This window comes from Mugil cephalus, chromosome 13 (genome assembly GCF_022458985.1).
Source record: "Mugil cephalus isolate CIBA_MC_2020 chromosome 13, CIBA_Mcephalus_1.1, whole genome shotgun sequence".
NCBI lineage: Eukaryota > Metazoa > Chordata > Actinopteri > Mugiliformes > Mugilidae > Mugil > Mugil cephalus.
Window position 1 is genome coordinate 16112818 of NC_061782.1, and position 205854 is coordinate 16318671.

A 205854-nucleotide genomic window follows, 5' to 3' on the forward strand; every position below is an offset into this window, starting at 1 on the left:
TCTGGGTAATCAATTAACAGGATTGCCTGTGTTCACTGTCAATTATGCCATGCAGGTGATGACTCTGTCGTGGCCTGCCTGCAAAATGGGTTGGAAATTGCTTCACTCAGGCTGCACTCCGCCGTCGTCCATTCAGCACAGCTCAATGGAGAAAATGCATATCCCTGAAATTTTAGCTTTTGTTTTCTGTGGCCTTTTCTCGGGTTAATGGAGGCTTGTGTGGTGGAAAATAATGAGAAGGATTCAAAGCAGAGGTGAGCAAGTAATCATTCTCGCCACAAAACCCCTCTGATCTCTGCCGTTGTGCGTAAGTACAGAGGAGTGTGCAGGTGCCATGGCAATAATCGAGAGCGGATTACAACCACGCAGTGCAGACCCCCTAGAATATATTGTTATATTTCTCTATACTTTGGGCTTTGTTCCAGTCAGCTAATGGTAACCCATTAGGAGAACTAGAGCCTGTCCAAACTCTGTGATTAGATTCTATTTCTGGGCAGCGTTTAGTCAATAGGATGAGGATGCTGTTGACTGGTGACTGATGCTGAAGAGACTCCTTATATTGAGCTGCGTCCTCCCCATCGCTCTGGGCTGCGACGTGATCCTGTTCCACATACGGGTCAACTGCACAGAGACGTCTTTCATTGCCAGCCATTAGTGATGCAGTGAGCAAGAGCTGTCTCAATCTGTTTCAGTTAGCCCCCACCAGACAAGGGGAAACCAGTCTATAATGCAGATTGATGGCTGACTGAGAATTTCAATCATGGAGAACACTGGCTAAAAAGCTCAAGTCTTGACTGTAATGCAAACCTAAAGCACAATCCCACTATTACGATGCAGAACACCTCTTAAAGAGCCTAATGACTTTGTGTACATTCTGTGTGTGTGTGTGTGTGTGTGTGTGTGTGTGTGTGTGTGTGTGTGTGTGTGTGTGTGTGTGAGTGTGAGTGAGACAACTTTTTACATGTGTTTTTCACTTGCTGCTTGTCTGCAGCGACGGTGGCATGATCTTAATGTGTACTGCGCCGATCCTGCTAGGATAACAGATGGATGCAGCTAATAATTACTATCATTATTATAATCAGTCAATAATTTAAATCAGGGAATATTGAGTAGGTGCGGTGACAGTAACCCAGTGAGTAAAGTGACATTTTAAAATGACTTCCTTTATATGAAAAACAGTCCCAGGGATAATCATTTTATAGTGGCATAAATCAAAATCAAGCAGGAAAAAAGAAAGTCCCCAAGAACCTGAGAGGACTACAGAAAGATATAATGAGTAATATTCTCCTGATTCACTTGTACTCAACCAATCATTTAAACCTGACACGAAGTTCCCAATTCTGCTCTTATTGATAATGTAAATTGCTTTGTAAATGCTCTTTGTGGGGAAAAAAAAAATAAAAAATCTTTAATTGCTTTCGAAAGAAACTGAACTGGGGCTTTAGAAATCGCATCTTAAAGTAAAACCCGTTCAGGGGAGAGCAGCGGGTTTGGTGTGTCAGGGTTCAAAATGAGCCGGGATGTGCATTAAAAATCAAATATCCACGGAGGAACTTTCTGACTCGTTCGCAGACTTTAAATTTCACTTTGCAAGGTGACAGGTTTCGGGAGTGATGCCGTGTAGCACATTTGTGTGCACAATATGGCAGCTGAGTGGAATCATTGTCTTTCGACAGACAAGATTGCTGCTTTGCCGCCTGTCACGCTGACTGAATACAAACGGCGTTATGCTCCCTGAGCTCCTACTTCTATGATGAGAACTTGTGAGCTGGCGGTGCGAAAAGCACACAAAGGCGAGAGAGGACGGCGATCCATGTTGTTGGATTATTCCGCGTTTTTAATTAAATACAATTCACTGGAAGAAGAAAGAAGCGCTGTGTGGGCCATCGCTGAAATGAGCCTTTTCCACTATGACGTCTGGCTCACTTTCACATCTGTCCTGATTACTTTGGTCCTCGTGAAAAAAAGGGAGCGACGTCAGTCTGAACATTAGTCATGCGCGGTATATTGTCTCGCCCTCCTGCTCCAACTAAAAGCTAACATCTGCCTTTAGCGCTGCTTAGCGTTGAATATTAGCAGCAATATGTGCATATGACAAAAGCCGCGCTACAGTCGCCATAGAAAAGCCATTTCTCTTTTCGGTATTCAGTATTTATGCTAATGCGACTAATCTCCCTCCTGAAATATGAGACGACTTCTCCGCAGGTCGCTTAGACAGCGACTCGCGGTGTGTTTTACGGCCCTCCCTGCTAACTTGGAAGGTGTTGAGGCAGCAGTAGCATAGCTCAGTTTAATGATGGACACCTGAGACATCCGCTTCAATTAATGCTGAACACACCTCTGGGCTGCCGGGAGAAAAAATACCCTTTAAATAATGATTTCAATTAGATTATTGAGGCATACACTGAAATGCAATACAGAAAGCGGGTTAAGTGCTCCAACCCCAACGAAATACAAACCTGTGAGTTTCTCCCTCAGATATGGTCTCTATTTTCTGCTATGCTGTTGCTGAAGTTAAGAGGCGAGATGCACCACTCGTGACTCGTCGTTAACAGATCTGTGCGTGTTGATATGTGATAAACATACTACGCAGATAGTGCTCGTTGCTTTTATCCCACCTTCATTTTCTGCCTATTTTTGCAAAAAAAAAAAAAAAGCAGACGCACTTTTAATTAACTGACCTTCGGTTCTTGCGTACGAGTTCTGATTTGAAGACATTATTTATTCACCACATATTTAGTAATCAGTGAGATGGATTTCCCCATTACCGCTGCGTTAATCTTCATTCTTTTTAATATTTTGCTCAACCTTCAGCGAAGAGAGTTCGCCTCCGTGCGTGCAGCAGCGGCGGCGGCGGCGGCCTAATGTTCTCACAAAGCTCAATTAATCCGCCTCTAAAACGGTTCATTCGTCATAAAAATGAAGGAAACGTACAGAAATGCGTGTTAACACGTAACATAAGCGAGGCTGCGTGACCCTAACTAAACTATGGCCCGACCTGCCTTTGAGATTTGAAGAATTATAGCTCACATTACGGGGTGTTTTTTTAATGTCATTCTTTATAAGGTCTGGGTTGTTTGATTGGAAATCAGAAACAAAAGGTGCTGCTGCAGCACGAGACAAGAAGGGAACTGTTTGTTCTTCCCTGCTTTGTGTATATTTGCACTAGTTTTTATTCCATGAAATTAACAGTTTTTACGACATGCATCCAACATGAGCTACTGCAGAAGGCTTGAATAAACAGCAAATATTAGCAGTGATGGAGGCCCTACTAAGCACGTAGCACTCAGGTCCTAATATAGCAATGTGGTGATTGTTTAATATCATAGGTATTCATTATTCACTGTATCATTTGCTGGATATTGAAAATGTGTTTACATTCACGTTTGCCACCACAACCGACGCAATCACTCAGCTCCACTCAGAGCTGTTTACACACACTCACTAAGTTGTATTGTTTAAGTAGAGTGGGGGTTTTTTTTGTTTTGTTTTGTTTTTTACCATCCATAAATTTATAAGTTTCCATGAAATCAAATTCAAAGTGTTTTTAGAGTAGAGGGATTTATTTGTCACCTGTACACCTCTATCTGGCTCTTAAAGCCTCCTGGAAAAAATATTTAAATATTTTGATGACTCATCCTGCACTTCGGGGCATACGCAACTTTTACATCCAATGCAAGGCGTTCTTGTATCTTCATGTATCTCCCTCTGCTGTCATCTCTCCTTCTGGGCTCAAACATTGAACCACTCAGAGCAGGCCAAGCATATAAATATACAGATTTAAGTAGCACTTTGCCAGCTGCTTGCTAGCAGGGACTTTACCTGCATGTTTGGTATTGCAGAGAGAAAAAGGAAAAAAAAGAAAGAAGTTTGGTCTAGAGTGTGGATTTTAGATACGTCTATATTCATTAATACACAGGAAGAGATGTTACAATCCCTTGTGCCATGATGTAAGGCAAAACTCCCTTAGAAGCCAGGTCCAACTGGACAACCAACCAGCAGACAAGTGGTCAGCTACTAACTATGTCAGAAACGAGATACAGTTAGCCTAGCCACAGAAAGAAAAAACACCAGCTAATTAGCCTGATTAGACACCAGCAGCAGGTAATAGAGATGATGGGAATGCAACTACACTCAGACATAACATTACAGAGATCTATAGACAGTGACAATGTGCAGAAATACTTAGAAATACAAACCACATATGCATGTCAAACTATCACACAAGTAAACATTGCACGCATCAGTCACCCACCATACTGGTTACATGTGCACCAGTGATCTGAGGTTTGACTTGACTCACATGAAGCCAATTACCAGTTAAAGCCAATTATATTTTCACGCTCATTCATGTATGTCATCCTTGGATGTGTGAATGAGACCATGAGGCACAGAAAGACAATGAAACAGGATGACAGGTCATATCTTCATTAAGGTAGTCTGACCAAATCTGAAACGAGACGGCCGTGTGAAGTGTCTTCCAACAGTGTCTTGCAAACCCTTCATATTTATCATTGCAACCATGACGACAAAGATCCTCTATTTATAACTCAGTCCCCAATATTTGTTCAAACCAAGATGTTTCTATGGCTAAATCTAACCAAATATTGCCATCTCAGCCTAATATCCCGTTTCAATAGACCACGCATCAGTTTTCAGAAATAGGACGTCCTTAGGATTGTTTTTTGAGGACCTGCATGTCAGAGAAAAATTAGTGCTGATGGCTTTCTCCGTGCGACTCTATATCTGTAACAAATGTAATTTTATGTGGTGCCCTGGATAAAAGCTGGAAAGATGTCATTTGTGAGAAGATGCTTTTAGACTTGAAGTAAAGTTCACTTTAGGATTTAAAATTCTCACATTGCTCGAGGAAAATGGCCTCACATTTTATTGTTGGGTATAAAAATGGACATCTTGGACTTCATGGCTAGATGATCCATCCTAAGTTTTGATTAACTAATTTGATTCTTGAGGAGTGATTTGGGGTGGTCAGAGGAAGCAGCTAAGAGTAGAATAAATCTGAACCTGTCACTGAGGACACGCTGGCTGTAAACGTTAATATCTGAGAGAAATATTCAAGAGCTGGCACAGTGAGAAGGAGTCCTCCTGAAGTAGCTTGTAATTAAAACTTTTAGAAGTCCTTTTGCATCCACTGTGAAGTAGTGGCAGGAGTCTAGAAATATCTCCTCCTCAAGTAATAGCCCCACTTATAAATAAGAAAATGAACTTGATAAACACTGTGAAAGTGCTGCACAGGCTTTGGGAGAAGATTCGTAGCATAAACCTGATCCTCGTTCTTCAGCAGGATAAATGAAAACAGTTCCCGCACAGTGTGGGATGTACAGTTTAAATGAGCTCTTCATTTGACTATTTGCTTATGTATTATGCCAATAAAAATAAGTGCAGACTATAAGGTGAAAGATATAGATGGGTTAATATGTAATTGCTCATGCTTTTTGAGTTTAACACAGTTGACAGGTTACGCTGTTGACATGCAATAAATGCACACTTGACTCACACCCTACTTTATATTAAATAACTAAGAAAGAGGAGGAAGAACATACCTTGGAGCAGGTCGTGTGATTTGGATTTAACACGTTTTCTTGAGAGGGGTGTCTGTAAGACACAGACACACAGATTTGTTATTTTTCATATAAAATTGGATAAATCTGTCATGATTATCTCAACTTAATAAAAAGAAGAACACAATAAAAAATAATTTTGAACAATAATTTTATTATTGTTTAACTAATTAGAAGGTGGTTGTTATTAAATTTGGTTATTTAGTTGACAGCTTAGTGATATTTAGTCATTGTATTTATAAGTGCATAATAAATAATTATGTATTTTGTAAAGACATGATAATAATGAACATAAAAAAACATTTGTTTTACTTTTAACAAAAATGTATGCGAGATATATCCCATGGACTTCAAAGGTCCCTCAATTATATGTTGACCCAGATGTTTGACATATTCACCACAGATAAGAATAAAAAAGTGTCCCCTTTCTATTTATCTATCTATCCGTTCAGTTTCAGGTGGAGTTGATCATTAAAATACACATTTTCATTTTGGTTCTGTGCCCCTGGTAATGCACACGGAAACTTAATGCATGCAGGGCATCCTTGCCAGGAGACATGCTGTCTACTGACACTCAAATGACTAGACAACATGCTGCTGGCTGTAGCTTTGTGTTTACCGAAAATGAAACCAGTTATAATGTAGCTTTCCATTCTCTCTTCTTCCCATATTGTTTGGCGGCAGGCGGCAACGTGCTGCTCACGTGTTTCACCTTGCAAACCAGGTGTCGTCTGGTCCCTCTTTGTCTGATTTAATTAGACACGGGAAGGCAGGTGAGAAATGAGGTCGTATCTGTTGTATAGCACACAGACAGGAAACTTCTGGACACACATCACTAGCCTTATATGCTAGCCAGTAACTGCTAATGAGGTCATCTCAGCCTTTTCTTGCTAGTCTATAGGCCAGGGAAAACTTAAAAACAACTGAACTTTGAACAATAATAAGGCAGCCAGGAGGGTAAGGGAACTCCCACACAGTACATTATCAATTCACAAAGTGAAATATTTCATCCTGCAGAGGACCCCTCTTATTTTCAGGAATGTCATTTTTTGAGACATATGAAGGAGCCGGAGCGAGACATCCTAACAGACATCAATTATTAACCAAAGCTTATATCACAACCTCGTAGATCAAAACAGCCAGCTTGTAAGATACTAGAGGGCATCTCATATATTTAGTGCTGCCAGAGAAACACAAACCTAAAACAGAAAGGTTAGGCGTTTGAAATCTGACGTGAGCTCACGAGTCTTTGTAATTTCCCTGACAGGTACACGATATGGCAGAGGAACACTGTAGGGTATGTGAATCTGTCTTTGTACTTCTCCATCAGAGGCAGAGGATTTTGCACCACCACAGAATAGGGTTCCTGTTAAAATGAATATTTTATGACATTGCTATCAGGCTATGATTTGTAGCATGTGGGTAGATTTGCATTCTAAACTGCCTGTTGTGCAAAAAAAAAATCATCATTACCAATCGCAGATATGTCTCAGTGTACCCAGTGGTCCAGAAACATGTGGTACGGTGTTTCTGTGGTCTCCTCTGGGCTTAAAAAAACCACAAGACGGGCAAAAATATTTACCCTAGGTTAAATACCACAACTCCCCGACTCATTGAGCAGAGGTTTTAGCGTATGCTCTTTTTCAATCTGGTGCTATTAGTGATGATAACAAGACAACCGCTCGTGGGTGCAAACAAGGATGAGACGCAATTCAACCCTTTACTGTACATTTTTAGCTGACAAAACAAATCTATTTTTAGATTTTATCAGTGAGTGTTTCTGGCAACTTTTCTTTGATAGCTGGGCATCTCAGAGTCAAGGCAGCAACCCTGTTCTGCTTTAAGCACTGTTACTAAACAAAGACATTAGAGGTGAAATGAATAATGTAGAGTCATTTCTCAGTAAGAAGTCTGGACACTTGCCCCAAGGGGGACTGCGTCATTCTCTAAGCCCCTGTAACCTATGTTGGTTTGAGTTGGTTTTAACAGCCCATCGGGGAGCACGACTTTTCAACGCAACGGGCTTGCAATGTTTAAACAGATTATTCTTCCTCTGTCCTTGTGCCGTGACGCGTAAATGTGATACAGCACTTTTTATCCTACATACCTCTGAAGTTTTATGGCACTTGTTTTCATATATTTCTGGTCGCAGTCACACATACACAAAGTGTTTTGCAACAGATGCCGGGAGAAGCCTGAATTCGCATTTGTTATAAAGTCGAACACGAAAATAGCTTCGCTGCCTCCTGCCTACTCCGTCCTTATCCACAGAACCTGTCACACTCCACCTTGTGACACAAACAAACTAGAACCACCTCAGGTACCGGATGCTGATTTGCATTTTGTATCAAGTTTCCTGGTCCAGCGCCAGCACAAGCACAAAAAGCCCTGCTCGCCAGATACAGGGGCCGTGATTGAAACTGTAGGCAGAGCGGAGGCTCTCTCCGTGTGCTCTCTATATGGAGAGCTCATTAGTTGGAGAGACCTGTGCGCATTGTTCCAAGTCTGCAGAGTCAGCGAGGGAGCCACTCATCACTCCACACAATCCAGACTCCTGCACATCTGGTCTAGCAGCGTCAGGTTGACCGGCACATGCTCACAGGAGCACACACGTGCGAGTGTTGGCACGGAGGCAAACGTAAACAGAGCGCACAAAGAGCGCCCTCGTACACGAAACGCACAAAATCTCCAAGCCAATAACGCATGTATTGTGTAGACTCAGAGACGGAGCAGCACCGAAATGTAAAAGACTGTACGCTTTCTGTCACGTACACACACACACGCGAACCCACACACACACACAAGAACTGTCCTGTACTGCTGATGATTTACTGCCCATTTTACACTTAGCCACCTCCAGCGCTGACCATGCACTGCAGCTCAGGGACACAGGTGCAGCATTTTGGAGAAACGTCCCCAGAATTCCCCCGAGCACAGAAGGCGACTGTGCTGTCAATCTTAACTTATGAAGGATTTAATTTCCAGCATGAAGTTCTGAAATGCACAACTTCTTTCATATGTGTTGGTCCCTTCACTCTTATTCCCAGATCTCGACGGTACGGTGAGCTGGCCTGCACTGCAGCACGGTTTACCAAGCAACTGTGAGCGCTCGTATCTACCAGTCCTTTAGAATCAAGAATCTGTAGCAGTATGCGGGGGACTTTGCTGAATGGCATATGGGGAAAGATAAAATGGAATAAATATATTCAAAGGAGAGGGCATGGCACTATTGAGAACATGTCAGTGTGCATTCCATTGACAGACTTGTTTTATCTGACTACGTCATTTCCAGTCACAGCGAGCTCGGACTGAAGGAAGGGGTTGACGGAAGAAATAGAACAATAGTGCAGAGGGCCACGTATTGACTCTCTGAATCGTTATAAAAGAAATATACTTACTGGACGCACGGCTGCCATTTCAAAAGACAAAATTAATCAATGGAGTTCATTGGAGCGGCTTTCAGATAATGGCAGTTGTGGGGAGCTGTCATTTAAGATTAAAGCCACCATCAGAAATCAATACTTTTGAGTCTTCTTGTTTCCGACGCCATTGGCAAGATGAGACGGTGGCTGTCTAACAGTGTGGCCCACGAGATCACCTTCTAGATTCAGACGAAATCCACCTAAACCTCGTGATACCCAAGCTTAAAAAGATAGGGGTGCACATTCTGTTTGTTTCCATTTAATTGTCCCTTCCTTCATTATAGATGAAACGGTGAAGAAATGACACACAGGCTGTATTACCTTTAACAGGATGATGCAATCATATCGCTGCCTTTTTAAGATTCGGGAGGACAATCTACGGTAGGTGTCCTCAGATAACGTACAGGAGCTTACGTAGCCGGCACTGTTTTATTGATTCTGTTGCTATATCAACAGCGAAACAATAAACTATCAGAAAAGCTCAGAGGCTTAAAAGTACTTCAATTGAAACAAAGTCAGGGACATCTTATTAAAGAAGGTAGACTTGAATTTCGTCTGCCTCAAAGCAGACATGGAGCCAAGCCTTGAGGTCCCATATCACCACTTTACTGTGCTAGCACTAAGCTGAGCTTAGTATTGGAGGTCATGTATCCTTACATGTCTCTGTAGGGCAATGATATGATGTCATTACCCTGTTTAAAGATACATTGTCTGACATTTAAGGGAACTGTTCACTCCATCAAGTTCCTTATTACCACCCTGATTCTACGTGGGATCCAGACCTGCCATTGAATGAACCATGACACAGAGCTGGCCATCACTTCCAGTTTCTGTCAGGTTTCTCCACACTTATTTATGTTGTGCTTGTGGGTGCAATGTCTGTTTTTACATAGTTTATTTTGAATTTTAAATAAAAGCTCAGGAAAAAAACTCATGGAAGATTGAATCTGGCTTTGCTGTGCATTCTCCCTCCTTGTACTTGGGGAAGTTCACTGGACGTCCAGAGCTTTCATCAGAGTGTGCCAGGAAGGAGTCTTTGGAGAAAAAATAAATTCAACGAGCGTAAACGAAATGAAAAGCTGTCAAAGCGCCTGTCATATGTACAAGGTTTGCTATGACAGTGTGAATAGGGTTAATGCACTAGCTCTTAACCACTTGTTCTTGTCTCTTGAAGTCTGTAGTGGATGCAAACACTGGGGGAAGAAAACAGGATCTTCATGCGTGTGTGTGTGTATCTTAGACATGATCAAGAACTGCTGTCTGTGCCACTCTCCCTCTGGTTCTGAGGAGGAAGAAGCCCCTGTCCAATGAATTTGCAAAGCCCCTTCAGCCATATGAGGGATGACCAAATTCTTCAGATGTGCTTCCCTAAAAAACAGGATCTGTGACTACAGCAAGAATAACAATAATAATAATAATATTAATAATAATAACCACAACAACAGTGGTATTGTCGTTTAGTTTAGATAAGATGAGACTTTACTGATCCCTGCGGGGCACTTAACGTGCTACAATAGTAGGGCTGGCCAGTGCAAAATTACAAGTTAAATACAAAATATGATAAGAGAAGAAAGTTATGAAAGAGTAAATACATTAAGGGTGCAAAAGACATGTACACACTGGATCAAGTTACATGTACCTACCAGTGCTACTAATAACTACTGACCACAGTCTTATTTTATTTTCAAATGTTACTAAAAGCCAACACACCTCACTCTTGCAGATATTCTTGACCCCTTAATCTCGAGCTAACAAGTGACCGTCTGACATAAACAATTGTCAGTGCAGAATTAAAAGGTTTGAACGAAGGTTTAAAAGGTTTAAGTGGTTCTGGCCTTGAATCACAGGCAGCCTCACGATTCCCAACACAAAACCTTTTCACTGTGAGTAATTACAAGAAGTTAGCATTGGGGCACCGCACACTAAAACATGTTAATAGATATTTTTACACATTACACATGAAGATCACAATTCATAATCATTGCATAACGTTTAATTAATTAATCAGACATGAATACAGCATGAAGCTTAGCCAACATTAACCCTTAAAAAAAAACCCAAAACAAAATAAAACACAGTAACATAGGACTGTGCCCTGTCATTATCTACGGTTGTTTCAGTTCAGTTGACTACTTTGACTTTTTAACATGAATTTAAACATTATAAGTAACAACTCTGATGACTGACATTAGCACAGTTTGTCAGTTTGGCCTGAAGCCATAAAATAATTTCTCTCCCTCTGAGAGGAACAGGGAAAATCTCAGAGTTTTATCTTGCTTGACGAACAATACACAACACAGCACATCTCCTTTGTTTTTACTCGTAAGGGGGCGTGGCCTTTTCAGTTCTTCTATTGACATTACAGACATAGAAGGTTAAATATGTTGAAATACGAATAAATATGTCAAAATATATGAAACTTTAATTGTCCATGTATCCTCTTATCATCTTGATAACATGTAATTTCATGTAATTTTAGGAATTTCAGAAATCTGGTCACGTTAGCATTCTGTTCCACGATAGCACACAACAAGACAAACACAAAACATGATAAAAAATAAATGAGAACACCACAACGGGCTTAACACCAGCATACAGACACACTGATGTGTCTGTATGCTGTTATCCAAATAACAAACGGATATCAAGCATGTTTAACACAGCCTTAGCATGCTAACTTGATTAGCGCCACTGTCTCCTGTAAGCTATATTAGCCCCACCTATCACCTCAGATGTTGGTGTTTGCTAGAGTTAACCGAAGTAAACAGGGGCTCCGTACATGGCTTTGAGGCAGTCTTATGCAAATAACTAACTTTCCACATTAGAACACCTTCAAATTTGAAATGGCTCGCTGAATGACATATTTTCACCCTCAGACCCATCATAATAAACTACTGAATGTAGCCATACAAGCTACAAAAGTAAGAATTTAAGGTGTATCCACACCGTATATTTGCAAAACAGATGATCGCTCAGCGAAATGAAAAACTTGTGGGGGTACGAATGAGATGGATGGAGCTGTTGATGAAGAACATGTTTTGAGGGAGAAAACGTCCTGAGATGAGTCCGTGAGCCCTGTGAAAAGACTTAATTCCATTTTCCAGCCACACATTGCTCATTTCCTGTCAGATAATAATAACTGGAGCCACAGCACTTCTAGGAAAATATCACCACCAATTTCACTTTTCCATTCAGTCCCTTCTATTGTAAACTTCTTCGCTGCCTTGGGCTAAGCTGTACAGGTCTCCCGCAACTTTACAGTAGGAAGGTGTGATTTGTGACTGGACTACATTATCTGCCAGCAGACAGCAATTTCCGGAAAAGGTGTTTAAGCGGCTTGGACAGATGCGCTACAAGGATTAGACCACCTTTGAGCCAAACATGACCAATCAATCATCACAATACTTAACATCATATAGCTTCCTGGATTATTATCAAGCTTAGTATTATCATTGTTAGACGGTGACAGTGTCTCCAGATAAGCTTTACCAACTGTAAATTGTATTCCCTGGCTGTTACCACACCTCTTCAGAAAACTGCTAATTGGGAAGACTCAGCCTATTCTCAGTAGGCGAGGAAGAAGAGAAAAAGAAAGATGAAGAAAAGTGCGAGACTTCAACGTCCCGGCCTCGACTGTCACAGCACAACGTGCCGCTGCTCCTCTGAGATTTGCCTCTGTGAAAAAGCACACACAAAGGCTTGCAGACTCCTCAGTCGAGTTTTATCGGAGGTGTGAGAGAAGAGAGAGTTGTCAAGGCCATCAGAAACGTATTCACGAACCTTGTGTAGGTTCACATGTGTGTGAGCCTACTGTGACGTCTACCGACTCTCTATTTATGGAAGCATTAGCATTCGTTGTTAAGGCGATGATACCGAGACTTTATTTAACTGTATGACTTCATCATTATCCAGATTCGCTCCCCACACTTTGCCGTGAAAGACTGAAATAAGAAACATGTCGCAAATGAGGTACAAGCATCTCACATGGGAGACGATCAGAGTTCAGCGGCTGCTCAGAACATTTCTGATGTGACAGCATTGGAAATACTGCAAGCATCAAAGCAACAAATTTTGGGGCAAGCTCTCAGTAATCTCGAATTTCACTATTATTACGTCTCCCCAACCCCCCCAAAAAATCACATGATCTACGTATTTATATGGAAGCCTTGAGGTGTATCGTTATATACATATCTATATCCAAAAAGGGAATTGTCACCTCATCTGAAATCTAGCCAGAAATCTCCAGAGACCTGTTAGCTGCGAGATTTTTCATAAAAGAAGGCTGCACTAACAAAGAGTGTGATTTTTGAAGTAGTCGTTTGCCCTGGAGTGAAAACAGTAGTATTTTTTGGTTTGCAGGAAACATACTCTGTGACGGACGGAGGTTTGCATCCGATTCAAGGGAGAATTGAATCTTAAAGAAGTGGTTAGCGAAGACTTGACAAACTTTCCCGTTTTATGAGTTGAGAGTGATGGTCTGGAAGGGGGTACCCTCAGAATGCACCAAGAAGTATTCCCATTTTTTTGTATGTGCAGTGAATGTGTTCAAACTTTCCATGTGAAATGAAATAATTAAAGACAACATGTCTGAACCCTCCATTCTGAAAGCAGCTGAAACTTTTATGAGCGCCATCCAGTTTTTTGAAGCCTGATGTGGAAGCCGAGCCTTCTCTGTGGCACACTTTTCAGACGTTATAAATAAAATATGACGTTCACAAGGGTGTGCTTAAGCAACAAAAAAGAAACGCTGTCTGGGTTGTTGTACAATGATTTCAAATGGATCTTTTGTGAAGAAGGGAAAAAAAAGAAGAAGACACAAACGAATTCGTTGTCACTTCCAAAGTATGTTGCTCTTTTCATGTTCAAAGCATCTTTACGAATATAGTCATGATGTAAAAGAAAGAAATCAAAAGTCAAAAGTGAAGACGGTTCTGGTTTCAATATGGTTTGTGAGCAGGAGCCCTAACAGTGGCTTAATTGCATTGTGATGCAGACAAACTTGGTTCATTTGTATGCTGTGTTCGAGGTCTGTGGAGGTTTGGGGGAAATCATTTGAAGATGGGTAGCCGCAGCAGCCGATATACACTGTAAGCAATAATGGACTATAACGAGACTAACATGATGCTGATTTAGCGCTGTTTAAAAGCCAAATTACAAAGTCAAGGCGAGTTTCATTTGTGTGTCATTCAAGGGGAACATCAATACTCCTGCATCACTTTACATACATAAGCGATAGTAGTTAGTCTGTTTGATTGAATTATAAAAGTAGGGTTTTTTCAGGCACTGAGTGGTACGTTTCAAAATAAAGACACAAAAACTCAGATAGGATTCATCTGTTTTTTTGATTTTCATAGAATGGTTCTCATCGCACCACGACATAATTTTTCCACATGGATCTGGGAGATTGGATACGTGTTTTTGCAAAGGTTTTCATCAGTTTCATCCCTTAACCTAGACAGATGAAGAGGGGAGAGGCAGTCGTCCCTGATCTATTCCTTGATAATGTCAGCGTAATGCGCTATATTTTATCAAGTCATCAATGACTGCCATGTTACATGTAATGCCTTGGAAATGTTTATCTATTTATTTACTGCATGAGTGACACCATTCACCGATGAGATCCTATTGTCAGTCCAAATATAAGACCAAATATGTGCTAGCTTGCTGACACGCTAAATAAACCTCAGCGTGTTAGCATTTGGCATTTAGTTCAAAGCAACGAGTGTAAACTGTTTAAGGGCCCGTATACTTTGAGATACTTTCCAGAACACCTTCCCTTTCTCCCCTTTTTGCAACTTCCTGAAATATTCAGACCAACTTCAGTTGTGATTGGTCAGCCGTGCAGAGGTGGAAAAGGAGCCATGGTTTGATCTGTAGTTCCCTTTTTTCCTCCTTGACACAATTATTTCTGTCTCTTTTTATGTGAATTACTGGGCCTGTCGCTATCAGTGCCTTCCAGGGGAAAATGTCTGAGGGTGTCCTTTAAACCGATATCACATCTACCGCCCCCCCACTCCCCAGCTGATTTTTCACTCCAACTTTCATCTGTGAGTTCCAGTAGAGGTTGCACGTCGTCTCTTTGAGACCCCTTATGACCGGCCCTTAGTCCTGTTACGGTTACGACTCCACTTCGGATACGTGCCAATCATCCTGAACACCATGAGGTAGCTTTTCCTTTACTGGAAGGTCTGTCACTTGTAAACCTTATTACATTCATACGAAACTTCTCTCCTATGATCGATTGGGATTTTACAGGTTTTTAGACAGTGCTGAGTTTATGTTACCTACGAGAAACAGAGCATTGTTAATCATATTTGCCTGTTTTAAGGGATTCTCTTTACCTTTAACCTTTGGAGCTTTACAGCATTTTAACACCCCTGGCTATCCCTACTGTATGTGTCATTTTTTGATTGCCTCTATGCAGCAAGAAGGGGACCCACCTCATTAAAAATGAATGCATCAGAGGAGGAAAAAATCAATGGTTACAACAATGGAAGACATTCGGCGTGGACGCTGCAGTGACATCGGGGACATCTCAGTCAGCAACGATATGATGAACTCATTAAAATGATTGAAGTTGGTCTTCAAAGACCCACCGTTCAAATCCCAGGGCAGCGGGCTAGCATGAATCAGAGCCAAGAAACCGAAGTCGTGCCCTTACTTCTTTCATTTAACTGTGTTCTTCTTTGATAACGACAATGACAAGCAAGAGCACCTGGTATGACACCCAACCCAGGGCTATATTTCATGAACCAAAAGGCCTTTCACTTCCATCTGTTAATTAATGATTGTGAATTATTGTGGCAGTGATATCCTCAGGCTTCCTGTGAGATCTTTTCTTGACGCCTTTCCTTTTCCTGGCGAGTACAAAACAAAGGATGGTGCATCTGGAGACGGAGAGGAAGGTGAGCTAAATATAAGGATTAATTCATTTCTTTTCTAAAGTTAGTCAGTGGGAAGAAAGGCAGGCGCGCTACTCGCAAAATGCCAATAAAAGCCCAGTCTTTAAAAGCAGGCTCAAATGTCAATTAAAAACCATTTACTCCGCTGCCCAACTCAATGTCAATCGGAAAGCTCTCCCCAGGTCTCGAACTTTCACGGACTGTAATACATCTTAGATCGCTACAAACTTGTAAAAGAACACATGCGAGCGTTAACTGGATTACAGTCTAAATCTGATTCCCCGCTCTGTCAACTTTTAATAGACTGATTAATGTATATTCATTGTTGAATGAAAGCCAAGTTCATTTGTAGCCATTCATTACACAGGATTGATGTTGCAATCCCTTGTACAAAGATCCCGGGCAAAACACAGTTAGAAGCCCAGTCCAACTGAAAACCGACCAGCAGGCTAGCAGTCAGCTAGCAACTAGCAACCAACAAGAAGACACCAACTAACTAGCCTAGCCAACAGCAGTAGGGAGTGCATTTTGCAGTATATGCAAAATGATTTAATAAGACAAGGAAAAGGGGTTACGACAACAAGCGGTTCGATAAAGAAGGGAAGAAGCCAAAGGCAAGCAACATTTTCTTGATTTAAAATAAATGAGAGTTTGAGAGGAGCTCAAGTTATCTGGAAGTTTATTTCAAAGGTTCACAGAAACTAAACGCTCCTACTCCTTCTTTTGTTTTGACCCTGGGGACCGTAAGCAGACTGGGAGATCTGGACGGCACATAAAATAGCAGCAGATCAGAAATCTATTCTGGCCCTAAACCATTCAGCGCCTTACAAACGCAGCAGTGGGGTTTTAAAATCAATTCTTTTGATGCACAGGAGGTCAGTGCAAAGATCTGAGAAGTGGAGTCATGTGTTGTTCTGCCATGTGAGACTAGAGCAGGTGCTTTTTGAATAAGCTGCAGCTACATGTGATTGACTTATTGGGAGACCTGTGGCACTTGTGTGTGCTTCTGCATTTTAAAAAAAGGCATAGGTTGTAGTTTTTGTTATATGTGTAAATAGGGTACATCCTTCAATCTATAAATCTGCCTCATTGGGCAGCTGGAAAAAAAACAACAAATTTTCCTGTTGTCTAAAACAAAAATATTCTGCTAATGTTTCAAAGGTCTGATAGACGTGAAAAATGACTGATCCATGTTTGATAATGCATCTGGCAAATCTATTCACTGTTCTCTAATGGACTCTTTGTGTTTGGTGAAAAATATCTCACATTATATTTTAGACCACAATAAAAACTACGTCATGTCCAGGTCTCTATGAAAACCGTCATCTTTTACATCGACAGCAGCTTTGTGAATAATGACACTCACCAGAATATTGATACTGAATTGTTTCACACTCGGTTTAACAATCCTTTCAACGTTAGAAAAAAAAAAAATCATTAAGTCTATTCTCTCGTCTCCGCTTGAGTGTGAGCACTGTGTTGCCAGAGATGAATCGTATCTGGGAATCTAAACTGTCGGCGGTGGCCAATGTTAAGTGAAGTTTGAACTCAAGAGACCGGTGTTTGCTGCATTCTGCATTGATGGCCTTGTCCTCTAGTCCTGAAAGTATGCGACTCCCTCTCTGCTTTCATCGTTAAAGTTGTATAAGAAACAGCAGCACACAAGCCGGTCTGTCTAACTTAATTACGGAGCTTTGTTAGCACCTCCTCTCCACCAGATTTTAGTGGTATATAAACAGCAAAACTGTTTAAAAGAAAAACATTTTGAAGTTAAAAGAGCTTGTGTTGTTTTATAACTGTGTAGATCCTGTTACTTCTCATATACTGTAGTTTCATCTTCACTTTTCCAGCAAACGATCTTATAACCTCAGATGTGATGAACGGTTGAATGGGTTGCATTCAGCAGATCAAAGTTTGATTGTGTCTACTCAAACACAATCAGATACGTGTAAAACTAATCACATTAATAGCGTCACCCATCAGGCATAACATTATGACCCCCTTCCTAATATTGTGTAGGTCCCTATTGTGCCTCCTTAACAGTTGAGACTCATGACAGAATAGACATGGGTCTTCTGAGGGTGTCTGGAATCTTGATGTTGTTAGTGGGGGTCCTAAGGGTTGAGGGCAGGGGGCTCTGTGGACCAGGCTTGTTCCACTGCACCCCACAGATACTTGATCAGTTTGGGATCTAGAATTCAGAATCCAATGGGTGACGTCACGATGATCCATAGTATAGACCCCTTCATGGCCTACGTCACTGTGATGTTAGCTGGAGGCAGAACAGAGGGAAGCCTGAGGCGAGCATTGTCACTTTCAGCCGTGACAATGTCGTCTTGCTGTATTTCTTGATGCCAAAACTGAAAAAACAAAAATACTAACCTAAAGTTTTATCACATACCAGCCACTGCAAGACCCAGATAACTTTAGCTTGGGTTTGGCGATCAAAAGAAATGATAGGAGTGAGACAATCAACAACACGCACACACTTCATGTCAGTTCAGATTAATATGTAATCCATCATCATCCGGAAAACGTTATGGGAAATTGTTATTTAGGGGATTCTTGCTACATGCTAATGCTAACTGCTAGGTAATGCAACATTAGTTGCGTGTTTCAGGGGTGTCCAAGCAGAAGTTGCATTCACTACATTATCCTCCACAGTGGTCCTGCTTACTTCTTGTAATATGTTCGTTGGAAAGGGTTCAGTTGATAAAGACAGCCCCTCTGTGTTTGTATGCACAAAAGTCATAGTTCAAATTCTCCTATTGCAAATCTTGCACATGTCCACTCAAGACATTGTCAGAGGTGTCTAATGATTTCTACGTCTTTGATTTTTCTTTCTGGTAGATGCTGGGTTTCTAAATTAGGTATGTGTAAATGTCTTGCCCATTGCATGGTGGACAGTCCTGTCAAATCTCCCACCACCAGTCACATTACACCAGTTTTACAGCAATGCCACTGGCTACCCATCCACTACCGCATCACCTTCAAGATCCTTCTTCTTACTACAAGATACTTACAAGATCTCCACCACCCACGTTATTTGGGGATTATTGTTACACAACAATGCTGATGCTAACAGTGTGCTAACACAACATTAGTCGCATGTTTCAGGGGTGTCCAAGCAGAAGCTGTATTTACTACGATACCCTCCACAATGATTCCATTTACTTCTTCGGCTACACTTGATGAAGACAGACCAGACTTCATCCTCTCTGTGTCCTCCTTTGGTCAAATTGACCATCCAGTCAGTAAGGGTGTAGGGGTAGGTGAATATAGACAAATTTGTCAGAGTCAACTTTTTAAAGTAACACTCATGGTCTCGGGGAGTGAGTGCATTGGTATATTCTCTAAAATATGTGTTTAAAGGCTATAGTGGCTATAGATGTGTTGCATCCAGTTAAGCCCTCAAAAAAACGTCACATTGTTTATAAATGTGAAGGGGTCTATATATAGCCAAAACCGTGAACCTGTTAGCATGCTGCTGTTACCAGTGTGCCATTTGCACGACGTGGAACCATGTGAAAAAAGTAAGAAATGGGTCCCTACAGTGCACTGATAATACTACCCGACCTCCCCTTTTTGCTAGTTTGGACTTGGGTGAAAGCACATGAGAGCACTTGGGGTCACCAATCACTGTCACAGCTGTTAGTACGAGTGTAAATGCTTAATTTTAGGAATTGAATATTTACAGCTGGCGTCTTTGCTTGATACTCAACAATCTGAAATGCTGCCATAATGAAGGGTCTTTAATAATTACGAGCCTGATGAGGGGTGACTAAGCACAACAGTAAACTGAGGTTAGATGAGCTGTACGTCTGTGTCCCCCTTAAAAAATGAGAACTAGAGCGTAATGGTGCTGCTCTCGTTATGTTATTTCTGATTATTTTGATGGTAATCACACCAGGGGCCACCTAGGGATCATGTTCAGGTGCAAGCTCAGGCGCAGCATGTGTGTAGCTGAATAGTTTGAACCCCCTCCGCAAGGATTTCTTGAGAACCACAAGACAAATACACTTACGCCTTCTTCTAGTTGTTATTTGCGCAAGAACACCCTAATCTAAGAAAAACGGATGTGTTTATTCAAATCCTGGCAGGTGAGAGGACGCTGTGTCACAGAGTTGCCTAAAATATTATTTTTCTATCAGATGAGCGCTCATCGAAAACAGTTTTTGATCTCACAACTCTGACTCTAAACGGTGTGTTGGGGAATTTAATACCACAAATACTTTGGCTCCCTTGAAAAAATGCCCATGAAGATCAAACAAATAATGGAGCACTCTGGGGACAATAGAAAGGTGACAATTTAAGCCGTTTTGTGAGAACACATGCTTTTAACATCCCACCATTAGATTCCTTCTTGACACTGTTTAACATTAGAAAGTTCTCCCACCACTCTCAGCCAACTTCTACGACATATCAAAGTATTACGGCTCTCAGAGGAGTCATCATCCCCATCATCATCTCAGTCATTAAAAGTCAGTAAAAGTAACTTTTAATGACATGTTCCCTTGTTATTCTACCAGAACATAATTACACTTTAAAAGCCAATGTTAGAAACAATTCACTGACCCAGAAAATATAGAAAGTTTCTCAACGTGTTTTAAATATTTATCTCAAATCAACTCACTTACTACCTTCAGTAACAAGGTTATGTCTTTCCATATTATCATTATTGTTATCATTGCGTTCTACCATATTTTTCAAAACGTACAAATGGATTTACATAGTATTAGCTGGACAGATAGGCCTGGAGCCAAAGAACAATTGATTACGTTTTGGTAGCGTTCCAGGTCTGGAATTTCATCCGTGAGACAGTTATTGTTTTTAATCCATAGCTATGAATTTGAGGGATATTCCAAATCCGTGTATGTTTGTAGGGTCAAGGAATCCATTTAGCTCATAAATGATATGAATGAGGTTTTGGCACAGCTGTGCAGTTTCCATTTTGATTTTGCAAAGTCTGATGCTTCTCCGAGTCTGGGTTTCGGCCACGTTCGGGAAACTGTAGGAAATGATGATTATGGAGGTGAGGTATGCTTTTAATACTTTTTATTTTAATGAAGTTTGCTTTCCTTTCTTTACCACTGCCTGCTGGTTCTCTGCAGAAGTGGTAATTGCCTTACAGGGATCCTGAGGTAGAGCGGTTCTCGGTGAGACGCTGTCTCAGATATCCATCTTTGCTTTCCGTTTCTGGGGTAATTAAAATTTGGAGTCACCTCAGGAGATGCTGCGCGCCTCAAACTAGCTGGCTTTGGAAAACTGTGTTGCAGTGTAGGGGGGTAATAAATGTATTAGACTGTGTTTTGGGGACTCTGTGCACACACTGCGAAGGTATGGCCTCCTTATAAAGGGAAGTAGCCTGCAGAGTTCACTGACAGGCTAAGGCGGAGAGTGCTGGTGTCCTCCGGAGTGAACCTGTCTGAGTTCGCTGGTGTAGCTAGGTTTGGGACGACTGAGACATAACGGCTTAAAGAGAGGAGCTATTTTTATATGTATTAGAGTGCTGCAGAAGGAAATTACACTACACTCAACAGGCATTAGGCTGCTCCGGGTCATTTTAGGAGTGCAACTTCCACCATTCAAATATTAATGATCCAGGTCTGTGTGTTGCCAAGCAAATTTCCTGTGAAAAGTAATGAATCCCACTCCAGAAAATAATTCAAAAACTCAATACAAAGTGAGGCTAATCTTAATACGAGTAAATAAAGGTGGGGTATTGTGCCGCCATTTATGATAAACCAATAAAGAATAAAGTCTATCTATAATTAAGGAAGCAGCACATCCCCGTCGGCTGAATCACAACCACAGTCACAGTTAATTGCTTTGTGCCTAAGACAGCTCCTTCTAGTACTAGGGAATTCAGTCTGATAGCACCCCGTCCTTCTAGCAATATAAACCGATACCTCAGTTGGGGTTTTGCCGTTTCGCTCAGAGTTACGTTCTTGGTGCTCTGGCTAGAAGGTGCGGGGAACTAAGAGCGGCCCAGTTTGCTTAACATTTCCATCTTAGATGCGTTTCCACTGAAGGAGCCGCTGATGTAAATGACCAAATACCCCAGCGAGCGCGCGAATGACACGAGCGGCGCACAAGAATGGCACGCTGCGAAGACTCTCGAACGCAGAGCACGGAGCCCCAAGAGACACGCTTTGATTTATTTACAAACTGTTTGGCTCTGTGATAAGCAACGGCGGCAAGAGTCAAACTGTGGTGGCGCGCGCCTGTGTTGTCGCCAAAATGAAAGCAGCTCGACAAAGAGCCGGAGTGGTTTTTCTTCTTCCCTGACGCGAAGCAGCTCATTTGTCCCAGACTATCTCCACCGTCAGATCCCCCCCCCCGACAGATGATCATCCTTCCACCGCTAGAGTAAGGTGAAGCGCCGCACACATCAGGCGTTTCTAACGCACGCGCGTGATTGGCTGCATGTTGGGAAGTGATGCCCAGGTTTGATGCCGGTGTTTTTTTTTGACAAGCCACAGTTGTCCCTTGTATGAATTTTTCCCTCTGTAGGATTTCTTCTAAAAATATCTTGCCTTGCACCAGCATTTTTTATCTCCTCTTAAGTTTCGCAGGCAGTTACAGCTTATTACACTACATTTTGTCAGTGATGATAATTCACTGAAACGCTAATGTTCTTCTCAAGTGCGCACGGTCTCTTTTTGACTTAGTGGGATTTAACTTTAAACCAACATCCTAACCCGGATAATAATTCAGTTCCCGTCCAAATAACTACCGCTGCTCTTTGATTTCAAGCAAGCCTTTCTAGGTTTATTTATAGATTTCCAGATGAAATCTAGTTATTTTACTTTTTTGTCATGTCTGTCAACCTGATATGTCCCTTCGCACGCTGCTCGATGTCTCCTTGCAATCAATTTTTGTGATCATGTCACCACTTTCCTGAAGGCATCCTTCAGATACCGAAGTTTATTCTGAAATTCAGGTTTTCTAAAGGGATAAAAAGCTATTTGCTAGGGAAAACTGCAATAAAATCAAAGATATTTCTGATGTTTTGCAAAATACCACTCGCAAGATTAGATCTTTTACCCCGAATATGTTTTATTTGATTAGATTAGATTATATAGATCACATTAATGACACATTTGATCACGCATGTTGACGACGTGTCGTTTGATGTGGCACTTTGTGTCCTTTTCATCAACCCAGTTCATCTAATAATACACATTTGTTTAATCTATAACAGGCTCTGCAGCTGATTGTCAGCAGCACAAACACTCTCCCCGACGATCCGCGCCGAAACGAGCTGAGGGATGCTTTTCCCAAATCTGAGCCGCAAACCTCGCAGCCTCGGAGCCATCAGACACAGAGTGACGCTCCCTGCCTCCACAGCTCCGAGCGTCTTATTTTCTTGATTTTCCGGAGAGCTGGTTGAGCCTGTGCGAAAGCAAATCAAGAGAAAGAGGCACCATGTTTGTGACAGGAGGAGACACTGCAGGCGAGGTGACACGTTTTGCTGTCATCGTGTTTTCGGAGCCCGCACTAGATGGCAGTGTAGCGTAGGAATACTGCCTGACAACTTGTGCCACACATGGCATCATTTTCAAAAACTTTCTCAGGCCTCCTCCTCCTCCTCTGACTTTCCGTGTGTGTGTATGTGTGTGTGTGTGTGTGTGTGTGTGTGTGCAGGTATGGCAAAATATATCTCCTCAGACTTGTGGCCTTTACACAGGAAGCTACTGAGCCTCACTTATTTATTTTAATAACCTCATCAGCCTGTGACCTTTGACCTCGCTGGGTGTGCTCCTTTCTGGGTGTGGCTCGGCGATTGTAGAAAGCTCAGGAAATTAATGTTTTATCAGTCTGCGCAATGACAACAACAACAGCCGCAGCAGCAGCAGCAGCGTAGTGGGTGGGAAAAGAGACTCGTCTAAATTTAACCCAGCAGCTCGTGCCAAGTCAAATAAAAGCGTCAGTGGACGGCTTCCTGTTGCGCTCACTTCCAAAACATCTCCACTCTGCTGATCGTATCTATGTTTACAGATAGCGGAAACATCGTAGATCCCACACCGCCGCCGCCGCAGCAGCGCTTTGGTGGCGTGGTACGAGCTGGAACATATATTTCACGCAGCCGGTCAGTTTCCAGCGTTTCTTATCGTCAAGACAAACTGCAGCCAGAACCCTCCAATCACAGGAATGCGTAGCTGGCCATCTCCCACACACACACGCACACACACACACACACAATCACTGCCTGACCATTTGTCACCGCGCAATCAGTCAAAACGTTAACTCGCGGCCCAGGGGCGCGCACTGCATCTTTTTATTTCTACCTTCGTCGCAGCGAACGCAAACTGCTTTCGGATGCGTGCCGGATTCAGGCGGCGCAGCGAGGAGCGAGAGCAGCACATCCTACTCGTTCGCTGCGAGAGAGTATGTGGGAGGAGGTGAAACCAGGCGAGCATTCGCTGTGTGCAATGCCCTCCTCGAAAGCAAAATTTAGAACATGAGGCACACTCAGTATGCAGAAGGGAAAATGTGCCTGGCAGGAGATTTGCTACATTTTTCCTCCATTTATGGTTTGATACAAACGAAGCAAGCAACTCCAGCCTTAGTCTTAGTGTTCGAAAGGGTTAAAGTAAATCAGATGTGATTGAGGGAATAGCATTATACAATACATATATATTTATATGTATATACGTATGTCGGGGGTGGAGGATTGTCCCTCCCATTTTTCTCAGTCCAGCCCGGTCTACAGAATCTCTTCTGTCAAGTTTTCCTGCTTTCCTTTCCTATGAGAATAGGCAGCCGCTGTCACAGAGGAGCCGGGGGAGTTCAGGAGATCAGAGGAAAAGCAGCAGTTGCCTTTCTTCTGGGAAACCAGATGACCCTCTTCAAAGTGATAATGTAAACATCTATCCGGCAACGGCTGGAACCGTGGGAGTCTGAAATAAAACGTGAAGAAATCTCCTGCAGGATAAGTGTAAAATCTGCCAGCACTGTAAGTTTCATTTCGCTTCATCTCTTTTTATCGGCGGAAGAAGGAATTTGCTGGTGCTGGGGTCAAAGCAAAGAACTCTCGTGGTATTGGGAAATGTTGTGACGTGTGTGCTTTAAAGCTTTTATGAGAGTAAGAGGCTATTTTCAATCCACTGATAACAGATAGAGGAGACTTGGAGCTGAGCAACAAATCCTGAAACACTTTTTCTGGGGGGTGTGGGATTTTTTCCTCATATACAGGACGTTCAGTATCAGGACTGAATGTCCATTCTGCTGCTTTTGCAGTAAAGCTCGGCCGCATCTGTTTTAACTGCATGTCTAGATTGTAGTGGTTCTTTATTGCCTAACCGGCCTGCCTGCAGCTGCTCTGCCAACTCCAGCTGCAGTCTTCAAACAGCTGCTTTCAATTAATGTCGCCCTCTAGAAACATTACTCCGAACAAGCATTTGTTGACTTTAGATGTGGAGCCCTGGCTTTCATAATACGTGTGGCCGCTGATATGAGTTATAGACAGCCGTGAAACCAGAAAGGCGGGTCGCGACCCCTTTCACCCATGCAATCGATTGCTCCTATTAAGAGTTTACACAGTTTTCCTTTTTGTGACTCTGACGTCAGATTGAGTTTTATGTTGTCATCAGCTAAATTTGGTCCATGATAAATGGAATTTTTTTTGCCGCACTACATTTGGACGCTTTTGCAGCGGACGTCAGGCTTGGGCACGAACGTCAAGTTTACAGAAACTTTACTACGAAACTTCGAGCTGCCACTTAAATTCCTTTCTCACAGTTTTGATTTGAATGTGACAACATGCAACAGGGATCCGTAAGCCAGACCGCCGTCCTTAGCCTCAATTAAAGCCAACCGCACGCAAACCGCTGGATCCCCAGCGTGGAGGCCGTCCAAAGACAACCGCGGAAGTGCACTTAAACAAAGTCCGCCTCATTCCACACACTTGCAATGTGTGTGTGATTATGTGCATGTGTGGGCCGACGCGGTTCTACGCCCGACCGCTGGGAGGGCACCCATCCAACTGTAACAATGAAAACTGTTTCAGGTTGAAAACTGTTGCCACCCACCCCGCAGAGGAGGGTGTAGCAAGGCCATTTTTAGAAAGTGGTGGTATATTCCGCGTAAAAATAATCAAAACAATGGCATTGTTGGTGGGAAGAAACCTCCTGTGTGCGCGTTTGGCTGACGTGTACAGTTTGTCTAGTCTGGAAACAACTCTATGTCTTGCAACCTTTTTGATTTTATCTTAGAAACAGATGTCTCACATGAGTTTGACGGTATGGGCGTTGCTATAATGTACTTCCTCTGTCTTATAAGTTGTTCAAGTGCCCATTGAGCTAAACTGTTCTAAACCTCTTTGTGACCGACGATCAGAGTAAGTTTTGTTTTTAGGTGGTACCTCCGTATTTATAGTCATTTAAATATTTACGTCCAGAAATAAAACTGCATCTCCCCAGATTACTGTGCTGCCAAACGCCTCTATATCATTTAAGTTGCGCTCAGGGTGATTAAGTTGAAAAAAAATGGGTGCCTCTCAGATGTGGATGTCTGTGGGAGGGCTGCTGGCTGAGGGGACTCGAAGGGGTTATGACCAATATTTCAAACATGCTTGAAGTCGGAGGGGAAACAGCTGCGATTTCAGTCTTCAAGAAAATCAACACCGAGAGGGGGCTTTGGCGAGCGATGAAACTCAAAGACCCTTTACCTTGCGCTATAATTACAAGGAAGAACAATCAGTGAAGGCAGCAGGGTAACCTGTGTAATGTTTGCTTGTGAAATGAGAAAGTTCTCCTCAGCGTGTTCCCATAAACCTCTTTCCGTCGGAGCTCTTGAGCAGATATCTCAGCCTCTCGTCTCCCCCGTTCACTCTCGTCCCACTAATTTTGCCTCAGACGGCGTAAGCATCGGTTGCCACGGCAACCCCCGCTCGCGCGGACGTGAGACAAAGTTGTCATTCTTTTTCACCACATCGAATTAATCACAGTGAAGAAATGTTCTGCTCTAAATGTTCGCCCGTGTCTGCGGCGGGTGAGAATAAACCTTGACGATGACAATGTCTGCGACGAACGTCTTGTTTTACTCCGTCCTCGTTACCGCCGTTGTCATTCAGAGGTGTGCTGTTTGGTGCTGCAGTGATTTGTGTCGGCGCACGCCCCCGTCTTCCTCCTGACAGCTAGGAATGCAGGGATTCAAACCGCTGTAAGACGGGGATCCATCAGGTTCGACGCCAACTATGAAAACCAGTGAACCCAAACAGGAGGTTTGAGCACTGCTAACATTGAGACTGTAATACAAACAACACATTCATACAATCTGTGAACAGTAAAGCCAAAAATTACGAAATGCTGCATGCTGTTGGGGTCTGTATATGTAGCAGTACATTAGTTGCGTTATGGGAAATGTATTATTGAGTATTTTTGGAGCTCGTCCCACATACAGAACTAAAAGTAAAGATATCTGTCGACTTTCTGTTATCTCTTTCTCGAAGTCCCACGACTTTACAGACACGCAACACTAAATCATTATAAATACTTAATAACTATGAATGATTCCTTAAACAATTAATGACAAGTAAGTCATGCAATGCTGCTGAGAGGCACTTTATGATCTTGTCTTCATCTGTTAAATTCACTATGTCTTTTTGTAAAGATTGGATATTAACTTATTCATACCCAATGTTTCTTTTCGTTCGTTCAAACTTATTTCTTGTCCTCTGGAGGGTCGAAGGAGGGGCAAGACCGTGGACAGGTCACCAGTCTCTCACAGGGCTAACACAGAGAGGCAGACAACCATTAACGCTCTCGTTAATTCAGAATCACCATTTAACTTAACAAAAAGGTCTTTGGTCTGTGGGAGGAAGCTGGGAGGACATGTTTCTATTATTCACTTAACATTTATTTTTAAAACACATAATCAGCGAATAGTTTTTTTTTTTTTTTTTTTTTTGCCAGTACAAAGATTTTCAAGACCGCAACCTACAGGATTACACTGAGCGACCTCGTGCACATACTCCCCGTACTGAACGACCTGTATGAAGTACCTGTTAAACATCCCTCCCTCAGCTTTTCCCAGATAAGGCAGCAGGTCTGTCAGCGTGATCACAAGCCTCCTCAAACCCATCTCAGGCAGAGACAAGATCAATGCACCGGGTCAAAAGGTGGCTCGCTGGATCCTACTTTTTCCCACGCTCCGCCTACCGAAATCGACGGACGTCTCTCTCAAAGCCAGAGTTCAACCACGACACGACACGACACGACACGACACGACACGACACCGCTCGTCATTCTCTGTGCTGACGTCTCTCAGGTTCTACTTTGGATTCGCTCTGGTTCCTCATGCAGTGTGACACCCTGGTGGGACTTTGTCCGCCTACTCTTATGCAGCTTTTTTTTTTCTTGTCATGTTGTGCAGCTTTTTTGAGGGTTTTGTCTTCTGAGTTGTCTTTTGGTTTTTCACCAAAAAACTTGCAGAGTTAAAAACTAATGAGAATGTACTATTGGTTCAGGTTAAAGAAATTTTTGAATTGATCTTTTTAGGGGAATTTGATCAAATCTAGAGTCACTGTGTTCCAGGTGAGGGCAAGTACGGATATAATCATGAAACAAAGTTCATGTCATTATTATAAGAGGATTTTTTTTTTATGGCGCCATCTCTTGGATTTATCTGATGCGATCAAGGAGTTCCCATTCTTTCCAATGTTTTGCTAAACTTTACACGATTGTTTTTTTTTTAATCGTTTGATTTATTCGAGGATCACATGCGTGCCTCCATTCCGAGGTTATTTCCAGTTAAGGAGCCGGTCTGTGACAAGACAAAGGTGCGCTTTTATCTGCGGACATCAATATCCCCGGCAGTAATCTGCATGAATGAGACGTCGACTAATAACGGCTGACATTTGGTCAATGCTTTCAAGATGGACTGCCCTCGCTGAAAAGTTCAAACAGTCAGCAAGAATGCGGGGGCTGGAAGGTGGGAGGATGTTGTGCGCAGACATTTAAGCCTGCATGTGGTTTCGGTGGGAACTCTGCCAGAAACGGGGAGGCAGGGTTTGAAGGGTCACACTGCTCCAGAGTGAGAAAGTTCTGCTTTTCATTACATCAAGCCATATGTCCACATATCTGCCCCGCCTCCCAGACTCCGCTCTGTTTCCTGGAATTGTTATGTCAGTCGGTGATCCAATCCTTCTCTCTCTTTGTGTTTGATTGTGTGCGATTAGAACTCAGGTGAAACGGGCTTAGAAAATGATTTCTTTTGATGGAGTGCATTTGAATATTGTTACAATACCCTCTGAGGGAGGTTGACCAGGAAGGCAGAAAGGAGTAGAGAGGTGTCGGGAAGAGGCACGAGGTGTAGGTTTATTTTTAAAAATAAAAACCTGCACCTCTTCACTTAAACTTAAAACTTATTTCCTGATTGAGGTTAGAGCCGACTGCGTTCATGTGAAGAAAATCAGCAGTGGTGGTGGAAGGTTTTAAACCATGTTGCCTGAGACACTAATAACAATAGTGTTTTATTATCATTGTATTTATTAGATAAATAAATGTGGTATGTACCAATCCAGACTTGAGCATCCCCCAACACAGGTCTGTATATGAAGAAAAAACAAAAAAAGAAATATATCTGCACTCACATATGACACACTTTTTACGCTCTATCATGTTGCACTCTGTCCTTCACTGGTCTCTGAGCCACCTCCCACTCCCACAGAGCTTTAAGGCTGGCTGCATGCATTTAGGCAACAGAGCACTCCATCAAAACTATTTCAAGAAAGGTGCTGGCCCACTTTTGCCAGGTCAGGGAATGTGGTAGTTGCTATCTTAGCGTCGTGTTTTTGGCTGCAGTGAGACCAGCTCATTTAACAGTCTCTGATGCAGGGACAGATCTAGAGGAGAGTCATCATTAAGTAGTGGGACCCTAACTACAAGTAGGTAGCCTAAAGTATGACACACCTTTCCTCAGAATTCAGCTATCCTTGTGCTTCCCCAGTACATATGCATAAAGGACCCCAGGACACCCAACGAACATAGTTCACATAGAGTGCCGCTTTCTAGGGGTAAGGTACATCCTATGGAAACATCTATAGTGTATTAGTAGTTGGTGATCTGGATTCTTAGGCGTGCCACTCAAATATTTCTGTATATAATCCCTACATATGCAAAAACTGTTCTGAAAATCACTTATAAAAAGAAAAAATGGTGTAAAATACACATAATGTTTATTTTATTTTCCATTCCACAGACTATAACCTCCTCATTTACTCACAAACAAAAAATACAATACACTTCACAAAAGTAAAAACACTCATCCTCTCTCATTAATTACTACTACTACTGCTAATTGTAATAAAATGTAAAATTATTTGAGTTTCGAGGATGAGGCATCAATAAATACAGCCCTGGCTACACAGTCATGTATTTACACTCAGTCACAACATGTGTCCTCAACATATCCAACCAGTTCATAGCTTCATGCAAATATATGAGCAAAAGGAAAAAGGAAACAGGCAAATACCTGGAGGGAGGTAGAGCATCATTGTAGCATCACATATTTAACCTCAAACAAAATTCCAATCCCAGTTTGAAGTGTCTACTGTCACATTGACAATTTAAATAATAGATTATCTTATTATTCTATTGCTGTAATGTGGGCAGATGAAGATTGTGCCAAGATAAGGTAATCCTCTCTCTTGCAATCAGTAAGACTGTATGTAATATATATATTTTATGATCATCACCAGTCCCACTGGGGTCAGGCCTAAAATATATGGTGCAGGGTCCAAGGTTAAATCAATACCTAGGATAGCTAGTATCTATGAAAGGAAGCATGGCCGGTATGAATTCAGTTTTGGGGCATCTTCAAAAGATATGCGCATGATCTCCAATTGATTGCACCTTTAAAAGTGAAGAACATGTACAGATACAAGGATGGAGCATGAACACAACCCCATTATACACTGTGTCTGTAGGGTAAAGAGTGATGCGTATGAAATAAATCAGAACCAGCATCTGTGATTCATTGCACTGTGTGAGCAGACATCCTATGTTATGAGGAACTTTCTGAGGGCAGCACTTGTTCTGACTTTGAACTAGTAGTGTTTTTTTTTTTTTTTTTTTTTAGTAGGGATGGGTCATAAAGCTTTGATGAAAACCTCTCCTGGGCTGCTGCAGGAACACAGGAGGCTCTGTGTTTTATGAAACGGAGTGGCGGGAGTTAGTGAATCACACAGAAACAGAAAGAAAGTCTGCTTCAAGTCCTAACTAAAACAACCTAGCACCGCTGCAACAAGCCCCACGAAGGATGCCCGTGCAGGATACAGCAGAAAATAAGGTCGCTGCAAATCCCACGTACCGCAGGAAAGCTACGGCACGGCTGCAGAGAGCTCGGTCCTGAGTGGGCTTTCTTTTGTCCCGCTGAATGCATGCGGCCTAGTGGGTGGATAAGTGAAGTCACATGGTCACTTTTCCTTTTTCCCACACAAACACACCCACACCCTCCTCCATGCAGCCACTCTTCAACTCACTACTTACCCGTAGCAGGCAGTCTGCTCCGTCTGGATACTGGAGCGGCACAAGTTGCGCCGCGCAGGCTTTCTGTTTGTTTATTTATTTACTTATTTATTTTTTTCCAAATCCAAAAAATGTACCCGAATCTGGAGTAACACCCGCGCGGATCACTTTTTTTTTTTTTTACCCAGCATCTGTCTGAGATCTTCGACATCACGCCGTCCGGAGGCGGCCACTTTGTTTCAGGTAACTTACAGTAACTTACAGCAACTCGTGGCTTCGTGCGATCGCTTTGTTGTTGTTGCTTTTTGTTTTGTTTTGCTCTCATGATCGAGCTCTCGTTTTGGCTTTAAGTTCCCTTCCTTCTGCACTGTTGCTCACACAAGTGGTTTAAAGTTGTAATTTGAGCACGCATCGACTGGCTGGAGAACGGCTGTTAGAACCAGCAATCTCGACCATTATCCGCGCAGGGAAACCGTTTCATCTCCAGGCCCAAACGTAACATAATGTTCGTCTGTCGCCTTCCTCCCCCACATCCAGGTAACGCCGCAGCCCCCAAGGTGCTAACTGCTTTTCGGATCGGCTCATTTGCATGAGGCCTACCTTTGTTTACTGTTGACCAATGCTCAGCTGCTCCTCGGGGAACAAGTGGGGGGAAACTGTTGCTCTTTTCATCTCGCACTGTGTGAGCTTCCCTCCGTCTGAGCAGAGCAGGAAGAGACGGCAAAGTTTGGTGCTAAACCCTCTAAAGAGAGAATAAACAGTAAAAAGAGAGCTGTTTGCTGGGAGTGTTTGTGGAGAGCCACAGTGTTTGGGCTGATTGTTGTTTTATTACGCTGTACTTATTTTGGTATCAGAAAGTACATAAATTCACAGCGGCTGTGACTAACTCCTCATTTCTGCACATCAACAGCGCACAGAGCGGCATCAATCAGGGAACAATGTTCGCCTCACTTCCCTCCATCTCTGTAATTACATGAGTCACAATTGCACCCGTACAGTGTATTCTCTGCTAAATCAACACCCGTTGCCTTGACAGCCTGAATCTCGCAAAAAAAAAAAAAAAAAAAGGTAAAAATAACTAAAAATGTCAAAATCTTGTGCTCGCTTTCAGAGGAAGGAGCGGGAGGGCCTCGCCGGGTGCGGACATGAGTCTGGTGGACGTGAGACAGACGGCCGGGTCTCTGACCCTGTCCCTGTCCAGCAACGACTCCAAGGAGCGCTACTTCGACCGCGCGGACGACAGCGACCCCGAGTGCCTCCGCAGCAGGACCATGTCGCCGGACCTGAGGCAGGACTTCAACGTGATGGAGCAGAAGAAGAGGGTCACCCAGATTCTGCAGAGTCCGGTATGTAGCTTTGCGGCTCCGCGTAAGTGCCTCCTACACACGAGCTTATACAGTGTATGTGCAAGGCAGCACTTTAAGAGCGAAGGCTGTACCTTCACTCAGGACCGTCTCTAATGGATTGCTTTTTTTTTTTCTCGGTAATCTGAAGGCCACTTTATGTTCACCCTATGCCCTATTCTCTCCAAACTCTCACCGCCACTGTCCAAGCTTATGAACATTATTAAGTAATTTAGCGTTAATCTGTAGCAGTGGACACAGTCGCAGTTAAGCTTCCAAATCCTTGTTAACGTATCAGTTTTCAGCTATTTGACGTACATGACAGTGAATTAATCAAACAACTTAAAGGCAGACTGAACCAAACGTTGTGCGCAGTCCAATAAAAGCACATGCAACATACCCAAAATAGACGTTGGTAGCTACAGCTGAAACAACTCACTGATTTTACAAACAAAATGACAGATGATCTCTGGTGCGGGCCTCTCACATGTGAATATTTGTCTTGCACAAAATTAAACTCGGGTTTTGAACAGATGGTCGCGCAAACAAAATTTGAAAACTCTCGCGCTACGTGGACGTGCACTTGTTACTCTGCAGCCGTTGTCAGATTATTTGTCGTCAGTCCTGACGCTCTCAGAGGTTTACACGAGGACGGAGTTTGTGGACGTAGTCTGTGTTTCCAGAATTTAGGCTACCCTCACTGACACGAAGAGATAGACATGATACTGGAAACACTGCCGTGTACAACAGTGGATATTGTCTCAGTGTGAAATACACCAAGTAGATCAGTAGAGCAGCTAGGTCTGGTTAGATGAAGCACAAGGACGCACAGCGAACACATGCCAATGAAGTGCACGAAAATAAGACGAGCCCACACTCATCCGCGATTGCATAACAGCACCAACAAGTGGAGCTCATCCCGTCGCCATGGGAACCGCGGTCGGATGAAGCAGAATGTCAGAGCTTAGCTGCAGCTCACAGGAAAAGAGTGCTGTTTTCAAGATTCACAGGCGGCTCTTGATGCAGAAATTGATGATCAGGTTTAATGCCCCCACCCCCCTCCGCCCTCCCCGCCCTCCCCGCCCCGCCACCTCTAATGAAGCCCCCTTTTCAGCGGACACACAAAGAGCTTTTTAAGTAGCCTTTGGTGATTTGTGTACAGTTGTAATGAAGAGCGTCTGAAAGCGCGCTGTGCTCCCTGACACATCCTGAGGAGGTGCTGGAATGAGGTCGGGGTTAGGTTGTGTATACGCGTTGCTAGGTTAATGGAGCTTTACGATGGCCAGATGGTTTGTTACACGGGGCCATCTGAGAACTTGACCTTCGAAACTGCTTTGTAGAGGACAGGAAACTGCCTTGTAGAGGACAGCTTGGTTCAAAAATAATATGTGTGTCCCCTGTGTATGAATGAGCAAACATAAAACAATCAGAAGCTTAGAATAGCTAGGAGTCAGTGGACATGCCTGTAGCTACTGATACCTCCTTATTGGGTGCCAGGGGACCAAACACCGTGACTCCTAACTCGCAATTTATGCTTCCGCGTTGACTGATGCAGAGGTTCCCGTGTTACTGCAGACACCTACACAGAGCCTAGCTGCAGAGCACAAGAGCTGTGATTGATCCGCTTGGTAGTAGCATGTTTCTGCTTTAGTATTTCCGGCTGCTTCTCCACTTCCGCGACTTTCGAATTGATGGTTCTGGATCTTGAGGAGGTTTGGAGATACAAACATCTGTATGACTCGTGCTCGGCGAAATTACGGTTGAAATTGGCGGAAATTTCGGCGAAAGTTTCAGCCGCCGCTGTCGGAAGCGAAGCAGGAAGTAGAAACAAAAATGAACCCGACTGGCAAAAAAGACACAGCGGACGAGACCGCCGAAGTATAAATGTCTCACATCGACGGAGGGTCCATTCGTAGGTCAGTGCGGTACTATAAATAAGGCTTAACAGTAAGCACAGATGTGTCCTAGCGTCGCAGCCAGTCCTAGGACTGAACCAGCATGTGCAAAAGTGGAATGCTGACTTTAACAGAAAAAAACCACAGAGCTTTTGCTGAAAGTCAAGATTTCTGTTGTGAAAATTGGTTGCAACTCCCCCGACAATCTGTGCTTCATAAAGTCTTTTTTTTGTTTTTGTATACAGGTATTTAAAGACGAGCTGGAAGGCCTGATTCAGGACCAAATGACCAAGGGAAACAACCCTACAGGTCTCCTGGCGCTGAGACAGATTGCTGACCTGGTCATGGCCAGTACCACGGGAGGGGCCGGCCCCTTGACTTCCCCCATCAGTGAGTGGCTTTGTGTGTGTGTGTGTGTGTGGTGTATGTGTCTGCGTGAATACATCCATCTATCTCCCCTTGGGCCTGATTACCATTCACCATGTATCCCCTTGTCTGTGCGCATAACCCAGACTGAATATCTTCATTGTCAGAGGCTGAATTCTTAGACCCTTGTGACACCAAAACAACCCTGAAACAGCAGAAAGAGCAACAAGTTGTTGACGGCAGACTTCGCCCTCGGAGGTCCTACCAAGTGGCCCTCATGACCAGTCTTAGTGGTGAATCATAGCAGTTTGCAGTGCTAATTACTTTAGCATGACCTATTGGCCTCGTGTCTCTGGGGAGGCCACAGAGCACCCGAAGGTGAACAAGTTTGACAACCGAAACTGTAAATGTTTGGAAAATATCACAGTAGGGCGCAGATGTGCAGTTGCTGAGACAGACATGCTCTTTTAAAAAAGCTGGAGTGGCCGCAAAAGATGACTCAGTGTCCTTATATGGCGTTACAGTCCAAAAATACCCCTTAGTTTCATGTTGGGAATTTGGAGAAAGACCCGTTTCAGCCTTCAGCTGTGGAAACTCAATGTTCTGGGACATGTAATTCTATATACTGTGGAAAGAAATCATGTAAACATCCCATTAAATTCTGTTCTGGGTGCGTTATAATGTACTGATGGTGTTATGGTATGTCTTGTGGCAGGCTTTGGGACTGTGACTCCAGTCAACGACTTGTTTGGCATCGAGTCTCCCACCTTTGCCAAAGGGGAGAAGCAGAGTCGCTGCAGGCTGGCCAGCCTCTACAGGCTCATTGACCTCTTCAGCTGGTCTCGTTTTACAAGTTCCTACATTACGGTGAGTACAACTTCACAATCACGCTCCAGCGCGCACCTGCTTATGTATGCAGCACAGGGTCTGTGTTTCTTGATATGAGCCTCGTGTCCTCCTGGAGGGCTTAAAGGGGAACACCTCCATATTTTCAGGAGCCGCGTAGTATTTATGGCTGAGATATGCAAGCTTTTGTGAATATGAGCAGCTTGCCAGTGGCAAGAATTCACAATGAAATATTTGATTAACACCTGAGATGTCAAGACTGGATTTTCCCCCAAGACCAAGTCTGGGAAGTCGGTTTTATGAGACGATTTTTTGAGTAAAGAGAGCTTCCCTCTGTGGTTCAGAACTCCCTGTACCCTTGATTTGGTGAAATGTGTCTCTCAGCTATAAGTAGCTGCTAACCGACCTAAAAGAACCTTTAAAGCAAGTGCCTTTTAAATCGTTTGTTTTTACCCTGACAAGAATTCATTTTATGATATTATTTTATTGCTGCCTAAACTACATATAAGTACACATCTCATTTTGCTGGTATGTTTGTTCTGTCTCAGGTGCGCGTCAGCAAAGAACAGGATCATCTTCTTATCAGTCCGAGAGGTCTGTCTTTCCCTGAGGTGACGGCAGCAAATTTGGTGAGCACAATGGCCGTGTGTGGTTTTCCAATTCTGAACAACTGTGCACTTTGCCGCAAGTGTTTGGCTCATTTTAAGTAAATTGAAGTGCTTTGGGTGAAATCGCTTAATTGATGTCATTGCAAATGAATGGATGCGGTATCATGTGAAAATTGAAGGGGGGAGTAGGTTGTTATTTAACTGGGAGAGGCGAGCAGCTGTAAGTGACAACATGTTGTTGTCAGCTACACCTGATGACGGCGTCATCTGTGTGTTCAGTAAACATTACGCCAGCAAAACCTGTTTTAGACCCCTTCTTGACATAAATATGAGAGTGGAAGCTATGTCACTCAAAAAGCATATTTTTTCTTTTATAATATATTGTTCAATGTAACATCTCTGCTCCTTTGTCGTGGCGTGTCATCGAGTGTTTAGCATGTCCTAGGGCGGATATCTTTGTAGCGAAGAACAAACTGTCATGTTTTTAGATCTCCTTCCGAGATTTTATTTTACTTACTTCTTTGCAAGCACCCCTGAAAGTTAAACTCGTTTTGACTAGTTCATTTTAAATAAATGAGGGAATCTTCCGGTTATTTCAAGTTATCTGAAATGATTTAAACCCAGATGACTGTTAAATTAATACTGATAGGCAGAAGATGCACTGTGAAGTAAGTCTGTCATAAAGGTACTCCGTGGAGAACCCTGGTAGCCCCAGGATGTTTTTTCATCTGAGGGTTTCTGTTAAGTTTGTGTGGCGTGTACAGAATCACACATGATGTAGTTCAACAGCAACAGCAGTAGCTTAACGAAAGGATCCAGCACTCGTGTCGATGCGCAGAGAAACATCTTCCTTTTTTCTGACAGTTTTTGCCACATGGTGGAGGTGTCATTTAACAACCCGAAATATGGACTGTTCCTGTTTGTGCCGGTCACTTTAAGTTTGTCCATATCACTGGAGAAAACAGACAAAGAAAGAAGGAACATGCTAGTGTGGGCAGCGCGTGTGCGTGCGCTTTTTTGCGGTTTTGCGATTGAAGCTAACCTTTCAACCAATCAGCATTTGAACTAGACACGGTGTCATCACCCAGGGATGACGGATGCGGTCGGCTTGTTGGAGGCCTGCTCACAAGTCCGCCCCAATCAGGGAGATACGTAAACAGCGCCAACACACTGCCATAAATCAACCTCACGAAGTAGCTGTTTAATATTTACAAAAGCCAAGGAAGAAGATTGTTGGCTACCATGTAAACACGGCGTATCATCCAACATTAGAAAAATGGCCTCTGCCGCGTGTTTCATCGGGAGTGAAACGCATTCATCACGCTTGTTTGGAATTAAAGATACACAGTAATTAATCTTCATTTAGTTTTGAGGCAAATTCCACAGAATGCCTTTAATGGTTACCATTTGTTTTCTGAAATAACATAGCAGAATTGGATCGTTCTCCTACTTCCACTTCACTGTGACACCATACGTCACTGACCATCCTGTGCTGCTTTTATCACGACTCTAACTTTGCTGTTTTTGTATCGTTTTTAGGTGAAAGTGAACATAATAGGGGAGGTCGTGGACCAGGGTTCTACTGATCTGGGAATTGACCATTTCGGATTCGCTCCGCATGCTGCCATTTACTCCATGCGCCCCGACGTCAGATGCATCATCCACATACACACCCCAGCCACAGCTGCGGTAAGCATGCTCCAGGCAAATAGTAAATGAGCCTCGTTTTAATCAAAGGTGCTGCTATATGCTTATTTTGCACAAGAGGAAGAAGGCTGAATTAAAGGGAGCCCCCTGCACGCCTAGTTGTTTTAGGTGCAGGCACCCTGTAATGCTTTTTTTTACTGTTTCCTTTGAAGCCTTGCTTTACAGGCGTAAAGTTTTATTTGTGCCTGATAGCAAAAACAAAAATGCACCGCAGCCTCAGTTGCTTTTATCCCCTGTTAACAGGTGTCCTCCATGAAATGTGGAATCCTGCCCATTTCCCAGGAGGCTTTGCTTCTGGGAGACGTGAGCTGCTTCGGTTACCATGGCAGCCTGGATAATAAAGAGGAGAAGGTGGAGTTTCAGAAAGCTCTGGGGCCGACTGCCAAGGTACTGTCAAGCCAAGGCACTCCATTAGTGGCAGGTTCGCTTTCACATGGGACCGAGCCAGCTTTCAACAGGAGCGCTTAATTTATTGCATTATACTCCATGTTTGTATAAGAGGTTATCTGTACCTGTTGGTGAGGGGAGGCAGATGAAACGCACCATGAGTGCACAGATAGAAATACAACGTATCTGCTGTGGGGCGACTGCAGCCTGAATGGTAAACACTCAGTTATTTAGCATTGCAACATTACAACAAATTGAAGAAACCGCTTTCGCGAAGTAGTTAGACATTTGGCAACTTGTTTGCTCTATTAAGGCAGATGGGAGTGCTCAGCTTCCAGCGACTTAAACATCGCAGGGCCTGATTAGCTTAGCATAAATGGTGGGAGCCGTTATAGGAGCCAAGTCTAAAAAGAAAAGGAATTAGATGCAGTTATGTGCTGTTTTGGATGGATGCACACTGTCTCGTAAATCTACGAAATGGTATTTATGTTTTAAAAAAAAAAAAAAAGATTGTGGCGAGATTGTTTCTACAGCATGCAACGTTTGGAGTTAACTAAGTGCTTTTCTGCATTAAATTTAGTTCTTGGGAAATGACACTTGCTCACAAGAAACCACTTCTCTGAAGGTGGAGCTTTTCAAAAGCACAGGATGGGGCGAACAGCAACACACATTTCTGATGGGTCAGGTCCTGAAATATCTTGTGCCTGATGGTGTGTTCTGTCTCAGTAAGCTCTGTGACAGCTTGTAAAATCAGTTGGCTTACGTTAGCCGTTTTGGAGCATTGTGAAACTGCTCCTCTGCACCTCCACGCATAGTGTTGCCGCATTAAAGGCTCTTTTTAGGGTACTGCGGGACAAAGACGGCGTAACCTACACACACAACCTACGTCGGTGTGATACATTTATACGTGTGTGCTTATCAGTCTTGTAACAATGGCAACCAAACGCTAGTAGGTGCTTTTTTGCCTGTCGGGTTAATTTTTGTTTCGACTTCCTGCTTCACTTTCGACAATAGCAAATGATACTTTCTGCCAATTACATCTTGCTGTGGGCCATATTGTAGCAAGGCTATGGTTTGCGGACTGGACAATGCCTGTGCTATTACTCTTGACACAAAGCGCCATACATTTTCAGTAATTTTATTGAACTCTTTAAATTGTATAAACAGCACCGGTTTGCTTTTTGTCTATTCTTTATTCACCAAGCAGAAACACAGAAAGCATATGGGGTTTTCCTACTTATATGTGTGCAAACTTATAACTTATAAGTCCACTCCTGTCTAGTCGCGAAGAAGTGTGGCAAAAAGCGGCACAGTGCTTCGGGTCCTGCTACAGGAGTGTTTGCTACAGGAGTATTTGCTACAGGCCGGTTCAGATTGGGGGCTGGGTCAGTTCTGGCCAACGGGCCATTAATTGAATTGAGCCCTGGCCTACGCTGTCGTCGTAGCTACGCTGTCAAATTGACACAGAGTCATAAACTGTGACTATAAATAATGTTATCTTTGTTGCCTAGTTCTTGGTATCATCGCCACCTACTGGAGTGGAGTGGATTGTCGCATAGTAGCAAAATATTATATGAAAAACAGCTTTTGGACACACCAGTGGATAAATCTTAACCCTCGCATCTTGGCGGAAGCGCAGGCGACTAAGAGTCTGAAACAATCTTTCAGTTCCCATCCAGGTCTCCCAACACAAAATTTTAATTTCTACCTTTTAATCATTTGCATACATTTTTGGGGACAGAATACTAGCAACCACTTTAATGTCTTGCTTGACATGTCTGACGCGCTCAATACATCTTTCAACAATAATTTTTTTCATCTTATTTGAACAGTTAGTTAGTTATTTCAAATACAGTAATTACAGGAAAAGTAATATAGACAGTACAGGTTTTATGGTGTATTTTTGGTTTTAGATGCAACACGTGTTGTGACAAGTATGTTGATGAGGGAACATTTGCTAATTAATTTAAATGTGAATTAATTAATTTACATCAGCATGTCTGGATATGCTAATATGCTCAACACGATCTATCCAGTATATGATAATGATTGTGGTGATTTGTGTGTGCTTTTTCAGGTGATGGTTCTCAGAAACCATGGGCTGCTGGCTTTGGGAGAAACAGTAGAAGAAGCTTTTCACTATGTGTACCACTCACAGCAAGCCTGCGAAATACAGGTACAACAAACTTGATATGATTTTTTTTTTTTTAATTCTGCCCCTGCATGATAATAAAGTGTAATTGCACCATTCAGTGTAAATTAACTTGTAAACTTGTTAGTGCGGCCTTTACACACAGTTGAACCTTTGTAAGTGAGATTTACTCGTGTGCATCTGTGACATCATTTTTCTTCTTTCACTTGTTGAAATGTTTTTCTTCACAAATGAGTCAGAGTTGTAAAACAAAGCAGCGCCTCAAGTCGAATATGTGCCGATGGCACTGTTCACGGTCAGGAGGAACCCTGCAATCTTTCTGAAATGCATCTGTTGCTTTGTGTTTGGGACACAATTGGGTCCTTTCTTGGATTGCATTTTTTAAACATATTTAGCTCAAGTCATATATTTCATCAACGAACTATGAGCTACACTTTTACAGAATTTTAATGAATGCACAAGGGAGTTATTTAGGCACCTTCCAACCAGAGTTAGAATTCAGCTTGTTACCCAAAGTGAAAATTGTGTTAAGAGACAAATGCCTTTGTTTAGGTGAGGGCTTTGGGGAGTTCGGGGAGCGTGGACAACCTCGTGCTCCTGGACAGGGAGAAGCTTAAACCCTTAACCCAGGGAGTGGCCGCTGCCGGGGTGGTGATGGACAATGAGGTCAAGTGGAAGGTGGGCGAGGCAGAGTTCGAGTCCCTCATGAGGATGCTGGACAACCTGGTGAGTGAACCCTGACCTGTGTCTTTTGCCCACAATGCTTCGGGTTTCCCGTCTCAGACGCTTCCTCGGGAAGTGTCTGATTAGAGAACACAATGAAAAACTAGATGCATATTTGTTAATGTCATCTGAAGATCATTTGTCTAATTGACTCATATTGTTTTATGAAAGCTGACTTTCTGTGAACTTACAGTGAGATATTAAGCTCGGCGATCTGTTCCGGCTAACAGTCTTTCTGCTGGTCTTTTATCCACCCTCGAGATTTCTGCGCTCTGAGAATTTACTCCCCGCTGTTCTAGCCGCACCGTTAATGGCCGAGCTCTGACATGTTCTGTGGACACGGGAGATGTCAGACTGTCTTGTTTGAGAGTGCTACTCGCTAACAACTGCGGCCGGGGTGGGCTGCAGCTGCGTTAGCTCCGTGTGATCATAGCACGCCCACTCTCTCAATCATAGCTTCCAGATGGCGAGGCGTGCGGCGGGCAGTTACAGCCCCGCAGACCACACAGTCACTTACTTTAAGGACTCTTGCGCGCGCTCTGTTTGGAAATAAGATTTGGAATTCTCTCCGAGACATTTGAGAATGCCACGGGGCGCAAATGCCAGTGCTCTCGCTGCAACCGGAGGTCAGACCTTTCATGCAGAAGGTGGAGTTTGCGAGCTGCGTTAATGTCAGAAACGATCCTAAAACAAAGATAACAAGAACGCTGGCAGCGGTAAAGGTCGCGGCTAATAATACAGGAGGAAGAAGATGATTTAGAACAATTCCAAAAGTTACGAAAAATGGAGAGAGCAATACTTTGCATGGAGGAACAGATTGAGTGTGTGCATCAGTCTAGTCTTAGTAATTCAAAACTAGTGACTTGCATCCAGTCATTCATATGGTCACATTGGAAATGAAATCAGCCGCCGCACAGTAATCAACTCACAGTTCTTTTGCTTTCAGTCATGTGTCACCTTTACATTCAAACCATTTGCAATCTATGCTAGAAGTTCCAGTGAATGTGTTTATAAAAATACGATGAGTCGCTAACACGACACCGTCAAAGCCCTTTTTTTTTCTGTGTGCCGGTCTTGTCATATTGCCTGCACAACCCCCCACCCCAAAAACAAACAGTTTTGATTTATTTTTGTTATTGTAGTCGTGTACTGTCGGCTTCAGACTAGGCTTCGCTCAGACTGCAAGTTCCCGTCAGTAGTTTTCTAGTTGTCTTTCTCGGTCTTTGATGAATTGTTAACAACACAGTCCCTCAAACCAAAGTTTTATCTTCTCCCTCTGAAACTGGGCACATCTGCAGAAATGCCGTTTAAATATTTAAAAGTGTTGTGCAAGTGGATCTTGGGTGGCCTGTGACGAGTTTGAGTTTTTGGAAGTTGTGATTGCGTCTTATTTAATTCATTGTGTGAGCACTGAAAAAAATACGGCAAACAAATTAAAACTGTTTGTTACGCTAATGTCTTCCTCTCCGTTTGATCTGCCAGGGATACAGAACGGGCTACTCCTACCGGAACCCCATCGTCCGTGAGAAACCTCGCTCTAAGAACGACGTGGAAATCCCTGCTACCGTTTCAGCCGTGCCGCCGGAGGACAGCGAGATGGGCCTTCGTAGCCCCTTTAAGTTTATGATGCAGAAACAGCAGAGAGAAAGGACCCGGTGGCTCAACTCACCCAACAGCTACTTGAGGGTCAACGTTCCTGAGCAGTCACCCAGTGGGGACATCAGCCCCAGAACCAAAACCATGGTGAGTTGATTTTGATCTCAACCCATAGCAAGAAATTGAATAAACTAATCCTCTCTGTTTTTGAGTCTGATGGAAACGGGCATTGACATTCCTTTGTATTAGCCTGCCCTCTAGTGGCGAGTTAAATAACTGTTCGGTGCCAATATGTATACATTTTTTTTCCTCTCTTAGTGGATGAAATCCTCACAGCCAGGAAACAGCGTTGGCACCCCAATAAAGATCGAGGATCCCAACCAGTTTGTCCCTCTCAACACGGATCCCACTGAGGTTTTGGATAAGAGGAACCGGGTGAGTTGAAAAACAGTCTCTCTTACCGTCATCTCTCCAACCGTCTTCCTTCCCTTTCTCTTTCTATACGTATTGTATCGTCGCTATGTTGTGACAATACAAAGTTCTTCTGGGAAGCCTTTGGACCCGGCAGTGACACTCCTTGATGGCAGCAGCCATCCTCAGCAGCATGCAGCCTGACACACACACAGAAATGTTTAGGAACAAATCAAAAAACACGGAAAACAGCACAAGCACTAGAGCCCAAACTGATCAAGTATCTGTGGGGTGATCCACAGAGGCCCCTCCCCTCAACCCATAGGACCCACTAACAACATGCTGTTGCCAGTTCACCCTCAGAAGGCCTAGTTACGAACAAGGTGACATTACAAAAAGTTAAATTTCCCCAAATATTCAGTTTACTGCGCTAAATGATAGACGGTCTTCACATATAAGAAGCTGTGAATGATCAGTTGTCACTGAAAAAACATCTTTATATCTATATACTCAACTAAACAATCGATTCAAACTCAGAAAACTTTATTTGTCCAAAGCCAGGGATCTAATTTAAAGAGACCCTCCAGGACAGAAGCTGTAACATGCCTCATGTTTACTGATCTAGTGTTAAAATATTGTACTTAATGTCAAAAGTTCTTTGTGCCAGGTTTAATCTGTCTTTTTTTTTTTTTTTTTTTTTTTTTTTTTTTTACTTCAGATAAAGGAGCAGCACAGAGGTGACCAGATGACTCCAGGGCCAAAGTCTCAGTTACTAGCAGGCATCGTTGTGGACACCGTAAAGGGACCAGTAAGTACTGTGCGTTCATCAAGCAGCTGCTTTTAATGACTGTGTCAAAACACTGTTGCAGCTTTTGAAACACAAAGACCAATCACCATGGTAACACATTATCCTACACCAGGCAAAACATTGACCTCACGTCAGAAGTTCATATTTGTGACTCACCACCAGTTTGACATATCCTTTTAATCTTGCTCGAAACAAGACAGCTGAAGGAAGGGAGCTATTGTGTTTACCAAAGACAAAAGAGACTCAAATCAATGACTATGTTCCTTGTATTCATTTTTCAATGTCATGGTTTAGCAAGAGGGAAAATGCACACACTGTAGATTTTTTGTGCCTGTGTGTGCGTGTAAACGTTTAATCCCTTAAGACTGTCAGCCGAAATCAAAACTGCACAACCATTTAGACATAAATAGAGAAATGTGATCATTATTAAAAAATACTCTCAGACCAAGAAGGACAAATCAAAACAGCCAAATGTCTACAATGAGTAACTGTATCATTCCTTAGTAAGACTTCCACAGTTAAAAAAAAAAAAAAAAAGAACCAGTCTAATTCATTTTGACCAAAGGAAAACTAAATTAATAATGATTCTGGTTACTGATGTTGAGTCATGCTTTTCTCTTCAGGCTTTCATCATTGAGGATGAAGAGCAGACCCGATCTCTTCCCCCCAACCCTTTCAATGAGCTCACGGAGAAGGTGCTGGAGGAGTATAAGAGCCTGGTTGAAAGAAGGAAGCAAGGCCAAGAAGGTACTCTTCCCTAGGCTTCATGCATCAGTCAAATTGAGCCTTTACTGAGTTTGTTATATTTATCCTGGCCTCAGGGAAACTGTGTCATTAGTTCATAGTCCACACAGTTAATTAGTCCAGTCAGAGTCCATGATACTTGACCGGAGGAAATGTTGGAACTCACGTTGACAGGGACAGGGACTTTTGGGCAAAAATGCGGTCAGGACAAAAGTGTCAGTCCACGGTTTCACTCTTCCCCTGAGCCGTGAAGCAGCTCACATAGACGGTGGGAGATGAGTTGCGAAGACATCAGTCCTGTCAGGCTCCTCGTGTCTCAGTTGTGGCTGTAGACAAGTAGACAATATGAAGAGTAGGAGGAGGAAAACATACCTGCAGCTGTGTGGCACCAGTGCATCATAATAATGTGCCAGCATTGATATTGAAAGTTAATAGAGATCAATTAACTTTAACGAAGATGCTAAACCAACGACAGACTTTTTTAATGTTATCGACTCTTCCTCAAAATCTGCTGTTCTCTCGAGACCAGTGATGTCACTGCTTCTCGCCGCTCCAAATCCACTTCTTGCTTTTATTGCAGACTTAACACTTTTCCAGCTGCAAACAGGTATGTTTTAGATAGATAGTCAGAAAGGGCAATTATCTGAGCCAGAATATATGGCTAAAGAAAAGCACCGTAGAGAGGCAGAGGCTGCAGCTGTATCACCCTTGCACAAGGATACAACTGGCAGGAACTGTCCAGATACTGAGCTGTTATGGGCAAACAGCGAATGGGGATGCATTAGCTCAAATTGCTCTTTGATGCCAATAAAAACTCCTGCCATGAATTTTAGTGTTGGATGCTGATGTCGGCCAAGAGGGAACCTGTTTGTGTCGTACGGTGCCCGCGAGTCTTATGGGTGGTTTAGGCTTCTGCATCAAATTGACGGCGCTAACGCAATCTCCAGAGAGCTGTGATTGGTTTGCTTGGTAGTAATGTGTTTCCACTTTAGTATTTCTGGTCCGCTTCTCCATCTCCACAATTTCCATCTTTCACTAAAGATGGAACGCATTGAGGAAAGGTTAACTGAGGAGGTTTGGAGATCCAAATATTCGTGTGATCTTTGGCAAAATTTCGGCGACGGTTTCAGCAGGAAGTAGAAACAAAAATGAACTGATTGGCAAAAAACACACACCACCGACTAGCGTTTGGATGGTGTTTTTACAGAGCAAGTCAGACTGAAAAGTATAAATGGGTTGTACCAGCATTGTCCCGCAGTACCCTAAAAGAGCCTTTAGACCTTACTTGGACTGGAATGTGACGCCCTTTAAAGTCACTTAAAGTTTCTTTCAGTTTCTGTGTTGGCGTTCCAGCCAGATTCATTAGGTGTCATTTCAGTCACCTTTGGTTTTTGTACACACAGCCAGCCAATACACGGGGTAAGAAAACATCCGCAAGCCGGGCAGATTTCTCGCACGCAATGCCACCTGTACCATGTACACGGAGTAACAGTAAAAACACTTCGTTTTCCTGTAAATGTAGCTTGCATGAGGGATTGAATTGCTTCAGTTGACTACAGTTACTGTCAACACTGCTTCTCAGACAGTCAACGCGTGAAATTGTCAGCTGAGAAAAAATCTCCAAAACGTATTTCCATGAAATTTAATTCGGACATTCACATATCCTACCTTAAACTTGTTTCATTATCAGGTAATATTTTAACACAGCTGGTTTGTGGTGAATTCTGTATCTTGTTTGGTGCCAATTAGGAAATATTAGTATGCTAACAGAGTAAAATGGGGTGCGTGGTAAACGAATCATCTCTTAACACTGTCACTCTGATTTAAGTATTTAGCTCAAAGCACCACTTTGCCAAACTACAGCGCTACTACTCCCATAGCTGCAAGTATGGCTGCAGCTTTGGTTCAATCAGCCTCGCTCACGTGAACATGCTAGCGTTGATGAATGACTGACCTCTGTGACTTTAATCCTTTTACAGAAGATGATGATGCCACCGATGCAGATGAGATGACCACCTTTGATGGCTCCACCATCTCCCTCTCCCTCTCCCCCATAATGACACCAGCCAAAGGTAATTAGATGATTGATATGTATCAACAAAGCCTCGTCTGTGTTATCTGCAATCCCTTTTCTTACGCCCCTCCCTCGTCACTGACTCGGTTTCATCTGTTGACAGACGCAATACCCAATGGGAAAGACCACTTGGCAGAGATGGAGGAGGATCTGAGCATCGAGGTATCCAAGCTGAGCATGAGCACCTCGGAAACGGTGGAAATCTCCATAACAACGAAGGAGAAGACGGGGGAGGCTCAGACCCCGGAGAGCCAAACCAAGTCCCCCAAGAAGAAGAAAAAGAAGTTTCGCACGCCGTCATTCTTGAAAAAGAGCAAGAAAAAGAAGGAGGAGAAAGAAAAAACGGAAGCTTGAGATGATTTACTGTTGAAGCAATGAGTATTTTTGCGAAGATGAATTGCCTTCCTACTTTGTAGTCTGTGGAAGGGAAGTGAAATAAGAGAAATGACTGAGTCATTTAGTCAGAAAAATCTCCCGGGACTGTGTTGTTTTTACACAACCTGCACATTCCCCTCATTCACGGCTATTATTTAGTGTGAAAGTTTTTCCAAGATGTCAAAGCAGATGGTTATATGTTTGTTATCTTCCTGTGAGAATTTGTGATTAGCCAGCGAGGGCTCAGTGGAGTGGAATCAAATCAAAAGTGAATGCAAAGCTGCATTTTTGTGGTTAGTACCCATATTTTTAATGGGGTTCAAAAATGGGTATCAAGTCTTCAGAGTTCATTAATACATCTGATAGGACCTGTTGTGTTGTTCTTTTCTTTTTTTTTTTTTTTTGCATTGTTGAATGTAAACTGACAGCTAAGAAAATTGTTTAACAATTTTAAATTTAACAGTCATACCAGTAGTGTAACAGTGGCAGAAGATATTCAGATTATATGATGTTTAGCCTTATAAGAAGTACGACTTGTATCTACTAGTTCTAGTATCTGGTAATAATATATGTTGATTTATATTCTAGGTATTACACTATAGTGTTTGATAGTATTTACGTATTTACACGCTAACTCTTTTACTTAACATGCTGTGATTGATAATTCAGTAATAATTCCCGTTTTAACATTTCTGTGGTATTGTTCCCGTGGCTGCTGCTTTCTTGTAATTGTGACAAGGAACTGACTGTGACTGACAGAAGGAGCTCTGAAAAAGTGTTGCATATTGTTTGCGAGTGACAAAGTTTGACTTTTATAGAATCGACGGAAGAATCTGTGCTTTTTTTTTTTTTTTTTTTCTCGATGCTGACAATGTACGTGCCGAGTCTGAATCATGGAAAGTTGATGGGTGTTTTGACTTTGGTTTTATCCAAATTGTCAGTTGATGGCTATATGCTGTGGAAAGCTTTTTCTTTGTAGCCTCTGTTGATATGAAGTATATTAGAGGACCATATATTTACATCCCAGTCAATAATGTGAATGATTTCTTTCAACCCAAAGGGAGTGAACTCTTTGCCTTTGTAAATAGTTTTTTTTTTTTTGTGACATTCTTTTGTTATGCTAAGCCAAATGTTAATGAGACATAGAAATGTGACAGTACAATCTAATAACAATATTTTAACATTAATCATGTTTTTTTTTACCCACCTTAATTAAGCTTTCTTATTTACTGAACATGCACAGCTTGTGTTTACAAATGGTATTACCTAAGTAATTTGTGTGCCATGTGCATGTGTTTCCTCTGTTGTTTACACTGCTGTTTGTATCCCCTAGTTTAGTTTTTCCCACGGTGCTTTACATTCCAGTCACCTTGCAGCAAAGTCAGTCTTTTCAAACTGCCTTCCACCTGATGTAATAAAACCTGGGATGCGATATCATAAATTCTCTATTGCTCCATCGCCTTATTAGCTGACAGATACTTGCAGTTATCACGTTTTTTTTTTTTTTTCATGTTGTTGGATGCATCACTTAAACTACATCCGCTTCTTCCAGACCGAACGGCATCTTCAGTATGAAATAAAGCTTTCTTGAAAACTACTTATACAGCCGTCCCTTTCTAAAAAAAGAAAAACGAATAGCAGCGTCCCTAAAACAATGCGCTCTGTTCAGTGATAATTGACCGTGTGAAGCTGTATAATCAGCCTCGGCCATGATATGAATGGGCGTTGTCATGGTAATCCACTGAGAGGGGGCTGCAGAGACAAAGAAAGGATTTGGTGTCTCCAACAGGTGTTGGTGTTGGGGGAGTGACAGGATCTATACCTACCCCACCCTCAAACCACACACACCTCTCTCCTATGTCAAGACATATGGAGAGGAGGATGAGAGGCGAGAGAGCAAAGTGCACCTAACTGAACATAAAAATAATAAAAAATTAACACGATATGTGGCATTATGCTAACAAACCATATTGGCGACTGTTAAGAATATTGACAAAGCTTAGGGCTGAGCTAATCCACATCCTGAGTGACAGCACTAAAGGGAGAGAGGAGCAGGTGACACATGTCTGGCCTGCTGTAGTGTCCTGTTCTGACCTCGGGGCAAAGTGCACCTATTGTTTTAAAACAACAGGACGCCGCTGCTGCTGCACAATGCGTCGTCTGAGCCTGTTACCTTAACAGACCACCAGCATGTGCAGGGGTGGCGTCGTATAAATAGATTCGGCCCTCGATAAAAGATCGCGATTCCCTTGCAACGACACCCACGACGCCTTACGCTCCCTGGCGCGCGAGGCCGGAGTGCGATGTTTGGCACATTCTTAGATAAACACTCCTGCGCGCCGGGGCACCGTGTGACTTTGCCTCCTCTGTGACAGCCGAGCCACTGGTGTAATCCTCAGGCTTTTCAGATTACTCCAGTTGGGGTCACATTCTACACCAACCTACAGCGGGTCAGCTTTCTACGCTGCTGGTATCAGTGTGCAGCACACACAGTCAGTCAGTCAGTCAGTCAGTCAGTCTGCAGCACAGATGAGCTTTTTCCTGGTGAAATGTCGTCAGCTTCCATCCCCCACTGAACTCTCTGCCCACATTTATTTATCTGTCCTTTTGAGCACATGGGTAGCAGCAGGTGATATCCGAGTTCCCGACAACCCCGCGGTTTGATACGTGCAAGACGCTCCGGTGACTAAAGTCTCGATCAAATGCATCTAAGGAAAGAAATATTCTGCATACAGGATTAAAACTTGATCTGTATTTGTGCTGCAGACTGTTCAGTTCAGATCAGGGCCGTCTATGTGTCAGGCCTCGCCAGCCGGGGCTGAAATAGACTCCACGGGAGGGTGCGCTCTCTCACAGGCGTCCGTTACAGGCCTGGCCACATCTGCAGCGGGCCAGCCATCTGCACCCATTGTCTCAGAGGCACAACGCAAGCCCTGCACGCATGGCTGGCCTCGTAAAGGCAGTCCCTTTCCCCTCTGTTCTCCTCCGTCCCTCGCAGTGCGGGGGGGAAAATGACTTCTTAATCTCTCAAAGGGGGACGGCAGAAGTAAAACCATCGAGCTAGCAAAAGAAGATTTCATTTCATTTTCTTTCAATGCTCCCCCCCCCACCCCCAGCAGCAGATAACCTGGACATTGGGTTATCAGCTTAACTGAAATACGCCCCTCTGAAATATAATTTGACTAGTTTATTGCTTTCCTTTAATCTCTATTTGAGTGTAGATTTTTAGAACAGGAAAACACACACCAAGAAGACCCGAGGTGACTCGAATGTAAATAGTGAGAAACTGCCACTAAAAAAAAAAAAACACGCATCTATTGGATTTACACCCAGAGGAACCCTCCATCCCCAAAGCGGCTAAAGCGGGAGTGGGCAAATCACCCTTAATGACCACATCAAAGTAGAACATTGTGTTGTCGGCTTTTAAATCTCACATACATTTCTAGTTTTTGTGGAGAGGAACAAGGAGAAAGATGAAAGGAACGCACGTGTCTCTCTGTGCCGTTCCATCAGCTCGTCCACATGTGAAGAGATATTAATTACAGACCATAAATATAAGCGATGGAATCAATCCAACATTAAGGTATTACCACGTGGGGCCCTTTAACAACACAAAAGCCTCAAGTGATTACATATTTATAACTGAGGCCGAGCTGGCAGCTGCCCTTGATATCCAGGTTCAACTATTGATTAGACCTGACCTATGTGTAATCTTAATGCATTTCTTCTTCTTTTATAGTCCCTTCACACACATTCAGAGACAACCACGCACACGAAAGGCTGTATATTTGTTATAATTATCACGCTCATGTCAGCTGAAATAAAGAAGCTTTATTTGCAAAAGAAGGCAGGTATTATTTCATGAGTGTCACCGGACATACGTGTGTTATTTGCTAGTCCCCTGCAGTATTGATAATGAGGATTTATTATGGCACAGTTGACAATGAATGCAATGTGCATGCGTTAGTGGGAGGGATTATCCACCAAGTAGGGCAAGTGGCTGAGGCTAAGGACTGCAATTCCATCCAGCCTAGTTCATTTCAGTCATCCGCTCAGCGCACCGACAGGGACAAGGAGAGCAAATTCAGCGCTGCTTATTTGTTAAAGCACCCTCCCTGTCTAAAAAAAAAAAAAAAAAAAAAAAGTACAAAATGGTAAAGTACATGCGACAGCACAGCGAGCTGAAAGCAGAAGAGGTCCTGTCGGAGTCTGATGCGTCCATGGACCAGCAGGATTTCGGAGAGATGTCCGACTATTCTTTCAGCGACGTTTTCTACTCCAAATGTTCCGCAATGGACCAGATCGGCACCTTCATGAAGAACGTGCAAGTGCTGCTCGATGCAGCCAATTACATTGAAAATGTTGAGAAGAGCAACGGAAGTAAGTAAAGACGGGCAAGCAGGGGATGTTAACACGTAATGCGCCGTGCAGACAACAATAGAGGCGAAGGCGACAAAAGACGCGCAGTGGACGGATGAACTGCTCCAACAAGCAGCCGGCGAGGTTTCACCTGCTCCGGGGAAACCGTCGCCTTATCCACCCAACACTTATATACGACCCTCATTTGAAAGGAAGACGAAAATTGCTCTTATTTAGGAAGACAGGAAGCATCTCCAGAGAGGCATTTTATTTCAACAATAGCCTGCACATATCCGCTCCCTTTAAAGCTGCTCTTTAGCAGACCATGGCCAGGCTAACTCAATACGCACTATCCGATATATTAACTATTTTTTTTTCTCACTCATATGCGCACTCAAGTTCATACACGTAGACGTTTATGATGTGGGAGGCTTCCATGTTTCCCGTTTAGTCTGTCGTCTCAGCTTATCGCTTCTCGTTTCAAGTTTATTCCCTGAAAGTGTGACGTCTACAGAGGAACGCAGCGTGTTCGCTCCCTTCTATGGACTCGAGACGGCGATTTAAATTTTATTTCCTCTATCACGAAGCCGTAGCTGTGGTTTTCTCGGCCAGTCGCTGCTTCCTTGTGTGTGTTGTTCACATGGTTTCCACATGGAACAAATCGCGAGGATCCCATTGGTCGAGGCGCATGTTCCCAGCGCGCGAGTCACGGCCGTGAACCAATCAGGCGCAGGCGTGTGTGTGACGTCGCATGTTACTGGGAGCGAGGGGTCATGGGAATTGTAGGCTCTATAAAGCTGCAATAAGGAAACTTGTCTACTTCAACTAAATATACTTGTCCTGAAGCTATTTTTCTTCCATTTGGGTGGTTGAAAATAAATATGAATTATCAGAATTATACATATATACGTATATAATGACATTATGTCTCATTGCACCAAACTTTAGTTGAATTCAATACATGTCTTGCAACCGTCTGCATATTAACACATAATTCAGGAAAAAACAGCTTAATTTTTTGCATTTACCACATTTGTAACAACTGTTCAGGATATTTAATTCTCTTTATTTTTAATATTTTTTTTTCTTTATAGAATGTGAGCATGGGTATGCGTCGACATATCCTGCAACCCAGGAGGCACATCAACAGAAACAGCGTAAATTCAAGAACAGGAAATTGGACAATATTCACAATAGGTATGTTGAGAGCATCGTATTAAATATACTTGCTGTAAAAATGGTGTTAAATCCAAATTTTTGCTGTATCATTGGTAGTGTGGCTTTTGACTACTGTCACTAAACCGCTGTAGTTCATCTATGATATGTTGCATGTTGCATTATTAAGTCGGATTTGTCTATTTATCGTTTCAACAGGTCAGCACACAATGAACTGGAGAAGAATAGGTGAGTGAAAGCAGACTGGCGAGGTCATTTGTATGCATGTTTAGACGAAAACAGACAGCGCTGATAAAGACTAGGGCTTAATTCAATCAGCTTTTCTTACATATGCACAACAAGCTGATAGTGTGGCAGACATAAACCGTACAGACGAGGAAAAAAGAAGACAGAATCAACTGTTTTTAAAATGCTGTCGCAATCAAGGTGCGCACAGCGAGTTTATCTCGAGGACCGGCTCTCTCAAAATGGAGTTCCCAGCTGACGAACAGAAAGCTTTCTCTTCTCTCCCAGGTTTGCATATCTCAGCCCATGCCAAAGTTTGGCTATACCATTTCAAATCGAGATGTACTGCAGGCTTATATGTCAGCTTATCATCATCGCGGACTTAGAAAAAAAATTCACAGCTTGGAAATTCACATACATTGTAGATGAAGGCAGCGTGCATTTTGCAAGGCAAATAAAAGGGAGCTGTAACGTGGCCTCGGTAGCAACTCCGTTCCTGGAGGACATACAGATATTTCCCCAGTCAGCAAACGGGAACCGTCTGTTTCCAGACAACGGGGCTCCTTCCTGAGAGATCCTCAGCTGCGAATCTAACAGCAGCTTGCCCGTTTTACTCCAGGATGAGTCGGCGTCTGCGTTAAGCAGAGAACAAATGTCAGGGCAGACTTATCCTAAAATTAAATATCAGGCCGTGTGTGTGTGGGGGAATCTTACTGCAAGAGATAAACGGTCATGAAAAAGGCCTCCAAGAGGAAGCCCCATAGCGGGATATCTTTTTTAATCACAAAATGGTGGCCCTATGCAGAGAGATGACATCATGACTTGACCTACATTTTACTCCATCATTTGAAAGCATAGTGAGTGTCCTTGGCCAGCAGTTTTTTTTTGCACTCACGTAGACCACATGCCAAGAGGCTTTGATGGATCAGAAACAGAATATCATGCTGACCTCAGCAGCTTTCGAATCTGGGGCCAGACAGATCCATATGTAATTGTGAAGGAGTCAGATGGCGCGGCTAACGAGCGAAACGGATAAACAGATAAAGAGTGCCCGAATACCTAGACAGTTGCATTGGTCGTCACAGATGGATAGACGGTCTCATGGTTAGAGTGGATCAATCAAATAGTTGTTTGCAGTTGTGTGACAATATTACAATACCACCTGCAAGTGGAGGAAATGTTCCAATCTGACAAGATCAGTACAGATCAGGGGAAAATACAAAAAAAACTGTCTGGGAATCCATTGTTCAGTTTCCTATCAATTCCTGAGTAACGTGCATTACTTCATATACGGTGTCTCCGGTGAGAAATGACATCCCTTGACTGTGTCTCACAGGCGAGCACACCTCCGCCTGTGTTTGGAGAGGTTGAAGTCTCTCATCCCCCTGGGACCAGACTGCAGTCGGCACACCACGCTGGGACTGCTGAACAAGGCCAAAGCACATATCAAGGTGTGGTGCTCTTAAAAGCTGTTGGTGCGCTGCCGTCGGGGGACTGCTGGCCGACGTTTGTCCATTTCTGGGCGCGAGAACTAACGGTGTAGACATGTTTACACGCCGCTTCCTTTTCCTGGCTATGGCCATGTGGTATGGTTAATGTCATTAAACGTCTCGACAAGCCGAGTGTGAGAGCACGAACAACGGCAGCGCCCTGAAACCAAAGCTACTGCATTAATTCCGCAATTTTTTATTTAATTATTTCTCAGATTTATAAATAAATTAATAAATAATCTGGCTGCTCTTGAGTAAATACTATTCCAAATCACACAAATATAGTTTATAACCTGTAGTAGTACTATGCAAGGTAATAACAGTAGCATCCATTGGAGTCCTCAATGTGTATCCATAGTGATGTCTAACAAAATTACCGGTCAATGGTATTTAGGTCTCGTAGCTCTCACACTGAGGCCCACAGACCGGTGTAATCATAAATGACTGTCCATCAGGCATGATCACAGTGCGGCCTTTGCCACCTCAGAAAGCTCAACATTTAGTCTGAGATTCCATAAATTGTGTTCGTTTAGCGCTCGTTGCCGGATCAAAGGGTCTTTGTTCACACAGACATTTTGCAATCGCAGCTGCCTCCGCGTAAACAGCGGGGAAGGAGAAGACAAGTCTGGGCGGCGCACGCAGAAAAATTACGAAAAAAACGACACGAGTCTGCTGCTAAATTGTCGCCTCGCATTAGGTCGGTTAAATGAGATATTGACCGCGGCGTCTGAGAAGTCAGTTTTCCCAGAACCATTAGATGACTGCGACTGTGGCCTCGGTGTTGGGACTTCATAGTTTCTGCTTGGTTATTGCAGTTTTTCCTCTTTTTTTTTTTTTTTTTTCTTTGAACAAATGTCCCTGGGGCTGTTTTTTTAGAACTGTCCTTTGCAGGATTGCGAGCCTCGGTGTGTCATTGATTAGATCTTGTACCTTTAACACCTTGGGATAATGGGAGGCTGGTGGTCTAAAGAGCACCACATCTGCCTTGTTTTTAAGACTCGGCAGAACGTGTTGCTGTAGACCGACAATAGGCTCAAAAGACTGTGTAGCAGTAAAGCATCCAACATTAAACACCCGGGTTCTCCCGATAGAAGCAATCTAAGTCAGATAATTTTTTTTTTTTTAAAAAAAGACACTCCTGTTTGTGTGGACTCCAGCACAGGGTCACAGCTTAAGAATGACTGAGGGCTGCAAAACGAAAGCGATCCTCGCAACAACCTGCGTGAGTTTATCACACAGACTGCGGTGTCAGCTGTTGACTTTGGACGTGCTGGTTTTGAAGTCCAGGAAATGTGGTTTCTGAATGATGTTGTAACATATTTTTGGAACCACAAGGTGTATAGTAACGGGTGGACAATTGCAGCTAGCGTGAAGAGCATGGCTACAGGAAGTTTTTAATAAAAAAAAAACTGTATTACATTACCTGAAACTGGAAATATGTGCATGGATGCAACGTTGTACCACTCATTTATATGAGCATAAAACATAGTTGTGTTTTTTTTCCAATAAGCAATAAGTCTTGTCCAACAATTGGCTTGTGCACAAATTATAAGGATCCTTAATAAGTCTATTTAACGACCGCACATCAATAAATTGACCAAATCCAATGTCCAGAGTGGTGAAGTTTAAACAAATACATCAAGTCAACTGTTTTCCTTTGTCATAGACTCATCTTCCACTTCACAGTTATTTTCTCAGAACTCAACCAGCAACTTCCTGTCCTTTTATGAGAAGACAAAGGGAGCGTCACTTCAGCCACTTCATGTTACTATCACGTCGCGCCCATGTGACAAGTTCCCCATTCACTTGTGCGCGCTGTGTAATAAGTTACTAATGGGGAAGAGAGGTGTAGTCATAATTATTTTAATAATTCATATCAGCAACAGCCGCGACAGATCGGATCCACACACACGGTGTTTGTATTACCTTTATGTTTCCTCCTTTCTAACTAACGAACCAACGCTAACGCTGTGACTCTCATGAACGTCACTCTGTTAGAAACTTGAAGAGGTGGACCGGAGGAGTCAGCACCAGCTGGAGAACTTAGAGAGGGAACAGAGGCACCTGCAGAGGCAGCTGGCTCAGCTGCAGACTCACGGAGACAGGGAGAGGGTCCGCACAGACAGCACCGGCTCCCGCATGGACTCCGACCGCTCGGAGTCTGACAGAGGTTAGTGCCCACATCACGCCCCTTCATCCAATTTATTCAAGAGCCCCGTGATTCAGACGACTAATCCGCGCTCGTTTGTACTTCCGTTTTCTTTTTTTTGAGCAGAGGAAATTGAAGTCGACGTGGAAAGCACTGAATTCTCCCATGGAGAAATGGACAGTGTAAGCACCAGCGGTGCGAGCGACCTGGACGACCACAGCAGCCTGCAGAGCTCAGCCAGCGACGAGGGCTACTCCACCTGCAGTCTAAAACTGGCCTTCTCTGCTTAAAGCACCAGCCTATACTTTCACTCCAGCTGCAGTCTCTAAACGGCTTTCACCTTTCAGAGTACCAGCCTACAGCTCCATCCTCCCCTAGAGTCTAGGTGTAACAGTCCTCAGATGAAGAAAACCGGCCTCGGCCCAACCCGCACCCGACAAACGTCGCCCAAGAACCAGCCTTAAGTTCAGCTCAGTCTAAAAGTTTAAAATGGTCTCCCTTTCAAAAAGTGGTTTTTCCCCACGTCAGTCTGGCGCACTTCCCACGACAGTCTCGAATAACTGGTAATAAATACGCAGTTTACACATTTTCTAAGCTGACTTAATCGCCTGAATGTCCCTTTATCTATTACCAGCTTCAATCAGCAATACCTGCACTCAGTACTGATCCTGCAGAGGACCCCGCGATCGCACCAGTGTCAAACACTGAAGGGGAGACTCTACCTTTTAGTCCAGGCGGTCCTCTGAAACCAGCAAAACACAGGAAGCCCCCCCAATACCAGCTAGAAGCTCACCATTGGGAACGTTAGCTTCATTTGCCTTGTAAAAAACATTGCCCGGTTTTTCTTTGGATGACAAATCCAGACAGCACTTCTTGTCGACGTACAAGCCGGTGGCAAGGGCTACAAAGTCTGCATTCCAAAATCGCCTGTGTAACCTCCGCTTTAGGATCCACACTTTCCAAATTGATCCGCGTGGCGTCCCTCCTCGCGGGTGAAATAATCATATCCAAACGGGCGGCGCAGTCCGCCTTTGTTATTCTAATTTATTTTGCATACGATTATAGTATTTATTTTTGGTATATTTAACTGTACTGTAGCTAGGCCTTGGTCATGCTTGAATGGGAAACAAAATCATCTTTTCTTTTTTTTGTTTGTTTTTAAATGTTTGTTAGACTCGATGTAAAAAAAGACCCCGATGAATCATATGCAGTGCTGCAAGTTTAATCCTGGTGTCAAAGAACGCTTTCACACCGTGCGCTAGTTCTATTTATTTAGACGGTAATAACCTAACTTGCACTTGTCTAAGCACAATGCTCAAGCAATAACTCATCTAGTTTGATTATTTTCTCAACATTGGCTGGGCTTCAGCTCGTTACTCTGTCCATCCAACTCCAAATTACAGAGATCGGTTTTCCACTTGCTCCGGTAGTAGCATCAGCTACCAGTAATCAGAGTTAAAACGATTGTAATTGACTTTAAACACTATGGTGCATGTGTATTTGAATGTTGCCTTCCTAATCATGTTGTCGTACTTTGGATTGACTTACATCGATTAAGTCGCATAAAAACGTCTGTAGCATGAACACAAACACTACAGAGAACTGATTTTGGTTTTAACATGTTTAATATTGTATCTTTTTTGTATTGTAGCAGGAAAAGTACAAGTCCTCTTGAAATTTGGGTTCAATGTGTATATGGCACAAATAGTTGCACTGCTGACCCGTTTGAATCCATGAAACCAAATAAGACATTTCAATACGACCGTTTATCCGCATCGTTCTGGTCCAAGTCCTAAGTAGATCACCACCAAATTGTGTCTTAACATGTGTACATGACTCTTGCACAAAGTTCCTTGTTACAGGTCTTTTACCCCCCCCCCCCCCCTCCCAATCCCCTAACCCCCCCCCCAACACGTGTGGGAAACTATAAAATGCACTATGAAAAAGACTTTTGCTAAGGAAGTATGTTGAAGCACACCCCAGAATGTTTTCTTGTGCTTAATCAGCCATCCAAGGTGACTTTTTGCAAAACATGTGCTGCTGGTCCCCTGCTAATACTTTGTTACAGTTCCTGATATCTATCCCTGGAATCTTAATAAACCTCTACCCACAGACATAAACCGTGGTCGCCTTGCCTTTTTAAAGCCTGCCACTAACGCTCAGTCAACGTGTGCGACTTCTTTTACACGGACAGAAAACACAAGTGTCGCATCAATTGGGGAAAAACATTTTCCGGCCCATGTGCTGAGGGTCAAACGCTTGACATCTCCCTCTCGAAGATTAAGAGACTTAAATGAGACAACAGGTTGTATTAACAGCTGCAGTGGGCTGCTCATAACATGAGTTTATTTATAAAGGTACAATTCTTTACTGCCACCTACAGGACGACAATGAAAATATATTGTAAAAACTGTGAATGAGGTGGAAGTGAATCTTTAAAAAAAAAATAATAAACTTTATCTTGCTGTTATACATACAGAAATTAAAATTAGAAATTATGCCATTTCAAATTAACATCATTATTAATGTCCAGACTTCCTTACAATGGGCCAGAATTTAAAATCCAGCCACAGATGCACACACCAAATCTACAGGCTTCTCTCCAGCTCCGCCTCAGTCAAAACTGGGCACAGAATGTTCCTAAAAACCACACACCCTGTTTTTACATTGCAGGTGACTTTGTTCCAGTATCGGGAAAATCCCTTCGATGTGGATTCTTTGTTGTACCTAGATAATATATAAGAAAACTACAACAATATTTCAAACACTGGTGTGCAAGCAATTACTTTCAATGCTTCCTATACTTGGGAAACATAAATCATGTATAAACACAATGAAACTCCCCGATACAACTAGTATACGGTGGAGTATTATATACAGAATATATTCAGTCACTGCGGCATTAGATGCCTGACGTTGTATTTGGATGTGTCATTGTACTGGGTCATAGGTTTGTCTGCAATGCCACACGTTCCCACTCCCACCTTTCCATTTACGCTTTCTGGAGAAGCAAATATACTCCTCTTTACCTACAAACAAGAAGAAACACCAGGATTAGAGGTGAGAAGTATTTAAAAATGATTACTGAATAACATATGCCATCCGGCATTACAAAAAAATATTTTAAAAAATCTCAGATACCATGTTCAAGTTCATCTCCATCGTCACACTATAATACCACAGCTGCCTTAAAATGGGGTCATGTTTACATGAAACCTGTGAATTATTCACTTGTTTTTGCCAAGGAATGGTTCATGAGTTGTGAAGTGTTTAGTGATGTTTTTGTAAATAGCAAATTGAATGGTAGTAGTATGTTGTAATTTAGTCATTCATCGTACCCCAATAGCCTCATTCTTTCATTATTCCTTTCCTACATTTAGTCTCCGTGGCTTGTCAAGCCGTGAGATTCTCACGACTGACTGATTCTACAACATGAACCATTATACGTTGACAACTTCCCATGTGGTAACCTCAGGCCCATGATCTCCATTTGAAGGCATCAAACATATTAACCGTCTGACACAATTGTTCAATGCGTCCAGAGCTTTGTTGCACTTCTTTATGATAAAACCAGGTGCCTAAGACACAACTTACCTGCCCTTTCTTGTTCTTTGAGTAGGCTTTGTTGTTGAACTGTTGCCACTTTGACTTTTGTTCTTCCCTCTCTTGCTCCAGCTCCTTCATTCGTTGTACTTTCTTCTGGGCTTTCTTTTTCTTATACTCTCTCTGCTCTGCTATCTGCTCTTTCCTGTAAAGACAAGGGGAGTGGATTATGTCACGATCATAAACATGTCACAAGAAATATGAAATCCTTCATTTGTGCGTCCAATACACGGTATACTATGAAGACAACCTTGTAGTGCAATAAACCATTTCACAAAAGACTATAAAGAAGTAGTTGCCATGCTGAAGTTCATATCTGAAGAGCACAGACAAGGGTCTAATTCATGCATGAGCATCTTTGTGTCAAAATATGCCACAAAGTACATCTTTTCAAACACTACAAAGACTCTAAAGGACCTTTAGATTTCTTGAACTCAAATGTACGTTCCAACAAGGGCAAACAAAGTCAAAAGTGTACGGGTTATTATACAACTGCGATGTCAAATTGTCATCTCAGAGTTTGAAAATGACTTTGGAAGACAGTTTAGGGGGAACTCTGTTTCCATAACCACCATAACAGTTCCCTAAATTCAGACACCAACCAAATCTCAACAAATGATTTAATTGGATTGCCCTTTGAGATATGAATAGACAACTGCCAATTGTCCACTATGCAGCCTCTTTGAGAAGAGAGTCAGCACCTGCCACTACTAGGTAAAACGAGGATTGCACAATAGAGTGTTAACTGAAGACCACTTCATTCCCTGGCATTAATCACCTATTATCAGCATATCATTTCAAGGGGGCTTGTCACTATTATACTGACCAAGGTCTACAAGAGACAAAAAGGCCAGCTAATTAAAAATGGCACAAGTACTACAGAAATGAATATGTCCTGGCCAAGCGTGGGAACCAAACCAACATACCCATTACTGCCAAGTATTGCCTTATTAAACCAAATGTAACTAAAGAAAGTCTATATAACATGGTAAGGGGGTTATTTTGGGTGTAAAATTAAAATACAGTGTCATGACAGAGACATCAAATGTGTCAGTTTGAGAAGAGTTAGTACTTACTTTGATTTTGGCTTTATGCTCCCATCTTCATCGAAACGTTTCCCCTCCTCTACTAATTTGAGGTTCTGTAGTGGAATCACTTCGGCATTGCCGTATCCAGCGAAGGTGACAGCGGCAGTGCTGTTGTCCCAGTCTATCTCCTCAATCTCGGCCTCATACACCCTGTCAAAAAATCACGTCTGTAAGCAGGTGAGTATGAGCCAAATACTAAAGCTCTACTTAATGAGAAAATATCTTTTTCTCTAATATGTGAAGAAATAATACTTAATATTTTAACCTATTCTAGTTCTAGTTGGGTAACACACCTAAATAACAAAGAGGATTTAATCTTGTCAATATTTGCCGTCAACTATTCAGCAAAAGGTAAAATTGTTTTCTACTTTCAGACATGCATTTGCTTTGTAAGGTTATTCCAGGACCATAGAGGTTATCCAGGGACATGAACTCTGCAGTTTATTTATATGCTGCTGTAGTTACCCAACAGTGTAAACAAAACTGGTTTCAACTCAAGGGACAAAATACATGAATACTACTCACTACATCCCTTAATAAATATGCAACTTATTCATAAGACCAGTTCTGCGATTCGCACAGAATACTCAAATTATGCTGTAAAGGCATGCAGTCACCATGTAACATGTTCGTTTAATGAGGCTGGTGACACTCACTGTCCATCCTGACTCCACACAGCCATACACTTGTCTCCCACTTTCCAACCATGCTTCTGGGGAACTGAACTTGTTCCACTGGTATCAGAGGTAGCATCAGCAGGCTGTGAGGTCAGAAGGTCTTTTGTCAAATCGATGACTTCCTGTAAAAGAAACATGATCAAAGGGGAGTCAGGTATTCGTGGTGAACATAGATTTCCTAGATTTCCTGGAATAATTTTTATTCCAGGAAATCTAGTTAGAAGAATGGCAATAGTGAAAAATTTTCAGCCTGTCATAAAATAAATCTCTGTGGGCAGCTAAACCCTTATGCTACGCAGTGATAACAAAGATTTAGAAGACAATAATAATAATACTCCTAAGGTCACAGACCTTGCAATGAGTTTATATTAAAGAATGATATTAGCTCATGAATAAACTTTCTTGCCAGTTTGTTGGGTGTATTAGTAAAAACTACTGCCTTGTAATATAACAGCCCTACTAAATCCCCTTTCTGTTAAAATGTTCAGTTTATGATGAAACTATGAAAAAGGTAGTAATTCACCTGTATGATCATTCCAGAGGATGTAGTTCGTGGTGCTGTTAAACTAGCTTGAATTATGTAATGTTTCTGTTACTTAGTCCAGCCCACTGACTAAAATAGTGCTGTCAAACTAATAGAAACATAGTACAAATCAAAAGTACTACAAACCTCCAAAACGAAAACACATCTGAATCAGCAGCTCATTAATATTATTTTATTTTATACAAATACTACATACCACAACCTTCATGAAATTAGGATTTAAGGCAGGTCTCTTATATTAAAATTAATTTGTTTGACTACCTAGTGTACCTAATGAACTGGCAAGTGAGTGCACTCCACATTTGTTTAGTGTATGCGGTAAAGGTTTGTCAGGTAAACTAAACAACTGCAAATTGCATTATAAGTGCATAACTGAAATTATAAGGCTTATTCTGTTATTCCATACCAATCCAACAATAAGAAATATGCCTTGGTGTACGAGTCCACCAGTCTGATGAACAGCATAGACCTGACACACACGTACATACCTGCAAGTCCTTCTGGAGTTTAAGAAGGTCTTCATTATCCTGGTCGGTAGATAAGGCAACTTCTACTTGCTGCAGCTGGGCTTTGTAGCTGCTCAACTGTTTCATCAATTCCTCTGACATCTGAGTTGACGGAAGAGAGAAGAAAATGGCTACATGCATTAGCATACGATGAGGCACAATAAACGCAAAAACAGGACAAAAGCAAATAAACAAACGGCACAAATGTACGCTGCCGTTTAGATTAAATCCCCAACGCGTAAATTCCGGGTTACACAATACATCAAAACAGGATATACTCTCTATCAACCACGATGTTCATGTTAGCATAGAGCTAAAACGGTTAGCAAGATCCAACGGCCTCTGTCCAACGTAAACTTACCGTCATGCGGCTAATGCTAGCTCGCAGGAACAAAAGAGAAATCATTAAAACAAGGTATTTTTATGTAGCCTTACCTCGGTGTGTGTGCTCTTTGTCGCCAAATCAAGTACGCATTCAAATCTCAACCAGATAATTTTCCAAAATGACGGCTTAAAAGAAAGAACAACAGAGCTCTTCTTCTTCTTCGCGTAAACGAACAGCTAACCGGAAGCCAGTGGAGGGTTTTCTCGCGATAACACAAACGGGTATCCAAGAGGACGCCTCACTAGCGCCTCTGTTATACCATTGACTGTATAATACAGTAATATTGTCATCAGTCCGGTACTAGTATGGTTTCAAATATTAGATTACAATATATCATAGACATGCCACAAATAGCGTAGGCATTGCATTATATTTAAACATGTGTGCTTATAGGAAAGCAAAATTGCAGAGTGACCTTCAAATAATTGCCTTTCAGATGGATTCTGCCTGAATTACATGATACATCCAGGATTAGATAGCACTTTTTTTGTCATTTACTTTTTTTTGATTTTGTATGAACAAACAAACACATCGACAGAAAACATTCAACATGAAGACCTATGGACAAGAGCAAAAATATCCAGGGGGGAAATGAAGACCTATACAAAGGGAATAGTACCCACCTCTGTTTCATGAAAGTAAGCAATAATATAAGAAAAGGGGGGTATAAAGTATTCAAAAGAAGAGATTAATGATAGTCCAATCAAAGATTATCTGACGTCTGGTCTGACAGTAGAGACATATGTAATCCATTTTTTCCAGTTTTCAATAAATAACAATAGTATTCTCAGCAAGTATTTATCTTTGTTCCTCCACAATTTGAAACACAGTTATTTTAGATGAAAACAGTTTCTAGGATTTGATGTATTCATGACCAAAATCTGGTAGGATTAGATGGCATTTTTCACTGTTTAGTCTGTTATATGTCAAACATATTACCATTATTTGCAGTATTTGCAGTGAAGAAACGTTGGGGTGAGGGTGATATTTGATAAACTTTGTGTGGCATATACATAGACACTACTGTTTTAGAATAGTTTTAGAATGCTCAAGAGAAAAAAACAACACAATTTTGACTGTTTTTTTCCTTTTCCGAATATTAACAGGTCTGTGTAACATGGCTCTACAAAGGGTTTTGTGATGAGTTACATTTTGACACAGCTAAATCAAGGTATTCGATAAAATTAAACTAAGAAAAAGCAGAACTGCACATACTTTCTCACGTCAACTTAGTGCTTATCTCTGTGTCCTTGTGCTGTTAGTTGCCGAGTCTGTAAGTGACAAAATCAGATCTTATTTCAAGCTGTTTTTCTTTCGAGACACATCTCAACATTTCGTTCGCGTAGTAAAACCGTTAACCACAGATAATGTACTTTCATTTTATTGCAATTTAATGGACTCCAAATATTACTTCTATAAATCAAAAATATTAATGTCATAATCAGCCAATGGTTTCACTGTCTGGGACCAACACCAAATCACTTTTAAATCTGCAGCAGCAGATGAACCCCGCCCATTCCTGTTCTCACTGAAGTGGAGCCAGCACCACCGATCCTCAGCGTCAGATCAAGCCTGTATAAAAGACGCACTCTCCACTTCGGCTGCAACAGATGAAAAGACCTGCTAGAGCCAGCACACAAATCTGTCATTTAAGTCTGTTTCATGAAATGTCTTCCACAGGATTTCACTGCAAGATTTTGTTCTGAAAGGTTAGTGGATGAAGATTTTTATTTATTTTTTAGTTGTTGAAAATAATATATCTATTTTTATTGTATCTGATGTGAGAAACTAGGAGGAAATCCTTTTTTTTCTATGTTTTTTTCTTTTGAATATAAAGAAACGCTTGCTGCTTCTGCTTCTGGTCTCTGCAGTCTCACAGACAAAGAGGAGTAAAGCTCAGATTTCTTTCAACAGTCTCTTCCAGTGAACAAAAATGAAAAGACTCAACTCTCCGAAAGCCGCGCTCTTGAATGGATGCAATTAATAGACTGCTGGCAAGCACGGCTTCCGAGCCTCCTGACGGAGAACTATTCAGACAATACCGTCGCCACCGCAGCTCTTTGCGATGGCTTGTCTCAACTTCACCAGCGGAAATGAGACGAGCCGTAACCCCTATAACGCGCAGACCTCTGTGCCCCTGACCGTCCTGGTGGGCATCCTCATCCTGCTGACGGTGTTCGGCAATGTCATGGTGGTGATTGCTGTGATCACAAGCCGAGCGCTGAGAGCGCCCCAGAACTTGTTTTTAGTCTCTCTGGCGTGTGCGGACATCCTGGTCGCCACCTTGGTGATGCCGTTCTCCTTAGTGTACGAGCTGATGGGTTACTGGTACTTTGGTAAAGTGTGGTGTGAAATCCACCTGGCTTTAGACGTGCTCTTCTGCACCTCGTCCATCGTCCACCTGTGCGCGATAAGCCTAGACAGATACTGGTCCGTCACTCAAGCGATCGAGTACAACCTGAGAAGGACGCCGCGCAGGATCAAATGCACGGTGTGCCTAGTTTGGGTCCTGGCGGCCATCATTTCGTTCCCTCCGCTCATCACCATGAAAAAGGACGAGGGCACGAAAGACAGGCCCGGCTGCGAAATTAACAACGAGAGATGGTACATCATATTCTCCAGCACCGCCTCCTTCTTCGCACCCTGCGTCATTATGATCATGGTGTACGTACGGATCTACCAGGTGGCCAAGAAGAGAACGAGAGCCCCGCCGGGAGAAAAGCAACGAGAAAACGGCAACGCGGACGCAAACGCGAAATCCGGTCTGAAACCCCCGGGGGGAAAAGACGGAGACGGGAAGGAGGCGAAAGGGGAGGATGGCAAAGAGGTCAACGAGCTGGACGCGGAGGAAGAAGCGTCCTCGTCTGATGGGAATGAGACCGTCCTGTGCTCCCTGAAGAAGAAGAAGAGCATGAGAACAAGCAAAGTGACTCAAGTGAAGCCCGGAGAAACGTCTCCAGAGCCAGAGTCCTGCACGAGAGCGAGCAAGTGGAAGGGAAGGCAGCACAGAGAGAGGCGCTTCACGTTCGTTCTGGCCGTGGTCATGGGAGTGTTCGTTATCTGCTGGTTCCCCTTTTTTTTCACGTACACGCTGGCTGCCGTGTGCAGCACCTGCTGCATCCCAGAGACACTGTTCAAAATGTTTTTCTGGTTCGGTTACTGCAACAGCTCACTAAATCCTGTCATATACACTATATTCAATAATGACTTCAGGAAGTCTTTTAAAAAGATCCTTTGTAAACGGCAGAGCAGAGGTTTGTAAGCGATCGTTTCTAATGCGCACTAAAAGCGTAAAAGCATTTTTAGTCATCTGCATTAAGATTCATTATCTTTATAAATGTGACATTAAAGTATTTATTGACTATGTAAAAAAATTACTTTTGTGTTTTTTTTTCTTGTGTAAATGTTGTTATTGTAATATTAAATCATACAAAAATACCTTTTCATCTGCAGTTTGTTATACACCCTGACAACTTGTGACTTCAGATTGTGCTAATGTACAATTATAATCCAATGTATTATTTTTTATGCTCAACATTAGCAAGATTGCGGCAATCATGTTGGTGATGTAAAGGCAGAGCGCACGCACACATTGAGCCATTAAAGCTGTCGCGGCTGCATCAAAATCACAATTCACGCAGCAACGGAAGAAATTATTTCCTTGGGTAAATGATGGAACATTGGCACGATCCCGTAAATCATCAAAAATGTCAATAATCTTCAAACGAGCGGAGAAGACAGTGATTTCATTACGACTGAAAACTGAATGATGATGCTCGCAGGAGAAGGCATTCGGCAAAATGAATTACGTGACAAAATGACAAACATTTCTTGGAAACTAAGGCTCTATCTGTAATTTCCGTCGCAATAAAAAAAAAAGACAACTTTACAAGAAGAGATGACTGTAAATGCAGCGTTAATTATAATAAGAAAGTAATTTATCTCGGTGCATACAACGGCGAGAGGCAACGGAAGCAAACAGCCCCCACACCACCAACTACCTCACCCTCTCGTAACGAGAACAAGAGAATTATAGGGAAAGAAAATTATGCCTAGAAGGTGCGGGCGGCAAAACAATATTGAACGCAGTTTATCATGAATTACAGCCCCTCATATCAGGATATCATTAAATCCTCCCCTGGAGTCAAACAGAAGTCACGCCGCGATAGAAGTGTGAATGACTGTTGAAAATTGCACTGCGAGGTTAATATCCACACCTGCTTATCAACGTGCCGCCGTCCGTTATCAACAACGTCCGTCGCTTCTCCTTTTTTAGTGCGCCGCCCGCGGCACTTAAACCTTTCTCTGTATCAACTTTTCTCTCTAAATAAACTTTCCTGGCGGTATCAGTCTGTGAACCTTAAATAAAGTAAATGCACCGTGCATAATTGCTTTAACTCGGCAAACATTTCCGCTAGCCACCTCTCACATAGGCCGCTCTAGAATAAATAGCGGAGTGATTCCCATGACTTGCTCTCTGGGACTCCGGGTGTTTTGAGATTCCTGCGGTGCGCACGTTCGGGTTCAACCATGTCTCATAGCCTTAAAATATTACTCACCACGAACTGCAAACAATAAGCCCGACCAGCGCCGATGAAGTTCCCACGGACAATCTGACAAGAGAATGAGAGAGAAAAGTATTTTTAGGCTTTGCGGTGACGAGAATATGTGCAAGATGAATCCCTCCGTGAGGCTGAGGAATCTTTGGTAGATTTCAGCCAGCAGGAAATAAAACTAACAAACAAACAAAAAAACACATTTTACATTATATATCATAAAGATTGTCAATACAAATGTTTCCACCTAGCCTAGCAGTGGTCCATTGCACATCATTTTGTTTTGACAAATTAAACTCCGGTGATTGTCATCAGAGTGGATCCTTTAATTAAAATGACAATTCTCCCGGAGTCCGTCGCTACGCTTGGGTAACAGGCTGCATGAATTACAATTTCAAAGCACTCAAAGAGCAACAGACAGATAAAATGCCAAAATGCGCATTACTTTACTTTCCTAAAAAGAATAATGACGCAGCAGAAATCATATAAATGTATCCATCGCTGACCTGACGTCATCTTATAAACGTGACATAACAAATTAAACAAGCCTGACTGAGTGGATGTTTTCAAATTACTAACTCCTCATGAGTGTAAATTATAGATGGTTACGAGCTATAAACACTCGGCTACACTCGCTAATCTTGGCGTGCGTACACACAGATCCACTGTCGCTGTCTGCTGAGACAATGATTCATTTCCCTCCCCACAGGCCACGGACTATCACGATTTATGCTCGTGACACCGCAGCTTGTAAAACTATCTTTTATAAGCTGCTTCTGGCAAGGGTTCCCACAACTTCCACACAGCCGCCCAGTCAGTGTTCTTCATTTTATTCCAATTCTCCCCACCTACAACTCAATAAGCGCCCTTTAAAGCGGCCGGTCAAAGGGGCTGGCGAACATAAAGGCGGTTAAAGAGCAACGAGGTCCGACTGCGCATCAGACAAGCGAAAGAGTGCCGAGGCAGAAACGCAGCGAGTCAGACGGAGGCATCGAGACCACACTAACAAGTTTACATCGGAGGTCGTGATGAATAGAGTGTTTTTAATTGAATGTTGGGTCATTCATTATGGATTGAGCGTAATGCATCATGCACGCTGGGGCATATAATACTTCCTCCCTCTTGAATTGATACGGATGCAAGGTAATCAAATTAGATTCTGTGGGATGTAAGCAGCAGGAGGATCCTGTTTAATTTGCCTTCATGATCTCTGTTTCCTCTACTTCCCGTTGCTCACCAGCGCATCTGCAATGAAAGTGTCAACCCGTGCTTTCCGAACGTGATTGATGCATTTAAAGTTAATACTCACGGTTGTTTAATTGTGCAGAAAAAAATGGCAGATTTTATTGTGAGGGATAATTTTATCAATCATATCGGTAAAAAAAACTAAACAAATGATATTTTCTCCGGGCTAAGGCTGAACTGATCAGAGGCTAGTGTGGATACCTGGAGGAAAACCCCAGAGGAAAGAGGACCCCAGTGAAATGTAAAAGAGCCACCGTCCATGGATAATAGGATTCATAAAATAAAGTATTTCATGTGTATCTGCAAATAGAAATCCGTTCTTTGGGACGATAAAGCGAATAAAGTCTGAAATCATTTATGCATCAGTTTAATCTAATCTAAGATAATTATATTACCCATCACTTTGTTTACACATCAGGGAATTACCGTTGAATTATATATCAAATTCACTTAACAGGTGCATATTTCTCTGTAGCTGTTGAAATGATAAAATATACACAACACTGACCCCAGCACATGAAATCAAAATGGTTCACATACATAAAACTGCCAATATAAAGTCGCTTTTACGACTATAAAGAAAATAAATGTTACGAGTTGTTGTGTAATAGTTTTATTCACGATAAATTAAATTAAATACTGAGTCTGCAAACAAGTTCGATTGCTCGTCATTATTAAAAGTAAAGACTCGCTGAACACGCCGAAAGAACCGCCACCGTCTTCAGCCATGATTTCTGTATTTTGCGGGGAACCCCCACTGACAAATAATGCTCCGGAAAATATCCTAATCCGGGCACCATAATTCTTTCTTCGCCACCGTGCTCTGTCTGTATTAACTTGCACACGGCCCTTGTGCCACCACCAACACATAAAGTAAACACCAACTACGAGCGTTCTATTATTGTACTTTATCTGTCCTCACCAGACAGCTGTCGTGGACACTATTTCACCTCTCAGCGTGCTGTCAGCTACGAAACAAGATGTACAGTGACGTCCCTGCCGCAAAGGTGTCAACACAGTCGGCCGTAAAACTCTCAGACAACGAGGCAAACTTATGGATTAGTGCCGTGGAGTCACAGTGTCTGTTTATTCGAAGTGAACACATGACCCGACAAGATTTTACAGATAACGCGGAATACATTTCTGAGATTACTATTTGCAGAAAGGATGATTTGCGGGGGCGTCAGCTTAACAATGTTTGTCAAATAGCCCTCTGACTATTTGCACATGAGGTCTAGTTTCCCAGCCAAGACAATATATTCATTTCAATGATTAAAGGGCAATTTGTGCAAAGGTAAAGCAGACTAAACTGGTTCTTATGTGATTACTCTAGATCAGAGGTCTTCAACAGGGAGTCTGCGAATGTACCGCAGAGGGTCAGGACATTTTAGGTTGATGAGACAATTTTTCACTTTTCTCTTCTACTCTGTATTGTAAGAGCTGCTCTGACAGTCACAATGCTGCATGTTAGGTGCTGGCACTGTCAGAGAGATTATTAATTATTAATTATATGAGGGTTGCAGGGTTGCGTCAGCCACTTTATGTATATCGTATATTGTCATGCGCTACGTCATGTTTCTCCCTAGTCTGCGCGTTTTGTTTACATGTTTTGTTTAGTTGTTGCACCGTAGGTCTTTGAGGAAAGTGATTTCGATCCTGTATTGTGTTGCACATGTCAGAATTGACAGTAAAGTTGACTTGACTTGACTAAAATCACAAACACAAGGACATGCTGCAATCAAAAAAAGAAATGAAAAAGCTAACAACTTTTATTTCACCCACAAATCCTTGTGAAATAGTTTTTACAGGATATTTCCTGCTAAGCCAACTGCCGGGGCCTGTATATTATCATGCCAGGTTTTTGGACATTGCTATGAGCCAAAATGGATCACTGTACGACGCGACCGAAAACCTGCCCAAGCACAAGAGGAAAAAAAGTAACAAGTATGTTTATGCATGGCAGCGACCATCACTCTGTTTGTTTCCACATTGTTTAAAACAAAAACATCAATTTGAACAGCTTGTGTGCTTGTTTATCATGGAAGTGACAGATAATGTTGACATTGGCACTGGTTCAGCAGACTGGGTAAGTTTATAAAGGAAGCGGCACGACAGCCCTATTAACTGTGCCATTAAAATAAAAACATGAACGTATGATCCTGAATTATTGAATGCACCACAGCAAACTACGTTTACACATGAAACTAAGCCCAGTTTAAAATCAATCACCTTTTCATACAATATATATTGCAAGGGGTCAGGGTTTCTGTAGATTTAAACATGTGACATTTAAGACTTTTTAAGACCATTATGTGTTAAATTAGGAAAATCAGAGACCTGGAATTACATTCAAAATAACAAAATTTATTGTCATTCAACTATCAACTCAGGACATCTCCGGCGTGGGCTCGATTAATGAAGAACAGAAATATAATAGGCCGAGGCCAAGGGGGTCAATCCGACAAGAGAATGAGAGAGAAAAGTATTTTTAGGCTTTGTGGTGATGAGAATTTGTGCAAGATAAATCTACTTCCGTGAGGCTGAGTAATCTTTGGTAGATGTCAGCCAGCAGGAAAAAACAAACAAACGAACAAAAAAAACACGTTTTACATCATAAATCATAAAGATTTGTCAATACAAATATTTCTACCTAGCACTGGTCCATTGCGCATCATTTTGTTTTGACATATTAAACTCCGGTGATTCCGGTGACATATTAAACTCCGGTGATTGTCATCAGAGTGGATCCTTTAATTAAAATGACAATTCTCTCGGAGTCCGTCGCTACGCTTGAGTAACAGGATGCATAAATGACAAAACAGGATTTAAGATTTGACTAAATGTAATTTAAGACCTACAATGCAAAATATGCTCATATTCAAGATTTTTAAGGCCTTAAATTGGGATTATCAAATTAAGCCTTTTTAAGACTCTAGGAAACCCTGCTGGTTCATTCTTCTCAGTTTTGGGCTCCTTGGCCTGAAAAAAGACTCCTGGTCTATGTAGTCTAAACTTTTTGTTTTTGAACAAACAAATTTAAGTTAAGGGTTTAGTCTCACCTTTAATCACACATTAGTGTTTTTTTAGTTTTAAATATGTATCACTATTAGAAACACTAACCATATAAGGAGTACGACCACACTATTGGATGGGATGTGTAAACAGCTTCCTCTACCGGCGACCAGAGCGCCACCTGTGGTTATTTAACAGGTGAATTGTAATGATTTTTTTCCCTTTTCTTAAGCTTTACGAATTTTATAAACCCTCTTTTAGTATTTTCGTCGCCCTGTAAGGATATGTGGTATTAAAATATATTATTCGGTCCGTTTGTTTTGGATATCACCCGAGCTCCATGATTAGCTTGTTGCTACAAACAAGCGGCATCGAGCTAGGAGGTGGCAGTTTGTCAGGTAAGATGTACTCGGTACTTGAATTAACTTTAATTTCTTACCGGTGCCGTAGTATAGTTCAGTATTCCGTAAGGACCTTTATCCCACTTGAACTCAATACACCCCTCAACCCTGAGTCAGAGATTCAAGTACAGCTAGCTCTGAAGTAAACAATGGCGGCCGGAAATGAAACGTCTCATTTGATGATCCGCGATTGGACGCGAGGAACAGATTCGGCGTGATATACTGATAGTATGAAATCAAATGTAGTACGGTATATATGTTGTGTCAAATCTAGGTCTTGATTCTACGGCCATGTGGGGAAAAATATATATATATTTTTTTTCTCATCATGCAAAAAATGTTGAAGAGTCGAGAAAAAACTCGACCGCTATTACAGGTGCCGCGAATGAGGCCACCTCTTCTAAGCCTGTCCTAATAGTGATAACTACACTGTGTTTGTGAGCTAAAAGAGAATGTTACAATTACAAAAACTAAAGTATCATTTACAGACGGTGGCTGATTTATATGTGCGGTGTAATATATTTTGAGGTATTTATTTATCTTTTGCCTATCTTGTCTTGCCCAGTCCAATATATATGGTGTTTGGGAGTCTCTGTGAGGTGTTGGTGATGGCTCTCCTTGATGGCAGGATGGACTTGACACTTGTGGGTATGTCTACAATAGAAGTTGAGGAACATTACACTGATTTTTTGTTCTACCTTTATTACTGCTCTTGCTCTATGAGTTGTCCAGCACATGGCTGGCTACAAGGGTGTAGAGAGGAGCTTGTATCTTAAATCCTGAGTATAAGAAAGAAGTAGACTGTGTGTGACTGGCCTAATATTCTTCACTTATCAATGATCGATTTTCTCATACTTTTGAGATTTTATATTGTTATTGCTTTCTCTGCCTGCCCGATGTAAACCAGGATGAGTCTTTCTTCTGCCTGGTTAGATAATTCTCCTGATAATGGCAGATAAACCATTTTTTCTGGTTGAATTTAATTGGTAAAGGAGGACTTTCTTTCTTAGTGTCGTCATTTCTTTTGGGCGCTCTTTCAAGGTGCAAAGTAAGTTTTTGATGTTGTCATTATTTGACAACTACATGTCATTCATCAGATTCTATGTTGAATTTTACATATAGCTTTTGGTGTAAGTAATGTGGCACGCATGTCAAATTGATATTAATGTAGCGGTAGTGATATCTATTCTATGATAATATACCACACGTACCATACATATTGTATCTCTGAGCAATGCATTCATTGTGGTATGTTTTCCATCTGGTGAGAGCATTCTTCTAATGAGACCAGGGATGTGGGGGTCGATCACAACATTCATAACGCTTAACAAAATTACTGCCCATATTGCCTCCGCCATAAATTGTGACTAGGCTACATGAAAATCCACTTATACGACAACTTAAACTAACAACCTATAGTATTATTTGAGATATTGCATTTGGAAATGTATCTTCTATTTTTTCTCCTATCTTCTATAATGTTTTATGTTTCCATAAATGTTTATTTAGCTGTTATTGGCTATAAATGAATGCATTGTGATGTCAACCTTATTGACGTTTTATCATATGTATGTCGTAACATATTGAACTGTGTGGGACGTAATACGTCAACTGTGTTAGTTATTACAATGCATAAGCATTATTTTTCAAACAAATCTAGTCATCTTGTAATTCCGGTTTCTTACAAATGTCTGGTACTTCCTTGAATATTGGTCCATTTTGACATGATTATTGAACCTCCAAATATCGTGATTTTAAAAAAATAAATAAACAAAAAAATGAATTTTTGGGATGTAGTTAGTGGTTTATCTCAGATTTGAAATTATCTAGTAAACTGTATGTTGCCTGCCAGGAAGGAGAACACATCCCAGAATAATAAGCCCCCTCAATTTTAGAAGTAATTTAATTTTGCAAGAATAATCAGTCACACTAATCTCCATGGTTGCAAACATAATTCAATTCCCCAGCCTCAAATTTGGACTTGGCTGTTCAAAAAATAATAAGCTAGGGCATTAGTCACAATAATAGCACTACTTGCCAGTTCAAGTAATTGTGACAAATAAATGCACTTTTTACCTTGTTTTCAGTCACCCTGGAAATTGTCCGTACAAAACGGAAAGCAATCATTTAATCACAGATGGTGAAGGAGTCTGAGACACAGAAGGTGTCTTGATATAGACCGATATAGGTTGCTTCTCACACAGACACATGTACGACATGGGCAATAAGTGGAGTAACAAACGCAGTCTCAAGAGAAAACATAACTACTTTTGTAGTGACAACACATGTAAGCATTATTAAACAGTTACTCTCTGGCAGATGATTCAGGACATTAAAGGCAAAAACAAACAGATTAAGAAACAGTCTCTACGCAAGAGCCGTTATTGCACTAATCACTGTTTGTCTGGCCAGTTTACACTGGCTGCTGTTTGAATGTTGAGTTGTGCATGATAGTCCGTCTTATTTATTTTTTTGCACTGCACTATTTTATGCCTTTTGTGCCTTCTTTTATACTTTTATTCTTGTGTGGAGGACAACACCTTGTAATGCCATTGTACTTGTTGCAATGACAATGAAGACATTCTATTCTGTTTCAGTAAGGCAAATAAGGTTAAGGTGATGCCCAGTTATTTACAGTCCAAGTAGTGGATGCTTGGATTATGGTCATGCCTGTATCTCTGTAGGCTGTATGCCTATGAGGGCAACGAGGCTTTCGCTGGGGTGGATGCTTGTGCCCCCTGTGTGTGCATTTGAAGTTGCATCGAAAATTAAACGTTTAATTCAAATAATTGCACACAAGGCTTGCACGCTGTTCTTTTCGTTATCTGCTCTCTGCACTGAAGAGACAGATGATGTGAGCTATGACTGCCATCTGCAGACAGTTATGGGAAACTAATATAATAAACAAGGTTGAACCAACATGTAAATTACGCACATATAAGCACAACGTGTACGTGTTTTAGTTTGTAAAAATAACATTTTAACTAAAATAAGACTTGTCAATCAAGTTTACTGAGGCGGCCACGATGATCCTGTGTGCGAGCATGCGCGCTCTGTTTTGTGGGCCACGCTCAGTGTGCGTGCTGTGCGTGCCCTCCATTCTGGGCCAATCACATTTAAGATAAACACAATATTGCGTCATTGTTATTGTGGTACTTGGTTCTCCCATCGCTTACAGACATTTCACCACCATTTCGCCTACATTTCGGCCCCTGAAGCTGCGGACACGCTAAATCATGTCGCTCCAGAAGGACACGTCATCGGACGAGAGCTTGCAAGGTAACGTTACAGTATGAACGGCAAAGTGGCTTGTAGCCCGGTGATGTTGACGCTAGCGTTAGCCGAAAACGGGCGCAAACTAACGTTAAATCACGTAACCTAGTAACGCGATGATAACAGTGTATTGAACGCAGTCGTTACATCTAAGCTTGACGTTATAACAGCCATTAATCTGTAAGATGTGTGTTCGCAAGTACAAGGGCACCGACCCCTGTCCTGGTTATTCAACGAGGCTTATTTGCAGTGTTGCAAAATCAAAATGCCTTCGAGTCAAGGACTGTTTCTACCTGTTTACATTTACCATGCGCCTAGCATCTACTAGCATCCATGGCGGTCGTAGGCCAGAGGTGCCGTATTAAGATACCTGTCAGGCTTCACATGTAAGGATTATGTGTTTGACTTAAGGGTCCTGGGTTGAGCTGCATTTCAGTGGCAATGGTTCTCAAAGCACCAGTCACCACGGGAGCCAGGAGCAAATCCCCACGTCCAGTCAGGAGTGCGACGTGGAGAAAATGCTGCTTGAAGCTCAGAACGAGTCGGGCAGGAACAGCTCCAGAGGAAGCTCTCAGTGCAACAGGTCTGTGGGAAAATAGGAAGAGCAGCGTGCGTTTTCCTCCTTTGGTTGTGTAACGCAGATTGATCAAGAATGGGTGTTATGCCTCAAGTGAGCAAAGTTTTTTTTGTTGTGAGCAAGTTTTCTTTGTTGCGTCCTCTTTACAGCCCACTGAGAGCACAGACCCCCCTTCTTCTGTGGAGAGGATCAGAGGGAAACAGCTCTCAGGTACATTTACTACTGAAAACACTGGCCTGTATCGTCTTTCTTGTCATTTTTATTACCTAAACAGAGTAGGTGAGAGCGATCAGAGCAAATATTTCGACATGTTATAGCAGGCCTGGCACAGGCGTATTAATGATGGCTGCATTCCAACTAGTTCACTGACATGAGGTACTGTGACATTTAATAACACTGAGTCATCATTCATCACATCTGTTCCACCCTTGTTGTTTGTTATATGACAGGTCACCATGTCGGTCATAAAAGTCAGACCCAAGATTTACTTTCTTGTCAATTATGTCGCACATTAAAGGAGTTTGCGCTGGCATTCAATTTATAACAATAGTAGTAAATCTAGGAAGAGAAAATAGAAGAGCGCTTAAGCAAATAGTGCAAATCAGGGAGCAGCGCATACCTGCGTCGCTGTTTGTGTACTAATTTGGTAACATTCTCAGTATGAAGTATAAGAAAATGTACGAGGACAACAGTCCAGAAAAATGTACATCCATTTATCACACACATTTATCTTTTGTTTATGTGTTTTATAGCGTAAATGTTGCTGTACATGTACATGTTCTGACTGCACTTGATTGAAGAAAATTTGTGTTTTTAGTCTGATGAAGACTTCCAAGAGAGACGAAGGGAAGTAGAGAACCTGATGAAGAAAAATGCCGACTGGATCTGGGACTGGTCAAGTCGACCCGAGAACAATCCACCAAAGTATGTGGGCAGGACTAATTCAGTAACTCGGTTTCTGGGGAGTCATCTTCCTGAACATAATTATCTTATTATCATTTAAGATACAAAAAATATGCAGTTACATATCGTATAAGGCAAACTGCTGGGATTAGGAACCGTATTGATTTGAAGGCACTTCCAGCAGTGAAAGTGTGATAAAGGTTAAAGGAATAAAAAAATTATCCACTTATGTTGATCTGTGTGAGCTGAAATCTACAAATGGAATTTGTAATTGTAATTGGTAGAATTTTGGATGGATTCTGTGTGAGCAAAGGTGTCAGTATGACATTTAACTGGCTCTCATTGGTTTTTAATGTATTCAAAACAATGAAAAATTCATGCGCTTCTCCGTAGGGAGTTCCTGCTGAAGTACCCTAAGCGCTCGACCTCTCTCAGCATCAGGAACACCAGCGTCATGAAGAAGGGAGGTGTTCTCTCCGCTGACTTTCTGAAGATTTTCCTCCCCTCATTAATCATTTCTCACATACTTGCTGTGGGCTTAGGGTAAGCAGCATCATTTAATCTCCAGATATTGTGGTTTGAAAACTAAGAACACGTAATGGAAACCTATGGATGTAATTACAACGGGATTTTAAAGAACAGTTTAAAGCCCCAGTGTACAGTACACAGTTTATGTGTTCTTACGAAATATTTGCTCATTTCACATAGAGATGACAAATATGTTGTGTAAATAATCATACGTGACGATATAGACCTGTTTAGACTAGTTTAGAAACGCTGATTCTGGTAGACTTTTAATCGCACTGGCGTGAATAATTTAGAGGCTGTCTCCTGGTTGTTCAAGACTGATTGATTCCAGTCTCAGGTTTAGACATTTTAAAATTGCAATCTGACATTAATGAACTTTAGAATAGAATAGAAAACCCTTCATTTCTCCCTCAGTGGGGAAATTGCAGTTTGCAACAGCATAGTGCAGAAAAGTAACAAGAATAAAGAGTGGACTGTGTAAACAGATAAATAATAAGATTAAAAAAGCAGAATGAAGCTTTTTTTGTAGTGACTTGCAACAGAAGGTAATTGGATTGTAACACAAAGTATTGCATGACAAACCGAAAGTGTTGAATTGCAAAACGGATAGCTACTGCAGAATATTGCACAGTAACAGATAGCTACTGCCGAATATTGCACAGTTATTCGAGGGTATGTACGAAGCTTGTAACATGTAAGTAGAAAAATATGTCAACAAAGCAGTTTGGAAAAAAAACAAACACTGATTTGAGTCTAGATTTAATGAGCAAAGGATAAAGATAAATTATGTTTTGAGCTTTGTTCCTAATCATGAGATTATAGAAGCGGTTCCGTTTGGTTTTGTGTGCCCTGGAAAGAATTTGCTCCTTTGGGAGGATCTGTTCGGAGCTAGCGACTTTAAAAGTATTATGGCACATAATGTTTTTCCTAATAAGAAAAAGGCACGGTGTGAATTAGTGGCGCCGTGTCTCAGAGCTTTTGCTTATTGTTAGAAAACCTTAACATTTTCAACGTGACCTCACGATACACTCTCTTCTCTCCTTGTAGCATATACATTGGGAAGCGCCTGACGTCCCACAACACCTACTAAACGGGACGGCGGTGCGTTGTGACACCTCGTCACCTTCATACGACCATCTCAGCATGCCTTAAAATGGACCCTCAGAACATCAAGGGAGGTGCGGCCGCGTGTGACACTTCGATTCGAGTCCCCCCTCATGGCCCACGCCAGCGAGGAGAGTTGAGGATCTGTCATTGCTGTTTCGTGGTGAAAACCTCTGAACACAACGGTGACCAATCCACTCCTCCTTGCTGCAGTCGCTGTCCTGGAAGATGACTGTTTCGCTGCTTCCTGCTCCTTAAATCTGCACGTTAGGGAATCACTATAACACGCTGTGTGTCACTGCCTTTGTTTTTCTTTTTCTTGTTATTAAACTGAAATTAGGTTTGATTTATCGTAATGTGCTGTCGGTTTAAGTTTGTCAAATCAGCTGTGGATCAAATAATTGTTTTCGACAGTTTCCAAGACCACGGGATCATTAGCTCAGTGTTTAAGTGATTGTGCCCATTACCGATTGCACAGCTGCGTGCTGGTTAAATTGTGATCAAATGTTAATAAGCTCATTAAGCACGGATATGATACATTTTGTTCATCCGCCACGAAATAAAACTCGTAAACCCACGTACGGCCCCCGACTCCTTGTTAGAAACGCGGAGCTGGCTGCTGCATCAAAGGAGAGGAGAACATGCAGATGAACACAATTAAAATTTTATTGAACTTTGGTCAAAATAATAAACAAGTGAATACATTGCCACCATGTTAGGAATCAATGGACAAAGACAATGCATTATTATGTGTTTGTTTTAATGTCATCAGTATATGTCTTGTGTAGTCAACCTTCAGTTCTGCATTCACAACTACAGAGATCCACATTTGCAATATGCGGTTTCGAATTTGGATGAGATCCCTAATAGATGGATTAGGGCACGTGTATGAGGCCTGTCTGAATTTTCATACTTATTACATGATTCGGAGGCACTCTCACATAAACCGTGCGGTGTGCGACCTCCCTCCTTTGTGTGTTTTCATAGACGGCCACATGTAGCAGCAGTATATGAGGACATAACTATAAAATAGGATTTACAAATAATGCACATGAGGTTTGTAAAACGTTTGGGGACGTAACTTGTAGCTGTCACTGATAGAAGTAAGTATTAAGGCTGCAGATTCCCTTTGTCCTGGACCCTATCTTGTGCCACGTAAGTTTTCTAGCCTGCAATCCTAAAACATGGTCAAAAACCGGAACTCGACACAAATACATCGGTTTATCTCCAGCAGTGGTTCTCGAACTAGTAGCCCCCAAATCGTATTCCTCTTAACAAAGATTGCTTGAGATCTGCTCAAAAAGACAGTGGTGTGACTCGACATTTTTCCACCTCTCTACAACATAAAAACATGCAAAGCAATAAACATGTTTTAATACATACTTCTAAATTTAAAAACACATCTGTAGTTTTAGTTTCTTTTATTATGTGGATGACAAGGTGTACTTGAGTAGATACAGTCAGTGAAATTATGTCACCGTATTGACTGGGGGTAAAATAAGAGAAGGGGGGGGGGAGGAAAAAGAAACAAGTCCACTTTCCCAATTCATGGCCTTTTCCACCAATAGTTTGGCCAGAACACGTGGCCAACAGGGGAATGTTACAGTTAGGAGTATTGGCCGTCGATCCGTGCTTCAGAGGGCCAAAAAAATCTTTGAAATGATGATACAACCTTGACAAGACGTCATTTTAAGGACTTCCGAGAGTTCTGTCGTTAAATTGTGAAATGAAGGCTTAAAATGTCAACACAAACACCAACGTTCAAGAGTTTGACCTCTAGGGAGTGCCATTCCGTCAATTAGACCCAAATTGGGCTTTCTGGGTCAGGGGGGGCATGTTGATTGCCCTGATGCCAAAGGCAAAACAACCTAAGCTCAGACTCAAAATAAAACAGGCCTATGGATCAACCTCCTGTGGCAAAAAAAGTAGACACGTGCTTTCGAATTCTTCACCAGGAGGACAACAAGGCTGTTTCTTCTTATACAGATAGACAAGTAGTAGGCTTAACTACACAGGTACGGTAAAAGCCCTATCCTCTGGATCCCCAAATCTTCTAGTTGATTTTGTCCTGGAAAATGTACAAGTTGTTGGTGGCTGCCACGGCTATCACGTTATCTTTGGGGTGCCAGGCAGTGTGGAGGATCTTCTTGTTGAAGTCCAGGCTGTCCACGCTGATCTCATCCTTCTTCCTTTTGCCGCCGGTGGACACTTTGCGCGGTTTGAGCGTGGCCCGCGGTTTGCTGCTCTCCCGGGACGCCTCCAGCGTGATGTCCCGCCTAGTGTTGCGGTCGAACATTCGGAAGAAGTTGTTGTAGGACCCGGTCATGATGGCACTGGAGGAGAAAGTCGGTTTCAATCAATTGTGGCCGTTTGATTGCCATAAAATGAAGCCACAACCGGACTGTGTAGAATAGATGAAAGATTGTCTTGTTTTATGGAATAAGGACACTTACCTGTCACTTCCATTCCAGCAGCACTCAAACTTGTCAAAGATGCAGTCGTTTTCATACAAGGAGCAGAGTTTACTGCGAAGGTATTCATGGACCTGAAACAAACCACATTACTTAACATAAATATTCAACAATGTCATTGTTTTTGCATAAAAGCTACAACTATACTTGCATTTTTACTTCAGTGCTGTTTGGCAGATGATAATATTCTTATTTCTATAATCATCTCTTTGTTTTTATGTAACCGTTTCATCATTGGCTTAAACAAAACTGAAAATTATAAATAAAAATCTCAAATTACAGTTGTCGTATGACAAAAATGACAGTTTCAGACCTTGAGACGAGAAATAAAATATGTTTTTCAGTTTCATCGCATGCAAGCATCAGTTAAGATGCCGCTTGTACTAGACCTTGATGCCACATGGGGTTAATGTGAGTCATATGGTAGAAAACTTGTTTATGCACCTGATACGTCTCCACTGGCCTGTTCTCCATGTTGAGGTCCCAAACTTTGACGGAGAGGTAGTCACGTGTCATCATATAGCGTCCGCTGTGACTGAACTTCACGTCTGAGATGGAGGAGATGATCTCAGAGAAAAAGGATCGGCTGCTTGGATCCTCAGGCTCCTCAAAGACTTGGAAATGAGGGGAAAATGATTCCAATTTACAAAACCACAATTCTCAGATTTGACTATAATGATTCTACATAAAAAACACCTTTAGTATAGAAGTCAGTAATAGAAATATCTTTACCAAAAAGAGTACAAAAATAATAATTAACAGTTTATAAATATTTCAATGCATTTATTTCCTTTTATAAGACTGAGTACTCGGATTAAACGCTGCAGACTAAAGTACAGGTACTTACACTTTGAGTGCCTATCGCAGAGTGCCGCTGCTCGCATGTCACACAGGCGGATGGTGCCTTTGCTACTGCTGTACACAAATACATTGCATTGGTGTGGATGGCACTCAGCAGCTGTGATTACTTCTGTCAGTTCCTCCATGTTGGCGGGCTTGATGTCTACAATATCTGGGGAACACAGTGTTAAGGAACTAACGCAGTCTTACGTTTCATTACGATACGATGCAGCGATTATCAGGACTCTAAGCCCCATACTCAACATCTGCTTCCTGGCGATCAAAAAAGGATACTAAAACTTCTGTCTGTGATTTCCAAGTGCCATAGATTTATTCTTAGGTCATCTGCAGAGAGGTAAGTTTCATGATCACTATTTACAGAAATGGAATTAATGTGATAGGTGTGCGCATTTGCAAAGATCCTCCGTGGGCTTGCTTCTACCATGAGATCCATTGGCATCAGTACTGGTACCTGGAAACGACAACGTGCACTTTTGGTTAGACAATACAGGATTCTGAAGAGTTGTGTTCAAAAATGAAGCAGGACGGAGGCATGATCAACAATACCCGTAAGGAGGTGATTCTAAAGGGGTCTCTGAGTCGCCCATCTTCATCTTTCAGGTTGTAACCTTCTGCTCGTTTATCTCTTTCACTTATTTTCCACAATTTGATAGTTTTATCTGAGGAGAAATGTGAAAGTGGAACAATTTAGTGGTGAATAACAGTTACACAACGGGAATCGGGTCACAGTTTCGGTTACAACAACAAGCAGCATCAACGCGGTTTGAAAAATCTTACCATTTGTTGAAAGTAGAAAGTGAGCAGCATTTTGTTGGGGTAGCCATCTTATTTTATTAATTTTTTCCTCGATTTCTAAACTTTTCAAATAGTCAAATTCTGGCTCGTGACTCTGAAAAGTGCTATAGACGTTGTACTCCCCACGTAGGTGTGGACGATTCTTTGACTGAAAGTACAGGAAGATAAAAAAAAAAAAAAAAAAAACTTTAGTCACAAGGTACATGTTGCCATTCAGGATCCAGTCATATCACATCAGACGTTAGACCCACTCATCTGCCGGACATCGTGTTTAAATCTTACCTCCTGTTCATGCTGAAATATCACTACTCGACCTCCTTTGTCTCCAGTTGCAAGTAATTCTCCAGAATAGTTGAACTCAACTGTTGAGATTATGTCGGCTGAAAATAGACACAGATCAGATAAGAATATAATAAGATAAGACAATGAGAATTAAACACCTTCCAACATGATGGTGAAGAGGACAGCTACAGTCCTGCTGATGCTTTTGTGTTGAACTACTCAGTCCGGCCCCAGTGACAGATGCTTTAACAAGTCTACAAACAATAACGCAAAAAACACGTACACCCATTCATATCTGGATGAAAACAAGCATGATGTCACTCGACGATTTATGGACGCAGCACATTGACGTCATGGACACGGTCGCTCCCCTTTAATAGCTTAGCCGCCGCCTAGCATACTGCTAGCTAGCGACCTATAGTATTTTAAAGGGAAATGGAGTATGTGCAGCTTTTACAAAAAACATGTCGACGCCAATCACGACAGCGCCATCATAATAAAAGCGTCCGTTTAGCGTTGGCTGCCGCGTATCTCGTATGCAGCCCATCACCAGACCATGTAGCCGCCGAGCTAACGTTAGCAACGTACCTTCCGCAACATCTTCATCTATGGCTCCTTTCACTTGAGAGAAACACCACTGGAAATCATTTCCTCCTGCAACTCCTGTGAACAGAGCACACCGTTAGCTGGTGAATCCGGCCCCCGTTCCCCCTGGCGATAAAATGACCCGACAGTGACACAGTTTGACAACTAGCAACCTGGCTAGCCAACGTTAGCGCTGCTGGCTAGCCAACCTGCAGATTCAGGCCGTCACACACACCGAGTGAGGTGGATCCTTTCCCTCCCTTCACAAGTAGCTTACCCGCCATTGCTTCATTTAGCAGCTCTTGCTGTCCACAGCTTCCAATACCTAATCAACCAATGCGGCTTGCTCGGGGGAACGGATAGCATCCACAGTCAGTGTGAAGACTCGGGTCCAGATCTGTCAAGACCACGGAAATTATCCGTGATTTTTTTTTTCTTCCAAAATGGCGCACAGTGCATGGAGAAATGACGTCATGCGCACATGCCACATCCTGGTCCCATCATCCATCCTCCAGAGCATCACATCGTTAAATGTGCATTTTGTCTGCACTTTTTTACTCTGCGCGCGACCGTATTTCGCTCAAGTACTTGCCTGCTACTCGCTTTAAAGAAAATTCAGCGGCTCGTGACGGATGCGACGAATTGCATTCACACGCCACGATGCAGGTATTATAATTAAAGTTAAAGCAAACTTAATTATATAAATAAAAACATAAAAAATAGCTAGCAACAAAAAACACTTGTTTTTCTAGTCGTGAGTTTATAGGGCATATATATATACTTTATTAGACATTTGCATAATACGAGTAATGGTAAACATACGTCTTATTACGATTTACACCGTTTATATTTAACAAAGAGTTCTGGTTCCTGTCTCGTTGATTTTTGTCAAGTCACCTATAAAGTGACATTCCTTTTAATTTTTATTTATTTTTATTTTTTGTGATTAGTGTCACTCAACAGTGTATGACACCGCTGAAGTACCCCAGCTTTTATTAGATGGTCAATCGGTGACATCTAGTGGCGAAAAAGTGGAACTGTGTTTAGTTTTCGGGTGTCAGGTATGTGTCTTTTCCAGTCTACATATTTTCAGCACTTTAACACACACACTTGTGTTGTATCTGTATATATCAGCAAGGAATTGTTTGTTTAAATGCCCTGACTTCAGTCTGGACCTCCAGAACAACCAGCAGCAGCATATCAACCTCCATAAGAAGTTACTGCAATAAGTGGTAAAAGATAATATGTTTGAGCATCGCTGCAAGTTTGTTCTGGCTACAAAGACAAAAGGCATTCTTGTTAAGTATAAAATGTTTCATATGGTATTCTAAAACAAAACACTTTCATTCTGTACTCTGACGTTTAACATTTTTGTATTGTTTCTTTTTTCCACAGGGCAGATTTTTCACAGGAGAACAAACTTTTCAAACGTTCTGCTCAGGATCAGCCAAAAATTATGCTGAATGTTTATCATTTATTATTTTGAGCGTACTCTCAGCATTAATACACAAAAATAAATGAGCACTGGCAGTTATTTTTAGTTTTAACACTTATTTCTCTGTAAATTGCCCTCTGTAGGATGAGAGTTGTCGTGAACTGGGGGGAAAGGGATTGCCCAAAGGGGCTGATTTTGCAATAAAAAAAAAGTCACATTCCAAAAAATATGAATAATTAAGTCCCATGAACTGGCTACATTTGAATAACTAAAACTATTTAAATATACACTAATACATGAATTCTGCTGAATTAACCATGGCTTGGATCATTAACTCTCACTCATTAAATAACACAGCAGTTCCAGAAATGGTCAAGATTTAAACCAAATGCTGCGGTTCACATGTGTTCTGGTCAGCTGCACCGAATGCTAGTAACTGTGTTTATGAGCTCTAAGCACTAGAAAGGGATGTTATTGTGCCCAGGGTTTTTATTTGTTTTCTGCATCTGCAGATTGTCCTGGAGGTGGCAAGAGAATAAATAGTTGTGCACCCTGAAAGACCTGGACCAGACTTCCCCAAAACCCTCTCCGCTGTATCTCCTGAACTACACATCCCTCTCATCACTCACACCGCGTCCCATGGGAAGAAGCAGAGTAGAGGCCTGGAGGTTAGAAAGACCATACACTGTATATGTACACCGATCTATCAATAAGGTGGACCAGCTTGTACCTGCAGCACTGGTAGGAGCTGGTTCCTCTAACGCTATACCACATATAACACAAGAATACATAAATAGTTTTAATGAAAGCATTTTTGTTCTCCAAGACACTGGTAAATAGTGTCTTTAAACAACCACAGTCAGTGTATTGATCTCATTTGCAGTTGCAGGGATGTTGGCTTTAAACTAACTGCAGAAGGTTCACCAGTGTTTTGTGAAATCATCAGTATTTTAGGAATCACTTGAACCTCGAACGCCCTCTTGACTTCTACACCGGGAGCTCCCTGCACCAAATGGGTTTGCTGTGTACTTTGATAGCTTCAACCTCGGCCTTAATGGAACAGCGTGTAGCTGTCTGTCATTACTCGCCGGGCACGGCACAAATACGTCTTGATTTGAAAGCGGCAGCTCTGGGTATGGATGCTGAATAAATGAACAAATCCAGCTGAAAGAGACTAAGTGATGATTTTTAAATTTGGATTTTATTTGATTTTTCTTCAACGCTAAAACGCCCGTCTTTACGGCGTATTATTAACCAGAGTGAAGAAAAACATAGAAAGCGTCTCTCTTCACTGTTACGGTGCAAAGGTGCGACTCTTGAATGAATGATAATTTGTGATTTAATGAACCGCTCAGTTTAATTGTTGTGCAGGACCAATTTTCCTGTTGTTTTTTTTTTTTTGTTTTTGTTTTTTTCAAGTTCAATATTGTGGCTGTGACTGTGTGTGCGTGCGCGCGCGCTGCCGTGCCGTAGCTTCATCAGGTATAAGGAGAGGTGTTGACTTTATTCCGAGCCTCCAGTAACACCACTGACTCTGATAGTTCCCCATCCCTGTGGGAATTCATTATAAGACAGCTAGAGGCTGCTTGTGGATGGTTACTGTGCTGCCCGTATGTTAACTTGTCGCTATCGCGCAAGGCAAACATGTGGTGCAGCTGCTTTCTCTGGCTGTGGGCAACCTGGAGAGATTGATTGGTGAGCCTTCTGTTTTATCCAGGATCAGGGCCACATTCAGTAGACATGGTGCCTCCGGAGAAGCAGCCATTTTCCCCAGAAAATATGGCTCATTACCAGCGCAGACAAAATGAAGGTATATTGACTTTTTAACATCTTACAACACACCTATTCCTGGGCCGTTTACCAACAAGCGTTTGTTACCCTGGAAATCTTTACCTCATTTCTGCTCGTGTGTAGCTGAATACAAAAGCGGTAGCGATTTTAACGCGGGCTAATCATGTCCAAGTTTCTTTAGACACACACACACACACAATCACACACTGGAGCGTGGACTTAAATACCCATACACAGTCATTCTCACCCGGCGCACACAAACATACCCTTCCCCCCACGTTTGGTCCATCAGACAGTTTTTAACACAAACCATTGGCCAGTGGATGTGCCTGCTCTGCTCAGGGGCATAAGCTCTGTCCAGACCCTCAGTCTTAACTCTCTCTATCTCTCTCTCTCTTACACACACACACACTCACACACACAAACAGCAAAGACAAACACAATCAATTATTCAAGACTCTTGTTTTGGCTCATGTGTTTTTTCTTATTATTTCTGTTCTGTTGCTTCTATAGCGTCCTCTGGCAAACCTAACAGCCAGCAGGCCAGATGAGTGAGATATGTGCTCTGTGTATGTCTTTGTAATTTAGATGGCCGCGTAAAATTTGCATGCGCAGCCTTCAACGCGCTCTCGCCGTCTGAAGGAGATCGTCCTCGGCGCTTTCCACAACGGAGGGCTGCCCAAGCCAAAACCCCGGCTCGGAAGATGAACCTTTGTCTCTTTGTTTTGTCCCCCCATTAAATTTTAATTGCGGTCTTTTGGTGTAGTTAAACCTCACACTGAAGCATCAGTTTGAACCGCGCAACCCTTAACCTGTTATTATTTCTTTCATTCCTCTGTCCCTCTGTGTGAGAGCCGCACTGTGCATCGTGTATGTTGCACACTGGGAAAATGTCATCCTTCAGTGTGCAAATTTGTGCACTAGATGGCACTATGGCACTTATTATTCAACGCCAATCCATAATTTCCATTTTGGAGGCTAAGCGTGCATGTTGCTGACACAAGTGATGATCACAAACAGCTTGTTTTCCCCGAGCTGATGTTGATAGTATCACAAAGAACTCCGCTCACATTTAGAATAATTAACCGCTCTGACCTTTTTTAGCACAAAGCAGCTCTCTCGCTTTCTGGTGAGGCGTCTACAGGTCTCGCGTTAAATACGTGTGAGAGAACCAAATTGGCACTAGTTTGCAGTTGCTGAAGTTTTTCGGCCGATCTCCGGACCTGCTCCACGGATTCAGAGACTGTTTTATGGCCCCCGTTGAACATTAAACAAAATATACCCTCCTGAATCGATGGAAACGGAGAAGAATCACATGGAGGGGAATATTAGATGTGAATCCTTGCAGTGATGATGTCCTTGTAACAGATCATATTGTAAATAAGATGGGTTAAATTGCACTTGTAGCTTCCCCTCAAACAGTCAGGCTATCCTCTCGGGGGGACAAGAGAGTGCTGCCGACTCTTCCTCTAATAACGCTAGACAATGAGATCCCAGCTCATAACATAGGCCTCCACTATATAGAACAAGTAGTGGGGGCTTAGCAGCTAATAAAGTGGCAAGTCTTCAAATCCATGTCAGAAGAGCAGAGTGCCACAGGGACCTTTCATAACACTTGTATGTGCAGGTTCCAATGCAGTGTAAAGGTTACACATCCACATTGTACTGATCTAACCTGATGAATTGCCTTAAGCCCCACAAATTTCAAGGCTGTGTTTCTTATTTAAAGAAGCAGAACTGAATAATTCTCCCGCTCTCTAAAAGATGACAGGCGAAGACAGGAGTGCGGAATGAATGTTTGAGATCCAGTGCTAAAAAAAAAAAAAAAAAAAAAAATCTACTGTGTCTACTCTACTCTATTAAATCTGCATGATGCGGTGAAATTTAAATCTCTTTGTTAAATTGAATTTTGCTTTTGTTTTTCTGCGTGATGAGCTCGTTTTGGCACGGTTTTGTTTTTTGTTTTTGTTTTTTTCCCGTGGAGGTAATTTTACTTTCTTTCTTTTTTTTTCTTTTTTTTTGGAATTATAATTGACTTCAGTTTTATTTGTTGAATGCCACTGCCCTTTGAGTTCGCAAAACACAGTCTCAGTAATTAGCCTTGATTGCCTGGTCTGTGTTTCATAAATTGTCGCTCCCGCTTTCTCTCTAGTGAACCTGTCCTTCACTCGAGCACAGACACTCCTCCAGCATTTCCACCCACTTTGTTTGTGAGGCTTTGATCCACAGTATTCCAGTTAAAGTTACACCCATGCGCTGCAAGTTGAAACTTTCAGTATTGTTGCTCAGGGGAACCTTATACCCGTGGCGCCTTCTGCTTTTGTCCTTCCCTTTAGCAACAGAACTCTCCTATGGTCCTGGACAAAAGACTACTCACGACACCATTTTATGATCCGTGTGATGATACCGTTTCCGTCTCCTGCTCGCATGTTACCTTGGTCTGCTCGTTTTAATCCAAAATGCTTTTTTCTTTTTTTTCTTTTTTTAAAAAAAAAACAACACATCATTAGAGACTCTCCCCGGAGACAACTGTTGATTTAGAGAAAGGGACGACGAAAGTAAGAAAAGAAACATCCTTTATTTGCGACCACAAAAGCAATTAGCTTTTCTATATGCACAGTAACATAAAAGTGTAAAAACAAATACCACCAAGTTGATAATTGAATCATAAATCCAAAACTCTCATTTATTTTATTTTTTTCCAATTAGGGTGATTTGCACTACATTTTGCATATTGTGGGTGATTGTGTTTGTGCACATACACGGCATGCATATAAATTTGTTTGCGAGTCGAGTCGCACACGCATGTTAGGCATAATTGACGCAACATTAAAAAACATTTTCTTTAACAGCAACACAGTCTGGTGCACGAAACACTTAAAGGCAAGACCAACAGATCCAGTATAAAGAGCTGTGATGTCTTGCCTCTCCAGTCTGTCTAATCACTATGTGAGTGAAACATTCATGGTACACTAGATCAGTTCAATATTTAATTTCTCAACAAAGACTACATGATGGAACAGATGCTCAAACTTTGTATGTTTCTCAGGAGAGCAAAACTCACTTTCACGGCGCTATTGACTGCAGAGATTGCGATTGTGTACAAGCTTTGTGTTGACTTCTCTGGGCTCTTCACCTGTGCACCGAACGTACAGTCGTGGATATAAAAGGGATGCTCAAACATACTAAGTGTGCACAGTGAGTCAGTGTTCAAACCATGCACTGAATACATCAATTGTTTACATCCAGGGGCTCTGAAAACTCACCACATTAGTGATGCACCAAGGTTGCCCTTTGCCTTTATGTCACGTTTCGAGTGAAAATTTGACTTGGCATGTTTACATAGGATTTCTTCATCTCCCTTTTAAACCCCTATGGGCAAGCTGAAGGTGAGGGGAACTAAGATTATTATCCCCCGTTTCTCTGAGGAGCTTTTCTTTATGCACACCCTCACAGATGTCGACATTTGGTTAGGCGGTGTACATAGAAGCCCCAGATTATCTGGCGCTTCAGGAAGTCTGTTTAGCTAAAGTTATGAGTGGTTACTTTCCTGCACCTTTTCTAATTCACGCTTGTGTTTTTTCGCCTAAAGACCCCCGCCCTCAGTCACACACATGCTTTAAATCATGCGTGTATCGGTGATTGAATATTGCTGTCCGTTCAAAGCTGTCTTAGTTGCACTGATGTTCACATCAATAGGCTCCACTTGTGCAGATGTAGACCTAGACGCGGGAAGCGTAACAGATGGTGTACTATATGTCATAATGCTATAAAATCCAACAGGAATTGACAATTGAAATCCCACCCTGGAGTTTGCCTCTTTTAGCTTTGGCATAATCTTCTCAGGATTTCAATTGCAAAGTCAAAGAGAATAGTCTCGCACATGGGGACTAGTTATCTGGGGCAAACGCGGTCTAAGGTTGACAATGCAAAGGCTATGTTTATGTGCATCTCACACTAGCTATACTGAATGTTTCCCAGAGTGCACGAACATCCTCCCCTGAATTCTATTCCTCTTCCCACGTCCCAGTGCTGCCGTGGAAAGTAGGCCAAGTGAGCACCAGGGCGTTGCTTTTTTAAGATGATCAGTTTGTCAGTGTGTTTTTGTGTGTGCTCAGGACGGCTATTCATGTGGCTTGACTCCGTGGAACAAAGACCAGCATTATACAATTTGCAGCACTTCCAGGAGCAAGGAAAAGGGAGAGGTTGGAAAATAGGGACAGGACAAGTGCGGATGAAACAAAGACAAAATCTGGCTTGTACTCTAATTCATTTACTTCCTCTTTTCCACCTCTTTGTTGCAGCAAAAAGGTCCCTTGCCAGTAACACTCCTCTGCAGGATCATACTGTACTCTGGCTGGCATGGATTATTTTTAGCTATTGCTGTGCAGCTTTCACCTTGACTCCCTCCGTCTTGACATCATAATTAACATTTCTGTTAATAGTAACACAGTTCGATATTAATCAGGATATCTGACTAAAATCAAAATCCACTTGTATAGCGGTGATGAATTGCGCTGCATTGCTCATATAGGAGACGCCATGCAAATCACCATCAGACGCCTCCTTTAATGAGATCCTTGCAGAAGTGGTAAATTAGAGGCAGCGACGCAACATGTTGAAAATATACATTTTTTATGTGAGAAATATTGAACTCCTGGAGGTATCTGTGTAAGTTAGCAACTCCTCCATCACAGGGGTCAACAGGCAAATTAAAGTTCTCCTGAGTTTTGACGTAAAAGCTGCTGCCTGTTTGGTCATTCACGCACAGGCGCTTGTGAAAAAAAAAAAAAAAAATATATATATATATAAAAAAAGAGGAAGGTTAAAGCTGATGCCTCGCGTTTGGAGGCCAACATGTGCCCATATCATACTTACTGATGAGATTTTTAAATGACCTTTAAAGTCAGGTTTTTTACACCTATTTTTTTTCTTGACAGCGTGTTTGGCAGTCAGGCGTGCGCATTAGAACTTAATATGTCTCGATTTAAGGCTGAATAATCAAATTTGCCTCACTTCCATCAACTGAGGAAAAGAAATTTGAATAAAGAATTTTTAGATAGGCGCACAAAACAGTGATGGACACAATCAAGACGGGCTCTGCGCGTAAGAGCGGAGGTACCCTGGGTATTTTGGTCATGTGTATTTTGGTCTAAATTTCCAGGGGATATTTTAGATGTTAATAGCCCTGAAGTGGTCTCGGTTTCTTATTTAATTTCTCTCGCCTTCTTTAAATGTAATTCGCCCACAGACTGCGCCGCGAGGCTCTAAACCGCGCAGAAAACTCTCTCATCATTTCCACAGCAGAATGGAAATGCAAATTGTGCGCACGGGCAATGCCCTTGACAGAACTCACCACTGCACACAATTAACATGAGCACTCTGACAGAAGTTAGTGACGAAATGTGAGGTCACACCAGCACTGTGCCAAATAATATGGCTGCATTTATTTCACATAATAAATATAAAGAAATGTTGGCAAAATAACTACAACAACAATAATTATTATATTAATAATAAAGGGAATAATACTAATACTGTTATTTGCGCTCGCTTTATGGAACAATAACGCACTAAGCTTTCATGAATCTTTTAGATCGGCAAATATTTTAATTTAATTTTATTCTCTTGTGCACGCCGATCAATATTTTTAAGAAACCTAATAAAAATTAAGTGTCATATTTTTTTTTCTCCTTAATATAAACATTTTTTCCTACTGCCTGGACGTCTAGCAGCTAGATAAACCTAAGTTGAGGTTTAGCCATCTTGTCTCTGAAGAACACAGCTGCCTCATATCGCCACAATGATCTCAAGTGTAACCAACGAGGGGCGCTGTCCGTCTATCAGCCGTAACTACCTGACACGGGCAGCCTACATGATTGATCTCGTCACTCTGGGCCGTTTGCGCTTTACTGCAATAATTAAAAATAACGCGCAAACTGTATTTTAACGCCGCATTTGAATGTGTCACGTCAAATTTCTTCCGTCCGTTTGCCAGGCCCATAACTAATGGCCGCTCCAAAGTTTGCTGCGAGGCGTCCAGTGTGTGCGGAATCAAGGCTTTTAGTAAATTAATAATACTAATAATAAAAATAAGTGAAGATTAAAAATCCCGTCTAATTGTTTCCCGCTTTTGAGAAAAACGCCACTGTACTGTGTTTTGCAAAACGTTTTACAGTGAGAAATACTTTAAAGCGGAGGCTAAAATTTATTTTCTTTGCGCGTTTACGCGCAAATAAATACATTTCAAGTTCAATCACATGGACCGAATATTCTAAACAATAGAATAGTTGAGTTGCTGTAAACAATAAGTGGGCTGACTGCCTGTTTGTTCCATATGGAATTTGAAATGATGCATGTCTGTAGGCGTATTTGATTAATATTTAATCGAAAAAGGCATCACTTTAAAACAACCTCTGCGATAAAGCCGTGAGCGAACTTGCTTGGTGGGTGCTAATAAGATTTCCTTTTTTTCTCTCTCTCCTCCTCCTTTTGCCAATCAATCCATTAGGAAACAATGCAGGTGAGCATAATGAAAGTGTTGTCCCAATAAAGTGCATCGATGGACAGCTGGGCAGCGGCCGGCTGATTGACTTTGCCTTGACATCTGGGAGGCCCGCTGGCCCCTGGCACGCGTATAGGCTGATGTCGCCATTTACATGCAAATTTAAGGAGATCATGAGGGCCTCGCCCCGTAAATTCACACAAAAAAGAAGACGTCACCCTCAATACGGAGGAGGCTCGTCCCGTCGAGACGGGAGGTCTGCGAAGTCACCCTGTACATTTTTATTGGAAAGCACGCGTCCCGGGGAGTTTGGTTTTTATATCAGTGGTCAGGCCCAAATCTGTGGGGGTTCATTCATTGTGATCACTGAAAAGAGGAGTGAGATAACAGGCCCCCGTGTCATCAGCCGGTCGTTTAAACGAGCATTCAGCCTGGCTCAGTGCGGCCAAGATGATCAGAGATAGTTTGCACTTGTTTCCCCTTCTTGTCACCCATCACTTACCTCCAGCATGCTGTTGAAAAAAAAAAAAAGAAAAAAAAAGAAAGAAAAAAAAATCTTTTAGGGTTGAGCAATGAGAAAATGTGACCGAGATCCTGTAATCCCACGCTCGTGCAAAGTTTCCATGCATGCAACCACTAAAACAAACGGGGATCAACATTTCTTTTTATTTTGATGCTAACATTTCACCTAATGATGAAGAGCGCATTTTCCACGGTGTAAGCCCACCACGCAGATGATCCCACAGAATGAGCTGAGACGGATTCAGGCTCCGCGCCTCAGTGTGTGCAGCAGCTGACTCCCTCTCTCCACGTCCAGATGGCTCCTGCACACAGATTTGCATTCATTTTCCTTTAATATCTTCTGAAATAGCGGGGCAGCTGCATTTGTTGTCAAATACGGTTTAAAACTCCCTTTCAGGACAGCATCGTTACCTACGTGACGGGTGTGGAGATCCATTTTCCCTCTCCAGTCAACAGTATCAGATCTAAGAGGATTTGTCTCAAAGTCTCCTAATTTGATAATCAGATTTAAATCGCCTTGGTGCGTGTAATCAGGGGTTAAGTTCTAATAAGCGACTTGAAACTGTGCAAAAAAGCATAGAGAGTTCTGTGCTAAAAAGATATTTGCAATCTCGGTGGAACAGACAAAAACATTTACGACGTTGCGTCTCGTTTTGTTTCATCTATATGAAAAAAAAAAAAAACAATTAACAAAAAGAAAACCTGAGCTTTTCTTGCTTTTTTCCCCTACACAAATTAAAACAAAGATTTTTCTTAAATAATAAAAACCTAAAAAAAAAATCCACACCCTCATTTTGTGACTGGGCAATTTGGCAATAGGCTAGATTGTGTAGAGGTGAAAGCAACAGCTTATAATTCACTTATCTTTGGCAGCAGCTATTAACCCTCAGCACCAGCTAGATAGATTGCTCAGGATATAGCTCACATCTCTCTTCCTCGCACCCTCCCCTCTCTCCATCCATCCTCTCCCCCCCTTTTCAGCACTAATGAACCGAATTGCTTGCTTGTCCCTCTCGGACAGTGTCGGACATGTAGGCAGTTGGCTCTTTAAAAATGATTAAGATGTTTCTGATTATTACTGATTTAACGGGACGTGCATGAAACAAGGAAGACACAGAGCCACGGATTTCCTGAAGTTGGTTTAATGTCATGAGACACTCTGAATTCTACTCCATAAAAGAGGTCTGACTTTATCTCCAGCAAAAGTAACTGATTTCTTTTGACGTTAATAGTATGGGTGCCAAAAAGATAAAACCACATGATACCCAAACTTTGGCTCTTTTACTTTTGTCTCAATAACTCAACAGCAAATCTCACCGCAATACAAAACAACTGAGAGTCAATTATGTGTTGTTTAAAAGAAAATACAAAATAATAATAATAAAAAAAAATCTCAATGAAAAGTTTATGTAAATGAATAGATTTATAACCGTGTCTGATTCTCGGGAAATCAGCCTCGTGTTAATTACATTTTAATTACAATAAAACAACCCGCAGCGTAGGGTCAGAACGCACAATAAAAAAATATATCAATTAAATGAAGAAACATGATCTGCCATCAATGAAATATGATTTATGGCCTCACAGCTAGTGAGATGTTTTCGATACGTCGAACAACCTCATCAAAGTCAATTGGCAGTGATGATAAGAAACTGAATGTAATAAATATATCAAATAATTTTAATCCGGCGTGATAAAAGGAAAAAAAAGGAAAGAAAGAAAAGCCAATCACGGAAATTGCAATCATTAGGCCAGCAGAAAAATAATAAGCAACGCAGAATCCCGAGTTATTGTTATTATTTTTATACATTGTTAATTTTTATTATTATTATTTTTCCTCATTATGTGTGATGGTTACACCCGGCTGAATTTTCCATATCATTAAAAAAATCAAACTCACCACATATAGGGCCTAAGCAAGAGGAAAAGTGGAGCGAATGAGTGTTCTCAGGCTGCTGCACTATGGGGCTGTACCCGTACAGTGGAGCGCCACTGCCTGACAGGAACCGTCACAGCTCCATATATGGTCAAAACCACGCCCCTTCAGCGTCATATTCTGACAGCGCCTCTCCCGTGGGTTTAGAGTTTTGGCTCCCGGGAAAGATTTCAGTCCTCGGGGAAAGAGGGCTTAGTTTTGCATGTTCCCATCCATCCTGCACGACGCGAAAGGGCCCCTTATCCACCTCTCCTGTGTACTAGGAACACCTCCACTGGTGATCAGCCTTTGCCTGTGTTTGTCTTGTGGAGAAGCAGCAGCACCTTTTCAGGAGTGGGTTTTTTATTCAACAAGAAGTCCTGAAGGTTTTGGATGCGGGTGCTTCAGGGATGTGGGCACTTTGAGAGCAGCATCACCCACAAACACAAACAACTGCCATCGATTTTTCTGTGAATAGCACAAAAAAAAAGAAAAAAAAAGAAGAACAATAGCAACACAAAAAATCTTGTCTATTGAACAATTCACTTTTCCAGTCTGTGGATACCGCTCTAACTAAGTACAGCACTTTGAGAATTGTTCACATCGGACGGACTGAAGAGGGAGGCAAGACCTGTGGACCGGGTTTTCCCTCGCAAGTCTGAATCGGCTCTCGCTACTTATCCCGTGAAAAAAAACAAACCCTGAAGGATAACACGCTTGGACGTTTATTTCCCTAATTTCGCAGGAGGCTCTTTTTCACGCAAATTGTCCTAAATGTTTGGGATTCAGGAAACTATACCGCGGGGTGGGACGACGATGAAGGAGGAACCGCTGGGTGGACTGAACTCGGTCCGCTCCTGGATGCACACAGCTGGGGTGGTGGATGCAAACACAGCCGCCCAAAGGTACGCATGCCAAAAGCATCTGATTTTTCTCACGCATTCCCTCCTCATCATATCGACCCCTCAATCCCCTGAATACTCTGTATCAATTACGGTCTCCCAATAAATGCCCCCCCTTCGGCTTTCCCTTCTTTCATTACATCAGATTACCCATTATTGTGACAAATCAAGAAATCTCCCCCGTACTCAAGCGTGCGTCTGCATCTCCAATGTTTCCATCAGCTTCTCCATCATCTAGTATCCCCGGTGTCCGGTGCTTAACCGAGATGGTCTCTTGTTTTCTCCCCGCAGCGGTGTCGGCTTGGCACGGGCACATTATGAAAAGCAGCCCCCTTCCAACCTCAGAAAATCCAATTTTTTCCATTTCGTCCTGGCGCTGTATGACAGACAGGGTCAGCCCGTGGAGATCGAAAGGACAGCTTTTGTGGACTTTGTGGAGAAAGAAAAAGTAAGCGGTGTATTTTAGAAACGCATGCACCTCTGTACATAATCAGCACATGTATCGAAATTATGTTCTCAGAAATGGCAACGGGCTTACTAAGAGGAAGTCACGTGTAATATTGATTTTTTTTAAAACTCAATTCGTTGGTGACATAGGGTCGTTTTTAACGTCTCTTCTTTTGCACATAAGTGTTGTTTTTTCGCCCCCAACGCACAGACATGTGGCAAAAATATAGACGGTTGTTTTGCTGATTGTTGATTTTCACAAACTGTTGTCTTCTGCAGGAACCAACCAGTGAAAAAACTAACAATGGGATACATTACAAACTACAGTTATTGTACAGCAACGGTGAGTGAAAGTGCCAATAATATTCTGCAAACACGTGGAACTATATGAAGCATTGCTGCGTCTCTGCGCAAAAAAAGAAAAAAAACACAATAATAATAGCTATAAGAGCAATGCTAATTTTAATAATTACAGTAATAATAATAGAACCTGTGTCTGAAGTTTATTTAATTTATGACACGCTTCTAAACTTTTTTAAAGAGCTGTTTCCTTTTTATTTCTTGCCTGCAACTGCTCAAAAATTCACAAGTGCTCATCTTCCTCTCTCCACAGGCGTCAGAACAGAACAGGATCTTTACATACGGTTAATCGATTCCATGACGAAGCAGGTAAGCTCGCTGTTACACTTGTGTCTTTACGCACAGCGCAAACCCTGCACTCGCGTCCACGGTTCGCTCGTGTAAAAACCTTTAACACGCCGTGCAAATTGTCACCCCTGAGATCCATATAGATGCACCTTAAAAAAAAGGGAAAAGGGAAAAAAAAGCTTGCAAAATACAAGTTGTGACACAAAATTAAATCAAATTACCGGTTTAATAAGGAGAGACAGCTTCCATTGTGACTGTTTACGTTTGAGCGTATCACATTGCAGGACTCCAAAGTCTTTTTTTTTCTTTTACTCCGCCAGACTTCTTTGTAGGCTCAGTTTGTCCAACATTAAAATTTAAACACTACCTCTGCTCCATATGATCTGATTTGACTTTTCCTGCACAGAGTCAAAGGTGACGCTCAAAACATATATATATATTTTTTTTTAAAAAATGTTTGCACCACGTATAACAAATACAAATATAAATGTCCCCCTCCTCACAGCCATTTGTATTTTATCTCTGAGCGTAAACGCGTAAAATTTACGCACAGATTTGCAAACTTAATTATAATTAGAGGAGTTAAATCCCACATCCTGATTGCAGCTCCCCGCGCCGTGTTTTATTATTAAACAGTGGGTTTAAGGTAGAGGCTGCTGAATAGAGCCGTGAAGCCTGGACCACTGGTCACAGACAACATTCCTGTGCGAATGATCCGAGTCAATGACGCAGAACAAGCAATTTATGGATTTCTGTTTCTACAGCTGCAAATAGCGACATAAATCAAACCAATATAGATAATCGCCCTGTTCCTATAGGGAAAAAAAAGAAAAAGAGGGGAAAAAACATCAGGTCAAGTAGGACAGCTTTTAGAAGCGAGAGAGTGATGCGACCTGGTTCAGATATGTCACTTTTTTTAAAGATATGTTGGCACTGACGCGTGCCAAAAATATACGAAGGCACACATATATATTAAAGGAAGCACAATATCAAATATCCATCTAAAACGTCGTGATTACTATTTATTGTGTTTTGTTACTATTTATTTTGTCAATAACGCGTTTCCATTTGCAATTGGTGCCGGTTCAGTATACGAGGGAGTAAAGTGTCTATCCTTAGAAATGGAAGAAGGAGGGAGGGATCGAGGGAGGGAGAGAAGAGCGGCAGAACTGATAGCTCCACGCCATCTGTTTCAGCCAATGCTCAAAAATTACTCAACCGTACCGCCAGACACCGCTTTTTATCCACAGAAAGATCATTGTTAGCGGCTCAAAATAAACAACAGATTGCCCATTAACACTTTCCCCCAAATATCCCCAGATTATAAGCATATTGATGACACTTCTATTGGATCTCTCCTTATGAAAATCTCCCTCTGTCTCTTCCTCTGTCTGTCTGTCTGAATCACAGGATATTATCGAGATTAATAAATAAAATACAGTTTACTATCATGGCATCGTTATAATTACTAGGACCGTTAGTTTTATAATTATATGTTTTTATTCCACTGAAATATTGTGGTTCTGTTGACATTAATATATATTTTTTGTAATTGTTATTTTAAATAACTCATGCTCGTATGAATCAATATAATTTATAACACAAGGGATTTCTGGGATTATGCTAACCACATATCTTGCTCCTCTAATATATCGTGTTGTCTTATGTGTATGAGTGCCCTGATTTATTATTATTATTATTTTTAAGTGAAAAAGCAGTAGCTGTGTTATTCTAATTATTTGTGTAAATTAAGTGTGCTTTTTCTCCCCCCCTTTTCTTTTTTTTTCAAAAATTTCTTTCAAAGGCCATAGTTTATGAGGGTCAAGACAAGAATCCAGAAATGTGCAGAGTTCTTCTTACTCATGAAATTATGTGCAGGTAAGCGATATTTTCTTTTCTTCCCCTTTTGCTCTGGCCATTTTGCAGATCCGGTGCAAAAAGTATTTCCCTGCCCCCTCAATAAGTTTTGACACTCATGATGTGATGCAGCAATCCAGATTGTCCTGTGGTCCTTCAGCAACCACAGAGAGGGAGGGAGAGAGGGGGGGAGCTGCTGTCATTTCTAACTTTGATATGATGTGATTCAACTTTGATATGAATGTGACAGTGAAAATGAACTGACTGTCTTTTTCAGTGAAGGCAAATTGAACGTATAATAAACAGTCGGCGACAAAAGCGCATGAGTTCAGTTAGATTTTTGATTTTTTTAGCTTATTTTTTTTATATTTTTTAAGAGTTGTGCGTCAGCCTGTCAGGGACAATGTGTTTTCTGTTATGCACAAATGCAGCATGCTATGTGCCTTCTCTCCCTCCCTCTGCCTCTCTTCTTAGCACAGTTCTCGGTTGATCCCACCTGTCAACAATGATCAGCAAGCCTTTTAGTGTCATTTAACCACATAAATCTCAACTGCTCATATTGCGCTGCTATTCAGCGGTGTCATTGATACTAAAAGGAAAAACGCCTTTTGTTGTTATTGTCGAGCTCAGCATGAGCTTTGTGAACATTGAATTCGGATACTGTCGGTTAACCTCTCCTTTGTTGCACCGGTGCATTGTTCAAGTTACTGGTTGGGAGCAAGTGCAAAGCATGGGAGCTGAGAGTGATTTGTCTTTCTCCATGCATAAACTCATCACTCACGCTCAATTTATACATGCATCCATCACTTATTTGTGACACGTTGAATATGGTCGTGCTCTAGAGGTAATATTTTTTTTTTTTCGCCAAGAGGAAGTGCATTTCGCTGCTGAATAAAAGAACTACTACAACTGCTGCCTATTATCACATAAGAGCATATGCATAATAAGATATATTATCTAATCCCGTCCTGTTTTTTTTTAGACTTGCGACACTAGTTTTTGAATTATATTTTCGTGGCTATAGAACTCATCTTTATTATTGCTGCTGGAGAGTCATGTAAATCAGCGATATTTAAATAGCACATGGTTGACTGACAGTAGCTTTGCACAAAATCTTTGTTTTTCTTCCTGCACCATATGCCGTAAATCAATCGTATTCACATATGTTTATATATTTTTTTTCTCCTTTTTCAAATGGAAGCTGGGATGATGTATTTGTTTATTTTTGCGGTTTTGATTCAAGTCCCAATCAAAGAGGTGAAAAGCAGCAAGCTATAGGCTTAGGGAGGAGATGGTTGAAACATGTGGTGGAAGATAGATTAGTGCTTTTGAGGCCATAATTGATAAATGCCCCGCAGAAATATTGGTTGAGGGTGGCACCTTGCATCTCCCTCAGAAATAGCAGCTTGGCAATTAGAGGTAAACAAAAGCTGAAGCTGTGAAAAGTGACTCCCCTGCCTCCTGGCCCAATCCCCACTCCCCTCCCCTCCAACACTAAGCCAAACAACACAACATGTTGTTTTCACCATTTTTATCAGCCATCAGCATCAATGGAATGGATAGATTGAGTGGAGGAAATCTCAGGGCAATTCCACCTCCCCCCCCCCACCCTCGTATCAAAACCGCTAAGACACACTTAATAAATGCATGTGGTTGCGTGTGCATTATTTATTTTTATTTCTTTATTTATTTAGCAAAGCGCCGCTTGTCCTAAAACACGCTTTCTATGTTTCCGTAGCCGGTGCTGTGATAAGAAAAGCTGCGGAAACAGGAACGAGACCCCATCGGACCCAGTGATCATTGACAGGTAGGCTGTGTGCTTCTTCTTCTTCTCCTCCTTCTTCTCCTGTGCACGTGAACGCCGGGAAGTGAATGAGTGAGCGTCAGACTGATTAAATGAATGAGTGGCTGAGCGGTTGAGCAGGCGCGTGGATGAGCTAGTGAACAAATTAGTTTCCTCCCGGTGTACCAGACGGCCCAGTTGGGCTGACTTGCATCTTATAGCCCCACAGTGTGGGAGCTGGGGGTGAGTCTGTGTGAGTGGCTGAGGGGCGTCTTTCCCAGGTACCTGTGCACCGAGGGGCGGTCACCACCTGGATAGGGTTTGTTCAATCACAGGTGGTTCAATCACTAGAGGATCATGCTGGGAATACACCTAATTAGCTTAGGCGACTTCGCATTTATTTGGCTGGCTTCCTCTCTTTGTTTATGACAGTGACGCTCGCACTGTCAATAGTTGTTTTTTCATTGACTGTTTCCTTCTCCCGAGTTAGCTGTGAGCTTGATGCCATTAAAGTTTTGTTTTAGGAGGGATAAACATTTTATGTCTGCTGTTTTGTTCTGCACCTTCAGGGAAGTTGCCACATCTATATTACCTTCTTCACCGCTTCCTAAAGAGGGAGAATAAATGGCCCTCTTCCAGGCATTGACATTTTTCTCACACCGCGGGTTCCCGGTCGTTGTGAATATGTTTCGGTAGGTGGATGGGGCCGAGCGTGTTTATGTGCGGTGGATATAGAGGTGAGGCAGGGGGTGTAGTTTGAGCGTCGATCTCAATGTAACTCTCACCACGTAGTAGGGAGAGACAGCAATGCTAATGTTTGACTAGCCGGAATCACTGTTTGCTTAGTGGAGAATGCCTGGTATCTGACAGAGGGGACAACTCTCTTATTAGTAATCAAATAGGGCTGAGCAGTTGTTGCTGCCACTCTACTCCAGCGGCTTCTCATGCATCAGGAAGTAGGAGCTGGCTGCCCTGGGAGCCTGGATGGATTACCAGAGCTACTGCTGTCTGAAGTCAAACTCACACAGACACACACATGTAGATAAACGCAGATGCACACGCGGGCGAGGGCAAAAAAAATGCAGACAGACACACAAGCACATCCTCTTCGGTGGCGCTCGGATCTTGCTTAAGCTGCTGAATGTTTATATTCTTTATGGCAGAATCAATGCACGCACCATATACTGCAATGCAAGGGCAGAGCTTTTTTTTTATGCCGTGTCCGATGCCACATCATGGATCCCTTAATTCATTTGCTGGGTGCATTTGTTAGCGACGGGAGCACAGCGCGGGCATTAACATATAACTTGAGACGTCTACTTTGCCCGACTTCCGCCGCTTTCATGTTTGTCTTTGTGTCGCTCCGCTGCCTTTTACTGTTTAGAGTTTCGCGCACCATTGTTCTTCAATCTGCCGGACAAAACGTGTAACTTAAGTACAATAAGCAAAATGAATGCGCGGAGAATTAAAGTCAAGAAGAGGGGTGGGAAAAGAAAAAAAAAAAAGAAGAAGAAGAAGAAGAGGGGGTAAAAAAGAAGCGGATGGATATTGTAAGCTCAACTGGCTCGGGGAGGGCTCGGATTTTCATTGTGACGAGCCTGAATAGGAGTAGAGTATCCCTTTCCTTGCACAATGAGCAGCTCTGTTGAAACACAAAAGCATATGTTCCTCATTAGACCCTCCCATTGTCTCCATGTCGTAACTATGAGCCCGTCAGCTCACCCTAACAGACCCACACAGGTTCCCAGTGACTGAGGGAGGCTCGCAGAGAGGGGTGCTTGTGAAAGGTTGCAGGGTTTAGCAAGAGTTACGGACATGACCTGAGCACACTGTAGGCTCCCCGCATTAGATTATTTACTGCAATTACTCGAGTGTCCCTGCCGTGCACATGGGTAAGCTTTTAGTTAAAGCTTCCATGTTTTACAGCCATTTCTGTTACATCTGTCATTTTCTCATGCACATCATTACAGGCACCTGTGCTGCGGTCGCTGCTGGCAGAAACTGATTATTTCCAATTGAGTAGAACATAGTTGAGTGACATAAACCTAGAGGAGAGGTTTGATTGTTGGATCAGGCACGTCTCATCTGTCTACAATTACAGTATGAAAACCAGCTAGCGCTGCCACATTTCCTAGAGAAACAGTAGCATGGCCGAACCTTAAGAAACAGATTTGGAGTGAATCATTGATGGCGTTCGTTCTCTGTAACATTTTCCCAGATGGTAAGAGGGGAAAGCGCACACAGCTAGCTGGCATCTAGCAAGACATTAACTGGCGTTCCCATGGATCTGGCATATCCAACGGAGTTTGGGAAACTTATCATTCCAAATGTGTCCTATTTTCCTGCGGTCAAGCCAGACATCTGTTTACCCTATTTTCTCTCTGAGTTTTGATACAGATTTTCACTCAGATTTTTGAAGAGGAAGGATTCTCTTTAAAAAAAAAAAAAAAGTTAGTTAGATATAGGCCCAACAGCTGTCACAAAGTTTCAGCTCTGCTTGGTCTTTAAATATTTCAGCACGCACATTTGATGCCCTTGCATTATTCATACTCATTTTTTGGATGAAGAAAGACCCTATTTTTTACTACATTTGGGTTTACGAATGTTGCAACTCGAGTTAAAGTATCTTCTGAATAAAAAAAAAAAAACAAGTCTGCAAGTAGGATGAGCACACGTACTCTTTCTTCTAGCGCCAAATCGGCAAATTAAAAAAAAATCCAAATGCGGCTTACATTTAATAAAAGAAAGTAAATGTAGCGATAACGCATCACTTTGCAGGCTCATATAATCATCTCTCTTTTTTTATTTTTTTATTTTTTTATAAATCCAGCAGCGCTACATATGTCACATTTATAAGTTAATGGTGCTTTAAACTAAGTGGGGGTGTAGGTTTATTTGGTCGGTAATTTGATTCTTTAGAAATATAGTGATGAGGTACCCGATATCTGATTAGATGGCTTTCCCATTTACAGTACACATAGTGTATCACCAAACGTAACTCAATTTACGATGACTCCTCCGGTCTAGTATCTGTCCTCACTCTCTTGCATATTGACTTTGTCTTCTCTTGTGTGAAAGATTAGATACATTGTTTGGGCTTACACATGGATTTTGTAATAAGACTGCGCATGTTGTTGAAAGAGGAGAGAAAACGGCTCATTCCGCCTGCCCGGGTTCAAAGGTCGCATTTCATCTGGGAATCTGCAGCGATTTGAGCAAGAGGAACCGAGCAGATGTGTTGTCACTGCGTATTCTGGCCGCGTATGAATTTTGAGTTTAACGTACACTCAGTTTAACATCCTGTGTCAATTTACGCAGCCTTTCACAAATAGATTCTGGACCTGATCTAAACATGTCAGCTCCATTTATTCCGGTGGCTACAGCGCTCCCTTTCACTTCCTGTCACAAAGGTCAAAGAGCACCGACCTTTGGAGTGCAGCCCAGCCACTGAATAATTCATGACATTGACTTGTTTTTCCCCTTATTTTTCCCCTTGTCTGTTTTTTTTCCTCTTTTTTTTTCTTTTTTTTTTTTTTTTGGTCAGCACACATGGTAGTGCTGTGGGAAGCTTTTATTCATTTAGCTCATTTATAAAGGCCTCGCCGCACCTGTTCGCGTGTTAATGCAATTAAATTTTGGCCTAATGTAAATTTTGCTTAGCTTTCTGTTATGTCCCTCATTAGCGAGCCCGTATTTTCTAAATGACTTTGCGTTATCGTTCATTTGTGGAACACCTACGAGGTCATTTCCCAGACTTGTTGTCAAGTTGTTTACCAGAAACAAAAGACCGCAGCCTTAGAACGTCTCACATGTGGTTCCCTCGGCCTTCTTAGGAACAAATCGGAAAATTTGTGTGCTCCCATCTGGTTTTTGCAAAACCGTGATTACCTCCAAAAGCTGAACAAATGCCAGTATTTATAAGGTCAGCCCTTTATGTGGAAATGTGATGTAAATGAGAATCAGCGAAAGGGGACATTAAACAAAATTAAATTCATTGTCTCCTTTAATGTCATTTACATTTTTGGCTAAGCCCTGGACTGTCAAAGAGGATTTCTAAAACCATTTTAATTGCACATCAGCATTGGAAAAGAGGGTGTGTGTTCACCGAGCGGCTGTCTTGATAACCTGCGAAGGGAAGCCTGTTTATGAAGTACCTAAATGACATGTTTTCACTGCATCTGCAGAGGGGCAATTAAGATGGCACTCGGTAGGTAGTGTTAATCTAGCATTGTGCTCCCACCATCCATAATGAAAATGATTCAGCGGATGGGGTCACCGTTGTGATTTAGAGTTGATTGCTGCAGGTGTTCCTTGTTTTCTTAACATTATTCCGCTGAGCTGCTGGGCCCGCGCCGCGATGTTTTTTAGGCTTTACTGTGAGTCATTTAAAGCTGTTAACTTGTAGAGGAAATGCTCTCTTATTACATTACACACACCTTATTATTTGTGGCTTAATAACTCCGTCGCGGCGCTGTATTTATGGCCGCGTTTGGTGTAATTCATGAGACAGATGTGAGCTTTTGACGCCCATTGAGAAACGGGAGAATAAACTGGCCACCCCTGCCTGAGTCGACGTGCTGTTTGAGTGAAGCCTGTCTCCTCGCGAGCCAAAGTGGGAAGAGCAGGAAGTGTTGAGAGCGAAAGCTGTACTTGGCAGCCCTCCTTTGGCTTGCACTTGCCGAAAAATGAAACCCAGACCCTCTCCGCAGCTCCAGAGCCAGAACCTCCTTCCCAGTGCTCCAACATCCAGGATTGGGTAATACTGTTCACTAAGCAAAACATTACCTCAAATTATTCTCGCCCTGTTTTCTATTCCCTCCTCCCTCATGTCGGTTTTATCGCAGTTTGTAAATGTCAAGACACGTACAAAGACGCACAGTATAAATGATATTTTCCAAATTATGCTCACATGTTTGGGTTCACATGAGTGGCGGCTGAATGTAACGTGGTGCCTGACGTTCCCGAGGGAGACCCACCTCACTAGGGTAGGATTCCCCAGTGGCATCAGCTAATGGCAAGACTTGACAACAGCAGAGAAGCCGGGGGTGTTGTGTTTTACTAGCGCTGAGCAGGGGTGATGACTTTAACATGTGTGCAGAGAAAGACGGAGATGTTTGTGCGGCGTGTGTGCGTGCGCTTCGTGTGTGTTGCGCGCACGCGCTGTGCTAAAGAGAGAGGTGTGCAGTACGAAAGAGTGGCGCGGGCCAACAGAGCGACGGATTCGGCTCCAGCTTGACGGCAGTGAAAGACGAAACATGGTTCCACATGTGTTGAGAAAGAGCAGTCCATCTGTCCATGGAGACAACCCCTCCCCCCTTCACCACCCCTTCTCTTTCCCTCTTTCCCTCTCTTCCTCTTCTTCTGCCCCTCCACCACCACCACCACCACCACCACCACCCCCTCTCTTCCTCAGTCTTTACTCCCCTGGTTCACTGCTGACAGAAACAAGGCCAGAGCTGGGGTGATGGGATGAATGCTGGGCCAAGAGCAACACTGGACCTTGTATACACACAGTCACACACACACACACACATACACACACATGCTGAAGAGGAATAAGAAAAAGGTTATCAAAGATTCTTTTGGTGTTTGTTTTTGTATGTTAAAGTTCCCTATCTTCGGTTGCATGCGCGGAATTAGTGCGCCGCGGCGCTGATTCGAATCCAGCTGTGGAGCAACGTAAGTCATTTATTCTGATATTATGAAAGAAAACAATTATTCACTTCTTCCTGACGCCGCGCTGCGATGAGCCAACGAGGTGAAAATCGTGCATTATTGAAAATTAAATCTGGAGTAAATAAAACATGCCACTCTTTGTCAAATATTTAGCAGCTCTGCTTTATAATTAAACTTCGTGGCTGTTTCGAAGACGCTGTTGTGAAGACTTAAAGCATTAATGACGCAAGAGCTTTGTCAAACAGCTCCCGATTCTGTGAATCACATTTAGGTCACTTAGACCTGTGTTATTTTTTGCCTTTTTTTCCCCCCTCTTCTTCCCCTGAAAAAGGGTCTCCTTTCTTTCTTTTGGCATGTTCTCACTCCTATTCAATCCTTATTAGGTTTCTCCTAATTGTCAAACAAACTGTTGGGTCAACCTCAGTCGTATCTGGCCGTAAAACAGCACATTAGGCCCTGGTGAGGGATATATGTGGTATTTCATCGGAGACGGAGTAATGCTGGGGTTTTATGGTTAAGTACCAGTTCACGCCCACGCCATTTGTTTCGCATTAGAGTGGAGGTTTTGTAAATCAGATCAATATGTTCGCTGAGATGCGATTCCATGTTGGGATCTCCCGAGTCGTTCTTTCCTCAAGTATTTTTCTTAGGGGACTGGTTGTCGATGCACACTCCTCCTCCTCCTCCTCCTCCCCCCCACACCCCCTCCCCGCCCATCCTTGCCTTTTTCCCCCTACCTCTGTCAGCTCCTCCCTCCACCTCCACCTCAATCTATTTCCATTTTCTGAATGTAGCAATTTGTAGTGTGACACGGGCGAGATTAGGATGGGAAGCAGTCTGAAGATTTCATCGGACATGGTCCTGCTCCCGCTGGTGTGAGGTCACAGGACAAAGACGGGGGGAATTCAGGGATGGGGTCATCAGTTACCTCGGGGAAACGAGCTGGTCTGCTGGCTGCTCTGCTGGCCCCAGGGGTGCCCGGGATGTATCGGAGGAGAAGCCCCTGAGAAAGAGCCCTGAACCAGTGTCATTTATTAAAAGTGACAAGTTATTTCTAACTATAGCTCTGTTTTTATTGTTTTACAATGCTGTCGTTTGGAACAGTGCCCCTCTGTGTAAGAATCACAAACAAGTGATGAATGAACCAGGTGTCCGGCTTTTTTAACATACGCACAAACGTGCGTGCGCGCGCGCTCGATGCGCCTCGCCGTCGTTACGTTACATCATGCTATTTTGTCGCTGTTCTAAATTAAAAAAGGGTTTAATAAAGATCGGCCGCATGATAGAGTGTAATGAAAATATTTCACCATCCACCAGTTTTCTTCAGGACATTTGTTCAGTAAATTAAAAACAGCTTACAGTATGAATCTCGAGCTGACCTCTGCATAATCAGAACCAGAAGTTCCACCGAACATGACCACGCTGTGGTGTGTGTGTGCGGAGAGTGAAGCTTTCAGCTTTCACCGTTTGAGTTTGTTAGCTGTACTCATTTATTCCGGGGGGTTTCTTTCTACAGAAAAACATAAAATTCACACTAATAATGGTGTATTTATTCAATGTTTGACCAGAGCTCTTCATTGAGGGTCACCGAGGCACTCTGCTCCCCCTTTTCTTTTTACTGCCTGCCCCAACTGCGTTAATGATATATGACAGAAATTTCCTTGTGCTGGTTCAGTGGCAAGAAAGGTCCTGGCTAGTCTATATCAATCCATCTGACTTATGTTCCCATGTCTTGAATTACCGCTTGATGGAAACCTGCTGCTCGCTTCTCTTGCCAATTGAAATCAGATCTCCTCCACAGCCTGGTGTGATATTGATCCATATTCAACACCCAGGCTGCAGATCGATCAGTATTGATTTACAATAAAAAACACTCCTCTGCTTGTTCAGCACCGCGATCGATACCTTAAAGCAAAGGGGGAAAAAATTTAAAAAGAAGAAAAACAGGACTGTGCTTTTTACCATGCAGTGACCAGCTGGAATATATAAAAATGAGAGGAGATGTTTCATTTCATTAGAGCAGTATGAATGTAAGTGGCCAAACCTTGACCACACCAGCGACCAGCAACCACGTCCGCGGTGAACAATGATCCCCTCCCGCCATGCGAGACAAAGCAATAAAAATGGTTTAACAGGATGACACTTCTATAAGGACTCATTTATTGAAGGAGGTGTGTCTGTTTCTGAATTAGTGGCACATCTGCACTGCAGTTGGGAGTGCTAAAACTGTCACATCAAATCTATCAGAAAATTGAAATGGAATGCTAAAAGTGGAGGATCACTTTAGCTTGATTTCGGCTTGTTAACACGATGACATGATTTCCTGTGGTTTTGATATTAATTCGCGTCTCGTCCTCCATCCCACCCGCGCGCACACACACACACACACACACACAGGTCGGGCCCCCGCCTCCCACGCGGCCGTCATTAGGGCCCGGTACAATGCCGAACACATTGGAACGGCCTACGACGACCTATTGAGCTCCATCCAGATCCACTTTCCTCCCTGTCACATCTTAGTCCTAATCTCTCGGACTTCCTCTCCTCTGCCAAATAACTGTTCCCATCCAGCAGGTCCCAGCAATGGCCCGGCCTGCCAACATCTGAAAGTTATTATCCCCAATCTCTGACATCCAGGAGTTTACAGTTATATAATGATGGGGAAAACCACATGTCCCCAGAGGCAGAGAACATTTTTGAGATGCCTCCCCATCTGTTTTGGGGGAGCTGCCCATTTTGGGCCAAACTCAGAATGGCAGGCAGGCAGATATTTTTTTGTAATCTTTTATTTTCGACCACTGTAACAGGCCAGTCTGGGAGTCATTATATGGGGTGATAAAGCAAATCCAATTGGGTCAGGTTCCCCTGCGCGCGGCGCTGGTGGCACCGGCTCGCCCTGCCTCGCTGCTCGTCCCTGACTGTGTAAGTGGTGGTTGTTTGTTTGTCCTGGAGAGGCTGGGCTGGGGGACTAATGCAAGCCCGGGGGCCAGCCAGGTCGGAGGCGACGGTAAACCCGAGCTGCCTGGTGCAGCGGTGCTCCCTCGCTGCTGGCTCGGCCTTGTTTGGACTGCAGCTCCGGTTTGCTTTCTTAGAGGGAAGCTGAGACTCCGTAATCATTGAGCCTTTCGCTCGGGTGGGGAGCGCGGCCGAGACCAGAGGGAGTGATGACATAGGTCCGCAGAGGCCTGGCCCGGTCCACCCCTGCTGCTCTTAGCGTATTTATTTTCTCTTCTCATTGTATGGTTTAAGTCACACCATATTAAGTTCGAACCTCATGCACGTGCATATGCACTCAGATGTGTTGAGGTGCGTGGCCTAAAGCTGTAGGCTTTGTTTTTACTAATAATGCTAGGGATTAGTGACTTGCTGACCTCAGTGTAATCTTTATTAGTCTGTTAACCATACACTCTGGTTATGAAGCAGCTCCACCTGACATGTGCGCGGTTAAACAGCTCAGCTTAATGGGAGACTAACACAATAGCGTGCTTTTGTTAAATCAATAAGCAGGATGCTCGTTCATGTTATAGTCAAATGTGTTGTTCTCCCAAATCCTGCACATTTAGATCATTTAAGACGCACATCTCACCTCCTGGGAACTCCCTCGAAAATGTTTTATTCAGCATCAGCGCCCTGTTCTGTTTTGTTACGGTATTGAAATGGGTTGTCGATTCGAATAGAGTCAACCTGGTGGGCCAATCTCACTGTAGCCAGTGGAGAGTGAAAGCCATCTCTGCAGCATAGGCTTCACCAGAACACACACAGAGATTGAACGAGGGGGGCAGTGAGAGCGAGAGTGCGTTCTCCAGATGGAGATCCCAGATATGGGGGAAAATGTCCGGGCCATTTTCCAGGCTTTCCATAATGGGAATCTACCCCTTGCTTGCTTATTAAGTTGTGCACACAAGGAGGAGTGAAGAGAGAGATGGAGAGGAAAGGAGATAAGGGCAGGCGAGGCGAGAGATGGACAACCTGCGTGGCGTCACCTCTCTGTTGTAAGTGTCAAGCAGACCCTGTCGGAGAAATCACAGGTCATGTGGATAGATGATTGTCAAAGCTCCGCAGCGATATGAGGGTTTTCCTTTTTTTTCTTTCTTTTTTTTTCTTTGAGCCGCGGAGGCGCATGATAAGATTTGTTTTTGTTTTCCGCTGGAGAGGGAGAAAGTATGACGTTCAGGTCAGGGAGGTCGGCTCCGGGGGTCAAAGGGTCACAGCCTTTTCGGTACCTGAGTAACCTCACATGGCTAAGCCATTTCTCAGGCTCCCTGAAATGATGGTGGGGTGCGGAGAGGAGAGGGGGGCGGGTTGAAGGGGTGGGTAGGAGAGTGATCTATCAGCAGCAGCAGGAGACATGCAGACAGCATGGCAGCTACTGCAGCTAAACAGAGTGAGACAGATAGGCAGGAGTCTCTCATACGTAACACCGGGAGCTTTAAGAAGACAGCGCTGAGTGTTATGGATGCTTGACATTGACCCTTTATCCGGAGATGGTGAATTTATCAAGGTTGTAGTACAATGGTGTATTTGTTTGTAAATTATTTAGTTCACTGGGTGAAATGCTACTTTCCTCACATAACACTTGCCACTTTTGAAAGATAAGAGCAATCTTTTTCTGTTCTCCTTTTTGCGCTCCTTGTCAGCCGTTTTCTACAAGGCGCAGAATTTAGGTGATCATATTTTGAACACTGTCAGTTCTATCAAGTCAAATCTACTTTATAAAGAGGCGAGGGGAGGGAGGGGAAAAAAAAAAGCTCTGAAGCTTACATTTTTCTCCAAGAGAAATATTTGTGTACAGATAGGCCTGTCATTCTGCGAAACAACATTCATGATTCTTTTATTGGTGCACAGCCATCACCCCCCTCTCTTCCTCTGTGGAAAAAAGGGCTAGTCTACAAAGTGGCTTTTTGTCGTTTGAGAGAAGTAAACTTCATCAGGTCGACGGCGAGGTGTGCTTCACATGTCACTCAGTCGAGCTCCCTCCTAATGAAATGCTGCATACAGATTTCTGCCTGCGGGCTCAGGGGGATAAGACCGTGGTAACAGAATGAAACAAACCCCTTCCCATTCCCTTCACTCACACACACACACACACAAAAACATCACGCGCAAACACACATTCACACACACACACACACACACACACACACGCTTGCTGGAGAGCATCCATGTGAGGAGATCCAAATCTGCAATTTATTCAAATATTGATATTTCTACTTGTCAGGAGAAAGGTGCCTTGAAATTTCCTCTGAGTACTCCTGTCAAAAAAATAGCAGGAAATATGTCAGATAATTCATAAATGGAGTTCAGCGCTGCAAAGTCAGTTGGGAACAGCAAAAAATATATATGCTTGTCAATGAAGAATAGGAGCAATATTACAGAGCCTGCTGCTCATTCTTCCATCATGTCAAGCAAACAGCTTTTGCAGGCCCATAAGTGCATGTTTCACAGCCCGTGTGTGTTTGTGTATATGCATGTATATTTGTATATGTCCCAGTGTATGTACATGTGTATGTATATTTATGCATGTGAATGTGTGTGTGTGTGTGCGCGTGTGTGCGTGCTTTGGCTGTGTTGTGACTCCTACTTAGATGTGTTTGTTATCTTTTTCCATCAAGACACCCCATTTCCCGTCCCGGAGCAGCCAATGGGAATGTGTCCTTTTTTTTTCTGCAGAGGTCCGTAACCGGACGCTGGCCTCCATGTGGTTTGAATTAGGGCCCCCGAAACTGTGAAGGACGCCTCGAATGACGTGAGGCACTTGCAGACCAAATTCCATTCTGCTGAACGGCGGAGGAAAGAACTCGCCGGAATCCTCCGAGATTTTTTGGCCCGGGCCCGCCAGCGATTAAAACAGGGCGGAAACCAATAACTCAATGAATCATGGGGCAACGTCCCATGAAATCTTTCACTGCTCCGTCACACCCTCATGCAAACCCAAACCAACTCGAGCTCTGCCGATTAGTCCTTTTTCCCAAGTTAAAAAAAAAACAAAAAAAAAACATATAAAACAAAAGTCTTTTCTCCCGTTTGTTGAACAGAACTTTCGACACGTGCAACAGCAATGGCGCTCCCTCTCCCTCTCTCTTTCTGCCGCCTCCCTCCATTTTGACAAAGTGTCGGCTTCCTGATGATGCATCGCTTGACCATGTTGTGCCAAGGCGAGACAGAATAGGCCTCCGCATATCTACTGCGGTCATGTGATGCCATAGTTCATAGCAGTTGATGAGATGCAGTTTGGCACAGCTTGGGACCCATCTGGGAGATGCAGATACGCAGACATGAGAAGTATTTTACAGCAATGCATCTGCGCGCTTGAAGAGCTATTTAGCATATGCTGCTATACAAGAGAATTTGCCTTGCCGTTGCCAGCTGCAGATTAGTCTTCATTTCTGAAAAATCCGACAGAACAGCTGATCCGCAGTCGGAAGGCAGCGCTGACCAAAACGAGCCGCATCGACGCATGGCGCCATTTAACGTTTCCGTCAACCTACATCTGCATCGCATTGACTGATTTCGCCGAAAAACAAGCCAAACAAAGTCTCTTTCGAGCTTTTCTTGTTTCAAAAAATAACAATGTCAAGCAGAGCAGTAATGCAGCTGCCAGCCCCGGTCGTTTTGTTTCTGTTAGCTCTAGGAGAAGTCAAAGCCCATCCTGCTGCTCTAACTCAAGTGGCTGATATGTTAGGCCATCTAGGACATGGCAGGCGGTTGACAGTCCATGCAGCCTGTCTACCCACAGGACATCTCCACACAGTGTGTCCACAGCGGGGCCAGCGCTGTCATCTGGGCCCACTATGGACCACTGCTCTGCTGACAGTGAGAGGGTAAACGTTTACCACCTCAATCCCCCATTAACTCGGTGAAGGCACTTCGATCCTCTGTGAAAATAATGATATTGATTGGAGCTTGGCTCTACAAACGAAACGGTTGCAACTAAAAGAGGGATGGGCCCTTGCATTAGAATATGGGATTTTCGAGGATAAAAGAGTGTTTGGATCTTGTTATATTTTTCCTCCTCTCCATCTCCCTCTAGCTTTCCCCCACCTCCTTGTCTCCTCTTTTTTTTTTTTTTTTTTTTTTCCTCCTGCATTTTTATGTGTGCGCATGTAGTGTGGGGAGCTCGCGCGTCTCCTAAGATTACCCTCCGCTATCCCCGCAATCAAACAACAAATGACAACATCATTGCTCAGGCCTTTCAAAATGCGACACAAAAAAGTGTGTTGTAGCTACATTAACTTGCAACAACCCCCTAATAGACCCTTGTGGGTTTTGTATCTCTCCCCCCTTCGCTCCCCTCTCTTCTCTCTGCTAGGCTGTCACATATCCACCCCCCTCACAGTGCGAGCCTCCGAGCCTCGGTGGAGATCAGGAGCTCCCTGTCGGAGGTGCTTTGTCACGTAGCCCAGGGAGCGTGGAACTCACCCAGAGCTGTTGAACAAACACAAGCACAGGGGCTGTCAATAGCAGCTCCGCAAACTAATTGCCTGTCAAATGAACCACCCTCGTTAAGCTGCCCTCACCGAACACACACACACACACACACACACACACACACACACACACACGTGCGTGCATGGTGACATTCGCTCGCACACCCATGCACACCCGCCCGCACTCGAAGCCGATCTGATTCAAAGAGTAGTGATACCTTGTTAGAAGAAAAGACACACAAGTGGCACTTCTCTGTTTGCCGTCTTGTTTCCGCAATCGTTACCGGCGTGTGTAGTGCAGTCACCGTGAGATTGCCTTTTTGTTATTATTAAGGGGAACATAGCATTCTATAGCATAGCTGATGTAATCCGCCCCCCTCACGCTATATCAGCTGGTGTAATATTTCAGTTTTTAAAACCACTCATTAGATGGTAGCAGAGCTCCACACGCCAAATGTTATTGTTTTTGTGTTTGTTTTGCTTTTTTTTTTTTTTGCTTTTTTTTTTTTCTGTAGTCATTAGGCGGTAGCAGTGGAGTGCCCAGCGCCTTGTCTGGGTGCCTGTAACAGTGCTGTCGGATTGACACAGCTGGGGAGAGCAGCTTGAGGCTGCACGCTCAGGAATACACAGGGGTGTTCAAAGCCCCTCTCTGAATCCTGATCAGAGCGCTGCCCCGGCCAACTGATGGCCTATTAAATATACATGCGCAGAGGTCAGAGCTGGAGGTCCCGGCTTCCTCCCAGCCATGTGCACTTAAGCGGAAGGGCTGGGCAACAATAAAACCTCCTCTCTCTCCAGCGAGCTCTCCCCTGACACCCTCACCTCCAGTGTGTACGTCAAGTACAGTGCTCACCTAGCGCTATATTACAACCGCCTTTGTGAAAAGGCCAAATGATGCATTTTTTACATGGTTATTATATATTTATATTCAATAACACCAAGGACCACTCTTGTGTCTGTCTGTCTCGTGTTAGTTTTTCCATTGTCACTGATAAATAGCCTTGCTCGACATGGGGAGCGTGCACGGAGTTTAGAGTCCGCGTCCGGGGTCTTTATAGTTTACCAGATTGAGACAAGGAGGTAGAAGGAAGAGCCCCATAATGGCTAGTCATGATTAACATATTCAGAGTGACACTCTCTCTGTGTTCGTTCGTTAAGCCCGGTCTGTCTGACTAATGAAGTGGAGCGGCAGTTTATCAATTAATCCAGCGCTGAGCCGTTTGTGCTGGGGATAATACTCGCGCTGGGTGTCACGGTGATCCATTTTGGTGCCCTTTAACCTCGGCGGGCGTCCAGCAAGAGCGGGACGGTGTGACAATGACAGCAAGACACACAAGTCCGCGACCGGAGATCCACCAAACGGGATTTGCGCCTGCTGTTCGCCGGCTAAGTGCAGAGAAAAGGGTGCGGATTGATTGGGTAATAGGATCGTGAAAAAAGACCCCTACAAACTAACATTGGGGGTTTTCGGCATTCTCGGGCTTGGCATAGATCATAGCAAACAACTTAGTGCTGTCTCTATTAAAACAAGCCCTCCCCTGCCATTATCTTTCCCCCCACTGCTCCTTCCTCCATTTCACATTGTTTGTGTTCATTAAGACATGGGCGACCTGCCTTATCCACACATCAGACCTAGCTCTCAAGAGTAATTGCGATGGTCTCGCAGAGGATAATGTGGTTTAAACTCAGTATAGCCTGTCTATTAGGAGAGACATGATGGCAACCACAAATAATAAAGAACTATTTATTCCTCTCTCTGTGACGCTAACTAGGTAACATATCAAGGCAGCAGCGCTAAGGGTCTCTCTTACTGTCAGAAATGGCACCCTTCATCCATTCCCAATGGCCCTCGCCTCGACATCCCTGCTCTTCATTTTCTACATGAGCCCGGTCATAAATGCACACACACCTCATATATATTTGATAGTTAATATTTATCCTCGCTAGGGAAGTGCACTTTACATGTGGTAACATACGATTACCTGCAATTCTTATAGCAAAGAAACAAAATCGATATGGATATATAATTCATGACGGAGGGGCTATCAGTTTTTATGGCTCTCTATCCAGGCTCATTAAAGTTTTATCGTAATTGACTGCAAGCAAGAGTTTTTAAGGCATGTTTCTCCCTCACTTTCTACCTTTAATAATTAAGTAAACTTTAATTGGTTGTATTTTGAAGCACCTAGCGGATGATAGGAGTCTCCCGAATTCAGAACCATGAATTATGGAGTGATATGTTATGCATTAACCTGTCAGTTTGTTCATTTGTTAAAGCAGAAAAGTATGGTCCCAGCCCCCCAAATCACATCCACAAATCGAATAACTGGCCGGGCCCTTCTAAAAATTCCCTTTTATGTCTTTCATTGCCGTGTTAATGTAGTGACATGACGCTGTCACTCAGAATGCTCCCATCAACCGCCGGCCCCCCGAATCGACTCCCCTGATTGGTGGTCAACTTGTTCCCTTGAAGGGAGATTGACAGACGGAAAATTGCACTCTCAGATTTCACCCTTCATTCGTTGCAGTTGTTCTTCCACTCGTCAACTCTCCGCCATGCCTGAGACAGACAGAGGCTTTATCCATTAGCTGCTGGCTTGGCAGGTGGGTGGGCAGATTGAGGCGGGATGGAGGAGGAGATGGGGGTAGGAAGACAATCCTACATTTGAGCACTCTGAGGGAAAATCAATCATGTCATCATAAGTGAGAAGTATGGATGAATTTCATCAGCTGGTTCCTGTCCTGTTCACGCCGCTGGCTTTCTGACTGGCCTGTCCCTCTGATTGGCTTTCTCGATGACCCTTAAATCTGAAAAGGGAGAAGATTTTGAAAACACTTTAATAGGAGAAATCGGACAGCAGTTTCAGGGTTACAATTTCCCACTTTGCCTGCTGCTACACTGTGGGAAACCTCCAGTGGTTTCTCTTGACAAAGTGGTAATAGATTTACCATATGATTTTGTGCCAAACCAGCATTAGGCCGTTGTGTAAGAAAATGTTTCTCAACTATTTTCCGTCCGCAGCAGATATGATGAAGTGTTATAAAGGGCACCATCACTCCGCCACTGAAAATTTATTTTACCATTTCCCCCATCATCTCACAAGGTCACCGATGAGCACTAAAAGCATCATAGGTAAAGGGTGTGAAGCAATCAAAAGTGGATGAAAATGAAGACATGGGAATCACAGATGAGAAATTGACAGCCGTTTACAGCCTTGTTGTTGATGTGAGTGACAGAGCGGGGGAGAAAGTGAGAGGGAAGGAGTGAGCAGGAGAAGGGGGGAAAAAAAGGCAGGAGTTAAAGTGGTGATAAATTTAATGGAAAAATCAAATACAAAACAAATTCATTCCTCTAAACTTGATGCTTCACTCGTTCTTTTCTTGGCCTGTGCTAAGCCTTAGAATAAACTGTCACTCCTTATCGATCGCATCTGAATTGTTACCGAGATTTCTGAAAAGTAGTCTTGACACGCACCCCGCGAATAGTAATCTTGGGAGATGAGAACATCCCGACTGAACAGCTAACACCCCTGACTTAAAATAAAAGAGGCTTTTCTTTTCTCCCTTTTTTCAAATCCATGTAATACACTTTGGTGAATTACAAATTCAGTGATAAATATGTTCCCGTGAAAGATGCGGCCCTGTTGGATTTTATTGTCTTTTGCTGGTAACTGTTAATGCAGGGGGGGGGGGGCTTAGTATTTTGTCCTGGGGAATGTTTATGAACAGCAACCGAGCATGAAATGTTTCTACACAATTTGTTTGCCATTTGTGATGGAGATGACATGATGAAAAAATCAATTCACTTCACATTTGATTTCCAGCGAGCGGTTAAATGACTGCTGTCGACGGCACCCGCTGAAATCCGTGTCTCGTGGTATGGTTCGTTATATTCTGATGGCGTATTAATTATGGCTATAGATGGAGAGCTGTGCTGTGAGCGGTAGCCTAGCTGCTGTGTGCCAGGGGGAGCTAGCCCGAGGAGGAAAGCTCTGCTTGTATCCACTCATCCCTCAGCTGACAGGCCTGCTCCAGGAGAAAAGGATTTCTCCGGATTGAGTGCCATTTTCTCTTCTTTAACAAGGAAATTAGTGTGTAAAGGAGATCTGTCAGGATAAAGTGCAGCTTGACTGCTGCCGCCCTCCCCTCCTCTCTGTCTTCCTTTCCCGCCCTTCTTTCTCTTCCCCGTCCTGTAACTCTCTCCCCCTACCTGTCTCTCCCTCGCTTTTCCCTCCCTCTATCGGCCTCCCTCCTTCCTTTCTCTCCCTTTTTTTTTTTTTTTTCGTCTCCCCCACTCAATGGCTCCCTCAGGGGATCTTCCTTGAGCATTAGCAGAACACATCCAATGTCCCAGCTACATGATTTCATGATATGATTTGTACCGGGGATTTGCAATAATCCGCAAATAAAGTTGAATGTGAATGACTCTCAATAAGAGGCGCAGACGAGCAAGACCAAACCTTTTAAGATTTTCTTTATCTTTAATGGCATGAAAAATGAATTTGTTTTGCATTCGATCACAACAATTTAGCTATGGCCTGAGTATGTTGTTTTGTCTGTGGCTTTTATGATCGTGATTAATTCCTGCACAGGAACCTCGGTGATATACATAATGCATCATTCGCTCATTTAAATGTTCAGTTCCTCCGCAGTTGCAGAGAGCCTGGTAGCTCATTACACATTACCCATGTGTGCCTGGGAGTTGGAGTATGCCAGCTTCTCACTTGTAGTCAAAGACGGGGTATGTGGTGCTTCAGCAGCATGTCATTGATGATGTGATTAAACTCAGGTGTCGTCTCCACCACATCAGCTCCGTTCGCCTCATGTTAGTCCCTTTAGTTTTGCCTCGACATTAGTGGGAACTAACTTTTTTTTTTTTCTTTTTTTTTTTACCTTGAGTAGATGGACAGCGATGAGCCCCACTGGCACATTTTAATAAGTCTGCTTCAAAGGTGTAGGTTGAGGGAAAAAAAAAAAAAAAAAAAAAAATCAAAACATCCTGGGTTAATTTGAAATGTACTCTGCATCTGTGATGGGAAACAGGCTCACAGGTAAGTAAGGGAGACAATTAGGGAATATCCGTAAGTGCAGGAGCTGCATACTAAAAAACGCAAATCACTATTTCCCCATCTGGCCCCTACTGTGCCGAGAACTGCAGCTGAGGTCCGATTTCACCCGTCAATCACGGCCGCCTCGCTGTGGGGTGTGTGTCCTGGTGAGAGAGCCTACCCCCAAGTCATTAGCACACACAGTCAAACTGTACTGAGAACTGCCCTGCATCGCTCTGCTCTGCGCCACGGTTTAAATATCCCCAGCCTGTGACAGGATCAGTTTAGCGATCTGTAGGATTGATCTCCTCTTTAAAGTTTTGCCTGAGGCGACTCTAATTGGGAACGAGGCTGCCTCCCACTCCTCTCACTCCCTTAACTGTCAGTCTTGGCTTTGTTTACTGAGGACATGCCCAAACCTATTTACTCAATAATGAGGAGACGTGGTGGGGATGCTGCTGATCACATTGAGGCCCCCTGCGGGACTTCTGCACGCTGGGAAGGGCGGGAACATCAGTTTAGACTTTTTGAGCTGCTAAAAGTTAGCCTACGCCGTCGCTGTAATGTGGTGTAGTGGATATTTTTCCTCCTTGTTTTCTCGTCTGGCTCTCGTTCCTTGATTTGCAGAGCACTTGTCCCACCTCTGGGAATTTATTGTTTTTTCTCTGCCGCACTGTGCAGTTAGCCAAAATAGAGTGGCATTTAAAAGACAGAACACATAAGTAGGGCCCCCCTCCCTCCTCATGTGTTTTATACCATCTAGAAAGAATTAAGGCAGACCAAAAGCCTACTCCATGTTTGAGGTATCGCCAGTGGAGTGGACTATTCATGATTTGAGGGCTTTGGCCTATTGGGGCATTTCCTCGTTTCTTCTTCAGAATTCCTTAGATTCTCACTCTCATTTAGGTTGTTTTCATTTGCACGGAATGACAAAGCCTTTGGTGTGCATGGCGAGGCTATAGAGTCCATTGATGCCCATTGGGCTTATGAATGATGAAGTGGAGAAGCCGCCGCTATCAGAGGAACACAACACTGCTCTTAATAGAAAAGCATTTAGAAAGGCAGCGAGGAGGAGGAGGTGGTGCTGGGGGCTTTCTGACACTCGACTGATAAGAGGCAGCTCTTCAGAGGTGGTAGTGTGTACAATGAAACACGCTGATGGGGATACAATGACACACATGTTGCGTCTGACAGCCGCATGATTTAGATGTGGGGTGTAAAAAAAAAAAAAAAGAAAAAAAAAGGAAAAACCTGGACCACACAACGGAGAGAGAGTTCCGTGACGTGCTACCCTCTCGCCGCGCGGTTTTCTTGCGAGTCTGTCTGCCCGTGCATGTTTCTACTTATTGGTTTGATTTGAGAGAAAACGCATTGTCATTACTCATATCCGGCCCTGACAGATTGAAGAGGGACGAGGAAGAAAGAGGGAGCGAGGAGGAGAGAGGGGAGTTAGCGGCGTAGTGGCATGGGAGTGAAAGAGAGATATGCAGAAAGGGAGAGCTGTCAGTTTGAGGAATGAGCCTGATAAGAGGAAGGGACTCGGCAGATGGGCAGAAGAAACCGGCAGCACACTTCTCAATTAAACATGTAAATACCAAACGCAGGCAGCGACGGAAAAGGGAGAGGAAGTTAAATAAACACAGCGCCATGCTGTGATTACAAGCTCAAAACACCGCCACCTTTGTCTCTTTTTCAGTTCCCGCAACTCCAAGGAACTCTTTAATCCAGCTAAACTTCTGCTTTAGCATGTTCTATATTTTCTTTTGTTTTTTTTTTTTTGTTCTTATTACCCCCCACGGCTAAATTGATTCACGCAGAGTCCGATTCTTTGGGAAGTTGCACACCCACCAGGAAATCTTGATATAGATCTAATTGAGCTATTCATCCATTCACTTTGTCCTTTGTTGTAATTCCTCTATTATAATATTTTTCTAATAATCGTTGTCCATCATTTTTACGTACATGCCCCCGCCTCCGTCTCGCCCACGTGCACCCCGCTGTGAACTACAGGGAGTATCTTAAATACTTCTGTAGGCAGTGTCCCTGACATTAATAACAATGAGCTTGGCATAACCACAGCACATTCTTTGGGTAGATTCACAGTTTGACATTCAGCCCAGATGCTATCGCGGAGCCGCTGCGTTTAAGACCGCAGAGAAGACAGACATCTGTCACTTGTTACCTTTGAAGTGAATAAGAGAGGGATGCAGAAAAACACAGTGGACAAAAGGCCATTCTGACCACAGACCCTCAGTGTTTACAAACGGAAAGAGAGAGTGACAGGAGAAACTCAAGATGAATGGATCACTGCTGTTGATCTCTCCTCCTCATTCCATGTGCTAAGTTATTCCGTGGCTGCTACCCCAGTGGGGGGTGGAGGGAAACAGGAAGTTGAGAGAGGCAGGCAGAGGCAGACAGAACGCCTCAAGGACTCTAAAGGAGCATAGCACTGCAGCCTGCATGGGAAAAAAAAAAAAAAAAAAAAAACTCCCTAACAACTTACTGTACACTTCTCTCACCCGAGGTACCAAACATTACAAATGTGAACATAATCCATATTTTAATGAGTAGATGATGCTATATTAAGGCAATATTTGCAATGGTGTTGATTTGCCGCGTTTGAAATAACGGCATCTATTGCATTAGCCGCCCAGATTAGAAACCGGCGCGTAAGGAAACGTATTTCTGTACAATTATTAGAACAATGGCCGTATTCATTTATCTTCTGTCATGTCTCCTTAGACCTGTTTCTATTTCAGGTTGCACGTCAAGTGAGAGCAGCTATATCTGGCTGGCAATTAAGCTGGTCCTGCCTCCCCTTGATGCTTGATTAGTCCGATTGATGGAGGAGGCCATATGTGGCGGTGTCAAAACTTGGCAGCCAGTCTCCATCCTCTCAAATGAGAGGCAGGCAATAAAGAGGCAGGCTGCCCAGAGTGGGTGCACGTATGTGAGGCCTGCAGCGCCACGATTCGGGCCCCCTGATATGTCGCATTTTCTCTGGGGGTCTTCGGGGCACTGACCACTCCAGCCAAGTTCTCGTCGGGGGCAGAGGTGGCCACTGGCTAGGCGTGTCACTGTACTGAGCCCTCTGGGGCTCAGGCTCCAGGCAAGGCGTGGGGTGTGTGTGTGTGTGTGTGTGTGTGTGTGTGTGTGTGTGTGTGCGTGCGTGCGTGGGGGGAAGCGGAGTGGTAGATGGGGGGTTGGGAGGTTTAGAAAGCTGAAAGATATGGCCCCCTTCCCAATCTCGCTCGGAGACAACAAAAAGGGAATGCTTGAGAAGGGGAAGCAGCGGGAGGAGAGCACAAAGACAAAGGCGCGGGCAAGGTCAGTCTAGCTAATGGGCCTGAGCCGTAGGCTGCCTGGGGCTAGGCACACTTCTGTTCTCCCTCACACACTGGGCCTTCAAAGACCCTTCAGTCCACCCCTCTCCTTCTCTCCTCTTCTTCCTCCATCTCTTCCACTCCTCTTTTAGCCGTTTCCCCACTTCCATCGGTGACACTTCCTCCCTTCAAAAGGGCCTGCACAGGTGCCTTTAAGAGCACATTTTCCACCCGAAACACCTCCCAAAACTCGTCCGCCGCGTCAACAATTGCGACGTTAACGAACGACTAACAGAAATAATTTCCAGCAGAAATGACAGAGAAGATATTTTCTTTTTTTTTTTTTTTGGAAAAAAAAAAAAAAACTGAGAGGATGCAGAATTGTCCGGGTTTATCTTCCGTCACCGGCCGTCATTAGGTCCAAGGTGGGTCCCTGGAAGTGCTAAGAGGAACTGTTGGAAACGAGGAGGAGGTGGAGTGTTGTTGTCAGGTTGGCTGGCTGGCGTTGCTTGGCTCCACTCGAGGGCTCCTTTAATGTGCAGCGGAGTAGAATAAGTGAGTGGCTGTGGGCACCAGCTGAGCTCACTCTCGTCTTCGCCTGGTAGCTGAGGGGTGAGCCGCTGCCACCTGACACTGGGCACACGGCTCAGGGCTCCTCTTGGCAACGTGGCACAGCACACATGTCCCCTCATTTGGATGGAGATTCAGACACAACACACAAAAGCTTTACCCCCCGGCCCTCCTCCTCCTCCTCCTCCTCCTCCTTCTCCTCCTCCTCCTCCTCCTCCCTTCCCTCCCTCACTCACTCAGTCTCTCTTCTCCCCTCCCGTTTTTTTTTTCTCCCCTTCCTTTAGTTTTTGACAGCATCATAATAATCTGGGTATCTTCTTGATCATGCCCCGTGTTTTTTTTTTTCTTTTCTTCCTCATCTTCTCAGAGACGAGTTTGAAATTGCCTGCGTCAGGACTTTGCTAATTAAAGTCATACTTTCAAAAATGCCATAATAACTGTTAATTAGCTTGATGCTATTTTCAGCATAATTTGCTAATTAGTGGAAAACCTGTACAGCGTTTCTCTCTAATTACAGTATGGCTCCGCACGGCGCATCTGTGCCTTGACTCCAAATGATACCATTACAAAGTCCCGTATTACGCATTCTCTCAAAACAGTTAATTGCCTCCACAGATAGTGAGATACTTCAGTCAGCTGATTTTTATGGTAATAAATGGACAGGCACAGACACAAACCACCCTGGTTCATATTTATGAAATATGAAAAAGGAAAACAACCTCTTTATGAGATGCATGGAGTTAGTTTGGAATATAATCTGGTTGGTTCTGTGATGATTTTGTGTGCTCATGCGTTGAGTTGCCGAGAGTTTTAATGAAGTTTATTTTATTCTTTGTCGTAAAACCTTGTGAGCAAATATGCCATAATGTAATTATGGAAAAAAGATTAAATGAGAGTAAATGTTGCTACCTCGCATAAGGTAAAGGCAGAGTGCTGACGGATGGCGCTTCCAGAGGTGGTCGTCATGTAAATACAAGTAGCAACATAATGCGGCCGTGCCACAGCTTATTACTGAAAATGTAACTAACCTTGTCGTCCTGCTGGTTATTTTCGCGTAGCCCGGCGAGGGGAGAGAATTATGGACGTGACCACAGGTTGACCCGAATACATGTGTATACTAGACACAAATTATGACTCATTAAGTGTGGTGAGGAGCGTGATTGGCACGACCTCTGAACTCAGGACGTCAGCTGTGCCCATCCTCCGCTTTGCCCTGCTTGTGACAGCCACCAGTCTGACAGGGCTAGCGTCGGCGCCGGCTAATTAATGCACCACTTCAGAGACCCTTTCATTTATGGCTTCTGAAAGGCATTATTAAATTAATTAAACCACCAAGAGTTAGTCATTATGAAATCAGGAGGTTTACATGGATGACAGCGTTTATGAATTAAACATCCCCAAAGTTCCTCGCAGGAGATACCCCGAGCTGCATGCGGGTACCTAGCGCGACAGATGTTTGCCCCCCCCTTTCCTCAAGCTAACCTGTATTGCAAGCGATTTAGGTCTCATTTGGGGGTTTGAAAACTAAAGGCAGGAGAGAAAGAGGTTCAGGATAGCTAATGAGCAGAGAAAGAGAGGGGAAAAGGAGGTCACTAGCTCTGTTCATCTGTAGACAGTACAGATGGTTCTGTTTCATACAATACAACAATGGCGTGCATCAATTTGTTGATCGCTAATAGATAGCTACTCTCAGAAGAATTGCAGACGGGGATCAGTTGTTTGTGGGTTTTTTAGCTGAGAACTCCACATTTATAGCCTCGAAACATTTAGAAAAGCTGCGTGCTGTTTTTAACTCATCATGTGATGTGGGAACTACAAATGGTCCACGAGATAAATCCCATAAACTTGGGCTTAGCTGGAGAGCAGAGGGCAGAGATGAGTAGCTCACTCAGGAGCCTCGACGATAGACTCCTTTTCATCTGTGGACTGAGATTCACAGATTATCTCAAGAGGCTCTCTATCTCTGTCCTCGTCTCTATTTCTCTTTTTCTGTTGCACCCTCCCTTTCTCGCCCCTCGATTCAGGAAGTTTGCCAGCTACTGTCTTTGTTTACAATGCCAAGGGAAAATGTCAGAGCCGTTGAGAAAAATATCCTTAGAATCTTTTTTTTTTTTTTTTTCATCTTCTTAATCTAACAGTTTACTGAACTTGATAAGTGTCCTATCAACATGCTAATCAAATTACTTCGGAACCAAAATTGACAGTTTTCATTAATTATACAAGATTATTCTAATTGCAATTCAAATTTATTCATTCCGAACAGAAGGTATTCAGTAATATTTTACAAAATTTGCATATTAAATGGAGGGAGTTGTGCATTATGCATGGTAATGTATGCACAGTTTCTTATTTTTAACTTCACGGCCATATGTGGTGTCGTTGTAGGAGCAGGTGAAAAGTCTAAGTGTGTTTAATTTGCTTGACAAACATTCGGCTGGAGCTTGTCAAGGGGAGTATTGTGAATGCCAATCTTTATTCCCTCTTTATTGATTACCCCAAACTCTAAACATCTGGAGGTAAATGGCACAGAGAGAGATGAACTGAATCATGGGATTAGTACCTTCAATGACTGAATCACTATCAATTACTTCAATAGCATAATTCAAGTGTACTGCATAAAAGCGGCGGTACCTTGGTCTGAGCCAGGATTAATATTGCAATTTAACGTAACAATGGAAGCATGGGAATGATATGGATGGCGTCCAACTTTTTTACATTGATGTCATAAAGCTAATGCCGTTATCTAAATACGAATGTATTTAATTCCTAATTTAGGCTTTGTTTGTAGAATGAAAGGGCTCAGCGCATTAGGCACATGTTTTAAAAGGTAATGGATTCTGTGAGTAAAACAACCTTATTTATTCACTGAGACGCAAAACCCCCAATTTGCTCTTTGTTTTTATTTCCTAGAGCGGGCAGTGAAGTGCAAACAGCTTACTGGGAAGCTGTTTACTACTGTATATGACAAAGAGTGCGTGTGCATGTGTGTGTGTGCGCGCGCGTGTGTGTGTGTGTGTTTATGGGGAAGGGGTTGGCTCTTCCAGCTCCACAGGCAAGGTCTTGTGTTGTAATGTAAGCGTAATAATTATCAAACAGCATCGGGGGCTCTGGGTACGGGCTTTAACAGGGGGAGAGCATGTTTGATATGTAGAATCAGCCCATAGTGCATCCATAGAGGGTGACTAAATCGCACGGTTCATGGATCACATTAGTATTGCTCTGCATCCACCCTCGCACTATAGGTGATTTCCATTTAGACACACATTTCCACATGAAGATAAATATGACTTGAATCGTAATTTCCCTGAAGTAAATATAATACAAATACAACATAATACAGTGTCAGGCCAGGCAGGCTAATAGATTACTAGCGTGTTTTCCATTTGTATGGTAAGTGGTGAACCTAGGTGGTGGTCTGGCGAGTAACAAATTGAATGTTTAATCCATCTCAGTGCAGATTGAGGGTATCAGAAAGATCGGTAGTCGTTGGAGTTCTCCTGTGACTGGTAGTATATTAGATATTTTTACTCTTTAGGGGTTTGAGGAATGTTGTTGGATTAACAAGAGGTGCAAAGTGGTAGATAAATTCAATTTCTTATCTTTTCTGGAGTCGTCTGTTATTTTTCAAATAGGTATTTGGATTTGACATGCCGTATTTCCCGTCACTCAGCGGTGTAATCTCTGATCTGGGATTACAATCGCTCCGTTCAAGGCAGATACCACTATTTTATAGCCTTTAATTAAACAATTTGGTATTTTATTTTATATTATAGCGTTGAATTATTAACCGGGGTCTCTCGCGCCACTCGTGAAAGTCATTCCAGCTTTAATCCTTCGGAGGGTTCCTCGTATATATATGTTGGAGAGATCACTGTGGAGTAAGCATGACAAATATGCAAAAGATATGCCTCCTTAATGTTACCAAACATTCTCCAAGTACACATTTAATTCTTTAATAAATGTTTGCTCTGGCATTTCGGAGCAGCTAGATTAGCGTCATCTGCACAGCATCTCGTATAAGTGTGACAAATTGATATTTTTATATAGCTTAATCTGTTTACTATGATGTTTATGCGAGGAATTATTACAAACTAATTAAAGAAATCACTTTGATATAATTAGTCAGATTTCAGGAAGCTCATTAGTAGTAATTTGCATGAAAAATAAGCCCTGTAGTGGTGCTTAGACCCAGCTATCCGATCTGTGTTTTATCTGGTTACACATCTACCCCCATTGTTTGTTGTCTGCGCCGCCGTCTGAAGTGGCCCACAAAATTTTCAGTCGTTGCCCTGAGAAGCGGTGGGGTGTCTTTCAACAAATTCCTCCCCTAAAGCAAGTCAACCTGTATGTGGAAGCAGACACACGCCTCTGTGTACATAAGGCAGGAGGAGTGAGCGGCAAAACACTGTCTATTTATCTGTCAGGTTCCTGACAAAGAACTGAGCTGACAAGTAAGGGTTTCCCTCAGCAGAGCAGGGGGGCTTTATTCACCGTACTTACATGCCCAGTCTATGCCCAGAGACTCATGTTATTTGCAAATCACACTCTTTGAAAATTCACAAACGGGGCGAGACATGCCACGCTACGGGTTTGTCAGCTGCCTTCACAACAGCTAGCTATATCGCTAACAGTGTGCGGTTCGGTAAGGAAGCAGCTTTCTCTTAGCATTTGCCTCGCTGTCACTTTTTCCAACACATGCGTTCTGTGTCTTCATGCTTGGGGTCTCTCCTCCCTCAGAGGGTTGCCATCTTCCCTTTGGACTGACAAAACGCCCACACTCCTCCTGAAATATAAAAAGGAAAAAAAAAAGAAGAGGAAGAAGACATTCCTGTATTACATCACTCTCTGCTGAAGCTGTTCTTCCAGAAACCTATGCACATATATTATGTATTCGTAGTTAAATAAAAGCGATGCTTATCACAATAATAATAATTAAAAAAAAAATAGGCAATTTTTTTATTCTTTTTTCAGGGTATACTAACTTAGACTGTGGGGATCAGGATGCTGGTACAAAAAACAGGACCTGTTTATTCTCTATACCCTTTTCCCACCATGGACGAAATCCTTCCCTAAACATCCGGACAGAGAAGTACTTGTGTGGCGCTGATGTCACAGACCTACCTGGCCTCCCTCTCACAAAAGCTAAGGTATCATTAGCTAGGCCCACACAATGGCCATTCAACCAAGCCACTGCGCTCCTCAGGACTTGGGAACAATGTTATTTTTTGTCTCAGAATTATAAAGACAGAGTTTTGCAGGAAACCTGACAGACAAAACCTTTTAGAGGTAAATGCTCCAGGCGGCTTTTGGGTTTAATCTTTTCCCATTAGCATTTCGTCCACCCCCCCCTCAACTCCCTCCACTCTTCCCTTGCTCACACACAAAGACCATATTTACAGGGTCAAAAGTAAAGCCTCAGAGTCTCTTGAGACAGCTTTTTGTGTAGATCTTTACATATATACATATATAACAGTTCTTGCTGTTGTTTGTTTTGTTTTTTTCATCTCGTGTGAATGGAATGCTTCGCGGAAATCTCAAACGACTACATTTGTTTGTGGCGATAAAGACATTTTTACATAACCTAATGAAAAAAGAAAACAGAAAAAAGAAATGTGTCACACACCTTGTAACTAAATATTGTAGGACATCACACAATACACGCAAGAATAATAAAAACGATTAGCCCACAAAAGCAGGGGTTTATTTAATATATATTGTATTGTCAACAATACAACAGCTATGCTAGGGCTCGTATGTGCTACCTTTGTGTGTGTTTGGGTGCATGCGTGTGTGCACATTCACTTACGCGTGTGTGCACGTGAGTGTGTGTGTGCGTGTGTGCGTGTGTGTGTGTGACTCCATGTGTGTGATTCATTCCAGGGCAGTTTTAGTCCTTATAAAATATTCATTTTGGTTGTGCAGGGCCCTGTAATTGCCATCTCTCACCCTGAATTATTTATACCTCGCACAGACTGACAAAGCTTTGCCATACGGCCCCAGATGAATCAGAAAGCAGCCATCTCTGCTGCCAACAGCACTGGGCTTTCACACAAATATGGCAGCCACGTCTCTCTGCCTGGCCTCTCTTAATTTGACATTTTCTTTTTCCCCCTGCCTTTGTCCTAGGTGCACAGAAAGGTTACCTGTTAGCTTTAAGCACCGACCCGCTCTCTGTCTTTCCGTCCCCCCCCCCCCCCCCCCCCCTCTCCCCTTCACCTACCTACCTACATGACAGTCCGCAGTGGGTGTTTTTTTTATTTTTTATTTTTTTATTTATTTATTTTCGCCTCTTCTCTTCTGAGAGCGCGTTAATGTGGTGGCGATGTCAGAGCGACTGCCTCACGTTTCATGACGACTGACCAGCCCTGACAGCCACTTTGGATGTATGTATTATACATAAGTAATAATCTGATGTAGAAATACACTCGCGCACATTTGAGCATGCATGGACAGACAGCAAACACCGCTGACTCGCTGACCTATATGTAACGCGCGCGCACACACACACACACACATGCAAATCAAACCCCCGCCCGCCCCACGCTGGCCTGTTGGGTTAGGCTGTCTGTAAACGGTCAAAGCCCCCCTGCTGTCCTTCCCTGTACAGCTGCGTTCCTCTGCGCCCCGCCTGGGTCTGATCACTCCAAGGTGCCACGGGAGAGAGGCGCTGCTGTATGGCTCTCATTGTTAACGGGCTCTGGGGCCTTCCAGGACCCCATGTTCAACACCCTAAATACTACTATTCAACCAGGCCAGTCGCTCCAACATATGCTTATCTTCCATCTCACTAGAGCAGGGAGGTGCTGACTGGTATTTCCTCAAGGCCCCGAGCTCCAGTGCTGACCAGTAATCAAAGCGCCATATTTCTCCCCCTGTGCAGAAATAACCTGGAGATACCTTTACACCATCCAGCTGGCGAGCGGCGTAAATATTCCTGAGAGCCGCGTTGTTGATGTCAGCAACCTCGTGGCTAACATTGTTGAGGCTGTCCTAGTCATTACCAGTAATCATCATCACATGGCTTTCATGCTGCTGGAGTAGGTTCAGTAATATTCAGGAATTCCAGTTTGGATGTAGATGATGTTGGCTCTATAGCGTCAACCAGTGTTTGATTTGTTTTTACAACAAGGCCGTGCGAGACAAAACAACGCGGAATTATTTATGTTTTGTGTCTTATTATATTGTGTTCAAAGTCCTGGTAGAGAGAAGCCGTATTCAGAGTAAAACAAAGAGCAGCGTGCAACAGTACACAGCCCCAGCCGTATCTTGATGTGAGGGGATAGGAGAGGCAGAGAGAAAGCTCGGGGCTAAACATGCAGTATGTGGCGGGCTGGAGCTAAAAGCTGCATAAAGCACACAGCCTTAGTCCACTGTTAGCAAGTGATGGATAGTTAGCAGGAGCTCCGAGTCTTCGTCTAATCTGTTACAGTAAACCTGTGCCAAAGCCTGAAGGGAATCAGTGGGGGCTAGCTAGGAGTGGGTTTGACGTGAAACCATTTGTGAAGACGAGCGATTCTCTTAAGTAAGAAACTAACAGTGTCCAGAGAGGGAGAGAGAGAGGGAGGTAGCTGGGAAGCGGGCGAGACAGGAGGTGAGGAGAATGAGTGAGAGTGCGCGAGAGAGTGAAGGAGGAAGAGATACCGTAATGAGTCCTGTAGCCATGGAGTAAATGAAGAGGGATTGACAGAGTGAGGGATCCTCAAGTGAAATAATGTCAATGCCACTCTGCCCATTAGAGAGAAAGGGGGATGGTGTTGGAGAGGGTAAAGAGGGATGAATGGAGGGACACAGCCACATCTTACGGTGCAGAGGAAGCACATAAATTATTTGTGACACCCTCACAGCACACACACCACTAACAAAAATATGAAATATGAAACAACAAAATGAACTGACAATAGCAGCTGGAAAAATAAAGCAACAGAAAGGGAAAAAACAGGCCTTGGAAATACCCAATAAATTCTCCGAGACGTGTAGTTGGGATATTTGATGTCGAACAATAATAATCACGGTGACATCTGCCTTGCTGTTCTCGGAGGAGATGGGCAGAGCCCGTGAGTGGAAGGGGTTAATCCTCCAAACCCAATAAGGTTGGATAGTGAGGCACTTGTTCCCTGATAAAGAAGTGATAGGATCTGTGGGTCTGGTCCCTCGGCGCTTGTACAGGGGTAGAGCAAATATTGTTAATGTGCTGTGGTTTACTTCAGCTAAGGCGAGAAAAACAGCTCCGCTTGACGAGGGAAGACAGTGGCGAACCAGAACACGGCAGAAACGGCCACGCGGCTCAGTTCGGCCTCCCAGGGACTCGACTGGCATATACATCGGAGCCCACTCAGTTACATAAATAAGTGTTCGGGAAGATTAAGATCTATAAGTGTCTCTATTTCTCGTTTTACCTGCTCCGCCTTGTCACAACAGGGATCTGAATTCAGTTCAGTGAAGTGCCTAATAACTGGAGCAGTAGGTAGGGAAGGCGGGAGGCTTGACATTAAGACCCTGGCGTTTTGGAAATCCGATACGCTATTGACCCGTGTACTACTATCTCAGCGTAGAGATCTGGTGTCAGCAGATTGTAAGTCTGGTGTTGGGAGCCGTTTCTTACAGGGCTCCTGTAACAGGGGCCCATTGAGTTTGGGAGGCAGCTGGGGCCTGATGGGCTGGAGCTGGGTGGTGATCGATACTCACCGCCCTGCAACGGATGACCTCACTGTCATGGCTGCCGGCTGTGGACACTGCATGCTAGTCATTAGTGCCGGGGCACCAATCAGGAGCTTAGACTTGTCAATACCTGACTCTTACAGATACCGTGGCCATCTGTCAGTGTATTGTGTAACGGCCCAAGTAAATATGGGGAAGCTCCTTTGAACAATAAGAACAAGGTGTACTATCGAAGAAAAAAATTATACTCCCAAGTAAGTAATTTAAAGAATCGATGGGCGGGAAAAAAAAAAAAAAAAAAAAAGATTTCCAATAGCTCCGGTAGCTTAACTTTAAATTCTTTACAAGTCATTAAAAATAATAAAAATCAGAGAAAAGACTGGATAAAAAAAAATGAGTGCAATTGACAGGACACAGCCAGCCTCCGCTGTCGATAGAGGCTTCTTAATAATACAACATTATCCTTATTTGCCCTCTTCACTCAAATCAAAGGGTCGGACATTTATGCATGAGTGACATCAACCCGGCAATTAAGTTGGCCATTTAAATGAGAGAAGGCCTTGCTCACCTCGCCTGTTTGTTTTCTCCCTTCTCTCCTCCTCTTCTTTTTTTTTTTCTTTTTTCCTAGCCCTCCTCTGTTTGATGATGGGAGAGGGTGAGCTAGAATTAGGGCGATGGGTCTTCCTTTGAGTGTCAGCCTAAAATGATCAGAGTAAAGATAAGAGGGTCTAGCAGCCCTCAAATCAGTCAAAGTGCCAAAGTCGGCCTTTTTCTCCTCAATTACCGGGTCTGTGAAGCCAGGGAGTGGAAGGCGCAGAGCCTGCTGCATTACTAAAGAGACAATCTATTTCCCCTTTGACCAGAGGGAGAGAAATCATTATGGCATGATTAGTAGCTTCGGCAGCGGGCGAGCATGGAGGTACTACAGGAGAATCGTATTAATTGCCTTAGACCAAGGCATGAGCAGGATTGTTTTAGCGTTGATTTGTGGAGCTGTATGACTAGCTGTCGGAGATAAAAGCTGATGTCAGGTCTTAGTTATACTGGCAGACTTCAGGCATGCAGACAGAGAGGGTTGATGTCAAAATGAGCTTCCGCGGCTGCCCCTGCAAGCCTTTCTCTATATGCCTGTCGATGTCTTCCTCTTTGTCTTTCTTCACACTTCATAGTTTTCCTTTACGCCTCCCACTATCCCTCCCTCTCTCTCCCCCCCCCACCTCTTCCCTCAGATGGACCGCACACCCCACCCCTTCCCGCACTCCCTTTCTCTCTCTCTCTCTCTCTCTCTCCTCCAACTGATAGCTGCCTTGGCCGATTATTTCATCCAGTGCGGTCCACTGAGAGCCTCCTCTCCCGGCTTTGGAAGAGCTTTAATTAGCCATGTTAATATCCCCTTCATTGGCCTTAATATCACTCAACACCTTCCTCCATCTCAGCGGCCACCAGGGTCCCCCTGTCCTGTCAGAACAGCTGATTATTGAGAAGGATAGCTTTAATCAAACCTAATTGCAGTTCATTCTTTCTCTCTATCCCCCTTTGCCCTCCATTGCCAACATCTAATGGCAGCGACGACTTGATATCCCATTAAAAAACAATTAAACAACCTCCTTTTGTCTCTGTGCGTGCCAAAACACCAGCACAAACTTCTTTGGATATTTAAGAAGTAAAAGAGAGAGAGAGGGGCCTTGCCTTAATTGCTCTCCTTTTCACCAAGGACCAATTTGTGCTGTGCTCATAGAGGATCTTAACCAACTCAAATGTAATGGATGCTATAGCTCTGCCACTGCTGTGGACTATGAAAATTAAGCTTATCTTTTTAGGAAAGAAATTGTGCTTAATTGCCTTCATAACAGTAAACATAAAGGAGCTACTTTATGATGGCGTGGGCACTCCTGTTCTTGTGTTCATCATTTCTTAACTTTTGGTTTTGCTGCGGCAGGAACAGTATGTAAAAGCATCGTAGCAGCCAAGAAAGGAGACTAACTCCGAAAGTAATGTGTCTCTTTTATGAAGTCAAGCCGTTGCCTTGGAAATATATTCTATCTCTCGCTCTGACATAAATTGTCTACCAACGGGTGATGCATGAACATGCTCGCACACACACACACGCGCACGCACGCACGCACGCACGCACACAAACACGCGTGCGGATGCGCACACGCAAACACACGCCGCCCGGTCTCACCCAATCTGTATGAGAGGCGACAGACAAATAAAAGTCGTATTTCAGGTCTGCTTTCCGCAGATGTCTGCTGCTCTACATTATGACTCTTTGGGGAAATAAAAACAGGGTCAGGGAATTAGAGTACATAATGGTCATTTTGATGATCAGCCAACAGATGCAACCCGAAAAACACAGTGAACACAATCAAGCGAAATGCACTAATGACAAGTCAGGTTTTTATGGCCTCACCACACACCGACAGGCAATCAGCATTCTGGCATGGGTTAAAACGTCTTTTATTGATGGCCAAGCCAAAGCTCCTTGGATGTGGAGAGAAAATATTTTCTCACCTCTCGTCTCCCTCCTGGGCCCTCGGTTGAAGCACAAGGAATAGGAGTCTATCGAAGAACGCTTCTAAATGACCAGTGCATGTGTTAATGTGGCCAGGGTTAGAAGGGTCATTTCAGACTCTGATTTATGGCCTGGCCAGGATCCCACTGGGTGAACGAGAAGTCTTAAGTGTTGTGAAAGCGTCCTCACAGGCCACACAAGCCACTGTATTTAGCTGAATGAAATGGCCGCGCAATCTATGGTGCAATCTATGGTAATCCAATGAGCCACTGTGATCCTGTGAGCCAACTTAGTGTTACAATGCAAACCGCAGTGTTGCATATAGCGATGCCGGCGCAGTGTGATGAAAAATAAATACCCCAGCACTGTATTTATAACGAACGGGAAAAGCAAAGGGGCAATCAGTCATGACACTGCAGGGAGAAATTTGAAGAAAAAAAAAAAACAAGAACAACAACAGCGAATCAATTCATTTTTGTTTTCTGCGTTCACGTAAGATTTTACACACTGGGTTACATCTGATCTTTTTTTTTTTTCCTACTCTTTAACTATTTTATGTCTGCGAGGCCGCCGCTGATGTACAGCGCTCCGGACGAGGCCTCATCAATAAATTCAGCCCGGGCCCGAGAGCGAGCGAGAGAAGAAGAAGGCGGCTTACAAACTAACCAAACCCAGATCTCACTCAGACGTGACATTTGTTCAGAGACGATTAGCCAGGTTGTAATTTGTGGCATAATTGCCTCACCCACCCACAAGTACATGGGTGTGTGTACGCCTTATGTGTGTGCGTCTGTGTGTGTGTGGCATACGGTGGTCCCAGGAGTGTCCGCCTAATTGCCTGACAGGACTATAAGTTTTGTGGCGCGCTCTCACCTTGTTAGGTCCTTTATCCCTGATGCTCTTCAAACAAGACCTGGTCACAGGTGGGCCTCATTTGCTTCCCTATTGAACAGGAGAACTTTAATTGCACAGGGGGTGTCCTGGGATTAAAGAGGTGGGTGGAATATCAAGTGACTTCCTGTATGTTAGTGGCAGATGGGTGTTAGGAAAGACCCGTGAACTCAGGTGAGACGACGAGATCACAAAGAGGCTGATGCTCTCGATTTGCAAGGAACAATAAAGACGCTCGGCACTGAAACGGCGTAATGTCACGTTTCCCGGCGTGGTGGACGAGTGAACGGGATGCGTGCAGCTTCTAAACATTTCCATTTGAATGTAATAATTAATCGTTTCTGCTCGTCCTCTGTGCTCTCTTGCAGATTCTTCCTAAAGTTCTTTCTCAAGTGCAATCAGAACTGTCTGAAGAATGCAGGGAATCCACGAGACATGCGCAGATTCCAGGTGACTGAAATCTACTTCACACATACGCTCCGTCTATTTCCGTCTCTGTCTGTCACTGTCTGTCTCACATTCCTTTTTTTTGCAGGCACAGATACGCACAGGTGTAAAATGCACAACCACGGCCGCCACACTACACTAAGTCACAGTGACACAGATTCACATATGAATACATTTTTTATTATCGGCACTGAAGGAGGTAAAAACAAGGGGAAGAGAGAGTGAGGGATTTTGTCCTGTGCGCTCTGGACAGAATATTTATTAGGGAATACCATCTGACACAAATAAGGATATGGGATTTAAGAGTGCTATCAATTGTGCTCCTGACAGCTTTCTGAGCCACAGCGCAGAGGGGAGGACGATCCAACCACATGTAACAACAGTGTTAACTCAGGATCTGTCTGGCAGCGGAAACGCATACCTCCTTGCACACATATGCACAAGCACGCACACGGACACACACACATGTGGATGCATACACGCTAGGAGTGCGTATGTTTGCTTTCCTCTACCGCCCTCCCTCATTCTTACCCACATATGCATACACTTAATGTCACACATATGCAGCTCTCTATGCAGCCAATGAAAACCATATTAAGCCATCTGAAACCCATCATTATTGCGGGCTGACAGAATGCCGCGATTTACACCAAAAGGACATGACCATTGAGCACTTTTACGCATCTAATGTGTCAAGTCGCCGAGCCTTGAAATTATTGACCCCCTGCTTATCCATTTATCCAACCATCCATCCATCCTACCCAGACACTTTTTGCCACAAGCAGCCCGCTAGGTCAAGGTGAGACAGCGAGAGTTTAGCGTGATTTGTCCTATCAGGGTAACGACGATCTGCAGGAGGGCGTCCGTCACTGACAGCACTGTTCTGTGACAGACACACATGCCAGCATCCTCCAGGAAGAAGCCCAGACATGAAACAGACAAGACAGGGTGTCCCCTCCTGATGTCACCACCATCAGACCTCCCCTGCCGCCTCAAATCTTCCCTCAGGGTGAATGTGGACTGATGCATGACAGCCACCAAGGGCTTTAACCTCTCACTTCTGTGTGTCAAAAGGAATGCAGGAACTAAGTTTTAGCATCACTCTTTTCGGGTGAACTATTGCAACTAAAAGAGTCAAGGTTTTATTTTTCCTTTTTTTTATTACGGTTAATAATCGTGGCTTATCTTCGGCTCAGCCACTTTTCTCGCAAATTGATTTCCCAGATGCTCCTCCATAGGTGTTTCTCTGGCCAAAGTTGTGTATTCTGCATGCCTTCCACTCTACTTATTACCCCCCAAAACCAGCTGGAGGCCAGAAAGGGCCCAATCCATCATCCTCGGCTTGGCCCAGCTCTGAACCTGCTCACAAGAATGGAGCTCTTTCACTTCCCCTTCTCTTCCCTCCTCCTCTTAAACCCCCACCCTTCCCAAACCAACCAAAAAGAAGTAGAAGAAAAAAAAAAAAAAAAAAAACGCGCCCCCCTAAATTCCACTGCTACACCGAGGTCACTTACCGGCGAAGCAAACCTGAGAGGGGCTCTCTGTTTCCGGCTCAGAAACACTTTGGCCATTCACATGCGGCTCACTGTTTGGAATGCGGTAGCCAAAAAAACAACAACAAAAATAAGCATTATGAAATATGGAGTGTGGCTTGGAATTTGATCCTAGTAAAATGTTTGTTGAGTGATGGGATGGAGTACGGTCCAGCTGCTAATGACTCCAGTAATATTTTAAAAGGGAGGCCTTCCACCCTCAAACAGATGGACCAGCTGATCAATAATTCTGAGCTTCGGCTATGATGACAGTCGGTGAGAGTGGGTGAAACGGAAATGGTATTTTAGTGATCGAAAAGTCAATTAGCTGTACACAAATGCAAGACACTAAAAAGCTAAAGCAAAATGGCCAAGAAGCGAGGTAACTGTAACACGATATGTCCAGAGAGTACAAACACTTGAAGAGGTTTGACAATAGTAATCCATAGCACGGAAGCGCGTACCTGGACGCAGCACTATTCCTGCAGGGTGTATCTCAAATGTCCTCAGAGAGGCTCTAAATGTAACGCAAACCATCTCTCATCCCTCATCCTTATCTTACAGCTTGCTATATTACATGTTTTACTTTTACTCCTCTTGCAGGTTGTCGTGTCGACGACCGTCAATGTGGACGGCCATGTCTTGGCTGTCTCTGACAACATGTTCGTACACAACAACTCTAAGCATGGGCGAAGGGCTCGCAGACTCGACCCTTCAGAAGGTACGCCTCCTTATCTGGAGAATGGTAGGCACATTTTTACATCTTATAATTTGCTACGCTCCTTTTTTTTTTCTCTCTCAGTTCCTTTCAGACATCCTCCCATCTTTTTTGGTCAGATCACGACACCTAGATGCCTCTAGCTCCTTAGAACTTTTTTGTTCCTCCATCACTTTCATTTTTTTTAAAAAACTTTTTAAGTTGCTTTTTTGCCTCTCTCACACCCGCTGTTGATGCCTCGACTGGAAGTAGTGTGCGAAGCCCGGGCGCGTTTATTGTTTGAGAATCGCTAACGATGGTGATAACGCTCAGGCTGATTCCCAACTTCAGAATGTTATGCTACTTCCAGTTTCCTAATGCACCTACATTTGTCCTAAAAGCTTATGTGAAACATGATCAAATTGCTGAAGAATTTGACTGTGAGGTCAATTTCCTGCCATTGGGTTCTGCAGAGTTAGCTGTGAGAGAGCTGAAACAGGGGGAGGAAGGAGAAAGACAGAAAGAGGGGAGGGGGGGTGATGGTGTGTGTGTGTGTGTGTGTGTGAGTTAAAGAGGAGGAGGGGGGCGGGGGGGCTATGAGAAAAACAGAACTTACTGTTTTTCTTCCAACTGATTCCATATGATAGACTGATTGCCTTCTCAGCCAAAAGAGAGAAAAGAAGGACCACCAAACCATGGGAAATCCAAAAAGCAAAATGCACTAAACATAACCTTTTGACCTTTTATGGCTTCCACTTGCAGATGCGAGCGCACGCAGAAAGATTGCAAGAGAGAAAAACTGACTCGGGCCAGTTGTGCAAATTGCTTATCTTCGGATTTCAAGGGCCAATTACGGGCTGGGCAAACAGTTTATATACACCACTGACTAAAACAAGCTTCTCTACACATTAATGGGCATTAATGGTTCTATCACCAAAAGCAAATGTAATGTTTAATACAACAACGACTAATAATACAAAAAAAAAAAAAAGAAAAGGACTAGACAATTAATATATCTCAGTGCTCGCCAGTCCTAGTGGGGGAAAAAAGCTAATCTATTTGTTTTTGTCTTTATTAATGACTCTTCTACTGGAGAACAAAATCAAATAATTAAAGTCCTGCCCGGAGCACCAAAGTCATTATGTTCACTGACGTTCTGTTTGTGTGTTTCACGTTTATGACACGATAGGTGTGGATCGCCTAGCAACCAGTTTCTTAATGAGGAGAGCAATTAAAGAGGTTGAGCCCTCGCCTCCATGTTCCCCCGCTCCCGTGGGACCCCCTGTGTTTTGTACGTGTGTGTGTGCGCGTGTGTGCGTGTGTGCGTGTGTGTGTGTGTGCGTGCGTGCGTGTGTTTGTGTTCTTTACAGGTTACCCCAACCCATCCTTTTATTCCTCTCTCCACCACACTCTTCAAAGCAACAGAGTGACGCCCCGTAAAGCAAGAAAAGAAAGCCATTGTCAACCGCCCAGTTGAACATGTCTTTGTCTAATAACTAATACACCTTCCCTCTGCTTAACCGCGCGCGCTCTCACAAGTTGAGTCCCCCCCCCTCCCTCAATCCCTCCTCACCCCCTTCCTCCCAGGCTCAGCTCCATAACAAACTAATTTATCATGCATCAACAGCGATCGCTCACTTTGTTTGAGTCACCTTTAACAAACAGAGATGTGACACAAGAGGAAAGGGGACCCAGTCGTAAAATGTAATTCCAGCCATGTCCTCCACTGTGCTCCGACAACGAGCAGGCAGACAGACAGCGTGCTTTAAATTAGCAACACATTCTTCCGCCGGAGTTCACTAGGCGAGAAGCCTCAGATATGTGGCTGACACAGAGTAGCATCCTTCCTTCCCCTCGGCTCCCGCTGCACTTGTGCCTCGCGTTGATCAATGAGTGCTGCCCCCTATTGGCGCAGGCGGGGTACAGCCTGTGGATGTGACATTTTTGCTCGCTCGTGTGTACTGTCACACAACAAGCATATTATGCATTCAGACACGAATGTGCTTTGTGGCTGCCTGTCACTCAAACATGTATAGATTCAGGCTCAAAGGTGCATAAACATGCTCACAAATAGCTGAGTCTTTCACACACAGTGTCACCCACCACCGCCACCACCACCACCCCCCACACACCCTCTCCCCAACACACACACGAACAGCGCAGACACACACAGAATCTATCTCTCACACACACTCATACACACGTTCCTTAGCTCAGTTGCACCATTATAGAGCCCCAGACAATATAGGAGACTCAGCACAGAGCCTGCAGCGCCTGCCTCATTTGCATGCCAAGTGGCTGTAATGCTGTTAGGGTTTATGCAATAAAGACAAGTGAATCCAGACTGCTGGGCCTAAGAGGAAGAAAGAGAAGGAGAAAAGGATAGGAGGAAAGGAGAAAGAGAAGGAGAGAGTATGGGAGAGAGAGAGAGAGAGAGAGAGAGAGAGGCTGAGGGAGAGAGAAAGAGAGAGGGAGTCAAAGGGAACAGATGGCCCAGGGAGAGGTAAAAGGTATAATCCCATCAGCTGCACTATCAACCGACCATCTGGACATCCCACAGCACAATTACAACACATTTCAGCAGGCAGAACAAAGGACGGCTTCACGGGGCCACATCAGACCTGTTTGAGTGTCACAATACTAGAGCTAGACCTCCTCCGCTCAGATCTGGGATCAGTTTTGACGTCCTCCGCTGCTAGCCCTAACAGGAGAGGGAAAAGATTAGGACAGATCACAGACAGGCGGGCGGCTCGCGGTCAATTCACAGCATAGGGGATCTGGAAATAAATTCAATCACGCAAACAAAGTGGACGGGGTAACAATTCCACACGGAAGGACAAAAAAAACCCCAACAAAAACAACAAAAAAACAAGCCATGACATATGAATTCAAATCGAGTTAATTTCCCGTACTCTAGCCCAAAGTTTGCAAAGACTTAGTGATGCAACACCGGCTCTTTGCATCCTCATCCGTCCACTCCTCATGATGCCTATCATCTGCTGAGGGGGCATTGTGCGTGTCTGTCATCAGATCGCCTGCGCTGACTGTGTAATCCACTTCGCCACGGTCCCCATTCAGCACATGCTCCCCTCTCTGTCTGTGCATTGAGACATATGCAAATTTTTAGGCAGAAGGGTGGACGGCTTAGGGCCTCAGTCGCTGCCTCTCCATGGGTCCTTCTGTGTGTGGGAGGGGGCACTGGGATTTCCGAGGTGGTGCGTCTGTGTTTGTGTGCGCGATTGTGTATGCCCGCCGTAGGTTTCAGGCTGCAGCTGCCCCCCAACAGTCGCCGTCACCATCAGGCCCTCTTCTTGCCTCCTCCTCCTCCTCCTCCTCCTCCTTCCTGCCCCCCTCGCTCTCATCCCCAAAGTCAATTTGTTTACAGTAATTTTGAAGGGTGAATTATTTGCTGTAATCGTCCGCACTGATGAAGGTCAGGCCCTTAGAGGGGGCCCAGCATGCCCATAGAGGGTTGGTCCTCTTTCAGACGCTCTGCTTCGCAATTAAGGAAAGCAAATGTCACTCCTCCAGGCCTCACAAATGAAAATCTGTACGAGGTGATTAGCATGAAGTCAACAGCGCCTGTTAAAGTCAGATTCCCTGTAGTACCAATGTGTGTGTGTGCACTTTATGGGCAGGGAGAGAGAGCAAACATGACCCGAACAGACCCAACAGCAAGGCAAACAAAGGGAGATGTCTTGTCTGAGGTGATCCATACAACAATGGCTGACTGTGATTTACTTACTGGATGGAAAGGATAATAGAGGTTTAGAAGTGAGCTTGTAAGGAGGGGGAAAAAAAAAAAAAAAAAAAAAGGGAACTTGCCGAAGTAGTTGCACACATCTTGAGGAGTAGGAAAAACATGCGCAAATTCATAGTGTATTAAAAGATATTGATGGAAATAGATTAAATTTGATATTGCTATTTTATGGCCCGCTGTCATGCTATTTCTGTTGTAAACACGGTGTTGTGCTGAACACCATATTAAGGTAATGCATCAAATGACAGTGAATGTGAGGCACCAGATCACTCAAATTAGATTATAATAACAACCCGGACTGTTGATGAATGGCAGAGCTACGTAGCAGAAGTCATGCCAGATGAAAAGCATTGTAATAAACAATATGAAATGGATTGAATCGATCACAAAAAGAAGGGAGGGGGAAAAAAAAAACTCAATCTGAATAATTCATGAGCGCATTTCACGTTATGAAACCTGAAACTACACTCAGTGAGCCTACACTGTGCTGCACATGCAGAACAAAGGTAATAGAATAACATGAACCAGCAAAGCTTTAGCTTGTCATTTCCACTTTAACAGCCTGTATTCTTGACTCATTTAAGATGTGTTCAACTTTGAAATTTTACTGTACATGCGGGTGCATGCTTAATCAATTCTGATAGCTACATTTGCCCTGACACATAATTTGCTCCATCAAATCATTTTCCTGGCGAGCCTGGCGTTTAGCCTTTGTGAAGTGGACCATTTGAAGGGTCTGCTTAACTACACCACTCCACCGCGCTGATAAATGATTTTGATTCTCATGCCTTAAAGGACAAATCCATCATTTTTTTTTTTTTTTTTCTCCAGCGGCAATTTCCATGATATGTCTTTGTGAGGGAGACATGGAGGGCGAGGTGATGCAGTAATGTGTCTGAGTGGAAAGAGACATGTGCCTGAGTGTTAAAGCCTAGGTGCTGAATTTGCTCTTCTCTTTGTCTTGGATAAGCAGCCACCCCATGCATCAAGGCTATCAGCCCAAGCGAGGGATGGACCACTGGAGGAGCCACCGTCATCATCATAGGAGACAACTTCTTTGACGGCCTACAAGTTGTGTTCGGCACCATGCTCGTATGGAGCGAGGTACGACGGAGTATTTCGTATTTCTCTTACCTGACTAAAAAAATTTGTCAAACATACTGAGAAGTTTTTAGAACAATTATTTTAAAAGTTAAACCTCCTAAGCCGGCCGTGAAAAAACGCATCGCGCCCGGTCGCCTGTTATTGCGGAGAGCTCATTATTTCTCCGTCTCTGTAATCCAGCTGATAACTCCCCACGCCATCCGCGTCCAGACTCCGCCTCGGCACATCCCTGGTGTTGTGGAAGTCACGCTGTCCTACAAGTCCAAGCAGTTCTGCAAAGGTGCCCCCGGGAGATTTGTCTACACTGGTGAGTCAAAACCTTCTCTTCCTTTTCTCGCTCCTTTTTTTTTTTTTTTTTTTTCTACAGGCATCAGTTGTACCCCCTCCCTCCATCCCTCCCTCCCTCCCTCCCTCTCTCTGGATGGAGCCCTCAACCCTGAGTCCAGGCACTAATAATCAACTAACCAGGGCCCTGCTTGCTGAATGTTTAATGTGTGAGATCTGCACGGCCAGTGAAAAGCTGTTTTCGCGGAGGGGCTGCTACAAGTGCAACTCGATCCCACCCCCCACCCCCCCCACCCCACTCTGACCCGCCATCGTACAAGGGCGTTGGCAAGCTCTGTTAAACTCGGGCTGTTAGGATAACTCATTCTCTCGATCTGTCCTTTAGCGAGGCGGATAATACTTTCTGCTAATTCGCTGATTTTGTAAGCCAAAATGTGGTTTCATTTTCTTTTTTTTTTTTTTAATGAATCAGATTAGAAAAGCAATATCTAGGTTAAGTGCACGAGCGGGCCCGGAGTTATTCTCGAGCGTGTGCAGCGCGGGTTCGCGGCAGAGAAAGTGTGTATGTGTGAGGGGAAGAGGGAGTGTGTCACACTCTGAGTAAAGGATCTGATTATCTTGGCTAACAGAGGGAAGTGGTGGTCTTATCTGTCATCATTGGTGAGGAGACAGGGGTTGCGGGGGTCAGAGCCTGTCTGACCTGGAAGCCTCTGTCTGTTCCAGCTCTGATGGGCAGAGTGAAACAGGGCTGCGTCAAGGGCAGGCGCTCTCGCTTCCCCCAGCGCTCCCAGGCCTCCAGCACAGACCTGGCCTTGAACACGGCGAGGCCAGGTCTGTGCTGGGACCCCCCCACCCCACACCTCCCGCATCTTCCCCCCCTCCCAAAATCCCTATCCAGACCCCTCCATCCCGGGGCAGCTGTTTCTCATCAACCCCCCCTCCTCCCCTCACCATCCCCTCACCCCGTCTCTCACTCCCCCGAAACCTCCACCACCGCTACCACCACTCCCCCCCCCCAGCCATCCGTCCCCTTCTCCTCCAACCGTGCAGTCTGGCCCGGCTCTCCTGCATTTAACCTCCCTAGCAGGAGCGGAGCAGAGGCCAACAAGGCACCGGGATAATGAAACAGGAGTGTGGTGTGGCCGCGTGAGTGTGTGTGTGTGTGTCTGTTTGTGTGAGGGCAAGAGAGCGCTCGCTTCCAGTGTGCGTGCGCACGCGCGTGTGCGTACATGTGTTACTGCACAGCCCTGAGAAGGTGTATAAGTTAAGACATTAATGGCTTCTATAGCACCCTAGTGAAAGTGCCAGGTCCCTTAAGAACAGACCCCATTAGTCACAGAGGCTAAGCGGATTGGGATGATTACCATCAGGTTTTACTGGGGAAACGTGTCCCCTTCTCTCTATCTTTGTTGATTTTTTCCCCCCCATTCTTCTTCTCTGTCTTCCCTGGGTTCCTACTCACTTCCAGTTAGTATAAAGATACAATTACCCCTAGAGGCAACGGAGGTACAATTGATTAGTGCGGTGAATTAAAAGAGAAAGTCACCAATAGACAGGTCCGGCTCCTCTGCTCGTCTATTCCCCGTGTGGCTCACCCTGATTGTACAAGGGTTGACGCTTGAGAGAATGAAACCGTTAAAGAGGGCAGAATGCATAACGCCAGAATTGGCTATCACTGATTCCATATGTACAGTAATTGGTAGGTGAAAGGATGTTAGCTACTTCTCTCAGACATTACAATGTGAAGTGGCTGATGCATTGAGTGCAGGAGAGTGGATCGGGTATTTAAGAATGAAACAGCTCATTTCAAACCGTAGCTTTTCTTTCCGCGTTACGGCACTCGAACAGATTGCGGTGCGTGAGCAAATAGATTTGAAATGACCCGGAGTTACAATAGCAAATTACCTGGGATGAAAAGGACATGAAGTGACACAGAGCTGTCTAAAAGGCGCAGAATGTTCCGGTGTCGTACCGGAGAGCAGCATGTGCATATCAAAGGTCTAGTTATCAAAGTGAATGGCTTCAAGCGTGACTTGAGAGCCCCGGCTTGAGAGGAGGGCCTTTTTAGACATTTTTTTTCTCTTCTTTTTTTTTTTTCATGTTGACTCTTCTTGCACCACCACCCTAATTGTGGAGATTTAACTCGCTCAATTTAAGAAATTATCACAAATTACCAAGAGTCAACACAGAGGAGACTGCAGTCAATTCGAACAGCAGAGGGACACGTCCTCACTCGGGTTAGCGCCCTGGAACGGCTCCAAAACTCACAATCCATTCTCAGAAAGAGAGCACCCTGTAGTGTATGTCAAATAATCCTGTTGCCATTGACTATTGAATGTTTAAAACACTAATGAGACAAACAGACGTGCTATATAAAACTTTAGTAGGCTGTATTTAACTGACTGCTGCGTATATCTTTTCTTTAATTGGCACATTTTTAAAAGAATGACACATTGCCTATTTTCGCTATTTTACAGCCTATACCTTTTTACCTCCTAACAGAGCTTTGTCCCTTGGAGCTTGCTAGCTTGTCCTCTGTCTAATCCATGTATTGGTTATCCATTGGTCAGGACAGGACTGGTAGAACCAGCTGTCAGCAAGGTTGTAGAAAATCAAAAGGAGAAAGTCCTGGCTGTACCTGAGTCAATACTTTATTATACTTTACTCTTTATTAAGCACTAGAAACAGGGCATGCTGGTTTGATCAAATATTTTTTTTTTAACAAAACCTCTCAATTTTCAGCCTCATTTGCAGCGCTCTAACCTTTTTACTGCGTAGTTACAGGAGTGTATGAAAGAGTAAATCATAAATAAAAACTTGACCGTACAATTTATTCAATTTGAGCTCCTAATTGCATCAGAGCTTTTGCTTTTCTATCTTAGCCAAGTTTCCACGAGAGCTCCCCTCCAGGGGCAACGATGCAGACCCTTGGTAATATGGTTCTGCAAGCAGTCCTAACACACTCAGCCACTATTTATCCTAATCAGTGACATCCACATAACCAGGATTGCTTAAAATGAACCCCTTCCGCGCCCCAGAAAACGCACATTTACCAGGACCCCATTTGTCATGGGTAAATTGAGGGTCAGTAAACTTCGCCTGTATCCTCCAGTGGGGATCCAGGACATGCATCATAACGTTAGGAGAGAATGATTGGCGAAGGCGAGCTGTCACACATTTGTCAGGGGGAAGGGAACATTATTTGCTAATTTCCCAAGCTGGGCACTGACAGGGTACTTCGTCTTCAGACCTTTGGTGACCAGCATGGCTTCTCAGCTATTAGTACAAGTCAAGTGTTTTTTTCGTCCTTTTTTTTTTTTTCTCGTCTCTGTAAAGCGGCAGTAATAAGAGCCATTCGTTCGACCTCACAAGACTGCAGCACACCGGGTGAAGGATTTTGGATGAAGCAGATGCCCCCATACAGTGAGCTGTTCTTGCCAGGCCTTAGTTGTGGCCAGACAGCCTTGAGGGCTGATGGATCACAAACTTTCCTTGTCAAGGTGACGCTATCGACTCCACTGCACCAAAATCTGACAAAATGGGTATGAGGCAGTCATTCATCAACATAAGGACAAAGGGGTCATGTGTGCTTCACTCAATACTGGTGGAGATCAAGAAATGTCAGTGCTGGAGGGATGGAAAGGGAAGATGTTGATAAAGCAAAGGGATGGTCCCTTTGTAGATACACTTCAACACTTCATTTTTTATTTTTTTTTTACTTGTTTTAATTTCCACGTACAGTGGAACCAAACTTTAGCTGTCCAGGCAAATCCGAGATATAAATAGTGATATCCGAGCCCGAAATCCAAAATTAAACCCACTTCCTGTTCCACTCTTAGAAAGAGGAACAAAATGTTATAGCGTGGACCCTCCTCTCCAGAAAAAAAGAATTAAATAAACAAACACAGACGTCTTTATCGGAGCACATCAGATAGAGTCTTGTGCTATTCCAGCTCGTGAATTGGGCCTATCCTTTACGTCTCCTCTCCGCCCTGCCGTCACTTTGAAGTCCCAGACTTACAAGCTGATCAGATGGAGAGCTTCCTTTTCATTTCCCGTCCTGCAGGGTTGGGCTTGGTGCTCGGCTGGTTGCCGTTCAGTGATGGGGTGTGGCCTAAAGTAAAGATATGCTATAATCAAAGGCATTCAGGGAAGTATGTAAACAGATCTGCTTTTGAGGAGGAATTGCAAACACGCCATTTACTTCCTTTTAAAGTTCTCTATTTACAATCTTTACTCCACTCGCAGATTTTTTTTTATTTTTTTGAAAAAAGCCCATTTTCAAACATCCACCATGTACTATAAAGTGCTACAGCGAGAAAAAGATGACATAGGCATTTATAAATGTCATCGCCACAGTCAAGTGGGTTGTAACCAGTTGGCACAACAGTTTTAGCATGTGTCAAAGCATGTTATCCACTAGCCATATCCCATACCTGCCTGTCTCATTACGACGCTGGTATTTAGCGCTAGCTCCACAGGAGTGGAGCAGACACTCGTTGCCAAGTTAGATGGGCCTGGTTTGAAGGCCTTGTGAGCTTGTGTGGAGCGCGACAAGGTTCCACGGAGGAAGGTCCTTGTGTCCAATTAGAGGGCTGACGTGACACGTGCTCGCACTCCCCCACTGTCAGGCAGCTTGTCAGGTAGGCTTTGAGAAGCACACTGTGGCATTATTCCACAGCGTGTTATCAGCAAGTGACCTGTGAAATCCAGCACCGGGAAATTGATTGAAATAAGTACTCGCAGTTGAGCATGTATTTTCCCCCCATTACGTCTCCCTGTGAAATGTATTGTGGTTATCTTTCAAGAGAAATATGAAAGTATGGCGGTGTGTGTGTGTGTTTTTCCTCTTCTACCGGTAAGGATGGTACTCATTGATTTCATTTTAATTGGAGCCCCTTTTTGTCCCACAGTATCGTTAGAGGTGTGTTTTGTAATGGTTCTTAAAATGGATCGTCCTCACTAAGTCACAGCATCAGTCCTCTGCCACGGGAAAGATAGACAGGGGAGGCAGGGAAGGGGGGGCCCTTGATAGACGAGGATCTTTCCCCTCCTCCTCCTCCTCCTCCTCTTTTTGCCCCATTTTCAGCGTGATCCACACCCAACGGGCTTTGAAAGAACTCCAGCCCCCTCCGCCCCCCTCCCCTGCCGCATTTTGATTGAAATTCATCGGCAAGTTTATTGAGAAATGAATGAGGGAGGCAGCGCGGTATTGACTTTGAGAGGAAAACACAACTCATCTTGAATGAGGGGGAAAATGCGGCCGTAATTTAGCCGTCATCGATCTGTGCCCCGTCCATGTATTGATCTTCATTTTACAATATTAATTTGCGCTTGCAATCAGCTGTGAAGGGAACCCATTTGATTTCTGTTGGCCGGTAATGTGTGAAAGTCCACAGACGTCCTTAGAGAAGTGGCACACATACTTTAGATGTCATCTAAGCGGATTGAACAGGTGTCTTTGGCCCTTTTCTAATAATACCACCGATATGGAGGGAGTCTGAAATTATGGATGTGCAATCTGTAACATTGCTCCCTTTTAACCGTGTTAATTACATTTTATCTGTTGCAGGAGCAATATCTGCTGGAGACTGTAACTGTCTAGGTTTTTTTTTTTTTTTTTTTCCATCTGTATTGGCTCAAAGTTCATGAAATTTCAATGAACATTGATCTGTCTCCATTGATTTATCTTAACTGCAGATCTTTGAAATTTTAATTTCCTGTTCATCTTGACACTGCTGGAGATGGAATCACTGAGTGATAACTGGCTGCAGTGGATGGAGATGATATGGTCAGTGTGGAAACAGATGAGGTTTGCTTTGCGTGCGTTTGCTGTGAAAAATTCCAATTTGTCTTGGTTTGGTCTTGGTTGTTGTTTTTTTTTTTTGATGGTCTCTACACCTGCATGCGTGTTTTCACGTGTTCTCTTAAAAACTGGAACATATTTACACCGAAGAGAAGCAGCATGACTTCTGGACACTTTGCCTTTCTTGTGTGCACAGTATTCAGTTTTTTAACTATTTACAGTAACACCGAGAAGACGTTCACTCCCTCTGTTTTCTCCGTCGGACTCGGCTGAATGTCGGCGAGGGGTCGATCGTTACGTGTGTTGACGCTGTTGTGCGCTGCATCCATCTAACCGACCGCAGGTGCCTAGAAGGCTCCAGTTAGACCGTTTGACAAGTCACAAATGCAATAACACTTGAATGAACTTCTGCCGGTGCTGTTTATCTGTCTCCCCCTTTCCAACTCCCACTCCACCTCTAATTTGTGTTAAGGGGAAAGAAAAAAATAACTGCTCAATGGTGTAGGAGGAGTGGAGATAAGCTCGAAGCAGTTAAGTATAATTAGCGAAAGTAATAGCTGGCAAATGGCAACAAGGCTAGGTTTTTATCTCCTGGAAAGATAGAGTTATCGTAATAAGCTGTAATGGCTGGCAGGAATGCTAGTACTCTGTGCAAGCCTCCATTCAGGCTCATAGACTTAACAAGGAACAATTTCCCTTAAATTTACTGCTTTGCTCAAACATTTCCCTATGTTTATACCCCGATACTGTAAGTCAATACATGTGTTCAATCCACTTTCATATAGACCGAGGGCTCACAGTGGTGTATTGCCATGTAAGCACTTCTGGCTGCCAGCGTCGGCCATGTTACACTGTTCCTGTAGAGCGGTTAGTCATGTCCTATTTCTAGAGAACATGGAGAAGGAGCAGCAGACCACGCTCGGATGCCATGTACAAGCCATCCACTCTACATTTTAAGTAAAGTGGCCAGACTGAGGCGGCTAAAGGGGCTCTCGACGAAAATGTGTTAGTGGCATGAGAGGACGGCGGATTAAGGCGTCAGATCAAAATAAGATTGGGAAGTGCACATTCCAGGCAGAGGAATTCCACTGAAGGCCTGCCACGGACGCCCGTGCGCATGTGCGATATTCAAAATTGGAAATGATATGGTCACAGCTGCACAACGAGTCATGCATTCCTTTTCTTCATTCTGAAACATGATCGTTCGCTCTCTGGAGAGAGAAAATTACTGAAATATTCATAAAAATATTCCTCGGAACCTTCGCGGCGGAGGAGCACACTCTACGGCGGGCCTGTTCTTTTGTCACTTATCATGTTAATTTTACCCCACATGTGGCAATAATTCCTCCAGTTATCAGCTGCTCAATTTGAAGCACATTTGCTGTCACTTTGTTGTCCCATCACGTCTGTAAAATGTAAATCATCTCAGAAATTAAACCTCGCGCATGTAACCCGAGCGTGGTGGGGGGGAGGAGATATAAGCAATATAATTGGACAAAACACGCAACCTGTCTAAATCTGAACGGAAAATGAGAGAAAATGAAAATTCTATTAGTCTCTAATGTTCCCTCTGCCCCCTCCCATGTGCTCTTCATCTCTGCTGCAAAGTATTCAAATGCAAGCCCTGCCTTACCTCCCCGTGTCTCTTTTTCTCTAATTATCCATGAGGTCAGTAAGCAAAATGGGGAAGAAGCCAGGAGATCAATACAAATTATCCCTGAGCAAACCAGTGCTGACAGTTTGAATTGCAGCATATGTTTACCCAAAATCAGGCAATTTATCTTAATATCAGGCGAGTAATGCAGCAGGGGTGAGAGGTCACACAATCTCTCCACCTCATAATTACCCGCCTCTAAAACAGGAAAGTGGTATTGATTGGCCGCGGGCCGGGAAGCGGGCGTGACTGGAACGTGCCAGCGACCCCCCCCCCCCCCCACCACTACCACCACCGCCGCCGCCCCACTATCATGCCTCCTCCGGTTCCCCCTCACTCTCCTTGGTCCCTCCTCCCTCTCGGCTAGACTCCCCACCCAGTGCAGGATTTATGGGATGTGTGTGGAGGGTTTCGTGTTTCCTTGGAGCGATTGAGAAGCCTTACAGGAGGGGTAAGAGGGGAGGGGGGGGGACATGGTTCCTCCACACCCTGAACCCCCCCCTCCTCTCTCTGTTTCACCATATTGTGCTGGAAGGACATGTAGGACCAAACATATCTTGGCATGAATGGAGTCATGCAAGGGCATCGCGGAGCTAGATTTTCCCTTTAGAAGCAAGTAAAGTTTACGACAGAGTGTGAAGTTGGAACATAATGATGTGTCAAGGATTAAAAAAAGACACGGGGTGAAGGGGTGGGGGTAGACAGGGGGGAAAGGCTACTGTCAATGTGTGTGGTGTGAGGAGAAGTAAGGAGAGTAGTCCCAATGATTCTTGTAAAAGCCCTGCAGATGAAAGAAAATCTTTGCTCGGAAGAAAAAATGTGCGGAGCGCTGCGGCGGCTACACGCGTAACACATTTATTGTCTAGATTGAATATAAGTGCTCAGTATATATCATCAGCAGCTCTTACAGGATTATTGACATTGTCTGTGTCTGTCTGCACCAGTGTACATGCTATGACTACAAAACTGTCAACTCATCAACTGACAGCACCGTTTAGCGCTAATGCAAGTCTCCATCAGCTGTCAAAAGCATTTGCATGAAATCAATAGCAGATGGCGGTCTGTGCCACCAATTTCATTACGCCGGGGTTGTTACAAAGATCATCTCCATGATAGATGAGATGGCGACATGTCGACATGTGGAGATCATGCCTGACGCTTGGACTGCGGGCGCGGCGCACGGAGCCACCCTTTAGCCGGCGGACTCGGCCAAGTTTAAATTGCAATTTTTGCCCTGGTTAACACATTTTAAAATCCACTTCCAGTTTCAACGGATTTTTGGAATAACCTTCCCTCCGAATCATCATTCTTAGGTCTTCATTTACAGTAGGGCATCATTATCATTGGAGAGGTACATCAAACCGAACACCTCTCCCAACCCAGGGCTGCGTCCTGTACTGTACGTCTCTCCGGCTGTGTTCCCAGCATGCCTGGCGGGTTGTGTAGGCCCCAGCTGAGGCAGAGGACAGGAGAGCGTGATGTATCACCCTGAGAGAGCCCACTGACAGCCTCTGATGATGGATGGCCTGATTATGGAGTGCTTTTTACACATACACAATTTACATCACACTGAGCAGCGGGGTCTGGCAGGGCTGCCGTGCACGTACACTCTCTCCCTCAGCCGGCCACATGCGCTCGCACACACCCGCGCGCGCGCACGCCCGCTCGCATGTGTACACATATACACTTGTGTGGGGCCTTGAGAGTGCATAGATAAGAAGGGGTGGTGGGGGGGTGGAAATAACAAAAGAAAGGGGGCAAATTCCTTCCTACAGCCTTGTCATGTACGATCAATATGGCAGATCAATCCTTTATTAAGGAGAAGATGGCTTTTCCCCACATTCCGACGCAGACCTTTGTCGGTTCGGGACACATGATGACATGTCAAATCAGATTTCCAGCAGTGTATGTTGTGGCGCGGGGTTTATTCAGGTGTGTCTGTCCTATAGGGCTGAATACCACTGCATTTGTATATCCTTGCTATCGATTAGCACCCTGCAATGTCCATGCTTGAACACATAATTGCTCCATTTGATCACGGTCGAGCTGGCAATTACTGTTTTCAGGTTTTGGCACAGGCGGTCGGCGCATGTGTTCGATTGCACGTATGCGAGTACAGTATGTATGCGTGGATGGGTACAGCATATGCGCGCGCGTGTGTGTGTGTGTGTAGGTCTGTAGCGTGTACTTAAAAGGAACAAAGTAAAGAACATAAATGTTCGCTCTCCTTCCGTGACTCCCAAGCTTCGTTGGCCCTTCCAGAGTGTGTGCGCGTGTGTGTATGTATGTGCGGGGGGGCTTTTGCTCGCTTTCACGTTCTCTGGTGTTCAGCAGGTTCAGCGAGCTGTGCGGTGTTAATGCTGAAATTACATGCTGAGTAATGAGTGATGGGCCAAATTACAGGCTGAACAATGAATAGAGGCAGGCAGCTCTTATTAGTCTCGATAGAAAGCCATTGATTTATGAAGCGCCTTGCTCGGCGGAGTTACTCTCCTGAAAATGATATCTACATTGAGAAGTGATGTTCTCTATTAAGTCGTTCCTTCCCCCTTTACACTGCTCTCCTCCTTCCTTCCCCTCCTCCCCTCCTCCTCCTCCTCGCCTCTGCCCTCCCTTGCTCACCGTGTCCTGCCTATGAGTGTACACATGATTGTTTAGAATCAGGCGGAGCTGTAAGGAAGCCTTCAATTACCCATTAGGACTGTCAGACATAAAACGCCCTGCTCTCACCAAAGTCTGGGTTATGATTCATTTACTTTGTGCCTCTGATTCATCGCCCAATATGCCTCATGCCCCAGATTACTATTTGAGGGGTGGGAGAGATTAATGGCTCCGTGGGATGTGCCGCCGTATTTCACAGGCCCAGTGTTGCAGTACAGTTGGTGCAGAAGGGTGAAATGACAGCAACTTACACTAGATCAATGTGTGGACAGCCTTTCACAGATTATTAAAGCTCTGTTAGATTAAAAGACCCCCGCTATGTAGTTTGCTGTAGTCAATATTCTCAAGCAGATAAAAAGGGAGGTGGGGAGGGGGGGGTCCCTCTGAAGGATCCTCAGACTGATGTAGGTCATCATGGCTGTTAATGGAATAGTGCACGGTGACACAAGTGTCAGAGGAACCTGTGTCATTTTCCATCGCTTGCAACCCCCACCCCCCCCCCCCCCCCCCTCTAAGCCCCCCCAAGCCCCCCAGAGCCGCTGATGTTTCATAAAACATCGCCACACCCGCGAGGTTTCCATGAAATTAGGCATTCCGAAACAACTTTTGTACCGTAAACTCTAACAGATTTCTCAATTAGTTTCAAAATCAGCCCTAATTAATTTTCCATTTCCCCCCTCGCTTTCTTCCCTCAGCCCTGAACGAGCCAACCATCGACTATGGTTTCCAGAGGCTGCAGAAGGTCATCCCCAGACACCCCGGCGATCCGGAGAGGTTACCAAAGGTCAGTACAGTGTGTCTGCTGCACGGAAAGAAAAAAAAAAAAACACAGATACACACACATACACACACGGCAAACGCAGCGACGAGACAGAGCCGCCTGGATTAAAATGTCTTAATACTCGGAATGTGACAAATAAACAAAACAACATTACCGCCATGCAGAGCACTGTGACCCTAAACACTAACAGCTTTGCTTCACATATGTGGCTCACCCACTAACCAGTGTGGTAATGGTATTGGTTTTGTGTGTGGAGAGAGGCGTAAACTCTCTGTGTGGTAAAATAGCTCAATCAGGCGTTTTCCTCTCCAGTAGTCTGTGGAGATGGTAATCTGGTCAGAAACGACGTCTGCACCCTCATTACCCCACTCATGTTTTCCTTTCATTTTCTGCAGCTCGATTTGGTTTAATCTTTTGTTTACAGAACCCTGTGCCGTAAACCCCCTAGTCTTACTGCAGCTAATAGACAAAGACTGCATGTTATTATGCTTTGGCTTTCTTATTGTTTTCTTTTGAACCTCGGCGAAGCAGTTGAAAGCCACATCAGTTTTAGTCACACTGGTGTGGCACATAAATGGGCTGCCATATTGAAGGGAGCATGAAAACCAAGGTGCAGTTTTTAAATCCCTTCCCCTGCAGAATCTCTTTGATTCTTTTATTCCTTTCCCTCCCTTTGATTCTCTTTCTGTGTCCACTTCCTATTGATAAAATCTATCTGTGTGTTTCCACTAATTGCTACCCTGCCAGTAACCATTTTGATGACTGACGTTCCAGATGTGTCAAGTGTAATAATATGACTGATTAGTACATTCAAAACCCCTCGGCATGTAGTAAAGCGGAGGCCACCTCAGAGTTTTAATAATACTGTTAAACCTTTAAAGACCCTATCTATTAAATCCCAGCATGCAACACAGCAATATCATTAATGTCCAACGGACAATTTAATAAAGAACAGACTGTGTGGTAGCTATAGACGTTTGACCACGGCAATGTGGAGAAATGGAAGATCACAGCTTGTCCCTGGTTCAGTATATGAAGTGTTTCAATTAGACTCGGTCCCTGTGGAGGCAGGAAACAACACCGGGACATGAAATGTTACTCTAATTTCAACTGTAAACGTGGACCTAAAGGTAAAGTACACTTACCTTTAATATCCACATGACCAGCTCCATCTCTGCAGACATCCCCCAGTCAATCTGGCCGCGCCGCTTCTGTGTTATAAGACCGCGCTGTGTCTTCGCAAAATCCACATCTTTTTTTTGAGCGAAGGGAACAACAATGTTAAACACGGCTTTATTACAGAGAAACCGCACTCCCTTCCTTGAATACAAAGCGCTGTTGGCGGCGAGACAGATTTTGACACTGAACCCAAGATTAGTTTCCTGGGTGTGCGTATACTTAATATAGCGCAGTCTCGCAGCCTTTGCATGAAACAATCACGGAGTGAGATGAAACCCTGCACTTCCAATAAACAACATAAATATTTGATTTGCTCTCTAATGGACCCAAATATGGGGTTCAGGGGGCATGTAAATGATCCCACCAAGTGATTCGTCATTGTTAAGCTTGCCATCTGAGGGTCAGCTCTCGGGGTCAAAAGCACATTCCCAATAAAACAGCCTGCGGCGGGCTGAGGCCGGCGTGTACATTTGGAATGAGAACAGAAACAGCATATAGAGAACAGCCATTACAGGGGGCAGGTGAGGCAGGGAGACTCTATAAAAAGAAGATAAAGCTGGAGGACGCACGGTGTGCATTAGCAGAAAGGCAAATCGACACCAAGCCCACTCACCGCCTCTAACCCCCCCCCCCTCCCATGACTTCACCCTCCAGTTGATAATATTACTGCGCTATTGATTTCCACCAGCCTTCTCCCTGGGACCAGTAAGACACGTGGTAATTGTAAGGAGACAGAAAGCCAATATGGGAGTGCTCATGGATAGCAAGGGATGCACGCTAATATTGTTGCTACACAGAGAAAAAAAGGGGGGAAGCTGCCTCTGATTGAAGTTTACCTCGTAATTCTAAGACAACATCGCAGATGACAGTCTGACCCTGTGGGAGGAGTGGAGATATAAAAATTCAATGCAAAGTCCAGGGTGAATATGAAAGTAATAAGTGTGAGCAGTCAAGTGATGAGAAAGGAGATTGGTTTGCGGGCATCGCGTTAAGTGAAGAGAGACTTTGGAATTCACCCTCCTTTTTAAGATCTTGTTATAAAACAATTTTCTATTCATAATATAAAAAAGACAATTTATAATACCATTTTGTGCCCTCTGGCAGTAATGGACAAATAGACTGGATATCACATTATATCACACTCAATTTCTCTCTTCTGTAACAAATTAGATTCATTATGAAATTAAAAGTGGAAACTCAATATTGTTTTATTATTAAGCTGATTGCTTTGGATTCTTTTCTTTCCTCCCAAAATGAGCATAAGCCCATTCTTTTCCAATTCTTTGTGTAATCCACAAGGAGAAAATATTACAAATGTGTTCATGTCAAGCAATTACCCATGTATTTAAATGAATCTCTCTTCCTGTGCTCTTTGAAGTACCTTCATCTAATGGCCCTATGCTTCTAAATGCATTCATTACCTCAGGCTAGAGCTAACAGAGTAATTGCCTTACAGTTTTATAATGGCATTAGCACTCCAAGCTACATAACCTAGGCCCTCTTTTATTAACTGTGATAATATAAATACAACATCCATGTTAATCTAGTGCTGGAAGACTCCCATTCCGGGTGTTTCAGACCACGTCTCCTTATTGTTAGATATTTTTTATAACACATCATTTGTCACGGCTTTCTCACATTTTTCTTCTACTTTTTTATTTTTTTTATTTTATTTTTAATCGGCAATAACATAAAACAGGCTCTAAATCTGAGGTGATCTGTCATCCCAGCAGCCCCGTTTAAACAGTTGTGGAACATAAGACCTTTATGCAAAGCATAGCAAACAATAGAGGGAATCTGTCACGCATTTGTCACAGAACAGCAGAAATCATTTGAAGCCTTTAATTGTTTCAATTTAACATGGCGTGTTCTGATATGTCTCCATGACAAGAAAGCCAATTACACTTATGCTGGAGCAGTATTGAGATTTACATGGAAATGCCCTCAGAACACTATTCCGTGTTAATCGTATTCACAGCGTGAGCTGATATGCATGAAAGCGTCTCGTCAGAAGAAAACAAACTTCTTCCTTGATTGGGTGCAGCACTTCTCATCATCCTCGGATATGACTAGGTTGCCACTTAAGCATAGCCCTGCGAGTCAGCTTGGTTAGTTAAGACACCACGCGGTAAACGACAGATTAAGGATGAGAGGCAATATCGTTTTCTCTCCTCCTTTTTCCAAGCTGTCCTTATGTCACTGCTGCAAAGTACCATATGGACAAGGAGGGAGCGGACGTTTTACAGAGAATGAAACATGGCTTGCGAATGCGACAGTCTTAATTGCTTTAATTGTTGTTTAAAATTGAGAGCCATGTAGGAGATCTTGAAATATGATAGAATAGATTATTGGTAATTATTAACTGCAGACAAAAAGAAAGAAAACCACTTTATCTCACTCAGCAAGAGAGAGAGAAATCTGTTCTGCCTGATGAGAACACATCAAGACAGCTGGTCCTCTCATTTAGTCTACCTGCCTCACGACAACCATAATTCTTTATTTGTATGCAAACTAGATGCATGCAACGTTGAGCATACACACCAATTTCAGAGGTAAATGCCCATTCTAAGAGCCACCCATCCGGTAACTTGGGGTGGATTAAGCGATATGTTTCTATAAGAGAGCATGGCATACGCTGGAAGTGGCTTCTACAGTGATTCATCTTGATAAATCAAGGACTGTGGTAGATATGCTTCTCAGGATGAAAGGGGCCCGTGCACACACTCCGTACACACTACATACGCTGCGCCTTGGAAATGCAGGCCAAGTCTTGGAGGCCGCTGTTTGAAGGCGCGAAGGCTGTGTTTACATTCATTTACGGCAGCTGCCGTCTTAATCCCACACTGCTATTGCCAAGTGATGGAACACTTCAGACAAATTACCGAGGCCCGCAAAAGAAAACACGGCGAATGTGGGAAGAAAACAAGCGCCATCTGAGATGTTTCTGGTGACAGATTTGCATTGCTTTTAACCGGGGTTCTAACAGCACACTCGACAAATCTCCGCTCTACAGCAGGTGACAACAAGCAAGCATTTTAAAAAACACACGCAACAGCCATGTCTGCAACTTGCCTTTGTCAGATTAAATGCACTCTAAAAGGGGGGAGAGGGTTTTCGTGGAGCATATTGCCTCCTGTATTATAGAAAACAAAGAGAGCAGTCTGGTTGCTTGAGAGGGATTTAATTGTAAGTGCTGAATTCAAAGAGCAGATAAATACGCACAAACGGGCCAAACCCCACCTAGACGAAGCCCCGAAACAGAGTGGGGGGAACGGGATTCGGGGCCAACTCATTTTCAGTGTTAAGAGCCAGAGCAACACAGCTAATCCGCATTGTCAAGCGGGGGCAAGCATGCAGACATGGATAAGACCACATCCTGAGCATCCGTGTCCCCAAGGCACAAGCACCCAGCTCTTGCTGGATGGGAAGTCATTTGTGAAGTCCTTTGCAACAGCCAGTCAAAGAGGTTAATTGAAAAATTCCTTAATGTCATTACAACAGAACTAGATTAACCCAGAGCTAATTCACTTTATTGTTCTGAAGAGAGGGGACTCGGCGCTGAACTCAGGAGCAAACGTAGATCCCAGAATCAGGGGTGAGGTGTTGTTTTTAAAGGACTATGCCAGTTTAATTAAGATAGGGAACATTATTCACTGCTCTGCATGGTTGGAAGGAGCAAAATGGTGGCACCGTTCAAACGCAGCTCTCGTGCCTCTTAAATCAAGGTGGCTTTTATTTAGTCGGTTGAATATGTAAACATTTCCGAAGCTCTCCCCGACCCCGCTGCGCAATCTCGCTTTAGATATTTTTCTTAACTGCATGAACCACCTCAGACATAATCTGTTTGGGGTCTTAACCGTCTACTCTCCCTGGTTTTCCTCATCAGGAGGTGTTACTGAAGAGGGCGGCTGATCTCGTTGAAGCTCTGTATGGAATGCCCCACAACAATCAGGTCGGTATACACACGCAACTGCTTTCACAATGCCTATGCCTCTGCTAAATGATATTAAAAAAAATGGAAAATTTACTAACAGTACCACCAAAGGGTATTTTTACCTCTATATCTGGAACATTGCGGGCTACATGCATTGTGAGCTAACCACATAGCCATGAACCGCACATCAAAGTCAAAAAGCGCAGCTATAAAACAACCATAAATAACAAAAAAAAAAACCTCTGCCTTCTCTTCTCTGCGCTTCTCAGGAGATCATTCTGAAGAGGGCAGCTGACATCGCCGAGGCCCTGTACAGCGTTCCCCGCAACCACAACCAGATCCCCTCTCTCGCTAACACAGCCTCCCACGGCATGATGGGAGTCAACTCCTTCAGCAGCCAGCTAGCAGTCAATGTGTCTGAGTCACAAGGGAATGACCAAGGTATGTGATTTAGGGTAGGGCTCCATAACTCAGGGGTTTTCAAAAAAAGAGGGGTGCAGGGGCCCGAGGGGAAACCTTGAGGGGATTCTGGAGGGGGGTTTGCAGAAAAATCGGAAATATCTACTATTTTTTTTCCTCTCTCTCTCTCTCTCTCTCTCTCTCATTAAAATAAGAAAATGTATAGAAATTACGTTTCTGAAAACCGGATCCCCTTTATCCTCGCGGGCAGTTAAAGGGCCCAATTAACTTTCTCCTTCTTTCCCGCTGATTGCAGTAGTAAATTTCTGTTGTCTTTTACTGTTGTCGGCGAACATTTGTCAGGTAAATACTACACAGACGAAAGAAATAAACATCCCTTTCCATCTTCCGCTCCCCGTTATTCAGTGGGCTACAGCCGGAACACCAGCAGCGTGTCCCCCCGGGGCTACATCTCCAGCAGCACCCCACAGCAGTCGAGCTACAACACCGTCAGCAACAGCATGAATGGCTACGGCAACGCCGGTATGAACCTGGGAGTGCCAAGCTCCCCTGGGTTCCTCAACGGATCCTCTGCCAACTCCCCATATGGAAGTGAGTAGCTTGCCACTACTGCACGCCGTAGTAGCACTAAGCTGCTGCTGATTTAATTCCAGCTCCCACATTCGCTTGCGCTTCTATGAATCATTTCTGACGGGGTTATAATATTATTGATGGCGATAATATACAACTGTTTAGTTTTAGCACTTCAGAGAACGGGCGTGTAGCTTCGGGCTGGATAAATATTCATTTTTACGTGTATTTCAACCAAACGCCACCTGTATTTGTTCAACCGGACAAGATGTTGATGGTAGAGGCCTGTGAGTACTGATCGTGTATCCCCCACCACCCCCTTGGCAGTAATACTATCCCAGCCTTACCTTAACTGCCCTCTCCCTCTCGAGCACTACTCACAGCACGTTCTCGCTCTCACCCTCCCTCCTTCCCCTACCCTCCCTATCGTCTCTGCAGTTAAACAAAAGAGCGCCTTCGCCCCTGTGGTCCGACCCCAGGCCTCCCCACCCCCCTCCTGCACCAGCGCCAACGGCAACGGACTGCAAGGTGAGCCCCCCTCACCCCCTCATCCCTTCCCTACGGACTACTGGTCAGATACCGCTGCTCAGGCCTCTGTCCGGTTTGGTGAGGGATTAATCATTACAAATATATGCATTTTGACAGGCCAATTTACACCTTTCAGTTTACACTCAAACACACACGCACACACACACACACACAAAGCATGCCTTTACACACACACACACACACACGAACATATGTGCAAGCACGGGATCGTCGTGTCGCGTCAGAGCAAACACTCCCGCTCGTCCTCGTTGGCCTCCCATACAAATGATCCCCTCCGATGTCGCAGGAAGAGACCTTCCCCGAATTGTTTTAGTAATTATGTTTATTAGGTTTTGTGCATGTGTCATGACCAACATGATTGCTTTGAAAACAAGCTTAGCTGTAGTGTGTGCCCCAAGATTAATAACATTGGGCTTAATGAAGTGGGAAATTAAAGTTCATCTTGCTACACGTTCATACTTATTAATACATGTTGTGCAGAAATTAATGAGCAATGCCTTGCCATCATCTGCGCTGGCAAACTTAAAAGCATTTCAACCATGACTCTACAAATATACTCAGAGCAATATAATAATATATCATCCCAGCACTTCACTAGTCGCCTAATTGTTAAAACGTGTGAAAATACTGAATATATAAACTCTCAGGGTGAGATACAGTTGCTAATGATATCCTAAGCAGATGGTCCTGGTAAAATAACGGAAGCTACCTTTGATCTTGCCTAATCTCTCTTGGATAATGACGCAGAGGCACGACTTGGGGAACGTGGAAATGTACGACTAATGTGCTGCGCGGCGGAGCCCGGGAGTCGGGGATAAAGAGACGAGGGGAGGGAAGAAAGTGATAGGAGCGAATCTGAGGGGAGTCTGAGGAGTGTCTAGTACTGTAGCATTGTGGCATTGTGGGAAGTGACCGTGTTGTTGCTCTGCCGTCACCACGGCCGCGTCTCCTGGGAGTCTGGGCCACTGTTTGCCATTACCCCAACGCCAGGAGAAATATCACACATAGCAGGACTGGCGTGCTGGGGGCTGAAATGTCAGAGCAGGAGGGAGGTTTTCAAACTCTCCCCCGTACACAAGGACGTGCAGCAGCAGGCTGGCGGACATGGCAAACACTCACAGGCACATACGCAAACAGGCACATTCACGCACCCGCGCAGATGACTACACGCACGCACAAGCACGCACGCACACGCATGCATGCACTAATTTAGAACATTTTAATGAATTTTTAATTTTCTGTCTCTGCCTGTGTTTAGCCTATTAAACTAACCTCCCTTGTCTCTCTGTCTCCCTTTGTCCTCAGCCATGTCCGGCCTGGTTGTCCCTCCAATGTAAATGCACTTTCGTCGTCTCAAGCACCAGTCTACACACTACTACCACCACCACCGCCACTTCTTCACAGGACCCCTCCCCACTCCCCCCACCCCACCACCACCACCACCACCCCCCCTCAGCACACTGCGAAACGCTGGTGTAATGTATAGTCAACCGCTTGTTCTGTTTTTAAAGACGAAGAGATACAAAAAAAAGAGAAAGAAAAACAAAAGAAAGAATTTTCTTTTTAATGACTTCCACGACCTGCAGGAAAAAAAAAAGGATTTCATAAGGAACAATATTTTTTTTTTCTGTGGGATTTTTTTTTTTTCCCTCCCTCGCAACCCCCATTTTATCACCCTTGAAGAGGACACAGGAGGATGAAGGTTTTATTTTGTATACCTGTCGGGTTCGGCCCCGGATGCGTCCAAATCAGCCGCTTGCGTTCAATACTGGAAGGGACTCTGTGGACTCACCATCCCGGTTGTAAAGTAAAAAACACTGATGTACAGTACATTTGCCAACGAACTCGTTTGCCTCAGAAATCTTTTTTTTTTGTTTTGTTTTTTTTGTTTTTTTTTTTGTTTTCCGTTTCAGCTCTCTTTTAATAGATTCACAACAGTTGTGCGTCTTTATAATGTGACTTTTTTGTATTTTTATGTGTGAGAAAAATACACAGGGGCCAAGACAGTTTGAATTTCAACTGGAAAAATATATGAGATATATAATGTAGAAAAATCGATCATAAAAGTACAAACAAATAAAAAGGGGGGGCGGGGCTTGGGTGGGTAACGTTGTATCATGTTTCATTCCTGCATTTTAACTTAAATTTTGTAATTTATTGTAGCTAGAAATCATCTTCAAAAGTAAAAAAAAAAAAAAAAAAAAAAATATCCTCTTTGATTCAACAAGCACACTGATGTGTACAAAAACACTGCTCTGTTGATGAATATGATGTACTTCCATGTCTAGAGCTTCCTTTTAAGCAAGTGTGTTTTGCCATGTTTTTCAACTTTTTTGCTAGCACTGTATATTAATGCATTCCTAGGCTACTGTGAAGTCTGTTTCTTGTTGATGAGGAGCAGTCTGCCCCTTCTAGCTCCAACTCCCTTATGTGTTTTATATGTGGTTAAAAATTGTAGACTATTGTGATATTGCCAAACTTGTGCTAAATATTTATACATCTGTCTTTTTCATGTTCTTTTAGATCGACGAAGAAAAGAAAAAAAAAACATTTAAAAAAAAATTATTAAAATCCATCGAGAATGTAGGAGTATAGTAGTTCATTGTCATATTTCTGTTCAAATACACACTTGCGCTCACTGAGGGAAATTTTGTAACATATCAACTATAAATAATGTATTTATCTCTGAAATTTTGTATATTGCTTTTCATTATGTATGTATTAATCGTCATGCCCTTAATATAGTGATGCAGCACAGATAATTCAGCCAAGAACTGTTGCCTTCATTTGTTTTTGTTTTTTTTTCTTTTTGTATTTGATGAAATGCAATGTGCATATATTTCACGTGTATCCTCCCAATTTGTGTTACTCCGTCAAGACTCTCTGTCCATTTTTTTAAAGGGGAAGTCAAACTTCATTGTTTATTTTTATATTGATTTTAAATTATCTATACAGACCATTTTGGAGAAAACTTTGTTGGTTGTATTGTCAAATAAATTGTTTGTGACCCATATGATAGTTGTTAAGATCCAATAGAGACTAATGTGCATGAGGGACAACCTTGGAGATAAAAAAAAACACTCCATTTGTGGTTGTAAATTTTTTTTTTCCTTTCTGTTTTGTAGAATGTATAGAAGTCATTTTTACTCACCACTTATGACTCTGCCACATAGCTTACATGTGTTTACAGGGAAGAAAAATTTAAAAATGTCAACATTTGGAATGGAAACAGAAATGAATAAGTGATGTTTTATTAAAATTTTCAGTAAAAACACAAATAGCTCCTCAACTGTGGACTTCTTCAGTTTCACGTGCAGTTTGGCTGGCAGACAAACTGACAATCAGGAAAGAGAAAAAAAAAAGAAAAAAGAAAAAAAAAACGGTCTGAGGACAAGCCTGTGATTCGTCTGTAAGATGTAGTGTTTAGACATTGCTATAGCGATAACTGTTTGAAACCTGTGGAAAAGTGTAACATCCATAAAAGATGAAAACTGCTCTTTACTCATATTCTTTCAGCAAAGCACTCTGACATTGTGACATATTCCTACTGGTCTCTGTATCAGCATATCCTGCATCTGTGGTGCTTCAAAGGTTCATTGTAGTCATTCATAAACGGTGCAAGCTTTTTATTCAAAGCAGCCCAAATGGGGCTCATTCAAATCCCTCATTTCATTGCATTAAGCCACCTAGTTAATAAAGAATCAATACATTGAAAGAGCAAGGTTATCCTTTGTCTATAAGGGCTGGTATCGTTTTGAACCTCTCATAGTTGGAGCGCTGAAAGGAGGTGGGTGGGGGGGCCACGCTGAAATCTATACTCATCAAGTGGGTCAAACAGAAGGATAGAAGTGTTTGAGGGAAGAATAGTGACTCTCCTTAAAAACAACTGAGCGTCTTATCTGGCATCCTGAGTGGTGGCGGCGAGCGGGGGTCGCCGAATGTCAATTTCTCATCAAGGCAACATTGTCCGAGGCCACCTCTGCCTCTGATGCACAATTAAACGACAGCAGAACCTGAGCGGCAATCAGCATATCGCGGCTTATTATGTCAGCGAGCGTGCGCGGAGATCGGGGCGAGCGCGGGAGATAGGCCTGGGGGGGGGAGAGGGCTGCTGATAGCGCGGAGGACAGGCGCACTCAAAAGAGCTATTTAATTTTCCAGCGGCCCCGCGCCTCAAATCATTCCCCCGATAATCCGCCGTGTCTGATAACAATGGACGCACATGTGCTTCCTGACGTTGCGTTATCTGCCTCAGATGCACAGGTTCGGATCCATTGCTCCGATCGCTGCTGCTGCTGCTGCTGCTCGCCGTTATTCGGTTATTTAGCAATGAAACAATAACCAACTGACAAAAAAAAAGAAAAAAAAAGCTGAGTTTCCTTCAGTTGTTGCCAGTTTTAAGATCTCCGAAGCCTGGCAGGAAATCTCCACGCGCAGTTTATTGCCTCAGCAGGTTTCTCTGTACCCAACAACCAGCCACTAACTCTGCCACACCATTCAATCATCGTGAGAGCCTCTTTTATTGGAGAACTCTAATGGCCACCCTCCACCATGATCTTAATGTGTGCATTAAATATTTATAAATCCCGGGTCAATAATGCCCCATAACCAGAGCCTGACAGACCCCCACCGTACCATGTGGCCGCCTCGCTCTCAAACACAGGCAAAGGTCGAGGGGTCGCGCAATCAAAAGGGAGCGAGGCTCACCGCATCCATATGTTGCCACTCTTATCAAGACTTTCCTCAGTACTGGTTATCTGTCAAAGGAAAGAAATATTGAAAGCAATATCGATCTTAACTAGCCTCGCGTTGCCGAGGGCCACTCTTCAAACATCTGCTCGTGCATTGTTATATTTAAAAAAAAAAAAAAAAAAAAAAAGAAGAAGAAGAAGAAAAAAAAGAAAGATCTTCCTCTCAATAATATACACCCGAGCGGTAATATTGAGCGTCTCCGTGTGATGCGGGCCTCCCGAGCACGACTAATAACCGAGTTATTAACAGGCATCGCTGGAGGTTTGTAAAAAAGTTGAGGCCGAGTGTTTCTTCATTAGCGTCGGCTTAATTGCGCAGCCGGGCATCTACATGACGGGTGACTCAGGCTTTTTTTTTTTTTTTTTTTTTTCTCCGTACCCCCCCACCCACCTCCCTCCCTCCCTTCTTCTTCTCCTTCTTTTAACGTGACGATATCCAGGCTCCCGTGCTGTTCAGGTGAAAGATTGTGCTCCGGTGATAGTGCACACAAAAGAGCGGCCGGACAATGAGCCAGTCAATGGAGAGCTCCAGTTGAAAGAGCCACAATGGCCGTGCATGCTGGGAATTGGGCTGGATGATATAAAGGAATGAAACCTTCATTGAGGCCTTGGAGGACAAGCATTCAGAAAAGAGGTTTTGTTTGCTCTTTATCAATCTGCCGTCTCCCACGAGAAAAAACAATTCAAACTGACCTTAAAGAGAGAATATTACCTTACGCATACACTCCCTATGTAAGTCTTATTGAGAGGCTTATACGTTCGCTGTTAACGGCATTATCACACGTTGACGTGACAGCGGGTTGGTGCCAACGCGGGTACAGTGGCGAGGCGCGGCCTGGAATAAAAAAAAAAAAAAAAACTAAAAGGTGGACGATAGTTGATGCTCTCCTCTCGGTGCTGAGAGGTACTTTTGAAGGATTTGCTCCTGGACAGGCAGGATTTGTGTAACCGCTGAGCGATGCGCTCGGCGAGCGGGGGGGAGGAAAGTGTCTGCGAGAAGTTCGCCTGAAGTTTACGGTTCTGTGACTCATAAAAACTGCACGAGCAGAGATCACAACTTTGAGACGACGATAAATCAAAATAGGGAGTGTGACCTTTTTTGAACAATTCAACATTTGAATCAAAACAGGGACTCCCTCCAGTTCTCTTTTTTTTTTTTCCTTTTTTAAACCGGTCCCACATTAGCACAGCCTCCTCTCTGCGCATTTGTGCATCAGATAAGACGCCGCTCCCCTGCTACTGTACACTGGGAGTCAGCTTTGCAAGGAAAACTCTAGATCCTCGCAAAGATTTCCACTTCACTCACTGCAGTCGAGAAGGATGAGCAAAGTATCCCAGTGCTTCAAAATCCATTAAACTTGTATTTGGGTGTCATTTGATACTTCATCAATGTTTCAGTGAATTTCAAACTCACAAATGCAGGATTTACCCCTGGTAGAAATACAGTATTCACCATATTTTCCTTCTGTGAACTTCACTTAGCCCACAAAAATTACACCGTAAAGATTGCTTGGTCAGGGAGTGCTATAGGCTACAGTGATAAAATAATATCACTTGAACTGTATTTTCTGCCACGGTCTCCAACACATAGAGCTCCTTTCATAGTACTCCTCTGTAGTGCTTTGTCCAGTAGTTCTGGATATGATATCATCTATTAATAATGTATTGGCAATGGATTACATAAAAAGGGAGCAGAAATAACATCCAATATTCATGCCCCCTGAGCTTGACTGTGTCCAATCCGTTTGGCCCATAAAACCTTAGCCCCATTTCCATATCCGCTGTGGGTCACAACAGGTCTGCCGCACAAAGGCTCACAGAACAGCTCAACTCAGGAAAAGGGCAGTAAAAATCGGGTGGATTTCCGAACCCTTATGAAACAGCCCCCCTTCGGAAAAAAAAAAAAAAAAAGCAAAAAAAAAAGGAGAAGTGAAAAAGCCCTTTTCCGATTTCAGCGCCTGTGAAAAACCTGGTACTGTATTTCCCTCTTTAATTGTGCCACTTGAGAAATTGACGTGCCTCTGAAACATGGCATGAATCTCACAGTTATTGCAGTCCCCTTGGCAGGGAATGTTGATACAACATCTGCATGCTATAGAAAGTAATGGAAGTAGCAGAGGTGGCAGCTGCAACTCTACAGGAAGTGTGCCATTTTCAGGCAGCGCTGCTGTGAGAACCACTAACTGCCAGCCTGGTCTTGCAGGCAGCTCTGATTGCCAGGACACTATGACAAACACGCAGGGGCTGGGAGTGTTGCATCCTGGGGGATGACAGCTTCTGTTTGATTGTCAATAAGGCTCATTAGCAGAAAAAATGGAGAATGCGAAAAGAGATTAAATGGCTTGAGACAGGGTCCCCCTCATGTTTCATTACAGGGGATTTTTCACAGCCTTTATTTCATCAATTCTAGGGAGAGGAAATAAATTCTCACACTGCTTTTCGTCAAAAAGAATAGCTGTACCTAAATGTATATATTTTTTTTTAAATAAAATCTCTATATTTCGGATATTGCTTCACGAGCGAATGCCGCAAAACAGACCCAACGGGTGCCAATCAAGCCCTCGAAACATCACGCACACCTTACATAAAGCCCTCTCCTCCGGCTCTGAGCGGCTCTCATCTTAAGAACAGTGGCGGATGTTTCCCTCCATCTTAGGGAGGGACGGCCAACAAAGCAGCGTGTAAGGGCCTTTCCCTGAAGAGTCCTTGTCACGCCGCGCCAAACCTCTGTGATTATCGTTGTTTTTGCAGAGAGTGTCCATGCCTGCCAATACCGCTGTTCCATAAATGAATTTGGCCCCTCGTCAACGAATTACCTAACACGCAGAACTGTGTATGTGTCACATCCAATTCCAACTCACCGGCTTTGGTGGTGTGTGTCAGCTGGAGGACTTAATCATCAATCGTCAATCATAATAAGCGAAGCGCATTGATAGGGATTCTTTTTTCTTTTTTTTTTTTTTTTTTTTTCATTTCTCCTACACAGTTAAATAAAGTGTAAAGGGAGAAGTTAAAACTGACCTTGTTAAAGTGGGACCACAGTTTGTATTCCTAATTTAGTGTATGGATTAATTAGTCTTGGCGAGTGTGTGTATCAGTTTCCATGAGGCAGAGCTTAGGAGTTATATCCAGTTGATCAAATCATTGCTCACTTTCATAAGGAAACTCTGGAATGATATCTATCAGTCTTATCTTGATGTTTTTCGCTCAGAAAGGGCTTTGCATATTTTTAGTGGCACACTTTTAATTAATACTTAATTGGACAGTTTATAAAAAGGACTTTTCCAGCATTAGTAGCTAATCAATACCCTCCATCTCACTTCATACAAAATTAATCGCTATGACCTGTTATCAGGTCTTAATGGAGGCACGCATGCACATGTTACATGCTAACTGGCAGAGCATGCGTTTTTTGCACAAGGCAGAGGAATCTGGCTCATATTTTCCCTCTCCCTGATCCAATGCACTCCTCTCCCCCGTCATATAGATCGGAGTCTGCAGGGGCCAGAGGCGCTGACAGAGCCCAGATGCTCCCAGTCTGTCTGGGGGACTGGGGAGACTGGTGCCATGGGGTCCCGGAGCCTCTGAAGTGCCGCCCCTCCGTCAACATGACCAAGGCTAGACCTGCACTTTCTCCAGGCTGAGACACTCTCCTTACCACGCTGACAACCGCACTGCATAGTCACAGATTGATACACGCAGGGATACGCGCTCGCAGGCTCCCCCGCTCTCACGTTATGTATGGCCGCTCATCAGCCGTTCCTAATTAGAGAGCCCCCAGACCAACGCTCGGGTTCGCGGGGTTACAATGACACGCTGATGCAAGGTTACCGGCGCGCGCACACACGCCGCCGCTCGCCCGCTCGCACGCTGATACCTCTCAGGGTTTCTCCGGCTCTCTCGTTTAATCCTGCTCTGTCTCATCAGCGCAGTCCTAAACTTGCTCGTGTCGAGGGGAGCTCTCTTTGTTCTGAAGCAACACAAATAAAGAAGGGGGAAAAAAAAAAGAAAAGAAAAGAAAAGAAGAAGCGGCACCCTACGAATCCTCTGTCCTCCTGCCTCCTCTCTCAAAACACAAAGATCATTACAAGAGCATCAAAGTATGCCATGTCTGAAATGATATTTCTCTTTGTAGCTGTGGCGTAGCGTGGAGTGTGTTGGTATTAGATGCTGCTGTGGCAGCTGTCGTGGCTGGCTGCGTGGTGCCTCGGTGTCAGGGCCTCTGAGGCCAGCCTGTCCCGGCAGACAGACAGAGGGGGAGGAAACCCGATAGCGCGGCCAAGCTCCAGCATAATGTCTGTCTATCCAGCTATCTACTCATGTGCCTATCTGTCTGTCCGTCCGTCCGTCTGTCTCTCTGACTGACTGTTGGACATTGCCTATCTGCATGCCGGATACTCCTCTGGCTTTCCCAGCAGCGGCGTCCTCGCTCGGAGCGCGAGTTAAAAAAGTTCTACTTTTTGTTTAAGCGTCCAAACTTCTTTGGGAGAATAAAAGCAGCTATTTATGATCACTGGTGCAACCCCGGGATTAGCTCGCGCCGGGGTCCCCGCTAAGCTCGCCACTTGTACCGAGGGGCGCAGGTTCGCGATAACATTAGAATTACGAGCAGACATGTATGAAGAGAAGGAGATGGGAGCAGAGGAGTGTGTTGGCGCTTGATGTGGGGGCAGAAAATTGCTCTATAATGAGGAGGGGTGCCAGGATATGAGATGGGAAGCGGGGAGTTGGAGGCAGGATATAAGTTATGAGAAGGAAACTAATGTTAGGAAACGCAGGGGCTGTTGTTGTTGTTGTGGCTGTATAAGCTAAAATGTATCTCACCACTTCCCGGCCGTGATTAATACAACCCGGCCAGGTCAGAACCCGGCGCTAAAGCTACGGATGCCACCAACCGTATCCCCGCTCTTTCTGGGGCTGAAATGAGTGTGTGTCGTACGTGTGTGTGTGTGTGTGTGTGTGTGTGTGTGTGTGTGTGTGTGTGTGTGTGTGTGTGTGTGTGTGTGTGTGTGAGAGAGAGAGAGAGAGAAAGAGAGAGAGAGTGTGTGTGTGTGAGGGGGTTAATAAATGTTGAATCAAACGCCGCACGAGACACTCACACTCCTTAAGGGTTGCCCATTAGCGGTGTGTGGGTGCATGGGGAGTTTATCAGTGTCTGGGTGATTTATGAAGTCAGACTCAATATCATCCACTTCACCCACACACATATGGACATACACATGTGCGCACACCAACATGCGTGGCCACATGCTCGCACGCACGCACGCGCACGCACGTGCACTTCCTCCCTCTCTCTCTCTCTCTCTCTCTCTGTTTCTCCCTGAAATGGAGGCAGATATTAGGCCAAAATTAAAGGTTTCACAGAGATTAACAGTGCGGATGATGAGATCGTCTCAGCCTCTTTTAATCTAATTCCTTTTTATCTCTGAGCCAGCGTGATATGAATGTGGCGCGCGTACTGAAAACACAACAAAATAATGCAGACGCGACACTATCACTGCAACCGATACTGACGAGCAGTAAGAAAGTTTAAAAAAAAAAATAAAAAGAAGAAAGAAAGAAAAGAGGAAGGTGTGAATTATTTTTAAAGACACTCCTCAGGTACAAATTACACGGCCAATTACTGGCAGCTCGTCTGAGGCTTTGATGCCGGACTTGTTTTTCCCCCCCAACATCAACTGCGGCGCCGCGCAGACATCAGTATCTCTGGTTGCTAAATTCGTAGCATTCCATAGAATTTACTTAGCCACAAGCAAAAAAGGAGGGTGCTTACAGTGCACTTCAGAGTGCGCCTGGCTTAAATGGGACCCCTTGTGGCTGTGTCACAGCTCCCTTCGTTAGGGGGCTGACTGTAGCCTGTAGTCACCACAGGCATCATTAGCCCTCTGTGAAACCACAGACTGAGTCTCATTCTTCATCTGCCTGTCTGCTGCCTCAACATTTACGCTGCGATGGTGCTCCAATGGCAGAATAAGTGAGTCCAGCAGCACGGCAAGACAGCCACACGGAGCCGATCGGATAAGAAATTCAAACATGCAGCAAAGTTCAAATGTATTCAGCGAGCGGGCCACTTGAATTGGTTCTGTAAAGGTTAGAGCCGAGGTTATTTTTGGAGGGAGGATTATTAGGCTACCTGGGCCGAACAGAAGAGGAATAACTATGGGCAAGTAAGGGTCACTGTGGAGCCGCACCGGAGAGTGAGGTGAATCAAGAATTTAGGAGGGGAAAGACTAAACTGTCATTCTTAGAAGAGACCATCATGAGGAAACGTGGAAAATAAAAACGCAGGACGCATTCAATTAAAGTAGATGATTTTTTTTCCTTTTTCTTTTTTTCCTCTAAACACACTCCATCGCTGCTGCCCTCTCCATAAGGTCTTTTTAGGAAAGAATAATTTATCCCAAAGGGATTAAACGGGGCTGTGATGAAAATAAAACAACATATAAACATTTAAATTACAGATTAAATGTGCAGGATGAATTCAAGGTTGAAATGTTGATTTCTGTTTCCCGTTCTGTACTGCCCTCTAATGGAAAACACCACTCAGAAATAAAAAAGAGCTCTGACATACAGGGAGCTGCAGCAAGGAGAGAGACATACAGCATAATTAATTATGAGCTGAGCTCAGTGAATGATATACGAAATCAGTTCTTAAATTAAATACAATTAAAATGATGAAAAGCCAGGGTTTGTCATTTTGAGATGTTTTTATTTAAATATGTCAATTGCAACAAAAGTGTGGTATATAATGCATAAGACGTCTCCTCTCAAGGTAGATTATAAGGCGAGTGCAAACAATGAGATCTAAATGAAGACAAAACAAATGCCTCACTACAAAGCTTTGTAGCCGTAAAACTCAGAGCCTTTATCACTGGATGTTGAACAAAGCATTCACTTGGCAGGAAATTAAAAAACCAACGAGAGGTACAAAGACTAATTCTGCTTAGGAAAAAAACAACAACAACAACAATGCAAGAGACATATTTTTAAGGGAATAATAATTCTTTAGAAAAACCATTCCAGCACTATCTGGCAAACGCAACGGAGACCCACGGGAGCATATGTTTGTAATTCCTACTGTTCTCTGTTTAAGTTATTTTTGTACATTCTAATTCTGCAACAACTCTGCATCGCATTAACCATGCAGCATCTCTATTCTTAGATTTTTTTTTTTTTTTTTTTTTAAAAAGCGGTATAAACTGAATATTTACAACTAACTCCAGTTGTTCCACGGTGTGTGCCAAGCACGCTAAACTTTATGGCCCTGTTTTGTGTTCTTTGAGAAAAAAACAAAAAAAATAATAATAATAAAATCCCCGGCCTCGTGTGTTAGTGTGCGTGCGTGTGTGTGTGTGTGTGCTGAATGAAGGACAGTTGGGCTCTGTCATGCTTTAGCCTTCCCCTCTCTGCCTCTCATGGGTGAGCAGCCATTGTTTGAGATGGTCGCCCTTGCCGCTCATGTACGGCCCACTCTGTCCACTGCTAGAAATGACTCTGTGACAGGGGATGAGGAGAGGAACCTGGCACACACACAGACACGGAGAGAGAGGAAGGCAACTCTGAGGAAATAAACCTGTGCAGTTTTTGGCAAATATTACGTGACATGACATCAACACGCAAACAGACTTTTAATATATATATATATTTTTTTTTCTTTCTTTTAATAACGAGTCACCATTAAATTTAAACCATAAATAAAACGACTGCTCATCGTCAGTGTACACATTTTAAACTTTAAAAATACAAAACCTCTTTCGAAAAACCGCTTTCTTTTTCTCACTTTGACATTTATTGTCACGGCAACAAAATAGTTCATAGTTGATAGCAGGTATGTATTATGTATGAAAGAATCTCTCGTTTACCACATAAACGACGTGACTTAAAAGTAACCAAGGTGCGGAGAATATGAACTGCACTTTCTTCTTCTTCTTTTTTTTTTTTTTGCCACTTTTTAAATTCACACGCCGCATGAAAACAAAGTGCCACACCAGAAGTGTCTGGTTTGATCCTGCACAAATCCACATTCAGGGTGATGGCTCAGTCTTTGGGTATAAATGTTTTTCACTCTTTAATAGTGAAAAGCAAAGAAGCAATCAAAAATTAATGGGCAAAAACACCAGCAGGATGAATATTCAATCGAGAGGGTGTCAACATTAAGATCTGATAACCCTGTGATCATTAAAAAGAGGAAGTCGGTGGAGCGTTTACTCTTGTTGCAGACGACTGCCAGGGGGGTCCCGAGTTCTTTGTAAACTAAATGGCTGGAGAAAGATTAAACAAGCAAGCCTAAAACACTTCGATCATTGTGCATTCAGAACGAGAAGAGTGGCAACGGTTGGAGAGGAACGCGGCAATTATTTCTTTTAAAATATCATTAATGTTGCCCTCATTTTGTTCCCGTTACGCTAAAGAGAAGCCCGGCCCGGCCGCGGCCGCACTGTGGCTACGCCTGCCCCGAGCTCATGTTTGCACGTCCAACCTTTTATATGAAAGTTGGACATGCGGCGTGTTTCACTTCAAATCCATCATTAAACCCGCTCCCATATCAACAGCAATAAAACTTTCCGAGCCCCAGATTAACCTTGCAGACAGAGAAATACTGCTCGAGTATTCGGATCAATACTGTTCCCCGGGTTTGGAGGGAGAGCAGGGTACCCTCAAGGCCTTCGAATCTGTCTCTTCACTTGTGGGGGGAAAAGAGCACTACACCAGGCTTATCAATACTCAAATCCTGGTGAAGAAGAAGTGCCACAGAGAGGCGAAGATCGATTGAGCACACTGAGCTTTTCACAGCTGAAGCCCGAGTGGAGCAGTGCTACTGACAAGTAATTGACACTGACAATCTGACTCTGGATCTGTATCAGGAGCTGAGGGCTCAAGCTCCCAGCCTCCCTGACGAAAGGAAAGAAATGTCTGTAAAACATGAGACTGAGAGGAATTATACAGCCATCCAGCAGCCATGCCATTGGCTAATGTAAGGCTTAAAGTATATAGAAAATCTAGTGCTGAGCATTAAAATCTCAAACCTGATGTTTTTTTTATCGTCTATTTGTGTTTACGTTACAAATTGATCGGCGCCTCATTATAAATGACTTTTTTCAATCACGGAACAGAATCGGAGGAGACAGCGCTGAGACGTAGGATGTGCGCGGTCTATTCCGCCGCACGTGCGAGGGAGAGCATCTCAACCGGCTGCATAGCTGAACGAGAAGTGCTCTCTGCCTCAGCGAGCACACCGGTGGTGCCCACAGCACTACATGGGCAGAGTTAAACAGGCTTTGATCAAAGGGTCTGATCAAAAGAAGACACACCACTTGCCCTCTAGCCCTCCATTTTGTACACAGTGGATTCATGGGCAAAATGATGCAGGCCAGGTTTCCTACAAGAACCGGAGATTTGCGGCGAGCATCTACAGTAAAGACTTGAGAGAACAGGAACAAAAGGTGTGGGCTTAAAATCGTGCTGTAGGTAGACTCTCGCTGTTCAGCCGCTCTCAGAGGGAGGCGTTTATTTCGCCATCGCACATATTCGAACACACCTACAGTGTGGATTGCATATCCTGCATCAGGGGAAACTTTTTTTTTCTTTCTTTTTTTTTAATGTATGTTATTGGAAACCACCGGCAGCGAGCGTTTTTTTCTCCAGGTACAGCTCGCTCTTCAAGAAAAAATGAGCGGATTCAATAAATCACGGCCTCTCATGTATTCTGGATGCTGGGTGATTATTTGATCGTATATGCTTAAATGTACGGAAATGTATGGATTACATATCGCATGTATAATAATGATTTCTATTTATTTATTTATTCATTCACTTTAACATTGGATTGCTGCATCCATTATTGATGCAAAGCCTTTAAATCAATTGCAGGTCATGTGGCTGTTACTCAAAATTACATTCAGGAATATTTAATCTGACAAACAATCGTTAATGATCATTTTCATTATGAAGTCATTGAATTATTATTTCCTCGATTAATCATTAAAAATTAAAGGGATTAATCAAGTGTCGCGTCGTGAAATGATTAACAGATGAATCAACTGATCATTACCGGTCTAAATTTAATAATCTCCCAAATTGATCGAATTTCTTGTGTGTGACCCATAAAAAAAACTGACTAATTATCGTTTAACTACAGACAGTTTTCAAATAAAAACAAATGCTTTCCCCGTCTGCCTGAATAAAGTAACTAAGACAGAAAGCCTGTCAATCAACGTCAGCCACACTCACCGGGTTCCTCCTCATGGCCCCTCCCACCGCCCGCACCGCTCTGGGGTTTCCCGCCATCTCGGCGAGGCGTTTGTACGAGACGGTCTCTCCGAACTTCACATCCTTCAGAAGTGTCTGCAGCACGCGGCTGGTGAACGCGTCTTCGCCGCGAAGCGGGGGGACAGAGAGGGAGAGCGGCAGACAGGAGAGGAGAACAGACAGTCCCTCATTAAATCAATCAAACTCAGACAGCCGACCGAGGCGCTGATGACACGGGGACCGTGCGCTTGTGAGATTATCGTTGTGTTTTGAATTAAAATGTGAAGTTTCAGACATTTTGATCCACTTAACAAATGCTGGGAGAACTCCTAAGTAATCCACAAGCAGCACGATTCCCTCTTCATTCCTGCACGGTGCTCATTAAACAACTAAATACATAGAAGTCCCTCAATTTGACCTTAGGACTAGCATTAACATGCTACTGAAGCGGACGTGAGAAAATTATTCCTATGGCAGAAAAATCTAGGTTATGCTTTGAAAGGTCACAGCTAAAATTAAAAAAGTTCGCTCCTTCATTTAAAAGGATTAAGAGAGGCCAAAAAGACTGCAAATCTGCTCCAGATTTTTAATAATAATAATTTGAATGTTGCACACCATTTGTGGCAGTGGGATGACTTTGAGGTTAATCAGACCAATTTGTCCTTTTAATTGCTTTCTATTCAGAGTAGATTCATTATATCATCTTCACTTAAATGGCGGAATTCTTCAAATCATCCGCAGCTTAACCGACCACATTAACGGCTCTGATTTCATTAGCACTTTAGCGGTAGCATTATCTTTTTTATGGATTACCAGGCAGTGACTGAGAGGCATGTTTGTCTTGCTGTGATTGCTAAAGAAAAGGGGAAAGTATTTGAAGCGTCTCGAAACCTTAAGACACCGCGATGCGCTGAGCCTGTGTAGCGGGCGAAAAACACTCTTTTTTTTTCTTTTTTTTTTCGCGCACAGAGAACAAGATGGGGAACAATAGTCTCGTTATCAAGAGGGGGTGAGATTCTTCTAGTATATACATGTACTCAGTCATGAAAATTCAATTAGTGATCTCCCATTCTCTCTCATTTATATGGTCTAAGAGAGCACATGACAAGTGATCTATGTGAAATCCCTCTAAATTGGCATTGTGTGAAAACATGTCACACCCCTGTCTCTCTTCTACAGAGTGAACATCCTTTGCTCCCCAGGCTCCCTCGCTACCTTATAGTCACTCTCTGCTACACAAAGCCACGCGAACAAGGCAATTTGCCTAAACTGGGGGGAATAAGTGTAAAACCTAAAGGGGATACATTTGATTGATGCGCACCCATGTGAGTTCTTTGTCTTGAACAAGGCCCGTAGGTACTGTTTAATAATTTTTCAGGTAATAATCACGCTGTCAACGAGATGACGGGCTCTTACGCAGACAGACTTAATGTTATGAGGAGATAAGATACACCCCTGAAATTTCTTTTATGCGTCGCTCTCCCTCATAAAGCCCGGATTTGGCCTCGCGACGTGCGTCGTTCATATTGATATCGCTTTGTCACTGGTGGGTACATGACAACTTGCCCAGACTTGGGCTACGACAAATCCCCGTTGATGCGAACGTTATTGACAAACAACCCGAAGTCACACCAGCAGACGCCGCTGAGCACTTTTGCCTACAAACAGACCGAGCAACAAGCGGTGGCTCTGTTTACACCTTTTACAAATCCTCAGCAGCTGTTTCTGCTGGAAGCGCCCGCATCTCCGACGGGTTTCCCGGACAAAAACAAGTGTCTGCGCTGTTACCTGCCGGCGCAGAGGTTAAAGAACTTTGCCCTCATCAGCGTCGGTGACAGAGACTTCATGTGGGTCAGTCGAGGTGACCGGCAATGATTTGGAGAGAGGTCCCCTAGCCCCATACTTCATAAAGAGCCTAATACGGTGTGTCTGGGGGTCAGGACCCTCTTTAGATCGGGGTGCAGCGATGTCAATTGTTTAAATAAAAGTTGAGAGGAACCACTTACATGTTTACAGACTCCCCATAATTATGTCACAGGTCATTACGTACCGCGGGGCCAGGTGATAGGGCCACTGCAGAGGCAGAGATAAATCGACCCCGGCGAAAATCGAACGCATCTAGTGATTATGAGGGTATTGACATATATGATGGATTCCCCCATAATTTTGTATATGAGAGCAATCTGAAAGCCAAAAAAGAAAAAAAAAAAAAACAATAAAGGGAATTCCATCAGGCGTGGTAATGATAGATTTGGAGAGATGACTTCCAGCTGACAGTCACCTCGTACATGGTTGCGAGAATAAAAAGACAATAGTGGAAATGCGGCTCCCTCATTATCCTTTGTGTCTAATGGGAGGGAAGACTTTGACTCCCAGTCAAAGTGTCTCTTGAGTCTTGAGGGATCCATACTTTTGAAGGCTGACGGGGTGCTGATGATTCTCTGATTATTCGATATTCTGAAAACGTTCATTTCCCTAATTCCTCTCCACATCACAGGGGCGAGCCCTGGTGAGTGTCTCATCTCGCCCTGCGCTGTGCACAGGGGGAGGTTCAGGCTCCTGCAGGAACACAGTCATTTGGGCTTTGAAGAGCGCCCTTCCCCCCCTTTGCCCGGCCCCCTCCCCGCACATTCCCTGTGCCGCTTACCGAGACTAAGATCCTCTCGTCTGTTACATATGGATGTATAATTAATGAGATAAGAATATGCGTCGTTTTAAGGGCCCACGTTGGCGCCTGTGTTTTTCTGGGGTGCACGCATTCGCGCGCTCGCCCGTTCCCCTTACCCCCGCCGACCGAACTTGCGTGTGATGTTGTGCATGACAATCAGTCAGACGGTATAGAAAACTGCACCTCGCATCTCCTTTCATGTCACCCCTGTGTCTCAGGTATAGCGTGACAGCTAATATGAAAAGTGGCTTGTTTTGTCAGAAATGTGTAAATAAACATGGCAACACTTCAAGTGAAGGTCACAACTCAATATTACATGACAAGTGCTGCGAGAGCGCTGTTGCGTTCAGGTTCTCCCACAAGATAACTGAGCAAACAAAAGTTGGTTGTCACAGATTGTAATGACCTGATTAAACTTGTGTTTTTTTTTTTTTGTGCTTTTTTTTTTTTTCCCAGGCAGGCAGCGGCTGCACGGATAGATTGAGCTGGAATTATTACAGCATGGAGAGGCAAAAACTAACCCTTAATAGTTGTGAATCAACAAGCAACGAAAAAAAAAAAAAAAATCAACCTTCTATTTTCCTGCCTCAAAAGACAAATACTCCTGATGCCTACATTTAACATTTTTATACAGGTATGGCCTATGGTTCTGACTACTGAGAGCAATCCAAGCCTAAATCCTGTATTTACGGAGCCCCAAAACAACAGGCGAGGGAGAGAGGTGGAACACAACACAATCACCTATTCAGATCAGGTACTAATGAAGAATTCCATCTATCCTGAAATTTAATTAAAACCCCAAAGACTTCAGATGAGATGCGATTTGAAAGAGCCTGGGGCTGGTACACAAGCACTTGGTGGCGAAGGGAATCACACTGAAAGTTGATATCGTAATTGGTCCTGATGTATTTCTGCATTGCCTTTGCGGGAGCGTGGGACTCATAGCTGTATACAGGGTCTCGATGGAGTACCTGCTCATTGAAAATGCCATCACTCAAGCACTGCAGATCTGCATGAAATTAGAGAGCAACTAAGGCCTGATTGCAGGGGAAGACAGGCACAATTGTTAAATGCATATATTAGAGTTATTTTTCTCCTTCTGTGTAGGTGTGCTTCGGGGTCTAAATGAGCACTTCTGGAAATCTGTAAGTTAAAATGCGAGGAGCGTCTCCGCGCGACAAAGAAATCGCCCGTAATTGTTTTGAAAAGCGGCACGGATTTATGATTTCAAAAATGAGTCGTCAGGCTAAATATTGTTTGTTTCCTCGAAACAAAAACAACAGAAATAATCAATTCCGCTTTTTTTTTTCTTTTTTTTCTCTCCTTTTTCTTTCCCCTCCTCAGCGCCCTCAATCATTCACTCTGCGGTCACAACCGCCGGCTGAAAGGACACTAATTGTCCATTTTTGGGTCGCTTTCACTTTAATCGCCCTCTGTGTCTGGTCAAGCCAACAATAAGCTCATTCAAACTTTACCACCATTCACATGTTCTCATTAAAAAAAAAAAAAAAAAAAAGCAAAAAAAAAAGCTTCCTGTCTGAAAATGTCAAGAGTGGAATTCGATCAGTTTCAAAGAATGTGCCAAGAATCATGGAAAAGCTTGCCAAGACTAACACGCGTGGTAAGAGCTGCCACAGATTACTGAACCAAGTTACAGCTCTGTGTTCTGTTCTCTCTCCTTCACTCAGCCACTCTCACCCTCTCTCCCTCAGCCATAAAATACTTCATTATAACACAGTGAGCCAGTGAGTGTAAGTGATGTAACTGACAATTAAGAGTGAAAGCCTGATCCCAGTCATGGCTCTGCAAATATTTATCCATGACAGACCTCCTTGCAGGGCGGGGTGGTGAAAGGCAGGGAGCGGGAGACTCCCAGCGGTCTGCGGCTCACTGAAGTACGCCTGGAGCCATTCGACGCAGCGCTGCAACTCGGGGCTCGTTTCTGCCGGGCTATCGTTGACCACACAGCTCAGGGGGGCCTCGCTGCTCCTGTGAGGGATATAAGGCGGGACGGGGAGGTGAGGCGGAGATCAGAGGAGCAGTCGCAACGCCCGATTTTCGGTCTGCGCGGCGCTAAAATATGTCACGAGAGTGTAATAACATATTCGCGGGTGACACAGATGACATAATTCGCTGAGTGAAACCAAAGTTGTTAATCAAGACGTGCTTAAATTCTGAAGCTGTTGCAATTCGGGCTCCGGTCGTTTTTTCGGCGAGGAGAAATATCAGAGCAGTGAAAGACAGAATGAAGCCCGAGAAAACAGAAAGACAGTAATCCAGACATTTGTTACGGTATATATTTACACTGCCTTAGAATATGAAGGAAAACCCCTCTCAGGTCCTGACTAACGGTGCGAACAGTTTATTTCAAACCACTCGAAGGGAGCGAAAACAGCTTCCTAAAAATAAAGTTTTCAGAAAAAAGTTGAGAGCGCCGCGTTAACAACGGTTTCAACTCTGCTCGGGTTTAGTTTATAGTTCATGACAAGAATAAATGGATTTTTTTGGCCGGAGCGATGCTGGCCGGCTAAGCGCTGCACTTGGACGTGCATCTTAGCATGAGTAGCTGCTTGGAGGAATTTGCCGATGGTTGAGTTGGCATCACTTAACAGCTGAATTTCTCTGTGCTGCTGACCACCCCCCAGGTCAATGCAAGCAGACTGACCCATATTTGACACTTAAAGACCCTACTGGGAAGGTCCTCTCTTAGCATGTGCATTACTCCAAAGTGGACCTCAAGCTGTGTTGTGGATCTAAAGCAGGCCGCCAATTCCATTAGCTGGTGTACACGACTTATAAATAAATAATATCACCATTTAAGTGCCTCTTTTTCAAAATTGGCTTATCCTGTAAGGTATTAATAATAGACATTTACTTTGTTAAACACACGGACCGTCTCTCTCCTGCCCGCCGTAGCAACACGGCCCTAAAGTGTTTTTACACTTCTGCAGGTCACAGTTTGAGCAGCGTTTTATATTGGACATGTGAAGCTGAGGTTTACTGGAGTGTTATGACTGATCAGGTCAGTTTTCAGAGAACCACTCCTGCCTGCTAGTTTGTGGCCGTGTGATGAAAATCTCCTGGGTGCCGTTTAACAGTGGGTGTAAATACTGTAAAAGGTGTAAATACTCTCATTTCTAAATAAACCGCACAGCAGTTTATAGTTGAGTGGTGAAAACTCGGAAACCCACCAGCGGGTTCTGTGCCGAGACCCGCTCAAACAATGGCCATGGCTCATGGCAATCTCTGTCGGCATGGGTGAGTGCCCAGCCAGCCCCTACTTGTCATTGTCTCTCCTTTCTATCCCTCCCTCCCTCCACCCCCACCCCCCACCCCCCCTCCCTCTCTCTATTTCTCTATCCTCCCACTCCAGCTCTTTTGGCTCCCCACCACCGACACCCCGACACACACCCACCATCCCCCCACCTCCCTCTCTCTCTCTCAGCAAGGATCTTCAGGCCACTGTTCCCTCTCTGCACCCTCACCCCCCCCCCACCCCCCCGTTTGCCCTCCACCTCCAACACGCATCCTCCCACCACCACCTCCCCCTTTACCCCCTCCACACCCCCTCTTTCTCTCTGAGAGGATGTTCCAGCCGCTGCACACTGACAGCTCGGGGATATTGTGTGTGGAAATGTTCCTGTTGGACCCGCAGGCCCTTACAATCTACCGGACAAAGGCTAGAGCACCTTTGCTTAAGGCTTGGCACCTTTGACCTCCAGCTCACACTTCAGACTTGTCACCGTGGCTAATTTTCCTCTCCCCTCAGCTTATGGATGCGCCCGCTTTAAAGGTGTTTGAGTGATACAACATTGACAGTAGTAAAAGTTAATGCAATGCAGTACATGTTATGGCTGGTAAACAACAGCGAAATAAATAAATAAAAGGGGAACAACATCAGTCGAGCTGAAGTCTGTCACCTCTAGGTGCAATGGGGGATTGTTTTTAAAGAGCATGTGGGCAGTGGAGATGTAGCTCCTGCGCTGGCAACATTTCCAGTCGCTTCAGTGAATCAAAAATCAAGCAGCATCATATGATCTTTGCAGAGTCCAGAGTCTGGTAGTACATTAGAAACCGTGCCCTTCAAACGAGAGATTAGAGATGTGTAATAAATGTCGGGCTAATTACAAAGAAACTCTCAAAGGAGGAACAATCCTTATACTGTACTAAAGTAACCGCCATCCCCTCCATGAAAACCAAGAATTATAATTAGCAGCGATCATAAAGAGTGTTTCAATGACTGTAGCGAGTGTGTTTAAGTTTGAACAAACAATTCAAATTAGGTTAAAGGAGAGCGCTTCCTTTATTATCTTTTGACGACATAAATCATATTTCTTCATTGTCCTTCAGCCATTTACTATTTCATCACAGGTGAGGAAATAAGAAACTAATTCCAAACTAGCCATGGATCTGCTGCACTAAAAAGAATATTTCCCTTGATAGAAGATTGTGATTTGAGAAATTTTCTAATATTGTGCTCCTGTCACAATCAATTTCCAATTACCATAAATCATTGTTGCGTAAAGTGGGAGTCATTTGGAGTTCTACCTATTTTCCAACTCTAATATAAAGAATGAATTGAGCATTTATATAATGTTGGAGGTTATTTCATTCATCCGGGAAGAAACAATCAAAGGAGACAAAGGGAAAAAAAGGAAAAAAAAGGAACAGAAGACATTAAATTCGTCCATTTCCTTTGGCATATTCGGTATCTCCAGTTGCACAAGACTTCAGTGAGACTTTTTCTATCAGCTGCAGACGCAAGAATGAAACAGGTTAACCACAGGATCTAATTGAAAGGAATCTGGCGAAGGGTGTAATGGTATATTGCACAAAAAGGGGAAAAACTCAGAACTCATGCCTCCATCCCGTGAAGCGTGATGCCGCTCATCCTGACTCGATCGGCTGTCACTTTTGACACAGCCTGCCAGAGTTCTCCTTCACCGATCATGGGTAACATGGCGGGTCAGAGGATGAAATAGAAAAGGCCAAGAGCAGTCCAATATTTTCCTCAGCCTTATAGCCGCAGATACTTAACTCAGAGACGTCAAAGACTCAAGAGAGCATGAAAAAAGCCTAAAATGACTGTCTAAAAAGGGAAAAAAATACAGCATGTCTCTATGAATGTCAAGATCCTGATGGTCTCTGAGCCAAAGGCTGTGATACAATTGTAAGCCACTTGCTCAATGCGGCTCGTTCAACCATTTGAAGATCATTCAGATGCCTATCTAGCGACTGCAGCACTAAAGTCGAGAGGTTTTGGAGTGGTAAGCTGTGAGGAATGCTTCCTGTTCTGTAGGCGGGGAGGAGGGGGGAATGGGAAGGGGCTGAGGGGGGGGGGGTGCACGTTTTGTGCTCGGCTGTTTCAAAATAAAAACAACTGAGCCGGATAAACTGCTCTCTTGATATCCAGCAACTCTTATTAGTGAATGTCCGCCGAAGAGGCCGCAGCACTCAATCCAATACATAAAGGTGGTGGTAAAATACTGCAGAGTAGGCAACAAAGCACACAACAATTAGGTCTTCTCCCAACTGGCTAGCCACAGGAGTCAGTGAAGGCATGTATTACCAGAGCCTTAACTCTTACTCCATTATGTAGTGTATCCACACCCCGACGCAGCAATGTTTATCTACAACAGACTACTGAGCAGTTTCAAATAGCGTTTTTAGCCTCTATTCTCAAGTGCCACAGTAAGAGATTCCAATTACCCGAATGGTAAGGAGCCAGTGAGGGAGGCATAAAGTACATTAGGGATCCCCTGTAACTGCAGGGACCTTTTAGAGCCTCAACTGAAGAGGGCCGAGAGACTGGGGGGACAGTGACCCTGCATGGATAGCCTCTGTCAAAATTTGACCACGTCAAGCACAAAGGCATTATGGGAATCCAGTGTCACCAAGTCCTAATTACTGTCTGTGTTCAGAGCAAATTACTGCCTTGTTCCTCTGATTAGCGAGGAGGCTAATCTTCACCTGTGTACGCCAGCACTGCTGAGGGCCCTTGAGTGTTAGCGCTTCGTCTTCTGTAATTTATTTTTAAATCAGTGCCCGCTCCCAAGAGTTTTGAGTGTTTTGTTGTGAACCGCTTACCATGATCCCCACCACCGCCCCCTCACCCCTAAATCCTTGACTAAATCCTTGTTTGGTGCCGCAGGAAGATAAGCAAGAACAACACTTGGGCATAATTGACTCGTACTCCTCTCCAAGATGTCAGAGCGGAATCATCTCTCTGCATATTGCCTTAATATGTCACACACTGTACACTTCTGCATGTTGCAGATATAGAATCCAATCAAGTTCTAAAACAAACTAGCACAACCCTCGCGCCGGCGAAAACTTCCCGGGCCGACAGCAGGGAAAGAGAAGAAAAAAAAGAAAAAGAAAAAAAAAAATCTTGCACAAGCTGCTTTTAGCTGCATGTCTACAGTGAGTGGTAACTCTCACTCGGCTCCCACCCTCACCCTGGAGGTTCCGCCGCGGAAACCACAACATTTGCAGATTTTTTATCTGAGCGAATGTCGGAGTCTCGTCTGTGTGGGGCGGTTTACAGGTAGTGTGTTACACAGGTGTTGGTTTACACAGGAAATGGCACATGCAGCCTGATTGGGACGGTCCCGGGAGACGGACGCATAAACATAGAGCACAGATGGGTCCAAGGGCCAGTGGGAGCAGCACCTTAATGAATACGCAGCTGAGTACTACACTTCACAACATGCAAAACAATATTCTAAGGCCGCAGTAAAAAATAGAACAAAAATCATCTGAATATCATTACGCGATGAATTATTCATGCCATTTCTAAAGGGACCACGTCAAAAACTCTCCCCCTTGCTTTATTGATGATTTCATTCAATATCTCAGCAGATCACGGTTTGTATGACAAAGCAGTTTAGTTCCGAATGTAAGCAGTTTATTTAGCACATAGCTTCGTCTATAAATATGTGCACGGCAAAATAGCAATTTAAACCGGTTCAAATTAACATGTTAATATAACAAGCGAGAGAGACAGATGGAGTAAGAGGAGGAAGAAATTATAGTAGAGGGAGGGGGGGTTTAAAAAAAAAAGAAAAAAAAGAAAAGTTGCTGTTATGGTTCCCGGTGTGTGAGCACATCATGTAAACAGGCCCCAAACAGGGAACACATTTACCATACTGCTATTCAGTGTGAACTAGGACATTGATTCACAACACTACATGAGTGTGAGAAAAACGATAAATGCATCACCTCAGATATTTCACACTAGCGTTGGTAGTGTGTAAAAGCTGTTGTGACAGCTTGGGTATTAGGGCTAGATAGATGGAAAATGTCTGGCTGCTTATGAATGCCAATGCGACTGGGGTGACGGGTTTGACACAAAAACACTCCACCTCAGAACAATTAGGCTGTTCTCAGGCCCCATCCAGTGTTGTCAGTGATAATGGAAAGCTGTGAGGATAACTGGTGATAAATAGACTTTAACACCCTCCTCCTTAAGAGCAATGCAGTCCTGCAGTCCTCTCATATGCTTAACTAATCATGACCATGGCCGGCAAATTCATACAAAAGACTAATTACTGTTGTACTTCACTTCAGTCTCAAAGGCCTCTTATATAAGGACTTGGGGGTTCTCCTGCCTCTTTTCTCCCCTTGATGGGTATTTTTTTTTTACAAGTAGGCCTCATGCTAGACAAAAGCGTTTAAAAATTGGTGATTGCTTTCATCCGCTTTAATTACATTCAGAAATGGCATTTCTGCCACATAATACACCCCTATTGTTTCAGAATTATCTGGCTTGGGGAGTAAAATCTACAATATTTGACGATGCTCCCGAGCTAAATCGCCTCTTGAAATTGAAATATGCTGGCGAAATACAAAATAAAAAGCCAGCCTTTGCTGCTGATATACTGGAAGCTCCTTGGCTTTCTGCAGAATGCTATTATTATGCATATCCAGGTAGAAAGTTAATTAACCCAAAGCTTAAGCTAATTATGGTAGCAGAATGCTATCAACCAAACGCTTTCAGTCAGACAGCTGTCCAGAATTTCATTTGCTAATCATTTGTCTTTTGCCGGAGCATATGGTACATTTCCCCGCTATCACAGCAACAACAAACAGATGAAAATCATTAACTAAAAACAATGTGCAATGTGAAAAATCAGACACAGATTTATAAGGCTTTGTGTCAGAGGAAAAAAGGGGGGGATTTATGGCCTGGGAAATATAATGATAATTTTTGGTTTTAGCCACTTAGGATTTTAGGCAGATCACGTGAGCCAAGTGTGCTGGGAATTCAGATGCACAAATATATTGTTTATATCTATATGCAAATGAGACAGAATGTTTATCCGTGTAAAATTAATTACAAATTTTCTATAGGAGCGTATGCAAAGAGCTCGTTCTGAACAATTTTTTTTAGCTTCTAGCACATTTTGCGCCTGCTTTTACCAACACAATATTTTTATGTTGTTAAAAGTAGAAATCCCTCAGCTCAGAATTAAATCAATTATTTTCCAAGAAATGCTTCATGCATTATTTTTTTTTTTTTCTCTTTTCATAAAAACACATCATACTGGCTGTTAAAGGGTGATTGATATCAGCATTGCCTTGCGACATTATCAGGCAATAAAGGCTACTCAGGTTCTAATGCAACATGTCATACACAGGCTCCTGTAGTACATTTCTATTGAGGACCTCACAAGCTAAATTGCTTTTTTCCTGCTCCCCCACATCTCAGCCAGCTTGACAGACAAATTGATCAAAGCATTGTAAAATAATATGCTCACAAAATGTCTCGGGGCAGGAGTCCAGCCCTTTTTTTTCATTTTTCACCCTAATAAAAAAGTGCTCTATGATTTCCTCTGTATTATGTGTCTGTGCTCTGTGTGAAAGAGGCAAGAAGCATCATATTTCAGATAATAGTAATCTCCTGTAAACAAAATGCGTATCATTTTTCTGCGAACGCTGAGGCCATGCTAAAAACTAAAGGGGGGAAAAACTGGTTAACAGGGAGGCTGGTGCGTAGGGCCCCAACAGGGGTTGTTGAGATGTAATGAATTTGTTCATCTGATGGTGCCTTCAGGGCTGTCGTTAGACTGGCAGAGGAGGTTGATTTCAGGAAATGTTCCTAAGATCAGTTAGGAAGCAAAAGGGGCTTGAGACGTTTCTATTAGAAAGAGCTGACGGTCATGGTGTGTAAGCAATACTTCAAGGGCGTTTATGTAGCAATAATGGCATTTATCAATAACTATCTATCAATGCCACAACTGCTTTTGTTGCGGCGCAGGCTGTTCAACACCAACCAATACTGAACGCGAAGAACACAGAGGGCAAACGCGTTCGCGTGAGCCTTCAAAGCTGCTGCTCGCTCTCAGATGTCTGCTGTAGGTCTCCCTTCACGTTTTGCATGGACGTTATCTATTTCCCTTATCCAAAATACGCTCCTAGAGATCATTTATCACACTGACTTCCTAAGCCCGGCACCACACCACATCCGAAGCTGGAAAGAGCCTTGTTTAGTATGTCATAAATAAATCAATGGAAATGGCTGATCTGAACTATTACTGCTACAGGCGGGCTTTTGTGAGATCTACATGTAAAGCCCGTTGCGAAGATAAGCCTGTATTTTGTCACTTTATCTCGCCTCCCTTAATGCCTGTTTACATTGCGTTGCTCCATATATCTGAGGTGGCTCTACTTCCCCTGTCCTGTGGCAACAACAGCATATTCAACTGGTCGCGATAAAAATCGAAACATTTTTGCTAATGACTTCTTGCTCACACCTTCGAGAACGTACAGACGGCGGCGTGATAGGAGCTTCACTTATGACCGACATAGCAAATGATATTAAACTGAGAAATGATCTAGTGATGCGAATCATTAAATTCATTTGCATATTCCTACTGAACCCGAACACACAAATTAAACCCTGTTCACAAGGAGACGGAGAAAGGTGCTTGCGCATGGTTACAGGACATCTTCCATAATCAAAATTCCATATTATTAATTTTCTCACTTCAACTCATTAACAACAAGTGGAATGTTTTTACTGCTTGATGAATTTTGGGAAATAGCAGACAGTGGAGGAAGGAAACACATGTTGAGGTGTAATATACAAGGTCATTAATGGGTTTCCATAAATTAGAATTTGAACATACATTTTCAAAAGGATAACTTCCTATCCGGGCGCATGTGGAAATGGTTTAATTTCCCAAACCATTCAAGTTTATCAAATGCGAATCCGCGACACATGGATATTTAATTTCAATCTAATCAAAACTAATCTGAGATGTAGGATGTGGACCTGTAAAAATGAGGATTAAGTACTCATTAATGCCGACTTTAATCAGCGTCGATCGCTTCAGTAAGACAGTCGACATTCTGACAATTTTGAGGGATGGGCAGGCCACGAAACGCAATCACATATTACATTTCTGGGTGTCAGTTGACACTCAAAGCGACTGCATGCAACCAGACGGAAACATAAATAAACAGGAGAGAACAGTCCGTGCTCCCCGTGGCCTTCACTGACCCTACAGACATCAGTTCTAATCAACTCCCTTGTGGGTAATAAACAAGTTATTTTTCTGAAATTTCAAATATAGTGCAGGAAGAATCACAACCACATGCCATCAGAAATCTAATTTCAAGCCCAACTGTATTCTAGTGCCCCTCATATTTCTAGTGCCTGCTCATATTTGCCCAACTTTCTCCAGGATATTTCTTGTGGGATCTACAAAAATGCCCTGCTTCCAATGAGGAATGGTGGCACTCCATCACAGGAGTGGATTCTGTCTGCCTGTAAATTTCACACCTTTGTTTATCACGTCACCAGCCCGGCTGTTGTACAGTACCTTTCAGCAGGTGCGACATCCATTAGGATCTGGATGGTGTGCACACCATTCTCACATCCACTGACTTGGATCGTCCCCAGGGGGCTCAGCAATGAGATGGTCTTCTGAGTGCACTGGCTCTCCCTCTGCTTCTTCATCTTGCTGCCCTGCTGAGGAAGTACAAATTACACCGCGTTCATTGACATATTCATGTGGCAACTTTCACAATTTCCCACACATATTTGCATTGAATGATCTATTGAAAACCTAGCGGGCCACCAACGGAAGATGACTTACATATTTGAACACCTAGCCTCCAAACAATGTCATGATGTGACTTGATCCCTACATTACTATCCAATATTTCTTTTGTGCATGGAAAAGTATACGCCTATCTAACCAATAAATCGCCCATTTTTTCCCCTCTTTCTGTTCTATATATCACATAAATGAGAAAAACAATGCAGTCTGTTCCCTTGTCTGGTGGGGGATTCCCAAGATAGCTCGACATTATTTTCAATCCGTCATTTTTGGTTGATGGCCGGGATGTTTTTCTAGCATTAAATTTGTTCCTTAGGGTGCAACTCCGATGGGATTCTGGTTTCCAGCCCTTAACAACAGCAAAAACGTGCAGCTTTTCTGACGACTGAGATGGATACTGGCAATAACCAGACAGCAGTTCCTTTTTTATTTTTACTTTGAGGGAAGGAGAGATGATTGACTATGTTATATGTGAGTTTTTGAGAGATGGGGGTTATAATAAATAAAGGTCACATTGATTGTAAGAGTTTCAACCAAGGAAACCGTTCCTTCCTGGAACCTTGATCAGAAAAGTGTGAAGGGTATAAATTCAATATTTCACTCCTTCATTTTTAATAGCACGCGCCGTCATATTTTTTTTAACTCATATGTTATATATGCACATTAATTGCGACTCACGTAGAGCTGCACCTAATGATTGTTTTTTTTTATTATTAATCATTTCATCAATCTGTTGATTATTTTCTCAATTAATCATTTAGTCATTTACTCCTTTAAAGTGCCCATCAAAGTCTCCCAAGGTGATTTTCTTTAAATCAGATAAATCGGGGGTCTTGAGACACAGCAAATCTGAGGACTGCAGCAAATGTAACGCATGTAATTTGCAAATAAGATTATCAAACTAATGGCACGTTTTCAGCGGGTCGACTAATTGTTTTTCCACAGGCCTCGTATATCTACACACAGCAGATTCTGCACATCCTGATGAAGGGTTTCTTTTCGTATAGTGACGTTTTAAATATAAACAGAGGGATTACTTTTCTTTTTCTCTTAACACTGATCACATTCGGACTAGCTATATATCATCAAACCACAAACTAGAGAGGAAAATATTATTCACAACCGGCAAATATTGTGATAATTAATTTTTTTTTTCTCCCAGGAAATACTCAAATATTATCTTTTCTTTGTCTGGCGTGATGGTAAACTGAATTTTGGGAATCAATGAACTCTTCAGTCTGATGGGAAAACACACCGCACGGAGTGACAATTTATATATGATTCATCGATACTAAATAAATGAATAAATAAATCACCAGCTGCTACAACCAACAAAAACAACCAGGAAAATAAATCTCCACTGCTGATTGCAGGCTGCACTTTTAATTGAAGACAGGATACGTTTTATTTTTAGATTACCCCTCACTCCTCTTAACACACGCACCACACCAACACAACCACATCTGTCATGGTATGTGATCACAAATGCGTCTGCTTCAACTTTCTTGTTTCTACTCTTGCAGCTCTCACTGTATTCATCGGGGGTTTGCCTGAACTGACAATAAAGGCGAGAAATTTCTGAGCCAAACAATGGTACAGTGCACTTTGGATAAGCGCTGAACACACTGTCTGCCATTTAGCAAGCTGGTAATAGACTCATAGATAGAATAATGGAGTTTGGCAATAATGGCCTCGACTAATAGTCTGCGCTGATTAAAAATAATGCTATCATTGTTTGCTGTGCGCCGCTTTCGGTGCGGCAGACTAGTCTAAGTGACTGCTTGGATGTTTGGATGTTTACCCAGCTCTTCACGGTGAGGAACAACAAACAATAAGCAGCTTGTGTTGTTAAAAATCACTGGCAGCATCCTCACGCTCGTCAATCATTTGACTCGTTTCTCATTAGACTAGTTCCTGGTCAAACCTGCGTGATTAATGGAGCGGAGAGCGCGCCGTGACTGCGCAGGTGTGAAAATGCAACATGTGTCCTTGATGAGCTATTTTTTGATGGAGGAAATTAAAGCCGAACAGAAGACGAGACCTGCCGCCGTTGACGGAGTGAGTGTGCATCGCAGCACGAATTAAAACACGCCTTGTAGTATTAAGTTCACTTAAAGCGTGGGTAATATAAGCAGGGGGATTCGTACCGGAAGGCCCACGTAAACTTAAAACAAAAGATAGCCCTCCGTGGCGTACGTGTAAGGATACATTCTTAGCTGCGCGTTACACCTGCATTTGTTAGAGGAGGTTTTAACCTGCAAAGAGCTCGCGAGCCGCTTTTTCATCCGTACGGTGTCTGTACTTTGCCCACTCCTCTTCCCTCTGCAAAACAAGTGCCACAACAGAACTCTTCCTGTTTCTCCGGGCAGCGTGGTCGAGCCGGCCAATCACGGGACTCAAAAGTCCGCTCTCGCTCTGTAATTGGCCATCAGAAAGTCTTCGCTCCTCCCCCTGCCAGGGACAGACATGGTAGGGTTGTCTAATAGGTCTCAAGTTGGGATTTGGGGGGTCCTTCAGGGGGTCCCCAGTACACCGAAGACTAGTAATGGTAGTGATTTAGATATTTGATTTGCTTGATATTTTTACAGCAGGAAAAAATATGATAATGCATATTTTGAGCATTAATTTCAAACGCTGTTATCTTTCCAGCTGAGACATTTATCCAATTCTGTATCTCTAGTGACAGCTTCTCAGTGAGGTCTTTAGGGTCCCACGCATAATGTTTGTGAATAAAAAACACCTATGTGACTGCGCTAACCAATAACATCTTATGTATTACCAACTAATAAAGTCAGCATGTTATTATGAACAACACATGGGGTAGTACTCAATCCTTTTATTAGAGTTTTATGCAGTTTAAAGGGGAGGGAGTTGCCTTATGTTGCCTGGAGCAGTCATAGATTAAGTTGACTCATATATTCCTGTCATTATGACTAAGTGTGTGGCATCAGTCACGTAATTTTTTTTAAGTGTCTGTTGTCTTCTGCTGCTTTATTTTTATTTCTGTGCTGCCTTCAGCTCTCTGCATGCCTCCGTTTGGAATGTGTAGGCCGGCATGGGCCTGTGGCCCACACCCCATCTCAGCGGTAAGGGTGGGAGCGGGGGAGAAAACGCCACCCCTGCAGAGACCATTTTGAAATCTGTGAGGATTTCCGTGCCATCTGGACCCGCTGCCAGTCTGCCCCAGATAGTAAGGGTTGGCAACGGTACCCGACGGTGCAATATGGCTCTCTCTTTAATGAACTACTAACTGTCCCCCGTTTTAATTGATGTGACATTTGAGCCATTTATCTCTGACATTTCAATGAAGGATGATTCTCAGCCTTGCCATTTACTTTTTTGTGCTATTTTCTAAGAGTCATTTGCATTTTTCTGCTCTAAACCTGCTTTTTGTCTCTCATTAGCTAATTAGAGAGCAACATGCACAATTAATAAAAATGAACATAACCTAGTTTGATATAGGCTTGATGAGGGATAATCAGAAAATCACTGTTTTCTTAACATTCATCAAAAATGATGTGAAGGGCTACCTGTGGTAAAAGGTGACTTCGATAAAGCCTCGTAACCTTTACCCACATACCAACATGTAGCCTACAGTGTGGGACAACTTATGTTCCCAGCATGGGGAGAATCAAGCTCAATTAATCAGCATATGATTGCAGTAAGCAGCCCCCTCTGCTGGATCTTCTGAGCCATACTGTTTGAAATCATTCTAATGCTACAGTCAGTGCCCAGATACTTATCATATGTGGCAGTCACAGTGGATGTTTTCTGTTTGCGTTACTACGCTGACTAAAGAAATCCTTTAAATGTGCAATTTTAAAAATTATTTAAAGACATATTTAGCTTTTTGCACCACTGTTTATTCTGTTCTGATTTTACTTAGCACTTGCACATCAATGCGCATTTCACATTTTACTTGTGATGTCATATATACATATATATATATACATGTATACTGGATAGTGCAAATATTTTATTTTTAAAAACAGGAAATATTTCAGCCATTATGTGCTGAAATAAACAGCCTGGCGTGCCTGCGTGTGACATAACAACCTATACTAAAGGTTCCAGGCTCAATTGTTTTCCATAATGACATGTATTTTCAATCTTTTTAAGATATCCTTTAAAAACACGGCTCCGCTGGTGACGACTGTTCCTTTGATTGTGAGCGGCATCATTGCCAAGGTGTGGTGCCCTGTCTGTGTTGGCAGCCGGGCTGATATCTTTTGTTTGGGACTCAAAGAGCTCCTTTTCCTGTTCAGTTTCCCCCACTATTTTTGTTTGTGTGAGGTGTTGATGGACTTATACGTTGCACGGCTTCCTCTTAGTGTACAGCACCAGATGTTTGCGAGAATAACAACCCTAACCTTTTTTGACATAATGACAGAAATTGTTTATTAGCAGTTTTGTCCATCCGGTTAATGTATGATTGTCATGGCTCAGTCATATACTGCGTGCCTGTGTCTTGCTCTCTTTTCCTGTGTACGCAGTCTCGCTCTCATGTCGGCGTGGGAGGAGTTGAAGTCATTTATGATATCAGATATTCTCTAGGAGAGCAGGAAAGTCCTGACAGACTGAACAACCGCCATCCTCTCGCATAGTGGCGTGTGTGTGAGTGTGCATTTTAATCAGGAGGAATGGCTCTGTGGGCCTCACGTTGCACATTGAGGAGGCCCGGGTGTTCTCGTTGTGTATACCCAGTGTTACAGTAGATGTTATGTCTGTTCCTCTAAATCAAGCCATGAAGCAGGCTTGAAAAAGGCAACCTGTTATTTTGTCCTTTTTACTTTGACACTTTGTTATTGCGCTCCTCTCGAAAGAATTAGCCCGATCGTCACACTAGCAGTTCCACGTCCACGAAAGATGTGACAAAATTTCTCCGCACCCTCAAGTGCCCACTTATTTAGCGTGCCTGTGCGCCGCTGTCCCTCCATCTCTGATGTGATGTGGCTTCTCTATTTTACTGTTGACATAGTGCTATGAATGTCTGAGCATTTTGCAAATGAAGAGGCTTGAACTCCTGACAGGAGGTGTCGCCGGCACCATGACACACTGGCCCGCACATGCTGTGCGGCATAATGATGACATTAGGATCCAGTGATAATATCAGGACGCACTTCAGATAAATGACTGATAAACCAGGGGTTGTGCCTCTCGTATTACACGCTTGACAGAGCAGCTAATCAGTGTCCAAGTGACTGCTATTACATAAATCATGAGCTCGACTTTGATGCATATTCCATCGGTGTTCCCTATTCATCACGTCATCTGGGGGAGACTCTCTGGATGACTGGCTGCCGGGCCAACACACATTTTAAGAGCACATTATGTTTTCATTAGAATTTGATATGATCCATTCCAGTGTTGATTTGATTTTACGTGCTCGGGTCATTTGATAGGAAGCTACCAAGGAGAGGGAGTGTATTGTTACACTGCGTAAGCTGTTTCCTGTTACTCTTAGTGGCCGCATAGATTGTAAAAATGCTTGTAGAAAAAAAAACTGAAAAAAAAAAACGACACAGTTTCCTCATGTAATAATCAGATCTTGTAAAAAGTAAACAAATAAATATGTTTTTTTTATTTCTTGTATTTATGATGCTGAATTCACATTCTGGGCTCTATTAACAGAGCTGCCTTAAATTAAAGCTTTCGTCACGGAGGAATTCGAGCGGAGCGGCATTGTTTCATTTAGCAATAAAAATCTAAATGCGCTCAGAGATGAAGTTGGAAGGGATATGTGGGGTGTTGAAGTGAGTCACCATGTATGTTTTATTCTTCAGTATTGGGGTCAGAGGATGTGAAGGTGGGGGTGTTAATTTAATCCCCATTCTTACCCAGAGCATGGCCACACTCTCTAAGGAGCTTTATCTCTGACAACTGTGTCAAATTAGAGAGACCACGAGCCCCTCATAAAGAATATGTCTGTCAGACTACATTGTTCCTGGCCTCTGAAATATACGGCTGAGAGAGACAAAAATAGAAGATAACACCGTAGTCCCACAGTTGGACTTGAACATGATGAAATAATTTTCGAGCCATGTGATCCTGTCACTGAGACAAACCGCTAATAAAACTGATGCTCACGTATTATTCCGCACCGCTGTTCCCCATGCATTTCAACAAGCACAGTTCAAAGAGCCCGTACCTGCCCTGGCAACAGTGTTGATATTTGTGTGGTCTTTAAATATTTGATGACAATAAAACGCTTAAACAGAGTTATTTAGAAAACTTTATTGGGCATTAATTCATTGTAATTCAGCCTGGCCGTGTATAATTGATGGGAGTGTTACATTCCATTAGCCATGGTACATAACTCTAGGTCAGTCCACTCTAATAAGTGCCCGTCATTTATCTCCCTGGTATCATCCCTGTACCACAGTCAAACATGTAAAACAACTCTTAATGTTCTCCCTAGTCCCCTATGGGTGTTTCTCCCTGTTATCATCATTGCCTCTATTCTAGGGGGACTTCCTCTGGAGACAACATTTTCATAGACCTTTGACCTAAACCATATTTTCCATTTGAATGGTCTGACTAGTGAATATTTACAAGCATGTTTAATGTATAATAGATCTCATCTGTGGGTATCAGGAGCCATTTTCTGCTCAGTCAGGTTCTGGTGTTGGCCTTGGCCTCTTGCTTGAGGTAATATTGACCCCTCTTAAAAACAAAATGACCTGTGCCTCATTTAGGCCAAGTAGTATGCATACGTATTGCACAAGTCCTTAGGGCATACATGTTTATAACAAGGAAAAGCTAGCGGTCTCGAATGTAAACATCTTAGCACTGTAATATTATTGTATCAGTAAAGTCCCAGAAGGTGGTAGATTTAATAATGTGGGTGGATTATATAAGAGAGAGAAATAAAGCAGTAATTTGAAATTGTTTGGGGACCTTTTGTGTCAATGGTTATGGAGGCTAAGGGACAACTCCGTTCCCTCAGGCCACTGTTAAAAAGGCAATGACTTTTCTTGTACATGCACAGCATTTTGGAATCTACATGCATTACTAGCACCACAGGCTTTTATCATGTGATTAGTAATACATAATACATTTGATTCTATTATCATGCATGGAGGGGGAAAAAAAAAATGAATGAAAGAGGTGAAAGGAAGAACATGTTGATGAATAACGTCCACGGTGAAGTGCTTGAATATACATTTAATAGCGAAACAGATCTCGGTTTGCTTCTCGGGGTGCTTATACAACCACGGGGTTTTTAATCTCTTTCTTGCCGATGAAAGTCCCAGTAATTGCTATATTTCCCTTTTTGTTTCAAGGACCTTTGATGATCCCCTGGCTTGCATCAGAGGGCAAAGTCATTAGTGGAGAAATGAGCTCAAGTGAAGAGAAAGAGATTGCGGGGCTCCCAGCATGATTGGAAACTTTGCCTCACATTGCATCCTAATTTGAATTCAATTTTCAAGGTATATTTGATAGATAAAGGACAATTAGAAAATATGTACTTAAAAAAAAAACGGATGGCTTTAACTGCCCTTAGTTAGCATATCCAAGCAGTATATAAACATTTAATAGTTTCAGACTGCAGCGTGGCTGTAAGCAGATATAAGGACATTTTTTAAATATTCACTATTGTACAACATGCGTTTGTAATTGTAAGTAAGTAAAAACATATTTTGTATTTTTACATGCGTATCACAATGCTGTGTTTACACAGCAGTGTCATCTTGATGGTATCCACAGGAGGAGCCGTGCATTAACATATACATTAATAAACAATTGTATTTGCTTAAAATGACACATCACCCTCACAAACCATTTAATAAATTGATGAGTTGGTGAAGGTGATGCTGCTGCTGCTAACGAATGCGGCGTGTCCCAACACATATAGGTTTTGAGCAGGTATAAGGCTGTGTGAATGAATTTGCAAAATCTGAAAATATGCTCAGAAGGAAGAAATTATGTATTTTGTATATAAATAATTATTAAAAATACATTTATCTGTTTAAATTATAATGTGCATTTATGCTTATATACAGCTTGCTACTATATATATGGCATATCCTTTTTTATTATTATTATTATAATACTATTAGTCTTCTGTTTCATTTGAATTCTTACTTCACGTTTTATAATATATTTTAGATATGACACACTGTAAGAGATAAAAAAAAAAAAATTGCCATCTGTACTGCTAAATGCTAAATGCAGAGTAGCCACATTTCACACTATGTAAACTGGCAATATGTTCTGTGTTATAATGCTGCAATCATCATCAAGTTGTTCGGGGAGGGAGGAGGGGGGTGCGGGGACATGTGAAATATGAAATGCTGTCAATCAAACCGCGGTATACAACACTCGGTTGCGGTTGGGTGACAGTGGTTCTTTCATGTAAATCACAGGCATTAGAAATAAAAGACAGGCCTGTTGACTTGTTTCATGCTGGGAATCGGTGGCCCAGCATGTGTTGCTCTGTCTGTGCTTCACTCTCCTGTGGAACTGCTGTCCCCTGGGTCCTAGCACTGCTCCCTGGGGTGCACTGCATATAATTACCCACAATCCACCCTGAAACAGCTCTCATTTACAGTAATCAACAGTCTGCACTTCAAAGGATTCATGTGGCATCAGACACCAAGAGCCAGTGTGTGTTATAACAAATTATTATTATTGCCTCACAGTTACCTTTATATACTGATGGCTATGTTAACTATGCCATCGCTGCACGTTTCCTTTTGCCCATTAAGGGCTGATGAGGGCAAAGATGATATGCTATGTGCTGTTATGAACTTCAAAAGCAGGCTTGGTTCAATATAAGGTCTGAACAACAGCAGTGAAAGCATCAGATGTCTAATATTATACAGGAGGGTGTGAAGAGGAATGGGGGGCTGGGGGTTGGGGGGGTAAGCTTCATCAAGGGCTTAAATTTACATGACTAACAAATTCAGACGGCAACTAAGAAATGCAAGATCATTTGATCATTTGGCAGACATGATGGTGGTCTGTGTGATAATGGTCATTATCATAAACCGAGGCCATCATTAGGCTTGATTTCAGATAATGGTCAGTGTGGAAACCATTTTATGCTAAGAAAAGCCTCTCCCCCATTAAAGACATATTAAGTGAATTAACTCACATCATGAGTGGAGAGCCACTGTGTTGTATTGCCGGGAACATAATGCGCTTATAATGTGAAGTGATTTCTCCTGACTGGAGACAAGTCAGCGAGTATGCATTCATAATAATTTGCTTTAACCCCACACCATTCAGACTCACTGGCTGCAGAAGCAGTTTCCTTTTCGCATCTCCACAAATCTGCAAAATATGTATTTATATAAAGTACACTACATAAATTATTATAATGATTAGAATATATATTTTTAAGATTTATATGGATTGGTAAAATACATACATAATAGGCCCATGAATATACAGTATTTCCTAAATGTATATTTTGATTTCATATATTTTTCAGATGTTACTGTAATCTTTGTAATTATTATTAGTTTTAATATGATACCAAGACAAAGCAGGTATAATGCTGTGTGAGTATAATTTTGAATAATATTGAATTGGTCACAATGGTGCAAAAATAAATATAATAATAAAAACATATTACATATGTGCAATGTTTTTTTTGTATTTTTCAATATGGATGCAGCATGTATGTGCAATATACAATACGCAATAATTCAAAGATTCCTCTCCCATTTACCTCCTGGCAAAAAATGGCTGCTGTGCATCCAGAGAGACCACCTTCAGACATGACATCCTCCGCTCTCTAGTGGGAAGAGCGGCGTCCTCCACAGAAGCTGCCTCTGACCCTCTGGCACTGCTGGGCCTCATCATTGCCGGTCCATTAGGGATGCTGGAGCAGGTCTCCAAACGGGCACGGCTGCACCACATTACTCCTACCCCTCACTGCTGGCAGGTCCCCTAGTGGCCAGGTCATGTCATGGCATGGGTGCCCTGTGAGTGAGCTTGTACCAGGTCTGCCCTTGACATGCTCCCGCCTCCCCTACCCCCCCGCCCGCCGCCACTCCCCCCTACTCCGCCTCCTCCTTCTCCTCCGCGGAGAAGGGAGAGCAGACCGTCCGGATGGGGCACTGGGGGTGCCAGCTGGTGCCAGCTGCGAGGGGAGATATCCAAGGTGGCGGACACCTGTCCTAACTCGCGCCCCCCAGCTCCCACAATGCATCTGGTGCAGCCCTGCAGACCCATCGTGGGGAAATGAGGCGCTAACCTTGAGGAGAAATGCTCCCAGCGTCGCATTAAGAGAGGCCCTAATTGCTGAGTGCTAGCACTGCCAAATGACATTAGGAAGTGCTGTCGTTTACTTTAACATAATGGCTCAGCGTGTTTTTTGGCTAAACTTCCTTCGCATCTCTGAGGTGTTTCGCCACAGTGGCCGTTTTGGTCCTGTCACGACCAATCAGCGGAAGACTCGAGGATGACAGTGTTTCTAAACACATTTGAGAGTCAGGCATTCAAATTTAAAACTGGACTCTACGGCGGGAAAGAACCCCGCAGAGGTCCACGCCACTGCTCTATACTAAGAGCTCACTATACCATGTAAATGGCTACCATTTGTGAAATGGGAAGTACAAGCTGTGTGAGTGATTGTATTATTTATTCCCCCACTTTTTTTTTTTTTTTTTTTTTTATCAACCCACATACTTGTATGGCTGTGTCGTTTCAAAGAAATACTAACACAGTCCACTCAGTGTGATTAAATTAAACAAGCACGCTCATTACATTATGCATACTGTAATAAGAATAGCCCTGACCGGTCTGTGGCAGTATAGCAGGCTCCGCAGAGAATGATCACATGTTTCGCCGCTGTACTAGATTTTTGGGGCACCCATTAGCAGAACAAAAATCACCTTTGATTTAATGAAAGGTCCTCATTTGCTTACCGGCTCCCCTCACTTACGGCACATGGTTAAATTAAGCACCCGCACCACCAACACCACCACCACCACCCCGCCCCCCCCGTCTTTGCCTCCATTCGAAGGAGACACCGTCCCCTCTCCCGCAGTATAATGCTGTGATGATTCTATGATCTGGTGTTTCAAGTCTGCAGGAGTGTCAGAAATCCACTGCAAGGTGCTTCTAATTGCAGATACACCTCAGCACTTGAAAGTAATGAATGTGAGCATGGTGAAACCTCCAAGGATCAAACGCTAGTAATACATCATCAGTTCTGAAAAGGGTAATTCGTTTCCCTTCGCCAAGCAAAATATTAGAAGTTCAGATAGGGGTTTTTATTATTAATTTATTCTTCCCCCAATACATGATTTTGTAATTGAAGTGCTATGAATAAAGTAACCCATATATCTTAGCGAGCCACTATGCATCCGTTGACTAGATGTGGGATTTGAGTGTGTAAATATTGTCTGTGGCAAGTCGCAACAAGGATGAGTCTTCCTCAAATACACTTTGGTGATATCTTTGATTGGTTTTTCAGGCATGTGTTTCCCAAGATCATAACAAATCACATTTTATTGTCTCTCATCTTAGATCTATAGTGTTATTTACTGTACTCCCAGCAAGCTTAACTCCATAATTTTGTTTAAATTTTCTTTCGGATAAAACATCGTACTGTTGGCACGTCTATAATTGTTTAAGTCTTAAACTGAGCAGACGTCAAATTAAAAGGGAACTTGTAGCGTTTTCCCACACCCTAACAAAAAAAAAAAAAAATATGCATGCATTCAGTCCAAATATTATTTCTAAACTTTGCTTCACCTGATCCCTCTGAAGAGCATCACCTCCGGTCACCATGGGGTAATCGTGCCACAGGGACCCAGTCAAAATAAGTCCGGCAGTTCACTAGAAGGTGGCTTCATACTGCAGGTTGACCCTTGCGGCCACCAAGCTGTTGACCCCGGGAACGCAGGGGTAAGAAGTTCAAAGCCCAGCTGTCCGTGCACGATCTCTGCGTCTAGGCCATATTCGTGCACCGCGGGGGCTACTTCCCCCCACTGCCAGAGACCGGTCTTCACTCAAACAAAATCAGGATATGCCATGCTCCTTCAGTGGTGCTCTAAACTGCCGAAACTCAGTTGAGCGCAGAGTGTTTGTGTGTTCGCGGGATGTAATTTACAGCCTCGTGTTGAATGCGAGCTACCAGCCTTGTGCGGGGACCAGTGTTGCGGCTGCTCGTGGCATCTGCTCAGACGGCCACTGAGGAACGAGCATAACAATGTGCCATTCACGGGCCAGATGATGTCCAACTGTGAAGAAGAGCTTGGACAGGAAGGGCAGGGGAAGGGCAAAAAAGACAGGAGAGGTTGATGGACTTTACAAGAAAACTAAAAAAAAAAAACTAAAAAAAAAAAAAAAAAACACCACTGAGCCTTACATCAGAAAATGGGTGCTGAATATATTTAAAAGAAATCGCATTAACTTCAGCGGAATTCATTTCATGCCGTATTTATCAAATACCGCTGAAGCGCTTGTCACTGGATCACTTACATAATCAATTCCTTGTTATTTCAGCGGGAAGACAAATCAGAGTTGTGGTCTGCAGTTAGAGTCAGGTCTCAGCGACCTGTCATGTGTGGTGTACAGTTAGAAGGTGGCTAACCCCTAGGGGAGGAGTGAAAGTGCTGGGGGGTCTGAGGTGTAAAAACCAAGGAATTTCAAGGGCTGATAAATGAGGCTCTTCCTAACTGCATATGGTATGTGTTTTAAACTGACTCCCCCTCGGCCCTCCTCGTAGCCAGCCATCCTTCATGAAGAGTTCAGGGGCCCTCTGCTGTACATGGGGGCCCTGTTTTGTTGCCAAGACAGGCCCCCTGCATAGGCTGCATATGGGACTGTATGACGTCTGGCCTGGCTGGCTTTCACGGATTGTTATGGTGGTGCTGTGAAGGCTTCACATCGGGTCATTGTTAATTTACACTGACTTTGTAAGCTATTAGTTTTACAAAAGGAAACGGGTTTTCACTCAGGATATACACCTGCTACCTGAGAATAACAGAAGCAGGATTCTAACGTGTCGAAGAGGAGAGCAGTCAAAAGGCGCAGAGCGAAATGACATCTGTCTGACGGTTCCTTAATGTGATCGTGAGCTAAAGAGAGACCCGAAAACAGCTTTAACACCGCCTCCCTTTAAACGCAGCCCTTTCATCCAAGTGTGCAGGCACTCTGTGTGTAAAAGAAATAAAGGCAGCACGTGAACATGACACTGTGATGTTTCACAACATCAGCACTTGTAAATTTTAACTACTGACAATAATCTGACCTTTGTGAAGCGACGGGCGCTTAGCATCGGCCGTTTCTGCACGTTACGGCCGGACTATTGGCCATGGCGTTTGCTCACTGTCCTGTTCAGTAGTCTTTTAACCAGCCAGCTGGACACATATGCCCCCCGGTTATTCCAGCGGACCTTTACCTCCTCTCTTATAATAGCACCCCACTCTCTCAGTCTTTCGAATGTATTCTACTCATTGTTTACTGTACATGCGGGTCCAGAGTAATAATAAATAAGGAGCGTGTGTGCCGTGCCAACATGATTGATTACGACAGGGAGGCAAGGTCAGGATGGAGGAACAGGCTAGGGCTGTCCGACTCATTGAGTTAACACTGTATCCGTATTGTATGAATGTCACCAGCGATCCTGTGATTTATTACTACAGCCACTGCTCAATTCTCCTTTTCTACCTCCCCCCTTCTTTTGGTACCTGACCGAGATACAGGATATGAACAGAACTGTAGACAAAATTCAGCCTGTCAGTGAGCAGGGCATATCTGTGTTAGAATATATATATATATATATATGTATACACACATACATATATATATATATATATATATATATATAAAATGTCTAATTTTAATATTTAGGTTGAATTAACGAAATGTTTGCAAAAAACTATAATAAAAAATAAAACTTTTTTTAATCCCTTGAAAACATAGGCTTATATCTTGTTAACAAATGTTATTTTTTTTAATCAGTCAACTTAATTAATATTTCATGACATTGCAGAAATTAACTTATACACACAGCAAATCTGCACAATCAAATTAGCAAAAAAACAACAACAAACAAACAAACAAAAAAAAACTGGACTGACAGAATTGTTTATTTGCTTGAATAACACACCAAAAAAAAAGTCATTGTCACTTTCAACAATATATACTGAACTACTCTTTCTTTTCAGAGGATCTAACCTTTCGTCTTGGACTGAATACACAATGCCCCTCTGGACCTCTGGACTGCTCACTCTTTAGTGCATGTCAAGAAGACACCAGTCTGGACTATTTCCTCTGGGAGGTGGGTAAGCAAGCGCCACGCTCTGTCAGTTAGCGTAAAATGTTTCAGACTGAAGATGGATGGAGACGACGTGTCACTATGGCTCAACCGGGCTTTCACTGCTGCCATGGCCATGTCCTGGTCACATCAACCCAAGCGACCGAATCGCTAGGACCTGTCCTTCCTTTTGAGTTAGCATATACACTACATGACAGAGCTTGTGGCCTTCACTCAGGGCGGCAAAAAAAAAAGAATAGAGGTTCTTTTGGTGCGGGACTCCATCTGGATGAAACTTAATACTTGGACCGATTTTCTTTTGTTGTTGTTGTTTTTGAAAACTTTGCCCGTCCTTATATGAAAAGAAATGTGTCAACAAGAAGCAATTTAAATTTCGGAGGGGAAGGACGTGGTTGGCAATCGCGCCGCTAATACTTTTACAACATCGCAATTAAAACAAACCGTCAGAGCTAGAAAAACCCGAAGGCTCTGACGAGAGAGGACCTTGACATGGAAAGTCTTGGAGAGCTGACCTCTGGGTTTGACCTCCCCCGATATGTTTCCACAGGCAATTCCATAACTCTCTAGCCAACATTTAAACGCTTCCTGTTTTACAGGAAGTTCCACATCACTCTGTGGGACCTGGGCTAATGCTCAACTGTGCGAAACGGCGGCACGCAGAACCCAGGGTTAATTTATATCGCGTCTCATCACCTTTTTGTGGGAGACTGCACCCACACGTGTACGCAGCCGGGCGATCGAGACAAACATCTGAGCGCGGGTCTTTTCGGTCATGCATGCTTGTGTGCAAACACGCACGCAGCGAAGTGGTAGTAGTACCCCCCATTTGAGTCGGAGGTACAGTAGTGGCTGTACGCACTCGCTGAAGTAAAAGTCTCTGTATGACAAGATATTTTTCTCACACTTTTACTCTCTCTCATTCTACCCCTCTCTCCCTCTCTATGTCTCTTACTCACTCACTCACTATTTCACAGTGTTGTTATTGGAATGTGTGTGTGCTGGTGCGGACTGTGAAACTGATGAATGACCAGCCATGGCAGATTCATAGTCCGGATCCTGGTGCAGCTGGAGAGGAAACTAATGGCAAGCTGGGACTATGGAGGTCTCAGAGCTAATACCTGTCTCTTCCATCAGGAGACCTGGGGGCATTTTTTTACACCCAGCCAAATAAGAGCCACCCCACCACCACCACCAGCACTCCTACTTTTAACACCTTCCGACTCCTCGCCGCCGCCGCCCGCCCCCCCCCTCACCCGCTCCCAACATAAACCCCCCCCTCCTTCATGCGCATACATACACATGCGTGCGGGCTGCACGCATGCACGCACACACGAGCAGTCAAGCACGCGAGCACGCAGCCACACGCAGATGGACACACACA

At 43.4% G+C, this 205854-nt stretch overlaps 8 protein-coding genes and 2 long non-coding RNA genes across 20 annotated transcripts; 5 read left to right on the forward strand and 5 right to left on the reverse strand.

Annotated features, from left to right (window-relative positions):
- Positions 1–24371: 24371 nt before the first annotated feature.
- add3b (adducin 3 (gamma) b) lies at positions 24372–48855 on the forward strand. 2 transcript variants are annotated; one of them, XM_047602521.1, is made up of 15 exons: positions 24372–24865; positions 32491–32725; positions 34863–35007; positions 35699–35850; positions 36378–36458; positions 37977–38126; positions 38388–38531; positions 40609–40707; positions 41236–41409; positions 42889–43149; positions 43321–43437; positions 44132–44221; positions 44845–44968; positions 46945–47037; positions 47143–48855. In XM_047602521.1, exons 2-15 carry the CDS (start codon positions 32525–32527, stop codon positions 47391–47393), a joined length of 2082 nt encoding a protein of 693 aa, XP_047458477.1. In that variant the 5' UTR covers positions 24372–24865; positions 32491–32524; the 3' UTR covers positions 47394–48855. The 2 variants fall into 2 exon arrangements, with proteins under 2 accessions (XP_047458477.1, XP_047458476.1); XM_047602520.1 differs by lacking the exon at positions 24372–24865 and adding an exon at positions 31037–31622.
- LOC125018543 lies at positions 43489–73006 on the reverse strand. 2 transcript variants are annotated; one of them, XR_007113960.1, is made up of 3 exons: positions 72869–73006; positions 68176–68229; positions 43489–43613 (listed from the first exon to the last, which is right to left on the reverse strand). It is a non-coding gene; the product is annotated as an uncharacterized LOC125018543 (long non-coding RNA). The 2 variants fall into 2 exon arrangements; XR_007113961.1 differs by lacking the exon at positions 43489–43613 and adding an exon at positions 53189–53806.
- Positions 51200–59249, forward strand: LOC125018541 (max-interacting protein 1-like). Its single transcript, XM_047602523.1, has 6 exons — positions 51200–51794; positions 52868–52970; positions 53148–53177; positions 54511–54625; positions 56663–56834; positions 56940–59249. The coding sequence occupies exons 1-6, from the start codon at positions 51566–51568 to the stop codon at positions 57101–57103; spliced, it is 813 nt and encodes a 270-aa protein (XP_047458479.1). The 5' UTR covers positions 51200–51565; the 3' UTR covers positions 57104–59249.
- smndc1 (survival motor neuron domain containing 1) lies at positions 59120–63831 on the reverse strand. The gene is made up of 6 exons (XM_047602524.1): positions 63667–63831; positions 63214–63333; positions 62161–62303; positions 61493–61654; positions 60408–60561; positions 59120–59842 (listed from the first exon to the last, which is right to left on the reverse strand). Exons 2-6 carry the CDS (start codon positions 63331–63333, stop codon positions 59705–59707), a joined length of 717 nt encoding a protein of 238 aa, XP_047458480.1. The 5' UTR covers positions 63667–63831; the 3' UTR covers positions 59120–59704.
- Positions 65151–67036, forward strand: LOC125018540 (alpha-2A adrenergic receptor-like). Its single transcript, XM_047602522.1, has one exon. The coding sequence runs from the start codon at positions 65682–65684 to the stop codon at positions 66876–66878; it is 1197 nt and encodes a 398-aa protein (XP_047458478.1). The 5' UTR covers positions 65151–65681; the 3' UTR covers positions 66879–67036.
- A 2938-nt stretch (positions 73007–75944) lies between the features above and the next one.
- Positions 75945–79792, forward strand: bnip4 (BCL2 interacting protein 4). The gene is made up of 6 exons (XM_047602776.1): positions 75945–76109; positions 76515–76686; positions 76830–76890; positions 77498–77604; positions 77977–78126; positions 79159–79792. The coding sequence occupies exons 1-6, from the start codon at positions 76067–76069 to the stop codon at positions 79199–79201; spliced, it is 576 nt and encodes a 191-aa protein (XP_047458732.1). The 5' UTR covers positions 75945–76066; the 3' UTR covers positions 79202–79792.
- A 75-nt stretch (positions 79793–79867) lies between these two features.
- ppp2r2d (protein phosphatase 2, regulatory subunit B, delta) lies at positions 79868–84663 on the reverse strand. Its single transcript, XM_047602775.1, has 10 exons — positions 84487–84663; positions 84213–84287; positions 83625–83722; positions 83325–83490; positions 83094–83206; positions 82821–82998; positions 82534–82698; positions 82131–82300; positions 81669–81760; positions 79868–81548 (listed from the first exon to the last, which is right to left on the reverse strand). Exons 1-10 carry the CDS (start codon positions 84491–84493, stop codon positions 81269–81271), a joined length of 1344 nt encoding a protein of 447 aa, XP_047458731.1. The 5' UTR covers positions 84494–84663; the 3' UTR covers positions 79868–81268.
- Positions 84664–89420: 4757 nt separating this feature from the next.
- LOC125019360 lies at positions 89421–96472 on the reverse strand. The gene is made up of 2 exons (XR_007114059.1): positions 96363–96472; positions 89421–94764 (listed from the first exon to the last, which is right to left on the reverse strand). It is a non-coding gene; the product is annotated as an uncharacterized LOC125019360 (long non-coding RNA).
- A 121-nt stretch (positions 96473–96593) lies between these two features.
- Positions 96594–164779, forward strand: ebf3b (EBF transcription factor 3b). Of its 8 annotated transcripts, none has more exons than XM_047604109.1 (16): positions 96594–97282; positions 97571–97727; positions 98006–98069; positions 98340–98395; positions 100179–100252; positions 101970–102038; positions 136491–136572; positions 138705–138846; positions 143529–143662; positions 143843–143969; positions 154764–154852; positions 159915–159980; positions 160232–160403; positions 160788–160973; positions 161391–161558; positions 162807–164779. In XM_047604109.1, the coding sequence occupies exons 1-16, from the start codon at positions 97152–97154 to the stop codon at positions 162836–162838; spliced, it is 1749 nt and encodes a 582-aa protein (XP_047460065.1). In that variant the 5' UTR covers positions 96594–97151; the 3' UTR covers positions 162839–164779. The 8 variants fall into 8 exon arrangements, with proteins under 8 accessions (XP_047460065.1, XP_047460066.1, XP_047460067.1 ...); XM_047604110.1 differs by having other exon boundaries at positions 143532–143662; XM_047604111.1 differs by having other exon boundaries at positions 96595–97282; positions 138705–138822.
- An 8161-nt stretch (positions 164780–172940) lies between these two features.
- Positions 172941–192614, reverse strand: mgmt (O-6-methylguanine-DNA methyltransferase). 2 transcript variants are annotated; one of them, XM_047604117.1, is made up of 5 exons: positions 192490–192614; positions 189995–190143; positions 180997–181157; positions 176483–176622; positions 172941–173772 (listed from the first exon to the last, which is right to left on the reverse strand). In XM_047604117.1, exons 1-5 carry the CDS (start codon positions 192517–192519, stop codon positions 173644–173646), a joined length of 609 nt encoding a protein of 202 aa, XP_047460073.1. In that variant the 5' UTR covers positions 192520–192614; the 3' UTR covers positions 172941–173643. The 2 variants fall into 2 exon arrangements, with proteins under 2 accessions (XP_047460073.1, XP_047460074.1); XM_047604118.1 differs by having other exon boundaries at positions 189995–190140; positions 192490–192599.
- Between the last annotated feature and the right edge of the window lie 13240 nt (positions 192615–205854).

What these genes read in the sequence shown, in the direction of transcription:
- add3b (XM_047602521.1), top strand. Translation starts at nt 32,525, where the DNA reads ATGAGTCTGGTGGACGTGAGACAGACGGCCGGGTCTCTGACCCTGTCC. An exon ending in CTCTGGGGCCGACTGCCAAG is followed by an intron (nt 38,532 to 40,608) that starts GTACTGTCAAGC and finishes GTGCTTTTTCAG; the next exon opens with GTGATGGTTCTCAGAAACCA. An exon ending in TGGACACCGTAAAGGGACCA is followed by an intron (nt 44,222 to 44,844) that starts GTAAGTACTGTG and finishes TTTTCTCTTCAG; the next exon opens with GCTTTCATCATTGAGGATGA.
- LOC125018541 (XM_047602523.1), top strand. Translation starts at nt 51,566, where the DNA reads ATGGTAAAGTACATGCGACAGCACAGCGAGCTGAAAGCAGAAGAGGTC. An exon ending in TGTTGAGAAGAGCAACGGAA is followed by an intron (nt 51,795 to 52,867) that starts GTAAGTAAAGAC and finishes TTTTCTTTATAG; the next exon opens with AATGTGAGCATGGGTATGCG. An exon ending in CCGCTCGGAGTCTGACAGAG is followed by an intron (nt 56,835 to 56,939) that starts GTTAGTGCCCAC and finishes TTTTTTGAGCAG; the next exon opens with AGGAAATTGAAGTCGACGTG.
- smndc1 (XM_047602524.1), bottom strand. Translation starts at nt 63,333, where the DNA reads ATGTCAGAGGAATTGATGAAACAGTTGAGCAGCTACAAAGCCCAGCTG. An exon ending in AACTCCAGAAGGACTTGCAG is followed by an intron (nt 62,304 to 63,213) that starts GTATGTACGTGT and finishes TTTCTTTTACAG; the next exon opens with GAAGTCATCGATTTGACAAA. An exon ending in CAAAGAACAAGAAAGGGCAG is followed by an intron (nt 59,843 to 60,407) that starts GTAAGTTGTGTC and finishes TCTTGTTTGTAG; the next exon opens with GTAAAGAGGAGTATATTTGC.
- LOC125018540 (XM_047602522.1), top strand. Translation starts at nt 65,682, where the DNA reads ATGGCTTGTCTCAACTTCACCAGCGGAAATGAGACGAGCCGTAACCCC.
- bnip4 (XM_047602776.1), top strand. Translation starts at nt 76,067, where the DNA reads ATGTCGCTCCAGAAGGACACGTCATCGGACGAGAGCTTGCAAG. An exon ending in GGAAGCTCTCAGTGCAACAG is followed by an intron (nt 76,687 to 76,829) that starts GTCTGTGGGAAA and finishes TCCTCTTTACAG; the next exon opens with CCCACTGAGAGCACAGACCC. An exon ending in CAGAGGGAAACAGCTCTCAG is followed by an intron (nt 76,891 to 77,497) that starts GTACATTTACTA and finishes TTGTGTTTTTAG; the next exon opens with TCTGATGAAGACTTCCAAGA.
- ppp2r2d (XM_047602775.1), bottom strand. An exon ending in CTTTCTACTTTCAACAAATG is followed by an intron (nt 83,207 to 83,324) that starts GTAAGATTTTTC and finishes ATTTCTCCTCAG; the next exon opens with ATAAAACTATCAAATTGTGG. An exon ending in TTAGAATCACCTCCTTACGG is followed by an intron (nt 82,999 to 83,093) that starts GTATTGTTGATC and finishes TGTCGTTTCCAG; the next exon opens with GTACCAGTACTGATGCCAAT.
- ebf3b (XM_047604109.1), top strand. Translation starts at nt 97,152, where the DNA reads ATGTTTGGGATTCAGGAAACTATACCGCGGGGTGGGACGACGATGAAG. An exon ending in GACCCAGTGATCATTGACAG is followed by an intron (nt 102,039 to 136,490) that starts GTAGGCTGTGTG and finishes GCTCTCTTGCAG; the next exon opens with ATTCTTCCTAAAGTTCTTTC. An exon ending in ATCCGGAGAGGTTACCAAAG is followed by an intron (nt 154,853 to 159,914) that starts GTCAGTACAGTG and finishes TTTCCTCATCAG; the next exon opens with GAGGTGTTACTGAAGAGGGC.
- mgmt (XM_047604117.1), bottom strand. Translation starts at nt 192,519, where the DNA reads ATGAAAAAGCGGCTCGCGAGCTCTTTGCAG. An exon ending in GGCTCGCGAGCTCTTTGCAG is followed by an intron (nt 190,144 to 192,489) that starts GTTAAAACCTCC and finishes GTACTTCCTCAG; the next exon opens with CAGGGCAGCAAGATGAAGAA. An exon ending in GATGTCGCACCTGCTGAAAG is followed by an intron (nt 181,158 to 189,994) that starts GTACTGTACAAC and finishes TATCCCTCACAG; the next exon opens with GAGCAGCGAGGCCCCCCTGA.